The sequence below is a fragment of the Microcaecilia unicolor genome, chromosome 5 (genome assembly GCF_901765095.1).
Source record: "Microcaecilia unicolor chromosome 5, aMicUni1.1, whole genome shotgun sequence".
In the NCBI taxonomy this organism is placed as follows: domain Eukaryota; kingdom Metazoa; phylum Chordata; class Amphibia; order Gymnophiona; family Siphonopidae; genus Microcaecilia; species Microcaecilia unicolor.
In genome coordinates this window covers 340,510,718-340,772,205 of record NC_044035.1, presented here as the reverse complement: position 1 = coordinate 340,772,205, position 261,488 = coordinate 340,510,718, and the positions used below count along the sequence as shown (strand labels likewise).

General features: G+C 45.8%; 2 protein-coding genes across 2 annotated transcripts; both read left to right on the top strand.

The window, feature by feature from the left end:
- The first annotated feature begins 19,302 nt into the window (after window positions 1–19,302).
- On the top strand, window positions 19,303–182,786 carry PKD1L2 (polycystin 1 like 2). Its single transcript, XM_030205061.1, is given in 42 exon segments — window positions 19,303–19,600; window positions 36,580–36,747; window positions 39,638–39,823; window positions 41,072–41,182; window positions 46,159–46,306; window positions 49,527–49,756; window positions 53,007–53,411; window positions 56,511–56,603; window positions 61,841–62,020; window positions 64,528–64,735; window positions 67,742–67,859; window positions 72,738–72,879; window positions 74,486–74,674; window positions 78,067–78,212; window positions 83,533–83,727; window positions 84,754–84,879; window positions 91,948–92,130; window positions 93,640–93,764; window positions 98,085–98,211; window positions 99,462–99,593; window positions 102,851–103,094; window positions 103,985–104,175; window positions 108,522–108,752; window positions 112,184–112,285; window positions 118,229–118,407; window positions 120,255–120,401; window positions 122,892–123,091; window positions 127,499–127,725; window positions 133,272–133,485; window positions 135,070–135,304; window positions 141,508–141,739; window positions 142,822–142,918; window positions 145,539–145,679; window positions 149,586–149,771; window positions 157,124–157,451; window positions 157,723–157,856; window positions 163,338–163,465; window positions 168,641–168,801; window positions 169,653–169,863; window positions 172,697–172,798; window positions 177,474–177,605; window positions 182,317–182,786. Coding segments are annotated over 42 exon segments (7,467 nt in total). The 3' UTR covers window positions 182,452–182,786.
- Window positions 182,787–184,293: 1,507 nt separating this feature from the next.
- GCSH (glycine cleavage system protein H) lies at window positions 184,294–201,500 on the top strand. Its single transcript, XM_030204509.1, has 5 exons — window positions 184,294–184,559; window positions 192,212–192,291; window positions 193,796–193,859; window positions 198,447–198,578; window positions 200,756–201,500. The coding sequence occupies exons 1-5, from the start codon at window positions 184,385–184,387 to the stop codon at window positions 200,851–200,853; spliced, it is 549 nt and encodes a 182-aa protein (XP_030060369.1). The 5' UTR covers window positions 184,294–184,384; the 3' UTR covers window positions 200,854–201,500.
- Window positions 201,501–261,488: the final 59,988 nt, after the last annotated feature.

The window sequence follows — 261,488 nt, the reverse complement described above, 5'->3', positions numbered from 1 at the left end:
GCTCAACGGCTTGTTACATAGATAACATGAATGACAAAATAAAATTAAGCAAACAGGTATAAAGAGATCATATTCGGAATAATAGATAAAGTGGTAATGCATTAAAGTTCATATGAAGGCTCATTGCGGTAGGCCTTGTTGAAGAGGCAGGTTTTCAGTGATTTCCGAAAGTTGGTTAGGTCGCGCTGGTTTTTCACATCAAGTGCTAATGCATTCTATAGCTGCGTGCCTATGTAGGAAAAGCTGGATGCATGTGTTAATTTGTATTTCAGTCCTTTGCAGCTGGGGAAATGAAGATTTAGGAATGTGCATTCTGATCTTTTAGTTTTCCTGGGTGGCAAGTCTATGAGGTCTGACATGTAGGTCGGGGCATCACCGTAAATGATTTTATGAACCAAGGTGCAGACCTTGAACGTAATACGTTCTTTGAGTGGAAGCCAATGCAGTTTTTCTCTTAGGGGTTTGGCACTCTCGTATTTTGTCTTACCAAATATGAGTCTGGCTGCAGTATTTTGGGCTGTTTGAAGCGTCTTGATGATTTGTTCTTTACAACCAGCGTAGAGTGCATTGCAGTAATCTAAGTGACTTTAGTACCATTGATTGTACTAAGCTGCGGAATATTTCCCTTGGGAAGAAAGGTTTAATTCTTTTGAGTTTCCACATTGAATGGAACATTTTCTTTGTTGTATTCTTCACATGGCTACTAATTGCAAAATATTATATGTAGTCTGTACAACATCAATTAGAAAATAGATAGACAGTACAGAATGTTGCAGCTAGACTGATCTTTTCTAAATCTAAAACACAATGTCTCATCCTCTCATCACAATATAATACGAGAAAACCCACCACAATAAGCATACCAAACTTTACCCTACCCGTCTCAGACAGCCTGAAAATTCTTGGAGTCACAATTGACTCTATGTCTGATTCATTTGTTCTCTCTTGTACATTTGTTGACTCTGTATGCTCGTTTATCTGATGTGGTTGCTCTTATGTCTGAGTGATACTGGGAGCATGTTCTGTCCTATCTACAAATAGCGTTCCTTTCTGTCTTTTTAATTTTTTTATATTTTATTGCTTTTATTGTAAACTGCTTTGCAACAAAAGTGTTACAGCAAATTAATAAACGATAAGCCATCTATGCTGTTCATAGAATATATTAAATGCAAAGATATTCCTAAAGAAAAGAACACCATAATTATGATAGGACAGAAAAAAAAACCAGAAAAAGAAAAAGACCTTTATTCTATTGTTTTCGGTATCCCAGTTACTGCAAGCTCATATATTTAGCTGGGTGGGGTTCCAACAGCCTTCTCAAAAAAAAAAAAAGCTTTGAGGCCTGCGTTATACAGTTGTGCATTTGTGTCTTATTTATTGTATGATATTCCAGATGTGTTTTTCAAAATATGCCAAATGCAACACCTCGTGTGACTTTACATGACCAGATAAGAGAGATAATAAAAGAACTGATAGGTATCTTTAATCGCAGAAAATATTAACTGCACTGTGTGGATCAGATGTCAAAGTGCAAAGAGATGCAAGGCTTAACCTAGACCTCAGTTAAATATTGGCCTGTGAACGTGAGCAGAAATGGTTTGTGAAAGCTGCTAAAATGTTTCTGATAGACCATTCAGGGCTGCGGGGGGGGGGGGGGGGGGGGGCAGGTTTCTCAGGCCCGGCCTCCAAGCGATCAAAAGAGACTGCTCTGCCGGCCACAGGTCCTTCTTCCTGATGTGTCCTGCCTATGCGGATACAGGAAGTTACTTCACAAGAGGCGGGACTTGGCAGGAAGAAGGACCTGTAGCCGGCAGAGCACTCTCTCTTTCGCTGCTGCGGGAGGGGGGCGGCTGTGGTGGCGGCGGGTGAGAGCAGTAGCAGAAGAGTAGCCAGGTTGAGACATTGGAGGAGCAGAGGGCAGACTGCGCAGGTGCATGCAAGCACGTGTAGGCATGATGGATCAGCGGAACCATGTAAAAAATAGGGACCGGCGCCATTGGAACTCCGTTTGGGGGAGTGGCTGCACCCCTGGCCACTCACCTAGCTATGCCATTGAGCAGTAGGGGAGGGAGCAGCGGTAGTGGGGAGGAGCAGTGGTGGTGGTGGGGTGGCGGCGGCGGTGGGACGGCGGTGGTGGGGCCCAGAATATTGTTTGCCCTAGGCCCAGCTTTGTCTCTCGGTGGCCCTGAGACCACTGAGTAGGTCTTTGAGCAGTTGTCCTTAAGAGAGCTGATGGGAAAGTGCCAGGCTACCTTGGCTTCCAGATTCATGCGTCGGAATTGCCAGGTCTGGAAAAGACATGATCCATTGGACTTACAAAATTTGATGAGATGGGAAAGCGATGTGAAAAGCAGGGGAAGAATAACTGAAAAAGTTGGGAAGAGCAAAGGAACTGGAAATAACAAGGCTGAGGGCAACTAGGAGGTGAATGTAACTCGCCTTCAGCTACACCTGAAAAAAAAAGGAGTGAGCCAAATCCAAATAATACATAAAATAATAAATAAAGTGTTCAGGCAACAGCCTCTCTGGGGTTGGTGATTGTCTAGATCGGGCCTTCTCAACCTCAGGGCACACCAAGTTCCAGCAAGTTATCTGGAGTGGAGGAGTGGCCTAATGGTTAGTGCAGTGGGTTGGGGAACTGGGTTCAATTCCTACTGCTGCGCTGCCTAACGGTTATCAGTGGGTTGAGATCCTGGGGAACTGAGTTCAATTCCCTCTGCAGCTCCATGTGATCATGGGCAAGTCACTTAGGGCCCTAGAGACACATTAGCATTTTTAGTGTGCGTTAAGCATTAGCGCTCGCTAACCATGTAGGCCATAATATTTCTATAGGCATCTACATGGTTAGCGTGCACTAATTTTTAGGGGAGGAGGAGATAGGGACACTACTGAAAAGGGGAGGAGGAGATAGGGACACAGAGGGGCACCATTGGAAGGGGGATATAGGGACAATGGTGAAAAAGGGGTGAGATGGGGACAAAGAGGTAATGCTGGAAAAGGGGGAAGATGGTAACAGGGGTAATGCTGGGGAAATGGGGACACAGGACAATGTTAGAAAAAGGGAGGGGTGGGGACACCAAATGCTAGAAAGGGGGAGATGAGGAGACCAGATAGGCTTGTGCTGAAAAAGGGGGGAGATGGGGACACAGAAAGGGCAGATGCTGAACTTGGGGGTAGGATAGGGACAAGGGACACAGAAGGGAGATGCTGGACAGGACAAATAGTGGTGCAGAGGAAAAAAGGATGGTGCACTTGGAGACAGATGTAGAGAAGGAAAGGAAGAAGACAAGAGGCAAGCGAAGAAATGGAAAGGCCAACCTGGAAAAGAATTTGTAAGGATGACTCATGGAACATGGAAAAAAAGACTGGAACCAGCCAAATTTCCAGATAACAAAGGTAGAAAAAATTATTTTTATTTAATACTTTGTAAGGACTGAGATGTACCTGCTTTGTAAAATTTACATTTCCTTCTATTTTTATTTTGCAAAGTACAGGAGAAAATGCATGTCTGTCTCTTTTTTTTTTTTTTTTACCAGTATTGCACTGTTTAGAGTCTGGCTTCCTTGGGCAGGGAGGGGTCTCTATTTCAATTTTTGTTGTTATTTTTTTTGTGGCTCCCTATTCTGCATTAGATTGGTAGCATGGAATGTTGTCACAATTTGGGTTTCTGCCAGGTACTTGTGACCTGGGTTGGCCACATTGGAAACAGGATACTGGGCTAGGCGGACCATTGGTCTGACCCAGTATGGCTACTCTTATGTTATATAGATGACGGTCTGTCCATGTTCTGCATGTGTGACTGAGGTGAAGGATTATGCCAGCATGTAGTATCTGTGTAGGGATGTGTAACGGTGCAGCTTGTTCCAGTTTCCCAATAGTAGGTATATTGGTGCTCCAGAGCCCAGTGTACTATATATAGCACTGTCGACTGATAGGTGGGTTAGGGCTGTTATGGTATGGTAAGTTTTGTGTTCTAGGGCAGTCCTGGAGTACCCCCTTGTCAGTCAGGTTTTCAGGATATCCACAATAAATATGCATGACATTGATTTGCATATACTGCCTCCATTACATGCAAATCTTTTTCATGCAGATTCATTGTGGATAGCCTGAAAACCTGAATGGCAAGGGGGTACTCCAGGACCACCTATGGAAACACTTCTCTAGGTCCCACTGTAATATTTATAGCATTGTCTTTCATAGGTGGGTTAGGGCTGTTAAGGTGTGGTAAGTTTTCAGTATAGGTTTTGGGTGTCTTTTTGCAGGAGTTTGTATTATTTAACAAAGTGTCTAGCCCTATTTGAAAGTAGGTTCTGGGGCAAGGGCCTTTGTCACCCAAAATATAATGCTCAAGACTAGTATTCTTCACATGCTGTAGAGTCACCACACAAACAAAAGCCCATCTTGATTTAAACAAGATGTCTAGCAGTGGAAGGACTGGGTGTGCTATTCCTGAGGTGATGGTCACGATTTGAATATTGTTATTTGAAGTTAAGAAGACAGGTTGCCTGCACTGGCCAGTCCAGGGACCTCTTCTGTGTTCTGCCTCCTGATGTAACTTACTGAATGACCCACGTCAGGATGCACTAAGGCCACTTAGGGATTCATTGAAACATAACATTTGACCAGAGGTGCCTAAACCTTTGCATGCAACTGTATGGATACAATTTCCATTGTATACCAAAACACAAAAAAGTAAAAAAAAAAAAAGACTTTTAATATCTATAAACATTTGTAACATGTGAAGGGGCATTTTCAATATGACGTCTAAAACTGGTTTGGGATGTTTTGCAGAAAACGTCCAAAAATCCAGTAGCGAACGTGGACATTTTTAAAATCAGAAAACATCCAACTTTTTGTTTCAAAAATGGCCATTTTGCTAGATGGTTTTGTGCTCTGTGTGTTTATCTTTTTGGACCATTAAAATAAAAAATGTCCATGTAAAAAATGTAGAAAATCAAGCCACTGGGATTTATTTATTTATTTTTCACATTTATATCCCGCTTTAATATCAAAGCGAATTGCAATAAAACATTTACAAAATCATTATAAAAAAACAAGAAAACAGAATAACTATCATTCAAAAAATACAAAGAATACTGCATGGAGAACTGTACAGGTACACGAGATCAAGTCAATCTTCCAAAAATATAAATGAAAGAGGAACCAGCATTCTTAGTAGACTGGCCACACAGCAGTAGCATAGCCAAGGTTGGGCCCAGGCCCACCCAGTAGCAGCACACCTATGATGTGGCTGGATTCTTCCCAAGTCCCACCAACCAAAAACTCCCAACAACTGTCCCTCCTGCATACCTTATAAATAGCAGATCTTCGCCTGCAGCGAGCAGCGACTGATACATGCTCTGGGGCCAACATTAGCAGTGTGTATTAGTTGTTGCTCGCTGCCGGTGAAAATCTGCTAAGTAAAAAGTATGCAGGGAGGGGGATGTTTGAGAGGCCATATGGTATCCAGACGAGAGAGGGAAAGACCAAATCACTTGTGGGACAAGGCAGAGTTCTTATGCCCATCCATCTTGGGCCCAGGCCCACCCAAAATTGGGTGTCTGGCTACGCCCCTGCCACACAGACATCCCAGCAGAGCATAGGGGCACCCTAGGGGGCGCTGCAGTGGACGTCACGTAAAAAGTCCCATGTACACATCTCACTGTTACCCCCTTATATTGTATACAGAGCCCTCCAAAACCCACCAAAAGCCTAGGGGCCCTTTTACTGAGCCGCGTAAGTGTCTACATGTGCCCAAAGCGCACCAAAATGGAGTTACTGCCTGGCTACCGCGTGGCTCTTGCGGTAATTTCATTTTTGGTGCACATCCGATGCACACGTCCGAAAAAGAATTTTTATTTTTGGACGCACATAGGTCATTACCACCCGGTTACCGCATTAGACTTTACCGCTAGGTCAATGGCTCGTGGTAAGGTCTCAGACCCAAAATGGACACACAGCAATTTTGTTTTTGCCACACGTCCATTTTCGGCACAAATGAAAAAAAGGCATTTCTTTTTTACAGGCACGCTGAAAAATGGATCTGTGCGCGCCCAAAACCTGCGCCTACACTACCGCAGGCCATTTTTCAGCGCACCTTATTAAAAGGACCCCCTAGTGTACCTCATTAACAATTAGGGCAGGCATAAGCACATAAGTATTGCCATACTGGGAAAGACCAAAGGTCCATCGAGCCCAGCATCCTGTTTCCAACAGTGGCCAATCCAGGTCACAAATACCCGGCAAGATCCCAAAAATGTACAAAACATTTTATACTGCTTATCCCAGAAATAGTGGATTTTCCCCAAGTCCATTTAATAATGGTCTATGCACTTTTCCTTTAGGAAGCCGTCCAAACCTTTTTTAAACTCTGCTAAGCTAACCGCCTTTACCACATTCTCTGGTAACAAATTCCAGAGTTTCATTACTCGTTGAGGCAGGGTAGTGCACAGTAATTCCCACGTTAACTACTTAACACAACTTATGCATATAGGCCCACAGTATCCTGCCCGCTTCTCCAGATACACAGTGATTATTAAATTCATCTTCTTTACTTACGTGCTCAAAATGGGATAGAAGTGTAAAAAAAAACATTCTAATGTGATAACACAAAGCTACAAGAAGACAAAAATTCAATTTAAAAACAAAATAGCATATCTATCATAATTATACCATAACAACTAGTTACTTACATTTCTTTAGAAACTTGTACTCAATGTCCTTTCACCCCCTCGCAGCTTTTATGAATGTTTAAGGCAAAGGAAATACTGAAGACAGGTTTTGATTGAATGATTCGCCCAAAGGGGAGTTGAATTGGATTCATTGATTTTATATACCGCATTTAAGGTTCAAAGTAGTTTACAAATAATTAATTGTACAAAATACAGTAATCATACGCTTCCATAATAAATCATTTCAAGAACACTTCAAGTAATATTTTGCTGAAACGGCCAAGTTTAATTAAATTAATACAGGTGTAAGCCTAGCGTTGGCAGTCAGTACTGAATGCATGAGGGCAGCCAGAAACGACTTTAGGAGACTGGGAGAACTGGCAATACTTTTAATAGACATGGGACTGCAAGACGATGAGCACCCCTCCAAAAACTTAGAAACTTTTCTTTTCAAATATATTATGATCCTGCTTATTTTTAGTGGGGTAATTTAGATCATATCTTAATTAGAAAAGTAATCAAAGGAATTACTGTTTGATAAGATAGCTGTCCTTGGTAATAAATTAACTTGCTTTACCACATTAGGTAACAGCCTGCCAATGACTCTACAAACAGCTAGGCCTTGATCCTGGAAAACAGTGCTATTCATGCCGCTAGATTGTGACAGACCATAATATCTCAGCTGAAATGCAAACCATCTCTAAGGGGCCCTTTTACTAAGTTGCAGTAGGTCTAATGTCGGCCTACCATGTGCTAAAAGGACACTGAGGCATCCTGCAGTAGTTTCCCACTCAGCATGCGCCAATGGGGTAGCATGGGCACATTACTGTACGCTACCTGATTAGCATGGGACCTTACCCTCTGGGGGCAGGTCTGAGGGTGGAGAGTAGGCGTGTTCTATGCTAATCGGTCAGCGCAGCTACATTGCCGCACAGTAACCGATTAGCGCGTGAGCCCTTACCACCTACAAACAGGGCCACTGAGAGACTGAGCCGGGCCCGGGTCAAGGCTGCCCCTGGGCCCCCTCCCCGCCCCCCCGCCCCCCAATCACTACCACTGTCGCCGCAGTCTCCGGTCTCCACCTGCCCACCCCCAGCCCTGTCGACTGCCCCCCTCCGTCCGCCACTGGGCCCCCTGCATTCAAATCGGTAGCGTCTCACCTCCGTGTGAAAGTGGCAGATCGCCTCCCTTCGAGCCCTCCCTTACTGTGCCCCGTCCTCGCGGAAACAGGAAGTTACATCAGACGAGGGCGGGACACAGGGAGGGCCCAAAGGGAAGCGATCTGCCGCTTTCACATGGAGGTGAGGCACTGCCGATTTGAATGCAGGGGGCCCAGTGGCAGAAGGAGGGGGGCTGTTGACGGAGCCGAGGGCGGGCGGGGTGAGACCAGGGACTGCAGCGCCGGCGGCCTGGGAGCAGGAGAAGGAGAGAGACCCCGGCGCCGGGCCCCCCTTGGAGGCCTGTGCCCGGAGAATTTTGTCCCCTCCTGCCCCTCCCTCTCGGCGGCCCTGCCTACAAAATAGGTGTCAGTAAGTGCTCACACACTAATGGCCATGCTCTAATGGGTCATGGCCATTAATGCTGGACATCGAAAAATCAGCCATTTTACCCCCGCAGTCAAAATGGCCTTAGCACATGGGAATGACCCACCTAAGGATGCACTAAGGCCACTTAGGGATTCATTGAAACATACCATTTGACCAGAGGTGCCTAAACCTTTGCATACAACTATTATGATGTCTAAATCTGATTTTGGATGTTTTGCAGAAAATGTCCAAAAATCCAGTAGCGAATATGGCCATGATTAGCCTGGGAGTAGCGCGGAAGCCCTTACTGCCTTCTAAATAGGTGGCAATGAGGGCTCCCACAGTAACTGCCATGCGCTAATGGGGAAATTAGTGCATGGCTATTACAAAAAAATATGGCGAGGCAACCATTTTACCGCTGCACTAAAAGTTGCCGCAGCACATGGAAAACCCCTGTGGCCACTTGTTTTGTATTAATTTAATTTAATTAATTAATTTATTTATTTATTTGTAGCATTTGTATCCCACATTTTCCCACCTATTTGCAGGCTCAATGTGGCTTACATTTGCCATACTGGCGGATGCCAGTTCCGGGTAACAGAATTACAAATGGCATTGCATTAAGGAGCATACATACATGGTAACATACAGTATATGGAACATAGTGTATATGGAACCGATCGTGGTATATATATATATGCCATGTGAATACATACATGGTAACGAATACGTTATGGTAGTGCAAGAAGGTTCCTGAGTAATAAATTAGATTGTGACAGACATTAGGTCATCGATTGTAGAGAAGTCCTATTCAATATAAGGTTTAAAGTGGTAGTGCTTGATCATTAATAGCAAAGAGGTTAAGCAGTCATGTGATAAAAGTTCGGATTTGTATAGATCGTGTATAATGTTAATATTTAGTATTTAAGATGGATGTTTATGGTAGGCCTTCTTGAAAAGATTTGTTTTCAGTACTTTATTTATTTTTTGTCTATTAGATTGTAAGCTCTTTGAGCAGGGACTGTCTTTCTTCTATGTTTGTGCAGCGCTGCGTACGCCTTGTAGCGCTATAGAAGTGATAAATAGTAGTAGTAGTAGTCTCTTGTAACCAGAGCTAATATTGTGATGTCATAATGCCTCAGGCCACCAATAAGAGCCAACCTCATCAGTGATGTCACAATGGCTTGATTGTCCTATACTTGGCTCACTTTTATTACATAGCTCTTTGAGCAGGGACTGTCTTTCTTCTATGTTTGTGCAGCGCTGCGTACGCCTTGTAGCGCTATAGAAGTGATAAATAGTAGTAGTAGTAGTCTCTTGTAACCAGAGCTAATATTGTGATGTCATAATGCCTCAGGCCACCAATAAGAGCCAACCTCATCAGTGATGTCACAATGGCTTGATTGTCCTATACTTGGCTCACTTTTATTACATAGCTCTTTGAGCAGGGACTGTCTTTCTTCTATGTTTGTGCAGCGCTGCGTACGCCTTGTAGCGCTATAGAAGTGATAAATAGTAGTAGTAGTAGTCTCTTGTAACCAGAGCTAATATTGTGATGTCATAATGCCTCAGGCCACCAATAAGAGCCAACCTCATCAGTGATGTCACAATGGCTTGATTGTCCTATACTTGGCTCACTTTTATTACATAGCTCTTTGAGCAGGGACTGTCTTTCTTCTATGTTTGTGCAGCGCTGCGTACGCCTTGTAGCGCTATAGAAATGCTAAATAGTAGTAGTAGTAGTAGTCTTCGGAAGATGGTTAGGTCAACAGGCCAGATAGCAGGGTAGTAGGCGATAGGGTTGGGCAGCTGGAAAATTTTCACTTCATGTCCTTTCCCACATTGTTTTGGGGAATTTTCGTTTCATTCAAGTTTTCTTGGCCATTTTGTTGTTACAGGAGCAATGTAGTTAAGTCATTCTGTTTGCAAAGAGTTCATACTATTAGTAGAAAACAAAAAAAAAAAAACCCACAACGTGTGTGTGTGTGTGTGTGGGGGGGGGGGGGGGGGTTCTGCTAGTATTTGTTAGTTAACAACATGCAACGACATGGGATATAGAACAGCGCATAAGAAATGAAACTGTGGTCACACTAACAACTCAAAACCAAAACCAACCACTGTGAATGAACCATGCAAAGAGCTAAAAGTGCTTGTGAAACTTTAAAGAGTGGAAGGAAAAGCCTCGAACCACAGTCTGGAAGCTTAAATGTTCTCACGCACTTCACAGATGGGAAAACCTCAGGCATAAAACACTTCCACAAAATCTCAAAAATATTTTTTATGATCAGACAACAATAGGAGCGAAGTCAAAATATGGAACTTCTCAATCTTCAAACCTTTAATCTTTTAAGCTCTCAAAAGTATTTCTTAATTGTAACTATATCATAAATAAGAGGGTATTGTAGGGTTCCACCAAGGTTTTTATGCCTCTGAGGTTCTCCCGTCTGAAGTCTGTGAGAACATTTAAGGTTCCGGACTGGGGTTTGAGGCTTTTCCTTCCACTCTTTAAAGTTTCACACGCACTATTAGGTGTTTGTATGGTTCGTTCACAGTGGTTGTTTTTAGGTTTGAATTGATATATAACAGCTCATCCCTAGCAGGTGATACCATATGGTTGCTATCACTGAAGTATTTATATATTTTAACATTGTGTCCTTTTGGCACCCAAGTGGTAAAAAAATAGAGAAAATAAAGCTATTAAAAAAAAAAGGCTGCAGAAAAGGTTTGTAAAAGAACCTAAGCCCCAAAACAATGGTAAACATCTATAGTCCGTTATCCAAATAGACCCCCCCCCCTGTTTACTAAGCCCACCGCGGGCTTACCGCACGCCAATCTGGAGCTACTGCCGGCCCAACATGGGTGCCGGCGGTATTTCCACCCTCAGCGTGTGAACAGCAGGCACAGCACCGAAAGTACTAGTAACTCTCCTAACCAAATTCAAACAAGAAATTGCAAAAGGCAAAAGCATACTTCTTCTGCAATTCGACATGTCTAGAGCGTTCGACATGGTAAATCATAAAATACTACTAAACATCCTAGAATACTTCGGGATTGGTGGAAGTGTACTTAGCTGGATTAAGGGTTTCTTAATCGCTAGAACATATCAAGTGAAATCGCACTCGAACATATCATCACCATGGAAAACAGACTGTGGAGTACCCCAAGGATCACCACTATCACCGATCCTTTTCAACCCCACTTGCCAAATCCCTAGCCAACCAAGGCCTTAACCCCTACATCTACACAGACGATGTCATGATAGACATCCCTTACAAACATGATCTAACAGAAATCACCAATGAAATCAAACTCAGCCTGAAAATCATGAACTCATGGGCGGATGCATTCCAACTAAAACTTAACGCAGATAAAACACACTGTCTCATCCTCTCATCCCAATACAACACGAACAAACCCATTTATATAAACATCCCAGACTACACCCTTCCTGTTTCAGACAGCTTGATAATTCTCGGAGTTGCAATCTACCGAAACCTCACGCTAGAAAGCCAAGTGAAATCTACAACAAAGAAAATGTTCTACTCAATGTGGAAACTCAAAAGAATAAAACCTTTCTTCCCGAGGGAAATATTCCACAACTTGGTACAATCAATGGTATTAAGCCACCTAGACTACTGTAATCTACGCGGGATGCAAAGAACTAATCATAAAGAAACTCCAAACAGCTCAAAACACCGCAGCCAGGCTTATATTCGGAAAAACGAGATTCGAAAGCACCAAACCCCTACGAGAAAAACTGCACTGGCTCCCAATCAAAGAACGTATTGTGTTCAAAATCTGCACTGTGGTTCATAAAATTATCTACGGCGATGCCCCAGGATACATGATAGACCTCATTGACTTACCAACCAGAAACACAACAAGAAAAGATCAACATGCACATACCTAAATCTCCACCACCCAAGTTGCAAAGCACTCAAATACAAATCAGCCCCAGACCCATTCTCCCACCTGCCCCAGGCATGGATCCATTTTCCCTCCTGCCCCCTTGTCAGACCCCAGTTATAGCTTCAGACCCCTTCTCCCCTCTGAGCACTCCCCTCCCCAGTCCCCTTCTCCCCTCTAAGCTCCGCCACCCTCCCCAATCCCCTTCTCCCCTGAGCACCCCTCTAAGCTCCCCCACCCTCCCGAATCCTCTTCTCCCCTCTGAGCACCCAGTGACCCATCTAAGCTCCCCCACCCTCCCCAATCCCCTGCTCCCCTAAGCACCCCTCTAAGCTCACCCACCCTCCCCAATCCCCTGCTCCCCTAAGCACCCCTCTAAGCTCACCCACCCTCCCCAATCCCCTTCTCCCCTGAGCACCCCTCTAGGCTCACTCACCCTCCCCAATCCCCTTCTCCCCTGAGCACCCCTCTAGGCTCTCCCACCCTCCCCAATCCCCTTCTCCCCTGTGAGCTTCTCCCTCCCCCGAGCCGGTCCCGTCCTGTGCCCCCTCCGTTGAGAGTCGACAGCTCTCGTCTCCTGCCGCTACCCTGCTTTTATTTTTTAATCCATTGCAGCGACGCAGGCAGTGCTTCCCGTCTGCCCTGTGAAGGAGAAAATCGTGTCGCTGGCGTCGGGCCTTCCCTCGTTGTGTCCCACCCTCGAGGAAATAGGAAGTTACCTCAGAAGAGGGCGGGACACAACGAGGGAAGGCCCGACGCCAGCGACGCGATTTTCTCCTTCACAGGGCAGATGGGAAGCGCTGCCTGCGTCGCTGCAATGGATTAAAAAAAAAAGCAGGGTAGCGGCAGGAGACGAGAACTGTCGGCTCTCGACGGAGCACCCCCCACCCGCCGACACCCGGGGCGGACCGTCCCCACCGCCCCGCCCTTCCTACGCCACTGCCTCAGCGCATGGCAAAAACAGCCCCTGCCACTAGGGCAGGGCCCCTTTTTACCTCAGCTTGGTAAAAGGACCCCTTTGAATAGGCTGTGTCGGCATTGTCAGGTGGTAGCCTCTAGCACAGCTTAATAAACGGGGGGGGGGGGGGGGGGGGGAGGGGGGAGAGTGAGTAGCCTACAAAGCAAATAAGAGTTATCCCTTCCAGTGGCATAGCCACAGGTGGGCCTGGATGGGCCAGGGCCCACCTAATTAGGGCTCAGGCCCACCCAACAGTAGCACACATTTAGCGGTAGCTGGTGGGGATCCCAAGCTCCGCCAGCTGAAGACTTCCACCTGATGGAAATGAAAATGCTACTCTCCATGATACCAGCACTTGCACATGCTTGGTTTTCAGCGCATGCGTGCTGCAGACTGCCAAGGTGGAAAGAAGCGTTTTCCTGCCAGCTGAGATTTATTTGGGGTGGTGGTTGGGGGGGAGAACACTTGGTGCCCACCCACTTCTTGCCTAGGCCCACCCAAAATCTGTTTTCTGGCTACGCCCCTATTCCCTTCACTACATCTCATGGTCTCTTCTACTGCATACTACTGCAAGGTGACCCTCTAGGACACTGATTCCCAATACGCAGGATCCATGAGACCATCACAGTGGCACCGTCAGAAAGGAGGCAGGCAAAGTGCAGCTTGGGGGAGGGGGTATGGGACTGATGGGGACAGGATGGGTGCCTGCACTCAGAAAGGTTAGGAGGAAACAGCACCTGCTGAGTTGAGCAAAACTGGAAATTGCACAGTAAGAAGCCATGGACCAAAGTACAGATCTCTGATACTGTTAAAGCCCTAAGACAATCCCAAATTTAAGTGGGATATTGTCTGCAATAAAGTATTTAATACAATTACCATGTCTTAATGCTCTGGCACTATGAACTTTAACCAGGTTATTAGTCTTCATATGTTTCTGCAGAGGGTTCCTGTGCTTATCTGTTTTTCTGTATAATTACAACGGAGGGAAGCAACATTTTAAGGATAGCAATTAGAAGAAGCCTGTGACTTGAAATCCTGTATGCATGCCCACGTATTTTTGGGAGTGGATAAGGGAAAGATTTACACAAGTGGGGAAAGCATGCAGAGCATGACTCATAGAATTCTTTCCAACCCTTCTGCATGTAAGTGTGTATCTGTGTATTAGGTGGGGAGTTGGTAGATGTGCATGTGTACATGTTTGTTTGTGTCTATGCATGCATGTGTGCGTGTGCATGGTTGCATAATGTGTGTATGCTTTCTGTCTGTTCAGGATCAGGAGAGGAGATGTGAGGGGAAGGCACTTTAAAAGAGCAATTCCATAACCATTAAGCTACAGTGAATAAGTCTATGTATACTGCAGCTGCGGGAACTCCTTCTCTCATAGAAATGTATTGGGACATTTTTTGGAGGGGGTTCATATATCTTCTTACCCCCTCAACATATGCAGAAATTTCTGCAGCACAAAAACTTTCTCCAGATTCCCTCCTCCATTCCTTGGTTGGTCTAGCATCTCTCTTCCTCTACCCCCCCCCCCCCCCCACCATAGCCTGGTTTCTCTATATGTTTTCCCTCTGCTCCCCCTCCAGGTTCAGCATCTCTCTCCCTCTCTTCCTTCTCCGGCTCCAGAATCTGCCTTCCTCTCTCCTCCTTTCCTGGTCTCTCTCTCCTCCTCCTATTATCCTCTGTTCCAAGAGTCTAGCATCTCTTCCCCTTTCTTTACTGTGTAAATCTGTTAGAGTCTCATAAACACAGCTGAATAGGAGGATTTATTTTCGAAATTAATAAAAAAAACCTCGGGGTCCTTTTACTAAGCTGCGCTAAAAAGTAGCCAGCTCTGCTGCTAGTGCAGGGGTTTCCCACGCATTGTGATCACTTTTAACATGGCAGTAAAGTGGCTGCATTCAGTTTTGCTTTGTAATGGCCACACACTAATTTCCCCATTAGCGCATGGCCATTACCGCCGTGACTGCTTACCACCACCTATTTAGGAGGCGGTAAGGGCTCCCTCACTACTGCTGCACTAATCGGGATGCGTGGAATGGACTCCTGGTTGTAGATAATAAACACAGTTATGCACCCTGGAGTAGATTCAAAGGGCAAAGGCCATAAATCATGAGGCCCAGGAACTTATGATCTGATCTGATATCCTTACGGGCAAACAGGCCTGGGAAAGGAGGAAGCATAAACAAACATGGGAATGTGGTTTAGCAGGTGAGAGAAACCAGATGACTTTGAAAGAAAGCAGGATGATCCTGGGTATGATAACTTGTTGAGGCATTGTAAATCATTGTTAAACACAAGTGTATAAAAATAGCTGTTTCAGTCCAGTATGTTGGAGCGATAGATACAGCCAGCATATTTATGCAGTAGTTCTATTCTCCCATGAGAAAAATATTAATTGTATCAATACTTGGGTAAGTGAATAAAATTACCTTTCTCATAAACGCGGCCTTGGTCTTTTATCTCTGCAAATCGTGGGTAACTGATATATGAAGAATTGTAGAGGTGGTAAAAAGACCTAAATTTTTACATGGGTTTAATTCATGGTGGAGGTCGTGGAGACGAAGACTGTGTCAGAATTTAAGAAAGCATGGGACAGCAATGTGGGATCCCTTAGGAAAAGGAGGAGTTAGGGGTTACTGAGGAAGCGCTATAGAAATGATAAGTAGTAGTAGTGTTTGGGATTTTGGAATCTTGCTACTCTTTGGGATTCCGGAATCTTGCTACTCTTTGGGATTCTGCACAGAATGTTGCTACCCTTTTGGATTCCGGAATCTTTCTACTCTTTGGGATTCTACACAGAATGTTGCTACTCTTTGGGATTCTGCATGGAATCTTGCTACTCTTTGTCCTTTTCCCTTATTTGTCCTGTTTGTCCTGATTAGGTTGTAAGCTCTGTCAAGCAGGGACTGTCTATTCATGTTCAAGTGTACAGCGCTGCGTACGTCTTTAGAAATGATAAGTAGTAGTAGTAGTAGATGTAGGTACCCTGGTGCAGGATGTGGAGCATCTATTTTATAATGGCATCTGGGTGCCCAGATTCTGTTCTAGAACACTAGTGCAAATCCACTTTGAAAGTCCACTTACACCAGGTCTATGCTAGGCATAAATGGTGCTTAAATACAGCAAGCAGTGTGCCCAAGTTGTGCACATAAGTGTGAGATGCGCCCCCCCCCCCTTACAGTTATGAGCTAGGTCACTTATACGCACCCTTATAGAAAATTGTTTAGGGCATGGTGGCACTTTTGCTGCATTTACACCTGCCGCTGCAGGTGCACAGTTATAGAACTGCCATTATAATGCCTATTAAAATATGCTCTTTACTGTTTAGGTTCTCTTTACGTGAATCGATTGTTTATTCTTTCCAAAACTACTAGGACTAGGGGGCATGCAATGAAGCTACAAAGTAGTAAATTTAAAATGAATCAGAGAAAAGTTTTCTTCACTCAGTGTATAATTAAACTCTGGAATTCGTTGCCAGAGAATGTAGTAAAAGCAGTTAGCTTAGCGGGATTTAAAAAAGGATGGCTTCCTTAAGGAAAAGTCCATAGACCATTATTAAAATGGACTTGAGGAAAATCCACTGCTTATTTCTAGGATAAGCAACATAAAAGGTATTGTACTTTTTTGGGATCTTGCCAGGCACTTGTGACCTGGATTGGCCACTGTTGGAAACAGGATACTGGGCTTGATGGACCTTCGATCTGTCCCAGTATAGCAATATTTATGTACTTATGTAAGGCTGACAGTCTTTGCTTTAGGAAAGCTGTAGGGCTTAATCTTCAGATGTTTTTCTGATCCTCTGGTTGCACAGTGTGTTCAGTGAAAGGTACAGACAATAGCAACCTGCTGTTCAGCCCTTGGGCTCACTTTATTTCAAAACAAGAAAGAGAAAATGATGATGTATAGCATTATGTACTGACTGACCAATCTTCAGCCCACGGGAGGCAGGCCGGCTAAGTGCCATGATCGGTGCTGGACCCCGAATTTTCAATGCCATTTCCGGTAACTGGCATTGAATATCCGTTTCTTTTTGGCTGGCTTAATCAGTCAAGTTAATATTCATTGCTGGCCGGTTAAGTTTATAGCAGTCAAAGACAGGACTGCTGTTTAGGTGGTCCGATTTGGCCACTAAACTTAGCTGGCAAAGCACTGAATATTTGCAGCTAGCCGGTTATATCACGCGATGTAGCCAGTTAGCCCTGTGCGCTAAATGCTAATATTCAGCAGAGATAACTGGCCGGTTAAGTGCTATTTAACTGGTCAGGAGCCATTCCTGGCTGGTTAAATAGCACTGAATATCGGCTGATGAGAATGGAAGGAGAGAAGAGTTCTAGAAAGTCCACCATGCAGTTATCAAAGAGCCCAGCAGATGGTGCTGTTTCTTAACTACAGACAGTGCATGGCCAAATTCATAAATCGAGCCCCTTGGCTGGATGGTAGTAGTACAATAGACAGAGTCATATAGGCAAGGCAGAATTAAGGCATAGGCGAATGCCTAGCACTTAAATATGTAGAAAGGGCTCTAATGATACCCATGACAGATGTTTGCCTTGGTAAGTCAGTTGCTGGCAGAAAGAACAGTGGGGGTGGGGAGTGGGGATGGAAAACTAGGGGCATCGTTGCCTGCAGAGGTCTGTCTATTTATTCCTCCCAACCCTGTGCATTATCCTTCAGTTAGGATGAAGGGTAGACAGGCAGCTTCCTTCTCTGTTCATTTTCCTCTTCAGTCATTTGTGAGAATCCTATATAATAAAACACACCTCCAACGTTCTGAAGCTGACTCCGTGACACTAAAGCCTGAAGCATTCGTGCGCTCAGAAAGGATGCATCCATCTCATGAAGTGACGTCACGTACTTCCGGGTACGTCACACACAAAAGCTGACCAACCAGAGGTGGGAGGGCGGACGCAAAAGCTGACCAACCAGAGGTGGGAGGGCGGGCGCACAGCAGCGAATGGACCTACCGTTCAGTGGGCCTGCATGCTGAGCTGTGCATGGCAGTGGAGGTTGGACGGTTGGTGGAGGGCCAGAGATTTGGCCAGTATCATCAGGGGCAGAGGAGAAAGGAGAATCGCTGTGTGGCTGGAGGAGAGGCAGGGGAGAGAGGAGCATCACTGGGTGGCTAGAGGGGGGGGCAAGGGAAAATGGAGACTTGCTGGGTGCCTGGAAGGGGGCCAGAGGACAAAGGAGAATCGCTGAGTGGCTGGAGGGGGGGGGCAGGGGAGACAAGAGCATCGGTGGGTGGCTGGAAGGGGGGGCAAGGGAAAATGGAGAATCGCTGGGTGGCTGGAGGGGGGCCAGAGGACAAAGGAGAATGGCTGGGTGGCTGGAGGGGGGGCAGGGGACAGAGGAGAATCGCTGGGTGGCTGGAGGGGGGGCAGGGGAGAGAGGAGAATCGCTGGGTGGCTGGAGGGGGACAGGGGACAGAGCAGACACACTCGCACCCAGTGGTCTCACTCTCTCTCTGTCACACACACACACTCGCACATTCACTCTCTCTCTCTCTCACACACACAGTCACTCTCACACACACTCTCAAACATACACACTCCGACAAAAACCTTGCTAGCGCCCGTTTCATTTGTGTCAGAAACTGGCCTGATTTACTAGTGTATTTATATTACAATGCGGGGCCCAATTGATTTTGTTTGGCCTACCAAAGGGTGACCCCTGCCCTGTATAGAGGAAAGCTTGCCTAATCTCTATCAGAGCTGATCAGTGCAGTTGTGCCCTTTATTTCATGACTACTTAAATCCACCTAGAACTTCACTGCCCATTGGGTTATTTTTGTGGATTTTCACCTTGAGCAAGAAACTGCCTAGCTAAAAGGAAGGATGTTATCTCAGTGCAACATATGCTTAGTCTGACAAAGAAAGGTACATGTCTACCTTATCTCCCTCAGTACATAAACAATAGGATGCTTCAATAACCGCTCTACGGCTTCATTTGAATTTTAACAGGATATTCATGCGATAATCCATCAATCCATAATAGCCAAAATGGCACCTCTCCGCTCGCATTTTCTTTCTTTGTGCATTTTAAGACACAATGCACTCACTGATTTATTACAAGGTTCTGTCTCCTCACTTTGTTGGAGGTCATAGGCAGGAAACTAGGATGACAGGTTGCCTGATGCCCTCTCCCCAGTGTCTTATCTGCTGAAGGAGGAGAGCAGTGACCCGCTGGGCTACATCAGTAGTATTGGGAGAGAAGAAGAGAGCTGGCAGCTGGGCTGAGAATGTGGCTCCAGATTACTGTCCTGTGCTCCTTGGCCCTATGTGTGGTCACAGATCCTGAGGTTGAGGGCACAGCTTGCTCAAAGTACCAAGCCGCCTTTAACCATTCCTGTTACGAGTTTGTTAAGCATGAACGAACCTTCCAGAGTGCCGAGAGCTGGTGTGAGAGGGGTGGGGGGCATCTTGTCTTTATTCAAGATGAAGAAACGCAGGACTTTTTGCAGCAACAGGTGCCCGAAGACAGGGAGTGGTGGATCGGACTGGCTTGGAACACTCTCTCTTTCAATGAGACAGATGAAGGTACGTACGTTTCTCTACAAATCTTTTCGAGTCTCATTTAAAATCCACTTTCCCTCCCCCCTGACGCTGCTTGTAACCTTGAGGCAAGTCACTTTAGTTCCCATTGCCTTAGAATGTAAGCTCTTTGGGGAAGGAACTCATTATTAACTACCATGAGCAGCACTTGGAAAAGCAGATTAGCAATTATACCAATAAATTATATGGGTTCGACATGTCGCAATTTTTCTGTATCATCTTTATCTTTTATTTCAGACTTACTATACTGCCTTAACTGACTTTGCAGAGCAAAGCGGTTTACAGACTAAAAACATCAAAAAGGAAAAAAATACATAGTTAAAATAGTAAGGAAAACATTCATACCAATCAAAAGCAGACAAATATCAGAGAAGGGTGGTCAGATCAACCTGAAGAATAGACGGCTGAGGGGAGATATGATAGAGGTCTATAAAATAATGAGTGGAGTGGAATGGGTAGACATGACTCGCTTGTTTACTCTTTCCAAAAATACTAGGACTAGGGGGCATACAATAAAGCTACAAAGTAGTACATTTAAAACAAATCGGAGAAAACTAAACTCTGGAATTTGTTGCCAGAGAAAATGATAAAAGCAGTTAGCTTAGCGGGGTTTAAAATAGGTTTGGCTAACTTCCTAAAAGAAAAGTCCATAAGCCATTATTAAGATGAACTAGGGGAAAATTTACTGCTTATTTCTAGGTAAGCAGCATAAAATGTATTGTTTTGGGATCTTGCCAGGTACTTGTGACCTGGATTGGCCACTGTTGGAAACAGGATGCTGGGCTTGACGGACCTTTGTTGAAAGAGCCACATTTTTACAGCTTATTTAAAGTGCTTTAGGGAAAGTTCTCCTTGAACCTCCAAAGGGAGGGAGTTCCACAAACTCAGGGTCATGTTACATTACAGTATCTTCATTTTATTATTAATTGTAGAACCATGAACAAAAGGGACTGGGCATCTTGCTGGATCTGAAGGGAGACAAAGCCTTTTTTTTATACCTAGATCCCTAGTTCAAATTTGGCACAGGCAGGAATCCAAAAGCCGTCAGTGGCCTGTATGAAATCTGTATGAAATGAGTTCATGGCTTTCCCACAACAACACACATGCAAAAATCAAATACCAGTAAGACATGTACTATCCTGATTTGCCCTGTAAAGGCTCTTGGTGGCAGTCATTGAAAGGGTTAAATATTGAAGAGGTTAGGGCTCTTCACCTAGTAAAAGAGACAGCTGAGGGGGAATATGATTGAGATCTATAAAGTCCTCCGCTTTGTGGAGAGGGTGGAGGTGAATCCATTTTGCACTCATTCAAAAAGTACAAAAAAAGCAGGGGACACTCGGTGAAATTGCATGGAAATACTTTAAAAACAAATAGGAGGAAATATTTTTTTCACTCAAAGAATAGTTAAGCTCTGGAACTCACTGGAGGATGTGGTAATGGCAGTTAGCATATCTGGGTTAAAAAGAAAGGTTTGGACAAGTTCCTGGAGGAAAAGTCCATAGTCTACTATTGAGATGGACATGGGGGAAGCCACTGCTTGCCCTGGGATTAGTAATATGGAATGGTGCTACTAGTTGGGTTCCTGCCAGGTACTTGTGACCTGGATTGGCCACTGCTGGAAGCAGGATACTGGGCTAGATCAGAGGTAGGCAACTCCGGTCCTCGAGAGCCGCAGGCAGGTCAGGTTTTCAGGATATCCACAATGAATACGCAGGAGATAGATTTGCATACCATGGAGGCAGTGTATGCAAATCAAGTTCATGCATATTCATTGTGGATATCCTGAAAGCCTGACCTGCCTGCGGCTCTCGAGGACCGGAGTTGCCTACCCCTGGGCTAGATGGACCACTGGTCTGACCCAGTATGGCTAGTCTTATGAGTTACCTCCTCAACTCTATAGCTGGACCTTCCAGAGTAGGCTGGCCTGGGGCAGCATGGAGAGAAGCTGACCCTCCTACTCTACCTGTTCTGGGGTTTATAGGAGGACTTTGGTGTCCAGCACTGGCAACTGAGCACCTGCCAGACAAGGAAAGAAACTGGTGAAGAGGTATTGAAAGCAAAGGGATGGGAAATCAGTGCCCTACGCTGGTAGAGAGGCTATCTGGAAACAGGAGGGTAGGAAATTGGTGCCCTAGACCAGGGGTAGGCAACTCCGGTCCTCGAGAGCGGCAGGCAGGGCAGGTTTTCAGGATATCCACAATGAATACGCAGGAGATAGATTTGCATACCATGGAGGCAGTGTATGCAAATCAAGTTCATGCATATTCATTGTGGATAGCCTGAAAATCTGACCTGCCTGCTGCTCTCGAGGACCGGAGTTGCCTACCCCTGCCCTACATTGCTTAAAAGGTTACTGAAAGCAACTGGATGGGGAAACTGGTATGTTTTTGCCACTCAGTCGTTTGTTCAGCCTGCTGTCCTCTGCTGTTTCCTTGCTTTTGTATCACACTTCTTTATTGTCTGTCTGCTCAGCTGCCGGCTGCAGGAGAACAGATAACACTGCACACTGACTTACTGGCACACTGACGCTGGCTGATTAGGAAACATTTATTGTATATCACATTGAAGGCGAGCCAGAAGAATAATATACTACTGCAGTCAGGCTGCATTTTGATTACCTTTAGGGGGTCGTGACAGCAATTCAGCACATTTCCTCAGTTGTCTTTCTCTTTGCTTACTTTTAATTTCTTATTTCACCGTATAACCAAACGGTGTGTAATTCTGCGCACATTTTCAGATGCCTTTGAGGGGCATAATCGAATGGCGCCGGCCAAATCGATGGGCGACCATCTTCGGGGGCGGCTCCGTAAAGGGGCGGAGCCAAGCGTATTTTTGAAATGCGCTTGGACCCAGCCAAATCGCTCGCCGGGTGTACAGGAGATGGCCAGCTCCTATTTTCAGCCATAATGGAAACCGGGCCCGGCCATCTCAAACCCGGCGAAATGCAAGGCATTTGGTCATGGGAGGAGCCAGGCACCCTAGGGGGCACTTGTAAAAATTTTTAAAAAGAAAACAATTAGCTTCCAGGTGCCTAGCACCCTTCCCTTGTGTGCTGAGCCCCCCAAAACCCACTGGCCACAGCTCTACAGCATTACCATAGCCCTAAGGGCTGAATGGAGGCACCTACATGTGGGTACAGTGGGTTTTGGGGGTTTTTGGAGGGCTCACATTTACTACCACAAGTGTAACAGGTAGGGGGGGGATGGGCCTGGGCCCACCTGCCTGAAGTGCACTGCACCCACTATAAACTGCTCCAGGGACCTGCATACTGCTGTCAGGGAGCTGGGTATGACATTTGAGGCTGGCATACAGGCTGGCAAAAAATGTTTTAATTTTTGTGTGTGTGTGTGTGGGAGGGGGTTAGTGACCACTGGGGGAGTCAGGGGAGGTGATCCCCGATTCCCTCCTGTGGTCATCTGGTCAGTTCGGGCAGTTTTTTGGGACTTGGACCTGAAAAAAAAAGGGTCCAAATAAAGCGGACCAAATTCTCATGAAGGCCGGCTTTCTTTTTTCCATTATCGGGCGAGGACGCCCATCTCTTAACCACGCCCCGTCCCACCTTTGCTACCATGCCAACACGCCCCCTTGAACTTTCGCCGGCCCCACGATGGAACGCAGTTGAAGCCACCCAAAATCGGCTTTCGATTATGCCTATTTGGCCAGATTCAGGAGATTGCTGGCGATCTCCCGATTTGTGTCGGAGGATGGGCGGCGATTTCTTTCAAAAATCAGCTGGTTAGTGTCTCCCGGGGCTTCTCAGGTAGGCTGACAGACAGCCTAAACCTGGTACTCTGGGTTCAAATTCCACCTTCTCCTATTATTCTCACTATGGAGGGAATTCTACAAATAGCACCCAAAAATCGGCGCTGGAAAAGATTGGCATTAAGCGCAATTCTATAAAATTTCCTTGCCTGTTATAGAATAGTGCTTAGTCTCGATTCCTGCGCCCTGCTCTGGACACCAGACTTACGTTTGCTGAAACCTGATGTAAATGAATGGAAATGAAAACAAATCAGAGAAAATACTTCTTCACTCAGCGTGTAATTAAACTCTGGAATTCATTGCCAGAGAATGTAGTAAAAGCAGTTAGCTTAGCGGGGTTTAAAAAAAGTTAGCTTTCTAAAAGAAAAGTCCATAAGCCATTATTAAAATGGACTTGGGGAAAATCCACTGCTTATTTCTAGGATAAACAGCATAAAATGTATTGTACTGTTTTGGGATCTTGCCAGGTACTTATAACCTGGATTGGCCACTGTTGGAAACAGGATTCTGGGCTTGATGGACCTTCAGTCTGTCCCAGTATGGCAATACTTATGTACTTATGTAAATCCTGGTGCCCAAGCTGGGCGGGGAGACCTATTATTCAATAACATTGCACCCAACTTTTTGGAATGCCCTTGACCCGCCCATGCCCCTCCCATGGTCACACCCCCTTTTGGGTTACATGCTATGGGATTTAGACACTGAGTATTATAGAATAGCACGCAGGCAGAAGCACATGCTAACCTAATTGTTGCCAATCCATGTCAAAATTGGTTTTTAGCATCCAATTATTGATGGTTAATAGCTCGTAAACCAAATAAGTTATGCCCAATCTTGGGAGCACACCCTAATTTAGGTGTCCAAATCTGGATGTCATATATAGAATCCAGGGGTTTATGAGCAAAAATTCCTTGCTGCTTCCTATTCCAATAGCTTAAGGTTAATTTTCCTGACTCAGGAAACTGACATGGGTTAGCAGTAAGAAGAACACGGAATTTTAAGACAAATAAAAATCTTTCTACCTCTTTTGGTCTTATTCAGCTTCAGAAGGTAGTTGATTAATCCATGTGGAAGCTCAAAAGAGTAAAACACTTCTTCCTGAGATCCATTTTTCACAGCCTGGTACAATCAATGGTGCTAAGCCACCTAGACTACTGTAATGCACTCTACGCTGGCTGCAAAGAACAGGTTATCAAGAAACTCCAAACAGCCCAAAATACAGCAGCCAGACTTATATTCAGAAAAACAAAATATGAAAGTGCAAAACCCCTAAGAGAGAAGCTTCACTGGCTCCCACTTAAAGAACGCGCCGCGTTTAAGATTTGCACGATTGTAAATAAAATCATTCATGGAGACACCCCAACCTACATGCTAGACCTCGTAGACCTGCCTCCTAGAAATGCTAAAAGATCTGCCCGCAAATTTCTCATTCTACAGTTCCCCAGCTGTAAAGGAGTAAAATACAAACTAACACATGCGACCAGCTTCTCATACATTAGCACGCAGATGTGGAATGCACTACCAACTAATGTGAAAACAATCAACAACATAACCAACTTCCGCAAGTCTCTGAAAACCTACCTCTTCAGCAAGGCCTATCACGAGAACCCATAGAATAATTATACACTTCACAACTCCACCCTTACTCTGAAAATCAAAATTCTACTACAGTTTGCTTAGATCTTTCATGTCATCCTCGTTTTCTTTGTAATAACAATTGTATCTTCTACCCTGGAATGGCGATACCATAACAGGTCTTTGTAAGCCACATTGAGCCTACAAATAGGTGGGAAAATGTGGGATACAAGTGCAATAAATAATAATCTATTATCTGTCTACCAATCTGGTTTTAAGATGTTTCCTAGTACTGAAACCGTGTTATTGGATATTGTTGACAATTTTTGGAAAACGTTTGTTTGTGGCTCTGTAAACCTTGTCTGTTGTTTATGTACTGTTAGCCACATTGAACTCAAGTGTGTTGGAGATAATGTGGGGTATAAATGTCAAAATAAATAAATAAAATATTTAGATAAAGGTTGTTTTTCTTGACTTGAGTGTGGCTTTTGATATCGTTGATCATTCAGTATTGTTGCATAGGTTATCTCAGTTAGGAGTACAAGTTTAGGTTAGTTTAGATCATTTCTAGAAGACAGACAGTCTTTGTGAGATCTGAATTGTCTAATCTACTACTACTACTACTATTACTTAACATTTCTAAAGCGCTACTAGGGTTACGCAGCGCTGTACAGTTTAACAAATCCAAGGCCTTTGCTTTCTGGAGTCTTCCAGGGTGCTCTTTCGTCATCCCCTACTTTTTAATCTTTATGTGAGACTGTAGTTGATATTACGGTATCTGGATCTGGACTTCATATACATTCTTTTGCTAATGATATTCAAGGTAAAATTATGTATAATCATACCTGATAATTTTCTTTCCATTAATCATAGCTGATCAATCCATAGACTGGTGGGTTGTGTCCATCTACCAGCAGGTGGAGATAGAGAGCAAACTTTTGCCTCCCTATATGTGGTCATGTGCTGCCGGAAACTCCTCAGTATGTCGATATCAAAGCTCCATCCGCAGGACTCAGCACTTAGAGAATTACACCCACGAAGGGACACTCTGCCCAGCTCACCACCGCCGAAACGGGGGAGGGGAATTAACCCAGCTCATCCCCACACAAGTGGGGGAGGGGAATCCGTCCAGCTCATCCCCGCGGAGCGGGGGAGGGACACCACACCCGCCGATGCGGGGGGATCTGGCTTATCCTGCAACCGCAACCGCGGGAGGAGCTGACTGACCCTAACACCGCCGAAGCGGGAGGGGTACAAAACTGCCCTACAGCCGCACGAAGCGGGAGGGAGTGCCGGCAGAATTTTAAGTCTCAATCCAGCCCCGTAAAACGGAGGGGAGAGGAATGCAGCAGCTCACTGTAACACAAACTCGTCTTAACTCGTGAAGAATCCAAGTGAAAAAACTTGAACACGAAGTCTTTCTGAAGTAACTGAAGACTAAACTTGAACCTGAAATGCAACCAGAATAAAAACAATACAGACAGGGCCGTGCCAATGCGGTAAGCCAGGTAAGCAATGCAGGGGGGCGCCTGCCTTCGAGGGGCGCTGCTGCCCTGCGGTCCCTGCTTTCCACTCACTTGCAAAATCTTTTAGCTGAAGTTGCGATCGCCCTAAAACCGGAAGTGAAAGCAACAGCATTATTCACTGAGGCAGGCAGGCTCTTCAAGTTATTTTAAAGAATGCAACCAAATTGCTATATATGCTGTGGTTTGTGGGTAATTCCTCACTCAGGGTGAGCTTCAGAGCTTGAACCGCATTCAAATTAAAGACAACCTGAAATTTTAAAAGTGCTAAAAATAAGTTTTAAAAGTATTTGTATTAAATCTAATTGCAGAATTCAGGTGCTGGGACTCTGTACTTGGTTGTCATATGCTCAGATTTGTTTAAATCGTATGCAAATTAGTCCGTTTTTGGGAGGTTCTCATTTGCATATTTATGAATAAAAAATGATGGAAGTGTTTACAGCCTTAATGTTAGGGCATGGCTCTGATCAAAAGTGTGAAGTTTGGTCCAAAAACGAAGGGTTTATCTAGTGTTTTTCACTAAAAATTCCCATTACAGTGTCTGTATGTTAATCTGCATTCAAATAGAGCTCTCTGATTGGATGATCAGCTTTTGTTAGAAATCTGCCCGGAAGGGAACAGAGTGAGACAGCAACTGACTGTCGGTTTGGCCAAGAGAGACATGCAGCTGTGAGTTCCTATGTGTGTTGACTGAAATTATAAAAGACTGCCAGATTATGTGGTAAATGAGAAAATATGAATGAAAAGAGGTTGGTGGAGATTGAAGTTTGAGATTTCTCTAGTGAAAAAGGATCTGAATATTTCAGGATTACTTGAAGTTTATGAAGAATAGAAAAGGGTGAATTTCAGTTTAAGAGTGTTTAAATCCTATAAGCTATATAAAGGCTAGGTAGATTTAAGTGACTGTAAGCAAGGAAACCTTAATATTTAATCTGAAATAAATATTTGATCTGAGATAGTTGATCAGAGACAAATGTTTGATCTGAATTATATCCTTTGGTGCAAAGGAGATTAGTACATAAGTACATAAGTACATAAGTAGTGCCATACTGGGAAAGACCAAAGGTCCATCTAGCCCAGCATCCTGTCACCGACAGTGGCCAATCCAGGTCAAGGGCACCTGGCACGCTCCCCAAACGTAAAAACATTCCAGACAAGTTATACCTAAAAATGAGGAATTTTTCCAGTCCATTTAATAGCGGTCTATGGACTTGTCCTTTAGGAATCTATCTAACCCCTTTTTAAACTCCGTCAAGCTAACCGCCCGTACCACGTTCTCCGGCAATGAATTCCAGAGTCTAATTACACGTTGGGTGAAGAAAAATTTTCTCCGATTCGTTTTAAATTTACCACACTGTAGCTTCAACTCATGCCCTCTAGTCCTAGTATTTTTGGATAGCGTGAACAGTCGCTTCACATCCACCCGATCCATTCCACTCATTATTTTATACACTTCTATCATATCTCCCCTCAAGAGGACTTTGCTCACATTTTGAATTAGCATTCCTATTTTGAGTTGGAAATCTTTGAAGTGTTATGAAAATACATTTTGCTTTAATGAAATTGCTAAACTTTAGAGTCAGAGCCTTATCAATGAGGGATACATACAGTGCTATTTTTTTCCTGAGGTCCAGCTTACTTGCCTGCTCCCTTCTGTTCCTGCTTTGCTAGACGGAGGGGGTGGGGGCGCCAACTGATAGTCTGCAGGGGGGCACCAGAGACCCTAGGCACGGCCCTGAATACAGATATCTGGGAGGGGCTATGGATTGATCAGCTATGATTAATGGAAAGAAAATTATCAGGTATGATTATACATAATTTTACCTTCCATATCATCAAGCTGATCAATCCATAGACTGGTGGGATGTACCGAAGCAGTACTCACCCAGGGCGGGACATAGAAATCCCTGACCGCAACACTGAAGCTCCAAACCGGGCCTCCGCCCGAGCAGCCACAGTCAAGCGGTAATGCTTGGAGAATGTATGGGCCGAAGCCCAAGTTGCCGCCTTGCATATCTCTTCCAAGGAGACGGAACCGGCCTCTGCCATTGAGGCCGCCTGAGCTCTTGTAGAGTGAGCCTTCAGCTGGATAGGCGGCACCTTCCCCGCGGCCACATAAGCCGCTGCAATGGCTTCCTTGACCCATCTTGCCACTGTAGGCTTAGCAGCCTGCAGACCCCTACGAGGACCTGTATACAGGACAAACAGATGATCCGATTTCCGGAAATCATTGGTCACTTCCAAGTATCTTATGATGACTCGCCTCACATCCAGATATTTAAGAGCAGAGTACTCCTCTGGGTAGTCCTCCCTACGAAAGGAAGGGAGACATAGCTGCTGATTCACATGGAAGCGAGAAACAATCTTGGGCAGGAAGGAAGGCACTGTGCGAATAGTCACTCCTGCCTCAGTGAACTGTAGAAAAGGCTCTCGACACGAGAGCGCCTGGAGCTCGGAAACTCTTCTGGCTGAAGTGATAGCCACCAAAAAGACTGCTTTCAACGTCAGGTCTTTCAGAGATGCCCTTGACAAGGGTTCAAACGGCGGCTTCTGCAATGCTCTTAGCACCAGGTTGAGATTCCACGCAGGCACCACTGAGTGCAGAGGAGGGCGCAGGTGATTAACCCCCTTGAGAAAGCGCACCACATCTGGCTGCGAAGCCAGGGAAGCACCCTTCAGGCGGCCCCTGAAGCAAGCCAGAGCCGCTACCTGGACCTTAAGGGAACTGAGCGACAGGCCTTTGTCCAGACCTTCTTGCAGGAACACCAACACTGAAGAAATTGGAGCAGTGAAAGGAGAAAGAGAGCCTGCTTCACACCACGCTGCAAAGACACGCCAAACCCTGGCGTAAGCAGTAGAAGTAGAGCGTTTCCTCGCTCTCAGCATAGTGGCGATGACCTTGTCTGAGAAGCCCTTCTTCCTCAGACGCTGCCGCTCAATAGCCAGGCCGTAAGACCAAAGGGGGAGGGATCCTCCATCACCACGGGACCCTGATGTAACAGGCCCTGCTCCACTGGCAGCCGCAGAGGATCGTCGACTGAGAGCCTGATCAAGTCCGCATACCAGGGACGCCTGGGCCAATCCGGACCCACCAGGATTATCCTGCCGGGATGCTTTGCCACCCGGTCTAGTACCCTGCCCAACATGGGCCAGGGCGGGAACACATAGAGAAGCTCTTGTGTCGGCCATTGTTGGAGAAGAGCATCTACTCCCAGGGATCGAGGGTCCCGTCCTCTGCTGAAGAAGCGCGGCACTTGGCAATTGGCCGATGACGCCATCAGATCTAGGCTCGGCTGGCCCCAGCGCTTCGTGATGTCCAAGAACGCCTGAGCAGATAGCTGCCACTCTCCGGGCTCCAAGGTATGGCGACTGAGAAAGTCCGCCTTGACATTCATGACTCCGGCAATGTGGGCCGCTGACAGCTGTTCCAGGTTCGCTTCCGCCCACTGGCATAGACTCATAGCTTCCTTGGCTAGAGGGGCGCTCTTGGTACCTCCCTGGCGGTTGACATAGGCCACAGCCGTGGCATTGTCCGACAGGACCCGTACAGGCTTCAACACCAGTACCGGGATGAACTCCAAAAGCGCCAACCGAATGGCTCTGAGTTCCAGGAGGTTGATAGACCACTTTGCCTCTGCAGGAGACCAGAGCCCCTGCGCTGTCCTTCCCAAGCAGTGGGCTCCCCAGCCCGATAACGAGGCGTCCGTCGTGACGACAATCCACTCTGGGGACACCAGAGGCATTCCCGCAGACAACTTGTCTGTCTGCATCCACCAGCTCAGCGCCTTGCGCACTGCTGGATCCAAGGGAAGACGCACCGCATAATCCTCCGACATCGGAGTCCAGCGCTGCAGCAGAGAGTGTTGTAGTGGTCTCATATGAGCCCTGGCCCAGGGCACTACTTCCATCGTGGCCGTCATAGAGCCCAACAGCTGCACATAGTCCCAAGCCCGAAGAGGAGAGGCTACTAGGAACTGGTCCACCTGAGCCTGAAGCTTGACAATCCGATTGTCTGGCAGGAACACTCTGCCCACTTGGGTGTCGAATCGAACTCCCAGATACTCCAGGGACTGAGTCGGGCGCAGCTGGCTCTTCTCCCAGTTGATGATCCATCCCAGGGAGCTCAAAAGAGTAACTACCCGGTCCACCGCTTTGCCGCACTCTGCATAAGAGGGGGCTCGGATCAACCAGTCGTCCAGATAAGGATGGACTTGTACTCCTTCCTTTCGCAGGAAGGCCGCTATGACCACCATTACCTTGGAAAAGGTCCGCGGAGCAGTAGCCAACCCGAACGGGAGGGCTCTGAACTGGAAGTGTCGGCCCAGGATTGCAAAACGCAGAAAGCGTTGATGAGGAGGCCAGATGGGAATATGCAGGTACGCTTCCTTGATGTCCAAGGATGCCAGGTACTCCCCTGTCTTCACTGCCGCTATAACAGAGCGGAGAGTCTCCATGCGAAAGTGCCGCACTTTCAAGGCCCGATTGACCCCTTTGAGGTCGAGGATAGGCCGGACAGAACCTCCTTTCTTTGGTACCACAAAGTAAATGGAGTAACGCCCCTTGCCAAGCTGACTTTCTGGCACCGGAACGACCGCACCCAGGCGGATCAGATTGTCCAAAGTCTGCTGCACTGCCACAGCTTTGACCGGAGACTTGCAGGGAGAGAGTACAAACCCGTCTCTTAAGGGTCGGCAGAACTCTAGCTTGTAGCCGTCTCTGATGACTTCCAGCACCCAAGCGTCTGAAGTTATTGTGGTCCACTCGCCCAGAAACGAGGACAGCCGTCCTCCAATCTGCACTGGGGCGTGGACCAATACCCCGTCATTGGGTACGAGACCCTGGGGGAGGACCGGAGGGAGCACCTCCGGGACGGCGGTCTCTGCGAAAGGAATGCTGCTTGGGGGAGAAATTCCTCTTAAAGGAAGAGGGGGCAGAAGCACCCGACCTGCCCGGGCGGTACCGACGGGCTTCCTGAAACCGTCCTCTGGAGGTACCGGGACGAGCACTAGCCCGAGCCCTGACCTCCGGTAACTTCTTGCCCTTAGACGTGCCGAGATCAGTCACGATTTTGTCCAGCTCGACCCCAAAGAGCAGCTTGCCTTTAAAAGGCAATCTAGCCAGGCGGGATTTTGAGGCGTGGTCAGCAGACCAATGTTTCAGCCAAAGCCACCGCCGCGCAGAGACAGTCTGAGCCATGCCTTTAGCTGAGGCTCTCAAGACATCATACAGCAAGTCTGCCAAATAGGCTAAGCCCGATTCCAGGGCTGGCCAATCATCCCTCAAGGAATGATCCGAGGGGGAAGCCCGCTGCACCATAGTCAGGCACGCCCTGGCCACATAGGAGCCGCAAACTGAGGCCTGCAAACTTAAAGCAGCCGCCTCAAAGGACGACCTTAAGGCCGCCTCCAATCTCCTGTCTTGGGCGTCCTTTAGGGCCGTGCCACCTTCCACCGGCAATGCCGTTTCCTTAGTCACCGCAGTGATTAAAGAATCCACGGTAGGCCACAGATAGGCCTCACGTTCACTCACAGCCAAAGGATAGAGGCGGGACATAGCCCTAGCCACTTTAAGGCTCGCTTCTGGGACATCCCATTGAGCCGAAATTAAGGTGTGCATGGCATCATGCACGTGGAAGGTTCTAGGCGGGCGCTTCGTCCCCAGCATAATGGCAGAGCCAACAGGGGCTGAGGGAAAGACGTCCTCCGGAGAGGATATCTTCAAAGTGTCCATGGCCTGTAACAACAGGTTGGGCAAATCCTCCGGGCGAAAAAGCCGCGCTGCAGAGGGGTCATCCGCTCCATCCGAGCGGGGATCCGCCTCCTCCAAGGAATCCGCAAAGGACCGTTGGGAGACCTCAGACACGCTGCCCTCATCTACATCGGAGGAGACAAATTCCTCCAAGGCCTGGGAATCAACCCGAGGGCGTTTACCTCTGGGAACCTCAACCTCTTTACCAGAGGAGGGAGCGGGGGCAGCGTTGTGCATGAGGAAGGCCCGATGCAGCAGCAAAACAAACTCGGGGGAGAAACCCCCCAGACTGTGCACTTCCGCAGCCTGGGCAACAGCCCTAGGCGCGCTCGCAACAGCGGGGGAGAGACATGCTGCGCATCCAAAATGGCGTCCGGCGCGAAACTCCGCGAAGGAGCCACGCGGGAAGAACGGCTCTTAACTTTAGCCGCTTCTGTGCCGTCGCCCAAATTAAGGGCGTTCATGGCATTAATGTCTCCAACCTCAAGGGCGGCCCAAGAAGAAGCCGTCCGAGCCGCGTGGCCGGCCAAGATGGCGGAGGCGAGGAGCGGGGGATGGGCGTTTATGGCGGGAAAATCCGCCACGCCGGAGGAAGGACCGGGACATGCATCGGTCGCGAAACTGTCACCCACCAAGGGCGAATCCGGCTTGAAGACCCCCGCATCCCCTCTAGAAGCGCTCGAGCGACCCGGGGAGCGACCCTTTGCGCCCTCGCCCTCCGACACCATGTGCCACGAGGAGAAGAATCGGGGAACCCCCGCCCGCTATAAAAAGGTAAAATTACCTGCTGTCCGCTCCGAGTCGTAACGACCTGGTGTCTCAGTGAGTAGCTGCAATAGACGCTTAAATAAACGTCGAAATAAACGCCTTTAAGGCCGTTCAAAATTTTTTTTTTTTTTTAACGGAGCCAGCGGGAGGGGGGAGAAAAGGAGGGACCTGGCACCACCAGGTTTGCACTTGCTCAAAAGAGCCCTCAACCCCAGGCACTCAACAAAACCTAAAAATTAGGCTTGGAGGCCTAGCCAGAGCTGCTGCTGTGTGTGACCACCACCTGCTGAGATAGAGAACATACTGAGGAGTTTCCGGCAGCACATGACCATATATAGGGAGGCAAAAGTTTGCTCTCTATCTCCACCTGCTGGTAGATGGACACAACCCACCAGTCTATGGATTGATCAGCTTGATGATATGGAATTATAAGTTTCTTTGGGGCCTAACCGTGATCGACATCATGAGAAATTACAAAATCGTTTCATGAAAATAACGGAGTGGATGATTTTGAATAAACTTCAGTTAAATCCTTCAAAAACTGAACTTTTATGGATTCGCAGAGATATTTGTACCAACTTGCATCCGAGTTTGTCCTGGGACGGGGTAGTTCTCACAGCAAAAGACCAAGTCTTTAGGAGTAGATCTGGATTCTGCTTTGACCTTTGACAGTTATTTTTCTCGTGCTATCAGTACTTTTTCTATTTATGCCAACTTAGTAAAATTTGTTCTTACTTTTCTCAGTCTGACTTGGAGAAGTTTGTGTATGCCTACATCTGATCACAGATTGATTATTTTAATGCTGTGTTTCAGGGGTTACCATCAAAACAAATTCGGGAAATTATGACCATATTACACCAATCCTTGCTGCTTTACATTGGTTACCAGTTGAGAAACAATGTCAATTTAATTTGTTGGATCTTGTTTTTTAAAATGTTTGATGAGATGGCTCCTGGCTACTTTTTGTTGAAGGTGTTTAAATATGTTCCTAATCACCCATCGTGTTCCCAAGAAGAAAGACTTTTTGTCTTTCCACCAGTTAAATCTTGCCATCTTGAACGAGTACGTTCTTGTGCTTACTTCTTCTCACTTGTCTCTCTCTCTGGAACAAGCGTCCTTCTTTTTGTAGATTTGTGGATGACTTAATGGGGTTTAGGAGGCTATCAAAACTGTACTTTTTAACTAAATTTAATTTAGTATTTAAGTTCATTTAATTTTGTAGTCGGTAATTATTCTTTTATGTGCTGTGGGTTTTAAATAGTTTTATAGTTCGTGTTTTAGTTTGGTTTTTTTTTTTTGTCTTATTTTGTGAAATCGATTGTATGTGTTTCTTCGTAACCTGTTCTGTGCTTAATTTTGGAGCGCAGGCTAAATAAGGAAATAAACAAATACATAAATAAAACTATTCCTCATAAGCATCAAATTGGAAAAAGTCCTTTCTGAGCTATTTTCTTTCAGGCAACTGTAACTGGGTGATAATAAGAACAGTAATACGTTTTTTTCTGACTTCTTTGTAAACATTTTGGTAGCTGCAGTCATTGTTCCCTCTAAGTTGAGCGGGAGTCCTCCACCTACAGTCCCGCCAGTGGGGGGTGCTATCTCACTATCACATTTTCAATAGTGAGTGTCAGGCAAGCGCTGCAGGACTTCAGGGAACCTGCCTGTCGATTGAAAATATAATATTCACACACTGCCCCCCACTGGCAGCAAAGCAGTTGGAGGACTCCCACTCAGCTTACAGCAGGGGTTCTCAACCCAGTCCTCGGGACATACCTAGCCACTGCCAGTCAGATTTTCAGGATATCCACTGTGAATATGTATGAGATAAATTTGCATAGAATGGAGGTGGTGCATGCAAATTGAACTTTTGTGTATTCATTGTGAGTATCCTGAAAACCTGACTGGCTAGGTATGTCCCGAGGACTGGGTTGAGAACCCCTGCCTTAGAGGGAACAGTGGCTGCGGTATCTGAACTGTTGTTGCTAGGGCCATCCACCTTAGAGGAGGCTGCATACACATTTTTTTAAAGTAGAGTATGCTGGGATCCTAATTAGATGCAATTCCAATTTCTTACTATGTACTAGAATTTTCACTGGTTCTGATTATACACTCTGCCTGGCACTTTGCCTCACACAAGCTTTATAAATGCATTGTTACTAAATTTAATAGCACTAGAAACACAAATTATAACCCCACATCACCTCACGCAAGACGAGGATGTGCAAAAGAGGGCTCTTACTTCTCCATCTGTCGAGAGGCACAATCTGGACAGAAACATTTGGAAAAGATTGTCACATTTCCTAGGCAAATTTTGCTCTCTCCAACAGTTTGCCAAATATTCTCCTCTTCCTTTGTCCCTCTGTGTAGAGGTGCAGACCTCCCAATGGATTCAGTTAAAGTTTGGGGTTCCAGGAGACGGGAGATTTTTCTGTTTAGGACACAAAAGATTCCATCTATGTCTGGTCCATGTGGTTTGGTTCATCTGTGTGCTAGAGTCTTGCCACCCTGCCAAAATTCAGGGTCTGTCACTCCCCTCCCTCCTTAGATCATGATCAGAAATTGATCAGGGACGACAATGTCCAGATGGTGTCCACGTATAGATTCTGTGAGTGGAAATACTGGGGTATTGGTTACATCTTGTTATTGGTTTCCAGACAACCTGTTACGATATTAGCCCTGTTTACAGATGTGTCTGTTTAGACATTACACGATGTGATACCCGCAAGCGAGCCTTCTCCGGAGTAGTCCCCACACTCTTGAATGCACTGCCTGAAAGGCTCCGCTTAACACAAGACTACCTCTACTTCAGGAAGCAGGTGAAAGCTTGGCTCTTCAACCAGGCCTTTAATGGAAGAAGTAACTAACTTGTTAGTCTCACTCATACACACAAGGATTGACTCGGGCTGCACATACTGCAGCAGGACATGTATATCCACTCCTAACCTAGCTGAGATCATATTTAACCATCTCTCTGATCTCATGTACAACTTCCTTTCAATCAATCACCTTACTTTCTAACTGTTCTTACTCTCTTACCTATCTATATGTTTCATCTTTGCTTTACCCTTCATTATCAATCAAAATGTTCTATTACGTATTGTGTTGACATTGTAAGTAGTGTACTATGCCATACTTTGTATTGTTATTGGAATATTTTTACTGCTGTAATTGCCTATTGCTCATGTTTGATCTATTGTTACTGTACAGCGCCTTGAGTGAATTCCTTCAAAAAGGCGGTAAATAAATCCTAATAAATAAATAGATAGAGTCCTGCATGAAGGTAGGGATGCAGGATCACTGTAATGCCCCACATTCATACCTGGTTCTTCTGTCATTATTATCTCAGTAAGCATACCAGTACTCACAACAGAAGAACCATCAACAGCTGTTCTGGAGAAATCTCTGGAATTCTCTCGGGGATCCTAGTACACCCTTAGTGGGCAAGATCACATCTAATCCCATCACAGCAGTGATGGAATCGTACTGTTTCCCTGAGCTGGTGTAATGGTCTTATCTAGCTATGACGCAAAGGGGTCTTACACCGGAGGAAATAAGTATTTCAATGAACATGCATGTTTCTTCTTGCAGGATCCGTGGCTTGGTTGGATAGCTCCAATGTATCTTACAGCAACTGGCCTAATGGTGACCCTCCAGCTGCCACCTCAGCCAAGTGCGGCTACATTCTAAAGAATTCTGGCTATCACTGGGGAGGCACCGAGAACTGCAGTCAGGAGTTTTATTTCATCTGTGAGTTTGGTAAGTTCATGTGTGTTGGCCTTGTATTGCTGTTTAGGAACATGAGGACAGTTGATATGAGGTTCAGGGGGAGGGGTGAGAAAGACTCAGGAATAACACAGGAAAGAGGAAAAAAAGAATGGTTAGTGGATGGAGGGACACATCCCACAACATTTTAAAGGTGAATTTGGGAAAATCCACATGCCGTTATTATTCCTGGGGCAAGCAGCATGAAATCTGGGATCCTGCCAGGTACTTGTGTCCTGGTTTGGCCACTGTTGGAACCAGGATACAGAGCTTCATATACCTTCAGTCTGACCCAGTACAGCGATGCTTATGTAATTACGTAAAGCAGCTGATGGTGTCAAAACCAATAGCAAAATTCAAGACAGCCTAGATAAAAGCAGAGGTCAAGAGTTATCAATGGCACTACATTGGGTAGAATCTGAAATATCCGAGAGATGGGGGGTTGATGTTTTTATCTATTTAAAAATAGCAAAAAAACCTCATGGTCCTGAATATAAAGAGAAAACACAGACTGCTCTTCTGTAAAAAGATGAATGAGAAAGATTTCCAGGATGAACTGGGGCCAAACTGAAAGGTCAGACATCTAGAGAGCAAATAGGGGTGACAGTAGATTGACACCCCAGAACAATTTATCATCTATACTCATTTTGGTTGGATTTTCTACCCCTCCATATGACACGTTTCAGAACGTGTTCTGGAAGAAAGACAGGAGACAGAAAGTATTATAGAGATTCTTAAATATATCCGTGCCATTAATGTACAGGAGGCAAGTTATTTCAAATGAAAGAAAACTCTGGAATGAGAGGGCATAGGATGAAGTTAAAAGGTTGTAGGCTCAGGAGTAATGTAAGGAAATACTTATCTACAGGAAGGGTGGTGAATAAGTGGATTGGCCTACCAGTGGAGGTGGTGGAGATAAAGACTGTATCAGAATTCAGGAAAACATGGTGAGACAAGTATGTGGGATCTCTTAGGAAGAGGAGGAAATAGTGGATGGGTAGACTGGATGAGCTGTTTGGCCTTTATCTGCTGTTATGTTTCTACGTTTCTATCAGACTACACGATTCTCCTCTTAGTTTTCAAAATTAGGAATACCAGCCCCCTGCTCTTCCTAGCTCACCTCCTAATACCATATTCCCTTTCTAGAGCCCTTCGCTCATCACAACAAAACCTGTTAGTTATTCCCTCTTTTAGGCAGATAACATATGACACTACATGTTACTCGATCTTTTCAGTTGTTGGCCCTATCTTTTGGAACATGCTTCCTTCTTATCTACATCACCAGGACTCACTACAGAACTTTGAATCCCAGTTAAAAACATACCTTTTGGCAGATGCTTACACTTAGATATGCGGAGTCACTTCCGATGTGGGGTCTGCCGGGCACAGTTACTGCTTCTCTCCCTTCCTGACTCACTTTCTTCCTCTCCTCTTTCTAATCATATATTGTAGTTCATTATATCATGTCCCGTCCTCTCTTTCTGTCCCTCCTCCTTCCTCGTGTCACTCTACCTATCTATGTACCTTCCATTTTAACATTGTAAACCACATAGGTGGTCCTCCTAAAGTTCTGAATAAACTTGGAAACTTGGACTGGAGCCACTTACTCTGAAACTTTTCTCTGTGCTATGTATGTAATTCAAAATGTCTTGGAAGACAATGCATGTGTGCTGTTCTAGGCTAGGTGAAGTCACAAAGCTTCAACAGCCAGCTAAACTATTCCCAAGCAACAGGGGCGTATCTGCGTGGGGCCACAGGGGCCTGGGCCCCCGCAGATTTCGCCCTGGCCCCCCTCCCCGCCGTCAACCCTCCCCTGCTGCTTACTTTTGCTGGCGGGGGGCCCCAACCCCCGCCAGCCGAGGTCCGACCCGCAATCTCCGTTTTTCGTCTTCCTCCGTGGCCATGCTTCCAGGAAGTAACGCTGCAGTGCTGATTCGTTGAATCCAGTTCGGCGTCTGACGTCAGACGTCGAACTGGATTCAACGAATCAGCACTGCAGCGTTACTTCCTGGAAGCATGGCCACGGAGGAAGACGAAAAACGGAGATTGCGGGTCGGACCTCGGCTGGCGGGGGTTGGGGCCCCCTGCCAGCAAAAGTAAGCAGCGGGGGAGGGTTGACGGCGGGGAGGGGGTGGAGAGAGGCGGCGGCGGCGGGGGGGGGGGGGAGAGGGAGGCAAAAATGTGCCCCCCCCCCTCTGGCTCTGGCCCCCCCTACCGCCGGATTCCAGATACGCCCCTGCCAAGCAAAACCTTTACCAGTAGACTCTCTATTCTTAATCCAACTCTTCTTTAATGTAGCAATCATAGCAAACAAAGTTTCTTGAACAGAATTGTTGCCTTCTGCACATAGAGTCTGTATCTAGCCACCTCAGAGGCAAGGAGATGGCCAGAACCTCAGCCATACTGAGAGGTAAAGCTCTGGTACTCTGAGAAAATAATCTGGGAAATGCCTTGGGAAAATGTGGACTTGGGCAGATGCCTTGGGAAAAGTAGTGAAGAAATTTGATGGAATCACAGTAGATTCAGGAGGGGTCAGCCCCTAGGACTGATGCTGATCAGAAAGGCATGCAAGGAAGACTGGGACACACTCACACAGACCCCAAGGGCAGAGAGGTAGGGCTGGCCCTAGTTCAGAGCTAACAGCCAACAGGGAAAGCTCATAAGGAGTCAATCACAGGATACTGCAAACTTTAAGGAGGGGGGGGGGGGGGGTGCCCCAGTACACAGTGCTATCTTTTACACAGACAATGCAATTGAATATAAATTATACTCATACAAAATATACATAACAATACACCCTGCTTCCATGAACATGGGGACAGAACCACATGTATCTTTCGTAATATAAGTTCGACAGTAAGACTGCTCTGTTTCTACACCTTAGAATCTGGTCATGCCATTGCCTGCGATTATTACAATGCCACTGCCCAGTGTGAATCTGGACAAGTCATTCAGATCAGTGACAGCTTTTATGGCCGCAAGACCCCTCACTTCTGTACCCTGGAGATCACGTCAGAGCAAGAGTCAATGGAAGAGTGCAGTTGGGTCGACGTTAAAGACCAAGTTGCAGGTACAAAATTTGATGTTAACCAATGGATGTGCTCCTTGATGTTATTTGTAGAACTGTATAACGTTGACTTGACTGTAAACTCCAAGGAGTAAGGACTGTCCACTGTGTGTCTCTGTACAGGGCAGTGTTCATCTGAGTCGTGCTACAAAAATCACAGTGATGACATTTATTTTATTTATTCATTTTTTAAAAATTATGTTCCGCACTAACCACAGTTCTAGGCAGATTGTATTTTAAACATATGTGGAGGGGTATTTTTGGTATGACGTCCAAATAGTGAAATAGACGTTTACAGGAAAACATTTTAAAATGTGAGTCCGTAACGGAAGAAATAAATAAACATGGTCCTATATTCGAAAATACACAAGAAAAACATGTAGAAAGAGGACGTGCTGCAAATGGCATAGATGTTTTCAGACAAATGTCTCCGCCAATCGGAAATACACTACGCAAAATGTGCAATGGCGGTACTGGTCCCCGTGTCGAGAAAACGTCTACAGCAATGGCAGCACGTTCCCTCCACGTGACAAATATGCATATATACCTCTTGCACATGGAGGAACGTTCCTTAGTGTGCCTGGTCATGTCTCTGTGCAGGGCAGTGGCGTAGCTAGGTGGGACCACGGGGGCCTGGGCCCCCCCAAATTACCTCTGGGCCCATGGTATTGCTGGCGAGGGTACCCAACCCCTGTCAGCTGAAGCCTTGTCCAGTTCTGCTCTTGTGGCGCCGAGTTGCCTGCCCTGCTCTCTCTTCCCTCTCACGTCCTGTGAAATTGTTTCACATAAAGGAGTGTGCAGAATGTGAGGAGGAAGAGAGAGCAGGGCAGGGAATGCGGCGGCACCGGAGACCCCTGCCAGCCAAGGTACTTTGCTGCAGCAGTGGGTGGGGAGCGAGGCGATGGGGGGGTGGCTGGTGGTGGTGCGGCAGACTAAAATGTGCCCCCCCACCTCGGCTCTGGCCCCCTCCCACAGCGAGGTCTGACTATGCCCCTGGTGCAGGGAACCTAACTTTTCAGTGCCAGAGACAGAGCTCAGACAGATTCCTTGGGCATCTCCTCACCACCTGAGAGGCTGGGGTGCCCCCAAGAATTGACAGAGGAATATCTGGCCCAAGGTTTCATCTCAGGAAAGGCCCCAGTCACATATGCCCATGTCATAGAAACCTCAATGAGCAGGGATAGGAAGAAACATGATATTGGATTTAGAGAATAAATTGTAAATTCAAGTGAAACTTGTCCTCTTTTCAAGGTCAGTGTCATGGGCTCCAGGCATGCCAGGTGGCAGCAGATGCAGCTCTATTTGGTGATCCTTGTCCAACCCTGGGGAGTTACTTATCTATTACATACCAGTGCATGGAAGGTAAGCAGAATCTCTCAAGTGACCTATCAAGCATTACAAAGCATAAGAAGAAATGCAAAACGTAAATCCCATCTCAACTTCTGGCCTAACGTGCTGTCAACACTGGATTGTAAACCGCTAAGAATATTATGATTAGCGGTATGGAAGAATTTTAATACATAAATACGTGAGGAATTAAAATTTCCAAGAAATCTCATGAAACCAGATTTTCTTTAGCTTTTAAATTTTTTATTTATAACCATTTAAATTTTTACAAGCGATAAAACAACTTGCCAGAAATACAGAGAAGGTAATATATAGGAATTATTTCAATCAGGTAATTCTATTCTCTTCCTTAGACCAGTAATAAGGGAGAGTGAAACAAGACAAGGAGATCAATTAAACAGTAAACAGAAAAAAAAACCGTGGTATTCCTCTTTAGCTTTTCAAAAAATCAAATCAAATAAATATATTGCACTCATGTTAGAGCTTTAACCTGAAAAATGTCTCCTTTTGTTTCATGATTTTCTTTTCTGCACAGGCAGGTCGCAGGTGTCCCAAATTTGAACTCATGGTCCCGTAGACTGCTACATTTTGAGGATATCCACAATGACAACGCAGGAAATCAATTTACATATACCCCAGATTTCTGAGTCGTGCAAATATATCTTGCAAGTCATGGCCTACAAATGGGTTAGTTTTTGGACAAAAGCAGAAAAACACAGGAGCAAAACTTCTACATGCATACAATGAGAGTCCAAGAAAGAGCAGAGGATGAAAGAAATGACGATCAGCCGTGGGGATGAGGCCTTCAAATTTTTATTAAAAGCACCAGTGGAATCGGACCTGACACAGTTTGTTTGATGTTCTGCGATGGCGTCTCCAGCGCTTTCACTTCAGATACACTGTGTACCGAGTTCACCGGAAAGCTGCGTCCAGTTTTCTTTCTGCACCAGAAATACTTCTTTCAGCTTGATACTAGTCTAGAGTTATACCTGTGACCCCTGAGGCACCGAAACACAGGCCATGTCGGGTCCGATTCCACTGGTGCTTTTAATAAAGATTTGAAGACCTCATCCCCATGGCTGATCATCATTTGTTTCATCCTCTATTCTTTCTTAAACTCTTAGTTTTGGACATACCATGAGGGGAATAAACTTCACCCCTATGCTACTACTTGCATCGTAGCAAAGAAAACCTTGCTGGAGGATGTGGTAACGGCAGTCAGCGTAACTGGGTTTTAAAAAGGTTTGGACAAGTTCCTAGAGGAAAAGTCCATAATCCGTTATTGAGATGGATATGGGGGAAGGCCACTGCTTGGCCAGAGATCGATGGCATGGAATGTTGCTATTCTTTGAGGTTCTACATGGAATGTTGCTACTCTGAGATTCTGCATGGAATCTCGTTACTCTTTAAGATTCCAGAATCTTGCTATTCTTTGGGGTACTACACAGAATGTTTGTTACTAGTTGGGGTTCTGCCAGTTACTTGTGACCTGGATTGGCCATTGTTAGAAGCAGAATACTGGGCTAGATGGACCATTGGTCTGACCCAGTATGGCTATTATATTCTTACTAGTAAAAAAGGCCCGTTTCCGAAACCAATGAAACGGGCGCTAGCATGTGGCTTTTGTGTGTGTGTGTGTGTGTGTGTATGTGTCACAGAGTTATTTTGTGTGTGTGTGTGTGTGTGTGAGTGAGTGAGTGTTTCTTCCCCCCCCCCCCCCCCCCCCCGGTCTATTTTTGCACATACCCACAGCAGGAATATTCTTCTCTCGTTCCAGCGGTGGTTCTATGCTCTCCGTGCTGCACAGATAATGAGCCATTCTGCTGGGGAATGCTTCTCCCTTATTGTCACGTAGTTTCCTCTGATTGGTCCGTCTTACATTGCCTAGTGTTGCCTGGGAACAGTGTTGTGATGGTCCTTTGTGTTTCAGAATGTTGAGGTTGTTTTTTCTGATTGGTCCGTCATGCGAGGGCGGGGCAGAGAGACATGGTCAGTGTTGTGGCTTCACCACCATGAATCCATGAACCCTTCAGGGAGTGACTGAGTGACTTCAGAACGTTGTCTTCAGAACGTTGAGGGTGAGTTTTATTATAGTAGATGTTAAACCTCCTTCAGGATTACATAAATTGTAATATATACGGGCAATAGATCAAGGTGACTTGGAAATTCTTTTTAATCAGACCAATTTCTATATCATTCTGCCACATTCTCTTGGTCTCTGATCTGGATTGGTCACTGTTGGAAGTAGGATATTGGGCTAAATGGACCATTGTTCTGACCCTGTATGGCTATTCTTATGTTCTTATGTTTTGATGCACTATTAATTCCCAGCTTCTTTGGGTTCTATCTGAATGATTTATCTTGGTATCTCTCCTTTCTATTTTCCTCATGTCTGCAAAGCTTTTGTACTTCTGCTGTTACTTTCAATTTATTGTTGGACGATATAGATTTAAGATCATCTTCTGTTAATGCAGCATGCATCCGCAAGGTTTTGGATTTCCTCATTAGTTTTGGTGATCTCGATCTATTGAGGTTCTCATCTACCAATGACACCTCTGCCGTTTTTAAAATATTTTCCTCTATATGTTCATTTTCCAAGGAGTAGTTATCTTTCTCATATTCTTCTGGCCTTTTGACTTTGTTGGTAGGACTCTCTGAGGAATGACTTTTACTGCACAGTACTTTATCTGATTTATTACTGTGGTATCAATAGATGATCCCTGGCTTTATACAGGTTTTGGCCATATTAATCTCACTTATCAAGATTTTTACTTTAGGTGTTAAATACAACTTAGATAGTCTTTTCATCTCCCAGATCTCGGCATATGTATCTGTGAAGAAACAGTGTGTTTTAAGCATGTAAAATGTATTGGAAATTTTCCTGCATTATGTTCTGAAGTGTATTTCTCCTGTTTGGCCAGCAGATGGTGCATGTTTATGCATAAAGCTATTACAGAGGACTGACTTGTCTTTATTGGGCACACAGATAATAAGAAGTATCTGTAGTGATGTAACCAGTTTTTATTTGAAACTTGACTGTTCTGGGCTCTGATTGCAATGGAGTTTTGAAAATTACCCAGTTGTGCTGACTGTTGCTTCAGTCTTAGCCAGGAAGAAAGAGAGAGAGGCTTAGTGAATTATATGTCTTGATCTTCCTAGGTACTGTTTAGCCAGTATGCAAATGTTTAGTTAGTTTTCTAATTGATCCATTTTTCAGTTGCTTGTTACTGTTTGCTATTTGCACATTTTTGTTCATTGTTCCAGTGTGAGAATAAACACATTTGTTTGTTCTGCCTGTCTGGACTGATAAAGCATCCTGGTGGTTTGTGTGTTGGGTCTGTGAGTGCTTTCTGGGAACTGAGGGATCACTGGGAGTGTGGCCTCCAGTAACCTAGAAATCTCTGGGGATAATTTGAGAGCGGGAAACTCACCCAGAGGTGGTTGTGACCCAGTCAGTGAGAGGAGGATGCTAGTGTAGAGCACGTGGCAGGTGCGGGCGGACCTGAGCTGTGCTGGGGATAGACCCTCTAAGTGCCCGCGGGGTAACCCCAGGCGGGTAGCTAGGCGTTTCGTGACAGTATCCATCTCCACCACAGCACTAGTCATTGTGAATATCCTGAAAACCAGGTACTGTCACCAGGACAGTTTTGGAAGCCTTGGAGTAATATAAGGGGATGGTATAGATGATAATGTTTCAAGATACATCAGGAACTAGAATTGTCTAGCAATTTCTCACTCTTGTGAATTCTGGTTTATTTTATTGTGTTCCTAGGTTACATTCAGAGGTAGGGTGATCATAGCTCCACGGCAAAATGGCCAAGCTCAGCCAGTCCTCACTCTGCTCCTAGTGCAACGATGGACTTATAGTTCCCATTTCAAAGTGTAGCTTTTCCGAGAAGTGAGGATGCTGTCTTGCCCATTCTCCTGGAAGCTGGCTGTTACTCGTTCCACTAGAAAAGGTGATTTACTTTCCATGCTTTGTGTTCACCTCTGAGGAGAAACAAATGTTTTATTCAAACATTTAAGAAAAGTGACTGCTAACAATGAATGGGCAAAGGCAAAAAAAAAAAAAAATACAGAGTTAATTTTCAGCAGCAGTGTCTGGGAAGGAGGAGGAGGAGTGGCCTAGTGGTTAGGATGGTGGACTTTGGTCCTGGGAAACTGAGGAACTGAGTTCAATTCCCACTTCAGGCACAGGCAGCTCCTTGTGACTCTGGGCAAGTCACTTAACCCTCCATGTAAGCCGCATTGAGCCTGCCATGAGTGGGAAAGCGCAGGGTACAAATGTAACAAAAATAAAATAGATACTATTGGAGATTCTACATGGAATGTTGCCACTATTGGAGATTCTACATGGAATGTTGCTATTCCACTAGCAACATTCCATGTAGAAGCCTGCACAGCCACATTGGTGATCTGCAAGGGTTGACTTCTACATGGAATGTTGCTAGTGGAATAGCAACATTCCATGTAGAATCTCCAATAGTGGCAACATTCCATGTAGAATCTCAAATAGTAGCAACAGTGGAGGAGTGGCCTAGTGGTTAGGGTGGTGGACTTTGGTCCTGGGGAACTGAGGAACTGAGTTCGATTCCCACTTCAGGCACAGGCAGCTCCTTGTGACTCTGGGCAAGTCACTTAACCCTCCATTGCCCCATGTAAGCCGCATTGAGCCTGCCATGAGCGGGAAAGCACGGGGTACAAATGTAACAAAAATAAAATAAATCATCTGGAGAGCAGCAATAACCTGCAGTGCCACTAATCTGGATAATATGGGGGGGGGGGGGGGGTCAGTGACCCATCCGGATATTTGCAATCAGCACTGAATATCCAGGAATATTTTAAAATGCCAATGATCACGGAGTTTAAATAATGACCTGATTAGAAACACACCCATATAATATATCTTCATTGTCAGGCAGACCTACCTACCTTCCTTCCTGGAACAAGTCTTTTTGACAAATAACCCAGTTCTAAACTCTGTTTTACAGGCTTACAGCTGACTGTAATGGATCAGTGTTTGGTATCTGAAAATGTAACAATCTCTTTGAAATGGCTGCTCACCCCTTATTCCGGAAATCTGTCCTGTACAATCAGTACAGGAGACGGAAACACAATAGATCCCTATCACCCACAAAAGTAAGTAAAAAAAACCCCCTTTTTTTGTAGCTGCTACTTAGAGGGTCTGCTTCTTTCTGGTATGCTATTTGCACATTTTTGTTCATTGTTCCAGTGTGTGAATAAACACAATTGTTTGTTCTGCCTGTCTGGACTGATGAATCATCCTGGTGGTTTGTGTATTGGGTCTGTGAGTGCTTTCTGGGAACCCCTCAGCCTGTTGGATTTTCAGGATATCAATAATTACTATGCAGAAGATAAACTTACAGATACCAGAGGCACGGTGTATGCAAATATACCATCAATTATATACCTTCTAAATATGCTGAAAAGCCAACTCATGTGGGAAGGGCTGGTGTTAAATATATTGAGGCCCAGGACAGAAACTTGGGAGAGGCCACAAAACCCACCAGCAGACTACTTCTTCAGTTTTAAGCAGGCTTAGGGGCCCCTTGCAGCATGGGGACCCAGGGCAATTGCTCGGTTTGCACTCCCCCCCCCAAAAATGCCGGTCCTGCCTGTGGACCAGGACAGGCTTGGGAAGCCCTATTGTAGAGACCAATCTGAATGAAAAAGCACGTGCGCAATCGGAACTACCTACTGGCTGATTTATATGAAGAATGCATAGTACCAGAATATAAGTATAACGGACATCCAGTTCTGTTGCATCATCCCTCCTGTTCATGTTTTCGAGCCGCCTTGAAGGCCCACCTCTTCTCTACAGCCTTCTCCAAGATGGTGGGATGATTGAGTGGTTGGCGATGCCTCTTTTTCTCTCCTTTTCTTCAGATCCTTTATTGTTTCCCCTTTCCTGTCTATACTTGTAGTTCCTTTCCACTTCTAGTTTATTGAGTTTCATTGTTAACCACTTTGGTTGTCTGAGAAAGGTGGTATATTATGTAAATAAACATCCCTCTTCTACGGGATTCCTTCTTCAACATGGGCCAGACTTAAGCAGCAAGAAGAGGGGAGAAGTGCTTCTGTGTATGAAAGAAAAGCGAGATTTGGGGGTGATTGTGTCTTAAGACCTTAAGGTGGCCAAACAGGTAGATAAGGCGATGGTCAAAGCCAGAAGGATGCTTGGGTGCATAAGGATAGGGATGACCAGCAAGAAAAAGAAGGTGATAGCACCCTTGTACAAGTCTCTGGTGAGGCCCCATTTAGAAAGTGCAATTCTGGAGACCACACTTATGGAAAAATATAAACAGGATGGAGTCGGTCCAGAGGGCGGCTACCAAATTGGTAAACGGTCTCTGTCATAAAACATATAGGGACAGGCTTATGGACCTCAATATGTATATGCTGGGAGAGAAGGGATATGATAGAGATGTTTAAATAACTCCGTGGCACTAATGTGCAGGAGGTGAACCTTTCCCAAATGAAGGAAAACTCTGGAATGAGAGGGTATAGGATGAAGTTAAGAGGAAATAGGCTTAGGAGGAATCTAAGAAAATACTCTTTCACGGAAAGGGTGGTGGATGCATGCAGTAGCCTCCCGGTGGAGGTCGTGGAGATGAAAACTGTGTCAGAATTTAAGAAAGCATGGGATAGGCACGTGGGATCCCTTAGGAAAGGAGGAGTTAGTGGGTACTGAAGAATGGCAGACTGGTTGACAAATTTGCAGTGGCGTACCAAGGGGGGGGGGCGGTGGGGGCGGTCCACCCCGGGTGCACGCCGCTGGGGGGGTGCCGCGGCACGCACCTGTGGGCTTCGACTTCGCTAACTTCGCTCATTTGCTGCAGCTCCCTCTGCCCGGAACAGGTTACTTCCTGTTCTGGGGCAGAGGGAGCTGCAGTGAACGAGCGAAGTTAGCGAAGTCGGAGCCCACAGGCGCGTGCCGCGGCACCCCCCCCCCCCAGCAGCGTGCACCCGGGGGGGGGGGGTCATTTCGCCGGGGGGGGGGGGGGAAGGTGTCATTTCACGAGGGGGGGGCGCTGCACCCGGGGGGGGGGGGCGCATTGGCGATCTGCCCCGGGTGCCATCCAGGCTAGGAACGCCACTGCAAATTTGGCCTTTATCTGCTGTCATATTTTTATGTTTCTATCTTAAATCGCCTGTGCAGGACTGTTCACTGATTCAGCGCAGTGACGTAGCCACATGGAGGGGCCTCGGAGGCCCACCTCCCACTTTGGGATCAGGCCCCCTCCAAACCTGCACTGCACCCGTTAAATGGTTGGTGGGAATGGGCTGTCTTTTAAGCTGTTTTCCCAATAAAAACCATTTGGTACCTCCTTGGATCTACCTCGCCTTTTTTTTAATTACATTTTGAACCCCGCGCTTTCCCACTCATGGCAGGCTCAATGCGGCTTACATGGGGCAATGGAGGGTTAAGTGACTTGCCCAGAGTCACAAGGAACTGCCTGTGCCGGGAATCAAACTCAGTTCCTCAGGACCAAAGTCCACCACCCTAACCACTAGGCCACTCCTCCCCTAGCTTGATGCCAAAGCCCTGCCAGCAAAGAAATTCACTGCCACCCTGCTCCCCTCCTCCTCGCGCTGCTGCAGTAACCCAAAAGTCAGTGAGGTGCCTTCAGCCATGACGCTAGGACTCCTTCAGCATGCTTAGCTCACACAAGAACTGTCGGCAGTTGGAGGCATCCCGCTGACTTCCAGGTTACTGCAGCAACCCGAGAAGGAGGGAAGCAGTTCAATAGCGAATTTCTTTGACTGATTGAGCTTCTGCATTCCTGCCAGCAAAGGTATTATTTTTAACACACTGGGGGTGGAGGAGGGAATATGTTGCCCTCTCAGTCTACCTCTGGGGCCCCCTCCCAAAATCGAAGGGTTGGCTATGCCCCTGATTCAGCGGCACTTAATTGGTTAATGCCACTGAGTATCACTACCGACTGCTAAACTGAAAGCCGGCTATTTTGCGGGCAGTCCGGGGATTGAGTCAGCATTTGTGTGGTTAAGTGGCGATATTCAGCATTTAACCATCTAAGTTAAGCAGCCAAATCAGACCGCATAAAGCACAGTCCTATCCTTATGCAGTGTCATTTAGGCTGTTAAATGCTGAATATCACACTTCACTGCGTAAGAGGTAGCTGGCCACAAAACTCAGGATATTCAATGCCGGTGCCTGGACATAGTCTGCCATTGAATATCTGGGGATAACACCAGCAGCAGATTAAAAAAATCCTCTCCGCCATCGGCTGAATATCTACCCCATGGTCAACAGTATCTGAAAGGCAGCAAAATGCACCAGTGATAATGATTGTATGTGTTTCGGTTGCTTCTACAGCTTATCAGGCAGTGTGAACCATAAGTTCAGCAGCCCTGGGCAATTCACAGTTTTTGTGGAATGTACAACCAGCGAGTGGCACGTGGCAGCACAGAAGACGGTGACCGTTCAGGGGAACATGGACAAGGTTGACGTCGTTGGCTGCTACAACACACACGAGTTCCAGGACAGTGCTCGCTGCAGGACGCTCTACGGAGAAACCCTGTGGATACAGGTAGCACTCAACGGAGGTAAGAGGCATCCCTACATTTCCAAAATCCACCCAGAGGTGAAGCTATATGTACCCCAAATTTCAGATCCAAGATGGCATTCTGTTGCAATCCAGACTGAAAGAGAATAAAAAATTGATTATCTTTTGACCCTTCTCTGTCCAGAACATTAAACATAATAATAATCAAAGGTACAGAAAAGGTTGAGTACACCTACCAGGTGCTTTTCACTCTCTGTCCCCTCAAGGCACCTATAGAATATACTAAATCCTTTAGGGCTCAATTTACCAAGCTTCAGAACATAAAAATGATCACTGAACTTGGAAGTTTCTTAAGGTGCACTTTGACTGGGGAAGGTCTCTAGTGATGTCCATGGTTGCAAAACTTGTGGCCTTTAGAGATGGGCCAATGGATGGAGATAGAGACAGGGCTTTTTTGAGGGGGTACTTGGGGGTACTGAGTACCGGCACCTTTTCCATTGTCTGCTAGAATTGACCCATTGTCCCCAAGTTTTAATGAAAGAGCTCAGGCTCTACACACCAATTCTGCCTTGTCATAGGTTCTGTGACTGGTTGTAGGGGGCCTGGCTATTGTGGGGAAGGTCCCTCAGTGATTACCCCCACCCCTGAAGGGTGGCCTAGCATTTGAGTACCGGCACCTTTTTTGCTAGAAAAAGTGCACTGGATACAGACGAACAGAGGGCTAGACATCCACATTAGAGAATGACACAGGGACAAAGTTTGTTCCCATCCCCATGGATTCTGTCTCCTTCTTCGCCCTGTCCCCGCAGGTTCTGTCTCCATCTCCGTCCCGTCACCGCAGGCCCTGTCTCCGTTCCCGCCCCGTCCCTGCAAATTCTGTCTCCGTCCCCACTCCATTCCCATGGGCTCTGTCCTCATCTGCAGAAGCCTTGAACAATTATGATTTTATATTTAAATCTTTTTATTAAAATATAAAAAGGAACAATATGCTGTGCAACTATTGTGTATAAATTACAAATAGACAACAATAATAACAGTAAGCAGCTATAATAACCCTCCTCATCACCACCCTCTACCCTTCCAACCCCAACAATAGCTGGCTTTTACTACCCCAAGGAATCCTAATCCACCCTTTTAAAATGTCCAGGGGTACAAAATACAACCCGTTCTGTATCCCCTAGAGGGGAGAAATATGCCCTATGAAGCACTGTTATGATTTTTTAATCTGTGGACGAATAAGAAAGTCATCAACAATCTCAGGATTCAGTCTAGCTCTCCTGTCTTCCACAGTCCCTTCTGCAATAGAAGGTGTCTTCTTAGAAGATGTGCTGGTAGCAGGATGTACATGATCCCACCTGCAAATTTTGCTAGTTGTGGCCAGCATGTTTGCTTGTTTTTCCAAAAAAATCAAAATATCGTTGTAGGCATCACTCAAACATAAATAACAGTCCAGTTCATTAACAGGCTTCAAAGTAGAAAATGACATAGGGACAAAGTTTGTCCCTGTCCTTGTGGGCTCTGTCCCCATCCCCACCCATGGGATCTGTCCCTGCCCCGTCCCTGCAAGCTCTGTCCCCGTCCCCATCCCCACAGTTACTGCAGGTCCCCTTCCCGTGTCATTCTCTAATCCACATAAAAATGAATAGTTTGTTTCAAGTTGTTGAAACAGGCTAAAATATTGCCTACTCATTCTCCACAGTCCAAAAATCTGAGGGGTCCTTTCACAAAGGCACACTAGTGTTTTTAGCGCGCGCTAAAAATAAGCACATGCTAAATGTTAGATATGCCCATATATTCCATGGGCATCTCTAGTGTTTAGCGCACACCAAAAACGCTAGTGCACCTTTGTAAAAGGACCCCTGAGTTTCTCACTTCTGCCATGTGTCATCCTCTCCAGCAGGAGGTGCTAAAATGCACTTCTTCTCACTTCTATGGCTAAACCATGGTCTAACTCTAACCCTTTCTTCATGGTTGCCTTTTTAAAGACAAATCTGCATGTAAAGCAACACGACTCCCACAGCTAGACATAGCAAATATATTAGGTACTGTTAAAATGTCAAGTCCAGTGAGCTTAGCTAGTAAAGCGAATTCAAGGGTTTCTTGGGATTCAAGCAATTTCTGAAGTCCACTGTAGTGCCCCCTAGGGCGCCCGGTTGGTGTCTTGGCATGTGAGGGGGACCAGTGCACTACCAATGCTGGCTCCTCCCACGACCAAACGGCTTGGATTCGGTCGTTTCTGAGATGGGCGTCCTCGGTTTCCATTATCGCCGAAAATTGGGGACGATTCTAAGGACGACTATCTCTAAGGTCGACCTAAATTTCATGATTTGGGCGTCCCCGGCTGTATTATGGAAACAAAAGATGGACGCCCATCTTGTTTCGATAATACAGGTTTCCCTGCCCCTTCGCCGGGACGTCCTGCAAGGATGTCCTCAGGAAAACTTGGGCACCCCTTTCGATTATACCCCTCCACGCCACACTTTGTATTGCTATTTGAATGTTTTTACTGCTGTAATTGTCTATTGATGATGTTTGATTTATTCTTACTGTACACTACACCGCCTTGAGTGAATTCCTTCAAAAAGGTGGTAAATAAATCCTAATCCTATCCTATATAATAAAAAGCACCTCCAACATTCTGAAGCTGACTCTGTGGCAGTGTAGGGTTCGTAAGTCTGTAGTTCAGCGTTTCATTGGCTCTCACTGTCAACGAAGAACCAATCAGACAGAACGGAACTTGGAGGAGGGAAGTGGAGTGGATTGAATCTCTAACAAACAATCATATACAGGGAGGTACGAACATCAGTGGAGGCAAGTGCACAGAACGGAAGGGAAGACAAACATTTAATCACTTTGTCACTCACACACATCACACACACACACACACACACACACACACACAATCACTCTGTATATCTCTCTCTTACACTGTCTGTAAAACACACTGTCTCTCTCAGTCTCTCACATGGGCAACTGTATGTTGCATTCTCACGAGTAAGGAGCTCTTCTGATGCGATTGTTAAACTGATTGAAGGGCCTGAACAAGGAAAACTTTTACCACATTGTAACACAGTTTACACAAAAAATATTGTATATAAAGAAATCTTCCACATGTAAACAACAATTATATTCAGAATACAACCGTAGAAACATTAATGGCAGGAACTCATTGCATTGCTAGCGCCCGTTTCATTGCGTTAAGAAACGGACCTTTTTTACTAGTAAATAAATAAAATAATAAATGGTGCAGCTTAAGTGATTTAAGATTGGATGTACTTTGGTTTTTACAGGCAAGGATGTGACCTGCTCTGTGTCTGCAGACAACGTGACACTTGCTGAACTCTTTGTAAAACGGGGGATTGAGCCACAGAACGTGACTTTGGATAATGCCACCCAGCAGCTGCTCGGTCCAGGAACCCATCAGCTAACAATCGGTTGCTCCGGCAACATGACAACAGAGGAGATTTCCAAGGATCAAACCGTTCATTTAGTGGAGCCGGTCTCTGGCCTGCAGGCCGTGCTTGTCTCCCACACTACAGAAGCGGGGACAGAGCTGCAAGTGAATGTTTCCGTGGCCCGCGGAGCACCAGTGGAACTCAAGTTTGAACTCACTGGACTCAATGGAACATTCTATCATTTACAAAGCGACGCCGGGGAAGAGCCGAGAGTGTACAATGTTCCTGCTCCTGTGGAAGGTGCTATGGCTGATTTTTTTTGTTTTCAGTCCATGTTTACAGTTTTTGTTATACTTTCTCACAGGACAAATCAGTGTTATTAGGATGACAGGAAGCAACACGTTCATGTTGTAAGTTGAGGCTATGGTGGGCTGAGAAGGTTTTGAGTTTTCATAAGTACATAAGTAAATAGTAACATAGTAGATGACGGCAGAAAAAGACCTGCACGGTCCATCCAGTCTGCCCAACAAGACAACTCATGTGTGCTACTTTTTGTGTATACCCTACTTTGATTTGTACCTGTGCTCTTCAGGGCACAGACCATATAAGTCTGCCCAGCACTATCCCCGCCTCCCAACCACCAGCCCCGCCTCCCAACCACCAGCTCTGGCACAGACCGTATAAGTCTGCCCAGCACTATCCCCGCCTCCCAACCACCAGCCCCACCTCCCAACCACCGGCTCTGGCACAGGCTGTATAAGTCTGCCCAGCACTATCCCTGCCTCCCAACCACCAGCCTCGCCTCCCACCACCAGCTCTGGCACAGACCATATAAGTCTGCCCAGCACTATCCCCGCCTCCCAACCACCGGCTCTGGCACAGACTGTATAAGTCTGCCCAGCACTATCCCTGCCTCCCACCACCGGCTCTGGCACAGACTGTATAAGTCTGTCCAGCACTATCCCCGCCTCCCAACCTCCAGCCCTGCCTCCCACTACCGGCTGGGAAAGACCAAAGGTCCATCGAGCCCAGCATCCTGTTTCCAACAGTGGCCAATCCAGGTCACAAATACCTGGCAAGATCCCCCAAAAGCTCAATACATTTCATGCTGCTTATCCCAGAAATAAGCAGTGGATTTTCCCTAAGTCATTTTAACGACGACACCCAGATCCCTTTCTTGGTCCGTGACTCCTAACCTGGAACCTTGCATGGCGTAGCTATAATTCAGGTTCCTCTTTCCCACATGCATCACTTTGCACTTGCTCATATTAAACGTCATCTGCCATTTAGACGCCCAGTCTCCCAGTCTCGTAAGGTCGTCTTGTAATTTCAAAGCTCATCAAACTGAACCTGCAGCGTCAGGAAATCTTTTTGTGTTTACTAATCGTTGGGCCCTTTTACTAAGACGCGTGAGGCACCTATGTGTGTACAACATGCATCAAATTAGAACTACCACCTGGCTACGGCATGCCCTGGGCGGGTAATTCTAATTTTGACCCACATCCAAAACGCGCAGCAGAAAAGAATTTCTATTTTCTACCGCGTGGCGCTAACCGGGCGGTAATCGGCAGTGTACATGTGATGGCGATTACCACCTGGTTAACGTGTGAGACCTTACCGCTTAGTCAGTGGGGGGCGGTAAGGTCTCAGGCCCAAAATGGACGCACACTGATTTTTATTTTGCCCCACGTCCATTTTCGACAAAAAAAAGAAAAAAGGGTCTTTTTTGCAAGCGCGCTGAAAAATGGACCTGTGCACATCCAATACATATGTGTACACCAGCGCAGGCCATTTTTCAGCGCGCCTTAGTAAAAGGACCCTTGTATCTTCAGTCAGCTGTAATAATGCCTGATGATATCACAAAGCCCTCAATGTCACAAATGTTCCATGTGGAAACAATGAAACATACAGCTACAGGGTTACCATATGTCCGGATTGACCCGGACATGTCCTCTTTTTGAGGGCATGTCCGGGCAACCGGGCGGGTTTTGCCAATCTGCCCGTTTGTCTGGACAAACGGGCAGATTGCTAGCCTCCCCTCCCCTTTCTTACTAGTGCCCTGGTGGTCTAGTGACCTCTTCTGCCTTCGGGACAGGAAAGAGCCCCCTCTTTCCTGCCTGGAGCGCTGCCCTGCATGCTTCCTTCCTGTTGCTGATCCTCGGAGCCGATTCAAAATGGCCGCCGAGAGTTGAAGTGACCTCGCAAGACTTCAACTCTCGGCAGCCATTTTGACTCAGTGCCGAGGATCAGCAACAGGAAAGATGCATGCAGGGCAGTGCTCCGGGCAGGAAAGAGGGGGCTTTTTCCTGTCCCGAAGAGGTCACTAGACCACCAGGGCAGTAGTAAGGGGAGGGGGGTAACGGGGAGGGGGGGTGACAGGGGGGAGGGGAAAATGTGACAGGGGCAGAGCGAGGGTGTGACGGGGCGGAAAGAGGGTGTGAAAGGGAGCGGGGTGGGGTGTGTGGTGGGGCGGGGCATGTGTCCTCCTTTTTGGGGGACAAAATATGGTAACCCCTAACAAAGGAGGTTTTTATTGGCCATGAAGTGTTTTCCAAATAGAATTATATCCTCCAAAGTTTAACCCCATATGCTTTTGATTGCCAGCTTACCCTTGAGTATTGTGTTCAATTCTGGTCGCTGCATCTCAAGAAAGATATAGTGGAATTGGAAAAGGTGCAGCGAAGGGCGACTAAAATGATAGCGGGGTGGGACGACTTCCCTATGATGAAAGACTAAGGAAGTAACCTGTTCCAGGGCAGAGAGAGCAGGGAACCAGCAGAGCTGACACCCCCCCAGCGGCGTGCACCCAGGCGGACCGCCCCACCGCTTCCCCCCCCTTCCTACGCCACTGCACCACACCACAGTTAAACATTATTTTTGGCTTGGCTGCTTCTTCCTCCTTTTCTTGGACTTCCAGCTCAATTATAACTAACCTCCCTTGGACTATGGTTCCATGAAACTTCACTCACAACTACCTAGGATTCCCAACTCTTTATAGCCCTTCCAACTAGTCCAGCCATTGCACTGTAGACACAGTCCTTGGACAGGGGAACAATGCTTTCCAACCTTTTTCTGGCTGTGACCCCTTGATTGCGGCCAAATAAAACTTTATGACCCCCCTGGAGGTGCAAATAATGATGTACCTATGGAGACCCTACCTAGGTCATGACCCCAAAGTTACAAGCTCGATGCTGTGTCCTCAGCACATCAGTTGCTTGATGTATCTATTAAAGCAGGCTTTGGAGTCTACAGTTAAACCTGCCTCCGACTTTACTGGGTCTGTGTATGTAGGTTGACTTGACTTTGAAATAGATGATGTAGCGTTAGCCCAAGAGCGGGCAGGAATGAGTTTCTTAACCTAGTACACCTTGGGTTCATTTTTGCATTTCTCTATTTCAGGTATTTTCCTTGTCAAGCTTCTAGCCGCCAATGGCTTCTCGAATGTGAGCATTGCTATAGGAAACATCACAGTTCTCGCCAGTAATTCTTCAGGTAATAATGTTGTGCTGTTAACATCCATGTGCTACATTTCTCATGTGTGCTGGGACTCATTCATTATGTCAAACGTAATAAACAGAAATAAAACAAAGCATACAAAAGAAAATAAGATGATACCTTTCATATTGGACTAACTTAATACATTTTTTGATTATCTTTCGAAGGTAACCCTTCTTCTCCAGATCAGAAGTAAGCCAGTGTTGACAATATCAGAATATATAAGTGAAACACAAAAGCATTCCAATGACAGTCCACAAGAAGAGGGTGGGGTGGGTTAGGTGAGAAACAGGGAGAGCTGGGTGGGTGAGAGACAGGGAGAGATGGATGGATTATAAGAGGGTGACAAAGCAGTAGAATTTTATGGTTTATAGTTGGATAAAAAGCCCAGATCTTTAAGTTCCTGGATTGTCTTAAAGTTTCCAGTAATGTAAGACCTTTGAAGTCATTGTGATGAAATATTTTGACACTCACCAGACAGGACTTAACAAAGATCTAGGTTTTCTATCTCATTATCCTATATAATAATTCTCACCTCCAACATTCTGAGGCTGCCTGGAACCATGGATCCCTTGGAGGTGGTCTGGATCATGTTGTAGTAGATAATAGTGACGTCACACAACCCACACCAGATTGACCAGTAGAAGGGAGAGGGGCGGAGCCACGATACAGGGACCAGCGAATCAGCACAACACAGGGAATGCACAGCAGCAGGAACAGAAGCCTCTCTCACACAGTCACTCTCACATACACTCTCTCAAACATACACACTCAGAGGAAAACCTTGCTAGCGCCCGTTTCCTTTCAAACAGAAACGGGCCTTTTTTACTAGTAAACCACAAAATTCTACTTTTTGTCACCCTCTTATATATTGTGATATTTGTCAACATTTGCTATTTCTGATTTGAAGAAGAAGGGTTACCTTGGAAAGCTAATCAAACAATGTATTAAATTAGTAAAAAAAAAGGTATCATCTTATTTTTTTTTCTACGCTTTGTTTTATTTCTATTTATTACCTTTAAAAGTGAACAAACATGGCTACCACATAACTTGACTCATTATCCAGCTTATAATCGAAAGACAAAAACGCCTATATTGCGACCTAAATCGGGAGATAGGCGTTTATCTCCCCAAAACGAATAATGCGGTATAATCGAAAGCCGAACTTGGACGTTTTCAACTGCACTCCATCGCGGAAGTGTACAAAGTTGACGGGGGCGTGTCGAAGGCATGGTGAAGGCGGAACTGGGGCGTGGTTATTGGCCGATCAGAGATGGGCGCCTTTCGCCGATAATGGGAAACAAATATGCATTTTTAGCGAGAATTTAGGGCACTTTTCCTGGACCCTGTTTTTCCACAAATAAGGCCCCAAAAAGTGCCCTAAATGACCAGATAACCACTGGAGGGAATCGGGGATGACCTCCCCTGACTCCCCCAGTGGTCACAAACCCCCTCCCACCACAAAATATGCCATTTCACAACTGTTTATTTTCACCCTCAAATGTCATACCCACCTCCCTGGCAGCAGTATGCAGGTCCCTGGAGCAGTTGTTAGGGGGTGCAGTGGACTTCAGGCAGGTGGACCCAGGCCCATCCCCCCCCCCACCTGTTACAATTGTGCTGCTTAATGCTTATTAGTCGTCCAACCCCCCAAACCCACTGTACCCACATGTAGGTGCCCCCCTTCACCCCTTAGGGCTATAGTAATGGTGTAGACTTGTGGGCGGTGGGTTTTGAGGGGGATTTGGGGGGCTCAACACACATGGGAAGGGTGATATGCACCTGGGAGCTCTTTTACCTTTTTTTTTGTTTTTGTAAAAGTGCCCCCTAGGGTGCCCAGTTGGTGTCCTGGCATGTGAGGGGGACCAGTGCACTACGAATCCTGGCCCCTCCCACGAACAAATGCCTTGGATTTATTCGTTTTTGAGCTGGGCGCTTTCATTTTCCATTATCACTGAAAAACAAAAACGCCCAGCTCACAAATTGTCGAATAAAACATGGTCGTCTATTTTTTTCGAAAATACGGTTCGGTCCGCCCCTTCACGGACCCGTTCTCGGAGATAAACGCCCATGGAGATAGACGTTTTCGTTCAATTATGCCCCTCTATGTCAAATGGAAACTTCTCAAAGTGTTACAGGCATAAATCAGGTCTACCACTTGTTCAATCTCACTAGCCAAAAAATTAATTAAAGATGATTCCATGAGCATGTACAGGTGCATTCCTTACAAAGTGCTGAACTGTCACAGGTTGTTAATTTGATTGATCACATTACTAATGGGGATGGATTCAAGACTATGGTATACAAATACAGGACTGGCGGGGGAGGGGGAGGATCTTTTGGACATTAGAGAATAGAAGAAGGGGTCTCTGTGGAAATTAAGTAAACAGGAGGGAGTTGAGTTCCCAGGTTTTTGGACACCATCGAAATTTGGTGGATGAGGCACATTTCTATGCCACCTATCAGGGCCGGTCTTAGCAAGTGCGGGGCCCTGTGCAGACCAATTAGATGGGGCCCCACCCCAGCTCCACCCCACCCTAGCGCCACCCAAGCTCCGCCTCCACCCTAGCTCCACCCCCACCATAGCTCCAGGGCCGGCCATCCCCTCTGAGCTCCAGGGCCATCCCCCCTCCCTCCGAGCTCCAGGGTTCCTCCCTCCTTCCCAGCTCCAAGTCCCCCCTCCTTCCCAGCTCCAAGGCCTCCCTCCCTCCCTGCCAACTCCAAGGCCTCCCTCCCAGCTCCAAGGCCTCCCTCCCTCCCTGCCAGCTCCAAGGCTTCCTTGCCAAGGCCTCCCTCCCTCCCTGCCAGTTCCAAGGCCTCCCTGCCAGCTCCAAGGCCTGCCTCCCTCCCTGCCAGCTCCAAGGCCCCCCTCCCAGCTCCAAGGCTCCCCACCTTCCGAGACCTCCCTTGTCGGGTTACAGGCAGCGGCAGGAATGAGGGCGGGACCAGAGCTGAGAGAGGGAAAGGAAGACTCCTGAAGTGCTGAGCAGCTCACACGCTTTTCACTCCTGCCGCTGCCTGTAACCCGACGAGGTAACTTTTAAAATTCATAGGGAGGGGGACTGGAACTCGGGCGGTCGGGAGCGGTGTGGAGGTGCGCCGCACTGGGCCCCCTTGAGCGCGAGGCCCTATGCGGTCGCCTCGCTCTAAGACCGGCCCTGCCACCTATTCCTAAATTTGACCCTGCAGGTAGTTCCAGAGATGCCAAGGGGAGCAATTTTTAAGTGGGAGATTTTGGCTCCACCCCCATTCCATGTCCTCTCAAACACTTCTTTGCCAGCATTGCAACCCTGAACAGCTTCAACTAGGGTGGCCCACACTTCCCGTCTGGTAATCTCACAACAGGAAGTACCAGCAAGGAGACTTGAAGTTGCTTGAGGTCACAGGCAGGCTGAGAAAACATTGACTGTTGGCTCTCTCAAGTCTCCTGCATAGTGCAGTAGTTTCCTGATGCTGGCTGGGAGGAGACCCTCCGAAGTGGGAGACTTCTTGGCAAGTCTGTGGTTCAGTATCAGGGGTTCTCAAACCAGTCCTCCTCGGGACACACCAAACCAGTCTAGTTTTCAAGATAGCCACAATGAATATGCATGAAATGAATTTGTATGCAAATCTATCTCATGCATATTCATTGTGGGTGTCTTGAAACCTTGACTGGGTTGAGAACTCTTGAGTTATATTAATGGTAATCACCAGCATTATTGACAGTAGTTGTCATCATCGTAGTTTCAGTCTCAGTAGAGGGTCAAAGCTTGGATGTGAGACTGATTGGTACCCTCTGATCCAGAGGTAGAGAGGGCCTACAGACCTCAAGCAGACTGGAGTATTCAGAGCAGCAGGATGGGAGACGGTTACCCCAGTGCTGCCCATGTTGAACCTATTCTGCTAACGTCCATACATTTTGAAATTCACAAAGAAATGTACAATTACGAGCTCGTTCACAGAATGCCATATTCTAGTATGCCAACTGTGGTATAAGTCATGCACTCACTGTATCTGTATTGGACAGTCTCTCTTGACAGCCAGGAGACATTGAAAGACAGCGACGGAGAGGTGAGTATGAGAACTCTGAAGATTTAGCATAAAAACATTTGAAACAAAGAGAAACTTGCAAAAAATGGTGATCTTAGTAGTCTAGCAAAAATGTTGCCTGTGCTCCATGTCTGTTTTCAGAATCAGGGGAAGGGATTTCCATGCCCTGTTTTTCACCATCTTTCTTCTGTGGCCCAGGGAGAGTATCCCTGGGGCTTACACCAGCTCATTTCTCCTCTTCTCTTAGGCCCTGGACCTCTGCTTCTTCCTATCTGTGGGGGACCAGAGAGGGGTTACCCAGTCCATACTCGCTCTCCTTGTCCTCCTGTATCCTAGGAAACGTGCCTAGACCAATGCTAAGTTCATGATGGAAAAATCTGAATGTGTAGTGACCATTTCTACAAAAGCCACTGTAATCAGGGCTGGCATTAGGGGGATGCAAACAGGGCAATTGCTATGGACCCTCCTGCTATAGAATGCCCCAAATTAGGGCTGGCTTTGGAGGGATGCAAACAGGGCCATTGCAATAGGGAGTCCCAAACCAGTCTAAAGCTGAAAGAGATACAGCCTGTTGCGGGCTTTGAGGCCCTCTCACATTTCTTCCTGGGCTCCGGCATGTTTAATACAGGCCCTGATTGTAACAGTCAACAAGAAGACATTTTTTTATTTCATTTTAGACCATGTGTCACTGTTAGTTATTAAAACCTTAATAAAAATATGAAACAAAAAAATACTGTTTTGTCAAAACAATAGCTTTTACTGACTACAAAGGTACCCCGACCATGGGCGAAGGGAGCGAGGAGCACCTTAACAGGGCCCACATCCATGAAGTGAGCTAGGTCCTGGTACATAGATATAACCCATATAATCACATGACCTCATATGAAGTATTAATTGTTATTCATTTTAATTATTTATGTATGAAATAGATTGTATTAGAATTTAGACCTGCAGAATTTGTTTCTCCTGCTGCTATAAACAAACAGGCTACCTCAATGTCTGTTTGACTCTGTCCTGTGGGGTCTAACTTCTGCATGTGCTTTTTCACATACCCCCACATTTTGTAAATGACAGCCTCATTTCTTTTATTGATCTAAAACTTGTAATAGCCCTGCAATTTTAACGATCTTTGCTGAAACTCTGTCAGTGAATGAGAAAGCGATAGAACATTAAACAATATGCATTGGAAATCTTCAGATTTCTAGCTCTGTATTTTGTACTAAAAAATGTTCAATTCTTTTTGGGGGGGGGTCTGGGGGACGAAAAGGATGGTGATAAAAGAAGATACATGATACATATTGAACCTCGAAGGCACGTGGATCCATTCACCAGCCTTACTCTTCGATGGACAGATGGCCTGAACTCAAATTTTACATGGTCCTGTGGTATGTAACCTGTGTTTTGCCACTGAGTATTAGCCAGTGCAGTTAAATTTGGGCTTATACAATAGATTTTGGCATTTAGCAACATGGCTTAGCCATAGAATTCCAATGCAAATACAACGGGCCCTTGGTATTCACTCCCAGTCCCCAAGGGCTGCTGTTGGATCAGGTTTTCAGGATATCCCTAAGAGTAGCATAACCAGGGTTGAATTCTGGATGGGTCTGGGAGTAGAGTGGGTACCCCCATGGATTTCCTCCCCCTAGCATGAAAAGTACTTTAGCTGGCAGGGATCTCCAAGCCTCGCCAGCTGAAGATGTCTTCCACTGGAAACCCCCCCCCCCCATACCATGTAAACACTGGGGAAGTCAACAGCCGCTTCCATCTACTGATGCCTGCTCAGTTCATGTGCATGAACTGAGCCTGCATGGGGGGGCGGGGGCATATGCATCAGAGGATGAAAGCTTGCCACTTACTTCCCCAGTATTGACAAGTAATGGCTTCCGGCAGAGGACATCTTCAGCTGGTGGAGCTTGGGGATCTCTGCGAGCTATGCTGAGGATGTGAGACACCACTGGGTGGGCCTGAACCCTTGCCAACCCAGACCCACCTGTGGCTATGCCACTGTAGATCTGAATGCCAACTGTCCTTCCTCCACTGTATACAACTCTCTTAAATGTATGTTCATTAGGATACCAACTTGGCGAACGCCATTACGGTATTATGTAAGCCACATTGAGGCTGCAAAAAGGTGGGAAAATGTGGGGTACAAATGCAACAAATAAATAAATATCCTGATACATTGGTAGCCCTCAGGACTGTGAATGAAGATCACTGCAATGGGCTGTCTTTGCTGCCCTTCTTAGACATCATAGGATACCTAAATGATCTCTGAATCTGTGCATTGTTCAATGAAAACACAATGGACTTTATTTAAGATGAACTTTTACCCTTGACACCAAGTAGGAGAAACATCATAGCAAATTGTCTAATAGTTTCCCTGTTGGGTCAAACTGTTACAAGAATCAGTTTGCTGTCTTCCAACACATCAACAGACTCCATTTATTCGGGAAAGGAAAGCCTGATTTTTCAGAACAATGAAAAGTGTCCTTCAGTCCACAGGCATCCTGGAACATAGGTGCCAGCTCTGTGGGTGCTTGAGCACCCCCAATATTGAGCAAACTCCTTGACTGTTTCCAGGGAAGGATCATTTTCCATTGAGTTTTGAAAAGTTGGCTCCTTTGGAAATCCAGTATGAAATTCAATGCGTCATGCCAAAAGTAGACTGTTTCATAGTCCTTGGTTTAAGCATCTGGAAGGTTCCAACTCTACTACTACTAATCATTTCTGTAGTGCTACTACACATATGCAGCACTGTACACATTATATGCAAGTACTTTCTTTGTTCCTAGAAGGCTCACAATCTAAATTTTTGTACCTAGGGCAATAGAGGGTTAAATGACTTCTCCAAGGTCACAAGGAGCTGTAGGGGGAATTGAACCCAGGTCACCAGGATCAAGGCCTGCTGCACCAACCATTAGGCCACTCCATATCTCTGTGGGGAAATCAAGCAAACCGCTACTCTCCGTGATATTATAGGATTAAAGGATAGGGTTACCATATGTCCGGATTTACCCGGACATGTCCTCTTTGAGGACATGTCCGGGCAACCGGGTGGGTTTTGCCAATCCGCCCGTTTGTCCAGATTTCTGGACAAACGGGCAGGCCTATAGGACGGCTCGCCCGCCAGCCTGCCCGTTTGTCCAGAAATCCGGACAAATGGGCAGATTGCTAGCCTCCCCTCCCCTTACTTACTTGTGCCCTGGTAGTCTAGTGACCTCTTCCGCCTTCGGGGCAGGAAAGAGCCCCCTCTTTCCTGTCCGGAGCGCTGCCCTGCATGCATCCTTCCTGTTGGTGATCTCAGCACCGATTCAAAATAGCCACCGAGAGTTGAAGTGACCTCGCGAGACTTCAACTCTCGGCGGCCATTTTGAATCGGCACCGAGATCACCAACAGGAAGGATGCGTGCAGGGCAGCGCTCCGGGCAGGAAAGAGGGGGCTCTTTCCTGCCCCGAAGAGGTCAGTAGACCACCAGGGCAGTAGTAAGGTAAGGGGAGGGGGGTGACGGGGATGGGGGGGATGAGTGACGGGGGGAGGGGAAAATGTGACAGGGGTGGAGTGAGGGTGTGAAAGGGGGCGAGGCAGTGTGTGTGGTGGGGCGGGGCATGTGTCCTCCTTTTTGGGGGACAAAATATGGTAACCCTAATTAAAGGGTACTTCTCTCGCTATTCCAGAAGACGATGATTTGTTGACGTATATAACGAGAGTTCTTTTTATAGCAGAAATAACACATTCATAACACTAGGAGTTTATTGTCTGTTGTATTACTCTGTCTCACGCTGTTCCCATGTGGCAGTGTGAATACAGAGCATTACAGAGCAGTAATCGATCAGCATCCTGCAATTGTGCTTTTTGCAACTTTCTGGCTCATGTACCAAAATATTTGTCCAGGGGCTTGCTGGCCAAGATGGAGGGAATGTGTGGACCAGCAAATAATTGATACCACCAAGGAGGAGCTGAGGATGCCATCTGTCTGTCTGCCTCCTCCAAACTCAGCTGTGACGCTCAAGGCCACGGCCAGCACGAGTGGACTGAAAGACCAAGAGGAAGAGCAGTGTCTATATGTGACAGCAAAGGCCCAGCTTCGCCTAACGATCAGGTCAGGCTGGGCACTTCAGTTATTTCTACTAGAGATTCGGTTGCTGTGGGCTGGTGCATTTCATAGGTCATGGGTCATAGGTCACCTGTTTAAGACATTTCCTGTCCTTCAATTTCTAATTAGTGCGTTCAGTTGATAAAGCATGTTGAAGGGCCAATACTGATGAAACTTAATGAAAACATGTTGGGGAGTCCTCTTTCCCCTATGTTTTTTCCCCCAGGGGAGGATAACATATTACATTTCAATCTTTTCTCTGTTATTTTTATGACTAGATTAAAAAAAAAATCGCTTTTATGCCTAGAATTTTGTCCTGCCCTATCTATAGTCACGTTCAATTATATACAATGCCAGCCATACATTGGGTTGTGTGAGGTAGAGGCAGAGAAAGTCTAGGAGAGTTTGGCCTGGGGGATGCAACCAAGGAGAGAAGCTCAGCCAATGTGTGACAGTCTTTCTCTATTAGACCACGTGGAAGGGCATAATCGAAAGGGGCGCCCAAGTTTTCCTGAGGATGTCTGGCGAAGGGGCAGGGAAACCCGTATTATCAAAACAAGATGGGCGTCCATCTTTTGTTTCAATAATACGGTCGGAGACACCCAAATCTTGACATTTGGGTCGTCCCTAGAGATGATTGTCCTTAGACTTGGTCATTTCTGATTTTCGGCAATAATGGAAACTAAGGACGCCCATCTCAGAAACGACCAAATGCAAGCCCTTTGGTTGTGGGAGGAGCCAGCATTCGTAGTTCACTGGTCCCCCTGACATGCCAGGACACCAACCAGGCACCCTAGGGGGCACTACAGTGGACTTCAGAGAAAGCTCCCAGGTACATAGCTCCCTTACCTTGTGTGCTGAGCCCCCCAACACCCCCCCCAAAAAAAAACCCACTACCCACAACTGTACACCACTACCATAGCTCTTACAGGTGAAGGGGGGCACCTAGATGTGGATACAGTGGGTTTCTGGTGGGTTTTGGAGGGCTCACATTTACCACCACAAACGTAACAGGTAGAGGGGGGATGGACCTGGGTCCGCCTGCCTGAAGTACACTGCACCCACTAAAACTGCTCCAGGGACCTGCATACTGCTGCGATGACCTGAGTATTACATTTGAGGCTGGCATAGAGGCTGGCACAAAAGATTTTTAAAGTTGTTTTTTGAGGGTGGGAGGGGGTTAGTGACCACTGGGAGAGTAAGGGGAGGTCATCCCCAATACCCTCCGGTGGTCATCTGGTCAGTTCAGGCACCTTTTTGTGCCTTGGTCATAAGAAAAACTGGACCAGGTAAAGTCGTCCAAATGCTCATCAGAGACGCCCTTTTTTTTCCATTATGGGTCGAGGACGCCCATGTGTTAGGCACGCCCAATTCCTGTCTTCACTACGCCTCTGACATGCCCCCGGGAACTTTGGTCATCCCCGCGACAGAAAGCAGTTGGGGGACGCCGAAAATCAGTTTTTGATTATGCCGATTTGGGCAATCCTGTGAGAAGGACGCCCATCTTCCGATTTGTGTCGAAAGATGGGCGTCCTTCTCTTTCGAAAATAAGCCTAATAGTCATCCAGAGCCTATTCCAACAACAACAAAAACATCATTCAAATACAAGTTTAATGTCCTGCCCCATGTGAAGGCTTTTTGTCTGCTAGCTAGGAACTTGCAGGCACTGATCCTATGTTGTGTCTACGGGGAAATGGCTAGTACAGAGTGCCCAGAGGGTGTTCTTCAAAACAACGCCAAGTCTCCGGTTCCTGTTCCTCACACTTTTCTCCCAATCTGTGCTTGTGGGAATGATGAATCAGCCCTACATTAGAGTTGGGGACCCCACAGCCAATTGGGTTTTCAGGATAAACACTCTGAATATACATGAGATTGATTTGCATACACCGAAGTCCCAGTATATGCATTTTTATATCATATGTGTTCAAAGTGGATATCCTTAAAACCTGCCTGGTTGTATGAGTAAAAATGGAGAGCGTTTGGATAGAGTGGCTGAATTTTCCTAAGTGGAGTTTCAGCTAAAGTATATGCGTGTTGTTTTCCAACATATAAACTATGAGCTGCATTAAAAGGAGGAGATCATGAGAAGGAGGGAAATCTACACTCATAATTTAAGCCAGGGGTTCTCCTCCCAAAGGGTTACCATATGTCCGGATTTACCCGGACATGTCCTCTTTTTGAGGGCATGTCCGGGCAACCGGGCGAGTTTTGCCAACCTGCCCACTTGTCCGGATTTCTGGACAAACAGGCAGGCTGGAGGGTGGGCCGTCCGGCCTGCCTGTTTGTCCAGAAATCCGGACAAACGGGCAGATTGCTAGCCTCCCCTCCCCTTACTTACTAGTACCCTGGTGGTCTAGTGGCCTCTTCCGCCTTTTTTGGTAGGAAAGAGCCCCCTCTTTCCTGCCCGGAGTGTTGCCCTGCATGCATCCTTCCTGTTGGTGATCCTCAGCGCCGATTCAAAATGGCCGCCGAGAGTTGAATTGACCTCACGAGACTTCAACTCTCGGCGGCCATTTTGAATCGGTGCCGAGGATCACCAACAGGAAGCATGCATGCAGGACAGCGCTCCGGGCAGGAAAGAGGGAGCTCTTTCCTGCCCCTAAGAGGTCACTAGACCACCAGGGCAGTAGTAAGGTAAGGGGAAGGGGGTGATGGGGAGGGGGGGCGACGGGGTATGTGACAGGGGGGAGGGGAAAACATGACAAGGGGCGGAGCGAGGGTGTGACAGGGGGTGGGGCAGGGTGAGTGGTGGGGGGCGAGGCATGTGTCCTCCATTTTGGGGGACAAAAAATGGTAACCCTATCCTCCCAGTCTTAGGGATACACTCAGCCAGTCTGATTTTCAAGATATCCACAATGAATAGGCATGAAGAACACTTGTGTGCAGTATAGCCTATGCATACGAATTGTCTGATGCAGAGAAACTAGGGCTATCTTGAGAATCTAACCGGCTTGCAGCACTTGAGGAACGGAGCTGCCCACCCCTTGTAAATAATCACTTTTTCTCTTGTAGCTGTAACAAAAACTGTAAACCAGTGAATACAAGTGAAGAAATGACCTTTAGTGTGACGTGTGAAAACTGCACCAGAGCTACATACAACTGGTATCTGGACAACAATTTTCCAAAGAAGGTAAACTGAAGCTCTTATCTTAAGAGACACTATACTAATACAAGTAGCCAGTCCCTCGATTCTTTTGGACTGAAGGGGGTCCCAGGGGTGGGTACACAACTTGCACAGTGATTGTAACTTTCCCCAGGTGCTGGACCTGAACCAAACTCCTGCAAAGTAAAGTAAAAAGTTCAATCTCCAACAATGTTTTCCCCAAACACAGACTGGCGTTAGGATCGCCTGCTGGCCAGCTGCTCATGAAAGATAACGAGGGGCAGTTTCTATAAAATGTCTAGGGCCGATTTTGCCAAAACAAACTGTGGAAAATACTTATGTTGCAATAAAGATTTTGTAATTATTTTTTAATCAACATCATCGTAAGCACATAAGTCTTGCCACACTGGGACAGATCAAAGGTCTATCAAGCCCAGCATCCTGTTTCCAACAGTGGTCAATCCAGGTCGCAAATTCCTGGCAAGATCCTGAAAAAGTTCAGTACATTTTATGCTGCTTAATCCAGAAATAAGCAGTGGATTTTCCCCAAGTCAATTTAATAACGGTCTATGGACTTTTCCTTTAGGAAGCCGTCCAAACCTTTTTTTTTAAACCCCGCTAAGCTAACTGCTTTTACCACATTCTCTGGCAACGAATTCCAGAGTTTAATTACACATTGAGTGAAGAAAAATGTTTTCTGATTTGTTTTAAATTTACTACTTTGTAGCTTTATCCAGTGGCGTTCCTAGGGGGGGGGGGGGCGGTGGGTGTGGTCCGCCCTGGGTGCACGCCGCTGGGGGGGTGCCGCGCGCGCCTGTCCTCCGTTGTTCCATGCTTCTTCTCTGCCCCGGAACAGGTTACTTCCTGTTCCGGGGCAGAGAAGAAGCATGGAACAACGGAGGACAGGCGCGCGCGGCACCCCCCCAGCGGCGTGCACCCGGCGGGGTGGGGGGGGTTCCTTCGCGGAGGTGTCCTTCCTCCGGAGGGGGGTCCGCGCTGCATCGGGGGGCGCTGCACCCGGGGGGCGGGGCGCATCGGCGATCCGCCCCGGGTGCCAGCCCCCCCCAGGAACGCCACTGCCTTTATCGCATGCCCCCTAGTCCTAGTATTTTGGGAAAGAATAAACATAATCATTATCATATTGGAGAAAAAAGCCCTCAACAGAGCCTGTGGTGCTAAGAGTTTTGCTGAAGAAAGCATCTACCATGACTTAAGCTGATCATCGGCCCAAAACCTCCATAACCTCCAAATTTTTCAATTTTCATAAATATATTGTGCTCAAAGACTTTCAAAAATAAACAGCACACTTATCTTGTAGTTTTTAAACCCAATGGGGTCCCGTTTTGCTATCACGTTTTCAAGGGAATAAATGCGTTGATCCTGTGAAAACCAAAATGATATCAGCAACGTTTACATAAATAATGACCAAACTCTTAGAAATGTATTCAAAATCCAGTGAAAATTAAGATCAGTATTTATGTCTCGTATCACTTTCTGTTCTCAGCTGCTGCCTGCGTAATATAAATTCTCTGCTGCTCTCAAGCTTGCAGGTGTCACCTCTATGTAGGTACAGTAGGTATTTACTGTTTTTTTGGAGGGCTCATACGTTCCACCACAAGTGTACCAGTTAGAGTGGAATATAGGCCAGGCCTGGGTCCTTCGTCTGTACATTCCACTGCACCAACCTCTAGGCTATTCCGGGGATCTGCTTGCTGCTGTAACAAGAATGGCCATCATATCTGAAGCTGTCATAGAGCTTGATATGTACTGTCACTGTGGCTAGGAGGAGGTTAGTGACCACTGGGGGAGTAAGGGGGGGGGGGGGTTATGCCTTAATCCCTCCAGAAGTCATTTAGGCAGTGGCGTACCAAGGGGGGGGGGGGCGGTCCGCCCCGGGTGCACGCCGCTGGGGGGGATGCCACGCGCCTGTTAGCTGCGAGTCCGCTCGTTCCCTTCCTGCTGTTCCCTCTGCGCAGAACAGGTTACTTGTTGTTCCGGGGCAGAGGGAGCAGCAGGGAGGGAACGAGCAGACTTGCAGCTAGTTTCGCCGGGGGGAGGGGTTGCACTGCACCCAGGGGGGGGAGTGTAGTTTCACCGGGGGGGGGGGGGGGGGGCGCATCGGCGATCTGTCCCGGGTGTCAGCCAGGCTAGGAACGCCACTGCATTTAGGGCACCTTTTGGTCACCTAGTCATGATTGAAACAGACCTAGCCAAAAACATTTTATTTTTGGCCCTAGGTGTTTTCATTTTGTTCCATTATTGCAGAAAAAAAGTCTTATCTTTTGGTGCCGCCCATGTCCTGCCTGAAACATACCCCCTTGAAATTTAGACAAGCTGTGGAGCAAAGCCTCTAAAATCAGGGTGTCAAAAATCGCAAACTTGGACGTATTTGAGGGAAAACGTCCTTCTGCCCCTTGTGACTTTTTGGACGTTTTTTTTATTTTGAAAAAGAGCCCCGTTGTCTCTTAACCAGCACACAATTCCCAAAGGGGAACATTATTGAAGGAGATTGATCATGGTTATGATATAAATATCTTTTATTTGTTTCTCTCCAACCTTGTCCCTCTCTCAATCAGTTTTTTATTAATTTTCATAACAGACAGTAAATTTAGTACCAATGACAATAACAATTTAACAAATAGGTCAATGTACTCTGAATATATACGTTTGGAGTATGCAATCATATCAGATGTTATAAATTAATGCCTATATATGTATAGTACCTGTACATTATTTATTAATTAATTCACTGGATGAATATTTAAGCACAGGAGACCAAATTCTATTAAATGCTATAAGGGAACCACATTTCTCAGCTGCTACTTTTTCATATTTAGCAATTAGACCAGTGGCATAGGCAAGGGTGGGCTTGGGTGGGCCCAGGCCCACCCACTTTGGGTTCAGGCCCACCCAGTAGCAGCATACCTATGATGTGGCTGGCAGGGATCCCCAAGCCCCACCAGCCGAAAACTCCCAACAAGTGTCCCTCCTGCATACCTTGTAAGTAGCAGATCTTCGCCTGCAGTGAGCAGTGACATACATACTGCTTGCACCGGCCTCACAGCCTTCCCTCTGATGTATTTCTGCCTAGGCGGAAACAGGAAGTTGCATCAGAGGGAAGGGTGTGGGGCCAACATGAGCAGTGTGTATTAGTTGCTTCTCGCTGCTGGTGAAAATCTGCTATTTAAAAGGTATATGGGAGAGGGGGGATGTTTGAGAGACCATATGGCGTGCAGGCGAGAGAAGGAGAGACCAAATCACCTGTGGGACGGGGCGAGGTTCTTCTGCCCACCCATCTTGGGCCCAGGCCCACCCAAAATTGGGTGTCTGGCTACGCCCCTGAATTAGACATACTGAATTCCACCACATTTCATGAGTTAACTTAGTAAAATCTTTCCAATTCTGACATATCAATTTTATAGCCACTTGGATCAATATACGTATTAATTTATACATATGTGATGGCATTGCAGTATTAATACCAAATTCCCCTGCAATTATGATTTTGTAAGTTAAAGAAATCTTTAAGCTTAAAATGTGAGAAATTGTTTTCTCTATGCGGGACCAATATCCATCCAGTAGTGGACAATGATGTATTAAGTGGTCTAAAGTTCCTATATGATTAATACAAGACCGGCATCGATTGGAGGCATCTTTTGATATTTAGGATTTCCACAATGAATGCGTATGAGATCTATTTGCAAAAAAACAACAAGGCAGACGATCCGCAGACTCCAATGTGGAAAGAAACAGAGCAGATCAGTGATAAATACACACAAAGCTTTTATTGTAGAGTTGTAAGCTAGTACAATGTCCGTCACAGGCTGTGTTTCACCCAAAGGGGCTGCGTCAGTGGCTATACTGTGATCCTCAAAAAACTAAATAGTGTATGAGCTATTCTCCTCCATAAAAGACTACAAAATTATTGACCAAATGAATGCAGCACCATTGTAGATTTAAAAAAAAACCTTGCAGTTGAGATTATGCTAGTTTGTTTGTTTTTTTTAATCTACAATGGTCTGCATTCATTTGGTCAATAATTTTGTAGTGTTTTATGGAGGAGAATAGCTTATACACTATTTAGTTAAGACATAAGCATCGCCACACTGGGTCAGACCAAAGGTCCATCTAGCCCAGCACCCTGTCTCCGACAGTGGCCAATCCAGGTCACTATCAACCGACAAGATCCACGGAGCAAAGCATTTTGTACTGCTTGTCCCAAGAATAGTGGATTTTTCCCTACGTCCATTTAATATCATTCTATGGCCTTTTCCTTCAGGAAGCCGTCCAAACCTTTCTTAAACTCTGCTAAGCTAACCGCCTTGACCACATTCTCTGGCAACAAGTTCCAGAGTCGAATTACGCGCTGAGTAAAGAAAAACTTTCTCTTATTTGTTTTAAACTTACTGCACTCCAGCTTCATCGCATGCCCCCTTGTCCTAGTATTTTTGGAAAGCGTAAACAGACGCTCCATATCTATCTTTTCCACTCCACTCGTTATTTTATAGACCTCTATCACCCCTCAGCCGCCTTTTCTCCAAGCTGAAGAGCCCCAGCCGCTTTAGCCTTTCCTCATAGGAAAGTCGTCCCATCTCCTTAATCATCTTTGTCGCCCTTCTCTGCACCTTTTCTAATTCCGCTATATCTTTTTCGACAATCACAGTATAGCCCCTGACGCAGCCCCTTTGGGCGAAACACGGCCTGTGTCGGGCATTGTACTAGCTTACAAATCTACAATAAAAGCTTTGTGTGTATCTATTTGCATACAGTGGCGGCAGTGCGGGCAAATAGATCTCATTGGGGAAATCCTGAAAAACCGACTGGGTTGCGGCCCTCAAGGACCTAGGCTGGACACCCTTTGGCCTATACCATGTTACTCTCCTCTTCTCTCTTTGGGTTTTTCAGACCAGTCTGCTTCCTCCAGTATGCAGTTTGCTGGGTTTTAGGCCTAGCTCTCTGACGCTGCTGCAAAGCAATTCATCCAGCCTGATGCTGAACGGTTCCTTCCTGAAGGACCAAGAAGTGGCCTTTCGCATTAAAGTGACAGGTGGGTGGCTGCAGCAACAGGCGGTCTCAGGACCTGCCGCCCGATTAACAGCGCTTTCTGATGAAAATCTTTGTAAGAGTAGAAGACATTGGCCCAAGCTCTTGAGCTACATACGTGAAAATTAGACCCTAATAGTAGACAGTGAGCGCGGGACCATCCTGTCTTCCCATTTCCCCTGCTTCCTGCTGTTCCACAGATCTCAGCCAATCTCCAGCTTTGCTCCTATCACTTCAGTAAGGGGCATCGTTATCAACATGAGCTGTCATTTAGGTGTGTTATTTTACCACTAACTTGTGCTGTTTTACCATTTTATACAATGAAACCTAGTTACTAATAACTGGGGTTAACCGTATAATAACATGTCTTAACGATAGGCCATGTTGATAACTACACCCCTAATTCTCTGTGCTTGTCCCATGCAGTCCCCAGTTCAGATGCTGTTTCTGCCTCCAGTCCCTCCAGTGGCGTAGCTACGTGGGGCCACGGGGGCCTGGGCCCCCGTAGATTTGTCCCTGGACCCCCCTGCCGACGACCCTCTCAACCCCCCCTCTTGCCGCCAACCCTCCCCCGCCGCCACCGTCGTCACCATCAGCTACCTTTGCTGGCGAGGGGCCCCAACCCTTACCAGCCAAGGTCCTCTTCTTCCGGCGCAAGGCTTCGTTCTGTTTCTGTGAGTCTGACGTCCTGCACGTTGTTACGTGCAGGACGTCAGACTCACAGAAACTGAACGAAGCCTTGCAGATCAGCCAGGTCTACATTCTAATGCAAAAAGTATGGAATTGAAAGAGCACTTATCTTTCAAACCGCTAGCTGCCGGCACTAGGAGGTTCTTCGACTAGAGTTAGTTCCTTCTCTCCCTCACCCCAAGCCGACGATGGCCAGCGTTTCTTGCTGCTTCAGGGTCTTGGTGGCGGGGCTGCTTTGGAAATGGTCTCAGGTTCTTTCCTGCCGTGCCTGTGCTTGTGAGTGATATTGAATATAACGTATCACTCTTGGAAGGTTTTTTTTTTGGCTGATGATGAACAGAGGATCTATTAAGACCCGTTAAAGCTCTATTAGATGGTTGTAATCTAGGAGCTCTGTGAGGCCTTTTTCCTTCCTGTATCATTTACAGAACGGCACTACATTTAAGGATTTATATCATTTTCATTAGGCGGAAATTTCTGTAATTAAGTATTATCCAACGATTGTGTATTTCCACACCCTAAATATAATTTATAGGTGTAGTTAACATATAGATAGGTAAGAGAGTAAGAGGAGTTAGAAAATAAGGTGACTAATTTAAAGAAAGGTGTGCATAAGGTCAGAGAGATGGTTAAATATTATATCAGCTAGGGTAGGAGTGGATAGAATAATGTTTATAGAATAATGCTGGACACTATTTTCCCCAGTGCCTATTTTTTCAGTGCCATTTACCGAATCCAGCCCCAGATCTTTGAAAACACTCAAATTAATCATTTTGCAGCATCGTCAACAATGCATTGAGTAGTTGGCTTCATGCACAAGGTTGCATGATTGGCCCCTTCTGCAACTTAGCATTTATCAAGAAATTGTTGCATTAAATAAACTGCTAGTGGTTTTTTTTTCTCTTTGTATCCCTCTTCAGCCCTGAGCATGAATTATTATGGTGAAGAAATGTATGTTGTCAGCACGCTGCCTCCGCTGGTGGCTCCGGTCTGTACAGTGACACCCGAGGAAGGAACAGTGCTCACAGGCTTCAGGATTTCCTGCACCGCTCCCTGCATCTCGACCAACTCCTGTCCTCCTCTCACTTATTGCTTCTATCCCAGACCAAGTAAGCACTCCTCACTGTCAGCTCCTGCCTTGGGTTTTCTCTGTCTCTGGTAGAAGAGTTCTGACTGCCAGAGACAGACCTGAGAACAGGCTCAGAAGATTCTCCATCAAGCCCGTATCTTGAAGACTTGGGTGATACTCAACTAGGACTGTCGAATCTAACGCCAACACTGGTTGTCCTGGGATCTGTTACCGGTTCTCTGCTGGCGAGAAATAAGGACCTGGCTGCAGAGCCGTAGCGAGGGGAGCTGACACCCGGGGCGGGTCGCCGCTGCGCACCCCCCCCCCCCCCGGGTGCAGCATGGCGCACCCTCCTCCTGCTGGAGCGCACTCCCCCGGGAGCGCATACCTCCCCCCCCCACCGGAGTGCATACCTGCGGCGAGGGACGGGCGGGAGGGCCGATCCGCCCCGACTGCACGTTGCTGGGGGGTGTCGGCTCCGCGCTGGTTCACTGCTCTCTCTGTCCCGGAACAGGAAGTAACCTGTTCCGGGGCAGAGAGGGCAGTGCACCAGTGCGGAGCCGACACCCCCCAGCGGCGTGCACCTGGGGCGGACCGCCCCCCCCCCCGCCCCCCCTTCCTACACCACTGCCTGGCTGAGTATGAATGTTATGGGAAGTGACATTTAAAAATGCATACAGGCTAGATTAATGTCTCACTGTTCACGTGCTGATCCTGTGTAACTCTGATGCCCTCTACAGGGGTAACTAAATAAAGCAGCCTGTTTTTCACATGGAAATTAGCTATTTTGAAATTGCACATGGGGTACACGCAGAAAAAGGAGGTGCACAGGAAAATAGCACCTATTTTTCCATTGTATATACAGGGCCAGTCCAACCATTAGGCTTAACCAGACAGTCACCTAGTGGAACAGCTTCTGGTTCGGGGTGGGGTGGGGGGGGGGGGGGGGGGGGGGTTGGTACAGAAAAAGGCAGCTGCAGTCAAAGCAAAACAATAGATCCTGAGATCTAGACAAACTCAAAGAACCACTGATATGTACTTTTACCTGCAGGAAGGGTGGACGGTTTTCTAATAGTTCATTTACCTGAGTGAATGACCTTTGAAAATTGCTCTCCTTATTTGGCTGAGTGTGATATATAATGATGATGGATTTTTTGGGGAGGGGCAGATTAGGGGCCACTAATTTAATTGGTGGAGGGCTGTAAAGCTAAAGGGTCACCAAGGATGCACAATACCCTTGCAGTGATTCTGTTTCCTCTGGATTCTGTAAATGATGCATACATTTCTGTGTGCAAAACTGCGTACGATCCTGAGATGCGTGTGCAACTAAATGTTCTAACGATCATTTATTGGTGTTAATTGTCAACTTTTTGGATTTTGCCGCACATCTTGCTAAGCACGATTCAGTCTTATAGTGCACAACTCAAAAGGGGGTGTGGCCATGGGAGGGGCGTGGATGGGTCAGGGGTGTTCACTAAAGATATGCACAGAGCTACTGAATACCGGGGATCTGCGCCTAACTTACGCACCAGGATTTACACCAGGATTGGGGTGGTGTAAATCCTCACACCCAAAGTTTGGCGTGGAAATCGGCTCTAAGCGCTGTTCTATAAACGGCATGCAACGCAGAGCGCCGTTTATAGGATATCGCTCTATGCAGATGTTTTCAGTGCCATTTACTGAATCTAGTCCTCTGTCAGGTGAATTTTCGAAAGAGAAGAGCGCCCATCTTCTGACACAAATCGGGAGATGGGCGTCCTTCTCTCAGGGTCACCCAAATCGGCATAATCGAAAGCCGATTTTGGGCGCCCTCAACTGCATTCCATCGCGGGGACGACCAAGGTTCCCAGGGGGGCGTCGGCAGCATACCGAAGGCGGGACGGGGGTGTGCTTAAGAGATGGGCGTCTTCAGTTGATAATGGAAAAAAGAAGGGCATCCCTGACGAGCATTTGGCCGACTTTACTTGGTCCATTTTTTTTCCACGACCAAGCCTCGAAAAGGTGCCCGAACTGACCTGATGACCACCAGAGGGAATCAGGGATGACCTCCCCTTACTACCCCAGTGGTCACCAACCCCTTCCCACCCCCCAAAACATTTAAAAAACATTTTTTGCCAGCCTCTGTGCCAGGCTCAGTTGTCATACCCAGCTCCATCACAGCAATATGCAGGTCCCTGGAGCAGTTTTTAGTGGGTGCAGTGCACTTCAGGCAGGCGGACCCAGGCCCACCCCCCATCTCTTACACTTGTGGTGGTAAATGTTGAGCCCTCCAAACCCCCCCAAAACCCACTGTACCCACATGTAGGTGCCCCCCTTCACCCATAAGGGCTATGGTAGTGGTGCAGAGTTGTGGGGAGTGGGTTTGGGGGGGCTCAGCACACAAGGGAAGGGAGCTATGGACTTGGAAGCAATTTAGGAAGTCCACTGCAGTGCCCCCTAGGGTGCCCAGTTGGTGTCCTGGCATGTAAGGGGGACCAGTGCAGTACAAATGCTGGCTCCTCCCACCACCAAATGCCTTGGATTTGGTTATTTTTGAGATGGGCATCCTTGGTTTCCATTATCGCCGAAAACCGAGGTCGCCATCTCTAAGGTCGGCGATCTCAACATTTAGGTCGACCATCTCTAAGGTCGACCTAAATGTTGAGATTTTGGCGTCCCCGACCGTATTATCAAAACGAAAGATGGACGCCCATCTTGTTTCGATAATACGGGTTTCCCCACCCCTTCGCGGCGCTGTCCTTAGAGATGGGCACCCTTAGAGATGGTCGTCCCCGTTCGATTATGCCCCTCCACGTGTAAACATTCCCGGGGGCAGTGTTTGGGTAGAGAAGAGATGGAGTTACAATATACACGCATGCTTTATAAATAAAAGCGCGGACAGAGGACATACACATATATGTACCAGCTTGGAACAGGTGTAAGTGTATGTGTGAGGATTTGGGTGCTACTGTGGATAATTCTGGGAATTTGTTTTATAAATGCACATAGACACATGTTTCCTTTATAAAATAGGTGCATTTTGGACATTTTTTTAGGTACCCTGTTATAAAAATACCCAGGGTCCCAAATGTATAGTGTTGTTACTCAGTGGCGTACCAAGGGTGGGGCGGAGGTGGTGGTCCACCCTGGGTGCACGCTGCAAGGGGGCGCAGGGAGCAGCTGCACAGCTCTCGGCTCCCCTGGTTCCTTGCTCCCTCTGATATTACTTCCTGTTCTGAGGCAGGGACCTGGCAAAGCCAACAGCCACACGACTGCTCCCAGCACCCCCAGGAGGTAAGAGCAATGCGGCGGGGGGAGGGGGGGGAAGTTGATGTGCCGGGGGGGGGGGATTCGCAGTGGCGATCCACCCTGGGTGGCAGCCAACCTAGGAACGCCACTGCTGTTACTTAATAACGGGAAACCATGCTGAGTTCTGCCTCTTTCCCATGTCAGATTCCCTCTTACACTGCAGCTCCAATTCTGAAGTTTCATCGGTCTACCTTCCGCTTGGAGAAGAGAAAAATCATTTTGTTTTAAACGTCACTGTTACTGTTAGCAACAGCTTTGGTGACTCTGTGAAGACCACTACAACAGTCAAGGTACGAGTTGCGAAGAGAGAAGGAATCTGTCTCCCAACAGGCTACTGGAAACCTCGATAAGAGTGTGACGCTGCTCCCTAATACGGAGCAGTCAGTCTTCTAAGACTTCATCCAGACTTACGAGTCTTGAATTTTGTGCTTGCAAAAGCAGAGTTACAAGTCCTAGAAGGTTTAAAAAGCAATCCTTATAGGCACCTGGTTTGTAGAATAATAGCGCTTATGTAAGGGGGGGGGGGGGAGGTTGATGACAGACATCGGCAGTTATGCACGTGAGTGCTAGGATCTATTGTATAAACCAGTGATTCCCAGGGGAGGGGGAAGGAAAGGGGGGATTAGAGGGGGGAGGAAGGGGAGGAGTGGGAAAGGATTAGGGACAGGGAATAGGGGTAAAGAAGAAAGGGGGTAGTAGATGTATCACGTTTAATGCAAAATGTTGTATGAATAATGCATGTTTGTTGCTGGCTTAATGACTAATAAAAATGATTGAAATATAAGCCAGTGATTCCCAAACTGGGTTCCCGGGAACCCTAGGATTCCTCGAACGCTCCGCAGGGGCTCCTCAAGAACTTAGATTATATCAGCGGGGCTGGTGGTTGGGAGGCGGGGCTAGTGCTGGGCAGACTTGTACGGTCTGTGCCAGAGCTGTTGGTTGGGAGGCAGGGCTGGTGGTTGGGAGGCGAGGATAGGGCTGGGCAGACTTATACGGTCTGTGCCAGAGCTGGTGGTTGGGAGGACGGGCTGGTGGTTGGGAGGCGGGGATAGTGCTGGGTAGACTTATACGGTCTGTGCCAGAGCCGGTGGTTGGGAGGAGGGGCTGGTGGTTGGGAGGCGGGGATAGTGCTGGGCAGACTTATATGGTCTGTGCCAGAGCCGGTGGTGGGAGGCGGGGATAGTGCTGGGCAGACTTGTACGGTCTGTGCCAGAGCCGGTGGTTGGGAGGCAGGGCTGGTGGTTGGGAGGCGGGGATAGTGCTGGGCAGACTTATATGGTCTGTGCCAGAGCCGGTGGTGGGAGGCGGGGATAGTGCTGGGCAGACTTGTACGGTCTGTGCCAGAGCCGGTGGTTGGGAGGCAGGGCTGGTGGTTGGGAGGCGGGGATAGTGCTGGGCAAACTTATACGGTCTGTGCCACAGCCGGTGGTTGGGAGGAGGGGCAGGTGGTTGGGAGGCGGGGATAGTGCTGGGTAGACTTATACGGTCTGTGCCAGAGCCGGTGGTTGGGAGGAGGGGCTGGTGGTTGGGAGGCGGGGATAGTGCTGGGCAGGCTTATATGGTCTGTGCCAGAGCCGGTGGTGGGAGGCGGGGATAGTGCTGGGCAGACTTGTACGGTCTGTGCCAGAGCCGGTGGTTGGGAGGCAGGGCTGGTGGTTGGGAGGCGGGGATAGTGCTGGGCAGACTTATACGGTCTGTGCCACAGCCGGTGGTTGGGAGGAGGGGCAGGTGGTTGGGAGGCGGGGATAGTGCTGGGTAGACTTATACGGTCTGTGCCAGAGCCGGTGGTTGGGAGGAGGGGCTGGTGGTTGGGAGGTGGGGATAGTGCTGGGCAGACTTATACGGTCTGTGCCCTGAAGAGCACAGGTGCAAATCAAAGTAGGGTATACACAAAAAGCAGCAAATATGAGTTATCTTGTTGGGCAGACTGGATGGACCATGCAGGTCTTTTTCTGCCGTCATCTACTATGTTACTATGTAGCATATATGTGTTTATGTCAATTGAGGGATCCTTAGTGTATGAAATAATTTAGGGGTTCTGCCATAGTAAAAAAAATTGGGAATCACTGCTATAAACAGTGTGCCTGATATTCAGACCACAGGATGGAGCCCAGCTACCTCCCGCAGTCGGTGGTCAGCCCAGATATTCAGTGCCGGGCTGTTTCCAGTGACTGGCACTGAATATCCGGGTGGTTTTTTGGCTGGTTTAAATTTAACCGGCCAAGCCGGTTAAGTTTAAACCAGCCAAAGATATTCCTGCTATTTCAGCAGCATAATGTGGATGCCAAACTTTTATTTATTTATTTTTATTTATTTATTTGTTACATTTGTATCCCACATTTTCCCACCTATTTGCAGGCTCAACGTGGCTTACATAGTGCCATAATGGCATTCGCCAAGTCCGGTAGAGAAACAAATACAAGGTGATATTGAATACAAGGTGATATTGTGGTCGAATAAACGTACCTATGTTTCGGGTATAGTGGGGATCGAAGAGAGGAAAGGTTATATATTATCCATTGTGAGCTTTGGTTTTGCTGTGTTGCAGAGTGTAGGTATTTATGTTGGGTCGGTGGGATATGCCTTTTTGAACAGCAGGGCAATGCCTAGGGTCTCCGGCGCCCCCCTGCAGTTGGCCCCGCCGGCGCGCCCCCCCCCCCCCGAAAACGATCGCTACACTACCCGCCCTCTTCTCCCCAGATCTTTTTCCTTTTTGTTTAAATTTACCTCTCCGGCGCGCGGCAGCGTAGCGTTAGTGAGAAGGAGGCGGTGCTCCCCCGCCCCGACGTGTCTTCTTCCCTTCGCTCAGTGTCCCGCCTTCTTCTGACGTCATTTCTGACGTCAGAAGAAGGCGGAACCGAGCGAAGGGAAGAGACTGACACGTCGGGGCGGGGGAGCACCGCCTCCTCACTAACGCTACGCTGCCACGCGCCGGAGAGGTAAATTTAAACAAACAAAGAAAAGGACAAGGATCTGGGGAGAAGAGGGCGAGGTAAGCATGGTGCGGCGGGGCGCCCCCCAGAGGATGGCGCTCTCCTGCCATGCTTACCTCGCTTACCGTGTCGGCACGGCCCTGTTGAACAGGTTGGTTTTTAGTGATTTCCTGAAGTTAAGGTGGACGTAGATTGTTGTCACAGCTTTTGGCAGTGAGTTCCATAGTTTTGTGCTTATATAGGAGAAGTTGGATGCATAGGTTGCTTTGTCTTGAAGTCCTTTGCAGTTTGGGTAGTGAAGGTTTAGGTATGTTCGAGATGATCTGGTTATGCTTCTGATTGGTAGGTCTATGAGGTCTGTCATGTATCCTGGGACTTGGCCGTGGATAATTTTGTGGACTAGGGTGCAGATTTTGAAGGTAATACGTTCTTTGATTGGAAACCAGCGCAGTTTTTCTCGGAGGGGGTTTGGCACTTTCGAATCGCGATTTACCAAATGTCAGCCTGGCTGCTGTGTTTTGAGCGGTCTGGAGTTTCTTAGTGAGTTGTTCTTTGCATCCCGCGTAGATTCCGTTGCAGTGGTCTGCATGGCTTAGTACCATTGATTGTATTAGGTTACGAAATATTTCCCTCGGGAAGAAAGGTTTTACGCGTTTAAGTGTCCACATTGCGTGGAACATTTTCTTTGTTGTAGAGTTCACTTGGCTCTCGAGTGTGAGGTTGCGGTCGATTATAACACCAAGTATTTTCAGGCTGTCTGAGATAGGTAGGGTGTGTTCTGGGGTGATTAAGGTTGTGGGTTTGTACGTATTGTGTTGAGATGAGAGGATGAGGCAGTGTGTTTTTTCAGTGTTCAATTTCAGTTTAAAAGAGTTTGCCCATGAGTCCATGGTGTTCAAGCTCAGTTTGATTTCGTTGTTGATTTCTGTTAGATCATGTCCGAAGGGAATGTATATTGTGACGTCATCTGCGTAGATGAACGGGTTGAGGCCTTGCTTTGATAAGGACTTGGCCAGTGGGATCATCATTATGTTGAAAAGTGTAGGTGATAGTGGTGATCCTTGAGGTACTCCACAATCTGCTTTCCAGGGTGGTGATATATTTAAGTTTGATTTCACTTAGTATGTTCTGGTGGTTAGAAACCCTTGATCCAGCTAAGTATATTTCCACCGATCCCGAAGTAGTCTAAGAGTCTTTGTAGTATATTGTGGTTTACCATGTCAAATGCGCTCGGCATATCAAATTGGAGGAGACGTATGTTTTTACCTTTAGCTATTTCCTGCTTGAATTTGGCCATGAGAGTAACTAGCACTGTTTCAGTACTGTGGAGAGGGCGGAATCCCAATTGTGATTCATGTAATATTGAGAACTTGTCCATGTAGTCGGTAATCTGTTTGGTCACCATGCTCTCCATGAGTTTAACTGCTAGTGGGATAGATGCAACTGGGCGGTAGTTGGAAAGTTTGGATGTTTTTTTCTTGATATCTTTTGGGATTGGGGTAAGTAGGATGTTGCCATATTCCTCAGGGAAAAGACCTTGTTGGAACATGTAGTTTAGGTGGGATGTGAGGTCTGTTATGAAGCGGTCAGGGGCGAATTTTAGTAAGTAGCTGGGGCAGGTATCCTGTTTGCAGTGGGTGTTGGAGAAACCTTTGGTCGCCTGGGTGACTCTTTCGATGGTGAGGGGCGTGAAGTTTGACCAAGTTCGGTCGGCTGGGTATTCTCCAGGGTTTGGATCCAGACTGTTGATGAAATTTTCGGTATCAGTATTGTTCTGAGGTAGCGTTTTGCGTAGATTTATAATTTTTTTCATTGAAGTATTTAGCGAGTTTGTCGGCTGATGGGATGTCTGTATTGGTTGCAGTGACCGATGTAGTGTCTAGTAGTTTGTTCACAAGTTGGTATATATATTGACCAGTTGCACCTTGTTGACCCGTGGAGATTATGTAATCCCACTTCGAGAGAATTCACCTTTTTTTTTCCTCTCCCCATAAAAGTTTCTCTAGATTGGATTACTTCTTAATTTCTAATTCTCTAGTTCAACAAATTAAAAATTCCTCAATTTCATCTATAGTAGTTTTGGATCATGCTCCAATCTCACTATCTTTGAGTTGGTCACCCTTATCTGCTAGACAATCTCCATTATGGAGGCTACCCTCCAATTTACTTAGTGATGAGGATATTCTCTTAAAACTCAAATCTTTTATTAAACAATTTTTTTCAAATCGATACACCAACTTCAATAAATCCTAATACAGTGTGGGAAGCTTTCAAAGCTGCTATAAGAGGCGAATTTATCTCTCTAGCCGCTTATAAAGCAAAACAAGAGAGAGCCCAAATATCTGAATTAGAATCATAAATTAAAACTACAGAAGCTAACTACATACAGTTTAATAGTACACTATTACTCAATTCCCTTTATAATCTAAAATACTAATTAAATACTGTCTTCTGATCTTTTGATTTATTTATTTTTATATTGTCTGAATGGCATTTATGACTGAGCTTTTTCTAATTGGTTGCGTTGTATGCTTTATTTATTATATATGTTTGTGTCTTGAGTTATTAATTAGTTATTATGCATGTTTACTGTAAACCACCTAAAAACCTGGAGGCAGTCTAAAAGTCTTTTTTATAAGTAAATAATAAATCCGTATTTCTTTTTGCGGGGTTTCAGGTGAAAACTGAAGACTTCAGCAGTGGTAACCAGACTCTGCTTTCTATTGTATCTGAGAAAGCAAGCACTGTTCTGAAAGGCGAGGACAGCGGTAACTCACTGATACAGCTCTATAAGTCTGTGTCTTCCGTCCTTAATCAGAGGGGTCAGGAAGAAAGCCTGAACTCTTCCCTGAGAACAGACACCAAGAAGGAGGTTAGTCAGAGCCTCTTGTGACATCCTTTCTCCTACCTTTGCTTTTTTTGTTACATTTGTACCCCGCGCTTTCCCACTCATGGCAGGCAATGGAGGGTTAAGGGACTTGCCCAGAGTCACAAGAAGCTGTCTGTGCCGGGAATCGAACGCAGTTCCTCAGGACCAAAGTCCATCACCCTAACCACTAGGCCACTCCTCCCATATCACAGTGTGTAATTGCCAGTGTAAAATACTAAAGAAATGTGAACACGCTATTTCCCAACTCTGGAATTTGTTGCCAGAAAATGTGGTAAAGGTGGTTAGCTTAGCAGAGTTTTAAAAAAGGTTTGGACGGCTTCCTAAAGGAAAAGTCCATAGACCATTATTAAATTGGACTTGGGGAAAATCTACTATTTCTGGGATAAGCAGCATAAAATGTTTTGTACTTTTTTGGGGATCTTGCCAGGTATTTGTGACCTGGATTGGCCACTGTTGGAAACAGGATGCTGGGCTTGATGGACCTTTGTTCTGTCCCAGTATGGCAATACTTATGTACATATAGAAGCCCTGTGCAAAAGGGGTTTCATATCTTTTTTGAGGAGCCACACAAATAGCAGTCCTAACTTGAAAGGATAAGTTAAATGTTTAAGTTTAGGGTTGCATATTCAGCAATCCTATCTATACAAACACAGGCACTAAATATTGGGCATGAAGATAAACAGATAAATCTTATTTTTATGTGGCTGCATTTCTCAATGTTGCCTCTATTATTTTTATCTAGTTTAAGAAAGACTGTTCCAGAGTTTAAAAAGGCATGCGATAAGCATGTGGGATCGCTTAGGAACAGGAAGAATTAGGGGTTACAGAGGATGGGCAGATTGAATGGGTCATATGGCCTTTATCTGCCGTCCTGTTTCTATGAGTCAGACAGTGCTACTCACATGTTGACTGGTGCCCTCCCAGACATCCTGATAAAACCCACACAGTGTAATCAGCTCTGACTGCAACTTCATCTTCTTTTCTTTTGTCATCTGCTTTCATTCCAAGCTGAGAGAAACCATGCTGGTCACCTTGTCTGCGGTGAACGTCACTTCCATGGAGACAGCTCTGGAGATGTCCGAGGTGCTGAGAGAGATTACTCACAAGAGCGAGGAGCTGTCAGCCACCGCACAGGTACAGAGAGATGTAGCCCCAGGTTTGGCAGACGTACCCTGCAGTACTTTATAGGAAGGAGGGGAGGCCATTAGGATACTTGTCAGAATTGTCCTAGCAGCAAGATCTCGTATCTCTCTCCATGGCCAAGGAACCAAACCAAGAGAGAGTAATCCACCTAAGTGGATGAACACAAACTCCCACGTGAAAATAACAGCACAGAAAAAAGAGTGGGAAATGGACCAATGACTCCAGGGAAACGGGAACTGAAATGCCAAGGAACCACTTTATTAAATGACTCAATCTCTTACTTAATTGTTCTGCTTGTATGTTAAAGTCATCGAAATTTGAGCAAAACCAACACTCAGCAAAACATAAGCTTTTCGTAAGAGAACCCTGGTGACACATTTCAGTTGAAGTGTCTTGACCCAGGAAGTGTCAAGTGCATTCTCAGGACCTGTGAACTACAAAAACAAAATAGACATTCTGATACTCGTGGAGGGGCATTTTCGATATGACGTCTAAGTCCTACTTTGGATATTTTGAAAAAAAAAAACGTCCAAAATCTAAATAGGAAAGAAGGTCATTTTCAAAAAAGAAAAACATCTATCTTTTTTTTTTTTTTTTAAATACTCTTTTGAACATGGTTTTGTGATTTGGACGTTTTGTTTTTTGGTCCATTTTCGAAAGAAAAAAAAAGTTTAAGTGGAAAAGGCACAAAATCAAGCCATTGGTATGTAGGAGGAGCCAGCATTTTTAGTAGACGGGTCCCCCTGACATCCCAGGAAAGCAATAGGGTACCCTAGGGGGCACTGCAGTGGAATTCATAGAATACTCCCAGGTACACATCTCACCATTGCTCCCTTACCTTGTCTGCTGAGCCCCCCAAAACCCACTACCCCCAACTGTACACCACTACCCTAGCCCTTACGGGTGAAGGGGGCACCTACCGTTCAGTGAATCCAGACTGCCCCAATTTGACTGCCCCTATCGGACCGACCGTTCACTTGTCTATTAGATTGTAAGCTCTTTGAGCAGGGACTGTCTCTCTTTGTTAAATTGTACAGCGCTGCGTAACCCTAGTAGCGCTCTAGAAATGTTAAGTAGTAGTAGTAGTATTACATATAGCAGTGATTTAACCAGAGCTGAGATTGTGATGTCATAATGCCTCATTCCACCAATGCCTGAGAGCCAGCCTCATCAGTGATGTCACAATGGCTTGATTGTCCTATATTTGTCTCACTCTTATCTATTAGATTGTCAGCTCTTTGAGCAGGGACTGTCTCTCTTTGTTAAATTGTACAGCGCTGCGTAACCCTAGTAGCGCTCTAGAAATGTTAAGTAGTAGTAGTAGTAGTAGTATGTTGCTATTCCACTAGCAACATTCCATGTAGAAGGCTGCGCAGGCTTCTGTGCGGCCACATTGGTGATCTGCAAGGGCCGACTTCTACATGGAATGTTGCTACTATTGGAGATTGCTTGGAATCAACTTCCTGAGCCCTTGCGCCAAGCCCCCTCCCTACCTATCTTCAAATCCTTGCTCAAAGCCCACCTCTTCAATGTTGCATTCGGAACCTAACCTTTCGAACATATAGGTTGCCCCAATCTGTCTGACCTATATGATTAACTGTACATTTGTCTTTTTAGATTGTAAGCTCTTCGAGCAGGGACAGTCCTTCCATGTTAAACTGTACAGCGCTGCGTAACCCTAGTAGCGCTCTAGAAATGTTAAGTAGTAGTAGTATTACATATAGCAGTGATTTAACCAGAGCTGAGATTGTGATGTCATAATGCCTCATTCCACCAATGCCTAAGAGCCAACCTCATCAGTGATGTCACAATGGCTTGATTGTCCTATATTTGTCTCACTCTTATCTATTAGATTGTAAGCTCTTTGAGCAGGGACTGTCTCTCTTTGTTAAATTGTACAGCGCTGCGTAACCCTAGTAGCGCTCTAGAAATGTTAAGTAGTAGTAGTAGTAGTATTACATATAGCAGTGATTTAACCAGAGCTGAGATTGTGATGTCATAATGCCTCATTCCACCAATGCCTGAGAGCCAACCTCATCAGTGATGTCATAATGGCTCGACTGTCCTATACTTGGCCCACTTCCCCCCTTAGTGTGAAGAGTTTCAGTCTCTGGTATCCAGAGCTGAGATTGTGATGTCATAATGCCTCATTCCACCAATGCCTGAGAGCCAGCCTCATCAGTGATGTCACAATGGCTCGATTGTCCTATATTTGTCTCACTCTTATCTATTAGATTGTAAGCTCCTCTGAGCAGGGACTGTCTCTCTTTGTTAAATTGTACAGTGCTGCGTAACCCTAGTAGCGCTCTAGAAATGTTAAGTAGTAGTAGTAGTAGTAGTATGTTGCTATTCCACTAGCAACATTCCATGTAGAAGGCTGCGCAGGCTTCTGTTTCTGTGAGTCTGACGTCCTGCACGTACGTGCAGGACGTCAGACTCACAGAAGCAGAAGCCTGTGCGGCCACATTGGTGATCTGCAAGGGCCGACTTCTACATGGAATGTTGCTACTATTGGAGATTGCTTGGAATCAACTTCCTGAGCCCTTGCGCCAAGCCCCCTCCCTACCCATCTTCAAATCCTTGCTCAAAGCCCACCTCTTCAATGTTGCATTCGGAACCTAACCTTTCGAACATATAGGTTGCCCCAATCTGTCTGACCTATATGATTAACTGTACATTTGTCTTTTTAGATTGTAAGCTCTTCGAGCAGGGACAGTCCTTCCATGTTAAACTGTACAGCGCTGCGTAACCCTAGTAGCGCTCTAGAAATGTTAAGTAGTAGTAGTATTACATATAGCAGTGATTTAACCAGAGCTGAGGTTGTGATGTCATAATGCCTCATTCCACCAATGCCTAAGAGCCAACCTCATCAGTGATGTCACAATGGCTTGATTGTCCTATATTTGTCTCACTCTTATCTATTAGATTGTAAGCTCTTTGAGCAGGGACTGTCTCTCTTTGTTAAATTGTACAGCGCTGCGTAACCCTAGTAGCGCTCTAGAAATGTTAAGTAGTAGTAGTAGTATATGTGGGTACAGTGGGTTTCTGGTGAGTTTTGGAGGGCTCACAGTTTCCTCCACAAATGTAACAGGTGGGGGGGGGGGGGGGATATGGGTCTCAGTCCACTTGTCTGCAGTGCACTGCATCCACCACTAGACTACTCCAGGGACCTGTATGCTGGTCTAATGGACCTGAGTATAACATCTGAGGCTGGCAAGTAATGTTTTTCATCACATTTTTGGGGGGTGGGGGGGTGGGAGGGGGTTAGTGACCACTGGGGGAAAAAGGGGAGGTCATCCCTGATTTCCTCCAGTGGTTATCTGGTTATTTTGGGCACCTTTTTCTGCCCTATTTGTTATAAAAACAGGTCTAGCTCAAAATGTCTTAGTTTTAGTCCTGGACTGCTTGGTTTTGTTCCATTATGATTGAAAAATGTCTAAGTCTTAGGAACGCCCAAGTCCCGGTGTGAAAAACGCCCCTGATACGCCCCCCTGAGATTTGGACGCACTTCTGACGGACTTAATAGAAAAACATCTAAAAATAGGTTTTGAAAATACTGATTTGGAATTTTTGGGAGAAAAACGTCCAAGTGCTGCTTTATGTCACTTTTGACATTTTTCAGTTTTGAAAATGAGCCCATTGTTCACCCAAGAGACATATCACCAAACCTTTTTTTTTTCTTGACAAATAAAAAGAGTTACTAATAATGTCCCTCAAGTTATATCTGACTTTTTGATCTAATCTAGGCTTTTTGAAATCCCTTCAGGCTTATTTTCGAAAGAGAAGGACGTCCCTTTTTCGACAAAAATCGGAAGAGGGGCGTCCTTCTCACAGGGTCACCCAAATCAGCATAATCAAAAGCCAATTTTGGGCATTCCCAACTGCTTTCCGTTGCTGGGATGACCCAAGTTCACGGGGGGGGGTGGTGTCGGAGGCGTAGTGAAGGCGGGACTTGGGCGTGCTTAACAGATGGGCGTCCTCGGCCGATAATGGAAAATAGAAGGGTGTCCCTGATGAGCATTTGGCCGACTTTACTTGGTCCACTTTTTCTTACGACCAAGCCTCAAAAAGGTGGCCGAACTGACCAGATGACCACCGGAGGGAATCGGGGATGACCTTCCCTTACTCCCCCAGTGATCACTAACCCCCTCCCACCCTCAAAAAAAATCTTTAAAAATCTTTTCTGCCAGCCTCTATGCCAGCCTCAAATGTCATACTCAGGTCCATCACAGCAGTATGCAGGTCCCTGGAGCAGTTTTAGTGGGTGCAGTGCACTTCAGGCAGGCGGAATCAGGCCCATCCCCCTCCCTACCTGGTGGTGGTAAATGTGAGCCCTCTAAAACCCACCAGAAACCCACTGTACCCACATGTAGGTGCCCCCCTTCACCCATAAGGGCTATGGTAGTGGTGTACAGTGGTGGGTAGTGGGTTTTGGGGGGCTCAGCACACAAGGTATGGGAGCTATGTTCCTGGGAGCAATTTGTGAAGTCCACTGCAGTGCCACCAAGGGTTCCCGGTTGGTGTCCTGGCATGTCAGGGGGACCAGTGCACTACGAATGCTGGCTCCTCCCATGACCAAAGGGCTTGCATTTGTTCGTTTCTGAGATGGGCGTCCTTAGTTTCCATTATTGCTGAAAATCAGAAACGACCAAGTCTAGGGACGACCATTTCTATGGACGACCTAAATTTCAAGATTTGGGCGTCTCTGACCATATTATCGAAATGAAAAATGGACATTTCGATAATACGAGTTTCCACGCCCCTCCACCGGGACATTTTGCGAGGACGTTCCGTTCGATTATGCCCCTCCTTGTCTTTTTGTCAGTGTAGATAGCCAGAGAAGGGAAACCAGGATGGTAAATGTAACTCAGAGCTTAGCTGGCAGCTCAGACATTTGTTCTGTTTATTAGATAGCCATAAGCGAAGACATTTCACCATGGATAAAGGGGACCTTAATTGTTTTCTCAGACTGTGATATTAGTGATTTCATTCTCCCCTCACAGAATTTATTGTCACAATAATATCTCCTCTGATGTCAACAGATTCCAGTTTGGATTGCTGCCTCCCATACTCTGGATAATTTCCCGGGGCCTAAAGTTCAGTAAAAGATTGGCATGACACTAAGAATGTGCCTTAAAATATCTCATGTACCCTGCACTCATAAACTGATCACGATCAGTTACTCGTTACTGATGCACTCTCATTTTAAACTGACAGGGAAATAATGACGTTTTGTATTATTTCCCCATTCAAAACAACACCAAAGATAAGAGAATGCTTTTGCTCAAGCAATCGACACACACAGAACAAAACAAAACAAAAAAACCTCCGCACAGGTAAACTCAGGTAAACAAGCATATGCTGCCTGTTAGCTGAAATGCTGTGTGTCAGCGCTCCTATGTCTAGAACACATTGTTTCGGAACTCCTGAAGCAGGCCTCTGTGGCCGAAACACGATCTGTGTTGAGTCTATTTTAATTTGAATAAAGCCTCTGATGTGAACTTTTTTACTCCATTGGATGTTTTTATTTTGCATCATCCTTTGTGTCACCCCCCGCTGTGCTTGTTTACCTTCGCTCAAGCAATATCATCTATTGGGGAGGCTCCATCTCTCTGTCTGTCTATCTATCCATCAGTACATATAGACAGAAACATATATATACACACACAAATGCGCTCACACACACACACATACACATACAAATACACATGCACATGAACACACATACACAGAGACACACACATACATACAAACACACAAAGACACATACATATATGCCTCATATAGCCCTTGTTACCCTAATGAGACAAACTTTACCATGTATTTTCACACCCAATCCCTTGACAGAAATGCATGAGTTTACCATGAAGGAAAGGAATGGAAGACAATAGGTCAAATTGACAAGCTAATGAGCAGCAAATCACCTGGAACAGATGGTATACACCTCAGAGTACTGAAAGAACTCATAAATGAAATTTCAGATCTACTAATCTGTAATCTGTAATAGTAATCTGTAATCTATCATAAAATCATTTACCGTACCTGAAAGTGGCCAACACAATGTCAATTTTTAAAAAGGCTCCTGGGGTGATCCAGAAACTACAGACCAGTGAACTTGATGCCAGTACCAGCTAAACTGATAGAGACTATTATAAAGAACAAAATTACTAAACATATAGACAAACATAGTTTTAATGGAACAGTCAACACGGATTTACTACTAGTACTACTACTACTTAACATTTCTAAAGCACTACTAGGGTTACGCAGCACTGTACAATTTAACATAGAGGGATGGTCCCTGCTCAAGGAGCTTACAATCTAAGAGACAAGTGAACGGACAGTCCGATAGGGGCGGTCAAATTGGGGCAGTCTGGATTTAGTGAACGGTAAGAGTTAGGTGCCGAATGCAGCATTGAAGAGGTGGGTTTTAAGCAAAGACTTGAAGATGGGCAGGGAGGGGGCTTGGCGTAAGGGCTCAGGAAGGATTTAGTCAAGGGAAGTCTTTCTTCACCAATCTGCTATATTTTTATGAAGGCATGAATAACATAGTAACATAGTAGATGACGGCAGAAAAAGACCTGCACGGTCCATCCAGTCTGCCCAACAAGACAACTCATGTGTGCTACTTTTGTGTATACCCTACTTTGATTTGTACCTGTGCTCTTCAGGGCACAGACCATATAAGTCTGCCCAGCACTAGCCCCGCCTCCCACCACCGGCTCTGGCACAGACCATATAAGTCTGCCCAGCGCTATTCCTGCCTCCCAACCTCCAGTCCCGCCTCCCACCACTGGCTCTGGCACAGACCGTATAAGTCTACAGATAAAGGTGGGTCCATTGATATCGTTTATCTGGATTTTCAGAAAGCTTTTGGACCAGCACATGCCAGCTGAAAAAAAAAAAGCCCTGGTGAAGAAAACCACAGTTGAATATCTCTGTAGAGAAAATGATACCTTTTATTTCCCCCTATCATGTTCAGCCTAAAGCCCTATAAGCAATTAAATACATTCATGGGTCATTAGTCAAACTGAAAAAACTTTCTTATCCCTTCCCCAGGTAGAGGCCAGCAGCACGTTGAAGGATGTGAGTGAGATACTACTAAGTGTCAGCAGCGAGGATGGGGAGGGGGACCAGAGGCGGAAGGACGCCACTGGTTACCTGTTCAACGCAGTCAACAATGTACTGGAAGCCACTTTGAAAAATGGGACAGATGAAAGTGTAGGAAGTGACACAGCCCAGGTAGGTCTCACTTCACTTCCCAACAGGATGGCCATAGATTGTTCTCACACACGGTGCTGTTGTCCGTATAGTTTCTGTATATGTAAGGTCTATAAGATGAAATTCCCACTATAGTCACCTATGTGATTCTGCTGTTTGATTGGAGTACCAGCCCCCGGATTCTATACATGATGCCCATCAAAGATGTGTGCCCACCTAAATTGGCTGAGCCAATTATTGACAAGAGTTGTGTGCTAATTGGCACCAATTTGGATTTCGGCACACATCTTGCTACAAGTACTGCTCTTTAACAATGTGCACCCAAATCCCATAGTGTGGAACCCAAAAGGGGGTGTGGCCCTGGGAGGTAATCTCATAGTGCAGCATCCAAAAGGGGGTGTGGCCCTGGGAGGTAATCTCATAGTGCAGCATCCAAAAGAGGGTGTAGCCATGGGAGATAATCTCATAGTGCAGAATCCAAAAGTGGGTGTGGCCCTGGGAGGTAATCTCATAGTGCAGCATTCAAAAGGGGGTGTAGCCATGGGAGATAATCTCATAGTGCAGAATCCAAAAGGGGGTGTGGCCCTGGGAGGTAATCTCATAGTGCAGCATCCAAAAGGGGGTGTAGCCATGGGAGATAATCTCATAGTGCAGCATCCAAAAGAGGGTGTAGCCATGGGAGATAATCTCATAGTGCAGAATCCAAAAGGGGGTGTGGCCCTGGGAGGTAATCTCATAGTGCAGCATCCAAAAGTGGGTGTGGCCATGGGAGGTGCTTGGGCAGGTCAGAGGCTTTCCTTAAATGTGTGCACGGTGTTATAGAATACTGGGGATGTCCGCCCAACTTGGGCGTGGGGAATTTACACCTGGTTTCAGCGGGCATAAGTCCTGAAGCCCAAATCTGAGCACCAAAATCAGCACGCAGCGCTGCCCTGTAATAGGTACTGACTTTTGAGTGCCCCTAGCATTGAGCACCGATTTATTTCAGTTCCGATTTTTGAGTGCCATTTGCTGAATTTAGCCTCATATGTGTTTGTTTCATTGGGACAGTCCTGGTTGGGGTCTCTATCTTCACTCTCCATCCCAGCCTGCTAAATTCAGAGACAGGATCTGTCAGGTCAAAAATAAAGCATACTTGTACCATTTCTTGAGAGCCCTTTGTGCTTCTTTTTTTGGAATATAAAATTTGCAGGCATGAGAGGATCTGGTGAGAAGCTTGAGAAGTCCATATGGATCCTGATTGGGCTCTTTTGGTTCAGTTCCTGGTGCATTGTTGGCTTGAACTCCCTTTAGGGTTGCCATCATTGGGGGTGAGCTGGGGGATGCAGTAAGCACTGTGGGAGTTCATAACTGTATCTGTAAGCTGCATTTCTAGATGGGACACTCGAGGAAACTGTCCCCCATAACACTTCTGAAACACGTTCTACCTGAGAGACTTCAGTTTTGCTTCTGGAAACGTGAGAGCCTGTTACAGGTTTCCTGAAATCGGACAATGTGGATTAAATTCTGTTTATCCTGTACCCCTTGCAGACGGTGGTGTCTCAGCACTTGTTAAGTACAGTGGACAACCTGCAGAGCGCTTTGCTGATAGGAAAGTTGCCAGACACACAGCCTCTGGTACTGACCGCACCCTCGGTTGCCATGTATATAAACAGGTAAAGTGGCTCACTGTTTGGGTACTGCAGTGGCGTACCGAGGGCGGGGCGGTGGGGGCAGTTTGCCCTGGGTGAACGCTGCTGGAGGGTGCAGAGAGCAGCCGCGCGCCTGTCGGCTCCACTGATTCTCTGCTCCCTCTGCCCCGGAACAGGTTACTTCCTGTTCCGGGGCAGAGGGAGCAGGGAGCCAGTGGAGCCGACAGCCGCACAGCTGCTCCCAGCAGCTAAGAATGCACCGGGGGGGGGGGGTGTCATTGCGCCAGGGGGGGGGGGGTGTCATGCTGCACCCTGGGGGGACGGACGCCGCTGCACCTGGGGGGGGGGTGCGCAGCTGACCTAGGATCGCCAATGGGGTACTGCCTTGGGGTACCCTACTAATGTCTTCACAGATTTACATAAAAAGGTTAAATGGTGGTTGATCAGGGTTTACAGAGGCAGCAGTATCCTATTGTACACTTCAGTCTTGAACAACAGAACTGGGCTTATGCGGAGGATGAAATTTGGTAATAAAGGGGGACAAATTTTCCAGCATTCAGGAGAGTCAAACAGTGGAAGAAGTTATCAAGAAAGGTGGAGGAGTCTTCATTACTGGAAGCTTCTAAGAGCATGTTAGACAAATGTCTACCTGGGATGGTTTAGGTGCAGTGAATGGTGCCTGGATTAGATCAGTGCTTCTCAGCCTTCTCCCGGCAGCAAACCTAGGGGCCCTTTTACTAAGTCGTGTAGGCGCCTACGTATGCTCAATGTGTGTCAATTCGGAGTTAAACACTGGGGGGGTGGGGGGGTAATCATCATTCTATGCGTGTAGATGATTATGACACGGTTAACACAGGAGAACTTGCCGCTAAGTCAACGGCTGGCGGTAAGATCTCAGACCCAAAATGGACACGCGGCAATTTTCATTTTGCTGCATGTCCATTTTCGGCAAAAAATTTTTAAAAGACCTTTTTTTTACAGGCTTGCTGAAAAATGGATCTGCGTGCGCCCAAAACACGTGCCTAAACTAGCGTAGCCCATTTTTCAGAGCACCTTAGTAAAGGACCCTCTAGCTAGTTAGGTCTTCCGGATTGCCATAACGAATATGCATGAGATAAGTGCCAAATCCTTCCGAGAAAAGTTGCATTGGCTCCCAATCAAAGAACGGATCGTCTTCAAAATCTGCACCTTAGTCCACAAAATCATATATGGCGTAGTCCCAGAATACATGACAGACCTCATAGACTTACCAATAAGAAACAAAGTCAGATCATCAAGATCCTACCTAAACGTACACTACCCAAATTGCAAAGGCCTGAAATACAAAACAACTTACGCAGCCGGCTTCTCCTACATAAGCGCACAACTATGGAATGGGCTCCCAAAAGCTGTGAAAACAATCAACGACCACTTGAACTTCAGGAAATCATTAAAAACCAACCTCTTCAAAAAGGCCTACCCCAACGACCCCACGTAACCCTCTTCACCTACCAACACAGCATGACTATGATCGAACAGGACATCACGCAATCTTCATCCATTCCGACCCTCCACTTATACCTCATACGATCACTATACAACTTTGTATTTGTTATCTACCAACTAGGAGTGGCCTAGTGGTTAGGGTGGTGGACTTTGGTCCTGAGGAATGGAGTTCAATTCCCGGCACAGGCAGCTCCTTGTGACTCTGGGCAAGTCACTTAACCCTCCATTGCCCCATGTAAGCCGCATTGAACCTGCCATGAGTGGGAAAGCACAGCGTACAAATGTAACAAAAATAAAAAAATGTAAGCCACATTGAGCCTGCAAATAGGTGGGAAAATGTGGGGTACAAATGTAACAAATAAATAAAATGCGACATCAATACCCCCTTACCATTTATTCCTGGGTGATAATTGTAACTCAGCTCCATATTGCTTTTTATGGCTGATACAGAAAACTGTCCGGCCTTTGCGAAGTAGGACACATGGGCTAGTCCAAGCACAACCATTGCAAAAAGGATTGAACTCAAACACTGCTCACCCTGTCATCGTCAGGCACACTGAGACCAGATCCAGGACTGGATTTTATGGATGTTCTCTCTTTCCTTTTCACACATCTCAGCCATCTTATTCCAGAAAAAAATAGTTCAAAGCTGCAACACTGGACATTCTGAAGCCTTAAGGTGACCTGCTCTGGTTAGCTCTGGTTCCCCTTCAATAAGGTATATCTAAACACTTTAGAAGCCTTCTTGCTGTCGAATTTTTCACTTTTCCCTGATTTGTGACTGTGATGTACTTGTACAGTTTATCATATCAGCAGTCTTGAAATCTAAGGTCCCCATAACTCATCTTACCAAGATAGTGATAGCGTAAGTTTGGCTACTTTTGGCTCTGAAGGATCAGCACTACAGGGTCAGAAGGGAGCCCAGGCAACACGTTCATTCAATCCTTGCTTTATCAGCTTGACTAATTCTATTTATTTATCTGTTTAAATAGCATTTGAGATTCAGTTTTTCACATTAAAACATCAAAGCAGAGTACAGAATAAAACAATCAGCAAATCAAATAAAATCAAATTCAGAACTGAACAAAAACCAAGGACAGGATCCAACATTTAAGCCATAACCTGCCACAAGCCATGTAAAATGATAATCATCAATCACATTTTAGTTCTGCATGAACATCTGCCCACTCCTCAGAAGGAAGGGATCCCCAGAAGCTTAGCCGGCGGTGGGGATAGTGCTGGGCAGATTTATACGGTCTGTGCCAGAGCCGGTGGTGGGAGGCGGGGCTGGTGGTTGGGGGCTGGGGATAGTGCTGGGCAGACTTATACGGTCTGTGCCAGAGCCGGTGGTGGGAGGCGGGACTGGTGGTTGGGAGGCGGGGATAGTGCTGGGCAGACTTATATGGTCTGTGCCAGAGCCGGTTGAGGGAGGCAGGGATAGTGCTGGGCAGACTTATACGGTCTGTGCCAGAGCCGGTGGTGGGAGGCGGGGCTGGTGGTTGGGAGGCGGGGATAGTGCTGGGCAGACTTATACGGTCTGTGCCAGAGCCGGTGGTGGGAGGCGGGACTGGTGGTTGGGAGGCGGGGATAGTGCTGGGCAGACTTATATGGTCTGTGCCAGAGCCGGTGGTGGGAGGCGGGGCTTGTGGTTGGGAGGCGGGGATAGTGCTGGGCAGACTTATACGGTCTGTGCCAGAGCCGGTGGTGGGAGGCGGGGCTGGTGGTTGGGAGGCGGGGATAGTGCTGGGCAGACTTATACGGTCTGTGCCAGAGCCGGTGGTGGGAGGCGGGACTGGTGGTTGGGAGGCGGGGATAGTGCTGGGCAGACTTATACGGTCTGTGCCAGAGCCTGTGGTGGGAGGCGGGACTGGTGGTTGGGAGGCGGGGATAGTGCTGGGCAGACTTATACGGTCTGTGCCAGAGCCGGTGGTGGGAGGCAGGGATAGTGCTGGGCAGACTTATACGGTCTGTGCCAGAGCCGGTGGTGGGAGGCGGGGCTGGTGGTTGGGAGGCGGGGATAGTGCTGGGCAGACTTATACAGTCTGTGCCAGAGCCGGTGGTGGGAGACGGGGCTGGTGGTTGGGGGCTGGGATAGTGCTGGGCAGACTTATACGGTCTGTGCCAGAGCCGGTGGTGGGAGGCGGGGATAGTGCTGGGCAGACTTATACGGTCTGTGCCAGAGCCGGTGGTGGGAGGCGGGGCTGGTGGTTGGGAGGCGGGGATAGTGCTGGGCAGACTTATACAGTCTGTGCCAGAGCCGGTGGTGGGAGACGGGGCTGGTGGTTGGGGGCTGGGGATAGTGCTGGGCAGACTTATACGGTCTGTGCCCTGAAAAAGACAGGTACAAATCAAGGTAAGGTATACACAAAAAGTGACACGTGAGTTTATCTTGTTGGGCAGACTGGGTGGACCGTGCAGGTCTTTTTCTGCCGTCATCTACTATGTTACTATAAGTCACTGCAAAATCAGTGAGGAGACTGTCTCATAGCGGGTGGGCCACTGAATTTTCATCTTAACATGGGCCTGGCAGAAGTTCTGTTGTCTGTGTCACCAGTTGCCACCGGAGTAAAATGATCCAAATGGAGGCTCATAGACCAAAAATCTCAAGTTAAACACCAGACTCCCTAATTGTTTTGTGAATTGTTCCCAAAGGTACTTGGTAAGGGAATAATGTAATATTCACTCTGTCAAAATCCATTTTGTCAAGGGAGAATCCATTCTATCCAAATATGTGAAAAAATCACTTCAGATCCTAAAAGTAATTACAGTGGAACCTAGCTACTCTAGTCGCCCTGACTTTTTCATGCCCACACCCTCTCTGTTCTCATTGCTTTCTGGTATCTCCTTTTCCTTGGACAGGTTACAGACGGACAGTTTGGATGGCACCTCGGTGAATGTCACCAACCCCACCTCTGCAAGCTTTACATTACCCTCTCTGACCACCGTCAGGGTGCCAGGGGAAAGCGATGCCATTGTGGATTTAAGGGCAAGTGAACAAGTATTACTTCATTGTTATGACACAATATTGCTAGGTTGTCAATTTGTACATGCAAGTTGCATATCGATTTGACCTAGCATGCTTATCCGTTGACCAGGTGTGTTATACAATACTAAGATGTACGTATGGCATAATAATACCCCTTCCTAACAGAGAAGAGAGACTCAATGGTGCAATGAAGATCACGGAAAACAAATGCAGGGTGGAAGAAAATCCAATCCAAGAAACCAGTCAGAACTCATGGAATGAGAACTCCAAATAGAGTTTATTAAGACCCTACACGGTCCGTGTTTCGGCTATAAAGCCTTCATCAGGGGTCGATATGCTGATGTTCTGTTGAGCATATGATACTCCTGGAGCACTGAAAATAACACAAAGTCAAAATCAGAGATAGAGATAGTAGTCACTGGCGATAGAGATAGTAGTCACTGTATTAGTTCGCAGTGATCGCCAGTGACTACTATCTCTATCTCTGATTTTGACTCTAATGGCATCTGGGCACCCAGATTCTGTTCCAGAACACGAGCGCAACCCAGGATCAGGGTACCTAAAATCTAGACCTGAAGTAACTGTGGGCACTTAAATGTAGCATGGATGCCCAAATATTCTGTAAGTAGTGTGCGTAAGTGCTGGCACCGCCCATGGCCCTCCCATTCTCTGCCCATATGAATGCTCCCCCCCCCTTGAATTTACATCCTATGCTATTTATGCCCTTACAGAACAATGCCTAACTACTCTGTGGCCACTTATTCATGTGAGTACACATTTATCCATGAAAGTGTGGGTATTCTGTACATTTACAAGTTCAAGTGGCATGTAAGTGCAGGTGCCCAGTTATAGAGTTGCCCTTTTAGCCCACTGTTGCAATGAGAATCCTCAGCTAGGTGGTGGGGGGCACCTCCTTGGAAGCCTGTGATCATGGCATGGCATAGCTTGCATCATGGATTTCATATACGGTACTTTCTTTGTCGCTAGAGGACCCTAACTTTCGGCCACTAGGTGTCACCATTTCATAATGACTCTGACTCCCTCACTCCAGGGTCTGGGAATGCTGCCTTTTTAGCATCCACAACTTTGGTTATCCTGTGGAATTGAGCCAGGAATTTGAATCCAGGTCCCCCTCTTATGACAGTGCTGTTGGGTCACCAGAACAGCAGCCCCTTTGGTTCTAGTAAATAAATTGCTGAGAGACAGTAGAATCAAAAGTGACAGTATCTGTTTATTCTCTTTTGTTGTAGATGGTTAGCTTAGCTCTGAATCCCTTCTCCTCCAGTGATGGCTTGGAAGTCAGTGGAGCTGTCGGAGGGCTGAGTCTTACCAGTGCTGAAGGCATTGTTATACCTGTCAAGGACCTCAAAGAGCACATTGAGGTACGTCCAGCTGGCCCCCAGCCTCCCAGGTACTGACTGCACTGATTCAGCTAAACTGATGGTGACTCAGGCAGAAGTTAGGGAGGCCCAGGGAAGGAAGAGGTGAAGCCCCACTCTATGCCTGTTCTACATATGTTTAGCTGCTGTGATCGGCTGAGGTAAGCCCTTGCTGCTAACTGTTTGAACTTTGCAAGTTTGCTGGAGGTCTGGCCAGAGCCAGACCTGACAAGTAAAATAGAATTGAAAGGCCGTGTTTGGGGCATGGCAACCCCACAGCCATGGACTGTGTTTGAGACTACCAACAGGGGCAGCTTACTACTGTTCGCCGAAACTGCCGGGGTTTTCCCATTCTGTGCTTCAGTCTCTGTGAAGAAACAGGCCCAGGTATTCCTGTTCTTGTAAATAAATATTTATTTTTAGATTCTACCTTTTTTGTCCAGCTGTATTATTTCCTGCGGCCACTCCCAAGCCCCCACTTGGGGGTCTCACACTTCCCAATGCTATTCATTTAGTATCAATTCTATAATGGCATCTTGCAGCCAAGAAATCTTTATAGGATACTAGTGTAGGTTGGCATCGATGAGTTTAAGGTTAGGCACAGTGGCGTACCTAGCTTGCTTGCCACCCGGTACAGGTCACCTCTGCACCCCCCAAGGTGCGTCACACCCCCCCCACCTCACCCCCCTGAGGCATGTCACACTCCCACACCCCTGAGGTGCATCACCCCCCTCCCCCCCCGAAGTGCATCACCCCCACCACCCTTCCTTCTAGCAAGGGGGTGCATGGAGCAGTCACACAGCTGTTGGCTCTGCCGGTCCCCTTCCTTGGAACCAGTGGTGTAGCTACGTGGGGCCAGGGGTGACCTGGGCCCCCGTAGATTTGGCCCTGGACCCCCCTGCCGATGACCCTCTCGACCCCCCTCCTGCCACCAACCCACCATCGATGTCGACTGGCTTTGCTGGTGGAGGACCCAGACCCCCGCCAGCCGAGGTCCTCTTCTTCTCACAAAAGGCTTCCTTCTGTTTCTGACATCCACACGGACGTCAGAAACAGAAGGAAGCCTTTTGCGAGAAGAAGAGGACCTCGGCTGGCGGGGGTTGGGGTACCCCGCCAGCAAAGGTAGGCGACGGCAGGTTGGCGGCGGGAAGGGGGGTCGAGAGGGTCGTCAGCAGGGGTGGGCAAAGTTGGTGGTTGCGGCAATGGTAGGGGGGGGGTTAAAATGTGCCCTCTTACCTCGGGCTCTGGACCCCCCTCCCGTTGAAGTCTGGCTACGCCCCTGCTCGGAACAGGAAGTTACGTCAGAGGGGGCAGGGGACCGGCAGAGCTGACAGCCGTGTGACTGCTCCATTCACCCCCTTGCTGCCTGCACCCGGGGTGCACCGCCCCCTCCGCTTCTATGCTACTGGTTAGGCGCCAACAGTTACACCAAGTCAATGGCAGTTGTAACTGTTGGCACCTTGCACGTGCACCTAACTTGTGCACGCAATTTAAATGAATGAGTCAACACCAATAGTTGACTTTTTAACAAGTAATTATCTGCTCTAATTAGATTTAATTGGCATTTACGTGCAATTGGACAAAGGGGGCATGGAAATGAGAGGGGCATGGGCATAATGCGTGCTGTTATAGAATAATGGGGTGATCACCTAACGTAGGTGCGTACATTTGCACTGCGTTTCAGTTGGTGCAAATGGCTACACCTAAAATTAGGAGCGAGTCCCAGTCGTAAGTGCTATTCTATAAACGATGCCTAACATTAAGCGCAGCTTAAAGAATAGCACTTTTTTGCTGCTGATTTTTTAGGCGCCATGTATAGAATGTAGCCCTATGTGTGCATCTCTGAGACATGCCCATGCTCTGCCCATACTCTGGCCATGCTTATGCCCTCTCGCACTTCTGCATTAAGCATTTCTGGTGCATATGTTATAGAATAGTGCCTACCACTTACACATGCAATTGCCAATTAGTGGCACCAATTATGTGCCTAAGGGGTGTATTTTCAAAGCACTTAGACTTCCAAAGTTCCATAGAGGGGCATAATTGAAAGGGGCACCCAAGTTTTCCTGAGGATATCCTTGCAGGACGTCCCGACGAAGGGGCGGGGAAACCCGTATTATCGAAACAAGATGGGTGGCCATCTTTCCTTTTGATAATACGATTGGGGGACGCCCAAATCGCAAACTTTAGGTCGACCTTAGAGATGGTCGTCCTTAGAGATGGTCGTCCCCAATTTTCGCCGATAATGGAAACCGAGGACGCCCATCTCAGAAATGACCAAATCCAAGCCATTTGGTCGTAGGAGGAGCCAGCATTCGTAGTGCACTGGTCCCCCTGACATGCCAGGACACCAGCCGGGCACCCTAGGGGGCACTGCAGTGAACTTCACAAATTGCTCCCAGGTGCATAGCTCCCTTACCTTGGGTGCTGAGCCCCCCAACCCCCCCCCCCCAAACCCACTACCCACAACTGTAGAACACTACCATATCCCTTAGGGATGAAAGGGGGCACCTACATGTGGGTACAGTGGGTAGGGAGGGAAGGGCCTGGGTCCGCCTGCACCCACTAAAACTGCTCCAGGGACCTGCATACTGCTGTCATGGAGCTGGGTATGACATTTGAGGCTGGCAAAAAATATTTTTAAAGTTTTTTTTTAGGGTGGGAGGGGGTTAGTGACCACTGGGGAAGTAAGGGGAGGTCATCCCTGATTCCCTCCGGTGGTCATCTGGTCAGTTCGGGCTTGGTCATAAGAAAAAATGGACCAAGTAAAGTCGGCCAAGTGCTCATCAGGGACGCCCTTCTTTTTTCCATTATCGGCCGAGGACGCCCATCTGTTAAGCACGCCCCAGTCCCGCCTTCGCTATGCTTCCGACATGCCCCTGTGAACTTTGGTCATCCCCACGATGGAAAGCAGTTGAGGACACCCAAAATCGGCTTTCGATTATGCCGAATTGGGCGACCCTGGGAGAAGGACGCCCATCTCCCAATTTGTGTCGAAAGATGGGCGCCCTTCTCTTTCGAAAATAAGCCTGATAGTAACCTAAGTGCTTTGAAAATGAGCACCTAAGTGTTATTATTCTACAACTTAAGTACACTTCCCATCTTTAGGTATCAAGTTATAGAACTGGTCTTTACATCTCTATGTAGTACTGACATAATGGCTTTATATTTTGTGCGCTTCCTTGGCAATTACTGACAACATGGTTAAGAAATTTCCTAATAAAATTAACATGAAATTCCCTGTGTTTTTGTACTTTTAGATAATTCTGCCGAGAGTTTCTGTACCTCAGGAAGACAGGAGTTTGCTCAATTTGGGAAACTCTTCTGCCTTGCAAATTAATGTCACTTCGTCCAACGCCTCCCTTGTGATCCATTTAGAGCTGGAACATGAAATCCCATTGACACTCTACTTGGGGTATGGCTATCACCCCAACGAGACGAGCTATGATATTCAAACTCATCTACCCAACAATCAGCTTACCAGAGGTAAGAGGATTCAGCGGGGTCTTTGTGTCCTGACATTGACTGGTAAACTGACATTAGAAGCATTCGTTTCTCAGTTTCCTAGATTGAAGATCCTTTTCTTACAACAGAAAATGTATCTCTTGGCAATGAGAGTGAACTGGAAAAACATTTCCTAGAATAAATAACAAATATCCTTACTGAATGACTGACTCCAGTAGTCTTTTGTTTGCAGACACAATAAATTAGGAAAGCTTGACCGAAAGCTTCTCATTTGGCTGAATAGAGAGGGGGCTGCAGAGAGATTGATTGATTGATTGATTGATTGATGCATTCTTGTATCCCACTATCATCTAAAAACAAGTTTTGGTTCGAAGTGGCTTACAATTTATATTCTGGTCTACATTACAATGAGTGTTTACAATTGTCTTCTGGTGGAAGTTGCAATACTGATTTACATTTAGGAAGTGATTGACAATTAAGAAATGACTAGAAATGGGGGTTTACAGATAGAAAGCGGAAAGTTCTTTGATGGTCGGATCCTTAGTTGTAGAATTTTTTGAAGAGGTGGGTTTTCAGTTCTTTTCTGAACTGGAGCTTGTGATCGTTGGTATTGAGTTCCACCATTTGGAACCTAGGTAGCTAAATCCAGCCATGTGAATAGATTTGTATATTATGTTTCTGCAGTTGGGTAGGTGAAGAAGTAGGTAGCCTCTGGTTTCTGGGCTTATGTTTATTGGGGATAGTTCGATCATATCTAGCATATTTTCTGGAGTCATGCCAAATAGTATTTTCTAGATGATGGTGCTAGCTTTGCAGTGTTTCGAGCAGTGGGGTGACTCTTTCATATTTCGACTTCAGTTAGAAGGCACAGTGTCACTGCAGAGAGGTGTCCAAGCTCCACAGTGTTAACAAGACTCTTTCTGTTCAAGATGAATCACACACTTGGGTTGTCAGCCCAGAAGAACTGCTGTATGGAGATGGAACCTATTACTTAACACTGAGACATGAATCAGAAGACCTTCCAAACAAGGCCAATATAACTGTTGCCGTTACTTGCTTTACTTCCCAGTGTGCTTTCTGGGATGAAATCCACAGCAACTGGAGTAGTGCTGGATGTCATGTGAGTAGATATTCTTTTTACCACTAGATCTCATTTGGAATTTCAAAACGTAGACCTAGCTCGTGCTTGGAAAGAACTTTGAGGCTCTTTTACTAAATCACAGTAAGCATTTACACCCATATTCTTTATAGTGTGCCGAGATTCATGATCCAGCATTTCTGCCCCCTCTCTTTCCTCCCCCACCCCACAGTCCAGCAGCTCCCCTCTTCCTCTTCCTTTCCCCGGCATAGTTCAGCATCTCCTCATCCCCTTTCCTTTCCCCTCCACCCCACTCCTCTCTCCCCCTGCCCCTTATAGTCCAGTTCAGCATCTCCTCACTCTCTCTTTCCATTCCTTTCCTTGCTGTCTAACATCTCCCATCGCCTTTTCCTTCCTTCCCATTTGGCCCAATATCTAAATCTGTCCCTTCTCTCTCCCCCTGTATGTACAGTCCAGCATGTCCTCCTCTCCCTTACCCTTCACCCCTATGATCCAGTATCTTTTTGTCTCCTCTCTTCCCATCTAACAACCCTCCAGTGCAGTATCTCTTGCCCTCTCCCCCCCTTCAATGGTAGTGCAGCATTTCTCTCTTTTCTTTCTTTTCCTCCCCATCTTTTGCTGCTGCCACTGTCATCAATCCTAAAAAGAAGCATGAGTCCTTTCAGGGCATGCATGTGTTAAAGGTCTGATTCAGCCGTGCCCCTCGGCAAGAAGAAGTTGCATCAGAGGGGACAGAGATGTTTCAAACCTTCAACACACACATGCCTTCAAAGACCCTGCACTTCTTCTGAGTTCTGGTTCTTCCTTTCCATCTGCCCATCGCCAAGCATGAGTCTGGCCAGCTCACTGTGCCATGCTGCCCTCCTGGAGCTGCCACCCCTTACGAGTGCAGTTTCTATGGTACTCAGCTGCGGATCTCAAGAGACTGGCATTGCAATAAATGTAGCCCCATTCACTTTGTTAACAATATGTTTGTCCTTTCCTTTGATGATCTAGGTGGCAATAATATATCTATTAGTTCTGCAAGTGACTAGATGATGTTAGCTTCATGGCCATACGTTTGCTATTGTTCCAGCACTTCTCTTTCCAGTTCTTTCCGTCCTTTGAGGAAAAGCTTTTGAAAACAAGGCCCTTTGTTACAATATTGATTTATGTTTATTTATTGTGTTTGTTTCTCTCAGGCGCAATTTCTCCAGAAGGGTTAGTTTTGCACATAGCCACGTGGCATTCCAAAGAGATCAAAAGAAAGGATTACTTGTGAAGATCCTTTAATGTTTATGATTGTTTAAAAATTGATATACTACCTTTGCTATCGAAAGGTCAGGGCCTCCCACTTAGTCACCTCTCCAGTCGGTTCAAAACTCTGCTGCCCGTCTCGTCTTCCGCCAGGGTCACTTTACTCATACTACCCCTCTCCTCAAGACCCTTCACTGGCTCCCTATCCATTTTCACATCCTGTTCAAACTTCTTCTACTAACCTATAAATGTACTCACTCTGCTGCTCCCCAGTATCTCTCCACACTCGTCCTTCCCTACACCCCTTCCCGTGCACTCCGCTCCATGGATAAATCCTTCTTATCTGTTCCCTTCTCCACTACTGCCAACTCCAGACTTCACGCCTTCTGTCTCGCTGCACCCTACGCCTGGAATAAACTTCCTGAGCCCCTACGTCTTGCCCCATCCTTGGCCACCTTTAAATCTAGACTGAAAGCCCACCTCTTTAACATTGCTTTTGACTCGTAACCACTCGCCTCCACCTACCCTCCTCTCTTCCTTCCTGTTCACATTAATTAATTTGATTTGCTTACTTTATTTTTTTTTGTCTATTAGATTGTAAGCTCTTTGAGCAGGAACTGTCTTTCTTCTATGTTTGTGCAGCGCTGCGTACGCCTTGTAGCGCTATAGAAATGCTAAATAGTAGTAGTAGTAGTAGTAGTCAGGGCAGTTTACATAAAATAATAAATTCCATTAACATAAAATAAAAGAACTACAATAAAAAATAGGAAAGAACACATTCATACCAGGCAAAGAAGAGAAGAAAAGAAAGAGAAAAAAAACAACACAAAGATTATAACTCATTACCTCTCGCCTGGACTACTGCAACTTACTCCTCACCGGCCTCCCACTTAGCCATCTATCCCCCCTTCAATCTGTTCAGAACTCTGCTGCACGTCTCATATTCCGCCAGAACCGATATACTCATATCACCCCTCTCCTCAGGTCACTTCACTGGCTTCCGATCAGATACCGCATTCAATTCAAGCTTATCCTTCTTACCTACAAATGCACTCAGTCTGCTGCCCCTCGTTACCTCTCTACCCTCATCTCCCCTTACGTTCCCGCCCGTAACCTCCGTTCACAGGACAAATCCCTCCTCTCAGTACCCTTCTCCACCACCGCCAACTCCAGGCTCCGCCATTCTGCCTCGCCTCACCCTATGCTTGGAACAACCTTCCCGAGCCCTTACGCCAAGCCCCCTCCCTGCCCATCTTCAAGTCTTTGCTTAAAGCCCACCTCTTCAATGCTGCTTTTGGCACTAACTCTTACCTTTCAGGAAATCCAGACTGCCCCAATTTGACTGCCCCCTATCGAACTGACTGTTCACTTGTCCTTTAGATTGTAAGCTCTTTGGGCAGGGACTGTCCTTTTATGTTAAATTGTACAGCGCTGCGTAACCCTAGTAGCGCTTTAGAAATGTTAAGTAGTAGTAGTATCTCAACGTTACTATACCAAGCGCAGGCTGTAAGGCTAATCAGAGGAAATATTGTTGCCAGTGGCAACAGGTCAGGTTTTCAGCATATCCCTAATGAATATGCATGAGAGAGATTTGCATAATTGGGACTAGTAGGCATCCAAATCTTTCTCATCCATATTTATTATGGATAGCCTAAAAGCCTGCCCCATTGGTGGCCCTCACGGCTTGGGGGTGAAGACCAAGGCTTTAATATAAGGCACATCATTGTATGAAAGGGGGATTTTCATAGTGTTTTCTGTGGACTCCCAATCCCAACTGGCTGATGCTGCGCCCACCCTGTCTACTCACTACCCTCTGTAGCCCTGACCCCCTATATTGACAAGAGGCTGAGCCCACAAACGTAGGGGTGGTGGGCTTGTAGCTAGTGTGATGGGGTAACTGGGTAGGTTTAGGTTTAATTTAGTATTAAATGGATATTGATATAATCTGTAGCTTTGCCCATTCATAGTGTGAGCGGGGCTTGGGCTGAGTTAGGATTCATAAGTACATAAGTACATAAGTAGTGCCATACTGGGAAAGACCAAAGGTCCATCTAGCCCAGCATCCTGTCACCGACAGTGGCCAATCCAGGTCAAGGGCACCTGGCACGCTCCCCAAACGTAAAAACATTCCAGACAAGTTATACCTAAAAATGCGGAATTTTTCCAAGTCCATTTAATAGCGGTCTATGGACTTGTCCTTTAGGAATCTATCTAACCCCTTTTTAAACTCTGTCAAGCTAACCACCCGTACCACGTTCTCCGGCAACGAATTCCAGAGTCTAATTACACGTTGGGTGAAGAAAAATTTTCTCCGATTCGTTTTCAATTTACCACACTGTAGCTTCAACTCATGCCCTCTAGTCCTAGTATTTTTGGATAGCGTGAACAGTCGCTTCACATCCACCCGATCCATTCCACTCATTATTTTATACACTTCTATCATATCTCCCCTCAGCCGTCTCTTCTCCAAGCTGAAAAGCCCTAGCCTTCTCAGCCTCTCTTCGTAGGAAAGTCGTCCCATCCCCACTATCATTTTCGTCGCCCTTCGCTGTACCTTTTCCAATTCTACTATATCTTTTTTGAGATACGGAGACCAGTACTGAACACAATACTCCAGGTGCGGTCGCACCATGGAGCGATACAACGGCATTATAACATCCGCACACCTGGACTCCATACCCTTCCTAATAACACCCAACATTCTATTCGCTTTCCTAGCCGCAGCAGCACACTGAGCAGAAGGTTTCAGCGTATCATCGACAACGACACCCAGATCCCTTTCTTGATCCGTAACTCCTAACGCGGAACCTTGCAAGACGTAGCTATAATTCGGGTTCCTCTTACCCACATGCATCACTTTGCACTTGTCAACATTGAACTTCATCTGCCACTTGCACGCCCATTCTCCCATTCATAAGTATTTTTTATGTATTTATCTGTTTTATTGATTGCTTATATTCTTTACTTGCTGCAATCTGTTTTATTATATTCTATCTGACAAATTTATTATCTATTTCATTGATTGAGAACCACTTCGGGGTGTTCTGCAGTCCAATAAAGTGAAGAATAGCATAACTTAATGTCCCAAGTCATTCTTACCTTGGTACTGAGGTTCTTCTTTTTGGCTTTAGGTTGGGCCAAAAACAACTCCCGGGAGCACTCAGTGCCTCTGTACTCATCTCACCTTCTTTGGCAGCTCCTTTTTTGTGATGCCTAATGCCATTGACGTTAGTAAGACAGCAGAATTATTTGCCACGTTCGTGGACAACCCTGTGGTGGTTACGACTGTTGGTTGCATTTTCGTCCTTTACGTGCTGGTTGCTATTTGGGCTAGAAGAAAAGACCTTCAAGATAACGCCAAAGTAAGTGTTCTCCTTAATTTGAGCTCAATGATATCTCAGTATTACAGGAATGGGAAATGGGACTTCATATATTGCCTTTCTGTGGTTTTTGCAACTACATTCAAATCAGTTTACATAGTATATACAGGGATGTATTTGTACCTGGGGCAATGGAGGGTTAAGTGACTTGCCCAGAGTCACAAGGAGCTGCAGTGGGAATCAAACCCAGTTCCCCAGGATCAAGGTCCACTGCACTAACCACTAGGCTACTCCTCCACTAGCAACATTCCATGTAGAAGCCTGCCCTTGCAGATCAGCAATGCGGCCGCGCAGGCTTCTGTTTCTGTGAGTCTGACGTCCTGCACGTACGTGCAGGACGTCAGACTCACAGAAACAGAAGCCTGCGCGGCTGCAAGGGCAGGCTTCTACATGGAATGTTGCTAGTGGAATAGCAACATTAACATTCCATGTAGAATCTCATAGTAGCAACAGAATCTCAATAGTAGCAACATTTCATCTAGAATCTCCAGTAGTAGCAATATTCTATCTAGAATCTCCAATAGTAGCAACATTCTAGAATCTCAAATAGTAGCAACATTCCATGTTCCACTGCACTAACCACTAGGCTACTCCTCCACTAGCAACATTCCATGTAGAAGCCTGCCCTTGCAGATCAGCAATGCGGCCGCGCAGGCTTCTGTTTCTGTGAGTCTGACGTCCTGCACGTATGTGCAGGACATCAGACTCACAGAAACAGAAGCCTGCGCGGCTGCAAGGGCAGGCTTCTACATGGAATGTTGCTAGTGGAATAGCAACATTAACATTCCATGTAGAATCTCATAGTAGCAACAGAATCTCAATAGTAGCAACATTCCATCTAGAATCTCCAATAGTAGCAACATTCCATGTAGAATCTCAAATAGGGAAATGGGACTTGATATACCACCTTTCTGAGGTTTTTTGCAACTACATTCAAAGCGGTTTACATACAGTGGTGGAAATAAGTATTTGATCCCTTGCTGATTTTGTAAGTTTGCCCACTGACAAAGACATGAGCAGCCCATAATTGAAGGGTAGGTTATTGGTAACAGTGAGAGATAGCACATCACAAATTAAATCCGGAAAATCACATTGTGGAAAGTATATGAATTTATTTGCATTCTGCAGAGGGAAATAAGTATTTGATCCCCCACCAACCAGTAAGAGATCTGGCCCCTACAGACCAGGTAGATGCTCCAAATCAACTCGTTACCTGCATGACAGACAGCTGTCGGCAATGGTCACCTGTATGAAAGACACCTGTCCACAGACTCAGTGAATCAGTCAGACTCTAACCTCTACAAAATGGCCAAGAGCAAGGAGCTGTCTAAGGATGTCAGGGACAAGATCATACACCTGCACAAGGCTGGAATGGGCTACAAAACCATCAGTAAGACGCTGGGCGAGAAGGAGACAACTGTTGGTGCCATAGTAAGAAAATGGAAGAAGTACAAAATGACTGTCAATCGACAAAGATCTGGGGCTCCACGCAAAATCTCACCTCGTGGGGTATCCTTGATCATGAGGAAGGTTAGAAATCAGCCTACAACTACAAGGGGGGAACTTGTCAATGATCTCAAGGCAGCTGGGACCACTGTCACCACGAAAACCATTGGTAACACATTACGACATAACGGATTGCAATCCTGCAGTCCCCGCAAGGTCCCCCTGCTCCGGAAGGCACATGTGATGGCCCGTCTGAAGTTTGCCAGTGAACACCTGGATGATGCCGAGAGTGATTGGGAGAAGGTGCTATGGTCAGATGAGACAAAAATTGAGCTCTTTGGCATGAACTCAACTCGCCGTGTTTGGAGGAAGAGAAATGCTGCCTATGACCCAAAGAACACCGTCCCCACTGTCAAGCATGGAGGTGGAAATGTTATGTTTTGGGGGTGTTTCTCTGCTAAGGGCACAGGACTACTTCACCGCATCAATGGGAGAATGGATGGGGCCATGTACCGTACAATTCTGAGTGACAACCTCCTTCCCTCCGCCAGGGCCTTAAAAATGGGTCGTGGCTGGGTCTTCCAGCACGACAATGACCCAAAACATACAGCCAAGGCAACAAAGGAGTGGCTCAGGAAGAAGCACATTAGGGTCATGGAGTGGCCTAGCCAGTCACCAGACCTTAATCCCATTGAAAACTTATGGAGGGAGCTGAAGCTGCGAGTTGCCAAGCGACAGCCCAGAACTCTTAATGATTTAGAGATGATCTGCAAAGAGGAGTGGACCAAAATTCCTCCTGACATGTGTGCAAACCTCATCATCAACTACAGAAGACGTCTGACCGCTGTGCTTGCCAACAAGGGTTTTGCCACCAAGTATTAGGTCTTGTTTGCCAGAGGGATTAAATACTTATTTCCCTCTGCAGAATGCAAATAAATTCATATACTTTCCACAATGTGATTTTCCGGATTTAATTTGTGATGTGCTATCTCTCACTGTTACTAATAACCTACCCTTCAATTATGGGCTGCTCATGTCTTTGTCAGTGGGCAAACTTACAAAATCAGCAAGGGATCAAATACTTATTTCCACCACTGTATATTCAGGTACTTATTTTGTACCTGGGGCAATGGAGGGTTAAGTGACTTGCCCAGAGTCACAAGGAGCTGCAGTGGGAATCGAACTCAGTTCCCCAGGATCAAAGTCCACTGCACTAGCCACTAGGCTACTCCTCCCTTCCAAGGTATTATGCATAACCTTGATCCCAGCCTTCCACTTGGAAACATACACCATGTCTCTGTTCTGTTGAACTTCTACTTCTACTGATGCAGTTGTAGAGCTATCCATGCCAGCTTCGTGCCCAGATTTCTGCTTCTCTACCAGCTGCTTTGCTTTTCTTTTTCCATGGCTCCTGTTTGCCTTTGTTTGAGAATCTACTGTGATGCAATTGGTCTACTTGTTGACTCCCTATATTGATTTTTAGTTTCAAGTTTCAAACTTATTTGAAATACCGCTGATCAAATTAAATTATCTAAGTGGTATACATAATCAAAATTAAAATACAAAAAGAAAATAAAAGAACAAAATCAAATAAATAAATAAAATTGCCTACAATCAATGACATATAAAACGTTAAACATCATACAAATAAAATAAACGTAAGTACAATAAAATAAACATAAATACATCAAATCTTAAAGACAATACACAGGTACATAGAAGAGTGTCTTCTTCTGTTGTCATAGTAAGGTTTATGTCACATATTCTGTATGTGCAGTATTTTGACATCAATCGTTGACATATAATGCATTCCTTAACTGATAGAGTCTTAGAGGACATGTACATACCCAAAGGCCAATGAGAAATCCATGACAAACTCACATATGCAGTCTACACATCATTACTGCTTAAGTAGACTTATGGTGCAGTCACTAGATGAGCCTAACATGTGCTCTAAATCCATGCAGGTGCAGATAACGGTGCTGGAAGATAACGATCCATTTGCTCAGTATCGTTACCTAGTGACAATTTTTACTGGACATCGCAGAGGAGCAGCCACAACCTCCAAGGTACAGCCAGCATTGAATGCTCTGTAGATTATATGAAATGCTTCACTGAGGACATCCATAATAGAAAAGCCATTCAATGTTTTGTAGGGTACATCCAAGATTCTGGGAAAAGAGGTGGTGACAAGGGTTCATATTCTGTTTCTTGCACTGTTGCAGTTGTGACATTAAACTGTTAAGACGGGGCTTCTCCTCCCGCTCTCCAGCAGGCCTCACTGGCCTGTGGCTCCTGAGCAGGACTCCCCGGTCTCTTCCTAGCACCCTGAACACACCAACCTTCAGGATTCTAGGTCCCTTGTTCACTCAGGGTGACCTTGTTTCTTCTGCCCTCCAACTGCTGCCGGTCCTTCTGGGGTGCACCCTCTGTTCCTGGGTCACTCCTCAGGCCTTCCTGTGCTGTCCCCTCCACTCCTCAGGAACTATAACCTGGTTTCTTTATCTTGTATTAATATGCAAATTAGATGTAAATTAGACAGTTCTCAACAACAGCATATTCATCAGGCAGCTCTTTATTCCAGCCCCCCTGGGCCCACTTCTTCTAGCATAAACACCTTCTCAACACTTGTTCTTAATAAATAGCTCTATCTACACACAGTCCACCAGAAGTCCACAGAGTTCAGCCAGTACCTTCAAGGGGATCTTCTTCCTCCGGCTGCCAGGTCTCCAGCTCCTCTCTCCTCTCTTTCCTTTCAAAACAGGTAGGTATAAGGTGGTTGATTAGCTTATCCACCCCTTTAGGCTCTTCCCCCTAGTCCAGGCAGGACCCAGCCCATAACCACATACACCTGTTTCCAGCCCAGGACTCTCCTTGGTCCTCGCAACCTCCACCTGGACATTCCCCTGCTGGCTCCCTCTAGTGACTCATCCTGGGCATTTCCCCCCATTTCTATGGGAACAGCGCCACTGAGTGGCCTACCCAGGATAGGACAGCCCCTTATTCTTCACAGAACATATCACTACATTTCTTATTGTCTCAGATCTCAATTAGCTTGTAAGCTCTTTCAGCCAGGGGCTTATTTTATCATGTATAAATTTGGTGGCAGGATACCCTCATTTAGTACACCATGCTGATTAAATACAGACGCACTACTTGCCTTTTAGACATGCATAAACTGGCATTTATTATTATTATTATTTGTTACATTTGTACCCCGGTAACAAACACAAAAAAAGGGGGGAAACCCACTCTCGTTTGTGAATACAATAATATTATATGTTGCGGGTCTACTTTTACAGAGTGTGAGATGTCAAACAATGAATGGAAGGATGGAAGAGACCTCAGATAGGTGAAATTACAGCACAGTTGCTGATACTCCTCGTACTAGAGGATCACCGTAGATCAGTCATTGGTCTCAGCCCAACCTCCTCCCTTAATGTGGAAAATATATTTTTTAAGACATATGCTAAATTCACTGTGTGCCAAAAAACTCAAATGACATAAAGTGCTTAAAAACCACTTAGCTCAATGCAGCATCGGAAATGACCTGTCTGTAGTGCACTGCACCCACTACTAGACTACTCCAGGGACCTGCATGCTATTCTGAGGGTAGCACAGAGGTTGGCAAGTAATGTTTTTCATCACATTTTTGGGGGGTGGGAGGGGTTTAGTGACCACTGGGGGAGTAAGAGGAGGTCATCCCTGACTCCCTCCAGTGGTCATCTGGTCATTTGGGGCACTTTTTTGTGCCTTATTCATAATAAAAACAGGTCTAGCTCAAAACGTCGAAGTTTTAGTGTTGGACGTTTTTGCTTTGTTCCATTATGGCTGAAAGACGTCCAAGTCTTAGGGACGCCCAAGTCCCACCTTGAACATGCCCATGGCACGCCCCCTTGAGATTTGGACGTCCTTCTGACGGACTTCAGAGAAAGACGCCCAAAAAGAGGTTTTGTTAATTCTGATATGGATGTTTCTGTGAGATAAACTTCCAAATGCTCACTTATGTCACTTTTTGGACGTCTATCTCTTTCGAAAATGAGCCCGATAGTAACATAGTAAATGACGGCAGATAAAGACCTGAACAGCCCATCCAGTCTGCCCAACAAGATAAACTCATTTCACATGGTATGTGATACTTTATATGTATACCCGAGTTTGATTTGTCCTTGCCATTCTCAGGGAACAGACCTTACTACTACTACTACTACTACTATTTAGCATTTCTATAGTGCTACAAGGCGTACGCAGCACTGCACAAACATAGAAGAAAGACAGTCCCTGCTCAAAGAGCTTACAATCTAATAGACAAAAAATAAAGTAAGCAAATCAAATCAATTAATGTGAACGGGAAGGAAGAGAGGAGGGTAGGTGGAGGCGAGTGGTTACAAGTGGTTACGAGTCAAAAGCAATGTTAAAGAGGTGGGCTTTCAGTCTAGATTTAAAGGTGGCCAAGGATGGGGCAAGACGTAGGGGGCTCAGGAAGTTTATTCCAGGCGTAGGGTGCAGCGAGACAGAAGGCGCGAAGTCTGGAGTTGGCAGTAGTGGAGAAGGGAACAGATAAGAAGGATTTATCCACGGAGCGGAGTGCACGGGAAGGGGTGTAGGGAAGGACGAGTGTGGAGAGATACTGGGGAGCAGCAGAGTGAGTACATTTATAGGTTAGTAGAAGAAGTTTGAACAGGATGCGAAAATGGATAGGGAGCCAGTGAAGGGTCTTGAGGAGAGGGGTAGTATGAGTAAAGCGACCCTGGCGGAAGACGAGATGGGCAGCAGAGTTTTGAACCGAAGTCTACCCAGCACTCTTCTTGTACTAGAAGCTCCGAAGCTAATGTCGAAGCCCCTTGAAATTTATACTCAAGCCCATCCATATCTATTCAGTCACGATCAGGGCGTAGACCATAGAAGTCTGCCCAGCACTGGTTTTGCTTCCCAATTACCGGCGTTGCCACACAATCTCCACTAAGATTCTATGGATCCATTCCTTCTAAACAGGATTCCTTTGTTTTTACAATGTGCGTAAATTTTGGAATGCCCATGAAATGCCCATTCCCTCACCCATGACCACATCACTTTTGAACTGCGCATATTAGAATTTAAGCACAGTACATTACTGAATGCGCTTAGCAAGTTATGTGTGTAAATTGCTCATTATTGCTTGTTAAGTGCTGTTAACGCTGATTAGTTTGTTAAGCCAATTAATTTACATGTGTTGTTATGGAATATGCTTAAATTTTGGAGTGGAACTGTAGATGCGGTATATAGAATCTGGCAGAGAGCGGGTGTATTCTATAATAATGGGCATAGATTTTAGAAATGCTCACGCCCCGCCTATGGCCACACCCCCTTTTCAACTATGCGACATAGAATTTACACGCACAACGTTACAGAATACACTCAGCGAGTTGTATGTGTAAATCTTAATGCCAATTAGTGCTGATAAACATCCAATTAACAATGCTGATTCACTAGTTAACCAATTCAGGGGTCCTTTTACCGAGGTGCGCTGAAAAATGGGCTGTGCTAGGGTACGCGCGTGTTTTGGGCGTGCCTGTAAAAAAGACCCTTTTTTAAAATTTTTCACAAAAATGGACATGCGGCAAAATAAAAATTGGCGTGTGCGTCCATTTTGGGTCTCAGATTTTACCGCCACCCATTGACTTTGCAGTAAGGTCTCACATAGTAACCATGAAGTAAACATCTACATGCGTAGAATGACAGTTACCACCCGGTTTCCACCGTGTGCAGGAAAATAAAAATGATTTTCCGGCGTGTGTAGCGGACGCGCGTAAACAATGAAATTACCACCCAGGCCATGTGGTAGCTGGGTGGCAACTCCAAATTGACGTGCGTAGGACGCAGCTTATTAAAAGGGCCCCCAAGTTACACGCATGGTTATAGAATATGCTTCGATTTATATGGTCTGTGCCCTGAAAGGGACAGGTACCAATCAAGGCAAGGTATACACAAAAAGTGGCACATATGAGTTTATCATGTTGGGCAGACTGGATGGACCGTGCAGGTCTTTTTCTGCCGTCATCTACTATGTTACTATGATTTCTGCACGGAACTTTAATATATTGAATTTTGGGGCATGTGCACATCCCTCAACTAGCACGGATTGCAGTAGCACGTTCCACACTCATTTTTGTTGGCTGTGTATTAGCATCTAACGCAGCTTAGTAAAAGGACTCCTAAATTATTTATTGGAGGCTCCAGGCTGGTGTCAAGTATAAAAACCTCATAATCTAGAACAGCTTTCTGTCTTAAGGGACTCTCCTGAATTTAGGGTAATGTCTGATGGAACAGTGGATATCGAGTTACTAAAACCTCTTAAACCTCCATTATCCCAACTGCAGAGGACTTAAATACAAATCAATACATACGTCTAGTTTTTCATACATCTGTACACAACTATGGAATGAATTACCAACCACTATAAGAAAAACACACGACCTAATGACCTTCCGGAAATTATTGAAGACGTACTTGTTTAAAAAAGCGTACAAAACGGATCTCTCATAATAACCTGACTCCTAAACTACACCAGACACAATTTATATTGGAACTCTTTTAATTGGACTATTTTATTTACACCCTAATTAATGATAATTACACCTTGTCCTGTTATCATCATGTTATGTTGTTATCCATTTATCCACTTCTTACTCAACATAATTTTCGTATGCACCTTAATAGCGATAATTCTGAAATTCTTCTCCGTTGATATGATTGCCATAATATTCCTATGCACCTTATCTGCTACATATACTCTGAGTTTCTATTCCATCAATGTGATTGTAGTTGTATTATATTGAGGGGCATAATTGAACGAAAACGTCTATCTCCATGGGCATTTATCTCCGAGAAAGGGTCCGTGAAGGGGCGAACCGAACCGTATGTTCGAAAAAAAATAGACGTCCATGTTTTATTTGTGAGCTGGGCGTTTTTGTTTTTCAGTGATAATGGAAAATGAAAGCGCCCAGCTCAAAAACGAATAAATCCAAGGCATTTGTTCGTGGGAGGGGCCAGGATTCGTAGTGCACTGGTCCCCCTCACATGCCAGGACACCAACCGGGCACCCTAGGGGGCACTTTTACAAAAACAAAAAAAAAGGTAAAAGAGCTCCCAGGTGCATAGCACCCTTCCCTTGTGTGTTGAGCCCCCCAAATCCCCCTCAAAACCCATTGTCCACAAGTCTACACCATTACTATAGCCCTAAGGGGTGAAGGGGGGCACCTACATGTGGGTACAGTGGGTTTGGGGGGGTTGGACGACTAAGCATTAAGCAGCACAATTGTAACAGGTAGGGGGGGGGATGGGCCTGGGTCCACCTGCCTGAAGTCCACTGCACCCCCTAACAACTGCTCCAGGGACCTGCATACTGCTGCCAGGGAGGTGGGTATGACATTTGAGGGTGAAAATAAAAAGTTGTGAAACATCATTTTTTGTGGTGGGAGGGGGTTAGTGACCACTGGGGGAGTCAGGGGAGGTCATCCCCGATTCCCTCTGGGGGTAATCTGGTCATTTAGGGCACTTTTTGGGGCCTTATTCGTGGAAAAAAAAGGGTCCAGGAAAAGTGCCCTAAATTCTAGCTACAATCGCATACTTTTTTTCCATTATCGGCGAAAGGCGTCCATCTCTCCTCGGCCGATAACCACGCCCCAGTTCCACCTTCACCACGCCTCCGACATGCCCCCGTCAACGTTGTACGCTTCCGCGATGGAGTGCAGTTGAAAACGTCCAAAATCGGCTTTCCATTATACCGATTTATTCGTTTTTGTGAGATAAACGTCTATCTCTCCCGATTTGGGTCGAAATCTAGGCGTTTTTCTCTTTCAATTATAAGGTGGATTGTAAGCCACATTGAGCCTACAAATAGGTGGGAAAATGTGGGATATAAATGCAGCACATAAATAAAATAAATAAATAAAATACGCTATAGTTTTTAACTTATTGAGTTTCAAAGGTGTTGATGATGACAAGTCTGCACAAAACTGTCTTGTTTTCAGGTGACTCTCACACTCTATGGCTCTGAAGGAGAGAGCGAACCACATCACCTCTATGACCCAGACAAGCCCGTGTTTGAGCGTGGAGGGACAGATGGTTTCCTGCTCACTACCTTATTTCCGCTCGGAGATTTGCAGAGCATCAGACTGTGGCATGACAATTCCGGGAGCAGTCCTTCTTGGTGAGAAAACCCACAAGAAAGACAGAGAGCAGCTTCTGAAATTACAGGTGGCCTATTTAATACAGGGGCGTATCTGCTATGGGGCCACAGGGGCCTGGCCCCCGCAGATTTGCCCCTGGACCCCCCTACCGACGACACTCTCAACCCCCGCACCTCCTGCCGTCACTCCGCTGTCGCACCTCACCTCCCTTTGCTGGTGGGGGACCCCAACCCCCGCCAGCCGAAGTCTCCGTCCTTCCTTCCTTCCTTCGTTTGGGGTTGGTGGTTTCTGACGTCCTGCAGGAAGGAAGGACGGAGACTTCGGCTGGCGGGCCAACCCCCGCCAGCAAAGGGAGGTAAGGCGCGACGGCGGAGTGACGGCGGGAGGAGGGGGGTTCAAAGTAGTTGGAGCTGTCTTCCGCGAGAGGGGGGGTTTAAAGTAGTCGGGCGGGCTGGGGGGGGTGGTGGTGGCGTCGGCATCGGCGTCGGCGTGTTCAGCGGTGGGGGGGGGGGGGTCAGCGGCGCCGGGGGGGGGGGGGGCTAAAATGTGCCCCCTCTCCTCGGCTTTGGCCCCCCCCTACCGTTGAAGTTCAGATACACCCCTGATTTAATAATGCCTGGCTGCCAGTCAATGGAGCAGTAGTGCAGGAGGGAGCAACAGGTAGGTTTTGGCACAGTGTAAGTCACAGTCATCACAAGGACAAAATATAAGAAAATCAATGGACTGCATTAGGGGCTTATAGCCCATTTAGTTATGCTTAAACAAATGAGAGATATGCGTGAAGGAAAATGTTTATTTTTATTATTTTGACTTATGAAAACCACTTGTCCCTGAGACATGCTCAGAACAGAATAATCCATTTGTACAAAAGAGATGAGGTGAAGATGTGATTCCATGTGCCCCAATAAAAGGAGAGTTTTTATTTTAATTGAATTTAATTTCACAGTATATTGCTTCCCAAGTTAGGATGAACCTATCAGTAAACAGGATATCCTCACTGGAATTTGACCATGTATTTCTGTCTAGAACAGTGTAGAAAAATGAGCACAAAATACTGAACTTTATTAGTGCCGTTTTTACCAGCTACAATAATTTTTAAGCAGTTATAGTGATATTTAATTTTATTTCATGATACTTATATCTACATATGGGAAGCTTTCATATAAATTAAAAAGCTGTCAAATAAGTTAAAAAAAATCTTGCTTGCTGGCTATAACAATAATTTAAGCTTCCAGTTTCAGGATTAAATATTGCTGCCATTCACTCACATTTGAATTACTAGTAACTTCAGTACTGTATATGGTTTAACCCCAAAACCCCCAAAAGGCTAATCATGTAAGTCTGACAGAGGAAGGTGAAGAATAAGCCAGTGGGTAGCTTGAGAAGAGAGCCAAACCCAGCTGTTCGTCTTTCACAGCTGTGTGGTCCTACCCATAGGCTCTGCTGTCAGTTCATGGGAATCAGGTTTAGTCAGGCGGGTTTTGTTAGTTAAAAGCAGCACAGTCTGTTAGTTCACCGAGTCTGATTCAGATATAAATTACAATTCAGTCTATATAAATCAGACTCGGTGAACTAACAGACTGTGCTGCTTTTAACTAACAAAACCCGCCTGACTAAACCTGATTCCCATGAACTGACAGCAGAGCCTATGGGTAGGACCACACAGCTGTGAAAGACGAACAGCTGGGTTTGGCTCTCTTCTCAAGCTACCCACTGGCTTATTCTTCACCTTCCTCTGTCAGACTTACATGATTAGCTTTTTGGGGTTGGGGGGGAGGAGTTAAGCAGAGTCACACTTGAATCTCATGTTTGAAAGCCACAAACTTCCAGTGCTCTCCCCAAACCAGCATTTTATTCTCTCTTGCAGGTACGTGAACAGGGTGCTGGTCCACGACCCTGCCCTGGATCAAAAATGGCATTTCCTTTGTAATTCTTGGCTGTCCATTGATGTAGGGGACTGTGTCTTGGATAAAGTGTTCACCACAGCCACTGAAGAGGACTTGAAACAATTCAGGTAATAAAAAAAGGAAGCAGAGATGTTGATACTGTAAAGTACAGATCTATTCTGGCAACAGGCTTCAGTTTCATATGTACATAAGTACATATATAAGTACATAAGTATTGCCATACTGGGAAAGACCAAAGGTCTATCGAGCCCAGCATCCTGTTTCCAACAGTGGCCAATCCAGGTCACAAATACCTGGCAAGATCCCAAAAAAAGTACAAAACATTTTATACTGCTTATCCCAGAAATAGTGGATTTTCCCCAAGTCCATTTTATAATGGTCTATGGACTTTTCCTTTATGAAGCTGTCCAAACCTTTTTTAAACTCCGCTAAGCTAGCCGCCTTTACCACATTCTCTGGCAACAAATTCCAGAGTTTAATTCCAAGACATGGAATTTGCTCCCCAAAGGGCTAAAAAGCATGTCCAACTATCTGAATTTCAGGAAACACCTTAAAGCTTTCTTCTTCAGAAAATTCATCTCTGAGGAAATCGGTTAACCCTAGCCTAATTCTGGAGCTCACCCTCTCTTGAAATACGTCAGTCTGAGTCACACCATTGTATCTGTCATCTTGTAATGTAAGCCACTTTGAACCAATATATTATTGGATAAGCTGGGGTACAAATGTTGGAATAATAAATAACTATATCATTATTACCATTACTGGAGATAAATATCGCTGAAGCATCGCAGCACAGGCAGACACAGGAGGCACTTCCTGTCCTGTGGAGGTTGCCACCTGGACAAGACACACCTGAACTGTTACAAAAGTGGAATTAGGTGAACAACAAGACAATGATTGGGGAGAAGTTCCTGGAGGAAAAGTCCATAGTCTGCTATTGAGAGAGTTATGGGGATGCCATTGCTTGCCCTGGGATTGGTAGCATGGAAATTTGCTATTATTTGGGTTTCTGCCAGGTATTTGTGACCTGGATTGACCACTGTTGGAAGCAGTGGAGGCTGGCTGACATCAGGAGATGTTATGAACCCAGGCAGCCAGACATGGAATGTTGGAGGTGCAAATTATTATATAGGATTATTAATGCCAATCAGTAGTTAATTACTGATTGGCACTATTACTATTAAGTTACATGTGCACCTGCCCTTATTCTATAATTTGCATGTGCAACTTTGCATGCTAAGAGGTAAATTCTATACATGGCACCTAAAAATCGGTGCTGAGAATTTTATGAACTGAGCGCTATTCTGTAAAGGGTATTTGTCCTTTATAGAATAGCGCTTAGGGCATAGACTGCGCCTAACTGTAGGCACCGGCAATTAAGTGTGCTAAAAGCAGGTGTAATGTCGGGGCCTAAATTAGGCGCAGTTCGGCCGAATTCTGTATTTATGCGTGTTCAGTTTTGGAACACCCCCTAGCCACGCCCCCAAACATTTACACTTTAGTGGTTAGTGCAATGGGTTGAGATCCTGGGGAACTGGGTTCAATTCCCACTGCAGCTCCTTGTGACCTTGAGCAAGTCACTTAACCCTCCATTGCCCCAGGTACAAATAACCTTAAATTGTGAGCCCAGTAGGGACAGAAAAGTACCTGCAATAATAATATATGTAAACCGCTTTGACTGTTTCTATAGAATGATAATATACCAAGTGTGGAATAAACATAAACATTCACATGTGGTTCGTTATAGAATACGATCTGCACGTAAATCCTAATTAAGGCCAATTAACGCCAATAATTGCTTGTTAGCAGCCACTTATTGGTGCTGATTGGCTTGTTAAGCAATTAAGTTGCGCGTGCAAATCGGCTATGTATGCAGATATGTGCGTCCAACTTTAGCTGCCATTTATAAATCAGGACCGCTGAGAGGGGGCGGCAAAATTCCCCGGACCTGGCCTCCAAGGGGGGGGGGGCAGTTTCGGCAAGCTTCTTCCTGCCTGCCTGCTTCTGGTTCTGTCAGGACCCAGAAGATTGTATTAACGTGATAACCCGGGTGATCCGGGTTATCGTGTTATTGCAGTCATCCAGTTCCCGGCACACAGGAGCAGGAGAAGACAGACCCAGGGAGGAGCAGTCAGACACCGGAAGGTAAGGGGGCAGTGGCCCGAGTGGGAGGGTGGTTGGTAGGCCAGAGGAGGGGGGGCAGTCGGCAGTCCTGCCCCGAGCCCAGCTGTGTCTCTTGACGGCCCTGTATAGAATCTGGGGGTAAATGTAAAATTGGGCACACAGGTTTATAGAGTTATGGAGTTAGGGTGTCATTTATTTATTTATTGCATTTGTATCCCACATTTTCCCACCTATTTGCAGGCTCAATGTGGCTTACATAGTACCGTGCTGGCGATCGCCAATTCCGGTTTGAGAAATACAGAGTGTTATTGCATTAGAGTTACATAAGTGATAGAGAGAGTTACTATCAGTCAATATATGCTGATGCCATTATCATATGTTAACTACCACAGGGTAGGGACAAGGGAGCACAAATTTGGAGCAGCACAATAAGGCAAGGTAGTATTTCAGATCAATCCTTTCTTTCTTCTCAGCAACCTGTTCTTCATGAAGACCACCCAAGGTTTCAGGGACAGCCATATCTGGTACTCGGTGTTCAGTCGCTCCCCAAGAAGCTCCTTCACCCGGATCCAGAGGGTGTCCTGCTGCTTTTCTCTTCTGCTCTGCACAATGTTGACCAGCATCATGTTTTGGGGTGTGCCCACGGACCCCGCTGAGCAAAAGATGGACCTGGGTAATTTATTCCTTTACTAATATAGAGTGTTGTGCAGCTTTATTGAAAGAGGGCTTTGAGACTAGGAAACAGATTGTTTTCTTACTTTGGACTGGTTTTGGATACTGAGCTGGTCCAATGACTTGATGGCAGTGATGTGAAGATGGGAGATGGGAATTCAAATGAGGTCCAGGAGCGCTCTAGAGGTGATGCATTTAGGCTTTCACGAGGTGGGCAATGAGAGCACAAAGCTTGAGCATCTCCAGGTAGAACATGAGTGGTGACTCCAGCCTTGCGATCTGATTTTTTGCCTAATAGTTCCCGTCCCCTCTCTTCCAAATTGACCATTGGACAATGAAGAAATTAACGCTTCTCCCTTCAGTTGCCTTCCTCTCCAGAGTAATGAGAGCATTCCCTGACATGTGCTAAAATACTTACCCCCTCCCCTCCCGATATTCAAAGCTCCTTAACTGGCCAGACATGGCTGCTGACTATTTAAATATCATATCAGCATATAACCACTAATATTCAATGGGAGATAATCAGCTATATCACGTTAAAATTAGTAATTTATTTATTTGTTACATTTGTATCCCACATTTTCCCACCTATTTGCAGGCTCAATGTGGCATTCACTCTGCAGCTCCTCAGTACCTCTCCACTCTCACCTCGCCCTACATTCCTCCCCGGGAACTCCGTTCACTGGGTAAATCTCTCTTATCTGCACCCTTCTCCTCCACTGCTAACTGCAGACTCCGTTCCTTTTATCTTGCTGCACCATATGCCTGGAATAGACTTCCTGAGCCAGTATGTCAAGCTCCATCTCTGGCCGTCTTCAAATCTAAGCTAAAAGCCCACCTTTTTGATGCTGCTTTTAACTCCTAACCCTTGTTCACTTGTTCAGAACCCTTATTTTATCATCCTAACTTTAATATTCCCTTATCTCTTGTTTGTCCTGTTTGTCTGTCCTAATTAGATTGTAAGCTCTGTCGAGCAGGGACTGTCTCTTCAGGTTCAAGTGTCAGCGCTGCGTACGTCTAGTAGCGCTATAGAAATGATAAGTAGTAGTAGTAGTACTTACATAATACCGTAGAGGCGTTCGCCATCTCTGGTAAAGAAACAAGTACAAACAGTTATAGTGGTCGAAGAAGGTTCACGTGTTATTGGGATTCGTAGAGAGGAAAAGTTATGCAGTGTCTGTTTCAGGCTTTGGTTTCATTGTGTTGCAAGGTTTAGGCATCTAGGTTGGGTCGACGGGGTATGCCTTTTTGAACAGGTTAGTTTTTAGTGATTTCCGGAAGTTTAGGTGGTCGTACGTTGTTTTCACGGCTTTTGGTAGTGCGTTCCACAGTTGTGTGCTGATGTAGGAGAAGCTGGATGCATATGTTAGTTTGTATTTGAGTCCTTTGCAGCTTGGGTAGTGGAGATTTAGGTATGTTCGTGATGATCTGATTGTGTTTCTTGTTGGTAGGTCTATGAGGTCTGTCATGTAGCCCAGGGCTTCACCATAGATGATTTTATGTGCATATTTTGAAAGCAATACGTTCTTTTATTGGTAGCCAGTGTAGTTTTTCTCGGAGGGGTTTGGCACTTTCGAATCGTGTTTTCCCAAATATTAGCCTGGCTGCTGTGTTTTGAGTGGTTTGAAGTTTCTTAATGAGTTGTTCTTTGCATCCCGCATATAGTCCATTGCAGTAGTCTACATGGCTTAGTACCATTGTTTGTATCAAATTGCGGAATGTTTCCCTCGGGAAGAATGGTCTCACACGTTTGAGTTTCCACATTGAGTGGAACATTTTCTTTGTTGTAGAGTTAACTTGGCCCTCAAGTGTGAGGTTGCGGTCGATAGTAACGCCAAGTATTTTCAGGCTGTCTAAGATAGGGAGAGTGTGGTCTGGGGTGCTTATGTTTGTGGGTTTCTACGTATTGTGTTGGGATGAGAGGATAAGACAGTGTGTTTTATCTGTATTGAGTTTTAGTTGAAATGCAATTGCCCAAGATTTCATGATATTTAGGCTGAGCTTGATTTCATTGGAGATTTCAGTCATGTCGTGTTTGTATGATGGTTTGGCTGATTTTTTTTTTCTTTTACTAACTTCTTTGTAATTCCTGATGTTTTGTATCAGTATCTTTACTTTCACTGTATCTCGCCTTGAATCTCAAATTGAGGGAGTTGGCGGATGACAAATCCTCTATAACATAACAGCGCTTAACCGGATAAGTTTAGCAGTCAAATAGGATCACATAAATAGCTCTCCTATCTTTAACCGCTAAAAAGTTAACTGGTTAGTGCTAAGTATCGGCATAACCAGTTAACTTTTTAGCAGTTAAAAAAAACCCAATGCGGGTTGTCAGAAACAGCCTGGCATTGAATATCCAGGTTTAACGCTGGTGGAAGACAGCAAAAGCGCTGTCTGCCGCCAGCTGAATATTGGGCCCATAGTAAACAATTGTGGGGGGGTTTTATTTGGTTTTACTGTACTTATAAGGGTCAATTTAATAAAATGTGCCAAAATTTAGGCACTAAAATACAATGCACTGATCATGAATCTATAACAGCATCCACTACCCCAATTGTAGAGGACTCAAATACAAATCACTACATGCATCTACCTTCATATACCTCTGCACAAAATCATGGCATAAACTACCGAATGCTATAAAAACAACGCATGACTTGACAGCCTTCCGGAAGTTATTGAAGACGCACCTGTTCGAAGAGACTTGCAATAAAAATCCTCCTTAATGACTTGATTCCATTCTATATTTAAACCAACTAATACTGATCCCTTCTAATTTGATTATGTTAATCACATTATCACTATTGGTCATAATCTATCTACCTAATTTCTTACACAGTAATATGTTAAATTAGACCATACCTCTTACTCTGTTTATGATTATTGAGCCTGCAAATAGGTGGGAAAATGTGGGGTAATGCACAAATGTACAAATGCAGCAAATAAATAAATCTACGCAGTAACATTTAGGCCCACTTCCGGCATGTCAATAGCAAGAGTAAATAAACACATCTAAATATAGCACTTTAGCGAGTGAATGAGAGTATTCTATAATCTATGCACATAAATGTTTGTCACGCCCATGCCCTGCCCATGTGCCTCCCCCTGTGCATGCCCCCTTGTATTTACGCGCTATCCCATTGATTCTATAAAATTGGGCGCGGAGTCCAGATCGTCGCCCAAAACAATTAGTTTATGGGCTCCGATGATTGAATTATTGGAGTTAACAATCACTTAATTGGCGCTAATTATGATTTGGGGGCCAATCTGGGGACAAGCTATTCTGTAACAATTGGATCACACATGACTCAAAAGGGGCGTGGCCATGGGAGGGGCATAGGCAGGTCAGGGGTGTTCACAAAAAATGCACACAATCTTACAGAATGCTGGGGATCCATGCCCAATTTGCATGCCAGGATTTACACCAAGTTTCAGCCCAAAGTTGAGGGTGGAATTTGGTGCTCAACACTATTCTATAAATTATTATTATTTATTTTATTTGTACCCCGCGCTTTCCCACTCATGGCAGGCTCAATGCGGCTTACATGGGGCAATGGAGGGTTAAGTGACTTGCCCAGAGTCACAAGGAACTGCCTGTGCCTGCAGTGGGAATCGAACCCAGTTCCCCAGGACCAAAGTCCTCCACTCTAACCACTAGGCCACTCCTCTACTCTTCTGCTCATCCCAGAGTGTCCTTTATAAAATAATGTTGAGCGCTGATTTTTATTGGTGTCTTATTTTCGGTGCCATTTATAGAATTTCCCCCGTGCAACTTGCGCACCCAAAATGTAGAATACCAGTGACTGCATGTCTAGCATTTACGTATTTGACTGTTCCAGTCATGTACATAACTGTCAGTATTCTATACCCTAAGCGTGCAAATGATGCTTACAATTAGATACTAACTGCCCGATTTTCAGACCGCGGGAGATAGCCAGGCTGTCTCTCAAAGTCCGTGCTGATCCCAGATATATAATGCCAGACCATTTCCGATGACCGACATTAAATATCAGCTTTCACTTAGGCCGGTACGACTTTAACCAGCCAAGCTGATATTCAGCACTGGCCAGTTAAAGTCAGACTAGCCAAAGTTATTCCACTTATTGGCAGCCAAATATGGCTGGTTTGACTTTTAAATCAGCGGATAGCCAGTTATATCACTTGATATAACCGGCTTCTTTAAGCCATTAACTGACGATATTCAGAGCAGGATAGCCGGTTATCCGGTGCTGAATATTGCTCGATAGCGACCTAAGTGCAGTTTTAGTGGACATATCCTTTTATCGGTCTCTTAAGGTTATAGAATTAGAGGGATAACCCGTAACAAAATGAGAGCAAAATGAGGAAAAACAAAAATCACGGTACTGTTTATTTCTAATCTTTTCCTGCTTCTCTTTGATGATTCCAGGAAAGATTGAATTCACCTGGCAGGAAGTAATGATCGGGTTTGAGAGCTCCCTCCTCATGTTCCCCATAAACCTTCTCATCGTCCAGATCTTCAGAAACATTCGCCCACAGCAATCCAAAGAGCAGACAGAGAAGAAGCAAGGAAAGAGTGGTCGAGTGTCTCCCAACATCCCTCCCTCCCCTCAGAATACTCTGAGTGTTTCTCTTACCCCTGAAGCTGTGATGAAGGCAAGTCCTCAGGCCGTGTTCTGCAGACTACAGAGAATGTAAAGTTCAGAGAACACATCTACAAGGAAGAAAACAAAATTGTCTACTTCATATTACAAGCACATAGAAATACAAAAGTGTTAAGAGTCTGATGTATTTAAAGCACACTAACATTCACATAGGCAATACAATGCATTCTATATATATGCTATATACTGTATATATATATATATGTGTGTGTGTGTGTGCTATATATGCATGCTATATATATCTCACTCTACCATAATATCACTTTGATATTAATTGCAACTTGTATTTGTTCATACCGAAATCGGTTAACGCCGATTACGGTACCATGTAAGCCACATTGAGCCTGCAAAAAGGTGGGAAAATGTGGGATACAAATGCAACAAATAAATAAAATAAATAAATAACTGCAAAGGACACATGCTAATGGCAAGCATTTTCACTTGTTATTTAAGGCTCCTTTTACTAAGCGGGGGTAAGCCCAATGCGGGCTTACCGCTCGCTATACAGGAAGTACCGCCGGGCTACCGCAGCAGCCTGGCGGTACTTCCCACCCCTAGTGCCCCGTCATTTCCGGTGCTATAAAAATGTATTTATTTTGTAGCACCAAAGTGTACCCGCTGGTAAGCAGGCGGTGTCCAATAAAAAAAGGTATCATCTTATTTTCTTTTCCATGTTTTATTTTTGTTTTATTTCTATTGATTACCTTTAAAAGTGGACTAACACGGCTCCCACACCTCTCTAATTAAACTCTGGAATTCGTTGCCAGAGAATGTGTTGAGGACAGTTGGCAGGGTTTAAAGGGGGTTCGGATACATTCCTAGAGGAAAAGTTCAAGGGCCATTGTTGAGATGGACTTGGGAAAAGTTCCACCGCTTGTTTCTGGGATGGGCAGCATGGGATGTGTTGTGCCGTTTTGGGATCTTGCCGGGTTACTTGTGGCCTGGATTGGTCACCTTTGGGGATGGGATGCTGGGCTTGATGGACCTTCGGTCTGTCCCAGTATGGTAACACTGGGACAACTACTAACACATATGTAAAAATATTAGTAGTTGTGGCAACCATCCTTCAAAAATAATTTCCTGTTCACCCTTATCTGGACAACTGTTTAAGAACGTCATCTTACCAAGAGAGCCTTCAAGTTACTTCCAGAGTAATCGGTTTGCTTCAAACCTTAGGTGATGTGAGTCAACCTTGCATAGTCGCTGAACTCTCGCTCAGTCTCTCAAATAGTTGGGCATCTTGTTAAATACCTCGGACAGGAAAGATTTCCTTCTAATACCACTCAAAAATTCAGGCGCAAATAAGCCACCTCCTCCTCCAAGTGCATGGGATTACGTTCAAGTCCTAAGAACCATGGCATTCACATAGGATATGCTCCCTTGGGGCGAAATCTCATGTGACCACTTCAAGTGTCTTTGCTGAACCAATGGTCCCCCACTACTCTGGACTACAACTTTCATCTTCCTGAGATCATTCCAGCGAAGTGCAGCTCTTCTGGTAGCTTCAGATATCCAGCCTTCAAAAGGGCCTTCCTCTTGCTCCTCCGAACTGGTTAGTGGTGACAGTGGATGCCAGCCTTACTGGCTTGGGTTTCTTTTGACTTCACGCAACCCAGGGTCATTGGAGCAGGAGGTATTGGCTGGAGACCATTAGTCGTCTGGAGCTGAGGACAGTTGGAAAAGCATTACAGGCTTTCAAACATTTGCTTCAGGGGAGTGCAGTGAGAATTCTGATTAATGCAACAGCAATCTGTAATGTCAACGGACAAAGGAAGATTGAGGAGCACTTGCTTAGCAAAGAAAGCCCACTTGCTCTTACACAGGGTGAAGCATGCTTCTCTAATTTCAGCAGCTCATATATCGGGCACTTTGAACACTCAAGTGGACTTCCGCAGCGGAAACCCCTGGATCTGGGAGAGTAGCAACTTTCGAGAGAGGCATTCACATTAATAACTTTGCTGTGGGGTGTCCCAGTGATGGACCTAATGGGTACCAGAAACAGTGCCAAAGTCAGCAGGTTCTTGAGCCGTTGGAAGGAGTTTAGAGAAGGGCATTGAAGTCCTCTATTCAATTTATGACCAGTCAATGAATTTGTTTGCTGCTTTTTATCAGGGAGCAGTAAGTCTTATAGCTCCACACTGGTCAAGAAAGCCTTAATATGCAGATCTCGTATGTCTTCAAATAGACTCCCCCTATCTGGCTGCCAAGTCAGAGGCCCGCTAACCTAGGGACCTATTGTGATGGAAGATCTATCCCCCTTGGTCTTACAGCCTAACTCTTGAAAGGTCAACGTTGAGAGAAAAGGAATATTCCTTAGCCATCCAAACTTGTCAAGATGCTCGCGTCATGCGCGCCTACTAGCAGATATACAATGCTCAGTCGCTGCTTTGTATTTCTAAGAAACCTGTGCAGTAGCCAGCCAGTATTTCTCAGACTCCCAGGAGATGTTTGGACGTGCAGTCTTTGCTGGTCTTGTAGGCCCAGGGAGGTGTTCATTTCCCTTTCCCTTCCCCTTTCTTGGAGGAGGAATTTCTTGGTTTAACCTTTGATAAGGATAGCTTTCTTCTGAATTAAAACAAAACAAAAAAAAACCCTAGTCCTTTGGTCTCTGCCTTTTTTGATGTTGGGGGTGCTGGCCCATGGGGGTAGATGAGGGGGAGTGTTACTCTCCAGGCACTTCGGATGGTGTCCTCAGTGAGCTTGGGGAGGATGACCCTTTGGACTCTGCTGCAGAGCAGGACAGCGTGATTCCAGGGGAGGATCATTCAGTGCTCCGCATCTTTCATAGGGAGGAGCTCTCGGAGCTTATTGATCAAGTGGTCACTACTCTCAAGTCTGAGCCGGCCGAAGCTCCCGTGGGGGAGGTAAAGCAGGTTAACTAAAGGTTAAGGGCATTAGGAAGTATTTTTTCATGGAGAGGGTGGTGGATATGTGGAATGCCCTCCCATGGGAGGTGGTGGAGATGAAAATGCTAATGGAATTCAAACATGCTTGGAATAAACACAAAGGAATCCTGTTTAGAAGGAATGGTTCCATGGAATCTTAGCGGAGATTAGGTGGCAACACCGGTAATTGGAAACAAAACGGGAGCTGGGCAGACTTCTACGGTCTACGCCCTGATCGTGACTGAATAGATAGGGATGGGCTGGAGTGTAAATTTTAAGGGGCTTCGATGTTAGCTTCAGAACTTAGTACAAGAACAGTACTGGGCAGACTTCTACAGTCTGTGCCCTGAGAAAGGCAAAGACAAATCAAACTCGGGTATACATATAAAGTATCACATACCATGTAAAATGAGTTTATCTTGTTGGGCAGACTGGATGGACCGTACAGGTCTTTATCTGCTGTCATTTACTATGTTTACTATATGCATATATGTGCACATTTACACGCATATATTGTGGCATGCTGCCTAAGTGCTATTCTGCAAATAACTTACTTAACTTACTTAGCACATTGCAAGGGGGCATATGCAGGGGAGGAGCATGAGCAAATGAGGCAGGGCTCCTATTTACGCATATATACTGGTGACTTGATATAATGCACTTAGATTGAATGTGGACCCACATACAACATGAACAGCCTAGGGACCCCAAGTTATCATCCTGCCTCTTCAGATCTTATTGAGTTAAATTGGCAATTAATAGCACAGCACAGGGTCCACGCATGTGCTATCAATAAAACTGTCAGCTCTTCCCGTATTTTCTCACATTTGTCGCATTGTACAATTTGCTGAAGCATAGCGCCAACAAATGTCTTCTAAAGGTAAATGAAATCAATGGATGATCAAAGAAAACCTAAATGCACTGGATAAGTTGAAGATAGGCCTTACCAAGGCAAATGTGTCTCGTGAGCTTGGTGTTGGGGAGTCAACACTTCGTAGGTGGATAAAGGAAGAGCCCAAGTTAAAGGAATCCATCTTAGATTTCGACAAGAGTAAAGGACTGCAAAGGAAGAGATTAAAACCCAACACAGACAATGACTTAGATAAGGCTATGTTCACATGGTTCTAACAGGAAAGGGCAGAAGGTCCGCCAATTTCCATATCTACTTCCAGGGCTACTATACTTCATAAATCTGAGACAAAACCTTGACAGTGAGCTAGGAACTTCAAGGGGTTTTAAAGCAATACATAGTTATGGCATTTTAAACGTCAACACAGGATTTGGCAAGTTCCATATCAGCAGAAATTCATTCAGTCTACACAGCTGCTTCTAATGACTCCAGATAAACTACACACCTTAATAGATGACAATGGATACTCTCCAGAGCAAATCTATAATGCAGATGAAACCAAGCTCTGTTACAGAATACTTTCAGACAAAATTGATGAGCAAAATGCAGAGGGTTTCAAGCATATGAAGGACCATGTGACACTGCTTTTTTGTGTGAACAAAGCGGGTTCACACAAACTGAAACCACTCTGCATTGAGAAGTCAATGTCCCCATGCTGCTTTCATCACAAAAATACGAACGTGCTAGCATTCATATACAACAACAGCAAAAATGCTTGGATGATGTCAGACACATTTCAAGAGTAGATTCATAAGCATTTTGTGCCGTCTGTTTGGGCTCATATGAGGTGGCTTAAACTCGAGCCAAATGCAGTCCTCCTTGACATCTATCCTGCGCACTCTTATGTGAAAATGGTTACCAGCAAAGATGACAAAAATCAAGGTAAGCTGTCTACCCAAGAACACCACCTTCAAAATACAACCATTGGACCAGGGAATGATTTTCCCTTTTAAGATGAATTATTAGAAGGTCCTGGTGAAGAAGATTGTGGAAGACCACATCACTGTGAGCAAAGTGATGAAGGAACTCAGTCTCCACGATGTGTTCAAATTGGGAGAAATAGCATGGAATGCTATAACCACATCTGCCATTGAGAAATGCTGGGAACATGGCCTGAAAACAGCTTTCAAACTGGTCACCCTTCATGGTGGAGATAGTGATGAAGACGATGACTTTGAAGGCTTTACAGAAGAGGAGATCAAAGAATCAGAAGAAGTCTCTGTTGACATTGACAAGCAGAGATAACTTAGAGGAGTGGGTGGACATTGATGATCAGTGTCCAACTTATGAAAATATAATTGACAAAGTGATTGCTGAACATACAGTACTCAGATGATGAAGACGAGGAACCAGATCAACCACTCCCAAAGGTGGCTCAAGCAGTTCAAGAACTGGAACTTGGAATTAGGTGGCTAGTTAATAAATTTAAAAGCGATGTGTATGTCTTCAGTTGTGATTCTGATTGAGCGATGCATTGTAGTTAACCTTAATTCAAAGGAGAAAGGGTTCCTCCTTACAACGCAGCCTCATGTACAATGCAGTTGAATTTTTTGGACCCCGAAGACCAAATTATATCGAGTCACCAGTGTATCTTATAGAATACTGAAAATTACCTGCATCTCTTGCTCCGTAGCTGTTTATTTGATAATGAAATAATTATTTGGCATTACACTACAAGTAGATTTACGATATGTATTTCCAGTCCACTGATGTAATATGCAAGTTCTTATTTTGTCTTTGTAGGATATTAGGAGGATTGGCAATTCATTATTTAAAACCATGAAAACACCTCTGCCACCATCAAAAGTGGACTTTGGAAAATCTACAGACATCAACCAGCTTCTGGCCTTGGTAGAGGACATTATTCGCCAGCAGAATAGAGTTGGGCAGGAATTTTATGATGAGCATAAAAAGGAGACACATTTGATCCTGTCTTTGGGATCACTGGATTTACAAGGTAAGCCCAGAGGCAGTGCTAAATTTATAGGCTGAGATCAACAGAAATTTTGTCGTATTTAGGAAGCTTTGGCAGCACATAAGCTCTCACTCAGCCATTCCTGTTGGGCAGCTTGGGGCATTTCTATAGATGAGATCTATAGAAATGACAGTAAGCATGAAAGATGATCAGCACAGGACCTGAAGAATACACCATTCTCACATGAGCTATAACCAGGCTTTTTTTTGAGGGGGTACTCGGGGGTACTGAGTACCGGCACCTTTTCCACTGTCTGCTAAACTTGACCCATGGTTCTTGTATTTTAATGAAAGAGCTCAGGTTCTACATACAAATTCTGCCTTATCATAGATTCTATGACTGGTTGCAGGGGTCCTGGCTATTGTGGGGTGAGTCCCTCAATTATCATTCCACCCCTAACGGGTGGTCTGGCATTTGAGTACCGGTACCTTTTTTGCTAGACAAAATGCACTGGCTATAAATATCTACTACCTGGCCTTTCTCTCCTTCTATTTAAATATATAGAACATGGTTTATGGTTTATTACCATAGTAGGCTCTACGCACGTGCGGCATGTGCCCAAATGAAACTACCGCTAGGCCAGCGCACCCTCCCCCTCCGGCAGTAATTTCAGATTTGGAGCATGCCCATAACACTTGGATGAATTCTTCTATTCGTTGCTCTGTGGCATCATTTATACTAATGCTTGTAACTATTTTTGGGCCCTGTTTACTAAGGCGCGTTAGTGGGGGGAGGGTTTTGGCTTTAGAGTTTAATAATTTTTATTGATAAATGCATATATGAAACAATTCCATGCCAATCGGTATAACTTTGGTAATAAGCATTTCAAACCTGTACTAATACAGCTAAACAGCTATCATCAACATTTTCTTTTGTTTCCCCCCTCCCCCCCTACCTTCCCCCCTCCTCCCCTTCCATATTAATATATTGATTAACTTTGGCATATATATGCAAAAGTGCTGTACATAACTATTGTCAAGAAATCTATATATTAACTTTGAAATGTATCAAGTAGCAACCTGGGCATTATTCAACAACATTTTTTAAAAATAAAATGTAGACTGCTGACAACATTCTGTGGTCTTGGTTTTGTATTTCATTGCTCTACTAATTTCATTTCTTCCCCGCCCTATACTGTAATTCTGCCAATCACCCACTAAGCAGGAGAAACATATCGCATCCGTGTGGTGCCACTATCTCTGTCCCACCCCCAGAAGCTTCCCCCCCCCCATACTGTGCCTACCCCCTCATCCCTTCCCCCCTTCCAACGCGCGTTAGTGTTTTTAATGCGCCTACAATTAGCATGCGCACTAACTGTGTAGGAACCTATAAGGATATTGTAGGCGCGTACATGGTTAATGCGCATTAAAAATGCTAATGCGCCTATAACGCGGCTTAGTAAACAGGGCCCCTTGTGTGTGAAAATAAAACCCCAAATTTGTTTTTGAAAAGCATGCATCATGCATTTCTTCTATGAAAGAAGTGATCCAGCACATGGCAGAGACGATGCTGATGTCAACATTTCGCTTCTAAACTCATGTTGTTTTTATTCCCTGTTTTCTGGAGAAAAATCAAGGAGCCCCACTCCCACACCAGAGAAAGGAGTGGGCGGCAAGCTGAGACGCAGCGAGCATAATCGTTACCTATACATTCAACTGCAGCATGTGGAGAAGGAGCTGGAGCTTCTGGGGCCACACAAGTTCCGGGACCCCCGGAGCTACAGCCAGGCTGTCCGGCAGGTGCAACACATGAAGGGCCTACTAGAGAGCCAGATGTCCTCCGGCTCCACCAGCGAGAGGTAGTATTGCTCTTTGATTTAATAAAACAGAAGGTGGTCGTCAACACATGTAAGACAACCAGTCCCCATTTACCAGGCCCTGAATGATTAAGATTAAATTATATATATATATACAGTGGGGGAAATAAGTATTTGATCCCTTGCTGATTTTGTAAGTTTGCCCACTGACAAAGACATGAGCAGCCCATAATTGAAGGGTAGGTTATTGGTAACAGTGAGAGATAGCACATCACAAATTAAATCCGGAAAATCACATTGTGGAAAGTATATGAATTTATTTGCATTCTGCAGAGGGAAATAAGTATTTGATCCCCCACCAACCAGTAAGAGATCTGGCCCCTACAGACCAGGTAGATGCTCCAAATCAACTCGTTACCTGCATGACAGACAGCTGTCGGCAATGGTCACCTGTATGAAAGACACCTGTCCACAGACTCAGTGAATCAGTCAGACTCTAACCTCTACAAAATGGCCAAGAGCAAGGAGCTGTCTAAGGATGTCAGGGACAAGATCATACACCTGCACAAGGCTGGAATGGGCTACAAAACCATCAGTAAGACGCTGGGCGAGAAGGAGACAACTGTTGGTGCCATAGTAAGAAAATGGAAGAAGTACAAAATGACTGTCAATCGACAAAGATCTGGGGCTCCACGCAAAATCTCACCTCGTGGGGTATCCTTGATCATGAGGAAGGTTAGAAATCAGCCTACAACTACAAGGGGGGAACTTGTCAATGATCTCAAGGCAGCTGGGACCACTGTCACCACGAAAACCATTGGTAACACATTACGACATAACGGATTGCAATCCTGCAGTGCCCGCAAGGTCCCCCTGCTCCGGAAGGCACATGTGACGGCCCGTCTGAAGTTTGCCAGTGAACACCTGGATGATGCCGAGAGTGATTGGGAGAAGGTGCTGTGGTCAGATGAGACAAAAATTGAGCTCTTTGGCATGAACTCAACTCGCCGTGTTTGGAGGAAGAGAAATGCTGCCTATGACCCAAAGAACACCGTCCCCACTGTCAAGCATGGAGGTGGAAATGTTATGTTTTGGGGGTGTTTCTCTGCTAAGGGCACAGGACTACTTCACCGCATCAATGGGAGAATGGATGGGGCCATGTACCGTACAATTCTGAGTGACAACCTCCTTCCCTCCGCCAGGGCCTTAAAAATGGGTCGTGGCTGGGTCTTCCAGCACGACAATGACCCAAAACATACAGCCAAGGCAACAAAGGAGTGGCTCAGGAAGAAGCACATTAGGGTCATGGAGTGGCCTAGCCAGTCACCAGACCTTAATCCCATTGAAAACTTATGGAGGGAGCTGAAGCTGCGAGTTGCCAAGCGACAGCCCAGAACTCTTAATGATTTAGAGATGATCTGCAAAGAGGAGTGGACCAAAATTCCTCCTGACATGTGTGCAAACCTCATCATCAACTACAGAAGACGTCTGACCGCTGTGCTTGCCAACAAGGGTTTTGCCACCAAGTATTAGGTCTTGTTTGCCAGAGGGATTAAATACTTATTTCCCTCTGCAGAATGCAAATAAATTCATATACTTTCCACAATGTGATTTTCCAGATTTAATTTGTGATGTGCTATCTCTCACTGTTACCAATAACCTACCCTTCAATTATGGGCTGCTCATGTCTTTGTCAGTGGGCAAACTTACAAAATCAGCAAGGGATCAAATACTTATTTCCCCCACTGTATATATATATATATATATATATATATATATATATATATATATATATATATATATATATATATATATATATATATATATATATATATGAGAGAATAAATGAAAAAAACTCTGAAGGGAAATTTCAATGTCCACAAAATAAAATCCCACAGAGACTAGTGATATTTTCAAAGAAAATCCATAATCTTAAACTATATATTTAAATTTTTATATTGAGCTCATATTTCTTGGTGAGACAAGAGACCCATTGGTCTTCTGGAATGTCCACATTGTGTTTCAATTGTTGCACTTTTTATAACAGTTTTTATCCCAATCATACTTGACACCATCGATATCACAAAAATTATTTTTAAAATGTTTGACTTATCTTCAATCACTGTCATGGGGGCACTGGCTGATATTCAGACTGGTACCCAGTTAGTCCTGTAGATAAAGTTAGGATGCCTTTTTTTTTTGTCCTAACTTTATGCGCTTACTTAATTGGCCCAAGCTCCTCCCACAGACTGACCCAGCACTAACTGGACAATGCCGCAGCAGTCCGAACTGTTATCGAGTAGCACTGCCTGGTTAAGTGCTTCTGAATATCGCTAGACCAGCAACAAGAGAAGGGAGACCGAAAATGGTCCATCAAGGTCTAGAGTAAAAATTCTTTTATTGATGTAGCAACAACATAGGAGGGGTTAAAAAAAAATTGGCCAACTCGGCCAAGTTTTGCCCTACCCTGGGCTGCATCGGGGGCAAGTGGTTCCAAACTGGTGCAATGTCATACAAACACCAAACCATTCTGAATATTGACCACGAGGTGTTTTTCTTCTTTGTTTTGAATTGGTAGGTTTCATCTGCCCCTTCAGGCTTCCTGCTCACCTAGAACCACCATAACCACAGTTTGCAAAGCGAAACAAAGTAACCGCTGAGCTACAACCAACCCAAGACATAAGCATCGCCACACTGGGACAGACCAAAGGTCCATCTAGCCCAGCACTCTGTCTCTGACAGTGGCCAATCCAGGTCACAATCACCCGACAAGATCCACGGAGCAAAGCATTTTGTACTGCTTGTCCCAGGAATAGTGGATTTTTCCCTATGTCCATTTAATAACATTCTATGGCCTTTTCCTTCAGGAAGCTGTCCAAACCTTTCTTAAACTCTGCTAAGCTAACCACCTTAACCACATTCTCCGGCAACAAATTCCACCACTGGGATCCATCACCATGAGCCTCCATTTCAAACCCTCTCTCAGACACACCTAGTCTAGTCATTGCAATGGAATTCCTTGGATGGAACAATATATCAAAGCTCCATCTGTAATGCAATCATAGCCCCGAATCCTGCCCTCACATATTACCCTTAATTGATGGCTCTAACTCCCTTCCTCCAGGATTGTGAAATCTGCCTCTGTAGAGTCCTTTGCCCCGGTCAACTCAGAGGAGTCGATATTCAAAGTGGTTCAAATGACCAGGAGAGGCTCCTGGCTGTTTAAATAACTTGTCTGGGCCTAACCAATATTGAGCAGTACTTAATTAGTTAGTGCCACTGAATCTCCGCAGTTAGCACCCAAGCTGAAACTGGCTAATTTTTCGGTGGTCAGGAGCAGAGTCAATGCTTATTTTATTTGATACATATGTATCCCACATTTTCCCACCTATTTGCAGGCTCAATGTGGCTTATATAGTGCCGGAGAGGCATTTGCAGGCTCTGGTGTGAACAAATACAAAGTGGTGATGTGGTAGGATAGAGGTCATGTGGCACAGCCACATTAGGGAATTATAGAGCGGAAGAGTTGAGTTATGTCCATTACGTTCTTTAGTTTTGTTGTCTTGCAGAGATCAGGCATTTAAGTTGGATTGGTGGGGTATGCCCTTTTGAACAGGTCAGTTTTTAGTGATTTCCGGAAGTTCAGGTGGTCGTACGTCGTTTTCAAGGCTTTTGGTAGTGCGTTCCACAGTTGTGTGCTTATGTAGGAGAAGCTGGATACATAGGTATTCATTGTGGATATCCTGAAAACCTGACTGGCAGGGGAACCCCCTGGACCAGGTTTGGGAATCACTGCTTTAGTGCGTGGGAGAGTCTCATGTTAGAACGCTTAAGTCCCAGGCTCAATGTGGCTTACAATACATCATGAGTGGTGGAAATATAATAGAAAATAGAAAAGGATCTTGGGCAACATGATAATGATAAAACATGATATTATTATAACAAGCAGATATTGTAAGATAGTTCTGAATTTATGTGGAGGAGTTGTGTATATTCATATTGGTTGGTCTTTGTGGTATGCCTTGTTAAAGAGATGGGTCTTGAATAGTTTGCGAAAGTTCATTAGTTTGTAGATCGCTTTTAAGTTGTGCGGCAGTGCGTTCCATAACTGTGTGCTCAAGTAGGTAAAGTCTGACGCGTGCATTAATTTGTATTTTAGACCTTTGCAGTTGGGGAAGTGCAGATTAAGGAATGTGCGGGATGATCTTTTAGCATTCCTGGGTGGTAAGTCTATCAGGTCTGACATGTAGGCTGGTGCGTCTCCGTGAATGATTTTGTGAACTAGGGAGCATATTTTGAACGTGATGCGTTCTTTAAGTGGGAGCCAGTGTAGTTTTTCTCGTAGGGGTTGAGCACTTTCATATTTTGTTTTGCCGAATATGTTAGTAATAGGGAGCAATTCTACATGGTGTCCAGAAAAAACAAGACCCCTTATGCAGTTAAACGCAGATATTCAGTACTTAATTGCATAAGTAACTGCGTAAATAGGACTGAAAAAAACGCAATCCTATCTTTATGTGGTTCACCTTGTTTATTTATTTATTTACTAGCCATTGAGCCTGTTAAAACGGGCTAGTATGGGGTTTTGGTAAGGCCCCCTCCCCTCGCCGCTGCCCCTCCCCCCCCCGAGGTCGCCGCTACCCCTGCACCCGGCCCGAGCCCTCTCTTCGGTATTGAACTTACATCGGCGAAACGCAGGCAGCACGCAGATCAGCTGAGCTCCCGTCGGCCTTCCTTCTCTGCCTCTGTCCCGCCCTCGTGTGACGTAACGTCGGCAAGGGCGGGATACAGGCAGGGAAGAAAGGGCGACGGGAGCTCAGCTGTTCTGCATGCTGCGTTTCGCCAATGTAAGTTTAATACCGAAGAGCGTGCTCGGGCCAGGTGGAGGGGGGCGGCGGCAACCTCAGGGGGGGAGCGGTAGCGACATCAGCGGCTTTGCACAGTTTCCCTCTCTGTCCCGCCCCCGTCATCGCGTATTGACGCGGGGGCGGGACAGAGAGGGAAGTCTCTACTGCGCATTTGCGAGTGAGTACTCGCCATTTATATGTTTGATTTGTTCATTCATTCATGCTTATATCCCACAATTATCCCAAAACAAGTTTCAGTTCAATGTGGCTTGCAGTTAACCGGAGAAATTACAGTAATGTTTTACAGTTACAAAGCAGTATAGGACATCAGTAACATGTAAAATTAACCATAATATTTTTTGAAAAGGTAGGTTTTTAACTCTTTTCTGAACTGAAGATAGTTTGTAATGCTTCTTGTGTCCTTGGGTGTTGAATTCCACCATTTAGAACCCAGATAACTAAATCCAGTCATATAGATGAATTGGTAAATTATGTTTCTGCAGTTGGGTAAGTGAAGTATTAAGTAGCCTCTGGTTCCTGGACTTCCATTTCTTGGTGAACATTCAATCAAGTCCAGCATGTAATCAGGAGACATCCCAAACAATATTTTGAAAATGAGAGTGCTAGTTTTAAAATAAATAATCTGGCTTTAATTGGGAGCCAATGTAGCGTTACAAACAATGGGTTTACTCTTTCCTATTTTGACTTTTTGAATATCAGTCTTGCTGCCGTGTTTTGAACGGTCTGCAGCAATTTTAGTAAGTTTTCTTTGCATCCTACGTATTCTGCATTGCAATGATGTAATTGGGACAATATCAACGATTGTACTATGAGATGAAATGAAAGCTGAATATTGTACTTAACTGCATAAATGTTAGCTGGCCGAGTATGCCCGGATATTCAGTGCCGGTGCCTGGATATGACCCAGCATTGAATATCTGGGGTAATGCCAGCAGTGGCTGAATATCTGCCCTGGAAAGTATAAGGCCTAAGTAAGGGGTTAAAGTCAGGACCTTCCACATGAAAATGTATAACACTTATCATTATTAAAATGACTTGGGAAAAATCCACTGCTTATTTCTGGGATAAGCAGCATAAAATGTATTGAACTTTTTGGGGATCTTGCCGGGTATTTGTGACCTAGATTGACCACTGTTGAAAACAGGACGCTGGGCTTGATGAACCTTTGGTCTGTCCCAGTGTGGCGATACTTATGTACTTATGTACTTGAGCCACTGGGTCAACCCAAGGTGTTTGTCTTCATTTGAATGTCTTTATTGGTTATTCTATTTTAAAACAAGCAACCTTAGAAACAGTTAGGCCAATGGCTTCAATTTACATCCTGTGTTTTGCGGATCTCTATCAGTTTAATTAACAAATTCCATTTGCTTGAAATTGTAGGTGTTCATCAACTCCCAGTCTCTGTGACGAAAGTAAGAAAGGCTCATCAGCCAAAGGGTTGCCGTGGTGGTTTGTTTTCATTGGTTGGTTTCTTGTGGCTCTCACCAGTGGTGTGTCTTCCTTTTTCACCATGCTCTATGGCCTACATTATGGCAAAGATAGCTCCATCAAGTGGCTGATCTCCACGGTGATTTCATTCTTTGAGAGTCTTTTCATCACACAGCCTTTAAAGGTAACATTCCTACAACATGAACAATAAATATGATTTCTCAAAAGAGATCTTTTGCCATGACTAGGAGAGGAAGGCACAAAGCTTACATTTTCAGGCCTGCCAGAGCTCATAAAAGTTTTCTTCTGTATTAAGTTCAGTTTTTAACTTGTTCAACATCTCATGGACAAGAAGACCCACTGAAAAGTTAAGTTTGTGTAAACATGTAAAGTGTGCATGGTACACAGATCTCATTGGCAGCAGTGATGGGGTCTTGTGCCCACAGTTTCAGTGCCAGAACAAGATAGTTTGGTACCAGGGGCATGCTATAGGAAATGCACCCTCTGACCACTGCTCCAATGTTCAAGGTATTTACGTGCATTAAAGATTTTCTTGAACTAAGATTAAATATATTTCTGTGGTTCAGCAGTTTCTTCCTGCTTCTTTGGGTTTCCGCCTCAGGCAGAACCAGACTGTATTAGGCTATGGCACCTTGAACCTTCACCTCACCCACCTAGAGGTCTTCCCTCATTTTTATGTCCCCATCCCAAAACAGTCCAAGCCGTGGAACAACAATCCATGGAAGGGATCATAAACCACAACTTCTGTAATGTGGACCCTTAACTCTACTAGGGGTCACTGTAGAGCAGGGGTCCTCAATCTAGTCATCGGAACACACCAAGCAAGCCTGACTTTCAGGACACTCAAAATGAATATGCATAAGACAGATTTGCATACAATGGAAACAGTGCATGAAAAATTTAATGCATATTCATTATGGATATCTTGAAATCAAGACTGGATTGGTTTGTCCTGAGGACTGGGTTGAGAACCCTTGCTACAGAGTGAGGGCTGAAACTCCTTCTCCTTTCCTTTCCTTTCCTTTCCTCTCCTCTCCTCTCTCCCCCACCCCACCCTACCGTGCCCTGCCTCATCCCTGTTAACACTGCTTCTACAGCATCCCTAACCCAGCCCAGGTCAACTTGGCTCAGAAATCAAACCCACACCTACCACATAGCAGTGTACAATACTACCATTGAGCCTATGGGGAGCCTTCAAATAGGGAGTTTATAAGATTCATACATAATTGAGTCATTGTTTTGCAGGTGTTGGGCTTTGCTGCTTTCTTTGCACTCGTTCTGAAGAAAGTTGAACATGAGGATGGAGAGGAGACAACCATTGATGGACCTGTGTCAGGTTTAGGTAAATAATTTTTCTGAAGATTAAATACTAGGGGGTTGGTATTTTAAAAAAAGCTGAGCTAGCTCCTATAGATATATTCCTAAATTAGGCCCCTAAATTTGTACCCTATTTTCTGCCAAACTTTGGAGCCTAAATTATCAGTTGAAAATTCACCTTAATTTAAGATCTTAAAAATTCATGCTTATAAATTGAAGCCTGCCGTTCATTTGCCTAGATTTATAAGCCTAATGCCCATTATCTTGGCTGCAGCCGATAGGTGGAGCTTGTCACCCTATGAATTACATTGTTTTGGGTGTACCAAGATGGTGGTGGCTGCACTGGAGAGAATGAAAGCCTCCTTGGGTGAACCGGCTTCAGATGTGTGATTTTACACCATCTCATGTTCATTAAACCTCCTTGGGACCACACAAATGGCAGTTTTATCTGTGCTACTTAGCTATGTGTGTGCCAGCATTAAATATCAGCCAGCATCCTCATAACTTCAGGGTGGTTGCTGACCCCAGATATTCAATGTCTATTTCTGAATAGCTTTCAGGCTTGCAGGTGGTATATAAGAAATTAAAATAAATAAGTATCAGGGCTTAATTCTGCCAGTAGCTATTAACAGCTTAAAACTACTGACTACCATGGGCTGAAAATCAGTTGGAGAGGGGGTAGAGTTCATTATAGCTCCCAATAATTTTGGAAAATGCCAAATGTTGCCTCAAGTGATGTCTTCCAGCAGTACGTGATGAGTGTATCATGGCAGTATATCTATATATATAAAACTCACCCTCAACGTTCTATTGGCTGCTGATGTCACTGAAGCCAAGGTTCGTATGTTCAAAGCTCTGAAGCCTCGAAAATCACAGTCTGTGGGCCCCGCCCTCGCGTCAAACGTTATGACGTTGAGGGCGGAGCACATTCTCAGCTCCAACGTTGTACTCCACTGTAGCTCTGCTCCGCCCTCGCGTCAAAACATGATGACATCGAGGGCGGAGCACACGTTACTTCGCCAGGTCAGTGGGGTGGGGGGGGGGCTGCCGACACATGGATACACAAAGGGACGGGGGGGAGCCTTGCTAGCGCCCGTTTCATTGCGATTTGAAACAGGCCTTCGTTACTAGTTATAATAAATGCTAAGGTTCACCTTACAGTAGGGTTTCCTATCCAGTATATATACCAATTCATTCACAATGGGGCAGTTTTGAAATAGCTCATGGCTTTTATAGATCTGTGAGGACATTGTCTCTGTAGGCCTGCAAGCCCATTTTCAAAGGGAAACTTCATGTCGGGTTTCCTTTTGAAAATTGTGCTGGCTATGGCAAAAGGATTACATTTACAGCTCTTTTTACCATTGGGAGCAGGACACGCCTAAATTTTACCTGTCTCCATATAGTTTGTTACCTAGCACAGGGCTCTAAGTAGAAATATGCTGAGGACACCCCACCAAAATTGTAATTATACTATTTAGATGTCATTCCAAACAAACACACGTGATGTTTTATATAATATTGTCAATTCTATCAATCAATAAAGTTTGCAAAATTAGTTTGCGGGTGTTACCGCAGAACTGAATATTTCTATAGGAAGGGTTCCAGTGGCGTTCCTAGGGGGGCTGACACGCGGGGCGGATCGCCGATGCGCCCCGCCCCCCCCCACCCCGGATGCAGTGCGACCCCCCCGGCGAAAGGACACAGACCCCCGCAAAAGAACCCCCCCCAGGTGCACGCCGCTGGGGGGGGGTGCCGCGCGCGCCTGTCCTTTGTTCGTTCCATGCTCCCTCTGCCCCGGAACAGGAAGTAACCTGTTCCGGGGCAGAGGGAGCATGTAACGAACGAAGGACAGGCACGCGCGGCATCCCCCCCAGCGGCGTGCACCCGGGGCGGACTGCATCCACCGCCTTTCCCCCTAGGAACGCCACTGAAGGGTTCTATAGGAAGCTGTGGCCAAAAGCAATGCAGGACTGTGGACACACCTCTTTGAACAAACCGATGTCAACCCTAGGGATACAGGATCCATTATACCCTGAAGTTACTGTAAGTACTGATCGTTGTTTAGATTTCACCTGGATGGTCTTCAGGGTTGTCTATAAGGATCGATTTCTGTGGGGGTCGTCAGAGGGTATATATAAAAAAAGGGGGTGGTCTGTACAGCCTGTAACATCTGTTCGAGCCGGACACAGTTTATTTTAGTTTGGTGTGCCCCACTTAGTGTGTAGTAAGGAAAACAGGGGTTTAAAAAAAAAAATCTTTTGTTTTTCTCACTCAATAGTGAGTTTTTGCGTTTGATTGGTTTTCCCCTCTTCTTTTCCTTACTGGAACCGATGATAGTAATGGACTAATCAGATAGTGGTGGTTTAATACGTTTGTATTTTTCCCTATCTGGAGGTCTGAGGTTCCCATTTGCATAAATATTCAGTTCTGGGGTAACACCCGCAAACTAATTTTGCAAACTTTATTGATTGATAGAATTGTCATTATTGTGGTTTGCATTTCCCTGTGTCAACATAGAGTTTATCTTATATAATATTGTGCCAGTTAGCTACACATAAGGACTATAGCAAAAATCGAAGCTGCGCTGTCTAAGTTTAGGTGGAAAATCGTTAATTTATTGGTCTTGACGCTGCTGCCACTTGCAGGTGACTCAAGTATCCTGTTTGGTACTCGGAGAGACAGCGATAGTAACATCTACCAACCTCCCCCTCCAACGGACATTGAAAAGATGAAGAATATGCATCTCAAGGAGCAGAAAGTCTTTGCCCTAATTAGGGAGATTCTGGGTAATGTGATTCCTTAAGCTCTTGTTTGCCATTAGCACTTACAAATGGTTCCAATTATTTCATAGTAGAAACAACTTTACCAATTGTGATGTACCAGCTTTTGTGTATTTATAGCCACATGTTTCTCACGATTTCATGGCCAGGGAAACTAGGAATGTGAGGTCATTTAAAATGACATTGAATACACCAAGGTGTCAGGGGTGTAGCCAGACACCCAATTTTGGGTGGGCCTGGGCCCAAGATGGGTGGGCAGAAGAACTCCGACCTGTCCCACAAGTGATTTGGTCTCTCCCTCTCTCGCCTGCATGCCATATGGTCTCTCAAACATCCCCCTCCCCCCATACCTTTTAAATAGCAGATTTTCACTGACAGCAAGCAGCAAATAATACACACTGCTCATGTTGGCTCCACAGCCTTCCCTCTGATGCAACTTCCTTTTTCCGCATAGGCGGGAATACATCAGAAGGAAGGCTAGTATGCAGGAAGGGCAGGAATTTTCGGCTGGTGGGGCTTGGGAATCCCTGCCAGACATTTCATAGGTGTGCCCACCCAGGCCCACCCTTGGCTACGCCACTGCAAGGTGTACGTTTATTGAGATGCGTTAACGTTTTTAATGTGCCTTTAAAGTTAAAGCACGTTTAACACAAGTGTGCCAATACATTCCTATGGGCACATTAGCATTTAATGTGTGTCAACCATTAATGTGCGTTAAAAATGCTAACACGCCCGTAGTGCACCTTAATAAGCATAAGTTGGTTTCTTGTTCTGTTTCATATTATTTTCAAGCAGAAATGACACAAAACATAAGAAATGTATGTTTTATTTTTACAGTTTAGCATGGTTTAAAATTAAGAACCAAAACAACACAAAAAAAAAACAATTGAAAGAAAAATGAAATAAAAGATCCCTAGAAAAATGCTCAAGAGATATACTGTGCCACGTAAAAGCCTGTTTTTCACATTCTTCTGTCCAAAAATTACAGTTCAAAATGCATTAGAATGGGAGTTTGTTTCACTGATCTACACTACACACTCTGCACTTTCAACGTGAAAGAACAATTATAGAACTCAAAAAGTAATGAAGAATAAGAAGCCAAAATTGCATAATTCTTCACACCTCGTAACTCAATATTTGGTCAAACCCCCTTTTGAAGCAATAAGAACCATCAGTCGTTTAAGACAATGTTTCTCAACCCTCTCCTGGAGGCACACCTAGCTGGTTGGGTTTTCAGGATCACCAGAATAAATATGCATGAGAGGGATTTGCATATACAGGAGAGTCATTGTATGCCGATCTCTTTCGTGCATATTCATTGTGGCCGTCCTGAAAACCTGATTGGCTACTGTTGCCTCTCGGATTTTGCACAGCGGGATGGTGCTGTTTTTGCTCATTCTTGGCAGAATAGCTCAAGTTCTTTTGACAGACACACTGCTTCTGGATATAGTAAATAAGAACAACGATAATATAGGAAAAAAACAACCTCGGCAGAAAGCAAAGCCAGAAGAACCAGCAGAAGTGGTCAAGGGAGTGAGACGTCACCAAAACGATCAATTTTCAAGCTTTATTGAAAGAAGACTCAACTTTGACCAAGCTGGATGACCCTGATGCAGGCTATAATTCGAAACTTGGCCACGTTGGATCTTCTTTCAATAAAGCTTGAAAATTGATCATTTTGGTGACTTCTCACTCCTTTGACCACCTCTGCTGGTATAGTAAATAAGAAATACATTGCGAGTGATTCAGCACATGTATGGTTTATTAGAGTAGAGATTTAAAAGGTTTTAACTGGATTGGAAGGTTCCTGCCTGGTAAAATCCTGCCCGCTCATTCTGCTGCTGATATGTAGCACTACTATCCAGTTACAGCAGCTTAGTCAGGGGTTGCTGTGACTTACCCTGCTAATAATGAGTAACTAGGTAAGTGCCTGGATAAAGTTAGGACAGCAATAAAAGATGGTCCTAACTTTATCAGCAAAACACAGAGGGGGTTCACACTTTCCACAAACTTTATCAAACTGTACCTGCCGGTGCGAGAAAGCCTACTTTCACTCATCAAGAGACAATTGTTTCATGTGCTCCATCGTCAATCATCACATAATTGTGCACTCACTGATTGACCCCTGATGAAGTCTTGTCAAAGCCGAAACATGGACTGTGTAGGGTCCAAATAAAGTTTGATTTGGGAGCATCTTACTCTTGCGTTTGGACTGATCTCTTGAAATTGGTTTCTTTTCCACTTTTTTTTTTTGTGTTCCTAACTTTATCAGACCAGTTCTCCGGACACCGGTCTGAATATTAGCTGGGATTCAGATGTTGTTAGCCAGACCCAGATATACAACTCTGATGCCCAGGTTAGGCCCAGCACTGAATATCTGGATCAAATTTGGCCCATTTAAAATCACTGACTACTACGGGCTGAATATCGGGTCTTTTAAAATGTGGCAGCAACATTTGTTGGTCCGGATTTGAAATGAAAGGCAAAGTCTGGATGGGATGAAGTGGTTTTTTTTTGTTTTTCAGAGAGGGTACAGACAGTTCTATGGAATGGAGTCCAGTTGGGTAGTGGAATTCTCATGTGAGGCACCCCACTTTGTTCCCGCCATTCTTTACTTGGTATTTAAATCCCCTGTGAGGTAAAAGTGAGGTGAAGGAAGCTATTAGAGCTAAAAGAAAATCCTTCAGAAAATGGAAGAAGGATCTGACTGAAAATAATAAGAAACAGCATAAGGAATGGCAACTCAATTGCAAAGCGCTGATAAGGAAGGCAAAGAGGGACTTTGAAAAAAAATTGCGTTGGAGGCAAAAACACATAGTAAAAACTTTTTTAGGTATAGTAAAATCAAGAAGCCAGCAAAAGAATCAGTTGGACTGCTAGATGACAGGGAAGACAAAGCCATAGCGGAGAGACTAAGGCCCAGATGAATTAAAGTCGTCGGTAATTCCCGTTCCCTACCGATTCCATAGCGAATCGGTAGGGAACAGGAATTCACTAAGGAAAGGGAATGCAAATGAGCTACTGGGACGTCCCATTCGGTTATGCTCCTCTTCCTGGTCTCTTCAGCCAATCAAGCGCGTCTAGCTTGCTGGTGTCAGCTAAACGCACTCTGATTGGCTGAAGAGACCTGGCAGAGGAGCATAATCGAAAGGGACGTCCCGATCGACTCGCACATCCCCGATTCCCTTCTCCTCGCACAGCTACAAAAGGTGAGCAGCGCCGGGGAGACAAAACTAAAAAAAAAAACGGCGAAAAGACAAATAAAAGATGTCCCTCACAAGCGCAGGCAGAGTACGTCCATAAAGGACGCCCCTCACGTACGCTCGCTGCTTTTTTTTTCTTTTTTACCTTTTTTGGGGGCCCTTTTCCTTTCCGATTCCCTCACAGGAGACCCAACGAGAGGTGCAGACTCCCGTTAGGGTTCCCACGGTAAGGGAATCGGAAAACGGTAGTGCATCTCATTATAATAGCCTTTGGATAATTTGCATTCCGTTTCCGTTGCCTGCTACCGTGACAGGGAAAATGCCCTTAGTGCATGCCCCCGGTAAACTACTTGTGTTTTAAACTGGCTGGAACCAGTTTAAAACGCAAGTTGTGGGCTCGTTATGTTTAGTGCATCTGGCCCTAAATGAATTCTTTGCTTCGGTCTTATTTGGGAGAGATACAAGTGCCAGAAATGGTATGCAAAGCTGACAAGTTAGAGAATTGAATGAAATCTCTATAAAACTGAAGATGTGATGGCACAGTTTGATAAATTGAAGAGTAGCAAATTGCCTAGACCAGATGGTATTCATTTCATCATAGTACTGATAGAACTTTCAGTCCACGGTGGAAACAATTCAACATTTCACGGGTATGGATTATTTACTGAAAATGCTGGAAATAATAACATGGCCACTTCTGTCTTTCTAGCCTACCTTGGATTTCTGTGGATGCTTCTGTTAGTGGCCTACGGACAACGGGACCCTAATTCCTATTACCTGAATAAACACTTGGAAAGCAGTATCACGAATGGCTTTAAAAATGTCTACAGTTACCAGGATTTCTTCACTTGGGCAAACACAACATTAATCAACAGTTTATATGGCAGCTATCCCGGTACTATGGTTTCATTGCTAAATTCTGTCATTTTTTTTGTGCACTTTGGTTCATATTAGATTTGTATTGAAATCATTTTTCCAGATCTGCTTGGGTCAGTGATTCTGAGTCAGAAATCCTTGGTGGGCAGTAACCCTGTGAACAACTCCCCCCCCCCCCCCCCAATAAGAGTGAAAATCCCTTGGTGGGTCTTTGGCCCTGTAAACCCACCCTTTCCCTGACTAGTGCCAGGCCAGAATTGCCAAAAACAAATCTAGCACTCTAGAAGAAGCAATGTTCCCTTTGAAGCCCTGATAACCATCACAAGACATGAAGGCTCTATCCTGAGATCCTTCCTGAAATGAATCTCACCCCAAAGGTGCAGGTCCTGAAGAGGGCAAGCAAGTCCTACTTGCTCCTGTCTGTTTGTGCTATCTAGGACAATAGCGCTGGCCTGCCCCTAGCGGTTCACCGCATTTTTCACACACTCATTTTCCCAACATTTAACACTAATGAGCTGTTTGATATGATTTTACATTGGAGCAGCTCATTAATGTTAACTTTAAACAATCTTTTGCACGTGAGTGGACTACATGAGGAAGGTCACAATTACACAACCCAGTTTTGTGTAAAAATCCACAAAACACTTAGGGGGTAATATTCAGTTGCACTGATTCAGATTATAGCGGCTTCTCCCTGAATACATCGTCCTGACCAGATCATACCTGGATACTCAGCAGTACTGAGTCAGGTTGAAGCAACTCTACTACTACTACTACTACTTGACATTTCTAAAGCGCTACTAGGGTTACACAGCGCTGTACAATTTAACATAGAAGGACAGTACCTGCTCAAAGGAGCTTACAATCTAAAGGACAAATGTACAGTCAGTCAAATAGGGGCAGTCTAGATTTCCTGAAAGGTATAAAGGTTAGGTGCCGAAAGCAACATTGAAGAGGTGGGCTTTGAGCAAGGATTTGAAGATGGGTAGGGAGGGGGCTTGGCGTAAGGGCTCAGGAAGTCTATTCCAAGCATAGGGTGAGGCGAGGCAGAATGAGCGGAGCCTGGAGTTGGCGGTGGTGGAGAAGGGTACTGAGAGGAGGGATTTGTCCTGTGAGCGGAGGTTACGGGCGGGAACGTAAGGGGAGATGAGGGTGGAGAGGTAATGAGGGGCTGCAGACTGAGTGCATTTGTAGGTGAGAAGGAGAAGCTTGAACTGTATGCGGTATCTGATCGGAAGCCAGTGAAGTGACCTGAGGAGAGGGGTGATATGAGTATATCGGTTCAGGCGGAATATAAGACGTGCAGCAGAGTTCTGAACAGATTGAAGGGGGGATAGATGGCTAAGTGGGAGGCCAGTGAGGAGTAGGTTGCAGTACTCAAGGTGAGAGGTAATGAGAGCGTGGACGAGAGTTTGGGTTGTGTGCTCAGAGAGGAAAGGGCGAATTTTGCTGATGTTAAAGAGAAAGAAGCGACAGGACTTGGCTATCTGCTGGATATGCGCAGAGAAGGAGAGGGAGGAGTCAAAGATGACTCCTCCCTGGATACATCCTGACCGGGTCAAACCTGGATATTCAGCTGTACTGATCCAGGTAGAAGTGAGCCCTCCCTGGATACGTCCTTCAGACCAGGTCATATCTGGATATTCAGTGGCACTGATGCAGCTAGAAATGGCTCCTCCCAGGATAAGTCCCAGTGACTGGGTCATACCTGAATATTCAGCTGTTCTGATCCAGTTTGAAGCAGCTCCTCCCTGGATACGTCCTCCTAACCGGGTCACAGCTGGATATTCAGCAGTACTTATCCATATAGTGCAGATGAAGGTCTGTTTAGGCCGCCTTGGCATTTTCCAGGTAGTGCCAGCTCAGTCCGGGGCTTGGAGTCTGAATGGAGCCAGGAGTTAACCAGTTAGCATCAATTTTCTGTCCGCTAACCAGGTAACTATGTAGATAAAGTTAGGATAGTAAAACGGCTGTTCTAAAAGTTTATCTGGATAGTAATCTGGGTTCTAGTTGGAAAATCACAGAGAAGCTGGCAGCCACGGTGCCACCCAATAGCCAGATGTTCAGCACTGATATCCAGGTACAGCCTGGCACGGAGTAAAAAGCCCATGGTAGCCAGCATTAAAAAATAACATGGACCACTGGGGGCTGAATTTTCACCTGTGAGATTTTGGTGTTTTTCTCCATTTATGGATACTATGTGCCTTTTCTCACATGAAGGACACTTGTGCGAAGTGATTTTATGTATTTATTTATTTATTTATTTATTATTACATTTGTCCCCCGCACTTTCCCACTCAAAGCAGGTTCAATGCGGCTTACATAGTAATAGGGATTACAGAATATTGATAAAGAAAATAAAAGTTATGTATAGCACAATAACAAAAGAGATAGGTAGGTAGAGAAGGACAGGGGTGAAGGGAGTAGGAGAGGTATGAGCAAGGGTAGGTGAGGAGTGGAGGAGGGGTGGAGGTGGGAGGGGGATGGGTTACAGGATAAGCGCAGGGAATTTTGGTGGGAGAAGTAGTCTAGGTCATTGCAGGGGCGTGTCTGGACTTCGCCGGTAGGGGGGTCCAGAGCCGAGATGAGGGGGCACATTTTAGCCCCCCCCCCCCCCAACGCCATTGCCGCCAGAACCAGAACCACCTCCAACAACTATCGCCCGCCCGCCCAACGACCCTCTCGACCCCCCCACCCGCTGTCACCTGTGCTGGCGGGGGACCCCAGCCCCCGCCAGCCGAAGCCGTCGTCCTTCGTTCGTTTGTTTTCTTCTTTCTGAGTCTGACTCTGACGTCCTGCACGTTGTGTACGTGCAGGACGTCAGAAACGAGTCAGACTCAGAAAGAAGAAAACAAACGAACGAAGGACGACGGCTTCGGCTGGTGGGGGTTGGGGTCCCCCGCCAGCAAAGGTAGGCGACGGCAGGTTGGCGGCGGGAGGGGGGTTGCGAGGGCTGTCGGTAGGGGGTCCAGGGCCAAATCTACAGGGGCCCTGGCCCCCATGGCCCCATTACAGATACGCCCCTGGGTCATTGTCATTGTCTCCTGGATATAGGATATATGTTGGGTAGTAGGGTTCATAGGATTAGATTTTACACCTTAATATGCTGGTGTCTATGGGGGCAGTTCTATAAAGGGCACTAAAAATTAGCACGTTGATATTCAAAGCAATTTAACCAGCCAGAAACGGCTTCTGGCCAGTTAAATTACCTGTTTCAGGCTAATCGGTCATTTTCAGTGACACTTACCAATACCAATACATCTCTTCTATACCGCTATTTCCCCATACTTGGTTCACAACAATGGCAAAAGAAAAAACACAATATAACATAAATTTCCAACAATATCTCATGAAAGTAAAAAAGAATGTAGGGATGGTTATTATCAAATAAAAAAAGTCTTAAGGATTTATGGAAGTAAAATAGTTCAACTCTAGTCTAATACCCAAAGGCAAAACATTCCATTTAGAAATCACAAAGGAAGAAAATATAGAGCCAGCCATCTTGGAAAATCTCACTCCTTTAGTACTTAGGACGTAAAACCTTCAAGGGCTGTAACTTGGAAGAAGATTTAGAGAAAGGTATACAGATTAAATTTGTCACAAGTTTGGATGTGAGGTCATAAATAGCTCGAACAATCACACAAAGAGATTTAAACAGTATTCTCTCTGTAACCGGGAGTCAATGTAGTTTAATCATGTAAAGAGAAATACTTTCAAATGTTTCAAGCTTAAAAATCAATCTAGCTGAACAGTGTTTTGAATGAGCTCAATCTTCCTCAGGAGTTTCACAGAAAGGCCCGAGTAAGGAACGATACAATAATCAAGTTGTGTTCATATTGGCATCTGAACTAGTAGCCTAATAGCTGATTGATCAAAAAATGACCTTACTAATCTAAATTGTCTCAGCTTGAACATTGGTTTCTTGGAGGAGTGGCCTAGTGGTTAGGGTGGTGGACTTTGGTCCTGGGGAACTGAGGAACTGAGTTTGATTCCCACTTCAGGCACAGGAAGCTCCTTGTGACTCTGGGCAAGTCACTTAACCCTCCATTGCCCCATGTAAGCCGCATTGAGCCTGCCATGAGTGGGAAAGCACGGGGTACAAATGTAACAAAAAAAGTTTACTTAACCTAATAGCACAGCTGAAAATGTCCGCTTAGCAGCTATGTTATGGGGGCGGAGTCAGCACTTAACTGGCCAGGGTAACTGCATTAACAGGACCGCATAAAAGTCATTCCTATCTTTATGTGGTGCCCCATAGCCGGTTAAGTACTGAATATCGCACTTCACCAGCTACACATGAGCCAGCTCCAGAAACCCAGAAATCCAATGCCGAAGCCCAGACATGGCCCGGCATTGAATTTCTGGGCACTGTGCCGGCAGTGGTCAGTCAAATGCTGAACACTGCTGGCTGAATATCAACCCCTAGTCGATCAAAATCTGTGTATTAAAATAACATCCTATATAATGATTTGCACCTCCAACGTTCCATGTCTGGCTGCCTGGGTTCATAACATCTCCTGACGTCAGCCAGCCTCCAGCGTTCCATTCCCCCTCACTGTCCCGCCCTTGCGTGAAGACGTAATGACATCAGAGGGCGGAACAGTGAGAGGGAAGGGAACGCTGGAGGCGAGCTGACGTCAGGAGGGATGTTACGAACGGAACGGAAGCCAGCGCCAGCCAGCCAGAGAATGTTCAGGTACAAATTGAGGGGAGGAGAGAATCGCGGGACATTGAGGGGAGTAAGGGGAGGGGAGGGTAGAGGAGAATTGATGGACATGGATGGGATGGGAGGACAGTAGAGGAGAGAATCGCGGGACACGGATGGGAGGGCAGGGAAGAGGAGAATCGCTGGACATGGAGGGGAGAGGAGGGGAGAGAGAAAAAAAAAAAGCTTACATGACAGCCTTCCTAGGGCCCGTTTCATTGTTGAGGAAACGGGCATGGTTCCACTAGTATTCCATAATAGAATATATCCTAAGCTGGCATTTCGCAACATCATTTAGGCAGCAACACTTATACCATGTAAAAGGCAGGTGTAAATGTTAGTGCATAAATGTTGCAATTTTGGCACCTAAGGGTGTGACCCACCCACATGCGAACCCCCTCTGCATTTATGCAATTAAACACTTACCGCCCAATATTTACAACCGTTTAGCGGGCCAGGAACAGCTCTTGGCATGTTAAATGGCACCAGTGGCGTACCTAGCTTGCTTGCCACCCGGGTCAGGTCACCACTGTGCCCACCCCCCGAGACACACCATACCCCCTGAGGTGTGTCACACCCCCACCCCCTGAAGCGCATCACCCCCCCCCCTGAGGCATGTCACACACCCCACCCCAAGGTGCATCACACCCCCACCCCTCAAAGCACATCACCCCCACAATCCTTCCTTCTAGCAAAGGGGTGCACAGAGCAGTCACCAGCAGTCAGATCTGCCGGTCCCCTGCCCCAGAACAAGAAGTAACTTCAGGGGAGACACATTGGAGCCCACAGCCACGTCACTACTCCATGCACCCCCTTGCTGCCTGCACCCGGGGCGGACCGTCCCCATCGCCTCGCCCTTGGTATGCTACTGAATGGCACTTAACCGGCTATCCAGCAATATTCAGTAGGAGATCACTGGCTTATCTCCCGCTGAATATTGCCGGTTTGTGCTTAGCGGATAGCCGGTTATATGAAGTGATATAAATGCCTATCCACCGATATTCAGTGCATCACCGGCTAAATTTTGTGGCCTAATTTAGCAGGTATATCTTTGGCTGCTTTAAACTTAACTGGCTAGTGCTGAATATCGGCTTGACCGGTTAAATTTAAACCGGACAAAAACCACCCAGATATTCAATGCTGGTCACCAGAAACGGCCCGGCATTGAAAATACAGGCTCAGCCCTGCCCACAGGAGACAGCCCGGCTACCTCCTATGGTCTGAATATTGGGTCCTTAAGTGCTAACATATACAATAGCTCCTGAATGCAGTTAGGCCCCATCCCCGTTTGGGTGCCTAATTTCCATTTGAGCAGCTAAAATTCTGCGTCCAATTTGTGCTTAATTTATGGCACATTATATAGAATATGGAGGTGTACCTGCAAGGCAGCTTACTCAAACTTGTCCTTCAAATGGAAGCATTCCTCCACACTAGGGTTACCATATGTCCGGATTTACCCGGACATGTCCTCTTTTTGAGGACGTGTCTGGGCAACCGGGTGGGTTTTGCCAATCTTCCCGTTTGTCCAGAAATCCGGACAAGCGGGCAGATTGCTAGCCTCCCCTCCCCTTACTTACTACTGCCCTGGTGGTCTAGTGACCTCTTCCGCCTTCGGGACAGGAAAGAGCCCCCTCTTTCCTGCCCAGAGCGCTGCCCTGCATGCATCCTTCCTGTTCGTGATTTCGGCGCCGTTTCAAAATGGCCGCTGAGAGTTGAAATGACCTTGCGAGACTTCAACTCTCGGCGGCCATTTTGAATCGGCGCCGAGATCACCAACAGGAAGGATGCATGCAGGGCAGCACTCCGGAGAGGAAAGAGGAGGCTCTTTCCTGCCCCGAAGAGGTCACTAGACCACCAGGGCAGTAGTAAGGTAAGGGGAGGGGGTGACAGGGAGGGGGAGTGACAGGGTGTATGACAGGGGGGAGGGGAAAATGTGGCAGGGGCGGAGTGAGGGCGTGAAAAGGGGTGGGGAGGGGCGTGAAAGGGGGCGTGGCATGTGTCCTCCTTTTGGGGGGACAAAATATGGTAACCCTACTCCACACACACACTTGAATATAATGCCTGCATCCCCCTGCAGCCCTGCCCAGCACTGTGACAGTGGCAGCGTGGGCAGTAGCTTATTTGCTTCCCCCTTCACAAACCCCTCGAAGACTCCCCAAACCCCACAACTCCCCTTACATCCCTCCCCCCCCTCCTAACAGAGAGAATGCAAAACCTACTTTGCTATTGTTTTCAGTGGCGTTTGTTATAGTGTTGGACAAACAAAGATGGCTGCTGCTGGGGGAACCTGCTTCAACTTTTTGATGTCATGCTGTCTCCTGTTAATCCAGCCTCCTTGGGAGAGGCTACCACTGGTGCCACTGTGGGCTGGGCTGGGCAGGGTTGGTGAAGTTGTGGGTGGGGCTGGGTAGAGTTATGAGTAAGGCTGAGTTATGGGTGGAGCAGGGTGGGTCCTAAATCTCCCACATAGGAAGTCAGCCCCCTTGGCAGCACTGTCAAATAATTAATATTGCCCTGCAGAGGATCCAGAAATCTGTCAAAGAAAGCAATTACAAGCCAAAACACTCCACCAGCAGGTTTATGAAGAGGAAAATATTTTCTGTAATGCATCTTGTTTGCTTAAAGCCTAACAGTTCTGGCCTTAAGTATTTTCCTTCAAATTGCAGGTTTTGTTACTGATGGCAACTCCAAGTTAGTTGGCAGTGCTCGAATTCGGCAAGTAAGAGTTAAGAAGGACTCCTGCCCAATTGACCGTATGCTACAGAGTTCCATCACAGAATGCCATGCACCTTACACTCTCGAAACAGAAGATAAGTCAGATTACGGGGAGCATTGGAACATATCCATAACCGACAACTCCTCTGATCCCAGCCCTGCTTGGAACTACCAGAGCCAGTCTAAGCTAAGAGGCCATCCAGTCTGGGGCAAGCTGGCCATGTACAGAGGGGGAGGCTACATTGTTAACTTAGAAAACAATGCAAAAAATACATCCAGGTAACTCTCTTGTGCATGCTTAATTCAATCAAAAGAAGCTACTTGTGTTTAAGAGGATGAGCAGATTGTACAAGATAACAACAGTGATAAACATGTGCAAACAATTATTATTTTTATTTTTTTGGTACAGTATTTTGATACCTGAGAAAGTCCATTGAGATTGGAATTAGTTCTACTTGTATTTTACACAGTGTGTTTTTTCTAGCAAAAAAGGTGCTGGTACTGGTGCCCATTGTCAGACTTTCCTTTGTTTGGTGTTTTCTTTTTCCAGGACTCTTCAGTATCTTTACAACAACGTGTGGCTGGACACGTACACCAGGGCTGTCTTTGTGGAATTTACTGTCTACAATGCCAACGTGAACCTGTTCTGCATTATAAGGCTAACATTTGAGACAAATGCCTTAGGTGAGATTCCACACTGATTTCCACTGTCTCTTAAAGACATACTATACTGAACATCATACATAAGGCACTATTTTATTTTATTTTTTTTACATTTGTACCCCGCGCTTTCCCACTCATGGCAGGCTCAATGCAGCAGGCAATGGAGGGTTAAGTGACTTGCCCAGAGTCACAAGGAGCTGCCTGTTCCTCAGGACCAAAGTCCACCACCCTAACCACTAGGCCACTCCTCCACTATGAGCATGGAAGTACTAACATGTGCTATTGTTTTTGTGTTCATTATTAATAGCTAGATCCTACAGTATAAAATTACAGTTGCAGTAAAATAATGCATGTTAACCAAGTTAATGCATGCAAAAAAAAACAATAGCTCACATTAGTAACCATGGCCCAATTTTGAATATTATACATGGGAGAAAAATACATGTTCAGTTACAGTCATTGTCTTTCTGTTGGACGCAGATGTCCTTCAGAAATCTGAACTATCCAAAGGGAAATACAAACCATAGGTATATGACTAGGCTTTACCCTAGCAAACGATTACTCTTCTGCTTGTGTCCTGTAAGGGGATATTCACCTGTGGTTCTTGGGGGTACTAAACCAGTTTAATTTTCAGCGTTCACACAATGAAGCTTCATTGGACGTATTTTCATACATTTGACCCATGGATTGAGTTACTAATCGCATATTTTAGTTAGTGTGAAAACCTGCCACTGGTTATGGTTTCATTGAAGAAGAGAGAAACGCTATTCCTGCACGGAGGAGCTTATCCTGGTCGGTTGTGTATCCTATTAGAACCCAAGGCTGGAAAACCTAGAACCCACAAATTCAAATCTCTCACCCTGTCGCTCAATAGATAACCTTCAGCTAGACACTGGAAGTTCAATATTCAATACATTTGTCTGGGTAACTTTGGGAGTTACCGGATAGATATTAAGGTTTAAAAATGCTGTCACTCTCTCAGTAAAGAGTTGGATAAACAAAATTTAGGCTCTATAAGATGCAATGCCGGAGGCATTCCAGGAATGTGGTTTAACTTTAGATGGGCTGCGCTGATCAGCAATGTACAGGTAAAACTAGCCAGACAAGTCTGGTTGGGCTCAGCATCTGTCCTAAAGTTATTCAGATATGGGGCCGATATTCTGACCGGCAGTGGCGTACCAAGGGGGGGGCGGTGGGGGCGGTCCGCCCCGGGTGCACGCCGCTGGGGGGTGCCACGGCGCGTGCCTGCTCTGAGTTCACTGACTTCACGCGTTCGCTGCAGCTCCCCCTGCCCTGGAACAGGTTACTTCCTGTTCCGGGTCAGAGGGAGCTCCAGCGAATGCGCGAAGTCAGGGAACTCTGAGCAGGCGCGCATTGCGGGACCCCCCCCAGCGGCGTGCACCCGGGGGGGGGGTTCCGTGCTGCAACCGGGGGGGGGTTCCGCGCTGCATCGGGGGGGGGGTGCTGCACCCGGGGGGGCGGGGCACCGCCCCGGGTGTCCACCCCCCTAGGAACACCACTGGCACTAAGTTTGGATATTCCATGCCGGGCCATTTCTGGTGACCTGCATTGAATAGCCATTTTATTTTTGGCCAGTTTAAAGATAACCGGTTAAATCAATATTCAGAATTTGCTGGTTCGACCAAAGATAATCCAGGTTTCACACGGCCAAATATGGCTGCAAAACCTGCTAACTGGGGATATTCAGCCTGTGATAACCGGTTATCCCCCTCTGAATATCGGCAGATAGCCGGTTAAATGCTGTTAAACTAGTCAGCAGCCATTCTGACTGGTTAAATAGCGATGAATATCGGGGGATAGTTTTATATGGATAACTTTATTCAGGTATTTTAGATAGAGTTGTAGCCAGAAGAAAGATACCTGGTTAACTTCATCGCTTACTGGGCCACCCAATGTGAACCTCATAGGACTAGATGTGTTAATGGATTTGTGTTGCCTTGTGATTTTGATGAAAATCATTAATTGAATGTAAGATTTATATGTGACTTTTGTACATTTTTGAAAATATGGCTTTTTTTTTGGTAGTGTTTTTTTTTATTACATTTGTACCCCATGCTTTCCCACTCATGGCAGGCCCAATGCAGCTTACATGGGGTAATGGAGGGTTAAGTGACTTGCCCAGAGTCACAAGGAGCTGCCTGTACCTGAAGTGGGAGTCAAACTCAGTTCCTTAGTTCCCCAGGACCAAAGTCCACCACCCTAACCACTAGGCCACTCCTCCACTGTTGCTACTATTTGAGATTCTACATGGAATGTTGCTATTCCACTAGCAACATTCCATGTAGAAGTCGGCCCTTGCAGATCACCAATGTGGCCACGCAGGCTTCTAAATGGAATGTTGCTACTGGAATAGCAACATTCCATGTAGAAATTCCAATAGTAGCAACAGAATCTCAATAGTAGCAACATTCCATGTAGAATCTCCAATAGTAGCAACAGAACCTCAAATAGTAGCAACATTCCATGTAGAATCTCAAAGAGTAGCAACATTCCATGTAGAATCTCAAAGAGTAGCAACAGAAGCTCAAATAGTAGCAACATTCCATGTAGAATCTCCAATAGTAGCAACATTCCATGTAGAATCTCCAATAGTATCTATATTATTTTTGTTACATTTGTACCCTGCGCTTTCCCACTCATGGCAGGCTCAATGCGGCTTACATGGGGCAATGGAGGGTTAAGTGACTTGCCCAGAGTCACAAGGAGCTGCCTGTACCTGAAGTGGGAGTCCAACTCAGTTCCTTAGTTCCCCAGGACCAAAGTCCACCACCCTAACCACTAGGCCACTCCTCCACTGTTGCTACTATTGGAGATTCTACATGGAATGTTGCTATTCCACTAGCAACATTCCATGTAGAAGTCGGCCCTTGCAGATCACCAATGTGGCCGCGCAGGCTTCTAAATGGAATGTTGCTACTGGAATAGCAACATTCCATGTAGAATTTCCAATAGTAGCAACAGAATCTCAATAGTAGCAACATTCCATGTAGAATCTCCAATAGTATCTATTTTATTTTTGTTACATTTGTACCCCGCGCTTTCCCACTCATGGCAGGCCCAATGCGGCTTACAACGGGCATTTAATTATGTGAATAGATTTTGGGAGAGAGGCATCTTATTTTTGATGAGTTTGTAATGTTTTTTAATTTTATTGTTACGTGTGGTTCCCAAACCTGATCCTGGAGGCACTCCAGCCAGCATTTTTAAGGTTCAGACTGGCATGGTATGGGGAAAATATTGGAGTACTAGGGAAGAAGGAGTATTGGCTAAAGAGGGAGGGAGGAAGGAAGAGAGAAAGAGCAGGGCTTTGGAGAGGGAGAAAGAGAGAGCAGGCTACAGTAGTGAGAGGAAGGGGAGAGTGACAGTGTGCAGGGCCCTTGATAATTCATGGGGATGTGAGTGGGGACAGCATGAGACAAACTTCCCTTGGTGCTGGCTTACTTAAGTGAGAAAAAAAATCTTCACTGTCCAGTAAACTGGGTTCCTCTGCTCAGTGTGCTGCGGCATCTAAGAAAGAAAATAGAATGTTAGGTATTATTAGGAAAGGAATGGAAAACAAAAGTGAGGACGTTATAATGCCTTTGTATCGCTCCATGGTGCGACCACACCTCGAATACTGTGTTCAATTCTGGTCACCGCATCTCAAAAAAGATATAGTGGAATTAGAAAAGGTGCAGAGAAGGGCAACGAAAATGATGGGGGGATGGGACGACTTCCCTATGAGGAAAGGCTAAAGCGGCTAGGGCTCTTCAGCTTGGAGAAAAGGCGACTGAGGGGAGATATGATAGAGGTCTATAAAATAATGAGTGGAGTTGAACGGGTAGATGTGAAGCGTCTGTTTACTCTTTCCAAAAATACTAGGACTAGGGGGCATGTGATGAAGCTACAAAGAAGTAAATTTAATACGATTCCAAGAAAATTTTTCTTCACTCAATGTTTAATTAAACTCTGGAATTCGTTGCCAGAGAATGTGGTAAAGGCGGTTATCTTAGTAGGGTTTTAAAAAGGTCTGGACGGCTTCCTAAAGGAAAAGTCCATAGACCATTATTAAATTGACTTGGGGAAAATCCACTATTTCTGGGATAAGCAGTATAAATGTTTTGTACATTTTGGGGATCTTGCTGGGTATTTGTGACCTGGATTGGCCACTGCTGGAAATAGGATGCGGGGCTTGATGGACCTTTGGTCTTTCTCAGTATGGCAATACTTATGTACTTATATATAAATGAACTAGGAATGACGTCCAAAGGCTACTTAGTAAAATCTGAGAAAATATTTCTTCACTCAACGTGTAATTAAACTCTGGAATTCGTTGCCAGAGAATGTGGTAAAGGCGGTTATCTTAGTAGGGTTTAAAAAAGGTCTGGACGGCTTCCTAAAGGAAAAGTCCATAGACCATTATTAAATTGACTTGGGGAAAATCCACTGCTTATTTATTTATTATTATTATTATTTGTTACATTTGTATCCCACATTTTCCCACCTTTTGCAGGCTCAATGTGGCTTACATATAACCGTTAACGGCGTTACTGATTACGGTCTGAACAAATACATGGTATGAATGAATACAAAGTGATATTGTAGTAGAATGGGGTACATGTAAGGTAGGTACAGTTGGGGGAACTTATAGAGGAAAAGGGGGAAGAAGAGTCAGGTAATGTTCGTTACGGTCTTTGGTTGCATTGACATGTTCTTTAGTGTAAATCTGGCAATAGAAAACATCCATTCATGCATTCATTATAGATGGTACCCAGGGCTGTCAAAAGGCCTGTGGTGCCCTGATCTAACTTTTGCACCAGTGCCCCCCCCACCCCCAAAATCTGGTAGCTCCCCCTTTATTTCAAGTCCCCCCCTCCTTTGGTAATAAAGGGTGCCAAAATCCAGAATCACAATCTGGTATCTCACTCTCTCCTCCCCCCCCCCCCCATCCACCTGCCAGAAGGAGGGAAGAAAAAGGGAGCGATGCTGGACTGGGATTTTGCAGCACCTTTATCACCAGCTTGAGATTAAGCCAGCCCTGATGGCACCTTCAAACATCATTGTCCTTCCAATCATATCATCTGAGTGGGTTGATAATTTTGATACAAAGATGATATACATTCAACAGGCAAATCAGAGGGAAAAACAACACAGGTAAAGGAAGCGTATCAGGCCACAGATGAAACCACACAGTGGAGTCAGAGGTCAAAAGGAAGCAACGTTTATTCAAAACTCAACACGGCCTGTGTTTCGGCTATTGCCTGCATCAGGGGTCAGTCAGAGGTAAAAAAAAACAAAAAAACATAGACGTCAATCTGTGGAAACCTTCTCAATAACATAAATATAAGAGAACTTTCAAGAAGTTCCCTGCGTGGCTGTTACCAAGGTCGTAAGCCAAAGACCATTCAGCTGAGTCGGTATTCAAGGCGTTACAGATCATCATAATCATTTTAAACTTAACCCTTGTAACGTGTACAGAACTGACTCCCATTTTCTTTGCAGGAGCGTTCTTTACACATTCCGAACTGCAGAGCGTCCGTCTCTACCCCTACACAGATGGATTACACATTTTTGTTGTTGCCGCTGAAGTGATTTATTTCCTTTTCATCGCCTACTACATGGTAGCACAGGTAAGGCAATGCAAAGCCTGGAGGGCAGAAAACAGTCTGCTACCTGTTCCAGCCCACAAACCTTTTGCGCACATCTGCAATTAGAAAGATCAAGAGCTGTGATCCACCCAGGTTTTCTCCTATTTTGTGTCTGTGAGAAACGACCTCACCTCCATGAAGCAGGCCCTGAATGAGCACAGGATCACATGTGTTATTTTTGCAAAATATAAAACCAAAAAGCACCAAGGGCCTACAAAAAAAAAAGGGGAATAAAGTCTTTGATTTTATATGTTGATGATACAGTACTACTACTACTACTATTAAACATTTCTGTAGCGCTACTAGACTCAAGAGGGGTTGGTGGTTGAGAGGCTAGGATGGGGGAGGGCAGACTTATACGGGGTCTGTGCCGGAGCCGGTGATGGGAGGCGGGACTGGTGGTTGGGAGGCGAGAAATACTGCTGGACAGACTTATACGGTCTGTGCCCTGAGAAAGACAGGTACAAATCAAGGTAAGGTATACACATGAGTTTATCTTGGGCAGACTGGATGGACCGTGCAGGTCTTTTTCTGCCGTCATCTACTATGTTACTATGTTACATCTACTATGTTACTATGGATCCACAGAAGCTTAGCTGAATTGGGTGGCGGGGGGAAGAGGGGTTGGTGGTTGAGAGGCTAGGATGGGGGAGGGCAGACTTATACGGGGTCTGTGCCGGAGCCAGTGATGGGAGGCGGGACTGGTGGTTGGGAGGCGGGAAAAACTGCTGGGCAGACTTATACGGTCTGTGCCCTGAGAAAGACAGGTACAAATCAAGGTAAGGTATACACATGAGTTTATCTTGGGCAGACTGGATGGACCGTGCAGGTCTTTTTCTGCCGTCATCTACTATGTTACTATGTTACATCTACTATGTTACTATGGATCCACAGAAGCTTAGCTGAAATTGGGTGGCGGGGGGAAGAGGGGTTGGTGGTTGAGAGGCTAGGATGGGGGAGGGCAGACTTATACGGGGGTCTGTGCCGGAGCCAGTGATGGGAGGCGGGACTGGTGGTTGGGAGGCGGGAAAAACTGCTGGGAAGACTTATACGGTCTGTGCCCTGAGAAAGACAGGTACAAATCAAGGTAAGGTATACACATGAGTTTATCTTGGGCAGACTGGATGGACCGTGCAGGTCTTTTTCTGCCGTCATCTACTATGTTACTATGTTACATCTACTATGTTACTATGGATCCACAGAAGCTTAGCTGAAATTGGGTGGCGGGGGGAAGAGGGGTTGGTGGTTGGAGGCTAGGATGGGGGAGGGCAGACTTATACGGGGTCTGTGCCGGAGCCAGTGATGGGAGGCGGGACTGGTGGTTGGGAGGCGGGAAAAACTGCTGGACAGACTTATACGGTCTGTGCCCTGAAAAAGACAGGTACAAATCAAGGTAAGGTATACACATATGAGTTTATCGTGGGCAGACTAGATGGACCGTGCAGGTCTTTTTCTGCCGTCATCTACTATGTTACTAGACTTACGCAGCGCTGTACAAATTAACATGAAAAGACAGTCCCTGCTCAACAGAGCTTACAATCTAAATTGGAGCCTGATCGAAATGTCGAAATGCCGACCTTGAAGAGAAAACCGTCCTGCCCGAATGGGACGGTATGCTATCTGGCTTGGCGGATGGTAAATCCATACAAATGACCCCTCTGGAATAAAACACTTTAGTCTGCTTATAGAGAAGAGAGAAACATGGGGGAAGAACAAGAACTACATGTCAAGCCTGTAAAGAGACCACATGCGAACCCTGTAACAAAATAAACTGACCACCTTGGACCCATTCAAGCATTGTATCATCAACATATAAAATTAAAGACTTTATTCCCCTTTTTTTTTTAAAGTCCTTTGTGCTTTTTTGTTTTTGTTTCTGGTTTTTTTTGTGTGCTTTGTTCCCTCTCTCTGTTACACTACATTTTTGCAAAATATAACATTGATTGCATTTTATATTTTGACTAGGTCCGACAAATATGAGAAGGAATGTGCTGCCACTTTCCAATGACATGAAAACATAAATGGAATTAATTATATTGTTTTATGTTAGTTTCCATCAGAAGAGACAATAAAAATTAACAAAATATTGTTTTTCTTGTTTGCTAATTTAGTGTGAACTGAAGTATTTACCAGACTGCAAATGTTCTAAAAAAAAAAAAAATAGCACACATTATAAAAATCACAATGAATGCGACAAACAATTTAAATAAAGATTGGTTATCATTAGGCAGGATGCGGTGGATAATAAGCTTTCGGACAATTAAAAATTTGTTGTTTAACTGTTGGATCACAGGCTGGATACTTTCATAGGCATGGGATCCGTGCATAAATTTTACACGTGGGATCAAAAAGAGGGGCACAGCCATGGGCAGGTCCTGTGCGGATCAGGGGCATTCTTTTAATTTACACATGTTGTTATAGAATAAAGGGGATCAGCACCTGGGCGCAGGGATTTACACCAAGGTTTCGTTGGTGTAAATTCTCATGCCTACATGTAGTCACGGTGCCTGGCGCTAAGAGTTATTCTATAAATGGTGCCTAACTTTAAGCACTGTTTATAGAACAGTGCTAAGTGCTATTTTTTTGGTGCCAGTTTTTTAGGCACCATTTATAGGATTTAGTCCTAAATAAGATTTTTTTTTCCAGCCATAAACCTAGCTATAATAATGAAATTAATACCTGTTATTAAAAAAAATAGGCAACTCTACTACTTCTTATCATTTCTATAGCACTACTATAAGTACACAGTACTTTATATAAAACACTTAAGAGACAGTCCCTGCTCAACAGACCAGGGCCACCGAGAGGGGGGGGCAGGGGGGACAAAATTCCCCGGGCCCGGCGCCAGGGTCAGGCCGCCGGCGCTGCAGTCCCCAGTCTCACCTGCCTGCCTCCTCGGCTCCGGGCCCCCTGCATTCGAAGCGGAAGTCACAGATTGCCTCCCTTCGGGCCTTCCCTCCCTGTGTCCCGCCCTCGTGGAAACCGGAAGTTACATCAGATGAGGGCGGGACACAGGGAGGGAAGGCCAGAAGAGAGGCGATCTGCGACTGCCGCTTTGAATGCAGAGGGCCCGGAGCCGAGGAGGTAGGCAGATGAGACCAGGGACTGCAGCAGCGGGGGGGGGGGGGGGGGGGGGGGGGGGGGCGCCTTGCCCCAGGCCCGGCCTAGTCTCTCGGCAGCCCTGAGACAGACAAGCAGGACAAATAAGGGATTAGGGAATTACTTATAGTGGGAATGATTAAAAACAAACATGGGTCCTGAACAAGTGAATAGGAGTTAGGAGTTAATTGTTACTGGACTGTGTTACAAGATATTGACATAAATAAGCTGAGATGTCCCATGTTACACATTTTCCAAAAATAAAAACCCTATGATAGTGTCTAGGGAGCTCCAGGTTCTCAAGAATAGCTGGGACAGTCCTGTGCATTCTGGGATTTGTAGTCTTGTTCTTCACAGTGAAAATGAAAGAACTGTACATAAGCTCCAGAATTCATTCCATAAAATAACTCAAACTAACCACTAAGGTGTGGAAGTTATCAACATGGGCTGCTGTTAAGACGTTATTTTACCACTAACTCGTGCTATTTTAGCACAGGTCCCATTTTATGTAATGAGACCTATTATTAAAATGGACTTGAGGAAAATCTACTGCTTATTTCTAGGATAAGCAGCATAAAATGTATTGTACTGTTTTGGGATCTTGCCAAGTGCTTGTAACCTGGATTGGCCACTTTTGGAAACAGGATGCTGGGCTTGATGGACCTTTGGTCTGTCCCAGTGTGGCTATACTGGTGTACTTATGACATAGTAACATAGTAGATGACTGCAGAAAAAGACCTGCATGGTCCATCCAGTCTGCACAACAAGATAAACTCATATGTGTATACCTTACCTTGATTTGTACCTGCCTTTTTCAGGGCACAGACCGTAAAAGTCTGCCCAGCAGTATTTCCCGACTCCCAACCACCAGTCCCGCCTCCCATCACCGGCTCTGGCACAGACCGTATAAGTCTGCCCTCCACTATCCTCGCCTCCCAACCACCAACCTCTCTTCCCCCACCTGCTCCGCCACCCAATTTCAGCTAAGCTTCTGAGGATCCATTCCTACTGCACAGGATTCCTTTATGCATATCCCATGCATGTTTGAATTCCGTTACTGTTTTCATCTCCACCACCTCCCGCAGTGTTAAACCCTTAATGCACGGTTAATGCTTGGAAACAGGCTGCTATATGACAAGATAAAGGATTTAGTGGTAGTTTGAGGTTATGTTAAACTGGGAGTTACTGCATTTTTTCAGATTTTTTCCCTTGAGCTCTTCTCTGCTCTGGACTCTCTCTCTGCTTTGTTTTGCTTGCTTGTGGTGCTTGTGCAGAGAGTTTTGCTTCTGTTTTTATTGCTCTGAGTGTTATTCTGTAACAGTGGGTGCCTAAATTAGATCGCCTGCAACTCAAAAGGGAGTGTGGCCATAGGAGGGGCATGGGAGGGGCATGGGCGGGTCAGGAGCGTTCACAAAAGATGCACGCAATTTTACAGATTAGTGGGGATTAGTGCCCTGTTTACGAGCCAGGATTTACACCAGGTTTCAATAAATAAATAAATATCCAGTTTATTTTTGGCTGCTATCTCACACTGAATATTACAGCTTAACTGGCTTAAGGCTATTTAACCAGCCCTTGGCCAGTTAAATAGTGCTGAATAGCGGGGGAAATCTCCCAAGAGAGAGTCGCTCCATCACCTTATTCATGGTCCTTTTATTAAAGGAACCAAACAAACAAAGCAAACATTGGGCCTTCAGGATTGAGAAAAATGTAGTCCTTTATTTATGATGAAGACCCGACACGGGCCATGTTTTGGCGTATAAACGCCTGCATCAGGGGTCAAAGGACTCCTATAGGTCAGCTAATTGACTAGTGAACAAGGATGTGGAATAATCAAGATATATTTCCCGCTGTTTGACCAGCTCGTTTGTAGAACGCCTTCAGCCGCGTAAACCGCCAAAAAAAAAAAGGAACAGTTCTGTACTTTCATATTGATATCCTGTTAAGATACCCAGTTATAAAAGAAACTCCAGGCCTACCATAATCCCATGACTTTTCAACCACCCCATAAGTGACCTGCCATTGAGAATACTAATACTTGATGTTGTGTATTCACAGGGTAAACAAATGAAGAAGCTAAAATGGAGCTATTTCCGCAGTAAGTGGAATTTATTAGAGCTGGCAATTATATTAATTAGCTGGAGTGCACTTTCGGTCTTTGTGAAGAGAACCATCCTGGGAACACGAGACATCAGTTACTACCAGAAGCACAAGGATGAGTAAATACCTAATTCTTTTCTTTGGATTTCCCATGGCTTTTGTCTTTTGTATATCTCTGTTAGCAGTAACAAACAACTTGCAACAAGGCCATGAAAGGGCTCCTAGGTTAACAAGCGAGAGGCGGAGGTCAGAAGCCAGTCAGACATCTCTCACCTGTCACAGGTTTGGAGCTGCTCAAAGTTCATCCAACTGGTTTGGTCTTTTTTTTTTTTTAGCTTCGTACCAGACAGGGGAGTAGCTAGGTGGGGCCACGGGAGCCTGGGCCCCGCAAATTTCATCTGGGCCCCTGGTTTGGCTGACGGGGGTCCCCAGCCCCTGCCAGCCGAAGCCTTCTTCAGCGCTGGTCTCCAGCGCAGCCGCGTTCGCTGCCCTGTTCTTTCTTCTTGCTGACATCAGGAGGACGTCAGTAAGAAGAAAGAAGAGCAGGGCAGCGAATGCGGCTGCGCCAGAGACCGGCGCTGAAGGCTTTGGCTGGCAGGGGTTGGGGACCCCCACCAGCAAAGGTATTTGTTTTTTTTGGGGGGGCGACAAGGTGGTGAGGGGAAGTGGCAAGGTGAGGGGGAGCGACGAGGAGGTGAGGGGGAGCGGCGAGGCAGTGGGGGGGGGGGGGAGGCAGCTTGGCGGGAGACTAAAATGTGTCCCCAACCTCAGGCTCTGGCCCCCTCCCACCGCGAGGTCTGGCTACGTCCCTGGTACCAGAGTTATCAAATGCAGTATTTTACATACAACTATAAAACATTTCAGCTAGGTGCTGCTTACAGCGTAATGCGTTTTCAGAAAGCATTCACTTCCATGTCATACAAGTGTATTCTTTTTGAGTTACAAAGGTTCACTCCTTCTTTTCTTCAAGATATGTGAACTTCAATGAAACAGCAGCTGCCGATGCAGTTCTGGGCTACCTGATCGCATTCTTGGTTCTTCTGTCCACCATCAAACTGTGGCACCTCCTGAGACTGAATCCGAAGCTGAACATGATCACCTCCACTCTGAGAAGGGCCTGGGGGGACATCTCTGGATTCATCACTGTTATATTAATCATGTTCCTGGCTTACTCTATAGCTGTGAGTATCTTTGCAGTCCATCATTTCAGCCTGTATACAAGAAAATGGGGTGGGACAGGATGGGATTTAGTACTTAACATAGGAATGGGCAGCCAGAAAATTTTCACTTCATATTTTGAAATAGGGTGCTTAATATGCAAAGAGGATGCACAGTGGGTCCCTCTTTTTCAAAAGACTACACACTGCTATCAACAAACAATAAACATTATCTTTTCTGTTTTTTTTTCTGCTCATTTTTGGTTGATGATAACATACAATTACATGGGATATGTCATTGACATTTCCCTTATTGTTGCAAATTAAAGCCCACCCCCTGGTAGGTTCATGTCTTTATCAGTACTGGTTCAAGGTGAGTTACATTCAGGTGCTCTAGATTACTGTTCTTCAATCAATGCCCAGGAGCCAATAGTGGCTCGTAGAGAGCTCTGGGGCGGCCCCTATCAACATTTTGGGGGTTTTTTTTTCCTACACTCTGCCTTTCTACCCAAGTTCAAAACAGAAAGGATGAAGTGGATGGTGGGGGGAGGGGAAGAGCCAAATGCTTAAAGGATAAGGTATTTCTCAATTGAAGAAGAGAGCACATTTGGAAATGCCCAGCTCCTTAAGGCTACCCCCAATGAAAAGTTTGAAGGCGGGCTGGTGGAGTAGGTATCATTGACACACACTGGTCAGCAGTGTTGCAGCCTAACATGGGAAGGTATTTCATGGCTCCTTTTCAGCTCATTTGGATCCAAAGTGGTCCCAATTTAAAAATTAGTGAAGACCACTGCTCTAGATATTTCCTTGTCTCCAGGGCTGCCAAGAGGGAGGGCAGGGGGGACAAAATTCCCCGGGCCAGGCCACCGGAACTGCAGTTCCCGGGCTCACCTGCCTGCCTCCTCGGCTCCAGGCCCCCTGCATTCGAAGCGGCAGTCACAGACTGCCTCCCTTCAGGCCTTCCCTCCCTGTGTCCCGCCCTATCGGAAACTGGAAGTTACATCAGGCGAGGGCGGGACACAGGGAGGAAAGGCCAGAAGAGAGGTGACCTGCAACTGCTGCCTTGAATGCAGGGGGCCCGGAGCCATGGAGGCAGGCAGATGAGACTGCGGACTGCAGCGGCGGGGGGAATGACGGGGGCGGCAGCAACAGGGGGCGTAGGCGGGGTGGCCTTGCCCCGGGCCAGGCCGAGTCTCTCGGCCCTGCCTGTCTCCAATCTAAGGAGGCAATTCTATAACTGGGCATCCCATTAGGCACCCCAATGCTGTGTGGGGACTGCCTGCTCAATAATGGCATCTGTGTCCAAATTGCCATTATACAATACTGCAAACCACGGATGTGGAAGGAACACTAGAATCCCACAGGAAAGCGTGCAGCAGGGAACAGGAGTGGAAAACGGATCCAGGCACTTCAAACACAGATCAAGGAGCACCAAATATAAAAGCGAAACTTACATTGATGACTCTAGATGATGACTCGACATGGTACCATGTTTTTCAGCAGAAACATGCCTGCCTCAGGAGTTTCTTAAAAGTATTGTTGTAAAAATGATAGTCACAAATGAACATGCCTTCTGTTATGAAAATAACAGTCACAAAATAACAGTCAAAAATGAGTCTATCTTCAAAAATTTAATTGCTGATAGTCTTGAAAAAGATCATTCATTAGGAGAGTGAATAGTCTCAGAGACACAAGCTAATGGTGAATACTGGCATGAACCCTCATTAGCATGCCTAAAGATAGGCACTGTTGTGTTTGGTCATGAGCCCTTGGACCTAGGCCAGACCTAGGCTGTGGCCTAAGGTAGACTGAGCCCACGCAAGTACAGAGACTAAAGACTACAAAGCCCAGCATGCTTAGGGAGATCAGAAAGGACCACCAGAAAGGAAAGAGAGAACACGCAAGACCGAACTGGAACCCACACAACCAAGAAGGAAGGGAAAAGGAACAGAACAAAGCCCAAAAGGGAATACTAACTAGGCTGCACCAGGGGTGTAGCCAGACTTCGGCGGAAGGGGGGTCCAGAGCCTGAGGTGAAGGGGCATATTTTAGGCCCCCCTAGCGCTGCCGACCCCCCTGGCGCCGCCGCCCCTCCCACATCCCATTTTGTGTTCTCTTGTCTCTGCAAATATGATAACCCTACCCAAGAGCTCTTTCTGCATGGTAAATCAGGGAAGTAACTAAAAAGTGGAATGGAGGAGCACCCTAGTGGTTAGAGCTGCAGACTGTGAATCAGAAAGACAAAGGTTCAGATCCCACCGATACACCTTGTGCTCTTGGGCAAGTCCAGTGGCGTTCCTAGGGTGGCTGACACCCGGGGCGGATCGCCGATGCGCCCCCCCCCCCCCGGGTAAAGCGCCTCCCCTCGCCCCCGGCGAAACGGCACCTCCCCCCGGTGAAACGAACCCCCCCCCGGGTGCATTTTTACCTGCTGGGGGGGTGCCGCGCGCCTGTCTGCTTCGCTCGTTCCATGCTCCCTCTGCCCCGGAACAGGAAGTAAACCTGTTCCGGTGCAGAGGAAGCACAGAACGAGCGGCGCCAACAGGCGCGTGGCACCCCCCCAGCGGCGTGCACCCGGGGCGGACTGCACCCACCGCCCCCCCCCCTAGGAACGCCACTGGGCAAGTCACTTAACACTCCACTGCTTCAAGTACAAATGTAGACTGAGAGGACAAGGAAATAGCTACTGTGTCTGAATGTACCTTGCCTTGAATTACCACTAGAAAGACATGAGCTAAATACTAAATAAAGACATAAACACCTGCATCTCTAGGCAGTTTGGCAAGAATGAGAAAACAAGTTCCTTCTTGAAAGTCTTTTCCAGGAACCTCAGACTCTCTTTTTTTCACCTTCACAGACAAATCTGATATTCGGCTGGAAGCTGTATTCTTATAAAACTCTCTTTGACTCAGCTGAGACAATGGTCAGCCTTCAGCTAGGAATCTTCAACTACGAGGAGGTACCGTACTCTTGTCATAACAAGAATCAGACTGTGCAATTAGTACGTTACAAAAGTGCCAGATGCAAGACCATCATTAGGGGTGGGCAAGCAAGGTGCCAAGCTAGGGGAAGGAGAAGCCACGCTCAGGGCCAGCATTAGGATATAAAAATAGGGCAATTGTCCTGGGCCTCTAGGCCACATGGAGCCCCGAGCTTGACTGAAGCTGAAGAAGTTCTGCCCGGGACCCCAGCACGTTGGTTCTGACTATGCTGTCCTTATGAGTCAGTCGTTGAGTCTGCGAATATGGGAGCCCTAAAGGAAAGAGGTAGGGAGGTGCCAGAAGCAAGCCTGCCTGAAATACCTTTTAGTCCAGTGACTGCTCTGCCTATGTGCATTGTGCTGTCAGGGAATCCTTAAAAGTGAACTCTTAAGAGCTGATGACATCATTGCTTCTTTTCTGTGACAGATATTAGAGAAACAAATTTCCTTCCATCTGTATGGGAAAAAGTAGCCTCCTCTCATACAGATGGAAGGCAATATATAAAGGGACATCAATAAAGAGACCAATCACATTTTGGTTTCGGTTTCTTCGGGTTTTGACTGAAAATGCCGGTGCATTTTCGGCTGAAACCAAAACTGTACCCCCCCATCACTTTCTGCTCCCCCCCCCCCCCCCCCCCCAGTGATCACTCTCCACCCTCACATCCCACCCAACCACTGTCTACCTGAAGAAGCCCTGGTGGTCTAGTGTCGAGAGTGACACAGGAACAAAAAGTCATCCCCATTTCCTCCCAATAATCAAAACATTTTTCCTGTCCCCCAGTGGCGTACCAAGGGGGGACGGTGGGGGCGGTCCGCCCCGGGTGCACGCCGCTGGGGGGTGCCGCGGCTCGCGCCTGTGGGCACCGACTTCGCTAACTTCGTTCGTTCGCTGCAGCTCCCTCTGCCCCGGAACAGGTTACTTCCTGTTCCGGGGCAGAGGGAGCTGCAGTGAATGAGGGAAGTTAGCGAAGTCGGAGCCCACGGGCGCGTGCCGCGGCACCCCCCCCCCCCAGCGGCGTGCACCTGGGGGGGTGTCATTTCGCCGGGGGGTGGGGAAGGTGTAATTTCACAGGCGGGGGGGATGCGCTGCACCCGCGGGGGGGGGGGGGGGGCGCATCGGCGATCTGCCCCGGGTGCAATCCAAGCTAGGAACGCCACTGCTGTCCCCACCCCATCCCCAAATCGAGCAGACTTTGTAACCCCATCCCCTTACCGTCCCTGCATTCTCGAACCCTGTCCCCTCACCATCCCCACAGTCTTAATTTCCTCACTCAATGCTGAAAGGAAGATTTTATACAATTTTCATCCCCTCCCTGCACCCACAGCCCATACACCTTTTTGAGTCCCCCACACTCCATCTATCCTTTTTCCAGCCACCCTCCCTACGCCCAACAACAACCTTTGTTTCCAGCCTCCGTCCCTGCACCCACACTCCATCCACTTTTTACAGCCCCCTGCACACACAAACCAACCCTATTTTTCTACCCCCACCCTTCCTACACTCACAGCTATCCTTGTTTCCAATCCCCCCACACCCATACTCCATCCACCCATTCTTCATACACCTCCTTCCTCCTCCTCCCTCCTGTGGGCAGAGTAGCACATTGCGGTACCTTTATGGGGCAGGAAAGAACTCCACTCTTTCCTGCCCCCTGAAGAGGTCACTAGACTACTAGGTTGCTTCAAGGGGGCCCACTGAGGCTTGGGACAAGGTGGAGGTGGCCAACCTTTTATCCCCATTACCGCGGGATAAAACCAGTTGTGGTTCTCGCTCCCACTGCACTACTGATATCACGGTAGTACCATAGCATTTTTTAAAAATGTCACTATTACTGCGATAATTCCTGTGATAACCATTACCACGTCACTCTCTAGTCTATTGGCCTCTTCAGGGGCACGTAGGAGGAAATTCTATAAGTGGTGCCCACAATTTGGTGCAGATAAAAATCGGTGCTCAATGTTATTCTACAAAAGGTGCTCCGGGATGAGTGCTTTTGATAGAAAAGCAATGTGTGCCGAATTCCACGCTCAGATTTGGGCATGAGGATTTAGCCAGCTGAAACCTGGTGTAAATCCTGGCACACAAGTTGGGCATGGATCCCTGCTATTCTGTAACAATGCGCGCATTTTTTGTGAACGCCCCGGACCCGTCCTTGGACACACGCCCTCTTTTCAGTTGCATGTAATCCAATTTAAGTGCCCACTGGTACAGAATAGTGCGCGGCCAGATCAGTGGCCAAATCATAAATAGTGCCAGGGCTGCCGAGAGGGGGAGGCGGGGGGGGGGGGGGGGGAAGATTCCCTGGTCCCGACCCCGGGGTCTGTGTCTCTCCTGCTCCTGTGTGTCGGGATCTGGGTGATTGCATTAACGCAATACCCAGGTCCCGGCACACAGGAGCAGCAAGAGTGACGGACCAAGGGAGGAGAACGGAAGACGCAGGAAGGTAAGGAGGTGGGGGTGGAGGCTGTCTGAGTGAAGGGGGGGCTGTGGCAGCAGCCCGGGCCCGGCTCTGTCTCTCGGCACAGCTGATTAATGCCAATTACATGCTTGTTAACTCTAATAATTAAATCATTGGAGCCCATTAACTAATTATTTTGGGCACTAATCTGGGATCTGTGCCTTTTATCAGATCTGAGCATAGTGCATTTGGATGCATATTGGGCTCATTTTCAAAAGAGAAGGACGCCTATCTTTCAACATAAATCGGAAGATAGGCGTCCTTCTCCCAGGGTCGTCCAAATCGGTATAATCGAAAGCCGCTTTTGGACGTCCCCAACTGCTTTCCGTCGCAGGGATGGCAGGACTTGGGCATGCCTAACACTAGGACGTCCTCGACTCATAATCGAAAGAAACAAGGATGTCCCTGATGAACAATTAGACGACTTTACCTGGTCGTGTTTTTCTTACGACCAAGGCACAAAAAGGTACCTGAAATGACCAGATGACCACCGGAGAGAATCGGGGATGAGGATGACCTCCCCTTACTCCACCAGTGGTCACTAACCCCCTCCCACCCTCAAAAAACATCTTTAAAAATATTGATTGCCAGTCTCTATGCCAGCCTCAGATGTCATACTCAGGTCCATCACAGCAGTATGCAGGTCCCTGGAGCAGTTTTAGTGGGTGCAGTGCACTTCAGCAGGCGGACCCAGGCCCATCCCCCTTTACCTGTTACGTTTGTGAAGGAAACAGCGAGCCTCCAAAACCCACCAGAAACCCACTGTACCCACATCTAAGTGCCCCCTTCACCCATAAGGGCTATAGTAGTGGTGTATAGTTAGGGGTAGTGGGTTTTTTTGGGGGGGGGCTCAGCACACAAGGTAAGGGAGCTATGTACCTAGGAGCAATTTATGAAGTCCACTGCAGTGCCCCCTAGGGTGCCCAGTTGCTGTCCTGGCATGTCAGGGGGACCAGTGCACTACAAATGCTGGCTCCGCCCACCACCAAATGGCTTGCATTTGGTCGTTTCTGAGATGGACGTCCTTGGTTCCCATTATCGCCAAAAATCAGAAACAACCAAGTTTAGAGACAACCATCTCTAAGGATGACCAAATTTCAGGATTTGGGCGTCCCTGACCGTATTATCGAAACGAAAGCTGGACGTCCATCTTGTTTTGAAAATATGGGTTTCCCCGCCCCTGGATGGGGACGTTTTGCAAGGATGTCCAAATCGAAACAAGGACATCCCTTTCGATTATGCCCCTCTAAGTGACATTAACTGGCACATTAACGCAGGCAAAGCATGCATGACTGCAGACACCCAGGGATAGAATTGCCTTCACGGTATTTAAAGATCTGATTTCACTAAACTAATAAATTGTTTTGTGTGGCTCCAGTCTTCCTAATGAAGAGGGGGCTTCCTTTTCTGACTCACTGTGGGGCAGGATCACTCCTCTAGGCCCAGGTACTTGACAAAATGAATAATTTGATGGGGGGAAAGGCGCAACACGAACTTCTGAAAAATTCCACACATGTGTAATTCGGTAGTTTAAAGTTTGCATCATTTCCAGTGACTGGAAACATATAGAGACCTTTGAACACATACCATTATTGCTAACCAGAGTAGGCTCTATAAACTGGAAAAATGTCAGATCATAAACCTCAGGAGGTGTAGCTACAGAAACACATGATTTTATTGCCCCAGAAGCAGGGGGAAAGGAGGAGCGGTGGGGGAGGGGGAATTGAGTGGTAGCAAAGTTTTCTTTGGCTAAGGTTTGTGTGTTTAGCACCGTTCCAATTTACCACCATCTGCATCAAGGCCTGGCTCCAACAACTGACCAAGCAGTAAACATCCAGCCTATCTTTGACTGATTTATTCCTCCAATTTTAACTAACTTAAATGTGCAGGAGTGTTTGTGGTGTTGTATTTCTGTTCATTTTCTAGTTTCTTTCCTGTCAATATTGGCGTTCTTTTCCAGTTTTATCTGATTTTATTGTTCTAAACCACCTAGAATTTTAACTGAGCAGTGTATCAAGTTTCAATAAAGTTGGAAATTGAGAAGATGAGGGATAGAGAACAGAACTCCTAAAATCTTATTTTTCAAGGTGCATCTGACAGTGTTTTAATTATAGATGCCTAGAACACTATGGAGTGTTAAGTTTGTTCCTAGCACCATGAGAAGTGTAACTGTCCCTTCTTGTTCACTTTAGGTCTTGGACTATAATCCGATATTAGGCTCCTTCCTGATCGGCTCCTGTATCATTTTCATGACGTTCGTGGTCCTGAATCTGTTTATATCTGTTATTCTAGTAGCTTTCAGCGAGGAGCAAAAACATTATCAGGTGCGTTAATTAAATATCAAGCCAATTAATTGGCATTCTTTAGGACACTGCAAACACTTTAGCGTTTTGAAATCTAGAAAGTAAGCACTTCTTCCTATCCCCATTTCTGCAGCAAGTTTTTAAACAGTGTTAGCATTTCTGCATGTAAATATCTGAACTGCAACATATTAAAAAGATGTATCTGAAATCAAGGCCATGCTCAGGGGACGCTCTTGCATAGCTCAGTTCCCATGGACTTCATACCTGAATCAGAATTCTTTTGCAAACCAACCCGAGATGTAATGGGTGTGAGATGTGGCCTCAGCAGCATCTCCTGCCTGCCCCTCTTTAATAAATGCATTTTCTGACTTTTACTAGACCTGCCACCATGAGTACTACTTCTGGTTTAATTGATGCTATTGGGATTTTTTTTTTGTAGGAATGCCTAGTGATTGATTGTGATCTGCTGTGAACCAAGTAGGGAACGGCAGAACATAAGTGTTTTATGGAATGTAATGGTCTAGCAGAAGTGAAGAGCGGCTCAGTGTCTAGAGCAGGGGTTCTCGACCTAGTCTTTGGGAAACACCCAGCCAGTCAGGTTTTCAGGATATCCATAATGATATACATGAGATAAATTTGCATACACTACCCCTATCATGTGTAAATGTTCAGGATACCCAAAATATAAGTATTGCCATACTGGGACAGATCAAAGGTCCATCAAGCCTAGCATCCTGTTTCTTACTGTGGCCAATCCAGGTTACAAGTACCTGGTAGGATCCCAAAAAAGTACAATAAATTTTATGCTGCTTATCTAAGCAGTGGATTTTCCCCAAGTCCATTTTAATAATGGTCTATGGACTTTTCCTTTAGGAAGCTATCCAAACCTTTTTTTAAACCCCGCTATGCTAACTGCTTTTACTACATTCTCTGGTAACGAATTCCAGAGTTGAATTACACATTGAGTGAAGAAATATTTTCTCCGATTCATTTTAAATTTACTACTTTGGGCCCCATTTACAGAATGCATGAGATAGATTTGCAGGTGATGGATGTAGTTCATGGACATTTATCTCATGCATATACTATATTCTGTAAATGGGGCCCAAAGATAGGTGCCAAAATGATATGTGCTAAGCTAGTATTCTGTAAACGGCGCTCTAAACGGAACAACCTTTACATATACTAGCATACCGCGTATTTTCCCCTGAATTCTATATAGTGCAACTTAAGTTGTGTGCACAAATTCAGTCATATTCTGGATTAGCGTGTGCAACCTAATTAGTTAACAAGGCAATCAGCGCTGATAATTGCCACTAATTAGAATTTACACGCACAACTAAGTGTATTCTATAATGTGATGCTTGCAAATTCTAAGACACATAGTTGAAAACGGGCCATGGCCATGGAATGAGTGGGTCATGAGCATTTCTGAAATCTATGCACCTGTTTCTCAGCTACAGCGCCTCCTGATGACTTCACTCATGCGTCAGAAGTCATCCTGCAGCAAACCTCCCCCATATGACTCCAGCAGCTGCATCTCTTCACCAGTAGCGTAGCCAAACCCAGTATTTTGGATGGGCCCAGAGCTAACTTAGATGGGCCCATCCACAGCAAGGCACTCCACAGCCCCCCCCCCCCAAATATTTTTTTAAATTATAGATTTTTTTCACCTACCCCACATCAACATCTCTCTTCCTCCGCAGCATCCCAGCATCTGCCTACCCGTCACTGAACCCTATCCCTCCCTGGTGTACCTTGCAGGTGTCCCCTGCAGTGATTCAATTATTGCTGCCTGTGCCGGATCTGCAGGCATCCATCGGCTAGGTCCCGCCCTTGCTTTTATCATTTCCTGTCTGGTGGGCTCTGGCTGATGGAAGCCTGCAGGGCCGGTGCAGGCAGCAATAACTGAATCACTGCAGGGGACACCTGCAAGGTACACCAGGGAGGGACGGGGTTCAGCAACGGGTAGGCAGATGCCAGGATGCTGCGAAGGAGAGATGTTGATGTGGGGGTACCGCCACTGGGTGGGCCTGAGCCAAGAATGGGTGGGCCTGTGCCCACCCATAGCCACGCCACTGCTCTTCACTGGTGTATGCATGGCTTCCCTGCTGCTTTTTTCACAGTCATGTTTACATATTAGGATGGATCCAGACATGCATCACACATCATTCTTCACTTTTTGGAGTCATTCTTGCACTTATGCCGTATTTCTGGACCCAAATGATAGCTAAATATATCTGATAATGCTTTTCATAGACTTTTATGCAGAAGTATTTCCCAGAGAAAATTAAAACAATAAAATCCTAAAGCAGAGTAATATGAAGACAGATTGAACTTCAGGTGTTACAGATATGCACCGTAGGAAGTAAGGGAGGACAAGATTGGGGATTGATTTGTACCATGGCATTCACAGGGACTTGGTCCTGTATTTTTGACACATGCAGGTTCTTTGTGCTGTTGGTGCAAGATACTGCAGTTTTGTGAAGCAGCCACTGCACTGGTTAACCTTTTCACAGCAATGAAATCCAAACATCAATGTTGTTTAGCACAGTGTCCCTGCCTCCGTGCAATGGCTCACTCAGTGGCGTACCCAAGGGTGGGCCTGGGTGGGCAGTAGCAGCAAACCTATGATGTGGCTGGGCAGTGATTCCCAAGCCCCACCAGCTGAAAACTCCCAACAACTGTCCCTCCTGCATACCTTGTAAACAGCAGATCTTCACCTGCGCAAGCAGCGACTGATACATACTTGCACCGGCCCCACAGCCTTCCCTCTGACGTATTCCCGCCTATGCAGAAACAGGAAGTTGCATCATTGGGAAAGCTGTAGGGCCAACATGAGCAGTGTGTATTAGTTGCTGCTTGCTGCTGGTGAAAATCTGCTATTTAAAAGGTATGCGGGAGAGGGGGGGATGTTTGAAAAACCATATGGCATGCAGGTGAGAGGAGAGACCAAATCACCTATGGGATGGGGCGGGGTTCTGCCCACCCATCTTGGGCCCAGGCCCACCTAAAATTGGGTATCTGGCTACACCCCTGGGCTCACTGAAGTTACATGATGAGCTGCCTTTAATAAGTTGGCTGAAATTCTCTGTACATTTGCAGGTGTCTGTGCCTGTGCTTTATGCAGGTTAAATTCAGTGCCTTTTATTGACTGCCATACCTGTGCTTAACTACATTGGGCCACAGTGCAATAAAGTACTGCACCTTTAATCTTGCACTGCTGATTAAAATATTTAATTGCATGCTTGCTTTTTATTAATTTTTTTTATCAATGCCTACCTCTAATAATTACATAGCAGGTTAAGACAATTTATCCTGTGTAAGGAAACCATGTGCTGAGCTTTAGCACACATCTCATGCAAGGTAATCTCATTAGTCCCCAAATTAGTAGGCACACAAATACCAGAAAATTATTTTTAAAAATGAAGAAACCCCCACATCACCATGTATTTTACAAAACACACTTAAAGTTTGGTGCGGCTTATAGAATACCACTTACTCCCGGGAATTGTGCCTAACTTTATGCGTCGCCATTTAAACATGGTGCAAATACTCGCACATAAATTTCGGCACGAATGTCCTTATTCTCTATGTGAGCAACGTAAAGAAACACCCTGATTCGCCTATGACCCTCCCATTTTCACACCCCCTATTCTGACTTGCACATAAAATTTAGGTGCGGATCCTGCACATAAGTTTCAATTAAATCTAATTAGTTCCAACAATTGCTTGTTAAAAAGCCAAGTATCAGCACTAATTAGCTCATTACTCAATTAAATTGAGCATGCAAATTGGGTGCGCATGCCAATTGTTGCAACTGTTATAGAATTAAGGGGCTAATATGCAAATCCTATGAAAATGTGCCACAGATAAGAATGTTTTAAAAATCTGCTGCATTAATCGCAAACTTTTGGCACAGAATTTTGAAGAATCTACTACAGATTGGGGGCTGTGACTGTAACAAGCGACACCGTTGTTGCGTAAATCTATTGAAGTACAAAGAAGCGCAGGACAGCAGATAGGACTTTGGTCCTGGGGAACTGAGGAACTGAGTTGGATTCCCACTTCAGGCACAGGCAGCTCCTTGTGACTCTGGGCAAGTCACTTAACCCTCCATTGCCCCATGTAAGCCGCATTGAGCCTGCCATGAGTGGGAAAGCGCAGGGTACAAATGTAACAAAAATAAAATAGATACTATTGGAGATTCTACATGGAATGTTGCTACTATTGGAGATTCTACATGGAATGTTGCTATTCCACTAGCAACATTCCATGTAGAAGGCTGCGCAGGCTTCTGTTTCTGTGAGTCTGACGCAGACTCACAGAAGCAGAAGCCTGCGTGGCCACATTGGTGACCTGCAAGGGCCAACTTCTACATGGAATGTTGCTAGTGGAATAGCAACATTCCATGTAGAATCTCAAATAGCAGCAACAGTGGAGGAGTGGCCTAGTGGTTAGGATGGTGGACTTTGATCCTGGGGAACTGAGTTCAATTCCCACTTCAGGCACAGGCAGCTCCTTGTGACTCTGGGCAAGTCACTTAACCCTCCATTGCCCCATGTAAGCCGCGTTGAGCCTGCCCTGAGTGGGAAAGCGCGGGGTACAAATGTAACAAATATTAGCTGTGGGTCATGTCTTTTGTGAACATGCATTGGACACTAATACTAGTTGTTCCAGAGTACTGGCTCCCCCTAACATCTCTTTTTTTTTTTTTTACCACAATTTTTAGGCATCAGAAGAAGAAGAGATTGTGGATCTGATGCTGATGAAAATGTGCAGCTTTTTTGGAGTCAAATATAAAAAGGAAGAGAATTCTCCAGATGATAACTATCCCAAAGGCTCTTCAACAGAGGCAGACAACTGACTACAATGTTTATAAACAGTACTAACCTTTATCCTTAGTCCAGTTCCGGCTGTGGCTACACATGGATGTATTTAAAGTGCTCTCTAAGCTGTCCCCATTTCATGCTTCTTTTGTTACCCTGGCTATTTAATTGGAAGCTTTAGAAGTCACACAGGTTACAGGTGCCTGTCCGTCAGGGAATTTCTACTGCCCAGGTCTAGTTTATGGTAGAATACGTAATAAATGTCATGCTACTGAAAGTTAATTAAGCCTACTGACCACCAGGGAGCAAAGCCCAGTTATATACCACCATCACTGCATCTTCCTACATAGAATAAAAGAGATTCTTAGTTTAATCTACTGTGAACTATTTTCCTGTAAATAAAGGTTTTCTTTATGCAGCTAATGCATTTTCATATAACCTGTTTTAAGTAGGGCTCTATATGGCAGAGCATATATGAAATAGTGACTGTAAGTGGAGGTGTGAAAGAAGTGTGTGGGATATATATATCATATGTATTACATTACAAGGTGGATTACAAAATAAAACCTATGAGTATACGATAGAGCATAAGTACATAAGTATTGCCATACTGGGAAAGACCAAAAGTCCATCCTGTTTCCAACAGTGGCCAATCCAGGTCACAAATACCCGGCAAGATCCCAAAAATGTACAAAAACATTTTATACTGCTTATCCCAGAAATAGTGGATTTTCCCCAAGTCCATTTAATAACGGTCTATGGACTTTTCCTTTAGGAAGTCGTCCAAACACAGACTTTAAATCCTTCAAACGTTATTAATATAAAAACAAATCTTTTCCAGAGAATAGGAAATGGTAAAACTAGAGGACATGAATTGAGGTTGTACAGTGGTAGACAGGAGTAATGTCAGGAAATCTTTTCACAGAAAGTGTAGGTGATGTCTGGAATGCGCTTCTGAGGGAAGTGGTAGAGAGAAAAACCAACAGAATTCAAAAAGGCATGAGATGAAAACAGAGGATCTCTAATTAGAAAATGGATGATATACATTTTTTTTTTAAGTAAATGGCTGCATGTGTGCTGATGTGTCATGTGGCGCTTAGATGGCAACTCCAGCTGTGAAGAACTAAGGCCTAAGATGGGCAGACTTGTACAGTCTGTGTCCCATATATCTAGTTTAGGACGGGCTAGAAAGAGCTTTGACTGCAACTCCAGTAGCTAGAATGTAAGGAAAATACTGGGCAGACAATGATCAAGCAGGGCCAGGGGAACACGGTAAGCAGGGTATGCATGGTGGGGTGCTCCACTGGCCACTGCCGCCGCACACTACAACCCTCCCAAGACCTACCTTGATCCTTGAAGGCCGCCCTGGTGGTGTAGTGTTCCCCTCCGAAATGGCCATGCAGCAAGTGGTTTACTTACTACACACCATTTCTTTTCCAGAAAAAATGACAGCCTTTTACCTGCTGTGGTAAAAGGGGACTTCAGCACGCATCAAACACACACGCTGATCCTACTACAGATCCCCTTTTACCGCAGCTTAGCAAAAGAACCCCTAAGTTACTAAAAAAAGATATAAACTAAATCCCAATATTTTTAAATAAATTATCCTTGGTATTCACGTGCATTGCACAAGGTAATGAATATGCATGAGAGAGAGATCCTGAAAAATGAGCCTACTGCTTTTGACACTTGTTATGGTAAACATCTAGGAAAAATCTGAACAAAAAATCCAAGCACGCAATGGGCCAACCCGTTCTGCCTGACTCAGCTCTGGAGGAATCCCCAGCGCGCGCCTTCAGTTTTCTGCACGCGCATTAAACCCTGCGGCCTCAAGCGTTTTCTCCGCGCCCCGCCTCCCCATCCCATCCCATATACTGCGCCTGCGCAGCACAGCACAGCACGAGCTCAACGAGCTGCTGCTGCTCCAGTCCCGGGCCTCGCGCTAAGCCGTTAGGTGCTGCTTGCGGAAAGATGGCGGTGGCGCGAGCGCTCGGCATAGGTGTGAGGAGCGGCCTGGGCAGGTGGTGCACTGTTGCTGCAGCTAAGGCCGCTGCTCCCGCTCCTGTGTTGCTCCCCGTCTATCGGCTGTCGTGGCGTACGTGCAATGCTCGCACCATCCGCACAGGCACATCATCGCTCCTCTCCGGTGAGTTAAGTTTTAGTGACGAGCGCGGGGGGAAGAAGAGGGGGAGCGCGCGCGTACTTGGCGGCGGCAAGGTCCACTTACTTTGATTGGGGGGGGGGGGGGAGAAGTACCTCCGCTATTCTGTCCTTTTCCCTGCGGAAGGTTGGGGTCCGCGGTGATTTCACAGAATTGCAATCCCTGTTGACATTGTGCAGTAGGTACGACTAGATAAACTTGCAGAAATTAAAACAGAGGATATTGCATTTATAAGTCGCCCCCCCCCCCCTCCATCAGCAGCTTTTAATTTGCCTCTGCCATCAGACCTTTGCACCAAACTGTGGCGTCAGGCTCCCTCCCAAAATTCTTAGAAATTGTTACTTGGCTTCTGCTCTTTATTGCCTTGAGGCACCTGTGATTTTAGTGTTTCTAAGCCCGTGGTGGATTGGGCTAGGTTAAAAATCGGGGAGGAGGAGGAATCCACCCAGTAGCTTTCAGAAAGTTAGTAAGAAAAGAAAAGAAAAAAACAACATTCTTGAGATCAAGAAAATGCCTCCCTTGTGCTGGGTGAACTTTGCTACTTTCAGAGAGGGTGGGATGCTGCAACATGTAGTAGCATGAATGGTGCAATGAAACTCCACCTGTTCCAGGAAGAAGTTTTAAGGTCTTTACTTGTGTGGCGGGCTTTTAACATAAACAACCATCCTAATCATAAATAATAAGACTGATCATGAAGTAGACAGAACCGATCTCTTATCACTTTTTACAGTCCAAGCTATATGTGATACCATAAGGACAGTACAAGTGGAAAAGTAGCACATATGAATTTATCTTCTTGGGCAGACTGGATGGACCGTGCAGGTCTTTTTCTGCCGTCATCTACTATGTTACTATTCTCCTTAACAATGTATGTACTCACCTAATGCAATACCATTTGTAATTCTGTCAACCGGAAATGGCAGTCGCCACCACGGTAAATGTAAGCCACATTGAGCCTGCAAATTGGTGGGAAAATGTGAGATACAAATGCTGCAAATAAATAATTAAATACTTCTGTTTGAAACTTAAAACAGAGATCAAAAACACTAAGTAGGCATCTTTTTTTCAGGTTTCTATTGCCAGGCGTATCCAGTATTCACAAAGTAGGAAGTTAAATTCCAGGATGCTGTGGGATTTTATTGTAGATTGACAGTATCGCTGTTATGTTTCTGTTCCTGTTCACATCGGTGATAAGCTGGGAGCCTAGATGGGGTGGCAACTGATGCATCTTCAGAATTAAAAAAAAACCAAAAACCCTTGTCATGTTTAAAAGATGATCATTATCCACCTCTTTCTCCACCTGACGTTCAGGTCGGTGCCAGTGAAGGCAGGCAGTTGGTATGGGGACCCAGTAATCATACACTTCAGTCTCTGCATCAGCTGCTCCACACCTTTCTATACGTCCTGATGATTACAAAGGGGCAGATGCCTTCCTACAAAATTTTAGCTTTTAAATGCAATAAGCAAATAGTATGTAAATTGTGCACTAAAAAGCATGCATGTTCAGAAAAAAAAACTGCACACTCCATGGTAATATTAGTCTTCTGGGCAGTAAAGAGCTGCGTATCTCCATTTCTGTCAGTGTGAGAGGTGTTTGACTCGCATGATGATAGGAAGGGAGACATTTAAAATAAAATTCCACTGGCCCCCAGGTCCCCTTCACACCCAACACCCCCCTCCCATAAAATTTCTGGTGGTCCTGTGAACCTGATCTCACAACCCTACAGAGATCCCACCAAGACACCCTCCCCCCCCCCCAAAAAAAAAAAAACATACCTGGTAGTGTTGTTGACACCCACAAAATAAAATCCTTGGTGGTATAGTGCAGTGGTTCTCAAATCTGTCCTGGGGGACCATCATCAAGTCAGGTTTGAGGATACCCCTAATGAATGTGCATGAGAGAGATTTGCCTATAATGGAGGTGTTAGACATTCAAATCTCTGTCATGCATACTGATCAGAGGTATGCTGAAAAACTGATTGGCTGGTGGTTCTCAAGAACTGGTTTGACAACCACTGGTCTAGTGGACCCTAATCCTCCCCACCCCCCCCCCCCCCAAGTACCTCTCACCTTTGCACCACCATTTTTCAAAACGACAACGCCTGACCCCGCGCACAGCATCCTGTGAAGCACTTCGTGGAGTCAGTCTGCTAGATAAGGGAATTTTTGCCTTATTTGGCAGACCTCCTCTACGCAGTACATTCCAGGATGTACCACTTAGGGCAGTGGTTCCCAAACCTGGTCCTGGAGGCACCCCAGCCAGTCAGGATTTCAGTATATCCACAATGAACATTCATAAGATCGACTTGCAAGCAGTGCATGCAGATCTCTCATAAATATTTATTGTGAGTATCCTGTAAACCTGACTGGCTGGGGTGCCTCCAGGATCAGGTTTGGGAGCCACCGACTTAGGGTTAGACACCTTCATTTTGAAAAATGGCAGTGCAGAGTTAGGAGCGAGTGGTCATTGCTCCTGTCTCTTGAATTAAAGGGTGTATGGAGGAATCAGGGTTCACTAGACTACCAGGGATTTGGGGCGGGGGGGAGAGGATAGGAGTCAAGATCTTAGGGGAGATCCACTAGACAAGGATTTGTTTTGAGTGAGGGACAGGGGTCATCTGTGGGGTAAGGGGTGGAAGTTCAGGAGAGAGGGGATCATCTTTGGGTTGGAGGGGTGAGATCCTTTAAGCCTGCTATGATTTGACACTAACCCCCCCCTCCCCCCATTGTGCTCAGGTTTTCATTCTTCGGTGCACTTCTCTGCGTTTGTGCTGAATAGTGAATTAGCTTTGCTAGCGTGATTTTAAATAGGCTTTGTGCGGGGTTGGCTTTTGTGCAAAAACCCTTCCTATATTGCGCATTCACAGAATGTACGTTAAAGCCGAGCTGAGCCTGCGTACCACTTTAATATATCGACCCACCAAAGGAAAGGCAGCTAAAGGGACAAGAACCCACATGCACTGTGTTCACACCCTGCTGTGCCCCCAAAACTGAGAGAGACATGAGGAAAATTTATTATCCTTGTATAGTGCTGCAGGTGTACACAATAATTTACAGAGACACGTGGAGGGGCATTTTCGATATGACATCTGAGTAGGATTTTGCGCTAAACGTCCCAAATCCAAATAGGAAACATGGCCATTTTCGAAACAGCAAAACATCTTTTTTTTTTTTTTTTTTTTTTTAATGGCCATATGCAAGATGTTTTCATGCTTTGTGCGTTTATCTTTTTGCGCCATTTTTGAAAAAAAAAAAAAAAAGTGTCCAAGTGAAAACTATAGGAAATCAAGCCATTGAGATGCAGAAGGAGCCAGCATTCTTAGTAGGCTGGCCACACATCTCAGGAGACCAAGGGGGCACCCTAGGGGGCACAGCAGTGGACATCATATAAAAGTCTCACGTACACATCTCACCGTTACCTCCTATTACCGTATGCTGAACCCTCCAAACCCACCAACAACCTACTGTACCCATTTGTACACTACTACAAATAGCCCTTATGGGGGAAGGGGGTCACCTATATGTGGATACAGTAGGTTTTGGGGGGGAGTTTGAGAGGGCTCACACTTTTCCACCACAAGTGTAACAGAGTGAGATATGGGCCAGGGTCCTTCTCTCTATAGTGCACTTCACTGACCACTGCACTACAGGGACCTGCTTGCTGCTCTAATAGACCTGGCCACAGGGGCGTATCTGCGTGGGGCCACAGAGGCCTGGGCCCCCGCAGATTTCGCCCTGGCCCCCCTACCGCCGTCAACCCTCCCCTCCGTCGCTTACTTTTGCTGGCGGGGGACCCCAACCCCCGCCAGCCGAGATCCGCTTCCTCCTCCGAGTCCTACCTTTAAAAATATTTCTTCAGCTGGCGGGGGACTCCAACCCCCGCCAGCCGACCCGAGATCTTCTTTAACTTTATTCTATCTTCGTCCTCCGCGTGGCCGGCGTGTTGCTGCTGTTGTGCAAAGCTGAAATCCAGTTTCGGAGTCTGACGTTGCAGCACGTTACGACGTCAGTCAGACTCCGAAACTGGATTTCAGCTTTGCACAACAGCAGCAACACGTCGCCAGCCACGCGGAGGACGAAGATAGAAGAAAGTTAAAGAAGATCTCGGGTCGGCTGGCGGGGGTTGGGGTCCCCCGCCAGCAAAAGTAAGCGATGGCGGGGAGGGAGGGTTGGCAGCGGGAAGGGAGGGGGGTGTCCGGCAATGGGGAGGGGGGGCGGCGGGGGGGGGGCTAAAATGTGCCCCCTCCCTCTGGCTCTGGCCCCCCCCTACCGCTGGAGTCCAGATACGCCCCTGCCTGGCCATAACATCTGAAACTGTCATAGAGGCTGGTAAGTAATACTTTTAATCACATCTCTTGGGGGGGGGGGGGGGGGGTCAGTGACCACTGGGGGAGTAAGGTGGGGTGTCATTCCTGATTCCTTCCAGTGGTCATCTGTTCATTTAGGGCACCTTTTTGTGCCTTATTTGTTCTAAAAAAACAAGTCTAAACCAAAAGGTTCAAGTTTCAGCCCTAGGTGCTTTCGTTTTATTCCATTATGGCTGTAAAACGTCCAAGTGGTTAGGGACGCCCTAAGCCCGCCCCCGACACTCCCCCTCGTGATTTGGACGCAAGGCAGAGGAATTGCATAGATAAGCATCTGCAAAATAGGTTCTGAAAATACTAAATGCTGGTTTATGACACTCTCTGGATGCTTTTCTGTTTCGAAAAGGATCCCCATAGACAATCCTGCTTCTTGAAGTTTACAACCCCATAAAACAAAATACCCAACAATTCATTGTTCTAGAGAAAACAGTGTTTTTGTACTTGTTGACCTAGACTAGACTTCATTATCAAGATTTTCACTGGTATTGCAGGTAAACGGCAGCTGATATATCATTATTTGATCATTACTAGGGTTTCTTTAATACTAAGGTTTCACATATAGGTACTATGTGGGGGGGGGGGGGGTTACTGTGGCTCCCATTTCTGTTGGGATGGGGGTGTCTTGGCTGGTAATACGCTTCTCAGTGCATCTGTTTAAGTATATCGAGGATAATTTTATAAAGCTTGGAAAATAGCTCAGGAAATTGCACAGGATTATACTTACATAAAAAGTAGAGCACAGAAAAGATATTTCATAAATGTAGGTGCTGTGCAAAATTTGTCAAGATACACATGTACTTCTAAAATATGCAAGTAGAGAGAGAGGCGCCTTCCATGGGGATGTGGAGGACACATATGATAGAACTCTTGAAAATGGAGAGATGTGGTATAAACAACTTTGACACAACAGAAGGCAAAATCCTACAGCGAACATGGGAGCGATTTTGGGACACATTACAGCCCAGAGCGAGAAGCAGAATCCTTAATTAAAGTATCTGACATGATTATGACTGTGCCAGTACAGATCCGTGAAAACCAAGGCAATAAGAAATTTTTCTTTTACATGAATAAAAAAGACAAATGTATAGAATAAATGAACATTTAACATGGCATTTACCGCAGGAGAACGCAAAATTAACAGTGTGGGCATGCCGACGAAATCCGAGACACATTTTTCGCTAACAAATTCGACAAAAAACGATGAAATCCGAAGTCAATGAAAACCGAGGTTTCACTGTAGTTGGGGAAGGCTGGGTTGTGTTGGGGGGGGGGGGGGGGGGGAAGGGCAGCATTGGGAGGAGGGGTGGATTGGGTAGGGGGGAGATAGATGAGGGTGGTGGGATGGTTAACAGTTTGTGTAAGTTGTATGGCCAGAGTTTTGTTGAGATTTGCTTCATGTATTTGTTATGTGCCCAGGGCCGGTCTTAGCAAGTGCGGGGCCCTGTGCAGACCAATTTGAGGGGCACCCACCCTAGCTCCACCCCCACCCTAGCTCCAGGGCCGGCAACCCCGAGCTCCAGGGCCCGGCCCCCCCCCCCCCCCCTCCGAGCTCCAAGGCTCCTTCCTCCTTCCCAGCTCCAAGGCCGGCCTCCCTCCCTCCTTCCCAGCTCCAAGGCTCCCCTCCTTCTGAGTTCCAGTCCCTCTCCCTCTGAATTTTAAAAGTTACCTCAGGTTACAGGCAACGGCAGGCGTGAAAAGCCTGCGAGCTGCTCGGCGCTTCAGGAGCCTTCCTTTCTCTCTCTCAGCTCTGGTCCCGCCCTCATTTCCTGTTTCCACGAGGGCGGGACCAGAGCTGATAGAGGGAAGGATCCTGAAGGGCCGAGCAGCTCGCACGCTTTTCACTCCTGCCGCTGCCTGTAAAGCGACGAGGTAACTTAAAATTCAGAGGGAGGGGGACTGGAACTCGTAGGAGGCGGAGGTGCGCTGCACAGGGCCTCATTGAGCGCGAGGCCCTATGCAATCGCCTCGCCCTAAGACTGGCCCTGTAAGTGCCATACAATAAATATGATTGAAATATAACATATCAAACATATAAACAGCGAGTGACTGTACTCACTCGCAAATGCGCAGTAGAGACTTCCCTGTCTGTCCCGCCCCCGTGTCAATACGTGATGACGGGGGGGACGGGACAGAGAGGGAAACTGCGCTGCCGAGGTTGCTACCCCTCCCACTCGGAGCCGCCGCCACCCCTCCACCCGGCCCGGGCCCTCTCTTCCCTTCTGAACTTACACATCCATTCGCCGAACGCAGCAACGCACATCAGCTGAGCTGCCCCTTCCTTCTCTGCCTGTGTCCCGCCCTCGCTGACGTTACGTACCAGGAGGGCGGGGCCACAGGCAGAGAAGGAAGGTCCCACGGCAGCTCAGCTGATGTGCCTTGCTGCGTTCCGCAAATGGATGTGTAAGTTCAGAAGCGAAGAGAGGGCCTGGGCCAGGTCGAGGGGTGGCGGCGGCGGCGACTCCGAGGGGGGGGGGAGCGGGTGGCGACCTCGCGGGGGGGGGGGGGGGGGAGGAAAACCCCAATACCAGCCCGTTTTTACGGGCTCAATGGCTAGTGAAAGTAGAATACATGATTACTATTGTAGGTGCCTCAAGCAGATGTAAATTTGTGCAAGAACATTTGTGCGCTAGTGGGGATAGGTCTGGTTGCCTATTTTATAAAGGTCCATTGGTGTTTATCTTCATAAAATATGCATGTTTTTGGAAATTTTTATAGATGCCCTGTTATAAATGTACCCCCTCAGATGGTAGTTTTCAAACCTGCTATCATTGCTTCAGTGTACAGGCACTTCTAAACAGAATACTTCCAGCTTGAAAACTGCCCAAGGTGCCTCGTGCATTTTTGTGGGGTTTTTTTTGTGGGTACTCTTTCAATCAGAGCCCAATGGCATTGTTTTCTCACCTTTCCTAACCCCACCTGTAGAAACACCTGTGTTACAATGCAAGTAAAATTACACACATTGTTGAACAACGCATACACTTAGTGTACACAGGTATCCCATTTCCCATGTAAAATATTTACTTGCAGAAATAGCTTTGAAAATTGCTCTCTTTGTGGTGAAGCTTGGGATGGGGGAAATCTGAAGTGCTAGTATTAATCAGTGTTGTTCAACTTGGGACATTTTGCAATATTTTCCATGCCAAAATCAATAAAGTGAAATTCTTGTTTGCAGGACCTTCAGGTCTTAGAAAAAAAATCACTTATTGCACAACCACTGTATTTTTTAAAAATCTTTATTTTAAAAATAAAATAACCACATTTTGTTTCTTTTAGCTCGTAAATTCACAGATAAGCATGAATGGATATCTGTCGAAAGTGGTATTGGAACAATAGGAATCAGCAGTTTTGCGCAGGTGAATGATTTATTGGCCTTTCTGTCCTGTGTTTCTATAAATCATTTCTCTGTTTCTGCCCTTGTTCTTTGGATTCATTTTACCATGGTTTTTATCAGGTCTTTACACTTTGAACTTGAATCTGTCTCTGAAGTTACTCTTCATGCTGCTTCAGCGCCCCCTTCCGAAATGTTTTTTCCCTTTTATTTATAAAGTTTTAAATTACAATCAAGCATAAAACTTGTACAGAAAAGTTACCTGGTTCCGTTATACAGTATATAAAATCGAAATTTTACATTAAGGAACATATAAGGAAATTATTTCACCAGATTATACTCAAGTCCACAGTTGAATGTGGTATATATGGATATTTAACTCAAATATTTAGAAAAACTAAACAGGAATTTGCTGATTCCCAAAGAAGGTTCCACTTTATTACACAGAGCTATTCTCACCCCTCCCCTTCCGAAAAAAATTTTTCTTTTTCTTTTTTTTTTTCTCGTCAGGATCTGTTGGGCACCATGAATCTTCACTGCCAGCTATCCACCCACCCTGAACATACGTAGTCTGGTCTTTGCAATGATAGTCCTTAGATCAGAGGCCATACACCAGGGCTCCCTCTGGAACCTTGCAATCATGGTTCCTGGATCTGGCAGCTAGGGTGTTGCTCTTGCATATAGGGAGGGGATAGGGGAATGGGACTGTTAATGTTACCCCTGTAGCATCCACATCCAACCCAGAGTGCAGAAGTCTGACTTGCACTGGAAGGTCCTTGCATCGTTCTTCATCTTCTTGTTGGAGTGGGGGAGATTAAATCACAGTATTAATGTTCCTTTTTTTTTTTTTGCAGTAAAGCAGTGTGGTTGCCTTAGGCATATTTTCAAAGCACTTTGGGAGGCTAAGTTCCATAGGTTTCTACGGAACTTTGGGAGGCTAAGTGCTTTGAAAATGAGCTTGTTTGTCCACCTAAATGCAAAGAAATACAGGTTAACAAATTAAAAAATAAATAAATGTAAGGATATACTTGATAGTCCAGTTAAGATATGTTTTTTTTTTATTTTTGTTTTGTGATGAAGCCAGACTGAGGTTTTAATCTTATTTTGGGAACCTGCGAGTAGCTACTGGAAAGCAAACTGAGCGCAGTCAGTTTGCTCAGCAAATACCATCATTTTGCACATTACAAAATGTGCGGTGCTTGAGATCTGCTACTGAGTTTTGTTTTGCAGGGGTTGAATCAGATGGGACTCTTTCTGTAGTCCACAGGATGGCCTTGCATGTTCCAAGATGCTTTTTTTTTTCTCTCTCTCTCTCCATTTTCTTCCTTTTGCAAAACAGATGAAATAAAAATGTTGACTACCATGTAAACCTGTCAAGTGTGTTCAGAAAATAGCAGGGACAAGATACATCCGTCTGTTTTTACTATCTGGTTGCATAAGAAAACACTCTATTTATATACCAAAGTAATATTAACATTTCAAGGACATTTGTTCTGTATTGACTGTTGACACTGCTGCGTTACCCCTAGGAAGCACTAGGAGATGTGGTATACTGTGGTCTTCCAGAAGTCGGTACAAAGCTGAATAAATCAGGTGAGTATTTGTGCTTTATTTAAACTATTATCACAACTGACCGTTTTTTGCCTGTCACTTCCATCTCTTATAATAATTTTTGTATTTATAAATAGGGTTTCTGACTTTAGGTTTAAGTTGATGAAATAGACCTAATACTAAATGTACCCTGAAAAAGCACTTTTCCTTTTCATCCTGCTAGACTAGTCCAAACAAATATGTTGACCCCCCACTACCAGGTAGAGATTCTGAACTGTTCCAGTGACTTCACCAGTATAAGGGCTGGTGCAGGCTGGAACACCTCATTAATTGCCATTTCAAGAAATACCATGATTCCTGTTGTTATTTAACGTCACAAATACCATTAGACCCGAGGGGTCTCGGCTGCCTTTGTTTAAAGCAAGGCGTAGTGCCCCCCTGGGTGCACGGAGCCGCTCCAAGGGATCATGTGCGAAGATCCCAGCGGGGTGCGAGCAGGGTACAGCGGGAAATTTTCCCGCCGCGCGACTGCACCCCGCTGGGGTGGGTGGGGAAAAGAAAAGGGTATATAACCCTAAAACGGAGCCTGGACATCCTCTTTCGGCACCCAACCCCCCCCCCCCCCCCTCCCCAAAAAGAAAGTTGACGCGATCACATATGTACTATGTCGCAGCTTTGGCGGGGTACCCAAGCCTGAGGGAGTAAGCTAAGCAGCCGGGATAGCTGCGCTTACGGTTGAGCTCCCTTGCTGTGCGGCGGGGAGCTCTGTAGCTAGTTGGTCAGTCTTGCTAATAACAGCGGACTGGGAAGAGGTGGGATAATATGGGATACAAATGCAATAAAAAAAAAATTCTCTACCTCCCACAGATGGCATAGGTTAGGCTGGTGCAGTAGGGTAAGATGGGGGAGACCTGACTCCTTGGGGAGCAGCCCACATCCTGTGTTCCTTGAGGTGAGACACTGGGGCATACAGTTCACGGTGTTTACCCCAGTTGAGCCAGGAGGGCTCAGATCTCCTGTCCTGCACACTTTAGCCCACAGGTTCTAGCTCACTGAGGTATGCTGGCATAGACCCCTACGGGGCTCCTGTCAGCAGGGGGTTGTAGGCTCTGCCCCCCCCCCCCCCCCCCCCCTGCAGAGACAGAAAAAATAGAATTTGATTCCTTTCTTCCAGCCTTGTCTGGGAGAATAAAGCATATTTGGGGGGGGGGGGGGGGGGGTGGTGGAATCAAGCTGAAGGCTGTGCTGGCACTGTGCAGGACCCATTGATGGTGATCAGGAGGAAGGCAGACTCAGTCTCAGCAGTTGGTGAGTCCAGGGCTGAGATCCCAGAGGAGGTGAGATTGGGTGCTCGGGACTGGTGCAAATGTGGGACCTGTGGGAGCCAGCAGCTTAGTAGCACTGCTGGCTCCTTTTGATCTGTTTGCAGTGGGACTCACTCATTTTTGCCGTTGTTGGGTGGTGATCCTGCCAGGGATTTGGAGCAGGGGGCAGCTGTACATGCTGGTAGCATGGCAGCTGCGAGTCTTCTACCTTTGGCAGGAATGGATGCTATTTTGGCACCATCCCACCAAAGTGCATGGGGAAGACTCCCGCCAGTGGTGGAGAGTTAGCGAGATGAGGGGGTGCGTGTCGCAGCTGACTGCCCCTTACAGACAGGCGGTTTTGCAGTCGAGGGGATCCCAGTATCTGGTTCAGGCTATTGCAGATGTTGCCCGTGGCCTTCTGGCAGGCTGGATGGGTCGGGAGTTGAGAGACCGTCCCTAGCAGAAGATGGGGACCTTAATTCCAGGGTCACAGGGGCCTGTGGTAGTAGCATATGGTGGTTATGACTGCACCACTGGGCAGCTGATTCAGCCTCCAAAATGTTTTAAGCAAGTTGTCCTTTAGGGGCCACCGTCTCCTCTAGGAGAAGCTGGTAAAGGGTTTTGGTGAAGAGAAGCTCCAGAGGCTTGAGCTAGGGACCGGGGCCCATTCCACCTGAACAGAAGATTGGGGAGTACTCTCAGGCACAAAGTCTCAGAAGACTTAGCATTTCGGGGAACACAGAAAGCAGTGGACCTGGGACCTGCTTCCAGTGCCCTAAACCCTAATGATGGTGTGCCAGGCCCCTCAGAGGTGAGGGTGGGTGGCAGGTCTCGGCCTCTTTTCACACCTCCAAGCAGAGAGTGTTGGAAGTGGACTTGCAGGAGTTTTCCATATGCCTTTCAGATGCCTTTGTGATGTCCCTGGCAAAAAGAGAGATGGTTCAGGCTATTGTACAGCATTTGCTACAGCTAGGGGCAGTGGAGCCCGTACTGTGCCAGGAAGAGGGGTCATGAATGTTCTATCTATTTAATAGTTCCTAAAAAGGGTGTCTCCTTTTGCCCCCATCCTGGACCTCAGAGAGTCAGTGCCACCCTCCTGTTCCCTTGTTTTCAGATTAAGGCCCTGCGCTCAGTAATTGCAGCAGTCGGACCAGGTGAGTTCTTCACCACTCTGATCTTTTGGAGGTGTAATTTTACGTTCTCTTCTGAGAACGATACAAAATGTTTCTCTGCTTCTGCAGTCCAGGCAGGTATTTCCAGTTCAGAGCCTTGCTTTACAACAGCCCAAGCCTTCTCCAGGGTTGCGGCAATGGCTTTCTCCTCAGGCAGGGTGTCTATGTTCATCCCTGTTTGGACAACTGGCTGACTCAGGCAGACTTGAAGCTGACTCTAGCCAAGCTATGGTGGCCGTGATTGGGGGGAGCAGCTTGGCTGGGAGGTGAACTATCCTAAGAGCCAGCTAGTCACGCTGCAAGTCATGGAGAATCTCGGACTACTACTACTAATAGCATTTATATAGCGCTACCAGACGCACGCAGCACTGAACACTTGACATAGAGAGACAGTCCCTGCTCAAAGAGCTTACAGTCTAGGTAAAACGGACAGACAAGACATTACGGGCAAGGGAAATACAGGGTAAAGAGAACAGGGGAGGAGGAGGGCAAATGAGTAGTGATTAGGAGCCAAAGGCAATAGTGAAAAGGTGAGCTTTCAGCATAGATTTTAAAACAAATAGAGATGGAGCTAGATGTATGGGTTCGGGAAGACTGTTCCAGGCATAAGGCGCCGCAAGACAAAAGGAACGAAGTATTTTTGTGCTAACCAGTTAGCCCAACGCAGGCTTGCCGCTCTTCCGGGACTACTGCCGGGCCAATGCGGCCATCGGCGGTAGTCCCGCCACAAGCGCACGCCATTTCAAGGGGGGGGGGGGAAAACCCGCCGTGCAAGCCATTTCCGGGGTAACCCGGCGGTAATTGGGTATTGCCGCCTGCTACCTGGTTACCGCTGGGTTAGTGCCGGAGCCCTTATCGCCACCTCAGTGAGTGGCGGTAAGGGTTCCCCGTTGCATAGCTATGCGGTAAGAGTTCTCTCACCGCATGGCCATGTGTGCCTGGGGTCCTTTTTACCTGCTGCGGTAAAAAGGACCCTGGCCCACGGGTAAAATGACCCCTGCCACTAGCACGGGGCCCATTGTTTTTCTGGAGCTTGGTAAAAGGACCCCTAAGTCCTACGATATGCCATTTTAAGCTGCTTTAGGCAAACGTTGGCATCTAACACAGCTTAGTAAAAGGGCCTCAAAGTTAGGGGCTGTTTTTGTACATCCTATTTGTGTGAACTGGCCTGGCAGGATGGAAAAGGTGGTGAAATTTAATGTCCTTTCCATTAATCCTGTTAGACCAGTCCAGGATATGCTCTGGAAGACTGCAGTGCTGGGGTGTCTCAGGGATCGCTGTACTCTTCCTTGTAAAAAAAAAAACCAAAAAACACATTTCTATAGTTCATGGCAGTGGTAAGGATTAAATTTCTGCAGAGATTTCCCTAAAGGTGTTTTAAGATAGTGAACTACTTGGCAACAGTATACTGAAGGATTCCAGCCTGCACCAGCTGTTATATTATTATTATTAACATTTGTATAGCGCTACCAGATGCTCGCAACGCTGAACACCTGACATAGAGAGACAGTCCCTGCTCAATAGAGCTTACAATCTAAAAATAATACAGACAAACAAGACAAGGGCGAGGGAAGTACTGGGTGAGAAGGAACAAGGGCAGGCAATTGAGTAGTAGCTAGGAGCCAAAGCAGTGGGGAAAAGGTGGGTTTTCAGTATAGATTTGAATACAGTACTGTTGAGTCCATCAGAACCGTTCAGAATTTCTGCCTCCATCTGCTGGTAGAGGGACACAACTCATTGTCTGAACTGGTCTAGCAGAATTCAAGGAAAGAAAATTAACAGGTATGAATAAATGTCATCATAAATATCAAATTGTGTTTTGTTTTTTTACCTCAAACAATTTCTAAGTATCTGCAAATAAACACTCAAATCCAAGAACCTCTATTATACTTTATGGTTATATAGCATGGGCTTGTCTTTTACCATATGGTATAAACTGTTCACTTTCAAAAGAGCAAGTTTTGTAAACAAAATTATGGTTGCTGCAGAGTATCTCCAGCATAATCCTGCCAGACAGACCTGACTAAATGTCTGGAATCTTATACTGGTGTTGGCAATCATTCATGCCACATTACTTGAGCATTTTTTGAGCTATGTTTCAATTTTTTTTCTTTTGTTTCCTCTCCCCCCCCCCCCCCCCCCCCCCCCAGATGAATTTGGAGCTTTGGAAAGTGTGAAGGCAGCTAGCGAGCTTTACTGCCCTGTGACAGGGAAAGTAACAGAAATTAATACAGCTCTTACAGATAATCCAGGACTCATCAACAAATCATGTTATCAGGATGGTAAGAGTCTGACTTGGATTACTTTCATTTTCTGAGAATATGCACACAACTATTTCAGCATTTCTTCACGTAACCTTGAAGCTTCAGCAGCCCTTTTGAGACTCCCCATATTTATATGTAACTAGTAAAAAAAGGCCCGTTTCTGGCACAAAAGAAATGGGCGCTAGCAAGGTTTTCCTCTGAGTGTGTATGTTTGAGAGAGTCTATGTGAGAGTGACTGTGTGAGAGAGAGAGAGAGAGTGAATGTGCGAGTGTGTGTGTGTGACAGAGAGAGAGTGAGACTGGGTGCGAGTGTGTCTGTGAGAGAGTTCCAGGGTCCCCCCTCCCTCCCTCTGAGTTCCAGGGTTGTCCCCTCCTTTCCTCCCTGCCTCTGAGTTCCAGGGTCGTCCTCTCCCTGCCTCCCTCCGAGTTTCAGGGTCCCCTCCCTCCCCTTCATTAATCCATATGCAGGCAACGTCCTCTGTGCCCTGCCCCCTCCATCCATCCATGTGCAGCATCTCTCCCCTGGCCCCTCCACCTCCCTCCGAGTTCCAGGGTCCCATGGAACTGGGAGGGAGCGGGGACGGAGAATGTTGGAGGAGTGACGTCAGGTGGTTACAATCCCAGTGACACACATTGGAACGTTGGAGAAGTGATGTCAGCAGGTGGTTACGATCCCAGTGAGACACATTGGAATGTTGGAGGAGCAAATTATTATATTAGATTTTTTAACGATTGAGACACATGCCTTGTTTTAACTGAGGGTCCAAGAACTAAAAGTGACTTGTCTGAGGTCATACAGAGATCTAAACTTGCAGCTTCATCTGCAGTGAATTTCAGTGATCCAATCTAGTAAACTGGCAAATGACCTTTAGGAAACTTTTTAAAAGCTCAGTCAAAAGTAGTGCATATTTTGAAAGAAAATCTGTTTTTCCACCTGCAAAATAATCCTTCATATTCTGTTTCTTGCCTGATCAGTGAAGCTATTACCACCCTCCCATCCAGTTGTGGCTGCCAACCCTTTGTATTTATACCAGTGTTCTCCGTTGTAAGGTCTGAGGGCCAGCACCATCATGGATGTTTCTCCGTCATGTCTGCAGCACCAATTTTCCAGCTCGAGCATCACTTTTTCTGTTGCATCCTTGTATTATTCTTTGTTATTTCCATATTTGTTAGTACACAGAGCAATGCGCAAGTTCATTTACCTGGTGTCTCAAAAGTCCCTTTTCTGCCAAAGAGCCTACAAGTTGGACTTAAACACAAGCAGCAGTATTGATTCTTGGTGCATAATTCTAATTGTAGGGTTCTGGCCCATGCGCTTTTGGAACCAAATTAATTTGTATCATCCTTTTGTAAACTCTTTATTTAGGTACAGAATAACAGAAGGATGTACTAGCTTTTACCAAGCACGCTTTGCTTAAGCCTCCTGTGTTTTAGCACCAGTTACGAGCACTGCTGCTGTATGAGACTGAGGCATCTCCAGAGCAGGGGTGCGCTGCTGTGGGGCCACGGGGGCCAGGGCCCCCGTAGATTTGGCCCTGGACCCCCCTACCGACGACCCTCTCGCCCCCCCCCCCCGCCTGCCCGCTCACTCGCCGTCGCCTGTGCTGGCGGGGACCCCATTCGACCCCCCCACCCCCCCCCCCCCCCCCCCCCCGCCTGCCCGCTCACTTGCCGTCGCCAGTGCTGGCGGGGACCCCATCCCCCGCCAGCCAAAGTCTTCTTCCTTCCTTTCAGGTTTCTGAGTCTGACGTCATGCAGGACATCAGACTCAGAAACCTGACAAGAAGGAAGAAGACTTTGGCTGGCGGGGGATGGGGTCCCCGTCAGCACAGGTAAGCGATGGCGAGCAAGGTCTGTTTGCGTTCTCATCGTCTGTATATTAATTCTTAGATATTAGATACTTAGCAGCACTGAAACTGCTTGGTTCAGGCCTTCATAAGTACAAAGTACACCTCCACCAACAGGTCGATAGGGTCATCGGCGATGGTGGGGTGGGGGGGGGGAGGCTAAAATGTGCCCCCTCACCTCGGCTCTGGCCCCCCCCCCCCCCCCACTACCGCTGAAGGTCAGATATGCCCCTGCTCCAGAGCCTTGCCTGGCTTTCAGTACCAAGTCTCTGGGCCAGGCCATGTACTTGTGCTCTGACCTGAAGCCCTCGGTAAAATGCACTGCCTGTGTTTTCTTTTCTCTTACAGGCTGGCTGATAAAAATGACGGTGGATATCTCTGCAGAGCTTGATGACCTGATGAGCGAAGATGCATATGAAAAGTACATAAAATCCTTGGAGGACTGACCCGGGACCTTGAAAATGAAATTGCCCAAAATACTTAGTCTCCCATAGTATGTCACACGTTAATGGTGTTACAGAAGGTTTGATATTTTTTGAAGACTTCAAAATTTTCATATCATAGAGCCAAATTATGGGCAGCAAGCTTATTTTTTAATAATAATAAATCTATTCCTGGATTGTGTGTAAAAAGGACCAGCACCTTGAACTGCTTGTGAGCAATTTTGGGAAAGAATGCTTGAAACCTGCACCTTTTGCACACCTCAGTTAGCAGTTTCTTTTCTTCTGTTAATTTTCCTAATTATTTCATAATACAAATGTTTTAATTCTTAGTGCTTTCCCTGGGTGCAACAGGAGAGGAAGAATGTAAAAAAGAAAAGGGTAATCTGACACTGTGATAGGCAATAACCTTACCTGCAATGCCATAGCTGTAAAATACCTTATTTTTTTTCCTTTTGATACTATATTTAAATTACTAATTGTACAGGGATTAATTGTGTGGATGCCATTACACTGGAGCCCGTCTTTGTAATCTTCAGACAGTTTTGTCATTTACTGCCTTAAGTCTATGTAGCCGCAGCTGATAGATACAGCCAGTGTCTTGTACTGGAGAAGAAGATGGTGATAAATAAAAACTGTCTTCTACAACCCCACCAGCTGTTTGCAACATCTGATCAGCTTATGCAATGGTTCTTTAACTAGAGACAGATCAGTACTAATCAGAAAAATGAAGCAAAATGTAGAGCAAGGCTATACCTCCCGGCCTATCCTTCAAGCACTTAGGAGTGGTCAAGGGTGATTCAGGCCTATAAGACCATCCAAGATGGATTTTTGCTAAGCTTAGGATAGTTGTAGAGTTTGCTCAGGCGATATATAGGGTTCCCCTTCATCTTGACATTCTGGGTCAAGTCAGAGCGCAAAAGCTTGGAACAATATACAGGTAATCCCACAATGTTACGTCCTATTTCTGACAGTGGCCGATCCGGGTCGCCGGTACCTAACGGGATCCTAAAGAGTGACAAGATTCCAGAATCCCAAAGAGCGCACGTGCCATGCTACCAGTCCCAGCGATAGGTGGTGGCTTTTCCCATGTCTACCTTAATGATGGTTTGTGGACTTTTCCTCCAGGAATTCGTCTAAATTGTGTTTTTTTTTTAACCCAGCTAAATAACTGCTTTTACTCCAGCCCTGAGTCCCAGAGCTTAACCAACTAAAGTTCAAGTTCGATTTAATTTTGATATACTGCAAAGTCATGGTATAATATCAAAGCAGTTTCCAAAGTTGATATAATGGGGGAGGTAGCTGCCAATGAACAAAAATAAAAAGAGCCAACAAAAGGAAACTACTACAGGAAAAGCAATTACCATTTTACAACAGTTAGTGGAAGAAAAGCATGCTGGGCAGACTTATACAGTCTGTGCCAGAGCCGGTGGTGGGAGGCGGGGCTGATGGTTGGGAGGCGGGGATAGTGCTGGGCAGACTTATACGGTCTGTGCCCTGAAAAGGACAGGTACAAATCAAGGTAAGGTATACACAAAAAGTAGCACACATGAGTTGTCTTGTTGGGCAGACTGGATGGACCGTGCAGGTCTTTTTTTTCTGCCGTCATCTACTATATGAAAGCGGCGATGATAATGCCTCTATTTAAGTCTCTGTTGAGGCCCCATTTAGACTACTGGATGCCACACCTTCAAAAAGATATAAGCAGTATGGAGTTAGTCCAGAGGGCGGGTACTAAAATGGTCAGTGGGCTTCATCATAAAGTATATAGAGACAGACTCATAGATCTTGATATGTTTTTTAAGTTGGAAGAAAGACAAGAGAGAGGAGATATGACTGAGACACTTAAATATCTACATGGCATAAATGCATAGGAGGCAGGTCTCTTTCAACTGAAAGGATTCTTTGGCATGAGAAGGCATAAGATGACGTTGAAGGGGGAGATCGACTCAAAAATAATCTAAAGAAATACTTCTTTACAGAAAGGGTGGTGGATGCACGGAACAACCTCCCGGTGGAGACAAGGACTATATCTGAATTCAAGAAACCTTTGGGGAGGAGGAGCTGGTAGATGATATGGATGGGCAATATGGCCTTCTATGATGTGACATGTAGATTTTCTAGTCTCTGAAACATCTGACTAGGGGGAAGGGGAAGCCAATTGGTTTGAGTGAAAAAAAAATGTGAAATCTAAGCATATTAATGCATCACTTCAAACAAAATTTTGTCTAAACATGATTTGTTCACTTATTTGCTGTATTGGTATTGAACTCTTAGCCTTCCTAAAGACCTGGCTCACATGCAAAAGTTCCAAGACCAAAATAATTTTTTTTTTTAAAGTTATACCTTTTGTATACCTTTTGTACTGATATACAGCTGTAGGGGAGCTGCCTGTTGAGTCAGTCAGCCTCACCTTTGAAATCAACAGAACCAATAACTGTTCCAGATGACCACAATCTCCTACCAGCGATGAAGAAGCAAATTCCGTCTCCAATAACGGGGCCCTGTCCCCTTGCAAAGGGATAAAATACCAGGCAGCAGCTTGTTCATTATAGGAGAAATGTTGGCTGATAACTACATCCAGATTACAGATGAGTAGTTAACACGTTTTTTTGGAATATGCAGGATTTAATAGGGCAAACACATTCATATTTTCATAAAGTAGAGAGGTGTGGTAGCCGTGTTAGTCCACTCTTAAAGTTTATCAATAGAAATCAAACAAAATAAAACATGGAAAAGAAAATAAGATGATACCTTTTTTTATTGGACATAAGTTATGTCCCATAAAAAAGGTATCATCTTATTTTCTTTTCCATGTTTTATTTTGTTTGATTTCTATTGATAATATTTTCATAAGAAATTGTTGAGGCAGAATTTATTAGTGGGCAGGTATGAGCCAAGAACTTAGTATGTTCTAGCTTTATTTTTTCCTATTGCTTGGAAACGCTGATCTCTTGGAAGAAGCATTAGACAGTGTTCTGTTTTTTAACTGGATAGGTGAAAGTATGCAGCAGGTATTACAATGAAGGGATCCTGTACTGGTGTTCCTGGGTTCCTTGTACTGTGGAAGCCCTTCAGTCATTCTAGTCCTCTCTTGTGTCTCTAAGCCTCTTTTTTTTTTGTGCTGGTTGTAAAGTGTGTTTCATATACACATGCAGTGGGGGTTTTTTCCTGCTTGTAGACTGATACAGCCCCTCGGTGCTATGTTGTAAGGCTTGTCCTTTGAACCAGGCTTCAAGATTTTCTGTTTGGATTCCATTGTGAGAGGGCTGAGTATGAGTGGCAGCAGAAAAGTGTTATGACCCCTGATTGCATCATTTCCTTGCCACAGCCCTGCCAGGGCAAGAAGCTAGTTGGAAACGAGCACTGTTTAAGTTCCAGTGTATAGACCACTCAATACTTGAAAAAAAAAACAGGATCTAGACAGTTTACAGAACAAGTTAATACAGGATAAGTTTACATAAAAAGCCAATTTAATTTTTATGTAATATAAATCATAAGAACATAAGAGTAGCCATACTGGGCCAGACCAATGGTTCATCTAGCCCAGTATCCTGTTTTCCAAACAGTGGCCAAGCCAGGTCACAAGTACTTGGCAGAAACCGAAATCATGGCAACACTCCATACTACAGATCCCAGGGCAAGCAGTTGCTTCCAATGTCCGTCTCAATAGCAGACTATGAACTTTTCCTCATGAAACTTGTCCAAACCTTTTTTAAACCCAGATACACTGCTGTTACCACATCCTCTAGCAAAGCGTTCCAGAGCTTAACTATTCATTGAGTGAAAAAATATTTCCTCCTATTTGTTTTAAAAGTATTTCCATGTAATTTTCTCAAGCGTCCCCTAGTCTTTGTACTTTTTGGAACAAGTAAAAAATCAGTTTACTTCTACTCGTTCTACACCACTCTGGATTTTGTAGATCTTAGTCGTATCTCCCCTCGTCCATCCCTTTTCCAAGCTAAAGAGCCCTAACCTCAGCCTTTCCACAGAAGAGGAGTTTCATCCCCGTTATCATTTTGATTGCTCTTCTTTGAGCCTTTTTCTAATTCTGCTATGTCTTTTTTGAGATACAGTGACAAGAACTGAACACAATACTCAAGGTGTGGACATACCATGAAGTGATACAAAGGCATTATAATATTTTCGGTCTTTTCACCATCCCTTTCCTAATAATTCCTAGCATCCTGTTTGTTTTTTTTTTGGCTGCCACCGCCACACACTGAGCAGAAGATTTCAGCGTATTATCTACAACGACGCCCAGATCTGTCCTCTAAAATTCCAGCCCCCGAGAACATATACCCTCAAATTCTATATAGGTCGCCCAAAGTGAAGTGCATAATTTTGGGTGCAGATTACAGATAAGCACATAAAGTAATTGGCTAAATTAGTGCCAATAATGGGCCTTAAGCATTCATTTGCACAAATTACTGGTTATGTGCGTATCTGCTCTTTGCCCCTCTTCAATAACTTGCATGCAATCTACATACCTACAAACCCGATCTGGCAGAAATCACCAATGAAATCAAGCTCAGTTTGAATATCATGGACTCCTGGGCAAATGCATTCCAATTAAAACTTAACGAAAAAAAAAAACACAATGTATCATCATCTCATCCCAATACAACACATATAATCCCAAAAACATAAGCACCCCAGGTTATACCCTTCCTATCGCAGACAGCCTGAAAATCCTCTGAGTAATAATCGACCGGAACCTCTCACTAGAGAACCAAGCGAAATCTACCATAAAGTAAATGTTTCACTCTATGTGGAAACTCAAACGTGTAAAACCGTTCTTCCCGAGGGAAATATTTCGCAACCTGATACAATCAATGGTATTAAGCCATGCAGACTACTGCAATGGAATTAATGCGGGTTGCAAAGAAACTTCAGACCGCTCAAAACACAGCAGCCAGGCTTATATTTAGAAAAACGCACTTTGAAAGCGCCAAATCCCTCCGAGAAAAACTGCACTGGCTCCCAATCAAAGAACGTATTGCTTTCAAAATCTGCACGCTGGTCCATAAACTAATCTACGGTGAAGCCCTGGGATACATGACAGACCTCATAGACCTGCCAACCAGAAATACAACAAGATCAACACGAACATGCCTAAATCTTCACTACCCAAGCTGCAAAGGACTCAAATACAAATCAACGTATGCATCCAGCTTCTCCTATTTAAGCGGTCAATTATGGAACGCACTGCCAAAAAAAGTAAAAACAACGTACGACCACCTAAATTTCTGGAAAGTACTAAAAACAAACCTGTTCAGAAAGGCATATCCCACCGACCCAACATAAGAACCTAAGTTACCTGCAACACAACTAAACCAAAGATCGTAACGGACACACCCCAACTCTCCCTCTTCCTCTCTAATGTTCCCCCAATGTATCTGCCACACATGAACCTTATTCTACCACTATTACACCTTGTATTTGTTCATACCGGAACTGGCAAACGCCGTTACGGTACTATGTAAGCCACATTGAGCCTGCAAATAGGTGGGAAAATGTGGGGTACAAATGTAACAAATAAAATAAATCCATCTTGCATGCAACTCCAAAGAGGATGTGGCCAAAGGAGGGTCATGGACATTCCACAGGATTTGGGCACAGAGTTATAATACTTCCATTTGTACACCTGACTGATTTCTTTAGGTGCGAGCATTTACATTAGCCTTTGGCATGCATAAATGCTCATGCCCAAAGTTAGGTGTGAAAATGACTTAAGCTAGTATTCTATAAAGACAGTTCCGCGCTGAACTGCCTTTTACAAAATTCACACTTGATGCACACCTTCCCGGCACCTAACTTTGGGTGCTATTTACTGAATCTTCTCCATACAGTGTTATCAACTAGATAAGCCAGAAACCAAATTGGGGTATTGGTTATGCTGCTGCTGGACTTCAGTCCTTGAAGAATGTGGTCGATCTTTCTTCTAAAACTATAGTGATTCTGCAGGTGTAATTATGGCCATAGACCACATTCTGCTTAAAAAAAGGAGCAAAAATGAATAGATCTTTTCTGATAAGATCAGATATTCTAGATACATATTTCAGCTGTGCTGTCACTGATCCTCTATAATAATTTGCACCTCCAACATTCCATTGCTGTCTGGCTGCCTGGGTTCGTAACCTCTCATGAGGTCAACCAGCCTCCAGCGTTCCATTCCCCCTCACTGCCCCGCCCTCGCGTCAAAATGTAATGATGTAGGAGGGTGGAACAGTGAGAGGCAAGGGAACGCTGGAGGTGATCTGACGTCAGGATGTTACCAACGGAAGGGAAGCCAGCCAGAAAACGATGAGGTACGAAGGAAGAGAGAATCGCGGCACATCGAGGGCAGAGCAGAATCGATGGACATGGATGGGATGGGAGGACAGGACAGGAGAGAAGAAAATTGCGGGGCATAGATGGGAGGGCAGAGGAGAGGAGAATCGCTGGACATGGAGGAAAGGGAAGAATCATTGGACATAGAGGGGAGAGACAAAAAATCACAAGAGAGCCTTTCTAGGGCCCGTTTCATTGTTGAGGAAACGAGCTGGGTTCCATTAGTGTATTTATAAAGCACACTAGGCAATAAACCCATTTGTGTAGTTTCAGTGCATACTTCTTTGTTTGTTTTAGTGTTCAAGATGTATATTTTCTCGTATCACAACGGAGGAGGATCTGAAGGTGTTAACTGCATTTTTTTTTACAGGTAATTTTCAGTGAAGCCTGAATTTCTCTATTGATTCATGGCGATTAAGAAATGTTCACAATATGTTCATTAACATAGGGAGCTGTGTTTTCAGGAGATGTTCTTATCATACAAATTCAAAACTAGTAGTGGGGAAACTTCAGTGACTTGTGGATTACTGGTTAGTGGGAAAGAGAAGAAGGTATTGAAATGGATTTAACGTAATAACGTTTCCTCTTCGGATGCCCTTGTCTAAAGGACTGGCTTGGATCAGCCACGCGGTGACCTTTTTTTTTTTCATGGACACGTTCTCCAGCGCTGTTGGAAGTTTTTGCTGAACAGAGGCTGGGGTGTGAAGCAGCAGAGGGTGCTGTAGTTCCTACTGAGATTTCATCAGAACACATAACTGGCTTCTCTACTGAAATAAGTGTCACCAGCTCCATTAAAACAAAATATTAGCAGAAAATATGGCCTCATCCTAAACTGAGATCCAATTACCTATAAACCCATATGCTATAGAATGCAGATTTCCCTAGCTATTTTATTTGTGACGTTTATATCCCACATTATCCAAAACAAGTTTTGAGTTCAATGTGGCACAGCTGCCTTGCGCACTGTGCCCTGTTTATTTATTTATTTGCTGCATTTATATCCCACATTTTCCCACCTATTTGCAGGCTCAATGTGGCTTACATAGATTTGTTGACATTGTCATATCAGGATATCAGATGCAGTTAGTAGCGTGTAGCGATCAAGAAGGGAGGGAGTGAATTGGATAGCTGTATAAGGTAAGCTTTCATAGTTGAGAGGGTTGGTGAGGTGAGTTAATGAGGTTATGGGTGCTCATTGTAGGCCTTGTTGAAGAGGAATGTTTTCAGCAATTTTCGAAAGATAGTTGTTTCGTTGATTGCTTTCTAGTCTGTGGGTAGTGCATTCCATAACTGCGTGCTCATGTACGAGAAGGTAGTGGCATGGATAACAATATAACATGACGATAACAGGACAAGGTGTAGTTAGGGTGTAAATAAAATATCCCCTCCAAACCAACTGTTGACCAGTAAGGTTGCCAACTGAAAGGAAAAAAAAAAAGAAACAGCCACTTGTACGTTCTTCAGCCTCCACCCTGCCTAAAATAAAACATAACGCTGTCTGTTTATATAGAGCAGAAATAGGCTAAGTTACATTAATATTAGTGTTTCCAACTTTTCCACAGACCATAACTGGATATCTGGGGGGGGGGGGGGGGGGGGGGGGGGGGCTCTGATCCTGAGAAATGATGAAGGAGGGGATAAAGGGTGGTGATGGTAGGCTCTGTACACACGGACATCCTTCTGTGACCTTACCGTCCCCTAATCATTCCTTTAATTACTATAAATGGGATTATTGAACCGAATTCTTATGGCAAACTAAAAAAAATTGTAACATTTCAAAGGTCGCATAGAGTTTATACTTATTATTTGACAGGATATGTAATCAAAGGAAAAAGAAGACATGCAATCAAATGTTATATAAGAAGAGTATCCCGGAGAATGTTGATGAACTCTTGCATTTCTCATAGAACAGTTGCACGCAGCTAGGTGACCAGAAAGATAATGGGGGACAACTCTGGCAGAACCAGGCCTAGCCCTAGGGCAAATGGTAGCTCCACGACTTGCATGTCCATCTTGCTCGTGAATACATAGTAACATAGTAGATGATGGCAGAAAAAGACCTGCACGGTCCATCCAGTCTGCCCAACAAGACAACTCATGTGTGCTACTTTTGTGTATACCCTACTTTGATTTGTACCTGTGCTCATACATAATATCTGCATCAACCACTGGTATTGCACTCGCACCGAGGAAGTTTCCACCTCCCTCGATATCAAGTGCTGATAGCACTGGGACCAGTCAACATTGGACCCAACTCTTAGGACACGTACGGGTTCAACATCGGCATCAGTCCTCTTCAAAGCGTGGTGCTGGGAGTGCCAGGGCATCAGAGTTGCTGGCACAGGGAAAATTGCCTTCTTCCAGTTTGACACCGATACTTCTCCAGGCTGTCTTTGAATCAGCCCCAGGCTTTGCCGATGCCTGTCCTCAAGCGACACTGGGCCGTGCTCAGGGAAGAGTTGGCGCCAAATGTTCCAGCTGCACTCCACTCAGGTATTGCACCAGCTGTGCCTCAGCTCCTTCAGGCCCAGGTTCTGCCTGTGGAGTAGTCTTTGCCAACACTTTGGCGGGCATCGATGTTGATCCACGTGGTACCGTCCTCAAAATTCAGCGATGAAGCTTCTCCAGAGGTGAGGGTAGGCTATACCTCAGTGCCCTTTAGGGCGTGGGCAGGGTCCCACTGAGCTGGAGCATGCACAGGCTCACTCAGTCCATCCAGAGTACTTTGAGGAGTCTGATTTGGATCACTCATGGAAGTCTGAGTGGAGGAGCGGCCTAGTGGTTAAAGCACTGGTCTTGACATCCAGAGGTGGCCAGTTCAAATAGTGCTTCAGGTTACAAAAGCTTGGCAGTTAGGCTTCAGTCCTTGACATTGCATCTTCAAATCTAGAACAAAATTATCCAACTATTGCACAGATTGGTTATTTATTTATTTAACACATTTAGTCCACCCATCTAACCATCTGAGTGGATTACAATAAAACACTCATAAAAACAACAACACAACAAAAACAAACACCACCCTAACGCCCATCTAATACATAGATAACACCCTTCTCTCTTCAGCCGGGGGTTGCATAACTAAGGAAAAGCCTTACAGACCAACAAGGTTTTCAATTGCTTTTTAAATAAAAAATAAAGAAGAAATTTGATGCATTGCAGGAGGAAGATCATGCCACAGATGAGGGCCAACAATAAAAAAAGCATGCACCTGAACTTTTTCCAAATGAACTTGATGGACTGAAGGAACATTGAACAGGTCCTGATCCTGAGACCTCAAAGCCCTCTTAGAACAATATGCCAGTAAGCATTGAACCAAGGCCAACGGAGCTTCATCATGAAGCACCCTAAACACCAATAGCAAAATCTTAAACTTAATCCGCCACACAATGAGCAGCCACTGCAATCTCACCAACAGAGGTGTTACGTGCTCCTCCCTTCTAGCAACCGTTGACATGAAAAACTAGATAAACGACCAGGAGGAGGAAATATTGCCAGTTGTGTGTTAAATTTAGTTTATATAAATGGCAATGTGAGTGGGCTTGTTGAGTATCTCGCCTCCACCTACCCTCCCTCTCCTCTTTCCTCTTCACATTAATTGATTTGCTTGCTTTATTTTTGTCTATTAGATTGTAAGCTCTTTGAGCAGGGACTGTCTTTCTTCTATGTTTGTGCAGCACTGCGTACGCCTTGTAGCGCTATAGAAATGCTAAATAGTAGTAGTAGTAGTAGTAGATTGAAGCTTAAACCAAGAAGAACCCCAAAGCCAACATAATAGATATCACCTTGACTTTGAGATTAAAATCACCCACGATAATCAAGGAACCTAGGTTGACTGAAAACAATATCATCAACTCATCCAGATCATATTCAATCAGGACAATAAACTGAACACATGCTTACAAGACAGATATGTATAACCTATTGCTATAAATAAAGGTGAATTAGAAATGAGGGTTTTCATATACTAACTTTTCAGATGCAGTTTTTCACAAAGGACCTTCAAAAGAAGAAATCTGGTCCAGTCTTCTCAGATTTACTTAAGAGAAACGTGCTTCACGTTTCACTTTCTGGTGAGGCTGAAACAACCGAAGCATTTCTGAACTCAATGGCAAATCCAGGCTGAGTTTTCACCTGGATAGATCTGAACATAGTTGTAAAAGTAAAAATGAAGTGAAAGACCACTGTGTGTGTGAGTTGAAGCCACTGAAGAAATAATTACACATATGTGCAATACTGTATATTACTTGTCCCAAATGTTCACCTATTTTCTGTGTGTCATAGGCAGGCGCGTTGACTTGCATTAATATGTGAGTTTACATAATACTTGTTTGCTTTGGCTGGTGGAAGAATGAGGTGGACAGAGGAGGTTTTAGTGGTATGGATGATATTAAGGGGTGGGAAGGTCAGAACACCCACAGAAGTAGCAGTTTACCCATAGCGTTCAATTTTACAAGGTTGATATAATGTGGTGTTTTGAGATTTGATGAAGATGAACCTAAAGAATCTGGCACTCAGGTGGTGGTTAGAATGCTACATAGACTAGGCACAACAGCAAAACTATGGTGACATAAAATTTAAGTCTAGAAAAATGAGAGGTATTGACCTTTGTGAATGACCTATGATGGTAATGGCAAAGTATGTTTCCTCTTGCTTAAGCAACCAGCAAAAATAATGGACTCAGAAATTCGAGTCCCTCAGAATATATCATAAATTTCTAAGGTAAATAGAGTTCTCTTAATTCAGAATTGAAAATGTAGTTAAGAATAATAAGCTTCTGGCTGTTTAGGAAGGATTCAGCTACTTAAAATGGTTGATTTGCCAAAATAATTTTACCTAACGCAACTGTTTCCTGTATAGCTCTTGAAGAAAAATCATTGAGTAATAAACAAAGCAGCAAGTAGATTAATATAGGGGAATAGGAAATGTAGAGCATACTAGTAAAAAAGCCCCGTTTCTGATGCAAATGAAACGGGGGCTAGCAAGGTTTTCTTCTGTGTGCATGTGGGAGTGTGTGTGTCCCTGCCCTCTCTCCCCTCCCCCCTCTGAGTCCTTCACTGCTTTGCTGTGTTTTCCTTCACTGACTGTTTGCGTTACAGAGAGGGCGGGGCAGACACTCATGGGGAAACCGGATATCTCTCCCCCTTCACACTTCCGGCTGGAGGCTTCATAGAACGTTGGTGTTGCCTTTTATATAGAGAGATGTGTAACCCTGATCTGGGCACCAGCTAGCTCTTCGGGTCAGTACCGGAACCAGGGTCACTAGAAAAGTTTTATTTCTTACTGAGCTGGGTGCAGTCTGGGGCCGGGCTTGATCGCAGTAGGCCGTAGGGTGTTAAGCCTCATTTTTTGCTTAATTTATCAGTCTGCCAGCACTCCTTCAAGCTGCTGCTGCAGCCTCTGGTACCAAACAGGCTGTTGTGCTCCTGGGATGGGTTAACCCTTTCTACAGCTTTTCCTACGTTAGCACGCAACTATGGAATGCACTACCAAAAGCCATAAAAACAACGCACGACCTAACAATCTTCCGGAAATTTACTAAAAACCAACCTGTTCAAAAAGGCATACCCCAATGATCCATCCTAAATACCAGACGACGAAACTCTTACAGAACTAGACAAAACCAAACTCTCTATTTTATTTATTTATTTATTGCATTTGTATCCCACGTTTTCCCACCTCTTTGCAGGCTCAATGTGGCTTACAATGTAATATTATTGGTAGTTAGTATGATGAGGGAAACATTTAGTGTTACATAACGGATATCATAATCAAAGTTTAGGCATTAGATATAAGTAGAATACTACTACTACTACTTAGCATTTCTATAGCACTGCCAGGGTTACGCAGCGCTGTACGAGTTTAACATGTATCAAGGGCTCTAATCTAGCCACCAGGTGTGTTGCCTTTGCTCATGGCTACAAACCCACCCCACACCCTCATCCTCCAGAAACTCCAAGAGACTGGTTAACACTGCTACCACAGAATCCACAGCCTTAGTAAACCAAAACAACCTTTCAAAGGAAGTGCCCAGAACTTGCCGTGGAGCCACAAAGCTAGCTCCTAAACATATGTGAGATGTGAACCCTGCATACACTTTTTAGCTGTGCTGAGGGAAAATTTACAACAGGCTAATTTACTCAGATGTACAACTTTTAAACCCAGCCTCTTGAAAGGTCGCCTTCCGAATATTTTCCCCAGGACATCAAAAAACAGCTAGAAGTCACTTTACACTGACTAGCTCTAACTAGTCTGAGGAAAGGCATAGTCACAATTAAAGCCAGAATACAGAATACAATACTGATGGTAGGTGAGGTGGGGATGTCATAGGAAATAGCGTAATCGAGATTCGAACAAACAGATGTAAACCAAAACACTGCTGGTAGTAGGTAAGAAGGCGATGTATTACATTTATAGTTGCTAATCTTATTGGTTTGCCTTGTTGAACGGGTGGCTCTATACCTGACTGCCTCAGTCACTCCGTCACTAACGAATGTTAACGCGCTACCGCCTTATTTCTCATGCCGGAAATGAACCGATCATCTAATTTACTCTATAATTTACTCTACCATTTATGAACTTAATGCGATACCACTTTGTATTTCTCCTTCCGGAAATGGCGATCGCCACTACGGCGTACTGTAAGCCACATTGAGCCTGCAAAAAGGTGGGGAAATGTGGGATACAAATGCAACAAATAAATACCTACCTACCCGGAGCACTCCTCTCACTCCAGTTAATGCTTCTGTTGGCGAAACCCACCTCTTTATTCAGCCTTAGGTTATTGGGCCTATCGAGGACAACCCCCTGCTTACGAGTCCTGGCAGGGTGAAGGCAACCAAAGACCATGTGTTCACTAATCCTATCACTTTTTATAGGTATGAAGAGTAGGAGAGGGAAAGAGGGAGCCACGCATAATCTGTTACATGGCTGAACAAAGGGACGGTGGTATTCCCAGGATGCCAGCCGATTGTGCTGGAGGCAAGAAAGGAGATCATTTCATTGGCCAAAAGCTGATTTAAAATGTTTTATTTATTTATTGCGTTTGTATCCCACATTTTCCCACCTCTTTGCAGGCTCAACGTGGCTTACAATACATCATGAATAATGAAAATATATAAGAAGATATACATTTAGTATTACAGAGGGGTTGTGGTAGCATGATAAAGTTAAAGCATTATAGTAGTATAACAAGCAGATACCATAATACAGTTCTGGATATGTGTGGAGGGTTCACATATGTTGGTCTTTGTGGTATGCCTTGTTAAAGAGATGGGTCTTCAGTAGTTTGCGGAAGTTGGTTAGTTCATAGATCGTTTTTAAGTTGTGTGGCAGCACGTTCCATAGTTGTGTGCTCAAGTATGAAAAGGTTGAGGCATGCATTAGTTTGTATTTTAGACCTTTACAGTTGGGGAAGTGACGATTGAGGAATGTGCGGGAAGATTTTTTAGCATTCCTGGGTGCTCACGAGATGGCCGGCTTCGCCCGATAATGGAAAAAAGAAACCCGGCCTTGAGCATTTCACCGGCTTTACTTGGTCCCATTTTTTATCACGACCAAGCTTCAAAAAGGAGCCCCAAATGACCACCGGAGGAAATCGGGGATCACCTCCCCATACTCCCCCAGTGGTCACCAACCCCCTCCCACCCAAAAAAAACAAAAAACGTTTTTGCTAGCCTCTATGCCAGCCTGAAATGTAATACCCAGCTCCCAGACAGCAGTATGCAAGTCCCTGGAGCAGCTTTTAGTGGGTGCAGTGCACCTCAGGCAGGTGGACCCAGGCCCATCCCCCCCCCCTACCTGTTACACTTGTGGTGGTAAACGTTGAGCCCTCCAAAACCCACTGTACCCACATGTAGATGCCTCCCTTCATCCCTAAGGGCTATGGTAGTGGTGTAGAGTTGTGGGGAGTGGGATTTGAGGGGGATTTATTTATTTATTTATTTATTGCATTTGTATCCCACATTTTCCCACCTTTTTGCGGGTTCAGTGTGGCTTACAAATGAGTTAAATGTTAGGTAAGGGAGCTATGCACCTGGGAGCTATTTTAATTTTTTTTTTTTAATTTTTAGAAGTGCCTCCTAGGGTGCCCGGTGTCCTGGCATGTGAGGGGGGCCAGTGCACTACAAATGCTGGCTCCTCCCATGACCAAATGCCTTGGATTTGGCCAGGTTTGAGATCGCCGGCATTAGTTTCCATCTCAAACCCGGCCATCTCTGACATTTGGCCGGCCCCAACCGTATTAGCAAAGAAAAAGATGTTCGGCCATCTTTTTCGAAAATATGATTGGCTCCGCCCATTTATGGAGCCGGCCCCGGAGATGGCCGGCCATAGACATGGCCGGCGCCGTTCGATTATGCTCCTCTATGGGACTGCACAATTCTGACTTGAAACGAAGTCAGCAAAAGAGGAGGCAATTGCAGGTAAGGGACATTGCTCTCCTGCAGATAGGAGGGATTCTGAGACTGGAGAAGCTGCTGAGGTCTTCCGCCAGGGTCGCTTTACTCATACTACCCCTTTCCTCAAGACCCTTTATTGGCTCCCTATCCGTTTTCGCATCCTGTTCAAACTTCTTCTACTAACCTATAAATGCACTCACTCTGCTGCTCCCCAGTGTCTCTCCACACTCGTCCTTCCCTACACCCCTTCCCGTGCACTCCGCTCCATGGATAAATCCTTCTTATCTGTTCCCTTCTCCACTATTGCCAACTCCAGACTTCGCGCCTTCTGTCTCGCTGCACCCTACGCCTGGAATAAACTTCCTGAGCCCCTACGTCTTGCCCCATCCTTGGCCACCTTTAAATCTGGACTGAAAGCCCACCTCTTTGGCATTGCTTTTGACTCGTAACCACTTGTAACCACTCGCCTCCACCTACCCTCCTCTCTTCCTTCCCGTTCACATTAATTGATTTGATTTGCTTACTTTATTTTTTTTTTGTCTATTAGATTGTAAGCTCTTTGAGCAGGGACTGTCTTTCTTCTATGTTTGTGCAGCGCTGCGTACGCCTTGTAGCGCTATAGAAATGCTAAATAGTAGTAGTAGTAGTAGTAGGTCTGTGAGAGGGCATCCTTTGTGCAACATGCCCTGTACAGTTGCGCAGGTTATGCCCCCCCAAAATCCAGCTCTGTAGAGATGCAGAGCAGTTTGATAGGCAAAGATTTTATGATGTGCTTTGTACTTAATTTTTTTTAATTCTCTCTAAGATTTGTGGTCCATGAAATGAACAGGATGCTTGCTGCAGCTGCTTCATAAGACAGCAGAAAATTGCTCATCTGATGCTATTAGGATAAAAGCACCAAACAGTAGGTAATCTTTACTTTACTAAATTATGCTGGAAATTCATAAAATCAAGGTTATGTGCAGAAAATGGAGAGTTGTAAATCTCTAAAACACCCCTAGCCAATGACAGCTGTGAAGATGGTTACAGCCCCAGGCCTGCTGGAATGCACAAATGCACTCGGTCTGCTGCCCCTCACTATCTTTCTACCCTCATCTCTCCTTACGTTCCCGCCCGTAACCTCCGTTCACAGGATAAATCCCTCCTCTCAGTACCCTTCTCCACCACCGCCAACTCCAGGCTCCGCTCATTCTGCCTCGCCTCACCCTATGCTTGGAACAACCTTCCTGAGCCCTTAGGCCAAGCCCCCTCCCTGCCCGTCTTGAAGTCTTTGCTTAAAGCCCACCTCTTCAATGCTGCGTTCGGCACCTAACCCTTACCGTTCAGTGAATCCAGACTGCCCCTATCGGACCGACCGTTCACTTGTCTATTAGATTGTAAGCTCTTTGAGCAGGGACTGTCTCTGTTTGTTAAATTGTACAGCGCTGCGTAACCCTAGTAGCGCTCTAGAAATGTTAAGTAGTAGTAGTAGTAGTAATGATTGAGGACAGTCTAGAGCAGGAGTAAATGTGTGAAGTTTAAGGAGCACTCTTGACGACTGCCTCCTGTGCTAGTAATACGTTTTTCTAGGCTGCGGTGAATATCTTCTTATGATCGTTGTTGTTTTAGGGGTCTTTTTACTAAGCTGCAGAACAAGCGGACTTAGAGGGGCATAATTGAACAAAAACGTCTATCTCCATGGGCGTTTATCTCCGAGAACGGGTCCGTGAAGGGGCGGACCGAACCGTATTTTCGAAAAAAATAGACGTCCATGTTTTATTCGACAATTTGTGAGCTGGGCTTTTTTGTTTTTCAGTGATAATGGAAAATGAAAGCGCCCATCTCAAAAACGAATAAATCCAAGGCATTTGTTCGTGGGAGGGGCCAGGAGTCGTAGTGCACATGCCAGGACACCAACCGGGCACCCTAGAGGGCACTTTTACAAAAACAAAAAAAAAGGTAAAAGAGCTCCCAGGTGCATAGCACCCTTCCCTTGAGTGTTGAGCCCCCCAAATCCCCCTCAAAACCCACCGCCCACAAGTCTACACCATTACTATAGCCCTAAGGGGTGAAGGGGGCACCTACATGTGGGTACAGTGGGTTTGGGGGGTGGTTTGGAGGGCTCCCAGTTACCAGCACAAGTGTAACATGTGGGGGGGGGGATGGGCCTGGGTCCACCTGCCTGAAGTCCACTGCACCCCCCTAATAACTGCTCCAGTGACCTGCATACTGCTGCCAGGGAGGTGGGTATGACATTTGAGGGTGAAAATAAAAAGTTGTGAAACGGCATATTTTGTGGTGGGAGGGGGTTTGTGACCACTGGGGGAGTCAGGGGAGGTCATCCCCGATTCTCTCCAGTGGTCATCTGGTAATTTAGGGCACTTTTTGGGGCCTTATTCATGGAAAAACAGGGTCCAGGAAAAGTGCCCTAAATTCTCGCTAAAAACGCATATTTTTCTTCCATTATCGGCGAAAGGCGCCCATCTCTGATCGCCCGATAACCACGCCCCAGTTCCGCCTTCACCACGCCTTCGACATGCCCCCATCAACTTTGTCCGCATCCGCAACGGAGTGCAGTTGAAAACGTCCAAATTCGGGTTTCGATTATACCGCTTTATTCGTTTTTGTGAGATAAACGTCTATCTCCCGATTTGGGTCGCAATATAGACGTTTTTCTTTTTCAATTATAAGCTGGTTAGTGTGCCTTGCGAGATTGACTCGTAAAATGTAGCTGCACTAAGGGACCCTTTTACTAAGCCGTGTAGGCGCCTACATGCGTCAATTTGGAGTTACCGCCCGGCTACAACATGGCCCGGGCGGTAATTTAGATTTTTTTTGACATACGCTGGAAAATAATTTTTATTTTCAGGCGCATGGCAGAAACCGGGCGGTAATCGTCATTCTATGTGCTTAGACCATTACCGCCCGGTTAATGCGTGAGACCTTACCACTAAGTCAATGAGTAGCGGTAAGATCTCAGGCCCAAAATGGACGCGTGCCAATTTTTGTTTTGCCGCACCTCCATTTTCGGCCAAAGAAAGAGGCCTTTTTTGCAGGTGCGCTGAACAATGGACCTGCGCACGTCCAATACATGTGTCTACACCAGCGCAGGCCATTGTTCAGTGCACCTTAGTAAAAGGACCCCTAAGTGCTTGGCCCATATCGTCCACTCTCCACCCACACCCCCAACATACCCCTCCCATGAAAAAATAGAAAAAACTTTTAGCACACACCAGTGGCGTAGCTAGGTGGGGGCAGGGGGGTCCTGGGCCCCCATAGATTTGGCCCTGGACCTCCCTGCCGACGACCCTCTTGACCCCCCCTCCCGCCGCCAACCCGCCGTCGCCTGCCTTTGCTGGCGGGGGACCCCAACACCCACCAGCCGAGGTCCTCTTCTTCTCGCAAAAGGCTTCCTTCTGTTTCTGACGTCCTGCACGTTGGAAGCCTTTTGCGAGAAGAAAAGGACCTCGGCTGGCGGGGTTTCGGGTCCCCCGCCAGCAAAGGTAGGTGACGGTGGGTTGGCGGCGGGAGGGGGGGTCGAGAGGGTCGGCAATGGCGGGGGGGGGGGGGGGTCGGTGGCGCCGGGGGGGGGGGAAATGTGCCCCCTCACCTCGGGCTCTGGACCCCCCCTCCCGCCAAAGTCTGGCTACGCCCCTGGCACACACTAGTTTGTCAGTTACCACCAGATGCCTGAGCGTCTCCCACAGTATCCCATTTTAAGCTTGTTAGCCACCCATTAGCACCTAACAAAGCTTAGTAAAAGGGTCTCTTAATGAATATCTCCCTCATAACTCCCCATTCACTGTGCAGAAGCTAAGAAGAGTTTGAGTGAATTGAACCACAGCCATTCATTAACGTAGAAATTCCTCTTCCTGGCAGGGAAAGTCTATTCTGCAAGAACAGACAAATAGTGCTTACTAGATACTACTACTACTACTACTTAACATTTCTAAAGCGCTACTAGGGTTACGCAGCGCTGTACAATTTAACATGGAAGGACAGTCCCTGCTCAAAGAGCTTACAATCTAAAGGACAAGTGAGTAGACCATACGATAGGGGCAGTCAAATTGGGGCAGTCCGGATATCCTGAAGGTAAGAGTTAGGTGTCGAAGGCAGCGTTGAAGAGGTGGGCTTTAAGCAGAGACATGAAGATGGGCAGGGAGGGGGCCAGTGCTAGATATGCTGGGGCCCAAGGCAGAAATTTGGGAGCTGGTCTCAAAACCTGTCAGCAACTTGAACCCTCCTCAACGTCAGGCAGGCTTGGAACACCCCCCCCCCCCCCCCCCCACACACACACACACACACACAACATGGGAACCCAAGCAAGCCAGCCCTGACTACAATAAGGATTAAATGCTCCAGCAAGTTTTCTCCTCAATCGCACTGTACAATATTTATTATTTACTTTTTAAACATTTTTCTATACCTTTGCACACCTCTACAGAAGCAATTGAAGTGTGTACAACAAGCTAAAAGTCACATCCATAAAATAGCATCATTAAAAACCTCCCCATCCTTCCAAACTATTCTTAATACTTTACCGTTGCAGCAGCAACAGAGATCTGCTCCCTGACACCACCACTTTACTTGGGGAATAACCATGCACAGCTGGCATGTGGGGGGGGGGGGGGGGGGGCAAGCGGGGCAATTGCCCTAGGCCTCCATGCCACAGGGGCCCCCAGGCTCTGGGGCACCCTCCTCACTTTCTGTCCTGGGACTCTACATGTCTAACACCGTCCCGGCATCCATGTTTTTGAGTTCTCGTGGAACTGCCCATAATTTAAAGTATAGAACAGGAAAAGTTCTCTACGATGACGAATCACAGAAGGCAAAAGTAGAGACTAATAGACGATTCACCACTGGAGACGTGAGTCCAACAGTCTTTATTATATCAAAGATAACGACCCGACACAGGCCGTGTTTCGACGCTAAAAAGCGTCTGCTTCAGGGGTCAATAAATACACCAAGTAGTGAATGCAAAACGAAGAGTCCTACTTGTATGTGTGTTGTCAACTCACTAATCACATAGCACTAAACAGAAAATGCTGGATACAAACTATTCTGTTTGGTGCTACGTGATCAGTGAGCTGACAACACACATACAAGTAGGACTCTTCGTGTATTTATTGACCCCTGATGCAGGGGCGTATCTGCGTGGGGCCACAGGGGCCTGGGCCCCCGCAGATTTCGCCCTGGACCCCCCTACCACAGACCCTCTCCACCTCCCCCTCCCTCCCGCCCGCCACCAACCCGTCGCCGATCTTTGCTGGCGGGGGACCCCAAGCCCCCGCCAGCCGAAGTCCTCTCTTCCGTGCAGGATGCAAGTTTCAACGCTTCCTGTTCTTCTGAGTCTGACATCCTGCACGTACAACGTGCAGAACGTCAGACTCAGAATTTGGAATTCAGTCTGACGTCCTGCGCGTTGTACGTGCAGGACGTCAGACTCAGAAGAACAGGAAGCGTTGCAACTTGCAGCGGCGCAGCCTGCATGGAAGAGAGGACCTCGGCTGGCGGGGGGTTGGGGTCCCCCGCCAGCAAAGGTAAGTGACAGCAGCGGGGGAGGGTGTCATTGGTGGTGAGGGGGGGTCCAGAAATGGCGGGGGGGAGGGGGATCGGTGGCGCCGGGGGGGGGGCTAAAATGTGCCCCTCCCTCTGGCTCTGGCCCCCCCTACCGCCCGAGTCCAGATACGCCCCTGCCCTGATGCAGACGCTTTTTAGCGTCGAAACATGGCCTGTGTCGGGTCGTTATCTTTGATATAATAAAGACTGTTGGACGCACGTCTCCAGTGGTGAATCGTCTGTTAGTCACTGCCCATAATTTACCTCTTTACGTAAATCCTCCGACAGATCTGGAATTACTACTGAGGACGCTCTTAGACTCCCCTTTCCCATGGCTTACACTGTTGCCTGGGTACTACAAGTTGGTGGCTGTTCTTAGTGGATTCATCCAAAACCTTTTTTTTTTTTTAACATAGGACTGTTCTAGAAAATAAAATACTCCCCAGCAGTCCTTCACATTCACTCGAACAAGGACTGTCCTCCTACTTGTGGCTTATTTTAAATTCCACTGCGAGTAGGAGGTATGGCTGCTTAAATTATTGCACATATGTTCAACCAGTTCCACTGTCACTTGTAGGCACAGATTATTTAAAGCGCAAGAAATAGGTCACAGATATAAAGAGCAGACTGTAAAGCCTGGACAGCAAGGAACGATTGCTGTGTGACCCTGAACACTCACTTGATCACTCTGTGCTACAAACGTAAGGAAGCCCTTGTGATCATGTGATTTATCATATGCACTGATACAGCATTGTCATCTAACTGTGTGCTAAAGATATGCATATCCACAGAATTTATTTCACATACGTGCACTACCTCATTCCTGCAGGTTTCAAGGATTGACAGATCAGAAGCAGTGGAACGTCTTTTTATAAGCACATAAGTATTGCCACACTGGGACAGACCAAAAGGTCCATCAAGCCCAGCATCCAACAGTGGCCAATCCAGGTCACAAGTACCTGGCAAGATCCCAAAAAAGTGGTGCTTATCCCAAAAATAAGCAGTGGATTTTCCCCAAGTCCATTTTAATAATGGTCTATGCACTTTTCCTTTAGGAAACCGGCCAACCTTTTTTTTTAAACCCTGTTAAGCTAACCACCTTTTCCACATTCTCTGGCAATGAATTCCAGAGTTTAATTACACGATGAGTGAAGAAAAATTTAGTCCGATTCATTTTTAAATTTACTACTTTGTAGTTTGATTGGAAGAGCTAAGCAAACCAGCCAAACTTCATCCCCTGTTGTGTCCCCTCCTCTCCTTACCCCCAGCTTCCACCTTGATTTCTTACTTTACATTTGTAGTTAAGTGGTTAATCCACGTTATTTGCCTCTTGATGCATGTTAAAGGGCTCTAACGCTGGTTGCGGTACCCTAATGCAGCTTCAGGTTACCTCTGCAGTACATAGTAATGAGATGCAAAACTTGTAAATGCATGTAAAGCAGCTCATTACTATTTAAATATGATACTTGCAGTGATCACCAGGTGCACACTGCAAGCTGCATCATAGCCAGTAAAATAATCATTGTTAAAAGCTAGGGTAATTTTACCTCCCAGGAGCATCAGGAAGCCAAGCTGCAGGCTGATACTCCTGGACTACATCTTAAAGGGGTTGGTGATCACCGAAGCTGCTCCCCCACCAGTACCCTGAGCCCGAGCTCAGCCCCAACCTGGAAAGGGCCCTCCTTTCCATTGGCCTTACAGTCACAGTCTCGCAAGATCAGCATGTATAGTTTTTGATATGTGTTGTCTCGGATTAGATTAAATATTATCTCCCTTGAACCTAGGTAGATAAAAATTAAATATAAAAGTCATGCATGATAGCCAGTGAACTTACATGATCCCTATACCATTACAGAGAATGCTTAGACTGTTGTTTCTTTCTCTATACATAGTAACATAGTAGATGACGGCAGAAAAAGACCCGCACGGTCCATCCAGTCTGCCCTTTCCTTTCTGAGCACACTACCAGAACCCTCATCCACGCTGTTATCACCTCTCGCTTAGACTATTGCAACTTGCTTCTCACAGGTCTCCCACTTAGCCATCTCTATCCTCTTCAATCTGTTCAAAATTCTGCTGCACGACTAATATTCCGCCAGTGTCGTTATGCTCATATTAGCCCTCTCCTCAAGTCACTTCACTGGCTTCCTATCCTTTTCCGCATACAGTTCAAACTCCCCTTATTGACCTATAAGTACATTCACTCTGCAGCTCCTCAGTACCTCTCCACTCTCATCTCTCCCTACATTCCTCCCCGGGAACTCCGTTCACTGGGTAAATCTTTCTTATCTGCACCCTTCTCTTCCACCGCTAACTCCAGACTCCGTTCCTTTTATCTTGCTGCACCAGATGTCTGGAATAGACTTCCTGAGCCGGTACGTCAAGCTCCATCTCTGGCCGTCTTCAAATCTAAGCTAAAAGCCCACCTTTTTGATGCTGCTTTTAACTCCTAACCCTTATTCACTTGTTCAGAACCCTTATTTTATCATCCTCACCTTAATATTCCCTTATCTCTTGTTTGTCCTGTTTGTCTGTCCTAATTAGATTGTAAGCTCTGTCGATCAGAGACTGTCTCTTCATGTTCAAGTGTACAGCGCTGCGTACGTCTAGTAGCGCTTTAGAAATGATAAGTAGTAGTAGTAATATATATATATATTTAGCAAACCATTAATGATGGGCTTTTGATCAAATGTAAAGATTAAACTTCCAAGCATGCGGATCTGCATATCTCTAATTTTACCTACTGGTTTGCCCAATAGTGATCTTTTTTTTGATGCAGCATTCTGGATTCTGTTTCTCCGGATCGATGGAAACAAGCCAGACAGCAGGAATGGGGAGTGCATTGAGGGCCCACAGACGAAGGTCTATCAGGTATGGAATAATTCTTTTCACAGCAGGCCATAAAATATCTGGCTGACCCAAAACCTATAGATTTTATAATCCAATTACCAACCTCTCCAGTGCGTCTGTAAAACTGTTCTGGAGATCATACAAAGCTTTCTACATTCAGCTATCAAATTAAAGTTCTCTGAACTGGAGCAATGAAATGGAAATGAATCCGCTTAGGGAGAAGGGAAAATGCAAGTGCGATAGGAGCTGATTTAGCCAAAATCCTGTGTTACACTGAGCAACTCACTTTTTGTTTTTTTGCACTTCCGTTTACCCAACTGTACTGCAAGTGACAAATAAGTGGAGGAGTGGCCTAGTGGTTAGGGTTGCGGACTTTGGTCCTGAGGAACTGAGTTCAATTCCCACTTCAGGCACAGGCAGCTCCTTGTGATTCTGGGCAAGTCACTTAACCCTCCATTGCCCCATGTAAGCCGCATTGAGCCTGCCATGAGTGGGAAAGCACAGGGTACAAATGTAACAGAAATAAAATAGATACTATTGGAGATTCTACATGGAATGTTGCTACTATTGGAGATTCTACATGGAATGTTGCTATTCCACTAGCAACATTCCATGTAGAAGGCTGCGCAGGCTTCTGTTTCTGTGAGTCTGACGTCCTGCACGTACGTGCAGGATGTCAGACTCACAGAAGCAGAAGCCTGCGCGGCCACATTGGTGATCTGCAAGGGCCGACTTCTACATGGAACATTGCTATTCCACTCTCAAATAGTAGCAACAGTGGAGGAGTGGCCTAGTGGTTAGGGTGGTGGACTTTGGTCCTGAGGAACTGAGTTCAATTCCCACTTCAGGCACAGGCAGCTCCTTGTGACTCTGGGCAAGTCACTTAACCCTCCATTGCCCCATGTAAGCCACATTGAGCCTGCCATGAGTGGGAAAGCGCGGGGTACAAATGTAACAAAAAAAAAAAATAAACAGTATTATTCCTCTTCAGTTCTCACTATTTTGGATACTTTTATTTAGTCTGAAGTCCAGAAATATAGTGCCAGGCCACCTACCCTGGAAGTATATGTTTTTTAAAGTATTGAAAAGCAGATCAATCTAGATGCTAAAAAAAACTATTCAAATTGAAATGCTTTCTTTGCTTGTATAACACTAACTCCTTAATTCTTACCTACGCAATTTAGTTGAATGACAAGCTAATTAGTGCCAATAATTGGGAAGGCGAGTACAGAGGCAGGAGGCGTTGCTACTGCTCTCCTACCTCCAACTCTAGAGGTATGTGGATGCGATGGGAGGGAGAGGGGAGGTTACTAGACCACCATGGAGATTTTTGGTGGGGGGGGGGGGGGGGCTCGAGAAGGGGGTCCACTGGACCACCAGGGGTTTTCTGGAAGGGGGAGTGGGGTTACTAGGCCACCACAGAGTTTTTTTGAGTTGTGCAGGGGGTCAGTCCAGGGAAGGTCACTCACTACCATATTAGTATAAATTATGCCATATCCTTTGGAGAAAGAATAAGATCTAAAGTGTGACCAGCCACATGTATGGGGCCATTACCAACTGAACATGCCCTAAATTATCCAACAAAAAGAGCCAATTCCTATCTTTTCCTGTAATAGCATCAAAATGAACATTAGAATCCCTCTAGATAGCTTCCGTTGACATCATCGACACATGGCCGCAAAAGCCTGAAGCTCTGATGGATCCTCACAAATTCTAGGTGAAATAGGCACCCTACTGCAGTGCTTGACCCCACAGTATGACAACCCATTTGGGGGAGTTCTTGAAGATTTGATCGCTGATGTCATGCCATAAGCACGGTGAGATTTCACAGTATTTTACTGCACCAGAACAAGAGTTCAAACTGAACCATGTAGTGCGCGCAGTCCTGTGATGGCGGGAATGGAGGAGGTTGACAATGCACAAGAGGGCCTGCTCTTAGACAATTCTGGGGAAATACATGGACAAGTGATAAAAATTTCATAAAAAAGACGACACTTTGGTTATAAAAATTGAAAAAACTTTAATAGCCAAAGGATAGCAGGGAGAAAAGGACTCGACACAGCTGTGTTTCGGCCATACAGGCCTGTGTCAGGAGTCTTCTCACCGTATGTTGGTTCTTAATTCTATCCAGTTGTAGAAAGAATATATGTGTCTCTTATCTGATGCTACAACGTTAAATAATACTTGAAACAAATTCAAGCGGAAAAGATCGGAGCAGCGTTTCAAGTATTATTTAATACATTTAATTCTTTGTGCAACAGGAAACCAGTGTAGCTCTTGTAGAATGAGGGTAATATGTTCAGACCTAGATTTTCCTATCAACACCCTTGCGACTGCATTTTGTGTCACCTCTAAAGCTTGTAACTGAGTCTTTTTCAGCCCAAGCAGTAGCCCATTACAGTCGTTGAAATGTGGTTGAACCTTTGGGCTCATTTGAGTTCTATGTGTGGCTATTCTTGGCCAGCGCTCCCGCATAGGTCCCTCCTAGATTCAATGGAGGGGATTGTAGAGGGTGTGACTTTCAGTATTTTTGCTGCCTAAAGTCTGTTTGATGGCGAATGTTGTTTACTGTTACAATGGATTGATACAGATCCACCCAGAGTGGCCTAATGATGTAATCAGAAGTTTGAGCTGCTTCGGATGGAGAAGATGACAGCAGTTCATAAAGGGCAGGCTGCGAAGAAGAGATTTTTGAAGATCTGGGACCCTTATTTGGTGGCCCTACCACCGAGAGTCCGTCTGCAAAGGGCTGAAATATAAATCCACATACGCGACCAGCTTCTCATACATCAGCACGCAGCTATGGAACGCACTACCGAAGGCCATAAAAACAACGCAAGACCTAACCATCTTCCGAAGTCTAATGACAACAGAGCTCTTCAAGAAGGCATACCATAAACATCCATCTTAAATACTAAATAATAACACTACACATGAACCATACAAAACCGAACTCTTATCACATGACAGACACCACCACCCTAAACCTTATGCAAAACAAGATCTCTCTACAGTCGATGACCTAATGTAGATTATAATGCAATGTATTACCCTGAAACCTTCAGGCAATACCATATTTATTATTCTCTACCATGTATGTACGCACATGGTATATATATATGTATCATGATCTATTCCATATAAGTTATGTTCCATGTGTGTTATCATGTATGTAGGCACCATACGCAATAACCTTTACAATTCTACAACCCGAAATGGCATCCGCCATTACGGCAAATGTAAGCCACATTGAGCCTGCAAATTGGTGGGAAAATGTGGGATACAAATGCTACAAAAAAAATAAAATAAATGATTTGGATGTTTAGTAAAAAGGGAGCACTGGAGGCACTGAACTGTATCATCTGAATATGCATAGCCTTTGTATTTTGTTATGGCTGTTGCTGACTGAAAAAAAAATATTTCAACATAAAATCCCTCGAGATACAGAGATTAGGGTAATGAGAAGCAACATCAACAATTCACTCAGTAACCAGTCCTCACTGACCAGCCCTCAAAGAAAGTGGACAATAAGGCACAAACAGGCATCAGAAAACGGATACGGCAAAGAAATGGATCCGGATAACTCAAACCTACGTCAAGCTCTTTTTCATATAGGGAGAAGTCAAAGAACAAAGCCACACCTTCCCCTCCAACCCTGTGATTGTGTTCGAAAAAGAAGTAACTGGAGGAGGGGGGAGAACAGCACTGCAGTGAGTGCCAGCATATTCAACACCATCATCTGCAATATAGTATTGACGTGAAGAAGGTCAGCTTACCCCTTTCAAATCACACCAAGATTGTTTAGGGATGAATGATGGTGGGTGAATCTAATTTATGCTCACTGATAACAAACTCTACTCTGTGGGCAATGCAGATTGAAGGACCTAATCTGATCAGATACAGTTGGCAGTGAGCAGGGGAACTGGCAATGAAATGACGTGGGAGGGAAAATCAGCAATGAATAACAGTTTGTGAGATTTCATGAGACACTGTGACAAGTAAGACTCGGCTGCACAGACATGCTGGCAGTTGGAGGATGCAGTTTGGTCGTATTTAAGACTCGGGATCTGGGGTATAAGCGTTCAGTCGATATTTCAGTGCAAAAAATGTTGAGAAATACCTACATCTCCCAATATCCCTGCTGGCAGACACAATACACAACCCAAGATTGAGTGGAGGAGTAGCCTAGTGGTTAGTGCAGTGGACTTTGATCCTGGGGAACTGAGTTTGATTCCCACTGTAGCTCCTTGGGCAAGTCACTTAACCCTCCATTGCCCCTGGTACAAAATAAGTACCTGAATATACTATGTAAACCGCTTTGAATGTAGTTGCAAAAACCTCAGAAAGGCAGTATATCAAGTCCCATTTCCCTTTCCCTATTTGAGATTCTACATGGAATGTTGCTACTATTGGAGATTCTAGATGGAATGTTGCTAGTGGAGGAGGAGCCTAGTGGTTAGTGCAGTGGACTTTGATCCTGGGGAAACTGAGTTGGTTCCCACTGCAGCTCCTTGTGTCTCTGGGCAAGTCACTTAACCCTCTATTGCCCCAGGTACAAATAAGTACCTGTATATACTATGTAAACCACTTTGAATGTAGTTGCAAAAAATCTCAGAAAGGCGGTATATCGTCTTATTTCCCTTTCCCTATTTGAGATTCTACGTGGAATATTGCTACTATTGGAGATTCTAGATGGAATGTTGCTATTCCACTAGCAACATTCCATGTAGAAGGAAGCCTGCCCTTGCAGATCAGCAACGCGGCTGCGCAGGCTTCTGTTTCTGTGAGTCTGATGTCCTGCACATACGTGCAGGACGTCAGACTCACAGAAACAGAAGCCTGCGCGGCCGCATTGCTGATCTGCGAGGGCAGGCTTCTATATGGAATGTTGCTAGTGGAGGAGTAGCCTAGTGGTTAGTGCAGTGGACTTTGATCCTGGGGGACTGAGTTCAATTCCCACTACAGCTCCTTGTGACTCTGGGCAAGTCATTTAACCCTCTATTGCCCCAGGTACAAAATATCTGTCTATAATATGTAAATCACTTTGAATGGAGTTGCAAAAACCACAGGAAGATGGTCTATCAAGTCCCATTCCCTTTCCAAGATGTGAAGGCCCATTTTACATAGAACACTGAGCTTGGAATTAAGATGTATCAAAGTTAGGACGTGGTGTTTTACAAAAACCTTTCCAGACGTGGAGCCTTTTGTAAAACACATATATAAGAATGTGCAGGAGCACTTGCATGTTTGCCAGCACACACAGCAGGAACAGTCATTTGTACAAGCACGCACAGGGAACACATGAGCATCACAAACCCGACAGCTTCCACCCATTAGTGGAAATGTTGGAAGTTCCGTAGAGAAGTGGCATCACTGTCACGTCCATATGTTGTTGTCTCGTTTTACAAATCTACACTTGTATGTGCCGCCAATAACAAGACCTCAATTTTAATTTTTTTTTTTCATTATGGGGACAGAAATAAACAGTGGGGGATGATTTATTTCATTTGCTTACTCATGTCAATTAATAATCAATGGTACATATAATTAATGCACACAACTCCGTACTCTGATTAAGAATAACACATTGCTTTATTGATACATGATCACGTACAATACTCATTGGGTTACCCAACATCCACCCCGCTTTTCACAAGCACACCAGCTCACGCTCACATACACTCTGTTAATACATTCACCAACTGCATACCCCTTTATCATAGGAATACCCGGAAAAAAGCATATTGTTCTACTTCATGGTACAAACCAATAGTCCAACTCTCTTCTCAAATCACTGTGACCATTGTCCTCACGGTGATTATACACAATGTAGCATGTACCAAAAATAATTGTCCTCACTTTCCCCCTTCCGGGTTAGCCAGATGTGAAACCATACTCAGGATCTCCATGGGGTACGCGTATCACCAGTTCTAGTTGTTTTAACTTTTAATCGTGCTGAGCTCTGTGTCTTGATCAAGGGAGACAATCTGTGCAACCCTTCCGCTACTTGAAACCAAGCATAGATTTTATGCAATCTTGAACAATGAACAGCACAATCCCCATAGCAACACAAATCTTTCCATTCTCCATCACCTTCCATACCAAGCAAACACAGCAACTTTGACCTTCTCCACTCGCCCAGACCTGGTGCCAGCTCCTGTGTTATTACATATCACTGTGAGGATCTGCTGTGTGATTTTTGCAAAATAAATGCTTTGGTCATAAGAACATAAGAATACCCATACTGGGTCAGACCAATGGTCCATCTAGTCCAGTATCCTGCTTCCAACAGTGGCTGATTCAGGTTACAAGTACCTGGCAGAAACCCAATTAGTAGCACCAATCCATGTTACCAATCCCGGGGCAAGCAGTGGCTTCCCCATGTCCATCTCAATATCAGACTATGGACTTTTCCTCCAGGAACTTGCCCAAACCTTTTTTAAAATCCAGATATACTAACCGCTGTTACATCATCCTTGAGCAATGAGTTCCAGAGATTAACTATTCGTTGAGTGAAAAAAATATTTCTATTGAAAGAAGCAAAATAGTGTGTATTCTGCATTCACAATCAGTGTCTCCTTCTCTGCGCATATTCAGCAGATAGCCAAGACCTGTCGCTTCTTCCTCTATAACATCAGCAAAATTCGCCCTTTCCTCTCTGAGCACACCACCCGAACTCTCTTCCACTCTTTCATTACCTCTCGCCTTGACTACTGCAACCTACTCCTCACTGGCCTCCCACTTTGCCATCTATTCCCCCTTCAGTCCGTTCAAAACTCTGCTGCACGTCTTATCTTCCGCCTGAACCGGTACACTCATATCACCCCTCTCGTCAAATCACTTCACTGGCTTCCGATCAGGTACCTCATACAGTTTAAGCTTCTCCTTTTAACCTACAAATGCACTTGATCTGCAGCCCCTCCTTACCTCTCTACCCTCATCTCCCCTTACATTCCTACCCGTAACCTCCGCTCTCAAGACAAATCCCTCCTCTCAGTACCCTTCTCCACCATCGCCAACTCCAGGCTCCGCCCTTTCTGCCTCGTCTCACCCCATGCCTGGAATAAATTCCCTGAGCCCATACGCCAGGCCCCCTCCCTGTCCATCTTCAAAGCCTTGCTCAAAGCCCACCTCTTCAGTGTCGCCTTCGGCACCTAACCATCGTACCTCTATTCAGGAAATCTAGACTGCCCCAACTTGACATTTCGTCCTTTACATTGTAAGCTCCTTTCAGCAGGGACTGTCCTTCATTGTTAAACTGTTGTACAGCGCTGCATAACCCTAGTAGCCCTCTAGAAATGTTAAGTAGTAGTAGTAGTTTCATGCTCAGTAGAATTAGTTTAATTTATTTAGTGCTTCAGATACTACATCTCATCTAGAAGGGCATTTTAGAAAGGACATCCAACTCGGAATGTGGACGTCCCAGTCAGTATATCACAAATGGACATCCATCTCACATGTATCCATAGTCTGTTCTAAAATACATGTGAGATGGACGTCCATATGCTGGAAATGTCCAACCTGAACATCCATTTTACAAACTGAAACGTCCAAATTATGAACGGAGAAAAACGAGGAACATGAACATCTCTGTGGCAGCAGAGGATCATCAAACATATAAATGGCAAGTGACCGACTCACCTGCAAATGTGCAGTAGAGACTTCCCTCTCTGTCCCACCCTCGCGTCAAGACGTGATGACGTCAGAGGGCGGAACAGAGAGGGAAACGGGGTCAGACTGTCGGACGCTGCCACTGCCGCTTGGAAACGAACATTGCGCGCACCAACCTCCCCCCTCCCCCCATCTCTGCTCCCACCCCCCTCCATATCGGGCCCCCTGCACTGACCTGACAGCACCTCTCACCTCCGCGTGGAAGCGCTGCAGGCAGCAGGGGGGGGAAGGGAGCGGCGGCGAGGAGGGTTGCTGGAAATCTCGCCCGTTTTAATGGGCTTAACGGCTAGTCCATATTATAAATGGCCACCTAGTCTTCCATATGCAGGAATTGCATAATGGTTAAAACAGCCACCTGAGAGCTGGAGCAGAGATCCAGAGGTTGTCAATTCAGGTTCTACTGCAGCTTTTTGTAATTTTTGTTTCTTTCTTTCTTTTTTTTTTTAAATTGTGAGCACTCCAGGAACAGAAAAATACCTACTGTGACTTCCTTTATCTCCATTCAGCGGAGAACTGCTCAATCAGAACACCTTTCTGTAACCTGGACATGCCAAGTACCAGGTCAATCTTTTTGAACATGGACATCTGTTCAGCCCCCATATTCATGGAAGAAGGGTGCATTGTTATGTATGTTTTGGATGAGTATTATTTGTATTCAATTACATTGCCTGTGTAATAGATATACAAATAACAATTTAGGGCAAGCAAACTTTCTCTGCTACCTTGATAACCATAATAAATAGAGGAAAAGACTTCAGAAACTCCACGTCAGCTGGTCCTACTTATAACAGGGCCATTGACCGCTCTGCTCTGCGTGGCCAAATATTAAGCTCACGCTGGCGAGAATCCTCATTAGTCTAAAACCTCTAACGCACTAGCAGTAATTGTTTTGACATTTTTTCAATTTTTCTTATACATGCTGTGCGATATAAGTACTAAAAAAGTACTTAGCTGTGGCTGTGCTGGAATAGTAGCGGATGTCCGCGCCCAACAGCAAGCTCCTGTTTCGCTCTATGCTTCTTAAGGAGCCGGACCTTACATCTTTTCACAGCACCTTCCAGAAGCAAACCTTTATGATCAGCAGCTGTTCTAGGGGCTGGTCCCTCCTTAATCTACTGTGATTCCATCAAAATTCTTCACCATTTTTCCCAAGGCATTTATTCCCATTTATTCCCAATTGATTCTTAATAGTCTCACACTTTTCCCTTTGACTGTCACAGCTTTTCATCTCAGCTGGGCTGAGATTCTGGCCATCTCCTTGCCTCTGAGGTGGCTGGACACGGACTCTGTTTTGCAGAAGGCAACAATTCTTTCCAAGCAACTGAACTGTAAGTTGATTTTCTTTATTTGCTATGATTGCTACATTAAAGAAGAGTTGGATTATGAATGGAGAGTCTATTGGTAAAGGTTTTGCTTGGGAATTGTTATTTCTGGCTGTTGAAGTTTTGTGACCTCACCTAGCCTAGAATAGCACAATGCCCCTTCCCCTTCTGCAATCAGAGTTGGATGGCCATCTTTCGGCCCATCCCTAGTACTCCCCCTTGCCATATGGATGTATTGCAGTGTTAGACATCGATATATATTGCCTTTGTAAAATTGGTATTTGGCCATCATGCAATCTGGATGTTAAATGCCAGTTTTCAGACATCCAAAACACGAACAGAGCTTCTAAAATAACCACTATAGTATAGCATAGCAGTTTATAAATCAATAATGTTTGATTTATTTTAATGAATAGTTTGTGATTTAACTTTAAGACTGGTTAAAGACTTATTTTTTTAACTTAATGGAGACTGACTGAATCTGGATGATTGTGTCTTTCCCAGGGGCGTATCTGGACTCTGGCAGTAGGGGGGGCCAGGGCCAGAGGGAGGGGGCATATTTTAGCCCCCCCCCCCACCATTGCCAGAGCCCCCCCTGCCACCAACGACTCTCTCCACCTCCTCTCCTGCCGCCAACCGTCCCCCGCTGACGTTGTTTACGTTTGCTGGCGGGGGACCCCAACCCCCGCCAGCCGAGGTCCGCTTCCACCTGCTTTTAAAAATAATTCCTCAGCTGGCGTACAACGTGGTGCGACATCAGATTCCGAATCAACAGCATACAGCATGGCCACGGACGGAGGAGGACGACGAACAAGAACTTTGAAGACCTCGGCGGCTGGCGGGGGTTGGGGTCCCCCGCCAGCTGAAGAATTATTTTTAAAAGCAGGTGGAAGCAGACCTCGGCTGGCGGGGGTTGGGGTCCCCCGCCAGCAAAGGTAAACAACGTCAGCGGGGTTGGCGGCGGGAGGGGGCCAGGGCGAAATCTGCGGGGGCCCAGGCCCCTGTGGTCCCACGCAGATACGCCCCTGGTCTTCCCTATCATGTTTTGTAGTTATTTTCTTACTTTTCTTTTTTAGTCTGTAAACCTCCTTGACCTGTGGCCAGATAATGTGATATAGTAAATTTTAATAAACATACACATAAATAATGGAATAGAAATAAATTTAAAACAATGTAAGAACCAAACCGCCTTTTATGTAAAGAAATATGTCCTTAAATTACTTCTGAGTTTATCCCCTTTCACCTTCATCTTATGCTCTTCACTAACAAGCCATTTTATCTCTGTAATACCATTGAGCTGGTGTATCTGCGAGGCCTGAGTGATGTCCCATACTTTTCCTGGCTTACCCTATGTTATATTTATTATTCACCAACTCTCTGTTGAGCAGCTGCTATATCAGTTGTAAAGCAGGCAACATCTTTTACTGAAGGTGTCTGCCATAATTGCAATGATATCCGTCATCTTTCTTGGCCTGGATTCAAGACGGTTGACATCATTCCCCAAAATATGTCTCCTACACTCCTTTCTAACCTCCCATCTGATGAGAGCTATACTTGGTGTATCTCTTCTTTAGTGCAACAAGCATATAGTTAGCCTTTCAAGACTGAAATAAGGCTTCAACTGAAAGAATCACATACTAGCATGCACAATTATTTTGTCTGACATTCAGTGGATCACTTTGGTTTGAAGGACAGAATAGCAATTTATTTCCTCGGGAGCGTAAGCTCTACATGAATGAATGAAGTGGCAGCAGAATATGTCACTGAGTGGGCAGCTGAGAGACTGAAAAGATACAGAAGAGTATTCTACTTTAATATATCACAATGAAAAACAATTTGGAACGTTCACACTACAGTGTGACACAAAAGGCTCATTTCCCCTTCCTCCGCAAGCAGACTCAGTCAGGGCTTAGTGAGCAAGGGCATGATGATGTGTGGCTCGGGGGGGTGGGGGGTGTGTGTGTGTAGTCAGGGGTGATGTAACTGGAGTGTAGGTAACATGGAGGGGCATAATTGAACGAAAACGCCTATCTCCATGGGCGTTTATCTCTGAGAACGGGTCAGTGAAGGGGCGGACCGAACCGTATTTTCGAAAAAAATAGACGCCCATGTTTTATTCAACAATGTGTGAGCTGGGCGTTTTTGTTTTTCAGCGATAATAGAAAATGAAAGCGCCCAGCTCAAAAACGAATAAATCCAAGACATTTATTCGTGGGAGGGGCCAGGATTCGTAGTGCACTGGTCCCCCTCACATGCCAGGACATCAACCGGGCACCCTAGGGGGCACTTTTACAAAAACAAAAAAAAGGTCAAAGAGCTCCCAGGTGCATAGCACCCTTCCCTTGTGTGTTGAGCCCCCCAAATCCCCCTCAAAACCCACTGCCCACAAGTCTACACCATTACTATAGCCCTAAGGGGTGAAGGGGGGCACCTACATGTGGGTACAGTGGGTTTGGGGGGGTTGGACGACTAATAAGCATTAAGCAGTACAATTGTAACAGGTAGGGGGGGATGGGCCTGGGTCCACCTGCCTGAAGTCCACTGCACCCCCTAACAACTCCTCCAGTGACCTGCATACTGCTGCCAGGGAGCTGGGTATGACATTTGAGGGTGAAAATAAAAATGTGTGAAACATCATTTTTTTGTGGTGGGAGGGGGTTAGGTACCACTGGGGGAGTCAGGGGAGGTCATCCCCGATTCCCTCCAGTGGTCATCTGGTCATTTAGGGCACTTTTTGGGGCCTTATTCGTGAAAAAACAGGGTCCAGGAAAAGTGTCCTAAATTCTAGCTAAAAACGCATACTTTCTTCCCATTATCGCTGAAATGCGCCCATCTTTGTTTGGCAGATAACCACGCCCCAGTTCCGCCTTCGCCACACCTCTGACACGCCCCCATAAACTTTGTCCGCATCCGCGACGGAGTGCAGTTGAAAACGCCCAAAAATCGGCTTTCGATTATACCGCTTTATTCGTTTTTGTGAGATAAACGTCCATCTCCCGATTTAGGTCGGAACTTGGGCGTTTTTCTCGTTCGATTATAAGCTGGATAGTAACATAGTAGATGATGGCAGAAAAAGACCTGCATGTTCCATCTAGTCTGCCCAAGATAAACTCATATCTTGAATTTGTACCTGTCTTTCAGGGCACAGACCGTATAAGTCTGCCCAGCAGTATTCCCCGCCTCCCAACCACCAGTCCCGTCTCCCATCACCGGCTCTGGTACAGACCGTATAAGTCTGCCCTCCCCTATCCTAGCCTCCCAACCACCATCCCCTCTTCCCCCCACCTGCTCCGCCACCCAATTTCAGCTAAGCTTCTGAGGATCCATTCCTGCTGCACAGGATTCCTTTATGCATATCCCACGCATGTTTGAATTCCATTACCGTTTTCATCTCCACCACCTCCCGCGGGAGGGCATTCCAAGCATCCACCACCCTCTCCGTGAAAAAATACTTCCTGACATCTTTTTTGAGTCTGCCCCCCTTCAATCTCATTTCATGTCCTCTCGTTCTACCGCCTTCCCATCTCCGGAAAAGATTTTTTTGCGGATTAATATGGGATGTGTCTGTGTGAGGGATGTTGGAGGAGTGTGCTGGGGCACACTTTTTCTCCCATGTGCTCCCCATTCCATCTTCTCTCCCTTAGTCCCTTCTCCCCCTCCCTACCACTCCATCCTCTCCCCAATATTTTCAAGGGTGATCCGCAGTGGGTAAGGACCAAAAATGGCCAATGTAAGAATTGGTTTTCTGCTGATTGTGGCCTCCAGGCTTTGCAAAGAATATCCCCTTCCCCGTTTCCTGCCCTGCAGAGCTGTTCTTAATAACATGAAGGCCAGTTCAAGTCTTGACCAGTGACAGACCCACCTATCCCCCTCCAACCCTCCCCGGATCCTGCCAGTGGTCATCATTGGTGATGCAGTGGTACCCGGGCTGGAGCAGTCCCCCTCTGCTCCCATGTGGGCCTTGCACAGGATCCAAAATGACCGCTATGACCCCTATGCATGTTTTAGGCTAGAAATACAGCTCTTTTATTTCCTGGTGCTAGCCCATTGTAATTCCAGGTGTGATCTTTGTTTCCATATAAATATTTTTGGTTTTAAAGTGCTTTATGGACTTATGCTGTTTGATGTGTGCATTTTTCAGATTTGTTTTATAGTTTTAAGCTATTACCTTTGTATTTAGACACTTAGGGCCAGATGTACAAAGGCTGCCATTAAATACAGCTGCCACGGTGGAACTTACTGAGTCACAAACAGCGACCAATGCACAAAAGGGATGGCATGCAAATGAGATGCATGGAAATCCCTTTGTGCATCGGTCACTGTTGGTGACTCAGGCACCTAGCACATACACAGAACAGCCTGGCCAGCACATCTTATATCTTACCACATTTTAAAACCTGAACTAATGATTATGTTATAAAGTTCGTAAGTACATAAATATTGCCATACTGGGACAGACCAAAGGTCCATCAAGCCCAGAATCCTGTTTCCAACAGTGGCCAATCCAGTCACAAATACCTGGCAAGATCCCAAAAAAGTACAAAACATTTTATACTGCTTATCCCAGAAATAGGAGATTTTCCCCAAGTCCATTTCATAATGGTCTATGGATTTTTCCTTTAGGAAGCCATCCAAACCTTTTTTAAACTCTGCTAAGCTAAGTTATTAAAGACCCCTCAACCCAGGGATCCATTGAACCCCCTGACCTCCCCCTCCAAAAAATACCCTGGTGGTCCAACCTAATTTAACACTGGGCCCTGGTTGGTGTAGTGTACTCCCACCTCCCCCCCCCCCCCGACCGTGACTCCGACCCTCTCCTCATACCTGTAGTCATAAGCCACACTGGGAAAAGACCAAAGGTCTGTCAAGCCCAGCATCCTGTCCACGACAGCGGCCAATCCAGGCCAAGGGCACCTGGCAAACTTCCCAAACGTACAAACATTCTATACATGTTATTCCTGGAATTGTGGATTTTTCCCAAGTCCATTTAGTAGTGGTTTATGGACTTGTCCTTTAGGAAACCGTCTAGCCCCTTTTTAAACTCTGCTAAGCTAACCGCCTTCACCACGTTCTCCGGCAACGAATTCCAGAGTTTAATTACGCGTTGGGTGAAGAAAGATTTTTTTCCGATTTGTTTTAAATTTACTACACTGTACACTGCATGCCCCCTAGTCCTAGTATTTTTGGAAAGCGTGAACAGACGCTTCACATCCACCTGTTCCACTCCACTCAATATTTTATATACCTGTATCATGTCTCCCCTCAGCCATCTCTTCTCCAAGCTGAAAAGCCCTAGCCTCCTTAGTCTTTCTTCATAGGGAAGTTGTCCCATCCCCGCTATCATTTTAGTCGCCCTTCGCGGCACCTTTTCCAATTCTACTATATCTTTCTTGAGATGCGGCAACCAGAATTGAACACAGTACTCAAGGTGCGGTCGCACCACGGAGCGATACAACGACATTATAACATCCGTCGGAGGCAGGAGGGAGGTCTAGTCCTTCCTGCCTTCCTGCCTCTGGGCTTGCCTGCTGGAAAATGGCGGCACCCCGCTCCTGCCCGGTGCATCCTAAGTACATAAGTAATGCCACACTGGGAAAAAACCAAGGGTCCATCGAGCCCAGCATCCTGTCCACGACAGCGGCCAATCCAGGCCAAGGGCACCTGGCAAGCTTCCCAAACGTACAAACATTCTATACATGGGAGGGACACAAGTAACATATAAGGAGTTTTTTTCCTTATATGGTACTTAGCCCCCCCTGGCAGTTCATCCCAGGATGCACCGGTCAGAGCACCACCATTGTGCAGCAGGCATGCTCAGAGGCAGGAGGCAAGAGACCTTCCTCCTGCCTCTTACTATAGGTATGAGAGGAGAGGAGAGTGGGGAGTGGGATTACACTAGACCGCCTGGGCCAAGTGTTAAATTAGGGGAGGTGTCTGTGGCTCCGCTGGCTCACCAGGGTATTTCTTTGAAGAGGGAAGGTCAGGGAGTCCACCGGACCCCCCTCCCCAGGAAGTTTTCAAGTTTTGAGGGGATTGGTTGGGGGGGTCCATCAGATACCCTGAGAAGCCTTCAAGTTTGGAGGGGGTCCAATGGACCATCAGGGATTTTGTAAAGGTGGGGCTTGAGGGTTGGGGGCTGCCACAGCACTGACAAGAAAGTAGCACAGGAACCCCAAAAACAGCTCCAGAACTGTCGTTAGTCTTTTGCCGCTGGGGCAGGGGTTTCCCACGGGCTGGTTTTCTGTGCATTTCACAAAATAGCTAATGAGCTTGTTTAAATACGTGGGACTTTCGGTAACTGCTTCCATGCGTGGTAAAGCAGTGGCCAAAAACAAAAATGTTTCGTTTAAACTGGCTAAAACCAGTCTAAATGAAACATTGCAAACCTGGTTTGCTTTGAGCATTGAGCCCTTAGGGGGTGTTTGCTATGCTGGATATCTGGAAATCTGTACTATCTGGTCCTTGGAAAAATTATTTTTGGGGGAAATGAGATCAGTACCAGATGACCCTTGGAATGGATGACTGTATGCTTTTTGTCCATGTTTTAATGCCCCTCCCCATTTTCTTTGATGTCCTTTTGACACCAGAACCATTAGGTCCTGGGAAAATCACTAGTGGGCTAAATGTGTATATTTTTTATACTGTTTCATGGTAGTCCTGTTATTAGGTTTTAATTTGCTGTTCTCAAGTTTACCTCATTCATTATATTCACGTTTATATTTGGTTATTTTTACTGTTGTTAAGCTGTTAACAATTTTGTTGAAGGGGGGCAGCCTCAGGAAAGATGTCAGGAAGTATTTATTCACGGAGAGGGTGGTGGATGCTTGGAATGCCCTCCCGTGGGAGGTGGTGGAGATGAAAACGGTAACGGAATTCAAACATGCGTGGGATATGCATAAAGGAATCCTGTGCAGAAGGAATGGATCCTCAGAAGCTTAGCCGAAATTGGGTGGCGGAGCAGGTGGGGGGAAGAGGGGTTGGTGGTTGGGAGGCGAGGATGGTGGAGGGCAGACTTGTACGGTCTGTGCCGGGGCCGGTGGTGGGAGGTGGGAAGTACTGCTGGGCAGACTTGTACGGTCTGTGCCCTGAATAAGGCAGGTACAAATCAAGGTAAGGTTTACACATACGTTTGTCTTGTTGGGCAGACTGGATGGACCGTACAGGTCTTTTTCTGCCGTCATCTACTATGTTACTATGTTAATTTTATGTTAAATTGTCCCTGCTGTACTCCTTGGATGAATCTCTTCATAAAGGCAGTTAATAAATCCCAATAAATAAATGAATGTGACTGAGATCTGTACTAGTAGAACCTTGGAATAGTCCATCTGGCTGTTCATTTGTGCTGTGTTTTCTGGTGTCCATGCAAGCCTTTTTTAGAATGGATTTTCTTTTTATTCAACTGAATTGTGTTTCTATTTTACAATATCACCAGTGTGTGCTCTCTATATCTATCTTTCTTTCTTTCTTTCTTTCTTTCTTTCTTTCTTTCTCTTTTAAAAACACATTCCATACTATCACAAATTTCTATGCAGATTAAAAATGTTACATGCACAATTTCAAGTTATATTTTCCACATAAAACAAAAACATCTTCAAATAAGATTCAGTAGACCAACAAGTCCATAAACCGCTATTAAATGGACTTGGGAAAAATCCACAATTCCAGGAATAACATGTATAGAATGTCTGTATGTTTGGGAAGCTCGCCAGGTGCCCTTGGCCTGGATTGGCCGCTGTCGTGGACAGGATGCTGGGCTCGATGGACCCTTGGTCTTGTCCCAGTGTGGCATTACTTATGTACTTATGTCCTCTACTTGGCTCACTTTTATTACATAGAGCAGTGGTTTAACCTATTGTGATGTCATAGTGGCTCATTCCACCAATAAGAGCCAACCTCATTAGTGATGTCACAATGGCTTGATTGTATAGAATGTTTGTACGTTTGGGAAGCTCGCCAGGTGCCCTTGGCCTGGATTGGCCGCTGTCGTGGACAGGATGCTGGGCTCGATGGACCCTTGGTCTTTTCCCAGTGTGGCATTACTTATGTACTTATGTCCTCTACTTGGCTCACTTTTATTACATAGAGCAGTGGTTTAACCTATTGTGATGTCATAGTGGCTCATTCCACCAATAAGAGCCAACCTCATTAGTGATGTCACAATGGCTTGATTGTATAGAATGTTTGTACGTTTGGGAAGCTCGCCAGGTGCCCTTGGCCTGGATTGGCCGCTGTCGTGGACAGGATGCTGGGCTCGATGGACCCTTGGTCTTTTCCCAGTGTGGCATTACTTATGTACTTATGTCTTCTACTTGGCTCACGTTTATTACATAGAGCAGTGGTTTAACCTATTGTGATGTCATAGTGGCTCATTCCACCAATAAGAGCCAACCTCATTAGTGATGTCACAATGGCTTGATTGTATAGAATGTTTGTACGTTTGGGAAGCTCGCCAGGTGCCCTTGGCCTGGATTGGCCGCTGTCGTGGACAGGATGCTGGGCTCGATGGACCCTTGGTCTTTTCCCAGTGTGGCATTACTTATGTACTTATGTCCTCTACTTGGCTCACGTTTATTACATAGAGCAGTGGTTTAACCTATTGTGATGTCATAGTGGCTCATTCCACCAATAAGAGCCAACCTCATTAGTGATGTCACAATGGCTTGATTGTATAGAATGTTTGTACATTTGGGAAGCTCGCCAGGTGCCCTTGGCCTGGATTGGCCGCTGTCGTGGACAGGATGCTGGGCTCGATGGACCCTTAGTCTTTTCCCAGTGTGGCATTACTTATGTACTTAACAAATACTATTAGTGAAATGGTACAAATTGTAAGGTAATATTTTCTTTATTTTCATTTGTTAGTTTTGGTCTTGATTCCTTTTTTGTTGTATCTCAAGCAGCTCAGTTAAATATGTGGCTGCCGGCACTGACTATCTACCAGCACCCGCATAACTTTGAGGTCCAGGTCTGTCCCCAGATATTCAATGCCCATGCTCGAACATGGTCTGGCATTCAATATCCTGGTCTAATTTGGCCAACGGTGATGAGTATTTTGCAGCCAGCTGAATATCAACTTTTTAGAGACTCCTATTTAATTCTTTGACTGCTATGCCCTCTTTGAGTTGGTTCTTCTCTATCTTTGTCGACCCCAGGGATGTTCTCCTTGTTGCCTCCTGTTTCTCAGGACCAGGATCTTCTCAAGTTTTTTTTTCTACTGTTCCAGTCCTTTATCCTTCTCTAGAATTGGAGATCGGCTGGTTCCCCATTCCAGGTTACACCTTCAGTCAAGTGCAGAAGCCTCAGTGACCCTGTCACTGCTCACCACTTCTTTTCTTCCTCTGCCAAAGACCTTCTTCCCGTTATTCAGTAGTACAATGGCCAGGGAAGAAGAAACAGATAAACAATGTACATAGGGCTGAGGTTTTATCTAGTCACAGCTTCTCTCCAAGGGGGTCTCCTCCTACCAGGGGATCCTTCCCCCTTATTCTGGAAGTGTTGGGAATATTCACAAGTCAAAATCCAGTATTTTTGGTACGGCCACTAGAGGTCTCTGCTACCTACTTGGTGCAGAATCCTAGCTGTCTCTGATGTTATGAAATATAAGTAAATTAAAGGAAAATGTAACTCAAGTTTTATAAACGTTTTGTGTTGCTCTTATGGTAGATGTAAGCCAGGAGAGTTGCATTTCTTGACTAATTTATCTTAACGTGACTCCCCACATCCCCAAGACTCATTTAAGCAGGGCCGTCTTAGCCATCAGGCAAAATTAGGAGACTACTCAGAGTGGCAGCTTCTGGGGAGCAGCAAAGAGCAGCTGGAATCAATGCAATACAATAGGTTCTGAAAGTCCCAATAATCAGCACTTGTTTTTACCCACCGGAAGGGTGGCAGTTTCCAAATAACCATTTACCCATGTCAATGGAAATTTCCTTATCAGACATTTATTTATTTATTTGTTGCGTTTGTATCCCACATTTCCCCACCTTTTTGCAGGCTCAATGTGGCTTACATGTGGCTTAAGTTTAATAACTTAATTTAATTCAACAAGCGGATTACAGTTAAAATGTCAAGTTACAGAAATAAATGGCAATAAAAATAATCAAAAGTACAAATCACAGGGAACTGTACTGGGACCGATGCTATTTAACATATTTATAAATGATCTGGAAAACAGAACGACAAGTGAGATGATTCAATTTGCAGTTGACACAAAACTACTCAAAGTTGTCAAAACACGTGAGGAGTGTGAAAACTTGCAGGAAGACCTTAGAAAACTGGAAGACTGGGCATCCAAAATGGCAGATGAAATTTAATGTGGACAAATGCAAAGTGATGCACATTGGGAAGAATAATCCAAATTATAGTCACCTGACGCTAGGGTCCCACCTTAGGAGTCAGCACTCAAGAAAAAGATCTAAGTGTCACTGTAAACAATACGCTAAAATCTTCTGTCAAGTGTGCGGCAGCTAAACAAGCAAACAGGATGTTAGGAATTATTAGAAAAGGGATGCAAAATAAGACCAAGAATATTATAATGCCTCTGTATCGCTCATTGGTGTGACCTCACCTTGGGTATTGCATTCCCTTCTGGTCTCCCCACCTCAAAAAAGATATAGCGGAATTAGAAAAGGTTCAAATAACAGTGACCAAAATGATAAAGGGGATTTGGAATAGCTCCCATATGAGGAAAGGCAAAAGAAGTTAGGGCTCTTCAGCTTGGAAATGAGATGGCTGAGGCAGGAGCGTAGCTATGTGGGGCCACGGGGGCCTGCCCCCGTAGATTTGGCCCTGGACCCACCTGCCGATGACCCTCTCAACCTCCCTACTGCCGCCAACCCGCTGTCGCCTACCTTTGCTGGTGGGGGACCCCAACCCCCGCCAGCCGAGGTTCTCTTCTTCCTATGTTCTGTTTCTGAGTCTGACGTCCTGCACGTACAACATGCAGGACGTCAGACTCAGAAACAGAACAAAGGAAGAAGAGGACTTCGGCTGGCGGGGGTTGGGGTCCCCCACCAGCAAAGGTAGGTGACGGCAGGGAAGGGTTGGCGGCGGGAGGGGGGTCGAGAGGGTCGTCATCGGGGGGTCAAAGTTGGTGGTGGTGGTGGCGGCGGGGGGAGTCGGCAATGGCAGGGGATGTTGGCAATGGCGGGGGGGGGGGGGGTCGGCGGCGCCGGGGGTGGCTAAAATGTGCCCCTCACCTCGGGCTCTGGACCCCCCTCCCGCCGAAGTCTAGCTATGCCCCTGGGCTGAGGGGGGATATGATTGAGGTCTGTAAAGTCCTGAATGGTGTACAACAGGTGGAAGTGAATCGATTTTTCACTATTTCAAAAAATGCAAAGACCAGGGGACGTTCAATTAAATAATATGGAAATACTTTTAAAACAAATAGGAGGAAATTTGCTGCCAGAGGATGTGGTAACAATGGTTAGTGTATCTGGGTTTAAAAAAAGGTTTGGATAAGTTCCTGGAGGAAAATGGACATGGGGAAAGCCACTGCTTGCCTCAGGATTGGTGGCATGGAATATTGCTACTAATTGGGTTTCTGCCAGGTGCTTCTCATCTGGATTGACCGCTGTTGGAAACAGAATACTGAGCTAGATGGACTATTAGTCTGACCCAATATGGCTATTCTTATGTTCTTACTTATTTTTGACTGCTTATGGTGTGGTTTTGGAGGGTGGGCCTTGAGATGAGAGCTGCATTAGTATATTAGATAGTGAATGTTTTTATTTAGGGTTCAGTGGCCCTTTGGTTGTATAAATCTTTTCTATTTTAACCTGGAGTTCTTCTCTTTCAATAATTGCATTGTAAAACGCCTTGACCTTTGTTGAAAGGAGTCTTCTCACCGTATGCTGATTACTAATTCTATCCAATTGTGAAAGCAAAGTCGAGCGGAGAAAATCGGAGCAGATTAGAGACACTGTTCCGATTTTCTCCGCTCGACTTTGTTTCGAGTATGACTTAGCGCTACAGCATCAATAAATAGACACATACATTGCTTTCACAATTGGATAGAATTAGTAATGACCATACGGTGAGAAGACTCCTGACGCAGGCCAGTACGGCCGAAACACAGCTGTGCCGAGTCCCTTTCTCGCTGCTATCGTTTGGCTAATAAAATTTACTTTTTAATTTTTATAACCAAAGTGTCATCTTTTTTATGTAATTTTTAATCTTTATGTATTTATATTTTTAAATACATATTTTATGATTATTTTTAAATTTTGATGTTTTTTATATAATTTTGTTTTTTTATTTTTTATTTTTGTTTTTGTTAGTCATCTTCGCTGTTTTGTTTCCTGTTGATTTTCTTGCGAAGACTGGTTTCTTCTGTTTTTTGTCACTTATTTCTGTGCATAAATTTCCATAACCTCTGAATTTCACATAACAGTGAGCCTTTTTGACATCAGAAAGCCTACTTCTCTTACTGGGAACCTCTCTACTGCTGAGAAGAAGCAAAAAAACTGCTGACTCTGAACAAATTTCTGCCAAGCAGCACAGTCATACAGTTCAGACCAGCAGCCTACTGGAGAAAGCATTGCCACATCCCACAAAGGTGTTGGGGAGGAGTGGGAGAGAACACCTTCAGTATAGTAACTGCTGCGTTCCTAGCATTTTTGTTTATCATCTGGCCAAACTGAACCATTCCACTGGACATGGGAGCTATGTACTAACCCACGGTAAAATACCACATTGGTGCTCTCTTTTATATTGGAAAAGGTACTGCAGGATTCACTGAGGTACCGTGGGTTAGTGAATCACAAGGCAAATTATTTTTTGTGTTGCTGCATCCAGGAACATAACATGTTCCCAGTGCATTTTTTCTAGCGAAAAAGGTGCCGGTACTCAAATGCTAGGCTGCCCTTCAGGGGTGGGGTGATCACTGAGGGATCCACCCCACAATAGCCAGGCCCCCTGCAACCAGTCACAGAATCTATGACAAGGCAGAATTTATGTGTACAGCCTGAGCTCTTTCATTAAAACTTGAAGATCATGGGTCAATTTTAGCAGACAATGGAAAAGGTGCCAGTACTCAGTACCCCCAAGTACCCCCTCAGAAAAAGCCCTGCATGTTCCTATCCACAGTAAGTGAAAGATAGTGGTCCAAACTCAGGTGCACTAAAGAGGCCAGTGCTTAAGAAAAAAGTCCTCCAGCGCCATCCCCTCTTAAAATTAATATTTAGCCCCCCTTGGATCCCTTCACCCCACTCAACTCATTCCCTTCTTAAAATGAATAGGCCCCTGGCCCTGTGCCCTTTAAGCTGAGCTGGAATCCTCCAACTGAATTGCTGCCAGTGGTGGTGGGGGGTGGGGGAGGTGTTTCAATATTATGTTTTCAATCACTAGGGTCCAGGGGTGTAGCCAGTATGGGGCCTGGGCCCCCATAGATTTGCCCCTGAACCCCCTGCCGACAACCCTTTCAACCCCCCCTCCCGCTGCCAACCCGCCATTGCCAACCCGCCGTCGCCTACCTCTGCTGGCGGGGGACCCCAACCCCTGGAACCGAGCCGAGGTCCTCTTCTTCTCAATCCCGCACAAGGCTTCGTTCTAGTCTGACATCCTGCATGGGAGGGGGGTCGAGAGGGTCAAAGTTGGTGGTAGGGGGGTTCAGCAATGGCGGAGGGGGGGGTCAAAGTTGGTGGCGAGGGGGGGGGTCGGCACCGCTGGGGGGGGGGCTAAAATGTGCCCCCTCACTTCGGGCTCTGGACCCCCCTCCTGCCGAAGTTTGGCTATGCCCCTGCTAGCGACATGCAGGTTCCCTGGATTCCTGCAGAGCTTGCCTGTCCCTCACCATTAAAAATATGATAGTGAAACAGCACCACCCAGTGGCAGGACAATAGATGAAGGACTCCCATTCAACATAGAGAGAACAGTGCCCAAGACCCCATCTCTTTTTTTTCCATAAAACGTGGGATGTTCTCTGTTCCTATCCTCTACCCCCATCTCCCCCCCCCCCCCCCCCCATCACCTCCCTTAATTGGCAGTATTACTATGAAACTACCATTCAGGCAGCTTCATATTGAAAGAAGGAGTCTGCATCCCCACTAGACCCCTCAGGGAAAAGCAGCACATACTGGGGGTGTGGGAGGAATGAAGTATAGGGGACGGAGGACATTCCATAATTCATACACATGTGACTGAGATGTGGGGAGGTCTGTGAGGAAATATTATTTTAAGAAGGGATCATGGTATCGACGGATGGGAGAGAATATTCATTTTATGAAGGAACTAGTAAAAAAAGGCCCGTTTCTGGAGCCAATGAAACGGGCGCTAGCAAGGCTTTCCTGTGGCCCCCCCCCCCACCCATCGTCGATGTGGGTGAATTGCTCCGCCTCCGCCCTCAACGTCATAACGTTTGACGCGAGGGCGGGGCCCAGAGACTGTGATTTTCAAGGCTTCAGAGCTTCGAACATACGAACCTTGGCTTCAGTGACGTCAGCAGCCAATAGAACGTTGAGGGTGAGTTTTATATATATAGATTGGAGGATTGTAGAGTGGGAGGGGTCCAGAGGAAGAATATTCATTTCAAGAAGGGATCAGCTAGCCCATTTCAGTTGCTCCCTGGGAAACATTTGAGTGGGGGAGTTAACTGTCAATGAGCAATGCAGCTGGTGAAGCGTAGCACAAGCTATATTATTCATTTTGCATAATAATGAGTTACTCTGCCTGTATTGGCATGCTTCAAAGTTCATTACTATTTAATCTGTGTTGCACTAAAAAAAAGAAAAATGTTAAGATGTATCATTGGCAAATAACATTCATTATTGTCAATTAATATGTGTTATTTGTCATAACACAGCTTAGTAAAAAAAAAAAAGGGTATTTATTTGTAAATACTACCATTATTTTAAAACACCTACAAATACGATACTTAATGATGCTTTATCATTTAATGTAGCCTGTGCCTGGAACTGCTCCTTCTGCCGTGCCAACCCTCTTGCCAGATAATATGAGCAATGAAAACATACACAAGAGTTAGCCAGCAAAGGGCATATTAACAGACAAAACTGAGGCCCAGCCTACTGGCATCATTCACTGATATATGGAGATCCTAGATTTCATTCCCAGGTCAGCTATTCTGCTACCTGGTCTGGCTAGAGCTGGGAATGCTGCAGAGGTTGCACTTAGAGGCACTTGAGCATAAGAACAGCCATACTGGTCTTAAGCCCCTGGTAAGCATTGTTGTATTTTCAGAAGTACTACTACTACTACTATTTAGCATTTCTATAGCGCTACAAGGCGTACGCAGCGCTGCACAAACACAGAAGAAAGACAGTCCCTGCTCAAAGAGCTTACAAAAAATAAATAAAGTAAGCAAATCAAATCAATTAATGTGAACGGGAAGGAAGAGAGGAGGGTAGGTGGAGGCGAGTGGTTACAAGTGGTTACAAGTCAAAAGCAATGTTAAAGAGATGGGCTTTCAGTCTAGATTTAAAGATGGTCAAGGATGGGGCAAGAGACGTACAGCCTGTCTATGGAAAGGGAGAGGAAAGGCAACCCAAACATTTCAATATGTGTCTCAAACCTGATGTTAATAGGAAGATTCTAGATATATATAAAAGAACAAAATACTATATTGTAATGATAGCCTACATCTTTTTGGGGCAGGAAGAAAAATTCTGAGAAGTTCAGGCAGTGTGTTGCCAGGCGTTTCATCTTGACACTGGGAATGTCACAGGGAAGTGCATGAGTCTGGGATGTGACCCAGAGGCTGACCAAATTTCAGTTTTGGCGATGAAACCGCATTTTCGGATGAAACCCAAAACTCATTAAATCCCCCCCCCCCCCTCACCAGGCCTACCTTAGTAAGCCCTGGTGGTCTAGTGGCCTCTTCAGAGGCAAGAACGAACCCCACTTGTTCTTGCCCCCTGCCACTGCTCTGACACCATGGCTGCCGAGACTTCCTGCTACAGTTTCCCGAGGACCCAGCAGCCATTTTGATGCAGGAGCTGGTGCAAGCAGGAGCAAGTGGAGACTGCTCCTGCCCACACTAGCTGCTAATGATGTGGTAGGCAGAGGAGGGTGGTTTTTCTGGTCAGAAAGGGGACGCCGAGAGATAAGGCTGGGTCCGGGGCAAGGCCGCCCCGCCTCCTCCCCTCCCCGCCGCTGCCACCCCCATCGCTCCCCCTGCCGCCCCCTGTCGCTCCCCCCGCCGCTGCCACCCCCTGCTGCTGCAGACAGCGGTCTCACCTGCCTGCCTCCACGGCTCTGGGCCCCCTGCATTCAAAGCGGCAGTCGCAGATCGTCTCTCTTCTGGCCTTCCCTCCCTGTGTCCCGCCCTCGTCTGATGTAACTTCCGGTTTCCGCGAGGGCGGGACACAGGGAGGGAAGGCTCGAAGGGAGGCGATCTGTGACTGCCGCTTCGAATGCAGGGGACCTGGAGCCGAGGAGGCAGGCAGACGAGACCGGGGACTGCAGCGCCGGTGGCCTGACCCCAGCACTGGACCCCCTTGGAGGCCTGGGCCTGGGGAATTTTGCCCCCCCCCCCTCTCGGCGGCCCTGAGTGGAGGAGGGAGAGAGTTGGGACTGCAAAGCACAGTTTCGGTTTCAGCTGAAAATGTAGCAGTATTTTCAACCAAAACAAGGCCAAACACAAACTTCAGGCCAGTTTTGGCCCTGAAATTTGATTGGCCTCTAAACTGGTGCCCAGTTAACTTTGGGGTCAGTGCACATACCCAGATGTTTGTAATTCTGGTCTCACCACACTCAGTTCCGGGCACTAGCTAGCTCGTCGCAGGTCAGGGGCACCCCGAGACCAGGGCCTCAAAGAAAATCCACCATCAGACAAGGCTTCTTTTTCCACACCTTATCAAGTCTTAGTCCTCCTAATTCACTGAGCTGGACGCAGGCTGGGGCTGGACAAAAATCTGGAAGGCCATAGAGTTTTGAGCGGGGCTTTATTTCTTAATCTCTGATCTCTTTTCTTTACCAGTCTGGGAGTAAATAATTTTCACTCTCACTCAAAAAAAAAAAAAAATTCCAGTCCAAAGAATTAAGCAAAAATAACCAAATTTTACTAAATTTCTGCGACAGGCAGTTCAATTCTTCCTTGAAGCAAACAGTCAATTTATAACCCACTTAATGTCAGATGCAAATTATAATCCAAAGCAATTCAAGGATATGGTGTAGCTTCTTAAAAGGTCATTTATAATCCTACAGTATGAACATATTTACAGCTTCTCCTGTCCATACCCAGGCCTGTGCCGATGCGGTAAGCGGGGTAAGCACCGCAGGAGGGCGCCCACCTCTGGAGGGCGCCGCCGCAGTGCTTACCCTTGCCCCGCGACGCCGAGGCCTTTAAATCTTTTACTTGCAGTCGCAGCAGCGTCTGTGAAAACGGAGCGCTGCCGACGTCTCCCTTCCCTTCGCGCTCTTGGTTCCCTCAGTGTCCCACCTTCTTCTGACGTCAGAAGAAGGCGGGACACTGAGGGAACCAACGAGTGCAAGGGAAGGGAGACGTCGGTAGCGCTCCGTTTTCACAGACGCTGCTGCGACTGCAAGTAAAAGATTTAAAGGCCCCCAGGGCGTGCAGCGATCATCTTCACGGGGGGAAGGGGGGGAGAGGGGCGTGCACGCGCGCCAACTGTTCTTCTGCGGGGGGGGGGGCGCCAACATTTCGTCTGCGGGGGGGGGGGGCGGCATAGACCCTTGGCACGGGCCTGTCCATACCCATCCCTTCTGGGAAAATAACCTAAGGCTGTGCCCGCAGCACTTCTGCAGGAAGCTGATCTTTTTGGACCAGACCTCCCTGTCTGTTCACTCCTCTCCTCCAAAGGAGTACCTCTCTGGGCTACCACCTATGGCTCCAAACAGCTCCCAGGCTGGGATCCTCTATTTCCCACCTGGATAGGGTTACCATATGTCCGGATTTACCCGGACATGTCCTCTTTTTGAAGGCATGTCCGGGCAACCGGGCGGGTTTTGCCAATCTGCCCGTTTGTCCGGATTTCTGGACAAACGGGCAGGCTGGCGGGCGGGCCGTCCTACAGGACAAATGGGCAGATTGCTAGCCTCCCCTCCCCTTACTTACTACTGCCCTGGTGGTCTAGTGACCTCTTCCGCCTTTGGGGCAGGAAAGAGCCCCCTCTTTCCTACCCGGAGCACTGCCCTGCATGCTTCCTTCCTGTTGCTGATCTCGGTACCGATTCAAAATGGCCACCGAGAGTTGAAGTGACCTCGCGAGACTGCAACTCTCAGCGGCCATTTTGAATCGGCGCCGAGATCAGCAACAGGAAGGATGCATGCAGGGCAGCGCTCCGGGCAGGAAAGAGGGGGCTCTTTCCTGCCCCGAAGAGGTCACTAGACCACCAGGGCAGTAGTAAAGTAAGGGGAGGGGGGTGACAAGGAGGGGGGGTGAAGGGGTGTGTGACAGGCGGGAGGGGAAAATGTGACGGGGGGCGGAGTGAGGGCGTGAAAGGGGCAGGTGGGTGGGGCATGTGTCCTCCTTTTGGGGGGACAAAATATGGTAACCCTACACCTGGAGCACTCCTCCTTCTCTCAGTTAATGCTGGAATTAGCAAAAACCAAGTCTTTGGTCAGTCTTAGTTTCTTGAACCTATCCAGGACTTCCCCGTTTCCTCCAAGGGTCCCAGAGGGGGTACAGGCAACCAAAGAGCTCGTGCACGCCCCGTCCATAACATTTATTAACTCTAACTCCTCCCCTACTGTCATTCAACAACCAAAAACATTTCTCTCTGCAATTTACCCAGGAACCTACCTATCTGGGCAGGATCCTTTACCACCCACAATTCCAGAACCCTCCCCTCAGGGGCTCTGGAGAGTTCTCTCATGATGACACTTAGGGATTACATGTTCAATAACAGAAACCCAACATTCCCCTGTATTGAATATACTCCTACTAATCATTTCTATAGCACTACTAGATGTATGCAGCACTGTACACATTATATACAGGTACTTTCTCTGTCCCTAGGGGGTTCAGAATAAGTTTTTGTTGTACCTGGGGCAATGGAGGGTTAAGTGACTTGCCCAAGGTCACAAGGAGCTGTAGTGGGAATCGAACCCAGGTTCCCAGGATCAAAGCCAGCTGCACTAACCGTTAGGGTACTCTACTCTGGGGTTAGGTCAGCCTGTAGTGGTAAGTGGCTTACAAGCCGCTTACTACTGTGAGCTGAATATTAGCCCTTCTGTTACTAGGAAAGGTTCATCTCTGTTCCGTGTGCTCTTCTAGCCTGGACTAGCTGCAGCTCCTCTTCTCTGGAGTCCCTGAGTCAGATGTGCTGTGCACTAGCAGCTGCCACCCTACTCACTATTTTTGCACCTGAAAACAGATTCAACTGTGACCGCTGTGGGCTCACCTTAGTAATTCCCTTATCTTTTATTTGTCCTGTTTGTCTGTCCTGATTAGATTGTAAGCTCTGTCGAGCAGGGACTGTCTCTTCACGTTCAAGTGTTCAGCGCTGCGTATGTCTAGTAGCGCTATAGAAATTATAAGTAGTAGTAGTGTTTGGGATTCTGGAATCTTGCTACTCTTTGGGATTCCGGAATCTTACTACTCTTTGGGATTCTGCACGGAATCTTGCTACTCTTTGGGATTCTGGAATCTTGCTACTCTTTGGGATTCCGGAATCTTGCTACTCTTTGTCCTTATCCCTTATGTGTGCTGTTTGTCTGTCCTGATTAGATTGTAAGCTCTGTCGAGCAGGGACTGTCTCTTCATGTTCAAGTGTACAGCGCTGCGTACGTCTAATAGTGCTATAGAAATGATAAGTAGTAGTAGTGTTTGGGATTCTGGAATCTTGCTACTCTTTGGGATTCCGGAATCTTACTACTCTTTGGGATTCTGCACAGAATCTTGCTACTCTAGGATTCTGGAATCTTGCTACTCTTTGGGATTCTGGAATCTTGCTACTCTTTGGGATTCCGGAATCTTGCTACTCTTTGTCCTTATCCCTTATGTGTGCTGTTTGTCTGTCCTGATTAGATTGTAAGCTCTGTCGAGCAGGGACTGTCTCTTCATGTTCAAGTGTACAGCGCTGCGTACGTCTAATAGTGCTATAGAAATGATAAGTAGTAGTAGTGTTTGGGATTCTGGAATCTTGCTTCTCTTTGGGATTCCAGAATCTTGCTACTCTTTGAGATTCTGCACGGAATCTTGCTGCTCTTTGTACTTATCCCTTATTTGTTCTGTTTGTCTGGCCTAATTAGATTGTAAGCTCTGTCAAGCAGTGACTGTCTCTTCATATTCAAGTGTACAGTGCTGCGTACATCTAGTAGCGCTATAGAAATGATAAGCAGTAAGTAGTAAGATTTATTAAATGTGAAACATGCTGTAAATATGATGGCCATACACAATTCTGTCTACTGGGCTGCAGTAGTCCTTTGCTATGATACAGGCAGCTAACCAGTCCTGTGCTGTGAAGCCCAGTGTCTGAGATTTTTGAATGAAAAGCTTTCCATACTTAAATCTTGATTTAGCCAAGTTTTATGACTTAGGGACAGGATGGAGAAAACCTTTGCAAATCCAGCCTCTGAGGCGGTGACCTTCAGAAAATCGTTTAAGCGCTGTGTTCTCCTCCCTTGTCTTCCCTTCCCCTCCTCTCACTCCCTACAGCATCCCTTTGGAAAATATACACACTTCTCTTTCTGTGCCCAAGCCTGCTGCAGTCTGGTGGCAGGTTCAGTCGTTAAACGTGCTCTGCTCTTGGGTGTAAATTTCAATCTTTCTCTGCTGTGACAGGCTGTAAAAAGTAATAACCATTCCAAAAGTAGATTGATAACGGTTTGCCGCCTAAGGTAAAGCAGCCTGGCAGGAAGGACAAATAATTCAGAAGGAATCAAGTTGAAAGTCTCCAAGAGCTATTTTCCTGTTTGTTTTTCAAGATGCTCTATTCTTCTCTGCTACAACCAAAGGGCTTCAGGAGATAGTGGTGTAGATAGAAATGAATTGAGGGGGGGGGGGAGGGCACTAGCAGTGGAGTAGCCAAGGGTGGGCCCTGGTGGGCCCAGGCCCACCCACTTTGGGCTCAGGCCCACCCAGTAGCAGCACACCTATGAAGTGTCTGGCAGGGATCCCCAAGCCCCACCAGCTGAAAATTCCCAACAACTGTCCTTCCTACATACCAGCCTTCCCTCTAATGTATTCCTGCCTATGCAGAAACAGGAAGTTGCATCAGAGGGAAGGCTGTGGGGCCATCATGAGCAGTGTGCATTAGTTGCTGCTCGCTGCCAGTGAAAATCTGCTATTTAAAAGGTATGGGGGGGAGGGGGATGTTTGAGAGACCATATGGCATGCAGGCGAGAGAGGGAGAAACTAAATCACTTGTGGGACAGGGCGGAGTTCTTCTGCCCACCCATCTTGGGCCCAGGCCCACCCAAAATTGGGTGTCTGGCTACGCCCCTGGGCACTAGGCACCCTGTTTCCTCTATCTCCCCTTTTTCTCTTCTCTCCCTCTCCCAGTCCTTCACCAAAATTAAAAATACCTTGTGGCAGCATTTTGAGCTATAAAGAGGCAACACAGGCCAGGGTAACACCACACCCTCAGAGCAAGGAGAACTAATGTGAGAGAAAGCTGGAATAGATTTAGTATTAAGAGATATTCTTTATTTGCAGCAATCAGAGGATTTATTTTTCCCCTGTTTAATCCAGTCCTCAGCAGGAATCATATACCATGACGCCCTCAGGAACCCTGCAAATGCAGGCCCTAAATCTGGCCACTAGATGTTGCTGTTGTGCAATTACAGAGACTCCTTTTGTGGGTTTAAAAAAGGTTTGGACAAGTTCCTGGAGGAAAAGTCCATAGTCTGCTATTGAGACACACATTGGGAAGCCACTGCTGTCACTGGGATTGGTAGCATGGAATGTTGCTACTCTGTGGTATTCTGGAATCTTGCTACTCTGTGGGGGTTCCAGAATGTGGCTACTATTTGGGTTTCTACCAGGTACTTGTGACCTGGATTGCCCACTGTTGGACGTCAAACCAACAACCAACAGGTCAGGGTAAGCAAACCTCCACATGTAAACCAATAGCCATAACAAAGGAGTGGGCGTGGACCAAGGAATCTTATGAGCCAATGGAGGGTTTGAAGTAACTTTATTCAGCACCAGACGTATGCGACCTGACACAGGACCATGTTTCGACGGATTTACTGTCTGTCTCAGGGATCAAACACTACATATAAAATAAATACATAATAATATTAAAACAAGAAAGCCTAAAATTACTTTGGTTCAAAAAAGAAGAGGTCCCAAGACAGAGCCCTGAGGTACACCAACTGATAGTGGGATAGAAGAGAAGGAGGATCCACCAGAGTATACACTAAAAGTATGATGGCAGAGAGAAGAAGAAAACCAAGAAAGAACAGAGCCCTGAAATCCAAGTAAGGAGAGTGTATCAAGGAACAGGTGGTGATCAACAGTGTCAAAAGCAGTACATAGATCGAGAAGGATGAGGATAGAATAGAGACCTTTGGATCTGGCCAGGAATGAGTCATTGGAGACTTTAGCAAGCAATGTTTCAGTTGAATGTAGAGGGCGAAAGCCAGATTGAAGTGGATCAAGAATAGCTTGAGATGAAAGAAAGTCAAGACAATGGCGGTGAACAGCACGTTCAAGTATCTTGGATAGGAAAGGGAGATGGGACAATAGTTGAAGGGGCAGGTGGGGTCCAATGAAAGTTTCTTGAGGAGTGGTGTAACTATGGCATCTTTGAAGGCATCAGGAACAGTTGCAGTGGAAAGTGAAAGACTGAGGATATGACAGATAGTAAGAGAGATAGTGCTGAGTAGATGGATGGGAATAGGATCAAAGGAACAGGTAGTCAATTTGGAGGAGGAAAGAAAAATGTGGAGTTTCCTCTTCAGTGATTTCAGAAAAGGAAGAAAAGGACACAGGGGATGAAGTAGGGTTGACAGAATGGACTGAGTGAAGGAGAGGTGGAGGTGACTTGGTTGAGAACTCAAGGTTAATCTTGTGAAACGTATCTTGAAAGTACTCAGCCATAGTCTGGGGAGAAAGTGAAGGAGGGGTTGGAGGTGAAGACACTTTAAGGAGAGAGTTCAGTGTGGCAAAGAGACATTGAAGGTTTGAGCCAAGAGAGTTTGTCATTTTTCGATGCTCATAATGATCAATTGTTACAACAAAACATTTAGGCTTTGGCACAGAATCCGAATCACCAAACAGAGTATGATGCTACGATCCAGCCTACAAATGCAGTTAAATAATGTAAAGATCCTATTAAGCAAGGAATTTTTATTTATTTATTTATTTATTTATTGCATTTGATATACTGCAAATAGAACCAGAACAGGCCACTAAGTGGTTTATAACAATAAAATCCAATGCTCATGGTGGAGGCAGGAAGGGGAGGGAGACAATAGGCAAGGGAGAGAGGGGGAAGGGTCAGCCAGAAATGGGAAGACGTTCATGCCCTATTGCAGGGTTTCCTAAACCTGTGCTGCAGATCAGGTGTTGAGGATATCCACACTGAATATGCATGAGATATAGCAGAGACCTGGTATATGCAAATTTACCTCCTGTATATCAGACTCTGCTGATGGTGAAAATCAGACTGACTCTAGGCTCACCAGACAAGCACTAGACTAATGGCCAAGACACACTGCTAGACCCATGAACTCCCCTCTCCTCCTCTCTCTCTCTTTCTTCCCTCTCTTGCTGAAAAATGTTCCCTCTCCTTCTGTTCCTTTCAGTTGTTTGGGAGAGAAGCCCCAGGTTACATGTATAATCTGATTGACCTTCCAGCCAGAAACGGCTCAAACTCTTCTCGAACGTATCTCAACTTGCATCTTCCTAATTGCAAAGGACTTAAGTACATCCAACTTCTCCGTCATAGGCAGCCAACTCAGGAACGCCTTACCAAGATCCATTCGAATAGTCAATGACCTTCTACCTTTCCGGAAGCTACTAAAAACTTACCTCTTCAAGCAAGCCTACACAAATAACCTGACACACTACGAGTCCATGTGTACTACCGGATCAGACTATGAAAACAGAACCTGGAATATGCTCTCCTATTTAATCCTTTTAGTAGATCCCTCTTCATACCCCTCCCTACACAATCTAATATATCCCTCTTCCTACCCCTCCCTTACATTTTCCCATACTAAACTACACGTTAATCCCAATACACACCCTCCTCCCATTCCCCTACCTCTTCCATCCTCCTTCCTTGCCCATCTTACCTATCCACACATAAACAACCACCTCTTTACTTACTGCATTACAGCTGCACCCATTCTATATCACTTTGTTAACCTGATTTACTATGTAAGCCGCATTGAACCTGCTAATGAGTGGGGAAAGTGCAGGGTATAAATGTTATAAATAAATAATGAGCATTTCTCATACAGCACGTCAGCGAAGTTCTGGGTTCTCAGTCTGTCCTCTACTCTTACCCCTAGCCCTAGGCCACATCGCATAACACCAGTGAAATCCCTCAAGAGGCTGAAAGCATATTGACTTTAGGTTCCCTCATGTCTGGTTCATTTATTTATTCCACTCCATCCCTCAAGGTAACCGCTGGACTCAGTGATGCATTTAATTAACATCTTCACCCAGATCAATATCTTCAACCTCAGAAATGTCAACACATGCTCAACCCAGCACAAAGAGAGACTGACAAACTCTAGATTTCTATCTTTCTGAAAATGAAATAGGAAACTGAATCCTTACCATTGTGCCTTAGGTGGTTACACATTAAGGTGCAAAAATGGTCTGGGAATTGGTTACCTTCCTTTGCTTGCTTGATTTAATTTGATTACTTAATATACCGCTCACTACAGTTAAGTTTTTAAAGTGCTTTACAATAAAACAGGGACAAGCACAATGAATGATCAAAGGTCCTGTAGGAAAGGAGACCCTTCCTGACTGATATACCTCCTCGTATCACATCAATACCAAATGCCAGCAAGGCAACAATTTATAAAGCAGGTATAATAGGATGAGACACCACTTTCTTTATATGACTGCCTTTGATTAAAGAGTGGCTGGGGAGGGGAGCACGGCCTTAGATGCTCCAGCCTGCAATAGGATTTGTAGCCATCCCAGGTAACGCTTTTCTCAAAGGGAGCTCAGAAAGACTACCTGAGGTTTCAGTGGCTCCTGAAGACCCACTTCTTCAAGAAAATACTTTACAGGCCCTATCTGAGTTTAAAAAAAGGTTTGGACAAATTGCTGGAGGAAAAGTCCATAGTCTGCTATTGAGACAGACGTGGGAAGCAACTGCTTGCCCTGGGATTTGTAGTATGGAGTGTTGCTACGATTTGGGTTTCTTCCAGGTGCTTGTGACCTGGCTTGGTCACTATTTGGAAAACAGAATATTGGGCTAGATGGACCATTGGTCTCACCCAGTATGGCTACTCTTATGTTCTGGGCCAAGAAATGGGTCTTTCCCGAACACTAAGCCCATTTCTAGCATGGCCATCAAATAGGGCTTTTTCCTATTTGTTTCATGTATGGCCATGCACTGATGTTAGCATCAACACATGGCAATTAACAAAAATTACTGTGAGAGCACTTACCACCTTCTATTCAGAAGGCGCTAAGGGTTCCTGCATTATGTAGTAGCATGAGCGAGGACGGGCCTGGAGCCTTGAAAAAAATCCCACAGTCACAAAGAAGTTTAACAGTGAAATAATTTATTTAAGAACGGAAAATAAATTGGTGATTTGTTCAGTGGTGTAGACAGGAATTTTTAACAGGGGGTGCATCTCCCGTGCTCCCATCCCCTGCACCTCCCGGTACCTTATTAATTAATTTATTTATTTAGTAAGATTTATTTACCGCCTTTTTGAAGGGATTCATTCAAGGCGATGTACAGTAAGAATAGATCAAACATGAACAATAGGCAGCTACAGCAGTAAAATATTCAACTACCAATACAAAGTATGGTATGGTATACTATTTGCAATGTCAACACAATACATAATAGAACATTATAATTGATAGCGAAGGGTAAGGCAAAGTTAAAATGACCTCCACTCCAGTCTTCACCTGGGCTACGACAGTGGCACTCATAGGCTGCTTGCAGCCTGCACCAGGACTTTCTCTCTGAACTGTCCCACCCCTTCTGATGCAACTTCCTGTTTTGTGAAGGGCGGGATGGTTTGGAGAGAAAGTCCTGGTGCAGTCCGGAGGCAGCCTATGAGTGCCACTGCCACTGCCTGGACAAAGACTAGAGCAGAGATGATTTTAAGGCACAGGTGAGGGAGGGGGGGGGGGGCAGGTGTGACAGGGGGTGCATACGCAACACATGCACCTTGAATAAATACACCACTGGACCTGTTCTTGTCACCCCCACCCTCTAGTTTAAATGTCTAGAAACATACTGCCTGAATTCCCCCCAAGGATCCTTTTTCCCCTCACCGAAAGATGGAGACGATCATTACAGTACAGCCCATGCTCTTGCCAGGTACTGCTCCATCCTCCTATGTATCTGAAACAGTGTGTTTTTTTTCTAGCAAAAAAGGTGCCGGTACTCAAATGCTAGGCCACCCATCAGGGGTGAGGTGATCATTGAGAGACCCACCCCAAAATAGCCAGGCCCCCTACAACCAGTCACAGAATCTATGACAAGGCAGAATTGGTGTGTAGAGCCTGAGCTCTATCATTAAAACTTGGGGACCATGGGTCAATTTTAGCAGACAATGGAAAAGGTGCCGGTACTCAGTACCCCCAAGTACCCCCTCAAAAAAAGCCCTGATCTGAAAACTTATTCCTTTATTCCTTACACCAAACTTTGAGCCACCTATTGATCCACTAAATGAAAATAAATCACTTTATATTCTATTTTTTGTCACCTAACTCTAATGGAAAAAAGATTATTTTTTCATTGTAATTGGATTAGTATTGATATAAAGTAGGGCTGCATATTTAATGCATTAATAACATGATTAACGCATTAAGGGGGTCTTTTACTAAAGATTAGCTCGAGTTATCTGCAGCAGGGCCCATAGGAATACAATGGGCCCTGCTGCCGATAACTCGAGCTAATCTTTAGTAAAAGACACCCTAAATGTTTAACTCATGTTAAAATTTTTTATGTGAGTTAACGCGTCTCTCCTCCACTTGCAAATATCCAGCATTGTTCTGTCCGCGGCACTCTCCTCTCCTTTGGGGTGGCTTCTCCCCACTCCCCACTGCCGCTGCACTCAAAGCACGCTGTATGTCACCCAACTCCAAGCCTCTCTCTGAAACAGGAAGTTCTGTCACAGAACTTCCTGTTACAGACAGGCTTGGACACAGGTGACATAGCGTGCTTTCACTGCAGTGGCTGTAAGGAGCATGGAAAAGTTGCTGCAGAGGAGAGGGGGCTGCCCGAGTGCTGGAGAGGTAAGAAGAGCCACTGTCAGCAGAAAAAAAGGGGAGGGGGAGAGAGAAAGGCTGTAGTGGCGGTGGGAGAAAGAGAGAAGAACGAGAGCTGTGGGGGAGGGGTGGTGGTGGAAAAAAGAGGAGAAGAGCGGGACAGGTGGGGGAGGAGGGGGCTACGGTAGCAGAAAGAGGAGAAGAGCGAGAGATATGGTGGCGGGGGTAAGAGAGAGAGAGAGATGCGGGAAGGTGCCACTGGTAAGAAGAGGTGCCAGGAGGAAAAAAAAGGAGAAAGAGAGAAAGAAAGATGGGGGCTGTGGGGGAGGGGGGGGGACAGATGCTAAAATTTAGATGAAACGTTTTTCATTTTTACATTTTTATGTTCTTAAACTATTTGATTTTATGTTTTAGACCCCTGATGAAGGCTTTGTAGCCGAAACACAGACCGTGTAGGATCCCAATAAACTTTAGTTTGGTGGTCTTACTACCGTGTCTTCAGGACTGGTCTTTCCTTTGATTTGGCGTTCTTCCACCCTTGTGTGTTTTGATATTCCTGTTTCATTTGTGGACGTATTGAACCCCCTTCTTTCTTCTGGTTGACCAATTGTGATGTCCATTGCACCCAGCTGCCGGCATGATATCCAAATTATATAGATGTGTACCTGCCCCTTCCTACCTCCCATAAAACCTACAGCTGCTCTTACTACCAGCTGTGACCTCGTAACTCCCACCTAGACTCTGAGTTAGACAGTAAGTGGACAGCCTTATAAAAGAGGTCCTGGTTTAAGACACGTATTCAGGCCCTATTCAAAGACATATCGGCGCCTACGAGTCTCTTTATAAAATACTTGTGTAAGTAGTAGAAATCAGGCCTAACTTGCAGGCGCGGACCTTTACACCCACCCTGGAGCATACAATCTATGTGTGCACTTGTGAATTTTGCCCATACGCCACCCAGTTCCACCCCATACATGTCTGCTGACAGATTAAGTGCCATCCTGTCATGGTGTGCACTTTTACGCCGGTTGGTATTTTATAAGAGGCATTTACCCACAAAATTGAGTTTATAAAATTACCCCCTAAAAGTTTTCAGCAAATGGACCAATTCAGTTTCATCTGCTCGTGTGCAAATTCCCTCCCAGCAGAGCCTATCAGCAGAATTGGGTGTGAGCTGGAAACATTATGAAAAAAGCAAGCGTCAGGAAATAGCTGCCGGCTATAAAGACCCAAGTAAACTAATTCAAA

Bases quoted from the DNA above. Each gene is read 5' to 3' on its own strand.
- GCSH (XM_030204509.1), top strand. From the start codon at position 184,385: ATGGCGGTGGCGCGAGCGCTCGGCATAGGTGTGAGGAGCGGCCTGGGC. The intron at 192,292-193,795 runs GTGAATGATTTA...CGTTACCCCTAG, and splicing joins GAATCAGCAGTTTTGCGCAG to GAAGCACTAGGAGATGTGGT. The intron at 193,860-198,446 runs GTGAGTATTTGT...CCCCCCCCCCAG, and splicing joins TACAAAGCTGAATAAATCAG to ATGAATTTGGAGCTTTGGAA.